The sequence below is a fragment of the Pseudophryne corroboree genome, chromosome 9 (genome assembly GCF_028390025.1).
Source record: "Pseudophryne corroboree isolate aPseCor3 chromosome 9, aPseCor3.hap2, whole genome shotgun sequence".
NCBI lineage: Eukaryota > Metazoa > Chordata > Amphibia > Anura > Myobatrachidae > Pseudophryne > Pseudophryne corroboree.
This window is the reverse complement of record NC_086452.1, coordinates 127916631-128179199: the sequence shown is the minus strand read 5'-3', so window position 1 is coordinate 128179199 and position 262569 is coordinate 127916631. Positions and strand designations below refer to the sequence as shown.

Here is a 262569-nt window from a genome sequence, read left to right as displayed (position 1 = left end):
TTATAATATTTATTAATTCACTATTATATTTTGTAAAGTACTATAAAGACCTCAGTTTAATATCTATACCTCTGTCTTTTTTATTTTATTTATTATTATATTATTGTATGTATTAATTTGTGTGAGGAGATTGAATTTCTTCTTATGTCCCTGCTTTGAAGTATTATTTGAATAAGATTTCAGTGAATAAGATATAGATTTATATGCTGTCCCCTGATTTGACTTTATATGCTAATTTGGAGTCTAACCTTTGTAAGTGCACATGTGGTGCGCTATAAAATACATACGTTTGTGTGTGTATATATATATTTGTATTATATGTATGTATGGTCCACACATTCATGTATTAACTATTCTGCTGTCCCTTTCTTCGCTATGAACACATATGGATATGAAGCTAATTAATTAATTGACTTTAAGTTAAATCTGATGTAGCCATAAAGTACAATTGATGGAGTTGTTAGAAGTTTAAAATAAAATAAAATAAAAAATATAAAAAAATTAAGAATGACAGACAACCAAATAATAGATTTGCAGAGAACAAATGTTTTTTTCTATTTTTTTTTAAATATATATTTGTTTTATGTTTCTTAATTGATATATTATTAGGTAGATTGCTGGTGATTTTATACACACACACTCCTGAGAATGAATGTGACAGGAGCTCTACAGGTGCTTATACTAATGATTTAATTGGTTTCCCTTTAAATATGGAGACCTAGGAGAGCACAATCACTTCAACCCTCTGAGGAAACGACCAGTGTTGTCGGTCGAGAAACGCGTCAGGGCTCAAAGGATCCAGGCACTCGTCAGACCTACGAGTTTATTTATTCTATACCCTCGATCTCTGCCGGAATTGATTGACCAGCTCCGTAGCCACCTGCATTGGTCCCGCTTGCTATACGGGGACCGTGGCTTTCATTTGATTCATTCGGAATCTACAGTGCTCAAATCATCTGGAGCACCAGCGATCCGTTTTTGGAGGCGGCAGTGAAAGAGATATCCTGCCACACTGGTCCGGCAGGAGAACGGGAGGTCGAGCCGCTAGAAAGAGCGGTGCCGGTTTATGGTCAGTACCGCTGGGACAACTGTGGAAGCGGTAAGCAATTCAGCTCCGGATAATAGTCACAGTGAGAGAGTGACAGACGGAGCCTATGCACTTTACTTCATCTAATTTCAGTATGATATCTTTACCAAACCGGTTTATCCAATAGCAAGAATATCACTACTTTATAGAATAAAGGAAAAACATTCATTTTGGAACGGTTTCTAAAGTGCTATATATTTTTAAACAAATTTCTACATATCAAATTATCAGCTACTACTAATTACACCAGACTGATGGATCATTGGTTCTAACAAAGAACGTATACTGAATGTTGCATCATTTACTAGTGCACTAGTACTGTGGGACTATATTATATCATATGCCGAGTGTGGATTCTTTGTTGAATTGAATATATTACTAGTTCTAACTAATGTCATTTTTAACTGATTGTGATTCAATTTATTTTATGAATAAATTTGTTCAAATGCACATGTAGTCTGCTTGCGCTCTCTCCTCTTCCTTTTTTCACTAAATTAAAGGAATTAACATCTTCCCTCGTGTTTTGTGGGTACTATCGCTGCTTTGTGCCCTATTATTCCGTAATATGTCGCCCTCTCACTGATTTGACCAAGGGGTATCCGCCAGTTGGTAAAACCACAACGGCCTCATAATGTAAAACAAAAAGATATTTCAAACCATATGAAGAGTTTGGGGATAGATGGACCCAGGTGTGTGAAGAGGCCTTCCTCAAGTTAAAATGGAGTCTTACCAATGCTCCTGTATTGGCCTATGTGGACCCCAGTCTGTCGTATACATTACATGTGGATGCGTCTTTTGATGGTCTAGGTGCCGTGTTGTACCAAACTCATGACGGAAAGTTACAACCTGTATCTTATATCAGTCGAGGATTGTCCAATAGTGAGAGGAGATATCCCTGTACATAAATTGGAATTCCTTGCTCTTAAATGGGCTGTGGCTGATAGATTTCATGAGTACCTGTATAGGGCAAGTTTTGAGGTGTTCACTGACAATAACCCTTTGACCTATGTGCTTACCACTGCAAAACTAGATGCCACAGGGCACAGGTGGTTAGCTGCCTTGTCTATTTATGATTTCAAGATTAAATATCGCCCAGGCATCAATAACATAGATGCAGACTCTTTGTCCAGGTTATCTAGAATTGAGAAGGAAATAGATAGATCTGAGTGGATTGAAGTTCCTGCAACTACCATTAAGGGATTATGCTTTAGCATCTCATGTGTAGTTGCAGAAAGTGGGGAATGTATTAGCGCCCTTGGAGCTTCTGACAAGGCTTTACCTCTGGCCTATTGCTGGTTGAGACAATTAGAATTAGGGGGTTTAAGACACATAAGTCAAGACCAAATCCGCATTGATCAACGGAATGATCCTGATATCTCCGTTGTCATACGCTATCTTGAGTCTGGTTGTGCTGAACGTGATGATGTAAGTTCTCTGACACATGCATCTAAGTTATTGATGCGGCAAATAAAGCAATTGACTCTGAGGAATGGAATAATGTATCGTGAATTAGTTAAATACAACGGGAAGTTCAAATTACAATTAGTTACTCCATAGTGTTATAGAGAAACTATTTTGAATGCATTACATGATCAGCATGGCCATCTTGGGGTAGAAAAGACATCGGGGCTGATAACTGACCGGTTTTACTGGCCATTAATGGAGCAGGATATTGAGAACTATTGTAAGACCTGTGGTAGTTGTGTTTTGAGGAAAACTCTTCCCACTAAGTCCGCTTCTCTTATTAATCTTCAGAGCCATGGTCCCATGGATCTAGTATGCATTGATTATTTATCACTGGAAACATCACCAGGGAAGGAATGTAATATACTTGAAATAACGGATCACTTCACCCGTTATGCTCAGGCTTATGTTACTTCTGATCAAAGAGCTGTTACAGTAGCCAAAACTCTATGGGACCAGTTCTTTGTTCATTATGGTTTACCGGCCCGATTGCACTCTGACCAGGGATGGGATTTCGAGGGAAAAATTATTAAGGAGCTCTGTCTGTGCTGTGGGATAAGGAAATCCCGAACTACTCCTTACCATCCCCAGGGTAATCCTCAGCCAGAATGTTTTAATCATACCCTGCTCGACATGAAGGGCACTCAGGGCCCCATGTGCAAAACAAAGTGGAATAGAAGGATATGCCATCTGGTGCATGCTTATAATTGCACTAAGAATTAATCTACTGGGTACTCCCCATATGAGCTGATGTTTGGGCGTGAAGCCCGACTGCCCATAGATGTCTCTTTAGGACTTCCATCCAGAGATGCAAAGGGACAAACTCATTCTCAATATATCAACAATTTATGGAAAGAGCTAAAATATGCTCATGAGTTAGCTCAGGAAACGGCTAGGAAAGCTGGGATAGCAAACAAGAAAAGGTATGACATAAGAGTGAAAGAGAATGTATTAGAAATAGGAGATCGAGTTCTAGTGCAGAAATTAGGACTTCCCCACCGACAAAAATTAGCTTATCGATGGAAACCTGATCCATATGTGGTAATTTAACAATTACCTAACATACCAGTTTATAAACTAAGGTCAGAGTCGGGGGAGGGACCAGTTCTTACATACCACCGACAGCATCTTTTGCCTATATCACAAAATCTTCGTCTCTCTGACTGTGTTGAAAATGAGCCACACTTAAGATATAATTGGAAAGACAGTAATAGATTACGATCTTCTCAGGGCCAATGCCAATCTCCAGACATTTCAGCGGGACATAATGAGGATGCCGAGGACAGGGAACAAGGCCCAGGATATTTTTATTATGATAGAAGTGCTGATAACTCTATTCCCTTGTTATCTGATTGTAACACACCTGGGATGTTTGCTGACAGCTCCCCAGAAAATTAGGGTAATATATCCGTTAATACTAATAACGAGGAAGGTGGGTTAGAATCCGCGTGGGGACGTATATCAGAAGGGGGTATAGGTGACACTGAGGTTAACCCAAGTATGGATCCTGGTAGTGAATCCAGGATCTTAGATGCTGGTGAGGATAATGTGCCTAGTTATAGGACATCCAGGGAACGAAAATCTCCTTTAATATTAACCTATCTGGAATTAGGTAAACCTGCATATTTACCTTAAAATAATTCACCCAAGTATAGTACTTACCTGCCCTACTTTGGGTATCGGAAGGTGGAGGATATTTGGTGATCTGACAAACTGGGAAGTAGAGATATCCAGATCACCAGTGGGAGAGTGTAACATGAATATTGTTTATTATTGATTGTTTAGCATTAACTTAATATATAGTTGTGTTAGTATTAGGGGAAATGTGTAGTTCATGTGAAATCCAGTAGGTCTGGGGTTCATATAAGTGTATTGTGTAAAGGGATATGTACAATAGATATAAATAGAATAAATATATGAAATTTATATATATATATATTTATATAGGTATATATGGTAGTGATGAGGTGGAGTGGTTGTGTCATCCATGGTGATGGTGGTCTGCTGCCATGATTTATTTAATATAGCAATTGTGGTGTATACTTCAAGGTGGGCTTGAGACATATGGGCAATAGCCTGCAGGGCAGAAAAGGCGGCAAACAGAGTCCTTAACAAATACCTCGTGCTGCGGAGCAACAACCTGCAGGGCGGGAAGAGTTTGTCCACGAGCGGGGTTCAGGGCTGCCCGCGAGCGGCTGACAATGGGAGGCACTGGTTGCCGGTGGCTAGGGACGGCGGACCAATGGAGAACGGCTGTGCGGCGCGAGTCCATTGATGAGTGGGTATAAACAGTGCTCACCGGCGCTGCTTGGCTGGCTGCTGTTCCCCTGGCTAGTGTGTGTGATCAGTTCTCCTGCGGGCCGCTAATAGAGCTGTATGCTGTGAACATACAGCGGCGCCGCAGGGACTGAGTAGCGCTACCCACGCCAGGCAATACCTTGGGAAAAGGAGTTGAGGCAGTGCTGGGGAGATACCGCCGGACACGGCCCGCTGCTCGAGGAGGCTGGGGCATCTCCCGGTCTAGCTGGGCCAGTGGTCTAGGAGCGGAGGAAGACGGAAGATATGTCTCCATAGCGATCCAGGCTAGGCGGAGCTGAAGATAGCCACCTCACTGGGGAGGAGTCGGGGGAGCGTCATCCAGCCGCAGCAGCAGCAGCATATCTAAGGGACGTGTAAGTGAGCTAAAACCACACTGCCCCCTGCAGTATACACACACTGTGCATCATAGACTCCGGCTGACACTCTGCTTTAAGTAATTGTCATATTGCAGATACCAGTTCTCAGTAGCCTAAGTCAACAATAAGTTAGCAGTAGCCCAAAAGAGTAAATGATGGGCATAATAGAATGAAATCTCAAGTCAGGCAGCTAATATAGCTATAAAGATTCATAGTCTGGCCAACAAATAGAGTGACTTGCATATGGCACTTATGAATACAGTTAATTGTCATTATAACCTTGAAATAACTGCAAGGAGGGAGGAATATCATATATAGGAAATGGATCTAATTGACAGTCTTATATATACTATTAATAGGGAATAAATTCCCGGACGCCTAGAGAGTAATATAAATACAGGATTCAGTGTGATTGGAAATATTAGATGTTTCTAAAGACTGGTATATGAAAATAACTGTAACAACATATTTGTTGGACTAGTGTTAATCCAAAACACTGAAGTAATATGCTAGATAAATATAAAGGTGTGCCATCGGAATTTGCAGATGTTATTCATACATTTTTGTCAATCGGATAAAGCCGTGGTAGATACCACTGTCTTAGATTCTGCAGGGATTAAGGGCAGCATTACTTTGTGACTGTAACTACTATCTTATCTCACGAAGTGAAAGAGACAGCTGGAATTGTTACATAAATGTCAGAGAGATAATAGTTTCTGTTGCCCAAAGAGAAACACGAGTAACAAAATACTGTGAATAATAGAAGTTAATGCTACAGTGTTTCATGGACTGAGATATCCTTAAGCAGTAAATAACCACAACCATATCCCAGGAACAGTAGTGCTAATTACACCTATGACACTGGAATACAATTGCAATGGAGATCATCAGCAAAGGCTTAAATAATTCCTGTTCCATATAAAACAAAGAATAGACTACCACTGTCAGATTACGGAGTCCTTCTATATATGGAAAGTTTTTTTGGTATGGGCCCCGACTGTGCACATCAGTTTTAAAGAGTACCCGGGTAACTCAGTCGCAATTGAAAACGGCTGAAAGTTTTTTGTAGTGCATGCAAACTAATATGTATAGGATTAGTAGTAAAATATATTTATATATAAATATATAAATATATATTGAATGTATTATTGTCTTTATGCCCAACAAGGCAAATTATTAATGCAGAAGTGGTGTAGTATGATTCTGTGATTAAATTACATTACTTACCTTTAGTTATGCTTTGACTTGGATCCTGGAAATCTGGAAGAGAAGAAAGGTACAATATAAGAGGTAATAAGTAATTGATTTGCATACACTCACATATACACTACAGGTGGGAGGCTTACCCAGGCGAGCCTTAGAATATAGCTTGGGTGGAGGCACATATGTATTAAGTACCCCTGGGTGGTGAGAGAGGGGTTACACTAGATTTAATACTACTAGTAATTGAGGAGGTTGGAGTGGAACTGACTAAAGTTAGACAAGAATTAACAGATTTTAATTCTTTACATCTGAGCACTCTGACCCATGAAAAATCTGAAAATTGGACTGAGAAACTTAAAGAACAAGTACTGTCTTATCAACGTGATCTCATTGCGTTCAAACAGAAAAAACTTGATATTGTGAATTTGGATTATTCTAACCACAAAGTATATAGGTGGCTCAAAGGAGATTCTAGAAAACCCTTGCGTAGATTTCATGGTTTCCGGTCTAGATCGCAGAGACAGTACGATAGTTCATCTCAATCCAACTCAGATAGTGAGTTCACTGACTCTAGGCCACCACGAGGTAATTTTTTAGGACGTGCCACTCGCAAAACTACAGATCCTCCAGAAAAACATCCCCCAAACACCCAACAAGGAGGGGCGGGAGGAAACACACGAAAGGGAGAGGCTTCAAAGACTTAACGACTGTGTTTAATCTGTCTTCATACACCTTATCTCATACCGAAATGGAGGTTTTATCCCTGGGTCTTTCTTTCGTTCCAACAGTAAGACATTATGCTTTTCAGTGGTCTGTTGACCATTTTAAATTTGGTAGAAAGATAAGACTCAGGGAATACTTTGTCACTCAATCGGCTGATCCATTGCAGGATAGAGTCTTCTCTAGACCCAGCTCTTTTGATCCTATTTCCCAAAATTCAAGTATTAAATCTTTTCTCAGATTGACGAGGCACGAGATGAGGACACACAGGGTGAACAGATCATACGACAATCTGAATAAGCAACAAAGGATGGCATTACAGTCCCCGATGAAAAACGTTCAAATTGTGATTGGCTCCGCGGATAAAGGTGGGGCGATAGTTATACAAGATTGGGTCATGTATGATACTGAGATACGCAGCCAACTGTCAGATGGTTTGACCTATTACAAGATTACTTTCAATCCTATGTCTGATATCAAAAAAGTGGTTGGTGCTACGATTAGCATGGGATTCCAAAATGGGTGGATTGATGATAAAATTGCTACTTATCTTACTGTCGATCACCCTGTGTGTCCAATTCTCCATACGCTCCCGAAAATCCACAAATCGTTGAATGCCCCCTCGGATCATCTGATTATCTCAGCGAGAGATTCTATTCTACAACCGATTGCAAAGTTTGTTGACAGTCTTTTGCAACCTTTTGTTAGCAGCATGCCGAGCTATATCAGAGATACTGGTGATTTTTTACAAAAAAATTCCCAAATGCGTGACATCACCGACGACATCTGGTTGGCCTCACTAGATGTCAACTCATTATATACAGTGATCCCACACTCTGCTGGCTTGGGTTCGCTCCAGACGGTGCTGGGTCAGGGCGCCCATGTCGGCCACCCTGTTGAGTTTCTGTTGGCGCTGGCAGAGTTGGTGCTCAATGGGATAATAAAAGGTAGGAAACTAGTGCGCAATTAAACCAAAAGTGCAGCCAAAGATTAGCGTAATACAGTGTACATCCAAAAACACAAAAAATAGACAAAAGAGAAAAATTACGCATATCTATGGCGCTCAAGGGAAAAAATAGTACACTTTAAAGATAATATAAAAAAATTGATAATCACCCCTAAAGATTTCCTAAAAGGAGCAGGACTTTGAAATTTTCTACTTCCCTTTTTCTTTATCTTATCGTTCTTGATTGGAACCTAAAAAACAACGTGACCTCCTCCACACAGTATGTGTGTTAGGGTAGACACATAGAAAAGAGAAGATAGTGCAATAAAACCCTTTTAATGGACGATTCTAATCAATCGAATGCACTTACAAACGGATGTAATTCAAACAGCATATCTCATAATTTCCCATAAACATCCAAGTGATATTTGGTGTGCCCCTTTCTTTGAAAGTAAAGCATTCATAACCTAGAACCAGAAATAACGACACGGAGACTTGAATTTTGGCAGAAAATTGCTAGCTATTTATTTGTCCCTATCCATTAGCAAACCTGTAATGAAGAAATTAATTTAATATGCCGATCCAGCCGGCATATGGTGGCGGCCCAAAAGAACGGCTCAATTAACCTAAATTAACCTTAAATAACTAACCCTATAAATTTACTAAAACTTATCACATACCGGTAATAGGTGACAACTCAACCCCCACAGTGACTACCCACCGCTCCTGGGTGCCCTGCCGCTGCCTTCCCGGACGGGTGGTCAAGCGGCCATAAGTCGATTGAGGTGAGTGCACCTAAACCACAACAAACTGTAAAACACTACAGTTTTCCACACAAATACAAAACTGCCGTTCTTTTCCGCCAATAAATAGCCAACGATAAACCAGCCAACAACTTAACGCCAAAGCACCATGTGCCAGAATTTCTTACCACCAGGGCGGGAGGGTGGGAAAGTAAATCACCACCAAGAGACTTAAGATGGCCTCACCTTCCCTATATATATCAAACCCTCCCCTTAAAAAGGCTGTACTTTCCTAACAGCTAGGTCCACCCCTCACCAGATGTTTAACTCTTTCCTTTCCTATGCAGTCAATTCTCTCTCTTAAGGCACACAGCTTAGCAGTCAAAGAGTCACCGTCAACCAAGGATAGCATACCAAATAATGTTGAAAATCTAGAAAGATGTGACTACCTCCACATATTTCGTGTTTTAAGGTTTAGACACAAAAAATAGAAAGAAGAAATAGTGCAATGATCCTTTTTAAAATATGCAGGATTTAATAACATCAAAGCACTTACAAACAAACGTAATTTATTCAGCATAAAAACATATCCATGCAAAGCGGCAAAGAGCAGCAACCACCCTCAGGTCCAGTCCCAGATGGAAAAGCAGGCTGGTAAAGTGATCTCTCAATCCGGATATAGAGAGGTCACCACCAGGGAGTAGTTACCACAATCACCGCCAAGTCACATGGAGTAGGAACACTTAACGCGTTTCTGACCTGTTTGGTCCTTCATCAGAAGTGTAAAGTTCCTATTTCATTAACACCATATTTATAGCAAGCATATTAATAACATTAAGAACACCTATGGATATTTAATCACATTCCCCGGTGTTCACGCGTCCTGCGCATGCGCCGTTAATGTCCGGAAGTTCGTCATGCGTTGCATCTCAAAACCGGAAGTGCGTCTTTGCGTTCCACAGATCCGGAAGGTACTTCCCGTTATTCACAGCGTTCTGCACTTGCGTTATTTGGTCCTAAGGACTCTACATGCGTTCCACCATCTCCAGGAAGTACATTTTTCTATTACATTCACTCCGAGATGTAGGATTAAAACTCATATTCGCCGGGTCCATTAGAATGTTGTTTTATATGTAAGTGTCCGCATATGAGTCCCAATAAGAATCCATAAAACATAAAATAGACAATAAAACAGAAAAATTTAAATTAAAAACATATACATTATATTAAAAAAAACAATAAAGTGCATAAGAGAAAGTGCTTATAAGACAAGTACTTAAAAAACAGTAGGAAAGATAGTTAACTAGGTGAGAAAACACTTGAGTTCGAAATCACCGTTGAGGCCCTTAGGTACCAGTGTCCCCAAACGGTGGATCCACCTCATTTCCATCTTGGACAATCTATCATCTAAATTTCTATTACGCCATGAGGGTAAAATTTGTTGTATTCCTATAAAATTCTTCTGATGGCATGTATTAGAATTATGAGATCTCTTAAAATGTGCCGAAACCATATGGGTTTCCAAACCCTTCTGTATATTATATACGTGTTCGGCCATCCTAACTTTCAAACAACGGGTAGTTTTTCCGACATAGAACAAACCACAAGTACACTCCAAGATATATATTATATTCTTGGAGTGACAAGTGATGAATTCTTTTATCGGAAAAACCATACCATTTACAGTAAAATTAATTTGTTTACGTTGTTTATTCTCTACTGATTTACACATCAGACAGTCTCCACATTTATGGAAAACCTTGGTTCTAATACTTTGTCTAATTTCCGGTTCTATACTACTTTTCACAAGATGGTCCTTTAGTGCAGGTGCCTTTCTATACACAAAAGATGGTTGGTCCGGTATATATTGTCCCAAGATGGTATCTAATTTAAGGACTTTCTTATTCTTTTTAATAATACGTTCCATATCTCTATGGCATGTATTATATTGTGTAATAAAGGCCCATTATGTATCATTAGTAGTAGATGTTGTTTTTCTGTTGTTCAAATAAATCCTGCCTTTTCACCCGGTCGATTTTATTTCTAGCTTTTGTAAGGATCTGTGGAGAATAACCCTTTACTTCAAAACGTTTAGTCAGATCGTCCAATTGCTTTTCACAGACACTAGGTTCTGTGCAACTCCTTTTAATCCTGGAAAACTGACCGAAAGGGATACCATCTCACCAGTTTTTGTGATGTTGACTGGTTCTTTCTATGAAATTATTACAGTCTGTGGGCTTACGATAAGTCATAGTATGAATGGAACCCTCTTTAATATAGATACTAAGATCCAAAAAACAAATTTCTTCTTTACTTATACTAAAAGTTAAATTAATAGACATAGTATTCAAATTCAAATTAGTGCAGAATTCATCTAAAGATCTTTTATCACCACTCCATATAAAAACGATGGAGTTGGTGCTCAGCAAGAACCATTTCTGCTATGGAAATTAGTTTTTCATTCAGAACATGGGGAAGGTTTAAAACAAAGACCTCCTATGCACTCATACCGCAGGGGACCAAATTTAAGACAGCTGTTGATGCAACCAACCTTACAACCTGAAAAAATCAATACAACCTGGTTGACGATGAGAAAAATCGTCTGTTTTCATTGTCCTGATTGCACCACTTGCAGGTCAATGACTAGTGGTTCCTCGTTTGCACATCCACATAGTGGAAAAAGGATCCCCATCAAGCATAAATTATCATGTATGTCTGATTTTGTTATTTTATATCATCATATGTCCCTGCGGACTCTACTATGTCGGGTTGACGACACGTTGCTTCCGAGAACAGATGGCTAACCATCGCTACTCCATCCGTCAGGCACTTGAGACAAACAAAACAGACAAACCAGTAGCAAAACACTGGTTACAACAAAAACACTCTATATCTAGCCTTAAATGCATGCTGATTGATCATATTCCCTCTTCGATTCGTGGTGGCGACAGGGAATTAAAATTGAAAAAACGCGAATCAAGGTGGATCTTTGAAATGGGGACTATTACCCCTCAAGGACTCAATGAAGCCAATCCATACGGCATTTTTTTTACAATGTCCAAGATTATTATTAGATTTTCCTTTTTTTTTTTTGGAGTATCAACAGCAGAGCCTTCTCCCCCTTTTTTCCTGTTCTTTTCTCTTTTCTGCGGGTTATGTTGTTCTAATCAACTTTTGTTAGTGTTAAGTTATGACTGGGTAGTCTGGTGTGCTGGTGGCTAGGCTGGTGTTATTGGCACTACCAGTGTTGTGGGTGCCGTTTTTTTACCAGTCGGCTGCGGTGCGCCCCAGATTATTCCGTCTATATATATTTTTTTTATAATAAAAGTCTTGTTGTTTATGTGTTAGATATATGTAGTTTATTATATTATATTTGCATGGAGCATTTGTGCCCCTGTGATATGAGACACCAGGCAACCCCCAGACACTCTGTTTTTCTAGTGTATTTTTGTTATTATGTCTGGATAATTTTCTTATTACAAATTTCTTTGATATAAACACTCTGTAATATAATTTTCTATTGTTGACCAGTGGGCGCCTGGTGTTTCTATGACAACGTTTGTAGTTGGTCTAGATCCACGGGCGGGACCTTTGCTGACGGACCGGCCACTTCCTATGTTGTTTGCTGTCCCCAGTCGCATGTGTGCGGTCTCTAGAACAACGGGATGTAACTTCCGATCTGCACTATCCTTCCGCCCGGCGCGTGCGTTCCACGGCTTTTGGAACGCACGAGCACTTCCTGGTTTGGTATTTAGCTCTGTTTTAGCCTTTCTATTGTGCTGTGAGTGGCGGTTTTACAATGAGTGACTGTGGGTGTGGCTTAGGTGTGCTCAATCAACAGTGGTATAACTGGTTGGACATGCTGCTTGTGGTGTCCTGCTGTCTGCAATACTGGTTGGTGTCTTGACAAAGATCACTTGGATGTGATCGAAACGTCGACTTGATGATTTGGTAATTAAAACGACATCTGCTTTATATAAAAATTGGTGAGTGCCCTCCTTTACAAATATATATATATATATATATATATATAAACTTCCAACGGCGGCACTCCGGACAGGTGAAATAATTTCAAATAGACTGCATTTCTTTGCAAAGAAATTCAGTCTATTTGAAATTATTTCACCTGTCAGGAGTGCCGCCGTTGGAAGTTTATATGAGACACGCCATTTGACATGTTCTCTGGAGGGCACCCGGTAAAGCTACTAATTTGATCTCGTGGAGTGCCGGATCTTGGGATACATATATATATATATATATATATGTATGTATATATTAGAGATAAGCGGGTTCGGCTCTCAGAGATCCGAACCATACCGAACTTCACCATTCGAGTCCGGTTCCGAGCCAGACTTGGAAACCCGAACGAGGCAAAACGTCATCATCCCGCTGTCGGATTCTTGCCGGATTTGGATTCCATATAAGGAGCCGCGTGTCCCCGCCATTTTCACTCCAGCATTGGAGAGTGTACAGAGAGGAAGAGTCTCCGTTCTCTCAGTGTCCTCAGTGTCCGTGGCTTGTGCTGAATCTGTCCAGTCACAGTGCTTGTGTCCTCTGCTGCCATATGTCCAGTGCTGTCCAGTGGTGCTGTGTTGTGCTGCATCAGTTCAGCAGTGGTGTGTTGTGCCGCATCAGTCACAGTTGTGGTGTCCTCTGCTGCCATATGTCCAGTGCTCTCTAGTGGTGCTGCGTTGTGCTGCGTTGTGCTGCATCAATTCAGTGGTGGTGTGTTGTGCTGCATCAGTCACTGTGGTGGTGTCCTTTACTGCCATATGTCCAGTGCTGCTGTATAATAAGTCCCTTACAGTGTTGCTGTGTTGTCCTGCATCAGACCAGTGGTAGTGTCCTGGGCATCAGTCAGTTCAGTGACCATTCACAGTGGTTGTGTCATCTGCTTCCATATGCCCAGTGCTGCTGTATAATTATCTGTGTTGTCCTGCATCAGACCAGTGCTAGTGTCCTGTGCATCAATCAGTCCAGTGACCATTCACAGTGGTGGTGTCCTCTGCTGCCATATGTCCAGTGCTGCTGTATAATAAGTCCCTTACAGTGTTTTTGTGTTGTCCTTCATCAGACCAGTGGTAGTGTCCTGGTCATCAGTCATTCCAGTGACCAGGCAGTCACAGTGGTACACGCTGCTGCTATACAGTATGTCCACTGCTACAGTATAATAATAATAATAATAATAATAATAATAATAATAAGAATAATAATAAGAATAATAAGAATAATAATAACAACAACAACAAGTCCCTCACAGTGTTGCTGTTTTGTGCTGCATCAGACCAGTGGTAGTATCCTGGCCATCAGTCATTCCAGTGACCAGGCAGTCAAGGTGGTATTTGCTGCTGCTATATGTCCACTGCTACAGTATTATAAAAATAATATTATTATTATTATTATTATTATTAATAATAATAATAATAAGAAGAAGAAGAAGAACAAGTCCCTCACAGTGTTGCTGTTTTGTGCTGCATCAGACCAGTAGTAGTGACCAGGCCATCAGTCATTCCAGTGACCAGGCAGTCACGGTGCTATACACTGCTGCTATATGTCCACTGCTACAGTATTATAAAAATATTATTATTATTATTAATAATAATAATAATAATAATAACAAGTCCCTCACAGTGTTGCTGTTTTGTGCTGCATCAGACCAGTGGTAGTGACCAGGCCATCAGTCATTCCAGTGACCAGGCAGTCACGGTGCTATACACTGCTGCTATATGTCCACTGCTACAGTATAATAATAATAATAATAATAATAATAATAACAACAACAACAAGTCCCTCACAGTCTTGCTGTTTTATTCTGCATCAGACCAGTGGTAGTGTCCTGGCCATCAGTCATTCCAGTGACCAGACAGTCACAGTGGTATACGCTGCTGCTATATGTCCACTGCTGCCGTATAATAATAATAAGTCCCTTACAGTGTCGAAGTCGAAAAATATTGCAGTACACACATCACGTACAAACTACACACAGATGGCATTCGTGCGTGTACTTGCTCTGCCGTGCGTGCACATATTTGCAATTTGCATATGGTCGCTACCGCGGTCCTGCGTATTAGCGCATGGTATGAGTAATTACGGTAGTGTTTGTAATCGCATGGAAAAGCCATAAAAACACATTACATATTTAATCCAAATAGTGCACAATGTACACATAGTCTCCCTGCACCACACCAATGAGTTACACATTTTTAAATGGTATAAGCACAAGGGATTCACCTTTACAGGATAGGAGGGGACAGAACTAGGTTGTAAGGTGGTGTTTGGTATCCAGCTGTAGGGTATATTAAGGGCAATATTCCGGTGTTGGTTTGCAGAAGATCGCACGCTCCTGAGAAAAGTTATGCGCAGGAGTAGAATCTAAATATTAACTGTATTTACTGTACACTTGGTATGCGGCGGAAACCCAGAGGAAACCATCTGCAAGTGCACCTGGAACAGACATCGCCCACCTATTCAAACCGACCTATGACCTCTCCTGTACTGTAAATGACCATCCCTGTGTCCAATGGACAAAGAGATTACAGTTTCCATTGTGTTAGGTTTTGGACTATTGTATAAAAAGCCAGCTGCATGCCCGGTCACACACAGACTCTGAAGGTCACCTACCTTGATGACTGAGGACCGGGCCGGGAAGCGCAGGCGAAACCAAAACGTATGTACCATTGACTGTAGACATTTTTCTATTGTATTGTATTGTTGTTATTGTAACCCCCTTTCAGCAATTATATGTTGGTGTGTCGGAACCCAGCATCTTAAATACAATCTGGTGTCGTGTCTCTTTTCCCTGCTAAGGTTATAAGTGTATTTCAGTCACACGTGTAGCTGCAGCGTGCTCACGGCGTGTCTTTGGGTGTGTACGCACTGCGTGTACTTTGTATGGCCAGCGCTGCATTTGTACACAAAGTACGTACACGGTACGGGGCTTTGTACGCTAACGGTGTAAAAAGTACGTAGGCTAAGGTTTGATCACAGCGGCCTCAGCGGCTCCATTTTAAATTGTATTTAATGTGTTTTTAAAGTGTTGCTTTTAGTCCTGTATGTAAATCGACGTTTACCCACTGTTGCTGTGTTGTGCTGCATCTGACCAGTCATAGTGTCCTGGCCATCAGTCATTCCAGTGACCAGGCAGTCACAGTGGTTTACGCTGCTGCTATATGTCCAGTGCTACAGTATTATAATAATAAAAACCACATGTCCCTCACAGTGTTGCTGTGTTGTGCTGCATCAGACTAGTGGTAGTGTCCTGGCCATCAGTCATTCCAGTGACCAGACAGTCACAGTGGTATTTGATGCTGCTATATGTCCACTGCTGCCGTATAATAATAATAATAATGGCACCAACTACAAGTCCCTCACAGTGTTGCTGTGTTGTGCTGCATTTGACCAGTGGTAGTGTCCTGGCCATCAGTCATTCCAGTGATCAGGCAGTCACGGTGGTATACGCTGCTGCTATATGTCCTCTGCTACAGTATTATAATAATAATAATAATAATAACAACCACAAGTCCCTCACAGTGTTGCTGTGTTGTGCTGCATCAGACCAGTGGTAGTGTCCTGGCCATCAGTCATTCCAGTGACCAGGCAGTCACAGTGGTATACGCTGCTGCTATATGTCCACTGCTGCCATATAATAATAATAACAACAAAAACAACAACAAGTACCTTACAGTGTTGCTGTGCTGCATCAGACCAGTGGTAGTGTCCTGGCCATCAGTCATTCCTGTGACCAGGCAGTCACAGTGGTATACACTGCTGCTATATGTCCACTGCTACATTATTATAATAATAATAACCACAAGTACCTCACAGTGTTGCTGTGTTGTGCTGCATCAGACCAGTGGTAGTGTCCTGGCCATCAGTCATTCCAGTGACCAGGCAGTCACAGTGGTATACGCTGTTGCTATATGTTCACTGCTGCCGTATAATAATAACACCAACAACAAGTCCCTCACAGTGTTGCTGTGTTGTGCTGCATCAGACCAGTGGTAGTGTCCTGGCCATCAGCCATCAGTCATTCCTGTGCCGCATATTGTGTTATATAACCCCAGAAACATAATGGAGAACAAACATTTGGAGGATAAAATAGGGAAAGATCAAGAACCACTTCCTCCTAGTGCTGAACCTGCTGCCACTAACCATGATATAGATGATGAAATGCCATCAACGTCATCTGCCAAGGCCGATGCCCATTGTGACAGTAGAGGGCATGTAAAATCCAAAAAGCCAAAGTTCATTAAAAGACCCAAAACATTTAATTTAAATGATCTGAGGAGAAATATAAACTTGCCATTATGCCATTTACAACACGTAGTGGCAAGGAACAGCTGAGGCCCTGACCTAGGTTCATGACTAGTGGTTCAGGTTCACATGACGATGGAAGCTCTCATAATTGAGGCCTTGACACTTATGTTGGTGATAGACGTGCGTCCGGTATCCACCATTAGTGCAGTGGGATTTAGACAATAGATGGTGGTATTGTGTCCCCCGTACCAAATCCCCTCTAGATTCCACTTCACTAGGCACTTTGATAGCGAGATTTTGCCATTCAATTCCAGTGATTTGGACGTATAATTAATAATTACATTGATCTTGCCAATTAATTCCAGTGATTTGGAAGTATAATTACAGTGATCTTGCCAATTAATTCCAGTGATTTGGACGTATAATTACAATGATCTTGCCAATTAATTCCAGTGATTTGGACGTATAATTATTAATTACAGTGATTTTGCCAATTAATTCCAGTGATTTGGACTTATAATTACAGTGCTCTTGTCAATTAATTCCAGTGATTTGGACGTATAATTACAGTGATCTTGCCAATTAATTCCAGAGATTTGGACGTATCATTATTATTTACAGTGATCCTGCCAATTAATTCCAGTGATTTGGATATATAATTACAGTGATCTTGCCAATTAATTCCAGTGATTAGGACGTATCATTATTAATTACAGTGATCTTGCCAATTAATTCCAGTGATTTTGACGTATAATTACAGTGATTTTGCCAATTAATTCTAGTGATTTGGATGTATAATTAATAATTACATCGATCTTGCCAATTAATTCCAGTGATTTGGAAGTATAATTACAGTGATCTTGCCAATTAATTCCAGTGATTAGGACGTATCATTATTAATTACAGTGATCTTGCCAATTAATTCCAGTGATTTTGACGTATAATTACAGTGATTTTGCCAATTAATTCTAGTGATTTGGATGTATAATTAATAATTACATCGATCTTGCCAATTAATTCCAGTGATTTGGAAGTATAATTACAGTGATCTTGCCAATTAATTCCAGTGATTTGGACATATAATTACAGTGATCTTGCCAATTAATTCCAGTGATTTGGACGTATAATTATTAATTACAGTGATTTTGCCAATTAATTCCAGTGATTTGGACTTATAATTACAGTGATCTTGTCAATTAATTCCAGTGATTTGGACGTATAATTACAGTGATCTTGCCAATTAATTCCAGTGATTTGGATGTATCATTATTAATTACAGTGATCTTGCCAATTAATTCCAGTGATTTTGACGTATAATTACAGTGATTTTGCCAATTAATTCTAGTGATTTGGATGTATAATTAATAATTACATCGATCTTGCCAATTAATTCCAGTGATTTGGAAGTATAATTACAGTGATCTTGCCAATTAATTCCAGTGATTTGGATGTATAATTATTAATTACAGCGATTTTGCCAATTAATTCCAGTGATTTGGACGTATAATTACAGTGATCTTGCCAATTAATTCCAGTGATTTGGACGTACCATTATTAATTACAGTGATCTTGCCAATTAATTCCAGTGATTTTGACGTATAATTACAGTGATTTTGCCAATTAATTCCAGTGATTTGGATGTATAATTATTAATTACAGTGATCTTGTCAATTAATTCCAGTGATTTGGACGTATAATTACTAGTGATGAGCGGGTTCGGTTCCTCGAAAACCAAACTCCCCCAAACTTCACCCATTTTACACGGGTCCGAGGCATACTCGGATTCTCCCGTATGGCTCGGTTAACCCGAGCGCGCCTGAACGTCATCATCCCGCTGTCGGATTCTATATAAGCAGCCGCGCGTCGCTGCCATTTTCACTCGTGCATTGGAAATGTTAGGGAGAGGACGTGGCTGGCGTCCTCTCCGTTTATTGTTGATGCAAATATTTGTGCTTGCTTATTGCTTAATTGTGGGGACTGGAAAGTAGCTGTATAATATAGGAGGAGTACAGTGCAGAGTTTTGCTGATCAGTGACCACCAGTTTTATCCGTTCTCTGCCTGAAAAAAAACGATACTTATCTGTGCTCAGTGTGCTGCATATATCTGTGCTCACACTGCTTAATTGTTGGGACTGGGGAGCAGCTATATTATATAGGAGGAGTACAGTGCAGAGTTTTGCTGACAGTGACCACCAGTATCAATGTCTGCCTGAAAAACACTCCATATCTGTGCTCAGTGTGCTGCATATATCTGTGCTCACACTGCTTTATTGTGGGGACTGGGGACCACCAGTATATTATATAGGATGAGTACAGTGCAGAGTTTTGCTGACCAGTGACCACCAGTATACGTTGTCTGTCTGAAAAACACTCCATGTCTGTGCTGCATTGCAGTATATAGTAGGAGTACAGTGCATAATTTTGCTGACAACCAGTATATAATATATAGGAGTACGGTACAGAAGGCCAATGTTGTACCTACCTCTGTGTCGTCAAGTATATTATCCATCCATACCTGTGGTGCATGTAAGTTTTGCACAGTTTGCTGACCACCAGTATATAATATATAGCATTACGGTACAGTAGGCCACTGCTGTACCTACCTCGGTGTCGTCAAGTATACTACCCATCCATACCTGTGGTGCATTTAAGTTTTGCACAGTTTGCTGACCATCAGTATATAATATATAGCATTACGGTACAGTAGGCCACTGCTGTACCTACCTCTGTGTCGTCAAGTATGCTATCCATCCATACCTGTGGTGCATTTAAGTTTTGCACAGTTTGCTGACCACCAGTATATAATATATAGCATTACGGTATAGTAGGCCACTGCTGAACCTACCTCTGTGTCGTCAAGTATACTATCCATCCATACTTGTGGTGCATTTAAGTTTTGCACAGTTTGCTGACCACCAGTATATAATATATAGCATTACGGTACAGTAGGCCAATGCTGTACCTACCCAGTAGCGGATCTTGCCACGGGCAAGCAGGAATTTTGCCCGGGGCGCCGCCTTCCGTAGGGCGCAGGGCGCCATCCGGAGGGCGCCGCACCAGGGCAAGATCCGCTGCTGCAGTGTGTGCCCCCCGGCCCCCGCTGTCCCCCTGCTGCCGCTGTCTGCTGGGAAGGGAAACTAGACGCATACGCGTCTAGTTTCCCTTCGTAGAGAGGTCCTTTGCTGTGCGGTGCGCGATGACGTCATCGCGAACCGCACAGCCAAGGTCCTCTCCACGAAGGGAACTAGACGCTACGCGTCTAGTTTCCCTTCGTGGAGAGGACCTTTGATGTGCGGTGCGCGATGACGTCATCGCGCAACGCGCATCATTCCAGCCCTGTACCTACCTCTGTGTCGTCAAGTTTACTATCCATCCATACATCCATCCATACCTGTGGTTCATTTAAGTTTTGCACAGTTTGCTGACCACCAGTATATAATATATAGCATTACGGTTCAGTAGGCCACTGCTGTACCTACCTCTGTGTCGTCAAGTATACTATCCATCCATACCTGTGCTGCATTTCAGTTGTGCGCAATATATATAGTAGTAGGCCACTGCTATTGATACTGGCATATAATTCCACACATTAAAAAATGGAGAACAAAAATTTGGAGGGTAAAATAGGGAAAGATCAAGATCCACTTCCACCTCGTGCTGAAGCTGCTGCCACTAGTAAATGACCCAAAAATCAAAATTAAAAGTGTCTGAGCAGAAGCGTAAACTTGCCAATATGCCATTTACGACACGGAGTGGCAAGGAACGGCTGAGGCCCTCTCCTATGTTCCTCAAAACTAGTGGGTCAGCTCCACATGAGGATGGAAGCACTCATCCTCTCGCTAGAAAAATGAAAAGACTTAAGCTGGCAAAAGCACAGCAAAGAACTGTGCGTTCTTCTAAATCACAAATCCTCAAGGATAGTCCAATTGTGTCGGTTGCGATGCCTGACCTTCCCAACACTGGACGGGAAGAGCTTGTGCCTTCCACCATTTGCACGCCCCCTGCAAGGCGCTGGGAGGAGCACCCGCAGTTCAGTTCCTGATAGTCAAATTGAAGATGTCACTGTTGAAGTACACCAGGATGAGGAAATGGGTGTTGCTGGCGCTGGGGAGGAAATTGACAAGGGGGATTCTGATGAAGAGGTGGTTTGTTTAAGTCAGGCACCCGGAGAGACACCTGTTGTCCGTGAGACGAATATGGCCATTGACATGCCTGGTCAAATTACAAAAAAAATCACCTCTTCGGTGTGGAATTATTTTAACACAAATGCGGACAACAGGTGTCAAGCCGTGTGCCGCCTTTGTCAAGCAGTAATAAGTAGGGGTAAGGACGTTAACCACCTCGGAACATCCTCCCTTATACGTCACCTGGACGCATTCATCAGAAGTCAGTGACAAGTTCAAAAACTTTGGATGACAGCGGAAGCAGTCCACTGACCACTAAATCCCTTCCTCTTGTAACCAAGCTCCGGCAAACCACACCATCAACTCCCTCAGTGTCAATTTCCACCTTACACAGGAAAGCCAATAGTCCCGCAGGCCATGTCACTGGAAAGTCTGACGAGTCCTGGGATTCCTCCGATGCATCCTTGAGTGTAACGCCTACTGCTGCTGGCGCTGCTGTTGTTGCTGCTGGGTGTCGAGTGTGTGTGAGTTAGTGTGTCCCCGGTACCAAATACCATCTAGGTTCCACTTCTCTAGGCAGGCGATACCGAGAATGTACATAGACCTCAGAAAAATAGTCACCAGTGTCCTAAAAAATGCAGTAGTACCGAATGTCCACTTAACCACGGACATGTGGACAAGTGGAGCAGGGCAGACTCAGGACTATATGACTGTGACGGCCCACTGGGTTAATGTATTGCCTCCCGCAGCAAGAACAGCAGCGGCGACACCAGTAGCAGCATCTCGCAAACGCCAACTCGTTCCTAGGCAGGCTACGCTTTGTATCACCGCTTTCCATAAGAGGCACACAGCTGACAACCTCTTACGGAAACTGAGGAAGACAATCGCAGAATGGCATACCCCAATTGGACTCTCCTGGGGATTTGTGACATCAGACAATGCCAGCAATATTGTGCATGCATTACATCTGGGCAAATTCCAGCACGTCCCATGTTTTGCACATACATTGAATTTGGTGGTGCAGAATTATTGAAAAAACGACAGGGGCATGCAAGAGATGCTGTCGGTGGCCCGAAGAATTGCAGGCAACTTTCAGCATTCAGCCACCGCGTGCCGAAGACTGGAGCACCAGCAAACAGTCCTGAACCTGCCCTGCCATTATCTGAAGCAAGAGGTGGTAACGAGGTGGAATTCAACCCTCTATATGCTTCAGAGGATGGAGGAGCAGCAAAAGGCCATTCAAGCCTGTACATCTGCCCACAATATAGGCAAAGGAGGGGGAATGCACCTAACTCAAGCGCAGTGGAGAATGATTTCAATGTTGTGCAAGGTTCTGCAACCCTTTGAACTTGCCACACGTGAAGTCAGTTCAGACACTGCCAGCCTGAGTCAGGTCATTCCCCTCATCAGGCTTTTGCAGAAGAAGCTGGAGACATTGAAGGAGGAGCTAAAACAGAGCGATTCCGCTAGGCATAAGGGACTTGTGGATGGAGCCCTTAATTCGCTTAACCAGGATTCACAGGTGGTCAATCTGTTGAAATTAGAGCACTACATTTTGGCCACCGTGCTCGATCCTAGATTTAAAACCTACAACATCTCTCTTTCCGGCAGACACAAGTCTGCAGAGGTGCAAAGACCTGCTGGTGAGACACTTGTCAAGTCAAGCGGATAGTGACCCTTCAACAGCTCCTTCTTCACATTCTTCCGCAACTAGGGGTGCGAGGAAAAGGCTAAGAATTCCGAGCCCACCCGCTAGCGGTGATGCAGGGCAGTCTGGAGCGAGTGCTGACATCTGGTCCGGACTGAAGGACCTGGCAACGATTACTGACATGTCGTCTACTGTCACTGCATATGATTCTGTCACCATTGAAAGAATGGTGGAGGATTATATGAGTGACCACATCCAAGTAGGCACGTCAGACAGTCCGTACGTATATTGGCAGGAAAAAGAAGCAATGTGGAGGCCCTTGCACAAACTGGCTTTTTTTTCTACCTAAGTTGCCCCCCCTCCAGTGTGTACTCCGAAAGAGTGTTTAGTGCAGGTGGGGGCCCAAACTAACCAGTCATTTCAGTCACAGTTATGAGGCAGACCCTGTTACTGAAATGATGGGTTTGTTTAAGTGTGCATGTCCTGTTTATACAACATAAGGGTGCGTGGAAGGGCCCAAGGACAATTCCATCTTGCACCTCTTTTTTCTTTCATTTTTCTTTGCATCATGTGCTGTATGGGGACAAATTTTTTGAAGTGCCATCCTGCCTGACACTGCAGTGCCACTTCTAGATGGGCCAGGTGTTTGTGTCGGCCACTTGGGTCGCTTAGCTTAGTCACACAGCTACCTCATTGCGCCTCTTTTTTTCTTTGCATTATGTGCTGTTTGGGGACTATTTTTTTGAAGTGCCATCCTGTCTGACACTGCAGTGCCACTCCTAGATGGGCCAGGTGTTTGTGTCGGCCACTTGTGTCGCTTAGCTTAGTCACACAGCGATCTTGGTGCGCCTCTTTTTTTCTTTGCATCATGTGCTTTTTGGGGACTATTTTTTTGAAGTGCCATCCTGTCTGACACTGCAGTGCCACTCCTAGATTTGCCAGGTGTTTGTGTCGGCCACTTGGGTTGCTTAGCTTAGTCACACAGCTACCTAATTACGCCTTTTTTTTTCTTTGCATCATGTGCTGTTTGGGGGCTATTTTTTTGAAGTGTCATCCTGTCTGACACTGCAGTGCCACTCCTAGATGGGCCAGGTGTTTGTGTCGGCCACTTGTGTCGCTTAGCTTAGTCACACAGCGACCTTGGTGCGCCTCTTTTTTTCTTTGCATCATGTGCTGTTTGGGGGCTATTTTTTTGAAGTGTCATCCGGTCTGACACTGCAGTGCCACTCCTAGATGGGCCAGGTGTTTGTGTCGGCCACTTGGGTCGCTTAGCTTAGTCACACAGCTACCTCATTGCGCCTCTTTTTTTCTTTGCATCATGTGCTGTTTGGGGACTATTTTTTTGAAGTGCCATCCTGTCTGACACTGCAGTGCCACTCCTAGATGGGTCAGGTGTTTGTGTCGGCCACTTGTGTCGCTTAGCTTAGTCACACAGAGACCTTGGTGCGCCTCTTTTTTTCTTTGCATCATGTGCTGTGTGAGGACTATTTTTTTGAAGTGCCATCCTGTCTGACACTGCAGTGCCACTCCTAGATGGGCCAGGTGTTTGTGTCGGCCACTTGGGTCGCTTAGCTTAGTCACACAGCTACCTCATTGCACCTCTTTTTTCTTTGCATCATGTGCTGTTTAGGGACTATTTTTTTGAAGTGCCATCCTGTCTGACACTGCAGTGCCACTCCTAGATGGGCCAGGTGTTTGTGTCGGCCACTTGGGTCGCTTAGCTTAGTCACACAGCTACTTCATTGCGCCTCTTTTTTTCTTTGCATCATGTGCTTTTTGGGGACAATTTTTTTGAAGTGCCATTCTGCCTGACACTGCAGTGCCACTCTTAGATGGGCCAGGTGTTTGTGTCGGCCACTTGTGTCGCTTAGCTTAGCCATCCAGCGACCTCGGTGCAAATTTTAGGACTAAAAACAATATTGTGAGGTGTTCAGAATAGACTAAAAATGAGTGTAAATTATGGTTATTGAGGTTAATAATACTATGGGATCAAAATGACCCCAAATTCTATGATTTAAGCTGTTTTTGAGGTTCTTTGTAAAAAAAACACCCGAATCCAAAACACACCCGAATCCGACAAAATTTTTTTAGGGAGGTTTTGCCAAAACGCGTCCGAATCCAAAACACGGCCGCGGAAACGAATCCAAAACCATAACACAAAACCCGAAAAATTTCCGGTGCACATCACTAATAATTACTAATTACAGTGATCTTGCCATTTAATTCTAGTGATTTGGACATATAATTGTTAATTACTGGTAAGTTTGATTAACTTACAGGGAAAAGCAATACCTTGTTACACTAGGGTTTGGGCCACTGCAGCCGCTAAGTATAAGCAAATAACCTTTACGATGTGTATGCACGTTACGTAAACATGCAATGCGCACAATGCAGCGAACACGTGTGGCTTGATACACCTTATACCCCAAACAAGAATGGAATGTGACACCAGTAGTTAAATGTTATGTTGTGGTCCAACGCATCAACAGTATTTACTCAAAAGCTATACACAGAAGATACAACATTATTACAGAGAAGAGCTACAACCAATAATACATACGTTTGTTTACGAGCGCTCCTGGACCCAGGACTCAGTCTGTCTTAGCAAGATGACCTTCAGAGAATTAGGACTGAGTTTGGTCAGGAGCCTTTCTTTTATACAATGTGTCCAAATACAATACAATGGGACATGTAAGCTCTTCTTCCATAGGTCAAGGGGCAGGTCATTTACAGTACATGAGGGGTCATAGGTTGGTTTGAATAGGTGGGCGATGCTTGGTCCAGGTGTGCTTGCAGAGGTCCGCCACTGTTCCCGCCGAATATCACGAGTACAGTAATTACAGAAGGTTATGAATATTGTATTCCTGCGCATATCTATGCGCAAGAGCATGCTGTATTCTGCAAATTGCGATCAGAATGTAGCCCTTGAAATACTGTACATCTGGATACCAAACACTTTGTCCTAACCTTGTTCTGTCCCCTCATATCATGTAAAGCTGGACATCTCTGTTGTTCTATTTCTTAAGTAAATGTCATTTGCTGGTGTGGTGTGTGTGTAGACTATGTGTAAATTATGCACTATATATGGATAAAATATTGAATATGTCTTTGTGGCTTTTCTATGCGAATGCGTATGCTACCGTATTTACTCATACCTCGTGCCAATACGCAAGGCCCGTGAGCCAATGTACGCAGCGTGCGTGTATGCGCACGCATGGCAGAACACGTGCACGCACAGAGGCCACTCTGTATGGGGTTTGTATGTGTGTATGTGGTATGTAATATTTTTGACTTCGACATTACAGTGATCCTGCCAATTGATTCCAGTGATTTGGACGTATAATTCCAGTGATTTTGCCAATTAATTCCAGTGATTTGGATGTATAATTCCAGTGATTTGGACATATAATTCCAGTTGGAATTGTTTGTGTCGCTTGGCTTAGTCATACAGCTACCTCATTGCACCTCTTCAACATCTTTGCATGAGGTGCTGTTTGGGGCCTAGTTTTTGAAAAAGTGCCATCCTGTGTGACACTGCCGTATGAGTACAGGGGTACTGCTGTATTAGTCCTGGGGTACTGCCGTATAAGTCCACCAATTGCAGACTTTTTTTAAAGTGACTGGAGCGTGCTGGAGATGCTGTCAGTGGACCAAACAATTGCAGCCCACTCTCGACATTTAGCCACTGCGTGACACTACTAGATGGGCCAGGTGGTTGTGTCGCTTGGCTTAGTCATACAACTACCTCATTGCAATTATTTTTCTTCTTTGCATGAAGTGCTGTTTAAGGCCTTTTTTTTTATATCTGCCCTCCTGTCTGACACTGCAGTGCCACTCCTAGATGGGCCAGGTGTTTGTGTTGTACATTTGTGTCGCTTAGCTTAGTCATCCAACAACCTCGGTGCAATCTTTTGGCCTAAAAACAATATTGTGAGGTGTGAGGTGTTCAGAAAAGACTGGAAATTAGTATATATACAGTATACATACACAAACACGAGAAAATAACACAAACATAGTTAATGAAACTCATAGCAGTAATATAATTTATTTTGGTGCTTCTGTGCTTGCATAACTTGTACAGAAACACTGATCAGCAGCAGCAGCAGGACACGGCCAGCAGCCTTGAGTCCGATCAGCAGACAGGAGCTCCAGATACAGCCACCCAGCCGGCCAGTTTAGCCTTTACAGAGCTGAGCTTTGCTTGGCTGCTTGTGAGGGAGGTGGTGGGGTTGTTACCTAGATGACATAAGAAGCACCGGAGGAAGCGCAGAGACACGCAACGCATGCACCGGCATGTAATGGCTGGCTTGTCGGGTGTTGGAGTGCGCAGCCCGCTGGGCTTTCAGTGGGTGGGGCCTCAGACGCCCACTACCCTGGGCAGTCAGTCAGGCTGTATAGCATGAAAAAAGTTTTTCTGTCTACACCAGCAGAGCAAATGCTGTGGGCCTTTTTTGATGGGGGGCCTGGAGCTGGAGCTCTTCCCGCCTCATTGTTAATCCGGCCCTGGGTCTGGGATGTAGCATACAGATTGGCAGCAGACTGTCAATTATCGACAGTCTGCTGCTGTTTTAGGGCGGCGACAGCCTCCATTTCGCAAAATGGAGGCATGTCATTGCCATATTGGGGAGGGAGGAGATCAGGATGGAGATTTACTGGCCTGTTTGTTGTATCTGCACCGGACTCTTGCACAACCCCATGGGTCACGCACATGGGTGGATTGGGACGAACACCAGCCCGGGATATGTATGGAAGCAGCCCTAATTGGGGTTTTGTCTGTTGAGAGGAAGGGGTCTGGCAAGGGGGCGGGGTCACTTCTCAGAGGTCCTGATTCTGAGATAGACACAGTTGGGGCCTCCTTTGCTTTATATTATGTTCATGTTTACCTGTGACTTTATGCATATGCTGCTACAATGCCCCTCCCTGATGTACGTCCATATAACTGCAGTTATACCTTTAATCTACTTCTGATTTTACTGATATTTTATTCTACAAACCCCAATTTTTTAACCATATATGTTTGAAAGTACAATGAGGGGAAGTACACACTACATACAGCACAGTACAGGACACTACATACACACATGTATTGAAACACAGACACAGGGGACCAGCGCAGCAGAATCTGCCCCAGTGGCCAATCTGGCCCTGATTACATACATAGCCACCACATTATATACATAGCCACCACATTGTTACAGGTATAGCAGCACATCACACGTATAGTACTGCATTACATGTATAGCACTGCATTACACACATAGCACCACATAACACGAATAGCAGCACATTACATATATAGCACCACACTACACGTATAGCACCGCGTTATTCAAATAGCACCACATTACATACATAGCCACCACATTATACACGTAGCCACAGTATTACATACGCAAGGCTGGTGACAGGGGGGTTAAAAGGGGCACCAGTACAGGTCCCCAAGGATCAGAGGGGCCTTAAGGATATGCCCCTTAGTGCACGGCAAGCTTGTTAGCCATCTTGTCCAAATAGGGTAGTGACCTGTAGGCAGTGTGGCTGCAGCCTCAGAGTGACAAGAGCCTCTCACACACAGTGACTGTATGGCAAGAGTGTGCACCCGCTCTTCTGGGTCCAGCTCTGTTGCAGGCAGTTACGGGACATGGCAGCAGCTCTGATGGCCTGGATTCCCGTGTCCTGCACCGGCTTCTTCTGGTGGGGTGTATGGGCCACATTGTACCTGCTGTGCAGTGTCTGGGTACTGTGGAGTGCAGTGCAGGAGAGTGGATTGGTGAGAGAATACAGGGCTTTGGCATGGGGTGGAAGAGCTGGGATTGCAGCATGGAGTCATTGGGGAGAGACAGACTGTGGGGTGTGTGGATAGGAGAGATATACATATTTATATATGTGTATATGTAAATATATATATATTTATTAACAGTTTATTTTATATATATATATAGCGCAGAGATCGACAGTGTGGCACTCACGGTAATAAAGACAGAACTCCAATAAGCAATAATGAAGGTAGTCAACATTTCAATTAAACTTGATTTTCATCAGGACATAATAAAATACAATGTGAACATCTTACCATATAAACTCGCCACAGAAACACGTGTGCCGCGCCCGCCCCCCGGAGCCCCGGTCAGGATGGGGGCATGCCAATGACGTCGGCGTACATCAGCGCGTCGCGCGTCCAAGCAATCCCCATGGAAACCACTATACAATAATATGCGGTTACAGCATATAAATCACAGTATCAACAGTGTTAGGATACATGCATCATAGAAAACAATCTCCACATCCATCTACACACAAAAACTGTTAGTTAGTAAATGTGACAGATAACATCCATTGAATCTTTCTTATCAAAGTGCATCTCCTACATGCTATCAGAAAATTATTTACATATATTAAATGCACAGCTAACATAAATCCTCAAAGTAATTAAAATAATCAATAATAACCATAATCCAATTAATTATTAGCACTATAGATTCCAGATAAATATTTACACCCGACATGTTCAGGGCATGACTTCATTTCAAAGCTTTGGGGCAATTACTTCAAAGCGATATATCCATTCTGCTTATCTCCTCAAAAGCGCATCTCCTCTAATACCCCCTTGTATTAACGGGGGTATGTGATCGATCATCCTGTATTTTAATACAGATAGGTTATGACTAGTGATGTACACCGGAAATTTTTCGGGTTTTGTGTTTTGGTTTTGGATTCGGTTCCGCGGCCGTGTTTTGGATTCGTACGTGTTTTGGCAAAACCTCCCTGAATTTTTTTTGTCGGATTCGGGTGTGTTTTGGATTCAGGTGTTTTTTTTTACAAAAACCCCTCAAAACAGCTTAAATCATAGAATTTGGGGTCATTTTGATCCCATAGTATTATTAACCTCAATAACCATAATTTCCACTCATTTTCAGTCTATTCTGAACACCTCACACCTCACAATATTATTTTTAGTCCTAAAATTTGCACCGAGGTCGCTGGATGACTAAGCTAAGTGACCCAAGTGGCCGACACAAACACCTGGCCCATCTAAGAGTGGCACTGCAGTGTCAGACAGGATGGCAGATTTAAAAAATAGTCCCCAAACAGCACATGATGCAAAGAAAAAAAGAGGTGCACCAAGGTTGCTGGATGGCTAAGCTAAGCGACCCAAGAGGCTGACACAAACACTTGGCCCATCTAGGAGTGGCACTGCAGTGTCAGACAGGATGGCACTTCAAAAAATAGTCCCCAATTAGCACATGATGCAAAGATAAATTAAAGAAAAAAGAGGTGCAAGATGGAATTGTCCTTGGGCCCTCCCACCCACCCTTATGTTGTATAAACAGGACATGCACACTTTAACAAACCCATCATTTCAGCGACAGGGTCTGCAACACGAATGTGACTGAAATGACTGGTTAGTTTGGGCCCCCACCAAAAAAGAAGCAATCAATCTCTTCTTGCACAAACTGGCTCTAGAGAGGCAAGATGTCCACCTCCTCCTCATCGTCCGATTTCTCACCCCTTTCACTGTGTACATCCCCCTCCTCACAGAGTATTAATTTGTCCCCACTGGAATCCACCATCTCAGGTCCCTGTGTACTTTCTGGAGGCAATTGCTGGTGAATGTCTCCACAGAGGAATTGATTATAATTCATTTTGATGAACATCATCTTCTCCACATTTTCTGGAAGAAACCTCGTACGCCGATTGCTGACAAGGTGAGCGGCTGCACTAAACACTGTTTCGGAGTACACACTGGAGGAGGGGAAACTTGGGTAAAATAATGCCAGTTTGTGCAAGGGCCTCCAAATTGCCTTTTTTTCCTGCCAGTATATGTACGGACTGTCTGACGGGCCTACTTGGATGCAGTCACTCATATAATCCTCCACCATTCATTCAATGGTGACAGAATCATATGCAGTGACAGTAGACGACATGTCAGTAATCGTTGGCAGGTCCTTCAGTCTGGACCAGATGTCAGCACTCGCTCCAGCGGATGGGCTCGGAATTCTTAGCCTTTTCCTCGCAGCCCCAGTTGCAGGAGAATGTGAAGGAGGAGCTGTTGACGGGTCACTATCCGCTTGACTTGACAAGTGTCTCACCAGCAGGTCTTTGCACCTCTGCAGACTTGTGTCTGCCGGAAAGAGAGATACAACGTAGGCTTTAAACCTAGGATCGAGCACGGTGGCCAAAATGTAGTGCTCTGATTTCAACAGATTGACCACCCATGAATCCTGGTTAAGCAAATGAAGGGCTCCATCCACAAGTCCCACATGCTTAGCCGAATCGCTCCGTTTTAGCTCCTCCTTCCATCTCTCCAGCTTCTTCTGCAAAAGCCTGATGAGGGGAATGACCTGACTCAGGCTGCCAGTGTCTGAACTGACTTCACGTGTGGCAAGTTCAAAGGGTTGCAGAACAATGCACAATGTTGAAATCATTCTCCACTGCGCTTGAGTCAGGTGCATTACCCCTCCTTTGCCTATATCGTAGGCAGCTGTATAGGCTTGAATGGCCTTTTGCTGCTCCTCCATCCTCTGAAGCATATAGCAGGTTGAATTCCACCTCGTTACCACCTCTTGCTTCAGATGATGGTGGGGCAGGTTCAGAAGAGTTTGCTGGTGCTCCAGTCTTTGGCACGCGGTGGCTGAATGCGGAAAGTGGCCTGCAATTCTTCGGGACACCGACAGCATCTCTTGCACGCCCCTGTCGATTTTTAAAAAATTCTGCACCACCAAATTCATTGTATGTGCAAAACATGGGACATACTGGGATTTGCCCAGATGTAATGCACGCACAATATTGGTGGCATTGTCCGATGTCACAAATCCCCAGGAGAGTCCAATTGGGGTAAGCCATTCTGCGATGATGTTCCTCAGTTTCCATAAGAGGTTGTCAGCTGTGTGCCTCTTATGCAAAGCGGTGATACAAAGCGTAGCCTGCCTAGGAACGAGTTGGCGTTTGCGAGATGCTGCTACTGGTGCCGCCGCTGCTGTTCTTGCTGCGGGAGGCAATACATCTACCCAGTGGGCCGTCACAGTCATATAGTCCTGAGTTTGCCCTGCTCCACTTGTCCACATGTCCGTGGTTAAGTGGACAATGGGTACAACTGCATTTTTTAGGACACTGGTGACTCTTTTTCTGATGTCTGTGTACATTTTTGGTATCGCCTGCCTAGTGAAATGGAAACTAGATGGTATTTGGTACCAGGGACACAGTACCTCAATCAAGTCTTTAGTTGCCTGTGAATTAACGGTGGATACCGGAAACACGTTTCTCACCGACCAGGCTGCCAAGGCCTGAGTTATCCACTTTGCAGCAGGATGACAGCTGTGATATTTCATCTTCCTCGCAAAGGACTGTTAGACAGTCAATTGCTTACTGGAAGTACTACAAGTGGTCTTCCGAATTCCCCTCTGGTATGACGATTGACTCCAGGTAGCAACAACAGCAGCGCCAGCAGCAGTAGGTGTTACACTCAAGGATGCATCGGAGGAATCCCAGGCAGGAGAGGACTTGTCAGACTTGCCAGTGACATGGCCTGCAGGACTATTGGCTTTCCTGTGTAAGGAGGAAATTGTCACTGAGGGAGTTGGTGGGGTGGTTTGCAGGAGCTTTGTTACAAGAGGAATGGATTTAGTGGCCAGTGGACTGCTTCTGCTGTCTCCCAAAGTTTTTGAACTTGTCACTGACTTCTGATGAATGCGGTCCAGGTGACGTATAAGGGAGGATGTTCCTAGGTGGTTAACGTCCTTACCCCTACTTATTACTGCTTGACAAAGGCAACACACGGCTTGACACCAGTTGTCCGCATTTCTGTTGAAATAATTCCACACTGAAGAGCTGATTTTTTTTGTTTTTTGACCAGGCATGTCAATGCCCATATTCGTCCCATGGACTACAGGTGTCTCCCCGGGTGCCTGACTTAAACAAACCACCTCACCATCAGAATCCTCCTTGTCAATTTCCTCCCCAGCGCCAGCAACACCCATATCCTCATCCTGGTGTACTTCAACAGTGACATCTTCAATTTGACTATCAGGAACTGAACTGCGGGTGCTCCTTCCAGCAATTGCAGAGGGCATGCAAATGGTGGAAGGCGCAACCCCTTCCCGTCCAGTGTTGGGAAGGTCAGGCATCGCAACCAACACAATTGTACTCTCCTTGGGGATTTGTGATTTAGAAGAACGCACAGTTCTTTGCTGTGCTTTTGCCATCTTAACTCTTTTAAGTTTTCTAGCAGGAGGATGAGTGCTTCCATCCTCATGTGAAGCTGAACAACTAGCCTTGAACATAGGCCAGGGCCTCAGCCGTTCCTTGCCACTTCGTGTCGTAAATGGCACATTGGCAAGTTTACGCTTCTCCTCAGACGATTTTGATTTAGATTTTTGGGTCATTTTACTGAGCTTTATTTTTTTGGATTTTACATGCTCTCTACTATGACATTGTGCATCGGCCTTGGCAGACGATGCTGATGGCATTTCATCGTCTCGGCCATGAATAGTGGCAGCAGCTTCAGCACAAGGTGGAAGTGGATCTTGATCTTTCCCTATTTTACCCTCCACATTTTTGTTCTCCATTTTTTAATGTGTGGAATTATATGCCAGTAATATATCAATAGCAATGGCCTACTACTATATATACTGCGCACAACTGAAATGCACCACAGGTATGGATGGATAGTATACTTGACGACAGAGGTAGGTAGAGCAGTGGCCTTCTGTACCATACTGCTATATATTATATACTGGTGGTCAGCAAACTGTGCAAAACTGAAATGCACCACAGGTATGGATGGATAGTATAATATACGACACAGAGGTAGGTAGAGCAGTGGCCTACTGTACCGTACTGCTATATATTATATTCTGGTGGTCAGCAAACTGTGCAAAACTGAAATGCACCACAGGTATGAATGGATAGTATAATTGACGACACAGAGGGTAGCTCCCATTGTGGCTCTGACTAAGAAAGGAGCGGATCCTACCAACTGGTCGCATGAAGCTGAGTTGTCGTTCCGGGCCCTTAAACAAGCCTTTGTCTCTGCTCCAGTCCTCAGACATCCTAATCTGGAATTGCCCTTTGTTGTGGAGGTTGATGCCTCAGAGGTTGGAGTGGGGGCTGTCCTTTCTCAAAAGGATCCGGAGTCTTTGGAGTTACATCCTTGTGCCTGTTATGATTCCAGTACTCCTGACCGGAGGAGATCTTATGACAATGACCAGAGTACTGGAAAGGAATGCTGGTTACGGGAGCAGGAAAGACTAGTGGCCCCTGGCGCCCTAACTCTATTGTCTCACCCGTGCTATCGGAAATCCCTTGCGAGACTATGGTTTCTTGAGCCCCTGGCAGCCACGTTTGAAAGGCGGATTATGTCTGCCCAACTCCGGTGCCTCCTGGTCTTAGTGAGAGACAAAGGGAAATCCGAGGCAGGATGATAACAAGAGGACCTCTGACTAACAACAGGCCAAGGGCAACAAGCTAACTAACAAAACCTGAAGTATGTGCGGAAAAACCGCCAGTGAAAAGGACAACCAAAATCCACTTGTCCTATACTCCTACCCAGCACCGCCGGATACCAGAGTGGATCTGTGGAAGCGGAATCCTCCGCAAAATGCTCCGAAAAACACAAATAATAAATGATAAAGCGGCCAAGCCGCTACACACGGCAACGCCGCGACTCACGAACACCACTGGATGTTAAACGGTGATCAGTCAGGACTCCAGGAACAAGATGACGTCTTCCGAGTACAGGACAACTGAGGACTGGAACGACCGGATACAGCAAGACTGGAAACACTCTCAGCAAACAGAGACAGCATGCAGGAAGCTATTACCGGCGTCTGTGTGAGGCACTGAGAGAGCATATAAACTGGAGCCCTCCAATCAGCTGCTGACAGGGCTGATTGCATGAATGCCGTGCAACTGCCTTGCTGCACGGCCAGGAAACAGGTGCCAATACTCATTTTAAATGGACCCAGCAACGGGGAACGCGGTCCGCCAGTGGCGTCCCCGTTGCTAGGGTCCGTGCGGCTCAGTGCGCCCGACGCCTAGCGTTGCCAGGGAGCCGGCGGCTGTACGCGTACGGCGTCGCTGGTTGCTAGGCGCCAGGCTGCACCGACGAGCGGACCCCGGCGCCTAACAGTGCCTTTATGTCCAGGAAATTCTCCTCCACTGAATCCAATTATGACGTTGGTAATCGGGAATTACTGGCTGTAAAGTGGGCTTTTGAGGAGTGGAGGCATTGGCTGGAAGGAGCAAAGCATACTATTTCGGTATTGACTGACCATAAGAACTTGCAATACATTGAATCAGCTAAACGGCTTAATGCTCGGCAGGCACGTTGGGCATTATTTTTTACTCGTTTCAAATTTATTATCACTTTCAGGCCTCGTTCCAAGAATACTAAAGCTGATGCCCTGTCACGTAGTTTTCGTCCGGTTCACAATAACAATCCTGTTGTTACCCCAATACTTCCATCTTCGGTCATCCGGGCAGGCCTCACACAGGATTTATTTACCCAGTTAAACCAGCTTCAACACCAAGCTCGTAGATTTACTCCTGCTGGTCGGCTTTACGTTCCTGAATTTTTGAGAGCTACTGTTTTAACTGAATTCCATGACAATAAGGTTTCAGGGCATCCGGGAATCACTAAGACATTGGAGTTAGTCTCTCGCTCAGTATGGTGGCCTAGTATGTCTAAAGACGTTAGAGAATTTGTTTTTTCATGTCAGGTTTGTGCACAGCATAAGGTTCCCCGTTCCTTGCCTATCGGGCAACTTATGCCCTTAAGTGTCCCTCTCAGGCCATGGTCTCATATTTCCATGGATTTTGTGGTTGACCTTCCCCTTTCAGCCGGATTCCGAGTCATATGGGTGGTAGTGGACCGTTTTAGTAAAATGGCTCATTTTTTTGCTCTTCCCCAATTGCCTTCTGCTAAAGGGTTGGCAGTTTTGTTCCTCCGCCATGTGTTTAGGCTTCATGGGTTACCCACTGATATTGTTTCTGATCGGGGTCCACAATTCATCGCACAATTCTGGAGATGTTTTTGTGCTTCTTTGAAGATGAAACTGTCATTAACATCCGGTTATCACCCACAATCCAACGGACAAACCGAACGAGTTAACCAGTCATTAAAACAATATCTGCGCCTGTGTTCAGCCAAACTCCAGAATGATTGGTCTGAGTTTCTTCCTTTGGCTGAATTTGCTTACAATAACTCCTGTCATTCCTCCACTAAAGAGTCTCCATTCTTTTCAGTTTTTGGTTTTCACCCCAGAGCTAATTCTTTTTTTCATCATTCTCCGGTCTCCTCGCTGGCATTGACCTCCCATCTCAGAGCAATTTGGAAAAAAGTGCACCTTGCTCTCAGAAAAGCAGCCTTTCGAGAGAATAAATTTTCTGACAGGCTCCGACGTCCTTGCACTTTTAAGGTGGGAGACAAGGTGTGGTTGTCAACTCGCAACATCAGGCTTCGACAATCCTCGGCTAGACTGGGACCCAAATTTATTGGACCATTTCTTATTATTAAAAGAGTCAACCCAGTTGCCTTTCGGCTACGTTTACCAAGATCTCTCAAGATTGGAAATATGTTTCATTGTTCCCTGTTGAAACAATACGTTTCTTCCAGTAGATTTCCTCGGAGGATCTCTCAGGGTAGATCTCCAGTGAATGTACAGGGACAACAGGAGTTCTTGGTAGAGAAAGTTCTTGATTCCAAATTTTCCCAAGGTCGCCTGTATTTTTTAGTTCACTGGAAAGGCTATGGTCCGGAGGAAAGGTCTTGGGTCCTAGATAAGGATCTTCATGCTCCTAGGCTCAAGAGGGTATTTTTTCGGGAATTTCCTCAGAAACCTTGCTGTAGGGGTTCCTTGACCCCTCCTCAAGGGGGGGGGTACTGTTAGGCGCCGGGGTCCGCATATCCGTGCGGCCCGGCGCCTAGCAACTAGGGATGCCGTGCACGTTCAGCCGCCGGCTCCCTAGCAACGCTAGACGCTGAGCCGCACGGACCCTAGCAACGGGGACGCCACGGGCGGACCGCGTTCCCCGTTGCAGGGTCCAATTTCCTGCACGCACACTGTCCTCTGGCCGTGCAGCAAGGCAGCTGCATGGCATTTATTCCAATCAGGCTCTGAGCAGCTGATTGGAAGACTCCCTCTGAAATACCTTCCCAGTGCTTCTCACAGACGCCGGTAATAGCTTCCTGCATGCTGCTTTGGTTTGCTGAGAGTCTATTTCCAGTCCTGCTGTATCCGGTCATTCCTGTCCTCAGAAGTCCTGTATTCGGGAGCTGTCATCTCATCCCAGGAGGTCGTTTTGTTCCCTGGAGTCCTGTCTGATCACCGTTTAATATCCAGTGGTGTTCGTGAGTTACGGCTCTGCCGTGTGTTGCGGCTCAGCCGCTCTTCCTTTTTTGTATTCTGTTTTTGGAGCATTTGTGGAGGGTTCTGCTTCCACTAGTCCTCTCTGGAACTCGGCGGTGCCGGGTAGGAGAAGTGGACAAGTGGATATTTTGGTTGTCCTTTTCCCTGGCGGTTTTTCCGCACATATTCTAGTTTTGAGTTAGCTTGTAGCCCCTGGCCTGATTGTTTAGTCAGAGGGCCTCTTGTTATCACCCTGTATCGGATTTCCCTTTGTCTCTCATTAAGACCGGGGGGCATCGGAGTTGGGCAGACATAATCCGCCCTTCAAACGCGGCTGCCATGGGCTCGAGCAACCATAGTCTCGCAGGGGATTTCCGACAGCACGGGTGAGACAACAGAGTTAGGGCGCAAGGGGCTATTTTCCATTCCCGCTCCCTTCCCCAGCATTTCGTTCCAGTGCTCCGGTCCTTGCAATAAGATCTCCTCAGACCAGAGTGCTAGAATCATAACACTGGTAAAAGCGACCAGCCGGTCGCTCAACATTTTTTAACTGCCAATCATTGATTAGCGGTTTTAAGACATCAAATTATTTATCATATTCCCTCCCTTAAACGGGGAGGTGACAGGGGGTTAATACTTTTGAAGGCAGAGGCCCGTTGGATTTTTTTGCTGGATGCCCTTTCACCCAGAGGTATAAATGAACACTCTGGGTTACATTGTTTTCTTTAGAATTATAATGAGCCTTAAGTATGGATGTTACATTATTGTAGCTACGAATTTATGTAACATTTATAGCCATTAATGATCACTATTTTTATTTATTCAGAACCAATCAGGTTTAACTGTAGATGTGATCTATTCTGATATCCAGGATAGAGATGGACAGTAGGTATGGGAGTATATCTAAAATGACTGCTTTGGATACATTTATATTATTGCTTTGCCGCATTGATAGACATTATGTTTTATTATTTGCCTCATTGATACACATGATTTTCAATGCCAATTGTATGTTTTGTTTGTTGATTTCACTTTGACAGCTAATTACGTTGTCCTCATTCACAGGTGTAACGGGGCTCTCCGTGACGCCGCGTCTGGCGCGGCACTGTGACGTCATTGGTGATGGACGTGAAGCGGGCGGACGGCGGGCGCCATGGACGGCCTCGATGGTATATAGGTATGTGTTGTAAGTACTGTGGTTAATGTCCTGATGAAAATGTTTTATTTATAACATTGAAACGTTGACTTCCTACGTGACTTGGTCTCGTTTTATTCCCCGTTGAGGGAGCTGTGAGTGCCGCCGACTGCGGGTTATATACGGAGCCATCTTTGCAGGGGATGCCATACGGAGGGCACCAGCCTCATTTATTTGTACTATATAGTATGAAGTGCTGCTGATCACTACAGAGATTATATATATATAGGAATGATAAGTACTCATTGATCTATTCATGCTGCTACCATCATGTGTGCTATATGCTTGTTGCCTTTTTAAATGATTTTTCTGGACAAGTAAAACTTCCTCTTTTGCATCTAAGCTGTGTGCTGGTATTTCTGGGTACAATCACCTGTGTGGTTATTCTTGGATTTTTCTATATGATTACACTAACCGTGCACCAGCGTTTTTTCTAAATGATAAGTGAGAAGCGGCTGCTTTTGTGGATTTGTCTATTCATCATGGTAACGGACTGTTATTATGGACTGGGAGCTGCACCACAAGTATAAGATACAATTTTTCATTTTTTTCCCTTTTTTTTCAGTTCTTTGGAACTTATTTTTTTCAAGTAACTGTGTTTGTGTATTTTTTTGTGTGTTGTATACGTTTTTGGACAATGGATCTGGATGCTAAGGACATCACTGGGACAAAGCGATTCTTGGACAAAGAAGTTTCCAAGATTTTGTTTTCTTCCACTGAACAATTAGCCTTTGATGTAGACACTCCCACTGAAATATACTCTGATTTGTTACGATTACGTAAAAGGCTTGTAGAACTGGAACTACACGGGTTAACGATATCTCAATATCACAAAGAAAATCTAATTCCCCGTGGTTTCAGAATTAAAAACCAGCCTACACTTGGTCGGAACAACAAAGAGTTTTGTCGCCAATGGTGTCAAATACTTAATCAATGTAGTTTTGACTTGATGGTATTGGTGGTACAACAGGTCAACACTGACATTGATAACATCAAAAAGGAGATTTTGGGCTATGAGCGTGCAGGCCTAGAAACCTTAAAAACAGATTCCACAAATGATTGGTTAACCAAACTAGACGATTCAATTCAAGCGACGAAACGCGTTGGGCGTGGCCTAAACCAAGACGTGCTTCTGTTCCAACTGCGAACACTGGTCCTGCAAGCTAAGACGCGGACTTGAGAATTATCACATGCCGGCACCCTGAGAAACGGACCGCTGAGAGTGATACGAGATACAGCTTGGTCGAGTCCTATGAGCCGGTGATTTCTTACCTTGATGTATGTGAGCCTGTTATTTCCAGTAAATCTGTTTTAATCTTGATTCACTGAGTGTGCCTTCATCATTCTTTTTCAGTTTCTACTAACAGTGTGGTTACACTGTTTAGAAGTGCCTGCACCATCATCAAAAATATATATGGACTTTATGGATTATTAAGGACGTTAAACATTGATTGCACAGCCTCCTATCCCTTGCATATATATATATATATATATATATATATATATATATATTAGAGATGAGAGGGTTCAGTTCCTCGGGATCCGAAACCCCCCCACCAGAAAATTCACCCATTTTACACAGATCCGAGGCAGACTCGAATCTTCCCGCCTTGCTCGGTTAACCCGAGTGCGCCCGAACGTCATCATCCCGCTGTCGAATTCTCGCGAGATTCATATTCTATATAAGGAGCCGCGTGTCGCTGCCATTTTCACTTGTGCATTGGAGATGATAGCGAGAGGACGTGGCTGCGTTCTCTTAGTTTCTGTGTTCAGTGTGCTGCAAATATCTGTGCTCAGTGTGCTGCAAATATCTACGTCCTCTGCCTGAAAAACGCTCCATATCTGTGCTGCATTGTAGTATATAGTAGGAAGACAGTGCAGAATTTTGCTGACCACCAGTATATATATAGCAGTATGATACAGTAGTCCATTGCTCTACCTCTGTGTCGTCAAGTATACTATCCATTTATACCTGTGCTGCATTTTAGTTGTGCACAGTATATAGTAGGAGGACAGTGCAGAATTATGCTGACCACCAGTATATATATATATATATATATATATATATATAGCAGTACGGTACAGTAGTCCATTGCTCTACCTCTGTGTAGTCAAGTATACTATCCATATCTGTGCTGCACTGTAGTTGTGCGCAGTATATAGTAGGAGGACAGTGCAGAATTTTGCTGACCACCAGTATATATATAGCAGTATGGTACAGTAGTCCATTGCTCTACCTCTGTGTCGCCAAGTATACTATCCATCCATACCTGTGCTGCATTGTAGTTGTGCACAGTATATACTAGGAGGACAGTGCAGAATTTTGCTGAAAACCGGTATATATATAGCAGTATGGTACAGTATGCCATTGCTATTGATATATTACTGGCATATAATTCCACACATTACACATGAGGATGGACGCACTCATCCTCTCGCTAGAAAAATGAAAAGAGTTAAGCTGGTAAAAGCACAGCAAAAAAATGTGCATGCTTCTAAATCACAAGTCACCAAGGAGAGTCTAATTGTGTCGGTTGCGATGCCTGACCATCCCAACACTGGACGGGAAGAGGTGGCGCCTTCCACCATTTGCACGCCCCCTGCAAGTGCTGGAAGGAGCACCCGCAGTCCAGTTCCTGATAGTCAAATTGAAGATGTCACTGTTGAAGTACACCAGGATGAGGATATGGGTATTGCTGGCGCTGAGGAGGAAATTGACAAGGAGGATTCTGATGGTGAGGTGGTTTGTTTAAGTCAGGCACCCGTGGAGACACCTGTTGTCCGAGGGACGAATTTGGCCATTGACATGCCTGGTCAAATTACAAAAAAAAAAATCACCTCTTCGGTGTGGAATTATTTTAACAGAAATGCAGACAACAGGTGTTAAGCCGTGTGTTGCCTTTGTCAAGCTGTAATAAGTAGGGGTAAGGATGTTAACCACCTCGGAAAATCCTCCCTTATACGTCACCTGGAGCGCATTCATCAGATGTCATTGACAAGTTCAAAAACTTTGGGTGACAGCAGAAGCAGTCCACTGACAACTAAATCCCTTCCTCTTGTAACTAAACTCCTGCAAACCACACCACCAACTCCCTCAGTGTCAATTTCCTCCTTAGAAAGGAAAGCCAATAGTCCTGCAGGCCATGTCATGGCAAGTCTGATGAGTCCTCTCCTGCCTGGGATTCCTCCGATGCATCCTTGAGTGCAACGCCTACTGCTGCTGCCGCTGCTGTTGTTGCTGCTGGGATTCGATCGTCATTCCAGAGGGGAAGTCGGAAGACCACTTGTACTACTTCCAGCAAGCAATTGATTGTCCAACAGTCCTTTGAGAGGAAGATAAAATATCACAGCAGTCATCCTGCTGCAAAGCGGATAACTCAGGCCTTGGCAGCTGCGGTGGTGTTAAACGTGTGTCCGGTATCCACCATTAATTCACAGGGAATTAGATAATTTTTGAGGTAATGTGTCCCTGGTACCAAGTACCATCTAGGTTCCATTTCTCTAGGCAGGCGATACAGAGAATGTACAGAGACGTCAGAAAAAGAGTCACCAGTGTCCTAAAAAATGCAGTTGTACCCAATGTCCACTTAACCAGGGACATGTGGACAAGTGGAGCAGGGCAGACTCAGAACTATATGACTGTGACAGCCCACTGGGTAGATGTATTGCCTCCCGCAGCAAGAACAGCAGCGGCGGCACCAGTGGCAGCATATCGCAAATGGCAACTTGTTCCTAGGCAGGCTACGCTTTGTATCACCGCTTTCCATAAGAGGCACACAGCTGACAACCTCTTACGGAAACTGAGGAACATCATCGCAGAATGGCTTACCCCAACTGGACTCTCCTGGGGATTTGTGACATCAGACAATGCCACCAATATTGTGTATGCATTACATCTGGGCAAATTCCAGCATGTCCCATGTTTTGCACATACATTGAATTTGGTGGTGCAGAATTGTTTTAAAAACAACAGGGGCGTGCAAGAGATGCTATCGGTAGCCCGAAGAATTGCGGGCCACTTTTGGCATTCAGCCACCGCGTGCCAAAGACTGGAGCACCAGCAAACACTCCTGAACCTGCCCTGCCATCATCTGAAGCAAGAGGTGGTAACGAGGTGAAATTCAACCATCTATATGCTTCAGAGGATGGAGGAGCAGCAAAAAGCAATTCAAGCCTATACATCTGCCTACGATATAGGCAAAGGAGGGGGAATGCACCTGACTCAAGCGCAGTGGAGAATGATTTCAACTTTGTGCAAGGTACTACAACCCTTTGAACTTGCCACACGTGAAGTCAGTTCAGACACTGCCAGCCTGAGTCAGGTCAATCTCCTCATCAAGCTTTAGCAGAAGCAGCTGGAGAGATTAAAGGAAGAGCTAAAATGGAGCGATTCCGCTAGGCATGTGGGACTTGTGGATGGAGCCCTTCATTCGCTTAACCAGGATTCATGGGTGGTCAATCTGTTGAAATCAGAGCACTACATTTTGGCCACCGTGCTCGATCCTAGGTTTAAAGCATACGTTGTATCTCTCTTTCCGGTAGACACAAGTGTGCAGAGGTGCAAAGACCTACTGGTGAGACACTTGTCAAGTCAAGCGGAACAAGACCCTTCAACAGCTCCTTCTTCACATTCTCCCGCAACTGGGGCTGCGAGGAAAAAGGCTAATAATTCCGAGCCCACCCCCTGGCAGTGATGCAGGGCAGTCTGGAACGAGTGCTGACATCTGGTCCGGACTGAAGGACCTGCCAATGATTACTGACATGTCGTCTACAATCACTGCATATGATTCTGTCACCATTGAAAGAATGGTGGAGGATTATATGAGTGACCGCATCCAAGTAGGCACGTCAGACAGTCCGTACATATACTGGCAGGAAAAAGAGGCAATTTGGAGGCACTTGCACAAACTGGCTTTATTTTACCTAAGTTGCCCCCCCTCCAGTGTGTACTCTGAAAGAGTGTTTAGTGCAGCCGCTCACCTTGTCAGCAATCGGCGTACAAGGTTACTTCCAGAATATGTAGAGAAGATGATGTTCATCAAAATTAATTATAATCAATTCCTCCTTGGAGACATTTTCCAGCAATTGCCTCCAGACAGTACACAGAGACCTGAGATGGTGGATTCCAGTGGGGACGAATTAATAATCTGTGAGGAGGGGGATGTACACAGTGAAAGGGGTGAGGAATTGGAGGATAAGGAGGAGGTGGACATCTTGCCTCTGCAGAGCCAGTTTGTGCAAGGAGAGATTGATTGCTTCTTTTTTGGTGGGGGCCCAAACCAACCAGTCATTTCGGTCACAATCATGTGGCAGACCCTGTCACTGAAATGATGGGTTTGTTAAAGTGTGTATGTCCTGTTTATACACCATAAGGGTGTGTGGGAGGGCCCAAGGACAATTCCATCTTGCACCTCTTTTTTATTTAATTTATCTTTGCATCATATGATGTTTGGGGACTATTTTTTGAAGTGCCATCCTGTCTGACACTGCAGTGCCACTCCTAGATGGGCCAGGTTTTTGTGTCAGCCACTTGTGTCGCTTCTTAGCTTAGCCATCCAGCGACCTTGGTGCACCTCTTTTTTTCTTTGCATCATGTGCTGTTTGGGGACTATTTTTTGAAGTGCCATCCAGTCTGACACTGCAGTGCCACTCCTAGATGGGCCAGGTGTTTGTGTCGGCCACTTGGGTCCCTTAGATTAGTCATCCAGCGACCTCGGTGTAAATTTTAGGACTAAAAATAATATTGTGAGGTGTGAGGTGTTCAGAATAGACTGGAAATGAGTGGAAATAATGGTTATTGAGGTTAATAATACTATGGGATCAAAATGACCACCAAATTCTATGATTTAAGGTGTTTTTGAGGGTTTTTAAAAAACAAACAAACACCCGAATCCGACAAAAAAAATTTCAGGGAGGTTTTGCCAAAACGCGTTCAAATCCAAAACACGGCCGCTGAACCGAATCCAAAACCAAAACACAAAACCTGTAAATTTTCAGGTGCACATCACTAATATATATACTAGGTGAATCATTGTGTCCTACGGGCGCTCTTCACACTAACGCAAGGTGCTATGCCCCCTTATTTGTATTATATGGAGTATGACCTTCAAGCATAATGTTGTTAGTGGTTAAATATTTTACAGCCAAAGGACGTGCGATGGTCAAGGAGGTGTAGGCCCTTGTGCTGCTTAGTCAGACTTTGGTTGTCTCCGGCCGCGGCGTGTATCTTCTCAACTGAGCACCGGTTCGTTAAGCAATTAGAGCTCACGGACTGGCTGCCGGTCTGCAAGCTCTTATTGGCTAATAAACCAGTGCTCAGTTGAGAAGATACACACCACGGCTGGAGACCAAAGTCTGACTGAGCAGCACTGATGGAAGGGACCGCACTGCGCTCTCCTCTCCTTCACTGACACAGCAGTGGACTGGGAAGGGGAGAAGGAGCACATTGACAGCTTAAACCATAATAGCCAGTAATGGTGGCTATGGTGTGTGTGAGTGGCGGACCGCAGATATAGTGTACGGGCGGCTAGATTGTGAGCGGTACGCCACACCCAGGCATACCGCCACACTTGCAGGCCTCGTCTTTCCTATCCAGATCTGTGACCATGAGTTAGAGCTCCTTGCCACGCCCAGCGCCACCCCCAGCATTAGCAAATGAGTCACAGAGTCACAGATCTGTACAAATATATATATATATATATATATATATATATCCCAAATGGGACTGGCACACTCCTGACTGGCGTTTCTTCCGGATCTCTATATATATATATATATATATATAAAAATCTGTACATATATTGATATACCGTATTTGCCGGCGTATAAGACGACTTTTTCCCCCTGAAAAACATGCCTCCAAGCAGGGGGTCGTCTTATACGCCGGGTGGGAAGTCCGTCTTATACACCCGGCGCGGGAAGTCGCGAACAGGGGCGTGGCCTAGCATAAGGGGGCGTGGCCTCATGGACGGACCCCCGTTTTTAGCAATCCAGGGGGTTAAGAAGATGATGTTGGCTGCCCCCCCACTTCCCCCGTGAAGTGCCTCTATCTCACGGTGAGTGTATGGTGCTGCCGGCGGGTGAAGCTGTGTGAAGTCCGGCTCCTACACAGGGACAGGAGCCAGGTGCTGCACGTATTGTTACAGTGCAGCACCCGGCTCATGTCACTGAGCAGGAGCCGACATTCAGCAGTGACAGGCGGTTAGGCAGGGAGGACAGCGGACAGCGGCAGCACTGACATGTATGCATAAGAAAGGGGGGGACAGCGGCTTAGGCAGGGGGGACAGCGGCAGCACTGCAGGGAAGCTGCAGGTGAGGGGGGCTTACAACTTTATGTGGTGGGTTAATACTGGTACTACAGGTATCCATAATATGGATTCAAGGGCGGACCAGACAGCTGCTAGTGACAGGGAGACGGCAGGGACCAATCCAATCAGGCAATAACAAACTCTATATTTTGAGTGGAAATGTTGGGGGGTCGTCTTATACGCCCAGTCGTCTTATACGCCGGCAAATACGGTACTATGAATATTGGTATAGAAAGGTTTCTGATAGCCACAGAATCACTGCTGAAAAAAGGTAAAAGTTTCACAAGTATAGCAACAGTTTAATAAAAATGACATCACAATTATTTCCCATTGGTCCGTTTAAAAAATAATACATCCTGTTACATTTGGTGCCTTTTTTCTGACATTATAAGAACCCTTGTCTTGTACAAGACAGCCACCATTTTTTCTGATGAGGGAGAGAGAGAATATGGTAGACAGAGACAGATAATGTAGATCCGGGGAGATAAAGAGAGCATCACCAAGAGCCTTTTGTTATTCTATAATTAGCCAAGCTGCTTTTTTCAAAGTAACTTTTTTTCCGGGAATGGCAAACAAGTTATTGTGATCACTTTCACTCTGCTAAAGGTGGGGGAGTGGCACAGAGAGCCACTGCTGGCTGTGATCAAGGAGGCGGTGGGGAGGAAGGGAACTGGTTTGAATTAATTGCTAAAGCTGTCCATACATTAGACAGTCTCAATGTGTCTCTCACCCTCTGACTGTGTCTCTCTCCCTTGACTCTACTGTATCTCTCATCCTTACTCTATCTCTCTCCCCTGACTCTGTCTCACACCCTCTGATTTTGTCTCTCTCCTAGTCTCTGTCACACACCTCCTGACTCTATCTCTCTCCCCTGACTCTGTCTCTCAGTGTTTCTCCCTCTGATTTTGTCTCTCTCCCCAACTCTATCGCTCTTCCCTGACTCTATCTCTCCCTGGACTATACTGTATCTTTTTCCCATTACTCTATATCTCAGTGTCTCTCTCCCTTGATTTTGTCTCTTGCCCCAACACTATCGCTCTCTGACACTATCTCCCCCTGTCTCACAACCTCTGACGTTCTCTCTCTCCCCCTGACTCTATCGATCTCCCCCTGACTGTCTCTCAGTGTCTCACCTCTGAATTTGTCTCCTTCCATTTGACTCTATCCCTTTCCATCTATCTCTCTACCTCTGATTCTTCTGTAACTCTCTCCCCTGACTCTGTCAGTGTCTCTTGTCTTCTATTTTGTACCTCTCCCCAAGTCTATCGCTCTCCCCCTTACTCTATCTGTCTCCCTTGACTCTGTCTCTCAGTGTCTCTCTCGCTTTGACTTTCTCCCTCCTATGACTGTCCTTTATTGTGTAATACAAAATCCCCCACTGTATTAATAAGTGGTGCATGAAACATGAGAATTATTTTCCTTTGATCTGAGCAAACAAATAAGTCCACAGTGACAGTTACTAGCTTCTCCCTCACCCCCTCCTCCCTGTACAGAACCATGTGCTTGGGTACTTCATCAAAGCATGGCTATGGGTGGGTGCTTCAAAATTCTGAAAATCTGTCTTCTGTTACAATGTATGTCTGTTGCTGAACTACACCCATCAGTGGGTATTTACAGCCATCAATTTTCAATTACAAATATGTTTATGTTAACTTTATTTACTACAGCTCACTAGACCTAGTTGAGTTTTCTCCATATACTGTAAGGTTTTCTAACTCATTCCTTTGGATCATTGACTTAACTAATGACAATACACATTTTACTAATTTGCCAGAAATTTTATTGATTAAAAAAATCATTCAGGAAATAAAGCAACAATCAAGACTTCTCCAAAACATGGGGTATCTAATGAAAATTACATTGCCAGAAAATCATTAACATTGGTTTGCAAAGATTTGGAATCAGCTTTCTCCTTTGGAAACAAGTTTGCTTCAGTTGGAATCCTGTTACTCTGCAAAATAAAACATAACAATAAAAATACATTTAATAACATACTGTTGAAAAGGCATTCCCAACCTCAGTCCTATAGGGACACCAACAGTGCAGGTTTTAGTGATACCCAGGCTTCAGCACATATGGTTAAATTAAAATAACTGAGTTACTATTTCAGTCACCTGTGCTCAAGCATTTATATCACTAAAACCTGGACTGTTAATGTGCCTTGAGGACTGAGGTTGGGAATGCCTGTTGCAGAACCTTGAATGCTTCAGTAAGTTACCACATAAAGGGGATAATTCTGAGTTGATCGCAGCAGGAACTTTGGCCCTCATTCCGAGTTGTTCGCTCACTGCTAATTTTAGCAGAATTGCTAATAGGCTAAAATCCGGCAGTTCTGCGCATGCGTATGCACAGCAGGGCGCACGCGCTAAGCAATTTTACACAAAACTATGCTATTTTACTCACGGGCGAACAAAGCTTTTCAATCGCTCTGCTGATCGTAGTGTGATTGACAGGAAGTGGGTGTTCCTGGGCGGAAACTGGCCATTTTCAGGGAGTGTGCTAAAAAACGCAGGCGTGCCAGGTAAAAACGAAGGAGTGGCTGGAGAAACGGAGGAGTGGCTGGCCGAACGCAGGGCGTGTTTGTGACGTCAAACCAGGAACTAAACTGACTGAGGGGATCGCAATCTAGGAGTAGGTCTGCAGCTACTCAGAAACTGCAAGGAAAATTGCTTTCGTTAGCAATTTTGCTAATAATAGAATTGCTAATCTTTCGTTAGCAATTGCTAATCTTTCGTTAGAAATTCTGCTATGCTAAGATACACTCCCAGAGGGCGGCGGCTTTGTGTTCGCATTTCTGCTAAAAGTAGCTAGCGAGCGAACAACTCGGAATGAGGGCCCTTGTTAGCAGTTGGGCAAAACCATGTGCACTGCAGGGGATGCAGATATAACATGTGCAGAGAGAGTTAGATTTGGATGTGGTGTGTTCAATCTGCAATCTAAATTGCAGTGTAAAAATAAAGCAGCCAGTATTTACCCTGCACAGAAACAAAATAACCCACCCAAATCTAACTCTATATGCACAAGTTTTATCTGCCTCCTCTGCAGTGCACATGGTTTTGCCCAACTGCTAAAAAAGGTCCTGCTGCAATCAACTCAGAATTACCCCCAAGGGGGTTATTTAGGTTTGTTAGCAAAGCAAAAAAGTTAGCAATTGGGCAAAACCATGGGGGTAATTCCAAGTTGATTGCAACAGGAATTTTGTTAGCAGTTGGGCAAAACCATGTGCACTGCAGGGGAGGCAGATATAACATATGCAGAGAGAGTTAGATTTGGGTGTGGTGTGTTCAATCTGCAATCTAAATTGCAGTGTAAAAATAAAGCAGCCAGTATTTACCCTGCACAGAAATAAAATAACCCACCCAAATCTACTCTCTCCGCGAATGTTATATCTAACCCCCCTGCAGTGCACATGGTTTTGCCCAACTGCTAAAAAAATTCCTGCTGCGATAAACTTGGAATTACCCCCATGTTGCACTGAAGATAGGGCAGATTAAATATTTTCAAAGAGATTTAGATTTGGGTGGGTTATATTGTTTCTGTGCATGGCAAATACTGGCTGCTTAATTTCTGCACTGCAATTTAGATTTCAGTTTGAACACACCTCACCCAAATCTAAGTCTCTCTGCACATGTTTAAACTGCCCCTACCTGTAGTGCAACATGGTTTTGCCCAATTGCTAACTTTTTCATTTTGCTAACAAACAAACAAGACTGCCATATCAAGATATGTGCCATCTCATCAAAAGGCACACACGTACATGTATGTATGTTATATACATACTTTCTTACTCTCCTGGAAGCTGTGGGAGGCTTCCAATTTTTGGGTTAGACCCCTGCACCCCCAGTAGAGCAGACAGGTCTCCCTCATCCTGCCCGCATCCTAGTGAAGGGCAGGATGAAAAGATAACTCCCAGCATTCGCGGGTCTGCAGGGAGGGGGCATGCCTAAAGTGATGCAAATCGTGTCATTTTAGCCCCACCCTCTCCCTACAGACTTGCGAATCATGGAATTTTTCTGAAGGCCCCCGAAGTTCCCTGCAGCATCTCCTCTCTGGGCTTCTCCAGGAGAGAAGAAATTTAATGTCAGTAAGTATGGTTATATATAACCATAAGTCCCACATATGCTAAACAGCTCTGCATACTGTAGATAACTAGTAGGGTTCTATTTAAAGTACATATGCATGGTGAAATATCCATTAACTTTTCTGTATGACTGATATCTATAGGATTTACACTGAGGATAACTGCATGTGTTTGATTGATCCTTGGATTACATAGATCTCATTGTCAGTTGACCTTTATGGGGCAATTTGTGTCTGGATCATTTGTGATCATTTGTGTGATATTATACTACAGGTGAACAACAAACCAACTGTGCAATTACCAGCTTGTGCCATATGTGTAACATGTATTACAACAATTTGAATACAATGTTTAAGAATTATATTATATGTATATATAGTTCATGATGACTTACATGAATGATTTGTCTTGAGAATGCAGACACCTCAATGTCATTACATGTCTGTGAAGCAATTTATATATCTGCATTTTTGGCATGACTTTGTCACTTACTGTAGTTATGTTTTGCACCATATGCATTACTTGCATTGGAAATACAATACTGCAGGACATACTAGCCTACTCTTCCACAAGTTGCAGGAGACTCTAAAAAATGTTGTACAGTCCCCCACACCTACAGAGGAGTAGCGGCATCTCCAGCTCCACACCTGCTTCCTATTGAAGTGGGCAGGATAAGAAGATAGACAGGAGAATCCTGCAGCTGAATGAATGGGATGGGGATAAAAGATCCACCCCCTACCCGCAAACTGCAGCATTTAGTGGGAGTGGCCTACGAATGTGCAGTCTGGCTTTGCCCCCTGCAGTGGCTAGATGTGTCTCATCTCCGGGCTACTCCTAGGGATGAGATTATTAATGTAGACAAGTATGCTACAGCATCACATTCTATAAATGACACACACTGCACAGGGCCGGATTAAGCCTTGGAGGAGCCCAGGGAACTTAAGACAGTGGGCCCCAGTGGCAGAGGGGGAGAAGGTGTATATAAGATTGTGCATAACTACGAACATGGCTCATTCCAGGAGGGACAAAATGTTCTCTACCTGAACTTCCCTCTTAATATATGATGGTTGTTACCTGTGTATTTCATTGATAAGAAAGGTGTTTCGACCCAGGTTATTACAATCATAATTTAAGAGGGAAGTCCAGGAGGAGAGCATTTTGTCCCTCCTGGAAGGGGTCATGTTGGGAAGTAAGGATTGTGTATATAAAATGTAAACCAGTGATGTATATTAGATTTTAACTAGCAGTGTAATAATGCCTGGGTACTGTTTATAGCTCCACCTAATTGAAAGACAACTATTTTAGAACACAGGACCTAGACACCAAGGCGGGGAGGAGGAGAAGCTGGAATCCCCAGCTCTTTCCACCCACCTATGTCTCCGATGGTTGGAAAGCTCCAACGGTATCTCATGAAATCCGATGTTCCTGTGTCTCTGCCAGAACTGCATACTATCCTGATCACATTCTGGCTGCATGGTTCTGCTGCTGCATAAGAGGGACATCTAGTGATGTCAGTGTTCTCAGGCCGAGGAGGGGGGGGGGGGGGCCCGGGGTACAGTATGCCCAGTGCCCCCCTTTAATCTGGCAATGTCACTGCATAAATTCTGTCCTAGTCTCTCAATGATCACTAAATCTTACTGTTGTCCATAACAAATTATGCAAATTATCACACATTTTTCTGCAAAAGGTTACAGGTGAACTCATGACCTATCTACTACTACCTGGGCCGGACTTGGGGGTGGGGGTGGGAAGTGTTAGAGGGACATGTGCCCCGGCCGCAGGATTTAAGGGGGTGCTGAGGGCTACGGTTGTTACAAAGCCTATTGTTTGAGCTTTGCCCTCGGGCCTGTCTCCCTAGCATCACGTGCTCACCTCAGACTACAGAGACCCTGACTTCAAGGGTCTTTTACTTAATATTTCCTAGTAGCTCTGCACCAGGCCATCTCCAGCTGTATCAAGCGCTGTTCCCTGAAGAAGTATGGCACCATTGGCTGAGGAAAAGACATTGGACATGCCCACTTTGATGAGGGACATGCTCCCCAGTAATAGCCAGGATCCCATCTCTCAGGGCAGCAAGTGACACAGCGCAGCCCACCCCACTGTAAAGAGCTCTGCAGCCAGTGAAAGAGACCTAGTAGGTAGTGCTTGAAATAGATTGAGGCTCATTTCCTCAAAGATGTCCACCTTACTAGACAGCAGCACCAGAGGCCTCTTGTAGGACACTGTTTCATCAACCAAGTAGGTGGTGTGTGCTCCAATACACAGTCAGTTTAAAAGGCATATATTAAAAAAGGAGCACAAGTGTGTTTACTCACTGCAATCACTGGAAGCTCTCTGGAGCAATCATCACATGAGACTGCATATGGGTGTATAATATGAATCCTTGTTTATACAATACCACTTATAAATGTGCTAAAATAAATTAACTTAAATGAATTGGTGAAAATATAAACTCACACTGCATACATGAATTCATTTTAATTAGTTTCAACTTATCTATTAAATTAAAAATATGATGTATATTATACATTATTTATACAATATACATTTCTTTGATTATTTTTATACACTGTCTTCCAATACATGCATCAATATGAGGTCTTTTTAAAATTGCACATACAATTAAGGATCGGGGGGGGGGGGGGGGGGGGGGGAATTTCCGCCTTACCTCAGGTGACATAAATCGTAGTTTTAGCCCTGTTACTATTGGTATTAACAAATATTTTGCATACTACCATTGGACTCATTTTATAGAGCGCATTTGACTACTTTGGTGTAAATTTATGTCCTTTTATTTAACCTACAGTATTTTTAGCAATTGTAATTATTAAAATATTAAAAGAAAGATAAGTATTAATTTATTTCTAAAAGAGTATCACCACAATGATGAGAGCAGCTTTGTCTTCTATTCTGTGACTAATGATTTGGTTTTGCATAGATGTTAAAAAACATCACAGTGATGCTGCTCACCATACTGACATAATATATGGATGAACACAAATGTCTTAATATATGTATAATCCACAAACTGTGCACCTGGAACAGAAATATATTATCATATTAAAATGGTAGACATTTGTTTGTTTTCATTTTTTTGTTCTTTTTTATTAAAACTATATAATTGATTTTAAGATATTGTGTATTTCTATTGTTTGCTTCCTAAGTATATTACACAAGGGTAAGGGTGCCTCTAGTAAAAGCTATGCAGTTAGAGGTGTACTTGCTTTTGTAAAGTATATGTGCAGGACTGCAGGTTTGTCAGTGTAATAAATTGAGACCTGTTCTGTGCATTAAAGGCAAATCACTTGGCAATATGACTTCAATTATACAATAATACAAAAAGAGTTACTGCCAGAGACAGCATTGTTTCTGCTGATAATAGTTTTGTATGGGGAATCCTATGCATTAAATAATAATACCTATTCACCATATCAGAAAGATGATAATCAATGTTTTGGTAAATGTCTCCAAGCTGGCACATACTGGGCCCCATAACTGTAAGCAGAGCCGTAACTACCTGTTTGCCAGGTGTGCCTGGCACACAGTGCAGTCGCCCTGAGGGTGCAACTGCCAGCATTCCATGTCAGTGGCTTGTAATGAGTCAAACTGACTCATTACAAGCCAACTGTGCTGTGTGCACCGGAGATGGAAAGTAGAGGAGCAGCTCAGGAAGCAGGGGAGGAGGAGGGAGGGGGAATCCGGAGCCACAGCAGCGCTATGTAATCAGTAGCAGCGCCGCTGCAGCTGTCCCTCTCCTTCTGCATTGGCTGGCCGGCGCTGCTGTGAATGCTGGGATGCGCTTCCCTCATCCCAGCATTCACAGCGGCAGCAGCTAGCCAAAGCAGAAGGAGAGGGACAGCTGCATGCGGCGCCGCCAACAATTACACTGCGCAGCTGCGGCTTCCGAGTCTCCCTCCCTTCTCCTTCTCCTCTGCCTCCGGAGCTGCCAGCACACAGATTCCTGACTGCCTGAGCCAGCGGAGAGATGGTAAGTATCATCTATTCCATCTATCTATCTATCTATCTATCTATCTATCTATCTATCTATCCTGCCATAATGTGTAAAAAGGGGGATGCTGGCTTCCGTAATGTGTAAAAAGAGGGACGCTGTCTGCTGTAATGTGTAAAAAGGAGGATGCTGTCTGCCGTAATGTGTAAAAATTGGGATGCTGCCTGCCGTAATGTGTAAAAAGGGGGGTGCTGTCTGCCGTAATGTGTAAAAAGTGGGACGTTGTCTACCGTAATATGTAAATTGGGGGACTGGCTGCAGTAATGTGTCAAAAGGGGATGCTGTCTGCCGTAATATGTAAAAAGGGGATGCTGTCTGCCGTATTGTGTAAAAAGTGGACACTGTCTGCGTAATGTGTAAAAAGGGGAGTGCTGTCTGCCGTAATGTGTAAAAAGGGGACGCTGGCTACCGTAATGTGTAAAAAGTGGGCGCTGTCTGCTGTAATGTGTAAAAAGGGGACTCTGTCTGCTGTAATGTGTAAAAAGAGGGAATGGCTGCCATACTGTGTAAAAAGGGGACGCTGTCTGCCATAATGTGTAAAAAGGGGACGCTGTCTGCCGTAATGTGTAAAAAGTGGACGCTGTCTGCCGTAATGTGTAAAAGGTGGATTCTGTCTGCCGTAATGTGTAAAAAGGGGACGCAGTCTGCAGTAACGTGTAAAAAAGGGGGACTGCCTGCCGTAATGTGTAAAAAGGGGAATCTGTTAACTGTAATGTGTAAAAGGGGCTCTACCTGGTGTAGTGGCGCTACTGTGTGGCGTAATTTGAATAATGGAGACTACTGTGCACCGTAATATGAATTGGTATTATTTTGTGGCCAAACCCCATCTCCATGAAGCCACGTCCCTATATTTTTTGCGCGTGTCTGCGGCACGCAGTGCCCTTATTTTCCACAAGGGGGGGCGCCAATGCCATTTCTTGCACACAGCGCCAAAATATCTAATTACAGCACTGACTGTAAGCTAACCTTTATGATTGTGGGCCTCTAATGTCAAGACAACAGTGTATTGTAAAGTTGACCTGGTGACATGTTTTGGGTAAATTGCAGTGAATAAATAAAGTAGACATATAGGTATCACCAAACGCTTGATCAACTCAGCACTCCAGCAGTAAAGGAACATATTCATACACCCATCCCATTATATTTATATCTGTGACTGACTTACCATTTGCCGACTGGATTTCAAAGTAAAGTTCCAAGACCTAGAAGACCTCCATCCTTACATGGAATAAAAAGAAAAATATTATAAGCAACTTAAAAAAATTGTACAATGGTATCACAAAGTGTGTTTCCATTTCATCAGGCTTTATAGAGAATGTACATCCATGAGAGTCTAAAACATTTTTTCTTGGATTTTTTTGATCTGTAACTAGAAATCAAATACAATAAGAAAGTGGGTATAATAGTGCCTTTATCTATACCAATTCTAAGACTAAGGGGCAGGCCACATTTTCTATAGTCCCCTGCAACCATATTGTATGCTTCCATTGGACACTAATGCATGCAGGCAATAAGACATGTATAACCAGAAGCCAGCTATGGAGATACAGCTATCAGATTATCCATAGGTAAATAGTGGCCTCTGATGGCCCCAAAGAATACACTGTGTTAGCACAGATCTAGACTTGCATATGGAGATCAGATGTCACTTTTTCCTGCTATACAGATTAAGGCACGCTAATCATGGCTCCATCTGTGCCTGGTCGCACCAGCACTGGCGTGCCTATTGCCGCGTATGGGGTGCACGTATCCGTGATGCACACGCACCCCATTGGCTAAAATGGGAGAGTTTCTGTGCACTCCCGGCATGACAAGGTGGATGGATCACCTAGTCACGCCGGGAGTGCACGTATGCGATGGAGCCGCATAGATGAGTGCAGTCCATCTGTAGTTTTCAATAAATAACATTTTCACTACTTTTGGGACATTTCCAAAACCACTTTACATTAGTAACACATTTTATTTTGCTAAAGTCAGGTATTTCTGTCTGTATATTGGTCCTAATACTGAGTTGATCGCAGCAGCAATTTTGTTAGCAGTTAGGCAAAACCATGTGAATTGCAGGGGAGGCAGATATAACATGTGCAGATAGAGTTAGATTTGGGTGGGTTATTTTGTTTCTGTGCAGGGTAAATACTGGCTGCTTTATTTTTACACTGCAATTTAGATTGCAGATTGAACACACCACATCCAAATCTAACTCTCTCTGCACATGTTAAATCTGCCTCCCCTGCAGTGCACATGGTTTTGCCCAACTGCTAACAAAGTTCCTGCTGCAATCAACTCAGAATTACCCCCCATGTGCACTGCAGGAGGAGCAGATATAACATGTGCAGAGAGAGTTAGATTTGGGTGGGGTGTATTCAAACTGAAATCTAAATTGCAGTGTAAAAATCAAGCAGTCAGTATTTACCCTGCACTGAAACAATATAACCCACGCAAATATAACTCTCTCTGCACATGTTATATCTGCCTCACCTGCAGTGCACATGGTTTTGCCCAATTGCTAACAAACTTGCTGCTGTGATCAACTCAGAATTACCCCCATTGTTCACTGCTACTCACATTACATATTTAACATCATTAACAAATAAATTTCCATTTTATATAGTAATTCACTCTTACCTGACAAAGAATGGGGTTTAAAAGGCCTCCTATAAGACTTCCCACAATGGTTATCACAGTAGCCTGAAATAAAATTATCCTATAAGTTTTGCTGAAAAATACATTGTGCAAAATACATTTACTGTATAAACTAAATTATCCACATCATGGTTCCAAAATGGTAATCTGTCATTTCTCCAATATATGTGTTATGAAAACAAATCTCTGTTCTTTTACAGAATCCAAGGTTAGTTTTAGTATTTAGATTTTTGGTAACGTTTTTGTTGGGGGGAGGGGTGGTGGTTACTCATTTACAGCAGCACTTAATGAAAATTAAATTTTATGTAGTTTATGGATCTATACATATTCTGGTAATGGGAGTGTGAAAGTGAAATCATTTTGGCATACATGTTACAGATATCTAATCACATCTCATATCTATTTTTAATTTCTGCATTTTAGTGTTTTGGAGATTAGTATTTTTATAATATACTGTACATGAGGTGTTTTGTAATTATCTCATCTCTGGCACAATCTCTAACAACTGTCTGTATGTACCAATTACATTTCACATATTAATCCCAATGTAAATGAATGTTAATTTTTAATCATTATGAGATATTATTAGCTATGGCATAAATTATATTACAGTATATACTAAAGAGGACTATTGCTTCATATAGAAAAAATAAAACCCTTCCTACAGTACATAAAATAATATGTTTATTAAATTGCCTGGTTAATACATACTAACATCCAGAGATAACATTTCCATTGTTAATGTGGTATTCACAATGATAGTGTAACTCAGGGGTAGGCAACCTATGCACTCCAGCTGCTGTGGAACTACACATCACAGCATACCCTGCTACTATGTTGATGTTAGGGCATGCTGGGATGTGTAACTGGAGTACAACAGGTTGCCTATGCCTGGTGTACATCACTAACTGATTTGTAAGTGTAACTGTAATTGGCCCCACTTACAAATATTGTTTTAAATTTGTGAATATAACCATAATAAATGCACTAGACTGCTGCAGGCTGATAGGCCCTACACACTTAAAGATTTTACAGAATGATATGAACATTCTCGTTGTTTAATGAACGAGATCTCATTAATATCGTTCAGTGTGTAGGCACCACCGATGAATGATGCGCAGACCCGCGCTTGTTCATCCTTGCTGCCGGCTTGTTCATACCTTCAGGCCAATATGGACAATCTCATCCATATTAGCATGCAGGGCTATGGAGCCGAGTGATGGGGAAATGAATAAATAAACTTCACTCTCCCTGTCAACCCCAACACCGCAGGGTCATCGGGCAGTTTGGCGGTGGGTCACCGAGTGTGTAGGGCCCATTATGAACTCCAAATTTAACAAGACATAATACAAAAAATAACTGACACCACATTCACAAATGTTGAAATGTAATAAATTTTATCACTTCTAAGATTTTTTTATTTTGATATCATTAGTCTCTAAAATTAGAGAATCTTGTTTTTTTAAAATGTGGTATTAAAATAATTTACAATTTTGAGTTCTGTTCTGAGAAGTTGCCTCAAAAATAAAGTGTTAAGACCATAACAACAGTTTGCATTTCAAATATTATGTAATTAAATCTTTATAGAGTTATACTGTATCACCAAAAGATTATATACTTTACTTACATTTATATAGCACAAACATACAGTATTCCACAGCACTCACCAACAAAGGATCCAAAATGTTTTCCACAACACCATTAAGTAATCCTATAGCTTGATCAGACAGACCAGCCTGAAAATATTATATTGTTTCAGTTATATAGTGCAGTAAATCATATTGAAGTCACATAACATATAGAATCCTTAAATGTTAAATATGCTCCACATATGTCTTAGGTTTGTCATTAATGCATGAAAACTAATATTTCTATACTTTATTCCTGCTTCAAAATGGGCTCAGAAGATATAGGGGGGCATGTACTAAGCAGTGATAAAAGTGGAGAAGTGATCCAGTGGAGAAGTTGCCCATGGCAACCAATCAGCTGCCCTGTATACTTTTATAGTATGCAAATTATAAAAGTTACATCAATGCTGATTGGTTGCCATGGGCAACTTCTCCACTGGCTCACATCTCCACTTTTATCACTGCTTAGTACATCTCCCCCATAGAGTAATGTACATCAGGGTCATATGCAAAAAAAAACCCAGAATATTGTGATAGCATTCAATGCATGAACTGGCAGCTTTTTCAAGATACTGAAAAAGCAGCAAGTACTGAGTAGTGAAACGCGTTGATGTACCTACCTATACCCACCCACTGGATTGTGCAAGTTACCTGAAGAGTCTGAACCAGCTTTCAGATTTGTTAGAGGAAGTAACAGCTTGCTGGGGATTATATGAATTGGACATCCTTGCTTGGATCTCACCATCAGATGACACCACATTCACCTGAGGATTCTATATCTATATTTGGCCACAGAAGTATACACAGGTACAGGCACATACAGGACTGTAAACTAATTTTCTATATACAGAAGTGACCATGCTCATCTAACTGCAATGCGGCATGCTGCATCGTGTGCCAGGCTGCAACTATTCACAGTCAGCAATTGCTGCAGCTATATCTGTATATGGACAGCCTTATGGATGAGATATCTGCTCATATTATTGATATATTAACTTTTGTTGTAATTGTATTTTTTAGTTTATGTTATTCTTATTTTTTATATATTAGACATAATATTATCTTCATCCAAATAATATGCAATTGTTTTTAACTATTTCATATTTTGTTGTCCTCTCTCAGTGCCTGCCTGCTTGTGTGTGGCTGGAGCAAAACAGCAGCCTCTGGGTAGATGAGAATGAAGGGATCCCTTGGCTGAGAGCCATGACAATTGCACTCTCATCCAATCATTGATCAGATTAATGATTTTGATCGGCCTTTGAAATTGACACTCAAATCAAAAAACCATGAGATCTGATACAGAGAGGATGATAATTTGCATTGTTTTCTGAACCAAGTCAGGCAGAGAATTTTGAGTCCCGGCCTTGATCCACTCATATAGGGTAAATTTGGGTGGTCTCGGATCTCTGAGAATCTAGCCTGCTCATCTCTACTTTATATTCATGCATTTGTATATACCAAATCAGGGGAATGAAGAAGCTCTGTTAAGTATAATTTTATATTTTACTTACATCACTTAATGCTATCCAAAATTAACTATTTATCTTTATATTGTCCTTATATTTCCATCAGTGTTATTAATTGTAGTTGTAAGACCACATAAAATGTAGTATCCAGGTGGAGGAATTCGATTCCAAAGAGCACTTGATATGGAACATGGAATGTCCTGTTTCTGCACTGGAGCATGTAGATGGCCCATCCAGTGCATTGGAGCATGTAGATGGCCCATCCAGTGCGAATGGGTCAGAATGACCCCCACAGTCATGGCCCATCTGAGTTAGCCTAAGCTTACTCAGAATGTGCGATGAAGCTCCTCTGCTGGGACAATGAAATCTGCATAAGAATATCCAGGCCCTGGACTCGACACACATTACGAAACTGAGGCAAGATGTCTTCGTTTTGGAAAATGGATCTCATCACATCGTCCCCGCCCCCCTCCCATCCCCCCCAAACATGACTGAAATGCTGTGGCTTTGGATAAATGTGAGAGATCTCGCAGACAGTGATTCACACAGTCACACATCTTCACCTAGTCTCCGCTCTCAGGAGATGCCTTGAAAAGCAGTTCGTTTTTCATGGATTTGATTTGCAAGTGCTTGTTGAATATACATTTGAGATGTTTTTTTTTTTTTTTCTGCATCCTTAATGGAGGTGAGTCTCATGTACAGTAATTAACTCATTCAATAAGAAAGATGAGTGCAATTAATTGTTCATGCAGTATATGTACAAAAAAAAGCTCAACATCTGTATTGCAGCACAACAGACACAAGAAGACTCAGTTCTGGCTGGAGATAGGAATGTGGTTGGATCAAGGCATGTGTAACTTGGTGACAGCATGTTCTAGGGGCATAGTAATTTTACATATCAAAACTAAGATGTATCAGAATAGCTTACCGTGTTGAAAGACTCAGTCTCACAGCCAACAGTGGTCTTAAAAATAGAAAACATTAATAGAAGTCTTTAACATTTTACATGTATTTATGTTGTCTACAGATTACAAAGATTAAACATGGTGTTTGCAGAAGCATTGTTACAGCAGATTCACTAAGACGTTATTATACCAGTGGCGCACCCAGGGGAGGTTTCTGAGTACCCAGAAACCCCCTCCACTTAAAAAAAAAAAAAATGTTTTTTTTTTTATTAAATGGGAGCATGAGTATTATTAATGGCTGTCTAGCGTCCTCTGCAGCCTGATGTCTTCCTGGTGGCACTTGTAAGTGCTTAACAAAAGTTTACTTTATTTTAATTATAGTACATATACAGTATATCCATGTGCATACATAGATACACATGTATATACATACATACTCTATATATAGACACACACACACACACACAGATATATGTGTATATATACGTGTACTGTATGTGTGTATATATATATATGTGTATATATATATATATATATATGCATGTTTAATATGCTATGTATATATGTATGTGTGTATATATATATATATATATATATATATAATATATATCCAAAGTAAGCCCTGGCACTCCTCCAAATAGCTGGCTGAGGTGCCCTTCCTTGTGGACATGCCAGTCCACCGACATGCACCAAACGAAAACAGGTGGCACTCTCAGACTTGTAAATAGGTGGAAAACGCTTCACCCCGTGAAGAGTTTTATTGAAAACGACAGGTAACGTTTCTAGGACACATCCCCTTCCTCTGAAGAAGGGGATGTGTCCCCGCAACATTACCTGTCGTTTTCAATAAAACTCTTCACGGGGTGAAGCATTTTCCACCTATTTACAAGTCTGAGAGTGCCACCTGTTTTCGTTTGGTATATATATGTGTGTGTGTGTGTGTGTGTGTGTGTGTGTGTGTGTGTGTGTGTGTGTGTACACACACACACACACACACACTCGTTTTACGGATCCAGCATTTACTGGGTCACCTCAGTCCCCACCCCCGTGATTGGCTCCACCCAGTTCTGGAAACCCCCCCATGCAAATCCTGCGTTTGCCACTGTATACCCAGACTGATTACCATTGGACCTAGTGTAATTTTTGTTGAGAAATAGCGCAAAAGAGTGCTGTTATCATAGAGCTTTGCCCCATTAACTTCAGAGGTTACTTTTTTGTTGTAATTTAAAAATAAATGGATTCCATTTGTATTACATCATCAGTTCCAAGGATGTGAATTGCCAAAAAAGGAAATGTAACACTGTTGTGTACAATGTTTGTATAATAATAGCACAGTGTTTGTGACATTGGGTAAACCATTCATTTTAATTATCAATTTTGATTTGTAATTTCTAGTTGTTGTTGTAGGCATGTATCAGTTTAAGACCATCTAGAATGTCCTACATCTAGATAATAACTCATTAGATCACAGTTACTCAGTCCCATTGACAAGTTCATGTTTTCAATTTTTTCTTAGTTATATACAGTTAAAAACATTATTTTTTTCAAAAAGTGCCTCTTCCTTTGCCCCTAACAGACCTTAAAGTAATCTGTGTGTCCCTTCAAAAATTAAAATAAAAATTTCACCATCATATATTGCACTTTGAAAAATGTGCTACATATCTGCTAAACTGACTACTGGATTTATTCAGCATTAAATATATCCAACTTAAATGTATGATATATATTAGCATAAATAGCAAAAGTAAAGGTTCAAAAAGAGAATACACTTATGATACATTTTTATCTGTTCACAATAAGGTCAATTATTATCATGAAATTCATTGTACAGAATTATTGTTCTACATCAGAGTGTCCAAGCTGTGGCCACTGCGCTACATTTACCTGATTTTAGCCTAATAACCATTGTCTTTTGCAATTAAGGATACAGGGCCTGATATAGAGGTGGACTCTATTTGCATTGCTGCAGCGTCTTTGGATGCAGCAGCTATGTGAAAATATGCTAATGGTATAGGAGGCATCTAAAATAAAAGACATCTTCTGCCGGCATTGCTGATCCGAGTGCTGCCACTTTTTGCAGCCCGTGCAATCAACTTGACGCCGCCTATGGGAGAGTGTATTTTTGCATAGTAAGGCTGCAAATGCTTGTGCAGCTGAGCTATGCAAAAACATTTTGTGCAGTTTCTGGACTTACTTACCCACTGTGATGACTTCAGCCTGTCCAGTCCCGGAATTGATGTCAGACACCCGCCCTGCAAACACCTGGACATGCCTGCATTTTCCTCACCTCTCCCAGAAAACGGACAGTTGCCACCCTGGAATGCCTTCCTCCTGTCAATCTCGATGCGATTGCAGCAGCAATCATTTTCTCCTACAATTCCATCGCTGCGTGCCGTTCTCCATCGCTGGGCAGTGATGCACCTGTACATTCCGAACCTGTTCGCACAGCAGCAAAAAAAGCTGCATGCGAATGGGTCAGAATGACCCCCACAGTCATGGCCCATCTGAGTTAGCCTAAGCTTACTCAGAATGTGCGATGAAGCTCCTCTGACAATTAAATCTGCATAAGAATATCCAGACCCTGGCCGCGACACACACTATGAAACTAAGGCAAGATGTCTCCGTTTTGAAAAATGGATCCCATCACTTCGTTCCCCCCCAAACATGACTGAAATGCTGTGGCTTTGAATAATTGTGAGAGATCTCGCAGACAGTGATTCACACATCTTTAAACATTGGATTTATGGTAAACCATCAGATTTGCATACAAGTCTGAATCAGGAACATAGTCAAAAAAATACACTTTTAATGACAAATCCATCCATCCATCCATCCATCCATCCATCCATCCATCCATCCATCCATCCATCCATCCATCCATCCATCCATCCATCCAGGTCCTTCTCAGCAGTTATTTATTCTCACCCAAAAAGCTGAATCTGAGCATGCACTACTGTAGGCAAAGGCTGTCTGTAGCCATAAGTACAGTATACTAACAAAGGGAATAAAAGGATGTGCTGAGTTACATCTTGTTGCGGCATTTGGGCCTCTTTAACACTACTGAATTCCAAGGTGGAGATATGGATGGCTAAATAACAACTGAGAAGGTCCCATTATGTTGCCATTCATTTTATGTATAGCAATATTACTCATTGTGATTGCTGCTGTTTTTACTTTTGTTACATTTTTATTTATTATAGATACATTTTTATGCTCATCTCTTATTTTATATGCTTGGTAACACTATTGGTCTAGCACTGCAAAAATATATGTTGATGGATAAGCTCCATAGGCTATGTATGTTAGCAATTGCAAATTTCCAGTCCTGCTTCACCCATTTAAAAATCATTGATACACAGGGGTTAAAGTGTGTGTGTGTGTGTGTGTGTGTGTGTGTATGTGTGTGTGTGTGTGTGTGTGTGTGTCATGCTGTTGCGGCTGCTGAAGTGAAGAAGAGCCATGAAGAGGAGTAGGGGGGTGACAAAAACACTAGCACTGGCTCCGCTTAATGTGATGGGATGGGGGGGGGGGGGGGGGGCGTTATGGTGGCATGGTACCACCTCTCCAGGATCACGTTATGCTATGTTGATACATATATGCTTTAGCTGGAGGATACCTTCATTCTGAAATGCCTAATTCAGAGTTAATTGCAGCAGCAAATTTGTTGATCAAAACCATGTGCACTGCAGGGGGGGGGGGGGGGGGGGGCAAGATATAACTTGTGCAGAGAGAGTTAGATTTGGGTGTGGTGTGTTCAAACTGAAATCTAATTGCAGTGTAAAAATAAAGCAGCCAGTATTTACCCTTCACAGAAACAAAATAACCCACCCAAATCTAACTCTCTCTGCAAATGTTCTATCTGCCACACCTGCAGTGCACATGGGTGGTCATTCCGAGTTGTTCGCTTGCTGCTATTATTTGCAGAATTGCTAATAGGCTAAAATCCGGCAGTTCTACGCATGCGTATGCACAGCAGGGTGCACGCGCTAAGCAATTTTACACAAAACTATACTATTTTACTCACGGGCGAACAAAGCTTTTCAGTCGCTCTGTTGATCGGAGAATGATTGACAGGAAGTGGGTGTTTCTGGGTGGTAACTGAGCGTTTTCCGGGAGTGTGCTAAAAAACACAGGCGTGCCAGCAGAAAACGCAGGAGTGGCTGGAGAAATGGGCGAGTGGCTGGCCAGACGCTGGGCGTGTTTGTGACATCAAACCAGGAACTAAACGGACTGAGGTGATCGCAATCTAGGAGTAGGTCTGGAGCTACTCAGAAACTGCAAGGAAATACTTAATAGCAGAATTGCTAATCTTTCGTTAGCAATTCTGCTATGCTAAGATACACACCCAGAGGGCGGCAGCTTTGTGTTTGCATTTCTGCTAAAAGTAGCTAGCGAGCGAACAACTCGGAATGACCACCTTCGTTTTATCCAACTGCTAACAAATTTGCTGCTGCGATCAACTCTGAATTACCACCATTGTTGTTTCTAGAAACACCTGCACAGAATTTGTTGTGGAATATATCTTAAACCATCCACTGAGTAAGAAACAATAGTTTTGCTTTTTGGTCTACTAATTTGGCTTTACAGACCTGAGTGGAATTATTTGTGCTAAATTGAAAGTAGTAACGGCCTAATTCAGACCTGGTCGCACGCAGACAGTTTTTTGCACTGCTGCGACCAGGTAATTGCCGCTAACAGGGGAGGGGGTAAGCGCATTGCTGGGGTGTGAACAGCTGTGCAGAGAGATGCACAAACAAAAGTTTGTCCAGTTTCAACACAGCCCAGGACTTACTCAGCCGCTGCGATGATCCCGGCTGCTGTTGACGTCAGGAACCCTCCTCCGGAATGGGTGGACATGCCTGTGTTTTTTCCGACACCCCCAGGAAACGGTGAGTTGCTGCCCAGGAACGCCTTCTGCCTGTCAATCTTCTTGCGATCACCCCCTTGATCGCTTTTGTCATATAAACCGTCACTGTCCGGACACCCCCGTCGCCACACAGCGACGCGCCTGCGCATTGCGGTCTGCACGCATGCGCTGTTCAGACCCGATTGCAGGGGTGCAAAAAAATGCAGCATGCGATCGGGTCTGCATGACCCCCTATGCCTCTAGCTTTTACCAAGCACTCCTATCATTTATGTGCAACAATATTTTTATCTATATATGCAGCCAGATTTGCCTGCTGTATTCTTTAATGGGCCCTACTCACTTGCCGAGGTGCCCGACGGCCGATACGGCCGACGAGCGACCCGGCGGCGGGGGGGGCAGTGACGGGGGGAGTGAAGCTTCTTCACTCCCCCCGTCACCCGGCTCCATAGACGTGCAGGCAAATATGGACGAGATCGTCCATATTGGCCAGCATGCACAGCCGACAGGAGACCAGCGATGAACGAGCGCGGGGACGCGCATCGTTCATCGCTTTAGTCTCCACACTGAAAGATATGAACGAGATCTCGTTCATTTATGAACGAGATCGTTCATATCTTTCAAAATATCGGCATGTGTGTAGGGCCTATTAATCTTCAATATTGATACAAATCTATAATCCAATTATCGCCAGTTTTAGCCACCCCTGAAGAAGTCCATCTGGCTGAAACTTGTAGGGTCCCTGCACATAGGGGGTAATTCTGAGTTGATCGCAGCAGGAAAGTTTTTAGCAGTTGGGCAAAACCATGTGCACTGCAGGGGGTGGCAGATATAACATGTGCAGAGAGAGATAGATTTGGGTGTGGTGAGTTCAATCTGCAATCTAAATTGCAGTGTAAAAATAAAGCAGCCAGTATTTACCCTGCACAGAAACAAAATAACCCACCCAAATCTAACTCTCTCTGCAAATGTTAGATCTACCTCCCCTGTAGTGCACATGGTTTTGCCCAATTGCTAAAAAATTTCCTGCTGCGATCAACTTGGAATTACCCCCATAGTTCCCAGAAGAGCAGAATGTTATCCACCTATGAAGCTCATACCCCTGAGAGTAAGAGGTGTGATTATAACCCCCATTTATCTGTTAATTGTGGAATACTTGCAGCCTATTGTATTGTGATATTTTATCTTTTATCTTTTACACTTTTATGTAAATAAATGAACAATTCCTTAAGATCTAATTGTATTACTGTTGGGTGAAGAATATTGCTAAGAGAGTATATCCATTCTTATTGTTAGAATTATTATTTTATGATCCAATAGGATCATCCTGTCAAGGGATTTTGGTTACCTATCTTACACTAGCGACGCTGTCACTACTCTCTTTATCTACTATTTTGGTCCTTGCTAACAAGAGACTGTACTGTAGGTGCAGCTTGAAGTCATTGGTGCAAGATAAAGGCATTGTTTGTGTTATATAATCACATGCTTGTGGCAGCACTCCCCAAACAAACAATAACTGTCCTGGTGCCCTCCTAGGTACCTCTTTACACAAGGCACATATATATCAGCAGGGGAGTCAGAACATTTACAGGTTGGGGGAGGCAAGAAAGATTCTCATTTTGGCGCCCCTGTGGGCGGGGCCACTGGGGAGGAGGAGGCAGTACTACCAGGACAAAAAGGAGGCTGCACCACGGTGGGGAGGATACATCTCTGTGCAACCCCCCCACGCGACCCCCGCACTCACACATCACCCCCTGGCACTGTCACTACAATGCTTCTTAGGGGAGAAAGAGAGAGAGCGAGTGGAGTGAGAGAGAAACAAAGAGGACGTCAGGGAGAGAGAGAGTGGGAGTGAGTGAGCGAGAGAAAGAAGGGAGAATGAAAGAGGTGGTATCAGGGAGAAAGAGAGGAGCGAGAGAGAAAAAGTGTCAGGGTGAGAGAGCAGGTGTCAGAGGGGATCCGGTCGAGAGCCTGGCAGTCAGAATACAGACGCCGGAATCCCAACACTATTTGGAATGTCGACACTGAAATCCTGAATAGGGTCTACAGCCCGGCCCTGGTATCCCGACAGCAGGATCCAGAATGCTCATCCACCGCCACACCGGAGATGTAAGCCACGGAGCAAGGGGTTAGGCTGTGGGTGGAGGGTTAGGTTTAGGTTGCGCCCTGGGGAGGTTAGGTTTAGGCTGCAGGGAGGGGGGTTAGGTTTATCTGCTACTAGGGAGTGTTAGAGTTAGGCTGCGGATGGGGGAAGTGTAGGTTAGGGCTATAGATAGGATGGGCTAGGAGGCCAGGGGGGGAGGTGAGTAAACTTTCCTTCCTCTGCCGGGATACTAACTATAGGGATGCCGCAGTCTGACCACTGGCATTCTTGGCCACTGGCAAATTAATTCCAACCCTGTCAGAGGGAGGGAGAGAGAAAGAATGGGGAGCAAGAGAGAGTGTCAGGGAAACAAAGACAGAGATACATAGAGAGAGAAAGAGGTGTCAAGGAGAAAGAGGGAAAGACAGTGTCAGGGAGAGAGAGACACTACCTGAACATCACAGCTACAGGTCTCTCATGGAGGTGTGGCTTCCCATCATCAGGCCATGCCCCCTAAACAGCCGTGATTCGTGGCAGTGCTGAGTGTTCTGGTGCTGGACGTCTTCCCTGGTAAGGGGGATGAAGGGGGACGACGACTAGCGCATAGCCCCTGTGAACAGGGGTGTAACTAGAACTTTGTGGGCCCCATAGCAAAATGTTTAAGGGGTCCCCCAACTCAGGTCTCCAGAGAGAAAGAGAGAGAGAGTGACTACAGGGACATAGACATAGATACAGAGAGAGTGGCTGCAGGGACATAGATACAGAAAGTGTCGGAAGGAACAAAGAGAGTGACAGCAGGGACACAGAGAAAGAGCGGCAGCAGGGACAGAGAGAGAATGCCGACAAAGATATAGGGACAAAGATAGGCAGCAGGGACTTTGGGACAGAAAGAGACAGCAGGTGAATAGAAACAAAGAGAGGCAACAGGGACGTAGGTACAGATAAAGAGGCAGCAGAGACATAGGGACAGAGAGAAGCAGCAGGGACTTAGTTAGGCACAGTAGGGACAAAGAGAGGCTGCAGGGAAGTAGGAACAGATAGAGGCAACAGGGACATAGGAACAGAGTGAGGGGCTGCAGGGACATAGGGACAGAGTGAGGGGCAGCAGAGACACAAGGACAGAGAGAGGGGCAGCAGGGACCCAAGGACAGAGGGAGGGGCAGCAGGGATGTAAGGACAGAGGGAGGGGAAGCAGGGACGTAAGGAGAGAGAGAAGGGCATCAGGGATGTAGAGACAGAGAGAGGCAGCAAGGACGTAGGGACAGAGAGAGGCCGCAGGGATAGAGAGAGGCCGCAGGAGTATAGGGACAGAGAGAGGGGTAGCAAGGATGTAGCAACAGAGAGAGGGGCAGCAGAGTTGTAGGGACAGAGAGAGGCAGATATGATGTAGGGAGAGATAGAGAGAGGCCGTAGGGACAGATAGAAGATGCAGGGATGTAGGGACAGAGAGAGGGGCAGCAGGGATGCAGGGACAGACAGGAAAAAACACATACATTGGACTCCACAGGAAAAGAAAACACATACATTGACCTCCACAGAAAAAAATAATACATATACATTGGCCTCCACAGGAAAAAAAACACATAAATTTGTGTCCATAGACAAACACACATTGCTCCCTACAGGAAAATAAATCACATTGTTCCCTACAGAGAAAAAAATCTAAATCACAGTGAAAACAAAATAACATTGCTCACCACAGTGGAAAAAAAATCACATTACTCCCCACAGTAAAAAAACAAAAACATTGCTCCTTACATGGAAACAAATAACATTGCTCCCCACAATGAAAACAAAATCACATTGCTGCCCACAGTGAAAAAAAAAAACATTGCTTCCCACATCAGAAAAAAAAAATTGCTCCCCACAGTGAAAAGAAAAATCACATTGCTCCCCACGGTAAAAAATATAAAATAAATCACATTGCTCCCTACAGGGAAACAAATAACATTGCTCCCCACAATAAAATCAAAATCACATTGCTCCCCACAGTGAAAAAAAAATCATTGCTCCCCAGTCAGAAAAAAACATTGCTCCCCACAGTGAAAAAAAAAAAATCACATTGCTCCCCACAGTAAAAAAAAAAAAATCACATTGCTCCCTACAGGGAAATAAATAACATTGCTCACCACAATGAAAACAAAATCACATCGCTCCCCACAGTGAAAAAAAAAACACATTGCTCCCCACAGTGAAAAAAACTCACATTGCTCCCCACAGAGAAAGAAAATCACATTGGCACCACGTGTTGGGATTGTTTTGCCGGTGGTTGGGATCCAGAAGGTCAGCATACCAACCCCAGGATCCCGGCTGCCAGAATGCCGTCGTGAGGGGGCGAGTGCAACGGAGTCATTTGCGGGCTCGGTGGCTCACCGCAGGTTCTATTACCACTCTATGGGTGTCATGGACACCCACGAGTGGGAATAGGCCCTGTGTGTCAGCATGAGGATCATTAGCACAACCAGCGGTCGGGATTCTGGCATCGGCATCCTGACCGCTGGGATCCAGACCGCCAATCATGTGACCACATGCCAGCACCAAATCACAATGGCCACACAAAAAAAAGAAAATAGCAAACATTGTCCCCTACCTGTCGGAAGAAGGGCGCTGTCTTCCCTGTCCCTCAATGGTGTGATTGCTTACAGGCATTCAGGCTTGTGTACAGACACACTGGTAAAATGGCAACATGGCTGTGAGTGGAGAAAGACCAGGATAGGGGTACTGATGTGGGGAATGGATGAGTGCTACAGATGGGAGGGGGGAGCTGTAGCTATGAGGGTAAAGAGACAACAAGGAAAGGAAAACTGGTGTGGATGACGGGGGAGGTGAAGGTGGGTGGGGGGAGTTTGGAGCCATGAGGGGGAGAGCACAGTAAAGGAGTACTATTGTGGGGGAGGGGGATGCGTGGGCTGCAGGTGGGGGAGGGGTCGGAGTGTGGAGCCATGTGGAGCACAGTACAGGAGTACTGGTGTCGGGGAGGAGGGGTCAGTGGTGCCACGGGTGGGGGTACGAGTTTGGAGCAATGATGGAGGAGAGGACTGTACAGGAGTATTGGTGCGAGGGAAGGGGGGTCGGGGATTCCGCGATAAGGGGGGTTGGAGTCTGGAGCAATGAGGGGGGAAGAGCACAGTACAGGAGTACTGGAGTGGGGAACGCAGGTGTGGGGGGGAAGAGTTTGGAGCCATGAGGGGGGATCGTGGGTGCGGTCTACTGGTGCAGGGGAGGGACGGGAGTGTCTTGGTTGGGGAGGGAACAGGACAGTACAGGAGTACAGGTGTGGGGGAGGGGGTGCCACAAGTGGAGGGGTTGGGGATATCGCGGTTGGGGGATAGGAAAGTACAGAAGTACTGGTGTGGGGAAGGGAGTGCTGTGGGTGGGTGGGGGGTCGGGGATGCTGCGGGTGTGTTGGGGGGGAGGACAGTACAGGAGTACTGGTGTGGGGGAGGGAGTGCAGCTGGTGGGGGGGTTGGGGATGCAGCGGGTGGGTGGTTGTTGGTCAGTACAGGTGTACTGGTGTGGGGAAGTGTTGCTGCGGGTGGGGTCAGGGATGCCGCGGGTGGGGGAGGACAATACAGGACTAATGGTGTGGGGGAGGGGATGCAGCGGGTGGGTGGTTGTTGGACAGTACAGGAGTACTGGTGTGGGGGAGGGGGTGCCGCGGGTTGGAGGGGTCGGGAATACTGCGGGTACGGGGGGGGGGGGGAGGACAGTACAGGAGTACTTGTGTGGGGGAGGGGTGCCGTGGGTGGGAGGTGGGGTCGGGGATGCCGCGGGTGGCGGGGGGGAGAGACAGTACAGGAGTACTGGTGTGAGGGAAGGGCTGCTGCGGGTGGGGGGAGGACAGAACAGGAGTACTGGTGTGAGGGAAGGCGTGCCACGGGTGGGGGGTCGGGGATGCCGCGGGTGGAGGGGATACAGTACAGGAGTACTAGTGTGGGGGAGGGGGTGCCTTTGGAGGGGGGGTGGGTCGGGAATGCCGCAGGTAGGGGGTAGGACAGTACAGGAGTACTGGTGTGAGGGAAAGGATGCCGCGGGTGGGGGGGGGGACACAGTACAGGAGTACTGGTGTGGGGAGGGGGTGCCGCAGGTGGGGGGGGGGGGTCGGGAATGCTGCGGGTAGGGGGGAGGACAGTACAGGAGTACTGGTGTGGGGGAGGGGGTGCCGCGGGTGGTGGGGGGGACAGTACAGGCGTACTGGTGAGGGGGAATGCGTGCCGCGGGTGGGGGGTCGGGGATGCCACGGGTGGGCGGGACATAGTACAGGAGTACTGGTGTCGGGGATTGCCGTGGGTGGGGGGGGGGGTCGGTAATGCCGCAGGTAGTGGGGGATGACAGTACAGGAGTACTGGTGTGAGGGAAGGGATGCCGCGGGTGGGGTGGTCGGGGATGCCGCAGGTGGGGGGGGGGACACAGTACAGGAGTACTGGTGTGGGAAAGGGGGTGCCGCGGGTGGGGTGTGGCAGTACAGGAGTACTGGTGTGAGAGAAGGCGTGCCGCGGATGGGGGGGTCGGGGATGCCGCGGGTGGAGGGGGACACAGTACAGGAGTAGTGGTTTGAGGGAAGGGATGCCGCGGGTGGGGTGGTCGGGGATGCCGCAGGTGGGGGGGGGGGAACACAGTACAGGAGTACTGGTGTGGGGAGGGGGTGCCGCGAGTGGGGGGGTCGGGATTGCTGCGGGTAGGGGGGAGGACAGTACAGGAGTACTGGTGTGGGGGAGGGGGTGCCGCGGGTGGGGGACGACGACAGTACAGGAGTACTGGTGTGGGGGAAGGCGTGCCGCAGGTGGGGGTCGGGGATGCCGCGGGTGGGGGGGACACAGTACAGGAGTACTGGTGTGGGGGAGGGGGTGCCGCGGGTGGGGGGGGGTGGGAATGCTGCAGGTAGGGGGGGAGGACAGTACAGGAGTACTGGTGTGGGGGAAGGCGTGCCGCAGGCGGGGGTTCGGGGATGCCGCGGGTGGGGGGACACAGTACAGGAGTACTGGTGTGTGGGAGGGGGTGCCGCGTGTGGGGGGGGGGGGTCGGGAATGACGCAGGTAGGGGGGGAGGACAGTACAGGAGTACTGGTGTGAGGGAAGGGATGCCGCGGTAGGGGGGGGGGACACAGTACAGGAGTACTGGTGTGGGGAGGGGGTGCTGCGGGTGGGGGGGGGTCGGGAATGCTGCGGGTAGGGGGAGGACAGTACAGGAGTACTGGTGTGGGGGAGGGGGGTGCCGCGGGGGGGGGGGGACGACAGTACAGGAGTACTGGTGTGGGGGAAGGCGTGCCGCGGGTGGGGGGGTCGGGGATGCCGCGGGTGGGGGGGACATTGTACAGGAGTACTGATGTGGGTGAGGTGGTGCCGCGGGTGGGGGGGGGGGGTGGCGGTAATGCCGCAGGTAGGGGGGGAGGATAGTACAGGAGTACTGGTGTGAGGGAAGGGGGTGCTGCGGGTGGGGGGGGGGGGGTCAGGGATGCTGCGGGTGGGGGGGGGACACAGTACAGGAGTACTGGTGTGGGGGAGGGGGTGCCACGGGTGGGGGGGTCGGGGATGCCGCGGGGGGGAAGGGGACACAGTACAGGAGTACTGGTGTGGGGGAGGGGGTGCCGTGGGTGGGGGTGGGGGGGCAGTACAGGAGTACTGGTGTGAGGGAAGGCGTTCTGCGGGTCGGGGGGTCGTGGATGCCGCGGGTGGAGGGGGACACAGTACAGGAGTACTGGTGTGGGGGAGGGGGTGCCATGGGTGGGGGGAGGTGTCGGGAATGCCGCAGGTAGGGGGGGAGGACAGTACAGGAGTACTGGTGTGAGGGAAGGGATGCCGCGGGTGGGGGGGGGTCGGGATGTCGTGGGTGGGGGGGACACAGTACAGGAGTACTGGTGTGGGGGAGGGGGTGCCATGGGTGGGGTGGGGGGGGGGTCGGGAATGCCGCAGGTAGGGGGGGAGGACAGTACAGGAGTACTGGTGTGAGGGAAGGGATGCCGCGGGTGGGGGGGTCAGGGATGCCGCGGGTGGGGAGGGGACACAGTACAGGAGTACTGGTGTGGGAAGGGGGTGCCGCGGGTTGGGGGGGGTCAGGAATGCTTCGGGTAGGGGTGAGGACAGTACAGGATACTAGTGTGGGGGAGGGGGTGCCGCGGGTGGGTGGGGGGACAGTACAGGAGTACTGGTGTGGGGGAAGGCGTGCCGCGGGTGGGGGGTTGGGGATGCCGCGGGTGGGGGGGGGCGGGAATGCCGCAGGTAGGGGGGGAGGACAGTACAGGAGCACTGGTATGAGGGAAGGCATGCTGCAGGTGGGGGGGGGGGTCGGGGATGCTGCGGGTGTGGGGAGGACACAGTACAGGAGTACTGGTGTGGGGGAGGGGGTGCCGCAGGTGGGGGGGTCGGGGATGCCGCGGGGGGGGGGGGACACACAGTACAGGAGTACTGGTGTGGGGGAGGGGTGCCGCGGGTGGGGGGAGTCGGGATGTCGCGTGGGGGGGACAGTACATGAGTACTTGGGTGGGGGAGGGGGTGCTGTGAATGGGGGGTCGGAGTTCGGAGCCACGATGTGGGATATGAGATTACAGGACTACTGGTGCTGTGGGGGGGGGGGGAGCTGCGGAGGGGAGCTATGAGAGGAGATCCGATATAGGTAACAGGAAGGGTACAGACTGGAGGTGGGCGGTGACTGTGAGTGATTGATCTGGGGAAGGGTCAGCCCCAGGCCCAGACTGGATCAGACATTGAATAAGGAGGGAGGCGACCTACACCTCTGGCTCCGCTCCTGACGGTATTGGAGGCGGCCGCTGCGGAGGACAGGGAGGGAGAGTGGATCGCACCCATTACCTCTGCCGGGTGAGAGACTGAGGCTGAGCTGCCGCTGCTCAGTCCCTGGTTTGCACGGAGGTTGTGATGTGCGGTCTTTCAACAGATCGCACATCGCTTCTCCTGCATGTTGGCGCCTCTCGTGTTTGGGGGGGGAGCAAGCTGCCCCCTTGCCCCCCCTGTTCCGAAGCCCCTGTATATCAGTGACGTGCGGTGGGGTGAGGCATAGCCTTTCCTGTCATACTTATGTTTAAACCAAAGTTTTGACTGCATAAAATATATTAAAAATAATAATTTGTTTGAAATATCTTCTTTGCATTATTCTAGTAATTTTTATAGCCCAAACTCTGGAGTAAAAAGTCTATGGCAGGTGAGGCAGTGCCTCACCTGTGTATCCTTTTCACACATCTCTAATCAAAACTCACCAGATTTCCAGGAGTTTATAATGCTGCACCTATGTATAATGCCCAGATGTACCCTTTGGCTCATATATTGCATGTAAATCTGGCTCTGGAGTTAGTCAGTGCTTCCTGAGACATTTAGCTCACCGCACGTCACTGATATATATATATATATATAGATATATATATATATATATATATAGATATATATATATATATATATATATATATATATATATGGAGTAGTGGTAGTATGGCGCCACAGGTGTATGCGAATAAAGGTGAATAAAAATATGTGAACAATTGTGGACACTCCTTAGAATATTTAAGGTGTCTGCTATCCCCCAAGTAAGTTCAGGCAGTGATAAGCTGCCTTAGATTTATGGATAGAAAAATGGGGATGGGGGCACCAGCGACCAACGGTGTCAAAAATAAATCTAAAAATATTTAAAAAGAAGTGGCTGGATACGTTTTTAAGATTAAAAATTAAAATTACATTTATTTATAATGAGAGTTAAGATATCAAATAAAAATGTAGAGTAAAATGGCATAAAAAGAGAACTGGAGGAATTGAAATAAAGTAAGAAAAAGTACATAAAATAATGACAATAAAAAACATAAAAAATACAGAGTGTCAAAATCTAATACAATAAAAGAATGGTGCTTATCTTTTAACTGACCCTCCATTTTTAAAAGATAAGCACCATTCTTTTATTGTAATAGATTTTGACACTCGGTATTTTTTATGTTTTTTATTGTCATTATTTTATGTACTTTTTCTTACTTGGGTGCCCCCATCCCCATTTTTCTATATATATATATATATATATATATATATATATATATATATATAAATAAAATTTCCGCAACTGGTTTTATTTAGAGATGAGTGGGTTCGGTTTTACTCGGATTTACTCGGTTCTCAATACGGCATCTTATTGGCTCACGGACGTCATATGTTTTGGATAGCCAATAAGAAACATCCGGATAAAACCGAACTGGCATTAATTCTAGTGTTACATTCGAACCCGCTCATCTCTAGTTTTATTTGTTTTTAAACACTGCATTGACTTTCGTTAACACATAGGAGTCAAATTGCTATATGCTATATAGCCACACAGAGGCGTAGTGTGGAGACATGACACCCGGAGCAGGGCCATGTCACGGCGCCCCCACCCACCACCACACATACATACATACATACATACATACATACATACATACATACATACATACATAGATTCACACACATTTAGGTACAGACATACTGTACATAAACACACACACATTACACAGATATATACACAGATATATACACACACACACACACACACACACACACACACACACGCACACACACATATACACACAGATATACATAAACACACACACACATATACACACACACAAAAATACACAGATATACACAGACATACTGTACATAAACACACACATATATACACACAAAAACTCACAAATATACACACAGATATACAGACATACATAAACACACACATTTACACAGATATATACACACACAAGCACAAATATACACACATATACTGTATACTAAGACATATACACATAAACACACACATACATGTATACACATAAACACACATATGCACACAGACATACTGTATACACACATTTACAAACAAATTTACACACACAGACATATACACATAAAAACACACAGTATACACAGTCATAAACACATACAGACATATACACACAGTCAGGGCCGGCTCCGGGGTTTTGAGCGCCCCGGGCAGGCGATGGGGGCGTGGCTTCATACAGGGGGCGTTGTCACTTACGCCCCCTGTACAGTAGTAGCGCCGATGAAAGATGTGCGGTGCGCGATGACGTCATCGCGCACCGCACATCAAAGGTCCTCTCCACGAAGGGGAACTAGACGCTTCGTGTCTAGTTCCCTTCGTGGAGAGGACCTTTGCTGTGCAGTGCGCGATGACGTCTAGTTACCTTCGCGGCGGGGGACAGCGGGGGACAGCGGCGGCGGGCAGCGGGGGGCGCACTGCACATCAGCAGCGGATCTTGCCGTGGTGCGGCGCCCTCCGGATGGCGCCAGCGCCCTCTGGAAGGCGGCGCCCCGGGCAAAAGTCCTGCTTGCCCGTGGCAAGATCCGCTCCTGCACACAGTATAAACACAGTAATTCTCACCAAGTGGGCAGCAGCAGAGCAGCTTCTCATTCTAGCCTGGAGCATAGATGCCGACTTCTGGGCTGCTCTCTCCGGCTCAGCAGGGAGGGGGCGGGCAGTAAAGTGACTAGACAGGGGGGCGGGATGGGACGGGCCAGAGGCGGGACGGGGCGCGGCTTCAGGGCCGCATCATTTAAGCCCCGCCCCCGCTGTGTAATGTCGCGATTACCGGCATTATACAGCAGGGGGCGTGGTTACGATGACGTGATTCAACAAGAATCGCGTCATCGCCTGCCCGGACCGCCCACTTTACTCGTTAAGTGGGCGGCGGGCAGGGGTGACCACCGAAAGTCGGGAGACTTGCCTGCGCTTCCGGGGGGGCCGGGAGGGTCACCCGTTTTTCGGGAGCCTCCCGGCCATTCTGGGAGGGTAGGCAAGTATGGCCTGGAGGGGTGGAGCTTCTATGTGATTGACAGGCTGGGCCTCCGTGGGTAGAAGGAAAGGACTAAGGAAAGGGAAGGGGTGGCCACCACACTGCCTGCATATTCCAGATCCCTGAATGCAGATACTTTACCTGACAGCCAGGAAGCTTCTTCTGACAAGCCTCCAAACCTCCCAACTTCCCTAACTGCACACTGCACTGCACTGCACTGCACTGGACTCTCTGCACTACAATCAGCGACATGGAACATGCAGGCAGTGTGGTGGCCACCCCTTCCCTCACTTCTAGTTATCTCCTCCTACCCCAAGATCCCACCTCTCAGCTGAGTTACAGGGAGCTGGCGCCTTCTGTCCCCAGTGGTGCCTGGAGCTCGAGCTCTACTTGCTCCACCCTCCCTACGTCCCTGCAGCCACATAAGGCTGCATATAAAGACATGAGTCCAGGGGGAGATCGTTATGTCAGATGGGCATGATAAGATGCCATTGCTTGTATTACAATGGCAACTTGCCAACTTGCATTTTATTGAATTGACCCCTTTGTCCGTATCAAACTTTGTAGTTTAAAAAAATGTATTGCACCTACTGTGTTTACTGATATAATATAGAGTAGCTGCTAATCATACAACCTGCAAAGTCTGAGAATTAAAGAAAATACTGTATAAATCTGTGATAAATAAATGTAATAAAATTCTTACCAAGACGGTTCCAAGGAGTTCAATTTTAGAGTTGGAATTCTTAAACTGTTTCAACAAAATATTTTTTTTATAAAAATCAAACAGAAAGGATGTTAATACATCAATGTTACATAATTTCATGAGATGCAAGTAATATTATTCTCAGGTAACAATATAAAGCATAATGCATACTGTAGTACTGCTAATCATACAGATATAGGGGGTAATTCCAAGTTGATCGCAGCAGGAAAATTTTTAGCATTTGGGCAAAACCATGTGCACTGCAGGGCGGGGCAGATAAAACTTGTGCAGAGAGAGTTAGATTTGGGTGGGTTATTTTGTTTCTGTGCAAGGTAAATACTGGCTGCTTTATTTTTACACTGCAAATTAGATTGCAGATTGAACACACCACACCCAAATCTAACTCTCTCTGCACATGTTATATATGCCTCCCCTGCAGTGCACATGGTTTTGCCCAATTGCTAACAGAAATCCTGCTGCGATCAACTTGGAATTATCCCCATAATCTGTTGCAATTCTTTTTAGATGAACTAGTTGGGTTGAGGGTTAAAATGAGAAGTGATTGACTGCTGTCATATGCATGTTTATGCTTTTAATACTATCCAAGTGTTTTTAATGTTAACTTTTAGGGGGGAATTCAATTAGAGGCAAAAATTTCAAAATTCTAAATGTTTTGCCAAATTTTTCTTTTCCTAGAAATCCGATTTGGTCACTCAAAAATAATAAATTTTCCCATGAAAACACAGGTTCAGTGAAACCAATGTGTTTTCACCAGCCACAGCCCAGTTTTCACTTGAAAACAGGGCTTTTTTCAGGGATTTTGTGTCACCTGCCTGAGGCAGGTGAAACAAAATCCATGATAAGCTGCAGTTTACACAGGCGTATTGGGGCTAAATGGATAGCCCCCATCAAAACAATCAGTGATAGTGGGTAATTGAATTCCCCTCTTAATATGATTCTGTGATTTGTCAAAGCTAGTTATAGAGGACTCACAAGAGAGTGAGATGACAAAAGAGCTAGAGGGGATGTTTGTACAAGTGAACACTTATTTACAGGTGAACTTATGCTGTATTACTGAAATAATGGCCCTCATTCCGAGTCGTTCGCTCTGTATTTTTCATCGCATCGCAGTGAAATTTCCGCTTAGTACGCATGCGCAATATTCGCACTGCGACTGCGCCAAGTAATTTAACAATGAAGATAGTATTTTTACTCACTGCTTTTTCATCGCTCCGGCGATCGTAGTGTGATTGACAGGAAATGGGTGTTACTGGGCGGAAACACAGCGTTTTAGGGGCGTGTGGATGAAAACGCTACCGTTTCCGGAAAAAACGCAGGAGTGGCCGGAGAAACGGGGGAGTGTCTGGGCGAACGCTGGGTGTGTTTATGACGTCATACCAGGAACGACAAGCACTGAACTGATCGCAGATGCCGAGTAAGTGTGGAGCAACTCTGAAACTGCAAAGAAGTTTGTAATCGCAATATTGCGATTACATCGGTCGCAATTTTAAGATGCTAAGATTCACTCCCAGTAGGCGGCGGCTTAGCGTGTGCAACTCTGCTAAATTCGCCTTGCGACCGATCAACTCGGAATGAGGGCCAATATAACTACTGTAAAATAAAATATGGCTTTAACTCTTATATCAGCGAATACATTTTTGTACATAGATTGAAAACTTGTGTCACATCTCATCTTATTGCTGTCTGAAACCTAATCTTACCTTTCAAATATTTTCCTAAATTTGGTTTTGTAATGATAAAAAAAAGATAATGACATTAGCAACTCCTCAGAGTGCATTACCTTGTGTGGAGCAATGTTTGGGCAAGCAGAGGTTTGGGGGTTAATCCTCAATGCTGCTGCTGAATCTGCCAGATGCTTGCTGACACCTGGGTGGATGAGCTTATGGAAAGAAATGAGTGCAGTGCACGTATAGACTCCTTACATAAAAAATTTGACGACATGCCAAATGTGGGACAGCCGAGTTCTAAGCTCGTGCCTGTCCAGGTGTCTCAAAGGTCTTCAGGGGCTGTAAAACGCCCGTTACCTCAGACAGATGTCGACACTGATACTGACACCAGTGTCAACGACGATGAGTCTAATCTAATGCCCACTAAGGCCATTCACTGCATGATTGAGGCAATGAAAGAGGTGTTAAACATTTCTGATATAACTCCAGGTACCACAAAAAAGGGTATTATGTTTGGGGAGAAAAAACTGCCCGTAGTTTTTCCCCCATCAGAGGAATTAAATAAAGTGTGTGAAGAAGCGTGGGCTTCCCCTGATAAAAAATTGGTAATTCCTAAGAAGGTACTAATGGCGTTCCCTTTCCCGCCAGAGGATAGGTCACGTTGGGAAACACCCCCTAGGGTGGATAAAGCGCTCACACGTTTGTCTAAAAAGGTGGCACTACCGTCTCAGGATACGGCCGCCCTTAAGGAACCTGCTGATAGAAGGCAGGAGGCGATCCTGAAGTCTGTATACACACACTCAGGCATTATTCTTAGACCAGCTATTGCGTCAGCATGGATGTGCAGTGCTGCTGCTGCATGGTCAGATAAACTGTCAGAAAATATTGACACACTAGACAGAGACACGATTCTGCTAACCATAGACCATATCAAAGACTCAGTCTTATATATGAGAGATGCACAGAGGGAAATCTGCCGGCTGGCATCTAAAGTAATTGCATTGTCCATTTCTGCTAGGAGATGCTTATGGACTCGCCAGTGGACAGGAGATGCAGATTCCAAAAGGCACATGGAAGTTTTGCCTTATAAGGGGGAGGAATTATTTGGGGATGGTCTCTCGGACCTAGTTTCCACAGCAACGTCTGGGAAGTCAGCATTTTTACCCCATGTCCCCTCACAGCCTAAGAAGGCACCATTTTATCAGGTTCAGTCCTTTCGGACCCAGAAAATAAGCATGGAAAAGGAGGGTCTTTTCTGTCTAGAGGCAGAGGTAGGGGAAAAAGGCTTCAACAAACAGCAGGTTCCCAGGAGCAAAAGTCCTCCCCCGCTTCTTCTTCCAAGTCCGCCGCATGACGGTGGGGTTCCACAGGCGGAGCCAGGTACGGTGGGGGCCCGCCTCAAGAATTTCAGCGATCAGTGGGCTCGCTCACAGGTGGATCCCTGGATCCTTCAAATAGTATCTATGGGGTACAAACTGGAATTCGAGGCGGCTCCACCCCACCGGTTCCTAAAATCTGCCTTGCCGATTTCTCCCTCAGACAGGGAGGCGGTGCTAGCGGCAATTCACAAGCTGTATTCCCAGCAGGTGATAATCAAGGTACCCCTACTTCAACAAGGCCGGGGTTACTATTCCACACTATTTGTGGTGCCGAAACCGGATGGTTCGGTGAGACCCATTTTAAATTTGAAATCCTTGAACACATTCATAAATAAATTCAAGTTCAAGATGGAATCGCTCAGGGCGGTTATTGGAAGCCTGGACGAGGGGGATTACATGGTATCCCTGGACATCAAGGATGCTTACCTGCATGTCCCCATTTACCATCCTCACCAGGAGTACCTCAGATTTGTGGTACAGGATTGCCATTACCAATTCCAGACGCTGCCGTTTGGACTCTCCACGGCACCGAGGGTATTTACCAAGGTTATGGCGGAAATGATGATACTCCTTCGAAAAAAGGGAGTTTTAATTATCCCGTACTTGGACGATCTCCTAATAAAGGCACGGTCCAAGGAACAGTTGTTGGTGGGAGTAGCACTATCTCAGGAAGTGCTGCACCAGCACGGCTGGATTCTGAATATCCCAAAGTCACAGCTGGTTCCGACGACACGTCTAATGTTTTTGGGGATGATTCTGGACACAGCCCAGAAAAAAGTGTTTCTCCCGGAGGAGAAAGCCAGGGAGTTGTCTTCTCTAGTCAGAGACCTCCTGAAACCAAAACAGGTATTGGTGCATCACTGCACGCGGGTCCTGGGAAAGATGGTAGCTTCTTACGAAGCAATTCCATTCGGCAGGTTCCATGCCAGAATCTTTCAGTGGGACCTGTTGGACAAGTGGTCCGGATCGCATCTTCAGATGCATCGCTTGATAACCCTGTCTCCAAGAACTAGGGTGTCTCTTCTGTGGTGGCTGCAGAGTGCTCATCTTCTGGAGGGCTGCAGATTCGGCATACAGGACTGGGTCCTGGTGACCACGGATGCCAGCCTTCGAGGCTGGGGGGCAGTCACATGGGGAAGAAACTTCCAAGGACTATGGTCGAGTCAGGAGACTTCCCTTCACATAAATATTCTGGAACTAAGGGCCATTTACAATGCCCTAAGTCAAGCAAAATCCTTGCTCCTACACCAGCCGGTGCTGATCCAGTCAGACAACATCACGGCAGTCGCCCATGTGAATCGACAGGGCGGCACAAGAAGCAAGATGGCAATGGCAGAAGCCGCAAGAATTCTCCGATGGGCGGAAAATCATGTACTAGCACTGTCAGCAGTGTTCATTCTGGGAGTGGACATCTGGGAAGCAGACTTTCTGAGCAGGCACGACCTCCACCCGGGAGAGTGGGGACTTCATCCAGAAGTCTTCCAAATGATTGTAAATCAGTGGGATCGTCCACAGGTGGACATGATGGCGTCCCGCCTAAACAAAAAACTAGAGAGGTATTGCGCCAGGTCAAGAGACCCTCAGGCGATAGCTGTGGACGCTCTAGTGACACCGTGGGTGTACCAGTCAGTTTATGTGTTCCCTCCTCTGCCTCTCATACCAAAGGTATTGAGTATAATAAGAAAGCGACGAGTAAACACAATTCTCGTGGTTCCGGATTGGCCAAGAAGAGCGTGGTACACGGAACTTCAAGAGATGATCTCAGAGGACCCGTGGCCTCTGCCGCTCAGACAAGACCTGCTACATCAGGGGCCCTGTCTGTTCCAAGACTTAACGCGGCTGCGTTTGACGGCATGGCGGTTGAAGGCCGGATCCTGAAGGAAAAGGGCATTCGGGAGGAAGTCATTCCTACGCTTATTAAAGCCAGGAAAGAGGTTACAGCAAATCATTATCACCGCATATGGCGGAAATATGTTGCATGGTGTGAGGCCGTAAAGGCCCCAACAGAGGAATTTCAACTAGGTCGATTTCTGCATTTCCTGCAAGCAGGAGTGAATATGGGCCTAAAACTGGGCTCCATTAAGGTACAGATCTCGGCTCTGTTGATTTTCTTTCAAAAAGAACTAGCTTCAGTACCTGAAGTTCAGACATTTGTAAAAGGAGTGCTGCATATTCAGCCCCCGTTTGTGCCCCCTGTGGCACCTTGGGATCTCAACGTGGTGTTGTGTTTCTTAAAATCACATTGGTTTGAGCCACTAAAAACTGTGGATCTGAAATATCTCACGTGGAAGGTGGTCATGTTATTGGCCTTGGCTTCTGCCAGGCGAGTATCAGAGTTGGCGGCTTTGTCTTGTAAAAGTCCTTATCTGATTTTCCATATGGATAGGGCAGAATTGAGGACTCGTCCCCAGTTTCTCCCTAAGGTGGTGTCAGCGTTTCACCTGAACCAGCCTATTGTGGTGCCTGCGGCTACTGTGGACTTGGAGGACTCCAAGTTGTTAGACGTGGTCAGAGCCCTGAAAATATATGTTTCCAGGACGGCTAGAGTCAGAAAATCTGACTCGCTGTTTATTCTGTATGCACCCAACAAGCTGGGTGCTCCTGCTTCTAAGCAGACTATTGCTCGTTGGATTTGTAATACAATTCAGCTTGCACATTCTGTGGCAGGCTTGCCACAGCCAAAATCTGTAAATACCCATTCCACAAGGAAGGTGGGCTCATCTTGGGCGGCTGCCCGAGGGGTCTCGGCTTTACAACTTTGCCGAGCGGCTACTTGGTCAGGGGCAAACACATTTGCAAAATTCTACAAATTTGATACCCTGGCTGAGGAGGACCTGGAGTTCTCTCATTCGGTGCTGCAGAGTCATCCGCACTCTCTCGCCCGTTTGGGAGCTTTGGTATAATCCCCATGGTCCTTTCGGAGTTCCCAGCATCCACTAGGACGTCAGAGAAAATAAGAATTTACTCACCGGTAATTCTATTTCTCGTAGTCCGTAGTGGATGCTGGGCGCCCATCCCAAGTGCGGATTGTCTGCAATACTTGTACATAGTTATTGCTAACTAAAGGGTTATTGTTGAGCCATCTGTTGAGAGGCTCAGTTGTTTTCATACTGTTAAACTGGATAGAGTATCACGAGTTGTACGGTGTGATTGGTGTGGCTGGTATGAGTCTTACCCGGGATTCAAAATCCTTCCTTATTATGTCAGCTCGTCCGGGCACAGTGTCCTAACTGAGGCTTGGAGGAGGGTCATAGTGGGAGGAGCCAGTGCACACCAGGTAGTCATAAATCTTTCTAGAGTGCCCAGCCTCCTTCGGAGCCCGCTATTCCCCATGGTCCTTTCGGAGTTCCCAGCATCCACTACGGACTACGAGAAATAGAATTACCGGTGAGTAAATTCTTATTATTTATATGGACCATGTGCACAACTGTGGGCATTGTAAGGGGCACAACTACAGTGGGCATTGTGTAGAGGCATTGACTATTGTTTGGGCATTGTGCAAGTAGTACGGCTGCAGTGGGCATTATATAAGGGGCATGACTACTGTGTGGGCATTGTGTAAGGGGCATGACTACTGTGTGGGCATTATATCAGGGGCACTCCTATGGGCATTGTATAAGGGGCACAACTACAGTGGACATTGTGTAAGGGGCATGACTTCTGTGTGGGAATTATATAAGGGGCACAACTACTATGGGAATTATATAAGGGGCACAACTACAGTGGGCATTGTGTAGGGGGCACGACTACTGTGTTGGCATTGTGTAAGGGGCACAACTACTGTGGGCATTGTGTAAGGGGCACTACAAATGTGGGCATTATGAAAGGGGCACTACTACTGTGGGCATTGTGTAAGGGGCACAACTGTTGGGGGCATTGTGTAAGGGGCACAACTGTTGGGGGCATTGTGTAATGGCACTACTACTGTGGGCATTGTGTGTAAGTGGCACTAGACACAGAATGAAGGGAGGTGGAGGCTAAAAGACACAGTGAAGGGGGCAGGCTGAGAGACACGGAGTGAAGGTTTGGAGACTGAGAGACACAGAACAAAGGTGGACAGGCTGAGAGGCAGAGTGAAGGGTATGAGGCTGAAAGACACAGATTGAAGGGGCAGGCAGGCTGATAGAGTGAAAGATGGGGTCTGAGAGGCACAGAGTGAAGGGGGGAGATTGAGAGACACAAAGTGAGGTGGATTATGAGATGCATGGCAGGGAGACACAGGCAGAAGATGATGGTGTGGATGAGAGATGACACAAAGAGGGGTTAATGGTGTGGCTGAGAAATGATGCAGGGAGGGGAGGAGATGGTGTGGCAGACAGATGCAGGAGGGAGATGAGGGTGTGGCTGAGATATACAGGGAGGAGATGATGGTGTGGCTGAGAGCCGCAGAGGGCAGGAGGTGACACAAGTCTGCTTGAATCTCTTTTGCACGATGATGATCTTGGTTATATTCCTACACAAACTGGCATCTTCTGGACCATGCCATTTCCTTCATGAATAGTGATTACCAACTGTAGACATAGTCTGCCCAGGGAGGACATTTTTTCAGAGGTTCCCCGTTGTGAGCAACCACCATTTAGGTAAGGTGCATATGGAAAGGAATACCCCCAGATTAATGAGAAACACGTAATGTGTCATATTGACATGCCCCCATTTGCAGTGGTCACACCCCTTGTGAAATGTGATTTATATTGGTTTGAGTGCCAATAGGCGGTGCTAGACACGCCCAATAGGCCGTGCTAGACACAGCCAGCAGGTGGTACTAAACATGCCCCTTTGATGGTGCACCCCCTAATAAAATGTTCTGCGCACACATATGCATGGAGGTCATAACCCGTTTAGTAAGTGCTAAAGGGGTTATCACTCATTCTTAAAATGATCCCTATATGAGTGACATAATGGTTGATATTTAGTAATGTTGTTGCTATTTCCATAGTTCTTCTATTCAGAGTGCTACCAGCAGAGCCAGCCCTAACCAATATGATGCCCTAGGCAAGATTTTGGCTGGTGCCCCCTAGCACCGCTGCTAGTTCTGCAGGAGATGCCTGGGCACGTTTTGTTTCTGAAAATGCATCTTATTTGCATTGCTATGTGGCTAGGATGCACAAGCAGTTCTTGCTGATTAAAATGATATGCTGCATGCCTATTCTCTGTGTGCGACTCTGACTCTATCTGCATATACGAAATGCTACATTACAGTGATTTCTAGGAATACACTTAATGTAGCATTTCGTATGCAGATACATCCGCAGTCACACACAGAATATAGGCATGCCGCATATCATTTTAATCAGTAGAAGCTGCTGGTGCCCCTAAGCATACCAAATGCCCTAGGCATTTGCCTAGTTTGCCTATGCCTAAGGCCGGCTCTGGCTACCAGCATCTATAATATTGGCTGACAGCAGCTCCACTCTGTCTCCTACATGGATGGGTAACAGGCACAAAAACTATAGGAGCCAGAAAGCTTCCAATTTCTGTTGATACCATCCAGCATCCTGTCACACAGCATTGTGATTGTTGGAGCTCAGACAAAGGGAGGAAATGGAGTGCTGTAACTATAAGCCAATAGGCTTAGGGGATGGGCACTGCATTGATCACTAGGCCACCAAGGATTGGACTGGATTGTCAACTGGCCCACATGACACTGGACACATGGGGTGAAAAAGAAGATTCTGGTAGAAACATTTAAACATTTAAATGAATAACAGGTGTGGGAGAAAATGTGGTAATAGGGAGGGATTAATGGTGATATTTTAATTGTGCAAGTGATATACTGAGAAGTCCAACTTTCCAAACACATCTCATGCACAGAAATACAATACCTGGTTCAATAAATGTATGACCTGTAACTGATATGTGAACATGGATGCAATTGCACTTATACAGATGCACTGCGTAACTCTTGCTCTACATAAATGGCCATAATAGATGTAGAGTATGGAACATTTACAATATATTCTCTAAGTAACATAACCTTTATCCAAGCAGCAAAAATTAAAGCAGCTTTCTCCTCTTAAGCATATACAGTTATCTTGAGTAGTTTTCTGTGCCTAGTCACAACATGATTTATTAGCATAAACCCTTCAGCTATTGTTCTCAACTGCAATACAATACAGAGAACAATACAGCAGGGGATTAAGTCATTACAGCAGGGGATTAAGTCTGACTGGCCAGTCACAGTTAATCCTATTAACCGTCAAGATAAATGTGGATACATCTGTAGAAAAAAAGAAGACACTTTTATTTTCACTGGAGTCATCTTGTTAAATAATGCTTAAATATATCATGTGAATATTGTGATAAAAAGAAACAATCTTACTTACACCACATAATGCGTTCTTGATATTGTCAGTCACGTCTGGAAGACCTTTCTAAAAGATTAAAAATGAAAAATAACTGAGGCCTTTGGTTATGAAGTGCAGAGTATACAATTGAAAGTTGTTATAATTATACTTCAATTATTCAATAAACAGAACAAATATCTAACATTTGCCAGAGAATATGATACAACAAGCAACTAATATATGTTATTGGCTGCTTGCTTGCTGCTATTTTCTTTATTTAAAAGCAGACCTACCGTACATTCTGCAATAACCTTCTGAAGGTGAGTCTCCCCTTAGTAAAAAACACATATAACTAGCACTCCACCCATAGGGGCTGCATTCATAGTCTGCAGGCTGTTTTTCCTAACAAGTTATCCTGCAATGACATGGACATATAAAGTTGTGTTGCAGGAGAAAGATACTGCTCACTGGGGCATATTCATCATCACTTAATTTCTACAAAAGTAGGTGAAAATTAACATTTTCACTTACTTTTGTAAAAATTATGTTTTTGAGCCATTCATCATGAAGGTAACGCAGGACATATCACAGATATCTCCTGCTTACCTTTCCCTCTCAAGCTAGCCAGGCATCCCCATACTTATTTCAGAGCTAGACTGTGGGAGCATTCGCCATCTACAGATGGCGAATGCTCCTACACCCCTGCTGTTTACCTATTAGAAGTAGTCCTGGCTTGCAAAGGGAGATCTTTCTGGATCCCTCTGCCCCTGCCCTGCTTCTTCCTCTAGACACCGGGGGCTTTGTGAGCCTGCATGAACTGTAGCTCATGCAGGCGCACTAGTGCTAGTCCTGACACATTTTTCCACTGCAATGAAAGTAGCAGTGAAAAACTTTGTGGCAACAGATGATTTTTGCATCAGCTGTCTCCGTGCCGGAGCAATGATGAATTGCTCTGGTACTCACGGTCAGTCAGAATGTTAATTTTCGGAGGTGCCTGATAATTAATATGATGAATATGCCCCCATGTTCCAGAAATCAGGGGATCTGCTCTTTACACCCCTTAATTATAACTTAAATAATTCCCATCCCGCAAATATAAAGCTTCCTTTTGCATGAGAGTATATAAGTAGACACATTCAAGGACTGTATATACCGTATAAACCAAATGATGTTCTCTAAGTAGTATAAATTAACAAATATGATAGTTGTGCTGTTTTGCAAAACTGGCAATTTTTAAATTTCGGAAAATGCCCCAAAAGATATGTTTTACTGAAATGCTTGTGTACGCAAACAAGTCTTAATTTCTTTACTTGTAAATCACAATACAAACCTTAATGGGATATTTAGTACAGTAGCGGATCTTGCCACGGGCAAGCAGGACTTTTGCCCGGGGTGCCGCCTTCCGGAGGGTGCCGCACCCTGGCAAGATCCGCTGCTGCTGTGCTGCCCGCTGCCCCCCGCTGTAAAGGGAAATACCCTTCGTTGAGTGGACCTTTACTGTGCGGCTTTACTGTGCGGTGCACGATGACGTCATCGCGCACCGCACAGCAAAGGTCCTCTTCATGAAGGGAACTAAACGCTACGCGTCTAGTTTCCCTTCGTGGAGAGGACCTTTGCTGTGCGGTGCGTGATGACATCATCGTGCATCGCAAATCATTTCAGCAGCGCTACTACTGTACAGGGGGTTAACTGACCATGCGCCCTGTATGAAGCCACGCCGCTAGTGGCTGCCCGGGGCGCTAGAAGCCCAAGAACCGGCCCTGATTTAGTAGTAGTATACCATTTAATCAGCTGCTTTTATTAGTACATTTTATTTGAATTTAGGCATGGACTATATACAGTAGTTTTCAAACTCGGTCCTCAGGACCCCACACGGTTCATGTTTTCCATGTCACCCAGCAGCTGCACTGTGTATAACCAACTGTCACATTTTAAGAATCTACAGGTGACCTGCAAAACATGGACCGTGTGTGATCCTAAGGACCGAGTTTGAGAACCTGTGGACTATAATATGTAACAGTTATTTATTCAAATGCTATGTACAAATATTACATATGGGCCCAATGTAATAGGGTGCGAGTTTTATATGCTGGAAAAAAAGCTCCTTCTCATACATTAAAAGGTTTGAGTTTGTCCCAAATCTTGGCCCATGTAATAGCCGGGAATCTGCGCGTTCAAGGCTATTGCAAAGTGTTAGTCCATGTGGCTTTTTCTCTATGTAACTAGCACCTTGTAATGCGAGTCTGATTATAATGTGCGAGTTTGACAGAAGCATACGCAGACCGGTGACATCTGTGCTGGTATCTGTCTGTAAAAGTTAATAAAGAGTTTAACAGAACATGACGTGTGGTCCCCCCAAAGCATAACCAGCCCTGGACTCTCTGAGCTGGTCCTGGTATAAAAAATACATGGGAATAGTATTGATAGTTCTGAGTATTATGCAGCAGGGAAAGTAACCTATTTATTCATACTCCAAATCATTATTTTGTGTCATTACAACGTTATGTCTTACTTTAAAATACTGTAATACAGACAACACAATGTGCTGGATGTTATGCTGACAGAGTTCGTCGGCCATTCGGGATGCGTCTGAACTTGGACTTTTTTAAAGGGGCAATCACAATGCAAAACCATGCCTTGTATGTAAATGCCCTATTAAAAAAGTCAGAGTTCGTCCGGCATCCCACATGGTCACCAAACTTGGGTGGCATTACATCCAGCCCAATATATCCATACCTGTAGTAGATCTTGCACACAGGGTGTGTTCAAAGCAGTTACCTGTATGTGAAATATATTCATTTACATGATTAAATAAACTGTACTGCATATACAAATAATGAATATTTACATACACTCAGTCTTCATCATCTGCCTGCCCAGATTGTCCCCAGTGAGAATGGTCACAGCAGCAGAGGATGAGCTGATCTTGTGGGACACATGTCACCTTGTGTGACTGTGATGATAAGACTGCATATAACATAGTAAAGCAGATGTCCCCGGCCCCTCTTTCACAGGGGACTTACCCAGACCAGGTAATCTGAGACCCCTTTAGAAGCCGTGTGGTTGGCATCCACGTGGTTGGCCAGGTAATAATAATAGCTGACTATGATGATACGTATATCACTATACCACCATCAGTGCTGCAGAGTCCCATCAGATCAATACTGCTGTGGTGAGAAGAATGCATTGACACATTACTTGGTAACTGTACTCTCTAACTTGTGTTATTGTTACTGATATCCCCATCATATATAAGACTAATTGACTACAGGCCATTTATCAGGAAATAACAAAGATTTTCTCCATCAGAGTTGTCTCACACATACATTATCTGGCCTGGGGATATTCTTCATGAGTACAGGTCCCACATAGCCATAATCCAGCTCTGGGGCCAGGCCCAAGCATAGTGATGACAGATGAGGGAAGGTATAAGTACAGAGGGGAAAGAGCAGATAAAATGAGACAAAGTCCAGAAGTAGAATCTAGCAGAAATGACATATTATAGGAAGCCTAGTTAGTAGACAGGAGAGAAATCTACAGGCAGGTAAATGTGAACCCAACATGAGGAAAGCCAGCTATGAGAAGTTATAGCTACAGTAGAACCAGGAGTGAATACAATGAGAATAGTATGGGCACATTAATATGGTAAAGTTTCCAACTGTGCTAAATCTGCAGGACATATGTTTTAGTTTTGGTCCATAGATCTCAATATACAATTACAACATACCTATTAAATGTATTCTACTAGAAATGAGAAAATGATTTTGCTCTTGCAAGTAAAAAAATTCTATCATATAAAAAAAGAAAGAAATTACACTGAATTATACAGCAACAGAAGGTCTTTAACCATTGGCGTTTCTATAATGAGTACAGTGTCGGACTGGGGCATGTAGGGCCCACCGGAGGAATGCAGTGGTTGGGCCCCCTGTTTAGGGGTGTGGCCAGTCTGCAGAGGGGGTGTGGCCTGCCACCACATTGGGTTGACTAACCATTAGATAGTGCAACATCTGGGCCCCTTCATAAATATATACAGCCAATTCATCTTCTTCATACATGATAATGTACCAGATTATTTCAGCAATGCACTGTAGAAAATACACCATAGTCCTGTGCTGTAGAAGATAACATACAGTATGTGGAAACAGGGGGGGGAGAGTTAGATTTGGGTGGGGTGTGTTCAAACTGAAATCTAAATTGCAGTGTAAAAATAAAGCAGCCCGTATTTACACTGCACAGAAACGATATAACCCACCCAAATCTAACTCTCTCTGCAAATGTTATATCTGTCCCCCCTGCAGTGCACATGGTTTTGCCCAACTGCTAACAAACTTGCTGCTGCGATCAACTCAAAATTACCCCCTATATACTCTTTATGTATGATTGACTGCACCGTTTTACAGATATTCTGCATGCTCAAAGTAAATACATATTTCTCTTGTATTCTGTGTGTATGCCAAACTGAAACATGTCATTTTACTGACATGTGCATCTTGTACATAGTGTGCATTTATAGATTTTTATTTTATTTTATTTTCTCTGACGTCCTAGTGGATGCTGGGAACTCCGTAAGGACCATGGGGAATAGCGGCTCCACAGGAGACTGGGCACAAAAGTAAAGCTTTAGGACTACCTGGTGTGCACTGGCTCCTCCCCCTATGACCCTCCTCCAAGCCTCAGTTAGATTTTTGTGCCCGGCCGAGAAGGGTGCAATCTAGGAGGCTCTAATGATTTTCTTAGTAAAAGTTTAGTTTTAGGTTTTTTATTTTCAGTGAGACCTGCTGGCAACAGGCTCACTGCATCGAGGGACTAAGGGGAGAAGAAGCGAACCTGCCTACTTGCAGCCAGCTTGGGCTTCTTGGCTACTGGACACCATTAGCTCCAGAGGGACCGAACACAGGCCCAGCCTCGGAGTCCGGTCCCAGAGCCGCGCCGCCGGCCCCCTTACAGAGCCAGAAGCAAGAAGAGGTCCAGAAAATCGGCAGTAGACATCAGTCTTCACCAAGGTAGCGCACATCACTGCAGCTGTGCGCCATTGCTCCTCAGGCACACTTCACACTCCGGTCACTGAGGGTGCGGGGTGCTGGGGGGGGGGGGGGGCGCCCTGAGCAGCAATAAAAACACCTTGGCTGGCAAAAATACATCACATATAACCCCCAGGGCTATATGGATGTATATTAACCCCTGCCAGAATACAGCAAAAAACGGGAGAAAAGTCAGCCGAGAAGGGGGCGGAGCCTATCTCCTCAGCACACTGGCGCCATTTTCCCTCACAGCTCCGCTGGAAGGACGTCTCCCTGACTCTCCCCTGCAGTCCTGCACTACAGAAAAGGGTAAAACAAGAGAGGGGGGCACTAATTAGGCGCAGTATAAATATAAACAGCAGCTATAGGGGAAATAACACTCTATATAGTGTTGTCCCTGTATATATATAGCGCTCTGGTGTGTGCTGGCATACTCTCCCTCTGTCTCCCCAAAGGGCTAGTGGGGTCCTGTCCTCTTTCAGAGCATTCCCTGTGTGTGTGCTGTGTGTCGGTACGATTGTGTCGACATGTATGAGGAGGAAAATGATGTGGAGGCGGAGCAATTGCCTGTAATGGAGATGTCACCCCTAGGGAGTCGACACCTGAGTGGATGGGCTTATGGAAGGAATTACGTGACAGTGTCAGCTCTTTACAAAAGACGGTTGATGACATGAGACAGCCGGCTACTCAGCTTGTGCCTGTCCAGGCGTCTCAAAGACCATCAGGGGCTCTAAAACGCCCGTTACCTCAGATGGCAGATACAGACGCCGACACGGATACGGACTCCAGTGTCGACGATGAAGAGACGAATGTGACTTCCAGTAGGGCCACACGTTACATGATTGAGGCAATGAAAAATGTTTTACACATTTCTGATAGTACAAGTACCACTAAAAAGGGTATTATGTTTGGTGAGAAAAAACTACCCGTAGTTTTTCCTGCATCTGAGGAATTAAATGAAGTGTGTGATGAAGCGTGGGTTTCCCCCGATAAAAAACTGATCATTCCTAAAAAGTTATTGGCATCGTACCCCTTCCCGCCAGAGGATAGGGTACGTTGGGAAACACCCCCTAGGGTGGATAAAGCGCTCACACGTTTGTCTAAACAGGTGGCACTACCGTCTCCGGATACGGCCGCCCTTAAGGAACCTGCTGACAGAAAGCAGGAGAATATCCTAAAATGTATATACACTCACACGGGTGTTATACTGCGACCAGCAATCGCCTCAGCCTGGATGTGCAGTGCTGGGGTGGCTTGGTCGGATTCCCTGACTGAAAATACTGATACCCTGGATAGGGACAGTATATTACTGACTATAGAGCATTTAAAAGATGCATTTTTATATATGCGTGATGCACAGAGGGATATTTGACGACGGGCATCAAGAGTAAGTGCGCTGTCCATTTCTGCCAGAAGTATTGCCTTATAAAGGGGAGGAGTTATTTGGGGTAGGTCTATCAGACCTGGTGTCCACGGCAACTGCTGGGAAATCCACATTTTTACCCCAGGTAGCCTCTCACCATAAGAAGATGCCGTATTATCAGGCGCAGTCCTTTCGGGCCCATAAGGGCAAGCGGGCAAAAGGCTCCTCATTTCTGCCCCGTGGCAGAGGGAGAGGAAGAAGGCTGCAGCAAACAGCCAGTTCCCAGGAACAGAAGCCCTCTCCCGCTTCTGCCAAGTCCTCAGCATGACGCTGGGGCTTTACAAGCGGACTCAGGCACGGTGGGGGCCCGTCTCAAGAATTTCAGCGCGCAGTGGGCTCACTCACAAGTGGACCCCTGGATCCTTCAGGTGATATCTCAGGGGTACAAATTGGAATTCGAGACGTCTCCCCCTCGCCGTTTCCTAAAGTCTGCCTTACCGACGTCTCCCTCCGACAGGGAGGCGGTATTGGAAGCCATTCACAAGCTGTATTCCCAGCAGGGGATAATCAAGGTACCCCTCCTACAACAGGGAAAGGGGTATTATTCCACGCTGTTTGTGGTACCGAAGCCGGACGGCTCGGTGAGACCCATTTTAAATCTAAAATCCTTGAACACTTACATACAGAGGTTCAAATTCAAGATGGAGTCACTCAGAGCGGTGATCGCGAACCTGGAAGAAGGGGATTATATGGTGTCTCTGGACATCAAGGATGCTTACCTACATGTCCAAATTTACCCTTCTCACCAAGGGTACCTCAGGTTTGTGGTACAGAACTGCCACTATCAGTTTCAGACGCTGCCGTTTGGATTGTCCACGGCACCCCGGGTCTTTACCAAAGTAATGGCCGAAATGATGATACTCCTTCGAAGGAAGGGAGTTTTAATTATCCCTTACTTGGACGATCTCCTGATAAGGGCGAGATCCAGGGAACAGTTGGTAGTCGGAGTAGCACTATCTCAAGTAGTGCTGCGGCAGCACGGTTGGATTCTTAATATCCCAAAATCGCAGCTCATCCCGACGACACATCTTCTATTCCTAGGGATGATTCTGGACACAGTCCAGAAAAAGGTGTTTCTCCCAGAAGAGAAAGCCAGGGAGTTATCCGAGCTAGTCTGAAACCTCCTAAAACCAGGCCAAGTATCAGTGCATCAATGCACAAGGGTCCTAGGAAAAATGGTGGCTTCCTACGAAGCAATCCCATTCGGCAGATTCCACGCAAGAATATTCCAGTGGGATCTGCTGGACAAATGGTCCGGATCGCATCTTCAGAGGCATCAGCGGATAACCCTGTCCCCAAGGACAAGGGTGTCTCTCCTGTGGTGGTTGCAGAGTGCTCATCTTCTAGAGGGGCACAGATTTGGCATTCAGGACTGGGTCCTGGTGACCACAGATGCCAGCCTGCGAGGCTGGGGAGCAGTCACACAGGGAAGAAATTTCCAGGGCTTGTGGTCAAGCCTGGAGACATCACTTCACATAAATATCCTGGAGTTAAGGGCCATTTACAATGCTCTAAGCCAAGCAAGACCTCTGCTTCAAGGTCAGCCGGTGCTGATCCAATCGGACAACATCACGGCATTCGCCCACGTAAACAGACAGGGCGGCACAAGAAGCAGGAGGGCAATGGCAAAAGCTGCAAGGATTCTTTGTTGGGCGGAAAATCATGTGATAGCACTGTCAGCAGTGTTCATTCCGGGAGTGGACAACTGGGAGCAGACTTCCTCAGCAGGCACGACCTCCACCCGGGAGAGTGGGGACTTCACCCAGAAGTCTTCCACATGATTGTAAACCGTTGGCAAAAACCAAAGGTGGACATGATGGCGTCCCGCCTCAACAAATAAACTGGACAGGTATTGCGCCAGGTCAAGGGACCCTCAGGCAATAGCTGTGGACGCTCTGGTAACACCGTGGGTGTACCAATCAGTGTATGTGTTCCCTCCTCTGCCTCTCATACCCAAGGTACTGAGAATTATAAGACGGAGAGGAGTAAGAACTATACTCGTGACTCCGGATTGGCCAAGAATGACTTGGTACCCGGAACTTCAAGAGATGCTCACAGAGGACCCGTGGCCTCTACCTCTAAGAAGGGACCTGCTCCAGCAAGGACCCTGTCTGTTCCAAGACTTTCCGCGGCTGCGTTTGACGGCATGGCGGTTGAACGCCGGATCCTGAAGGAAAAAGGCATTCCGGAGGAAGTCATCCCTGCCCTGATCAAAGCCAGGAAGGATGTGACGCAAAGCATTATCACCGCATTTGGCGGAAATATGTTGCGTGGTGCGAGGCCAGGAAGGCCCCAACGGAGGAATTTCAACTGGGTCGATTCCTGCATTTCCTGCAAACTTAGGTCTATGGGCCTAAAATTAGGATCCATTAAGGTTCAGATTTCGGCCCTGTCGATTTTCTTCCAGAAAGAACTGGCTTCAGTTCCTGAAGTTCAGACGTTTGTCAAGGGGGTGCTGCATATACAGCCTCCTTTTGTGCCTCCAGTGGCACCTTGGGATCTCAATGTAGTTTTGGGGTTCCTAAAATCACATTGGTTTGAACCGCTTAAATCTGTGGATTTAAAATATCTCACATGGAAAGTGGTCATGCTGTTGGTCCTGGCTTCGGCCAGGCGCGTGTCAGAATTGGCGGCTTTATCCTATAAAAGCCCTTACCTGATTTTTCTTACGGACAGGGCAGAATTGAGGACTCGTCCTCAATTTCTCCCTAAGGTGGTTTCAGCGTTTCACCTGAACCAGCCTATTGTGGTACCTGCGGCTACTAGGGACTTGGAGGACTCCAAGTTGCTGGACGTTGTCAGGGCCCTGAAAATATATGTTTCCAGGATGGCTGGAGTCAGAAAATCTGACTCGCTGTTTATCCTGTATGCACCCAACAAGCTGGGTGCTCCTGCTTCTAAGCAGACTATTGCTCGTTGGATTTGTAGTACAATTCTGCTTGCACATTCTGTGGCAGGCCTGCCACAGCCAAAATCTGTAAAAGCCCACTCCACAAGGAAGGTGGGCTCATCTTGGGCGGCTGCCCGAGGGGTCTCGGCTTTACAACTTTGCCGAGCAGCTACTTGGTCAGGGGCAAACACGTTTGCAAAATTCTACAAATTTGATACCCTGGCTGAAGAGGACCTGGAGTTCTCTCATTCGGTGCTGCAGAGTCATCCGCACTCTCCCGCCCGTTTGGGAGCTTTGGTATAATCCCCATGGTCCTTACGGAGTTCCCAGCATCCACTAGGACGTCAGAGAAAATAAGAATTTACTCACCGATAATTCTATTTCTCGTAGTCCGTAGTGGATGCTGAGCGCCCATCCCAAATGCGGATTGTCTGCAATACTTGTACATAGTTATTGTTAACTAAATTGGGTTATTGTTGTTGTGAGCCATCTATCCAGAGGCTCCTCTGTTATCATGCTGTTAACAGGGTTCAGATCACAAGTTGTACGGTGTGATTGGTGTGGCTGGTATGAGTCTTACCCGGGATTCATAAATCCTTCCTTATTGTGTACGCTCGTCCGGGCACAATATCTAACTGAGGCTTGGAGGAGGGTCATAGGGGGAGGAGCCAGTGCACACCAGGTAGTCCTAAAGCTTTACTTTTGTGCCCAGTCTCCTGCGGAGCCGCTATTCCCCATGGTCCTTACGGAGTTCCCAGCATCCACTACGGACTACGAGAAATAGAATTATCGGTGAGTAAATTCTTATTTTTTTTATTTGCAGCCACTTTATTAGAGGTTAGCATTTAAAACATTTTTCAAGAAATATTGGAAGGCTCATTTGTGGTACATTCATATTGGATTTTAATACAATAAACATGAACAGACTTGGGAAGGAAGACTACAATAAAATGGTGCTGAAAAGCTTATTTAAAAAGTACATTCCAGACAACAAAATCTGCAAAAGGCAGAATTCACTGAACCAAGTTAAGGAAGGGGGATGTACATATTCCTTATCTCTACACACCAATTCCTGACTTCCATGAGGACCAACTGGTTGTGGGCTGCTGCCCTTTTAAACCAGATCTTGGCATGTACAGGACGGAGTAGGTACAAGCTGCATTAAGATAAAGTGGCATTTACCAGGGGACAATAAGTTTATATACAAAAAAACAAAACACACCTTTACAATTTAAAATGTTTATAAATATGTATGCTTTCCAGCTTTCAGGAATAATAAGCCACTGGATCTAACTAGCAGTATATGTGGTTGTGTATATATATATTTTTTTACTTCACAGATTGAAGTAAATCTTCAGCCAAAAGACACTACTTTATCTATTTAGCTATTACAGGTTGTGCTACTATTTAGTATTTTGAGACCTATAGGAACTATTGACTTTCTGCTTTACATCTTCATATATTTTGTTCCAGTTTGGGTTTTGTAGGGTACAGTTCAACTGTATATCTCATAAATACTGGCTGTTACTATAATAGGCATAAAACATGTTTACCCATTACCTGAAAATAGGCTAGACCCTGTAATATATGCACTCACATAATTGCACTAAAGGAAGCCAAACGCTTATGGGCAGTTATGTAGCAATGTTTGGTCAATATGGTATAAAATGAACACGTTGATATGACAGTGAGAAGCATATAAGGCTACTTAGGTACAAGCAACTTGCTAATTGTTTTGGAAAACACGTAAATGTATGTGTTGCCAAATATAGTTTGTTACATAATGACTATTTGGCAGTCCATATGGAATTTATCTAATTATCATCACATTCTTTACTAGGGGGGAGGAATTCTATAAATTACATAAGCTACAGAAAAGTAGTTCTTAAAATTGAGGTTAAGCAGATGAACATGTTTTTACTACATAGGGCCATATTCAATAGCTGTCGGGTCTTTTCCGACGGAAAGGACCCAACAGCACTCTATTCAATGCTAGGCCACACCCGACAGGCTCGGCCCGGTCCCAACAGTGTCAATCCTACTTTTTTAAAAGTCAGATTGACACTGATCGGAAACGGGGCCAAAACCTGTCTGGTTTGGCCCCGCATCTGACAATACACGTGAGTCACATATATTTCGACTAGTCGGATTTCCAGACTTGTCGGAAAACTATGCCTGGATTGAATAGGTCAGAACCGTTTCCGTCCTATTCCAGTCGGAAACTGCCATCTTTCTGACAAGACGGCTGTTTCCGACTCTAATTGAATATGGCCCATAGTAGGGGGTTTATAACTTTTTTTTAAAAGTCATTTTACTTTCTATTTTAACCACTTTCATGTTATTCTCACGTATGTGCATTAAACGAATGTAATGGAGGCAATGGTTTATTCAGCAGGACGGAGTGTACGCCCCTTTGTCTTGGTGTGGTTAGTGTTTTGTAGTAAATGGATTGCAGTTGTCCATTTACTAGTTATCTACGACAGCATTTATAGATTTTAAAGGGAGGTATATATAATGAAATCTCTATATTCAATACCCCAACAGGTCCTGTAGCTCAGCCATCCTTGCAGTGATAAAAAAATTGTTTTATTGAGTACATTGTCTGGTGTACTGATTGGATGGCTGAGTCACCCACCAGCATTATCACAACACTGCAGTAATTGGAAAAAGTGTGAACTGCACCAGCAGGGGTGATTTACTAAGGAAAACAAATTCCCAAATATGGAACACCATTGATCCCAGGACTGAACTGCCCATCTGGCACTTCTGGCAAATGCCAGAAGGGCCAATGGCCTGGTCCCTCATAGAGAGAATCGGGAAGGCCGTGCACTGCACAGATTTCGGTTCTCTAATTGTCTCCTCTCACTGCCCAAAATACTTTCTCTTTGAAATATGGGTGCATGCCACAAGTCCATGCCCCCATGACTCACAGCATCACCCCGTGAGCCATCTCCCCGTGAGCCATTCCCACACTCCCTGCGACATGTGCCATACACACCCTGTGTCATACACACCCCTCAGTGTCATACACACATGTGCCTGTAATAGAGTACAGTGAGAAAAAGCATTGTTACAATGAAAATATTATCTTACCACATTGCAAAGAAGTTTCACTACACCGCCAAGGTTAAGGCCCCCCTAGAACATATGCAGAAGACAAAACATTCAGCATAAAGCAAAAACTCTAAACAAAGTGTAAAGGTATTTAAAAAAAGAAGACATACAGTATAAAGGAACTACTGTGCATTTATTTTCGTTAACTGTTGTATATTTCCTACATTACAAAATGCACAATCTTGATTCTAGCATCTACCATCAGGGGAAGGTTGAGCAATAATATGACTACTATCCATAGTTAGGAATTCCTAGGTCAGGTTCTAGATTACTAAATGTTCTGTAGTGCTCACACTGGTACCATGCACTGTAAGTCCATCTTGGAGTATAGAGCTGGAGTTTATTGGGCTGATTTCAAGTTAAGGGCAAATCCAGCTACTGGGTGCAAAACGTGTCAATGGAATAAAACCATTTTGAATAGAAGGAGGTAAAATATAGAATGCACTGACTTAGAGTTATGGAGGATGGAGGGCATTCTAATCCAACTCTAAAGTTCAGTGTAATCCCAAACAATTGCCAATATGTGTGTACATGCAGTATGTGCTCTGTTTGAAGAAAACTTTCATTTTTCTGTGCAATGTCACAGATGAGGTTGAAACTGTAAATAAACTGAAAATCAGTGAAATGATTTTAGCATAAAGACAGCAGTGGCATTACTAGGGGGGTGCAGAGGTATCTCCAGCCGAGTGATGACACCAAAACCGCCTCGTCCCCAGTGACAGGAGCATCCAGCAGCATCCGTTATCTCCAGCCCCGCACCTCCTGGAGCCCCGGAGTGCCAAAAATGGGGTTTAACCACAAAGCCATGCCCCTCACTGGAAGCCACACCCCATTTCCATGAGGCCACACCTACTGTATGGTGGGTGAGTACCGGGTGTCATCCAGCTGAGTGACGCCCCCTGGATGACAGCAATTCTATGGCAGAAATGGCAGAAAATGAGGTTCTGTCTGCTACAATGTCTACATTTTATCAACATGTTTTTCTGAAACTGATAGAGTTACTAAAGCTTCTAAATCACACATTCACAGGAGGAAATGTTACCAGTGGAGTACCCCAGGGATCTGTACTCGGACCAGTTCTCTTTAATATCTTTGTTGGTGACATTGCAAATGGTATTGAAGGGAAAGTATGCCTTTTAGTAGATGACACAAAGGTATGCATCACACCAGTAGGGGTAAAACAAATGATTGATGTTCTAGGTAGACTAGAGGAATGGTTAAGAGCATGGCGGCTACAGCTTAATGCAAAAAAAATGCACTTGGGTCTCAAAAATCCAAAGGCTGAATATAGAATCAATGGCACCATAGACCTAATTCAAGGTTGATTGCAAAACAACATTTATCTCTAATGGGCATAACCATGTGCATTGCAGGTGGGGCAGATGTAACATGTGCAGAGAAAGTTATAGTTGGGTGGGGTGTGCTCAAACTGAATCTAAATTGCAGTGTAAAATTAAAGCAGCCAGTATTTACTCTGCACAGAAACAAAACAACCCACCCAAATCTAATGCTCTGCATGTTATATCTATCCCACCTGCAGTGCACATGATTTTGCCCATTAGAGGAGAATGTTGTTTTGCAATGAACCTTGAATTAGGCCCTATATAGAGAACTACTGAGGAGAAAATGTATCTAGGAATTACTATTTCAGATTAAGTAAAGGCAGGTAAGCAATGCAACATAGCAATGAAGAAGGAAAATCAGATGCTTTATTTCATAGTGTCACGAATCGGCGCTCTGCTACGTCTCACCTACCAGCGCGCTGGTGTGCAGGCCTCCGGAGGTCATGGCCCCAGTCGCGGCTGCATGTGTGTGTGGACCGCAAGCGTCATCTTCCGCATTGCTGATTACCTCTGAGTCCGGTCCTGTGTGCTTTCTGCTGTGTGCTGGAGTCCTGCCTGTGTGGTCGTTGCCATGACTCCTGCACTCAGCTGATCCTGGTGTGCAATCCAGCACTGTGTCTCCACCCAGAGTTCAGTGACCAATCACTGCAGAGCCATGGGTATAACTCCCAGTCCGTGGCTCACTCACATTGCCTCAGACAACGAGTCACATTCAGTGTGCCTTGTTCTCCGGACTCCTGTGTTCGTTTCCAGTGATTCCCCGTGGTTACCTCCTGTCATCTCATCTCACTTCAGCTCTCCTGTTTTCTGCAGACTTCCTTCACAGTCAGTTACCAGCTCATCAAGCAGTAGAGACTCTCCTCAGGTGATTCATTCATTACTACCTGTGCACTGCTAATTGCATACCATCTGTGCATCTCTGCAAATCATATCATCTCATTGCATAGAGACTGTCTCCTGCTTGGGCCTAGTGTGGCCATAAAGACTTTGTTATACAGAGACTGTGTGCTTTTCAAGTTTTACCGGAGTTCTGTTTATTTCATTTTGCATTCAGCATCAAGTCACTTTATATTTCTGTTGCAAGAGACTTTTCAGTTGTTTTGGATTCAATTACCAATCACTGTTTCTTTATTGCCTGGTTTCAGTTTTGTCATTCACTGCTATACCATCTACTCTGTGAACCCTCTGTAATAAACATCAGCGCTTATGCGCCGGACTTTCATATTGCCTCCCCACTTTGTTTATCACACCAACACTGACCCACTAGTGCTCCCGCCGGGGACAGACAAAACCCAGAGACCTGACAGTTTGTCTGAGGCCAATGGACCCGGACGGTGGTCAGAGTGTGGGGTCAGGGACACTCCAGGGCTTAGTGTCACGACTAGATGGTCAAGAGGCTGCGCAGCAGCAGATTATGCAATTTCTGCAAGGAATGTCTTCTCGCCTGGATACTCTGCAACAGTCATTTCCAACTTCAGTTTCATCAGTGTCTGCTCCTGTTCCTAGTTCCACAGTTTCTAACTCTCCAGTTGCTCCTGTACCAATGTCTCGCATCCATCTACCTACTCCAAGTAAATTTGATGGTAATACTAAGATGTGTCGTGGAGTTTTGAATCAATGTGAGGTTCATTTTGAATTGCAACCACAGAACTTTCCAACACCTAGAACAAAGGTTGCTTATATTGTTTCTATTTTAGCCGGCTCTGCCCTGGACTGGGTCTCTCCGCTGTGGGAGCGAGCAGATGCTTTGTTATACAACTATACAGAGTTTGTTGCCACATTCCGACGCATCTTTGACGAACCTGGGCGTACGACCTCTGCTTCTTCAGACCTCCTTCAGATCCGCCAGGGAACACGTACTGTGGGTCAGTACGTTATCCAGTTCCAGACATTGGCATCAGAGGTAAAGTGGAACAACCAGGCATTGGTTGCCGCCTTCTGGCATGGTCTCTCTGACCGCATAAAGGATGAGTTGACTACCCGAGACTTACCAGAGCAACTGGAAGCTCTAATTTCCCTATGCGTCAAGTTGGATCTACGTTTACGCGAGCGAGCCTGTGAACGCTCTCGAGGTGATCTTCGCAAGAACCGAGCTATGCCTCCTGTACAGTCTCTACCTATTATTGCTGATGAACCCATGCAGGTAAACAAGTCTCGTTTAACACCTGAGGAGCGGTCCAGAAGATTAAAGGAAAGACTGTGTCTCTATTGTGCTGCTGCTGGTCATCTGATTGGTTCCTGTCCTGGTCGGTCGGGAAACGCCAGGTCCTAACTTGTAGAGGAGGAGTCAAGTTAGGGACCTTGAATAAAGCTCCTTCTTTTCAAGACCTTACATTACCTGTCACTTTGGAGATGCCAGATGGACTCCAGTCTCTGTCCGCCTTAGTGGATTGTGGTGCTGCTGGTAATTTTATCACACAAGCTGCAGTGGATAGACTTCATCTCCCAGTGTCTAAACTGTGTCGTCCAGTATATCTCACTGCCGTGGACGGAAGCCGCATTCCTGCAGGTTCCATCATTCAGCGAACCAAGCCAGTGGTTCTGGGAGTAGGCTTCCTGCATTCCGAGCTTATTGAGTTCCTGGTTATACCTAAAGCTGGCTATGAGATCGTACTGGGTATGCCTTGGCTTCAATTGCACAATCCGCAATTTGACTGGTCTACATTACAGTTAACGGCATGGAGTTCCTCTTGTCATCAGTCATGTCTGGCTCAAGTACTTCCAATCAAGTCTTCAAGTGTAAAGTCTCAGTCTGGCCTTCCGGAGGCCTATCAGGAATTCACTGACGTCTTCAGTGAGAAAGAAGCAGATGTCTTGCCTCCCCACCGAGAGTGGGATTGTCCCATTGATTTGATTCCAGGGAGCAAGCCGCCTAGAGGGCGTACATACCCTCTTTCTGTTCCAGAGACTCAAGCAATGAGTGTATACATTAAAGAAAATTTACAAAAAGGGTTCATCCGTCCATCCTCTTCCCCAGCTGGTGCTGGATTCTTCTTCGTCAAGAAGAAAGATGGAGGACTTCGTCCCTGTATCGATTATCGGGGTTTGAATGACATCACGATCAAAAATAGCTACCCGTTACCTCTCATCACAGAGTTGTTCGACAGAGTTAGAGGTGCGTCCATCTTCACGAAACTGGATATTCGCGGGGCCTATAATCTTATCAGGATTCGAAGTGGTGATGAGTGGAAAACCGCCTTAAATACTCGTAACGGCCACTATGAATATCTAGTGATGCCCTTCGGCTTGAGTAACGCCCCGGCCGTGTTTCAAAACTTTGTCAACGAAATATTCAGAGATCTCCTGTATAAATGTGTGGTAGTTTACCTCAATGACATCTTGATATTCTCTCGTGATTTAGTTTCTCATCGCCAACAAGTAAAAGAGGTTCTTCGACGTCTTCGACAGAATCATCAGTATGGCAAGCTGTCCAAATGCACATTTGAAGCTTCTTCAATACCTTTCTTGGGATACATTATTTCTGGAACAGATCTTCAAATGGACCCAGCTAAACTGGAAGCTATAGAGAGATGGGCTCTGCCAACAACACTCAAGTCAGTTCAACGTTTCATAGGCTTTGCTAATTACTACAGAAAGTTTATTAAAGGCTTCTCTACGTTAATAGCTCCAATCACCTGCCTTACCCGGAAAGGGGGGAATCCTTCCCAATGGTCTGACGCTGCACTGTCTGCTTTTCATAAAATAAAACAAGCTTTTATTTCAGCTCCTGTGTTACAACAGCCGGATGTCAACAAGGCCTTCATCCTGGAAGTAGATGCCTCAACGGTTGGCGTGGGCGCAGTCCTGTCCCAGGTGGGCGTTGATGGTAAGACTCACCCCTGTGGGTTTTTCTCTCGTAGGTTCTCACCCGCTGAAATTAACTATACCATCGGTGACCAGGAGCTGTTGGCAATCAAATTGGCCCTTGAAGAATGGAGGTATCTACTGGAGGGCACGAGATTCCCTATTACCATCTACACGGATCACAAGAACCTTCTTTACCTGAAAGCAGCACAGTGCCTGAATCCTCGGCAAGCAAGGTGGGCCCTATTCTTTTCCCGTTTTGACATTAAGTTAATGTTTAGACCTGGCTCACAAAATGTTAAAGCAGATGCCTTGTCTCGCTCTATGAGCTCAAATGAGGAATCCTCAGAACAAGCTGCTCGACCAGTATTAAATCCTGTGGTTTTCGCAACTACAGGGGTGTCGCAAGTTCCACCTCCAGGCAAGATGTTTGTCTCTCCAGAGCTTCGTTCAAATCTCCTGTCCTGGGCTCATACGTCCAAATTTAATGGTCACCCTGGGGTTTTCAAGACGTTTAAGTTCCTGTCCCAAACGTATTGGTGGCCTCAAATGAAAAAAGATATTCAAGAATTTATAGCTGCATGTCCCAAATGTGCTCAGCATAAAGTTTCTCGTCAGGCTCCCGCAGGCCAATTGTTACCCAATTCCATTCCCAGGCGCCCTTGGTCTCACTTATCGATGGACTTTATTTCTGATCTCCCTCTATCCAAAGGGTATGACACCATCTGGGTAGTAGTCGATAGGTTCTCAAAAATGGCGCACTTCATTCCACTCATGGGGTTACCCTCTGCTCCAAAATTGGCACAGTTGTTTTGTCATGAAATATTTAGGTTACATGGACTTCCAACAGAAATTATATCTGACCGAGGTGTACAGTTTGTGGCTAAGTTCTGGAGGGCTCTCTGTTCTGCGCTACAAGTAAAGCTGAAATTCTCTACGGCCTATCACCCGCAAACAAATGGGCAGACAGAGAGGGTAAATCAAGAGCTAGAGACCTATTTGAGACTGTATATCTCTTCTTCACAGGATGACTGGGTAGAATTATTGCCTTGGGCAGAGTTTGCTCATAATTTTCGTTATCATACCTCTACAGATACAACTCCTTTTTTCGCAGTTTATGGACAGCATCCTAGAGTACCTGATTTCCAAGAGTTACCCGTCATAGATGTGCCTGCGGCTGCTTCTGCTCTTCAGCGGTTCGCTCAAATTTGGAAGAAGATTCATTTATCTCTTAAAAAAGTTTCTCAACGGTACAAAATGTTTGCTGATCGAAAGAGACGAGCGGTTCCTAGTTTAAAACCGGGCGACAAAGTCTGGTTATCTACCCGAAATCTCCGTCTCAGAGTTCCATCCATGAAATTCGCTCCACGGTTTATTGGGCCATTCCCGGTGGAAAGTGTTATTAATCCGGTGGCTTATAAGTTAAAACTGCCTGCTTTTTTGAAAATTCCCAACTCATTCCATATTTCTCTCCTCAGACCACTAATTCTCAATCGTTTCCAGAGAACGCTTCCAGCAGCTCCAAAGGTACAAACTCATCGGGGTGTGGAATACGAGGTGGAAAAGATCTTAGACTCTCGACAGCGTTATGGTCATTTGCAATACCTGATTGACTGGTCTGGATATGGTCCTGAAGAGAGGAGTTGGGTAAACGCCACGGATGTCCATGCTCCACGTTTGGTTCAAGCCTTCCACAGACTCTTTCCTGCCAAGCCTCGTGGGTGTTCGGTGCCCACCCATAAAGGAGGGGGTACTGTCACGAATCGGCGCTCTGCTACGTCTCACCTACCAGCGCGCTGGTGTGCAGGCCTCCGGAGGTCATGGCCCCAGTCGCGGCTGCATGTGTGTGTGGACCGCAAGCGTCATCTTCCGCATTGCTGATTACCTCTGAGTCCGGTCCTGTGTGCTTTCTGCTGTGTGCTGGAGTCCTGCCTGTGTGGTCGTTGCCATGACTCTTGCACTCAGCTGATCCTGGTGTGCAATCCAGCACTGTGTCTCCACCCAGAGTTCAGTGACCAATCACTGCAGAGCCATGGGTATAACTCCCAGTCCGTGGCTCACTCACATTGCCTCAGACAACGAGTCACATTCAGTGTGCCTTGTTCTCCGGACTCCTGTGTTCCTGTTTCCAGTGATTCCCCGTGGTTACCTCCTGTCATCTCATCTCACTTCAGCTCTCCTGTTTCTGCAGACTTCCTTCACAGTCAGTTACCAGCTCATCAAGCAGTAGAGACTCTCCTCAGGTGATTCATTCATTACTACCTGTGCACTGCTAATTGCATACCATCTGTGCATCTCTGCAAATCATATCATCTCATTGCATAGAGACTGTCTCCTGCTTGGGCCTAGTGTGGCCATAAAGACTTTGTTATACAGAGACTGTGTGCTTTTCAAGTTTTACCGGAGTTCTGTTTATTTCATTTTGCATTCAGCATCAAGTCACTTTATATTTCTGTTGCAAGAGACTTTTCAGTTGTTTTGGATGCAATTACCAATCACTGTTTCTTTATTGCCTGGTTTCAGTTTTGTCATTCACTGCTATACCATCTACTCTGTGAACCCTGTGTAATAAACGTCAGAGCTTATGCGCCGGACTTTCATATTGCCTCCCCACTTTGTTTATCACACCAACACTGACCCACTAGTGCTCCCGCCGGGGACAGACAAAACCCAGAGACCTGACACATAGGCATATCTCCCAGCTGTCTCAATTTTGGTGGGACACTCCCATTTTTCACGGTCTGTCCCACTGTCCCACCCACAGGTTACAGTGTCCCATAGTGAGTGGAGGGGGGGTCAGTTGGGAGATGCCCCTGTCACTCGCTGCTGTGAGCAGAGCATCTGTGGATAGATGTTGTGTGCATGCGCACAACGTCTACTCCCCGGCAGAGAGGGACAGAGGGCACAGCCAGCAGCTCACTGAGCGCTGTTCATGCCCCCATACTAATGAAAATGGGGGAGTGGCTTGCATTTGTAGTTCTTGCCATGACACCACACCCCAAACCCATAAGGCCATTCCCCCTAATTTTAGCCACACGCTTTTGGCACTCATGGATGTTTCCTTTGTCATTTAGGCAAGTCGGGCGGTTTGCCATAGGGAGAGGAATCAGTAGCAGTAAGAAAGAAGTAATAATGCCACTGTATAGGTGATTAGTATGGCCTCATCTAGAATACAGTGTTCAGTTCTGGAGGCCATATCTCCAGAAGGATATTAACACATTAGACACAGTACAAAGAAGGGCAACTAATATGGTGCAGGGTCTATATCACAAAACTTACCTGGAAAGACTAAAAGATCTTAATGTGTATAGTTTGGAGCATAATAGAGAAAGAGAAGACATGATCGAAACTTTCAAATATATCAAGGGTTTTTACAAGGTACAGGAGGAAGAGATTCTTCAAAGAGAAGTATTATAACATGAGGACATGCAGGGGAAGTATAAGGAAAACTTACTTCACAGAAAAAGTAGTGGAATAGCCGCCCATCAGAGGTGGTATAGGCTAATACAGTAGAGCAATGTAAACATGCATGGGATAGTCATAAGGATACCTTTACAAAGATATAAGGATCAAATAGGATTTAAGTTAACAATATGGTTAAAAAAGGGACAGACTAGATGGCCGAGTAGTTCTTATCTTAACACAATAGAGATATGATAGATAAAATCTGATTGGTTGCTATGGGCAATACCTCCACTTTCTTGTTTAGAAGCTTTAGGAAATCCACCCCCTAAATAAGGAATTGGGAGCCGGTTGTGACTGGAGATTTTATGTAAGTAGTACTCACCTGCAGCCAGACATGCAGAGACATTATCACAGACAATAGTGGGAGACAACATATCAATCTAGGTAGACCGTGTTAATGGAATGTGTTTAGTGATGAAGTAGCAGCACAATGGCATTACAGTAAAGCTCCATACACATGGGGGAGATGTGTGCTGAGCTCACATCTCTCCCCCCACTCAGCGCTCAGAGCGATGTGTGCTGAGCGAGGGGGAGACCGCTCACTTCACATACAGTATCAGTGAAGTGAGCCATCTACTAGATTTGTCAGTGCATCGCTATAGCTGTGGGCATACACACGGAGAGATCCATGCTTAACTTCTAAGGAATATAGTCAAATAGCTTAGAATTTAAGCACGGATCTCTTCCCTGTGTACCCCCCCTTAATTCAGGACTATAGGTTAGGGCTAGAAACAAAACTGTTTCATTAATAAACACTTTTTATTTGATCCTCGCATATAAAGTACAAATACTTGGTATGAGCTGGGAATTCGCCTTTTGCAGAAACACTTGGCTATGAAGATTAAAGTTCCATATCAAGACAGGAAAAGCTACCTTAGGCTTTAGACATCTGGGCTTTTCTGGAAGCTACAAGGAAACTTTGATGTGTGTTTCTAGTGCAGAGCTAATGTCTCCAAAAGTGATGGGACAGTGCTTTCCATACAAAGTGAAAGGATCTGTCTGTCACAACTAATGAGTGGTGTTTTAATCAAACCTGTGTACTAACCCTAAACTCATTTATTATACAGTATGTCACAATAATGCCATGATTCACATACTACATGACAGCAACATGATTGTGACAGTTTGCAAATCAATTCAATGTACAGTATATAATGTTAATATCTATAGTTACAAGATAGAGAAAAATAATTAAACATCAGTATACTGTATCTTACCAATAAAGTATTTACTGCAGGTGTTAGTTTTTCCACATCCACAACATCATTAGAGAGTAGATCTTCCTAGAATGACATTGAAAAAATGATAGATTAAATTACTGAACAAGTCCTAAAGGAATTTATCTGAGAATATAACATGAATGATATATGTTTTTATATTTATTTTTGATACCCTTTTGCCAAATAACAGAACATGGCTTACTTATTCATCATAATAATAGATAGCTTCAATTATTATAGCAATGTGTGTATTCAGATTGTTTTATTCAGTGCAAACAATGTAAACATATTCTCTTTGAGTTTAAATATCAGAATCAGCACATCGTCCTCACCATTCACCATTTATCATCAGTCTTTGGATTACACCATTAATGTAAAATAAACATGGTTCATCTTCGGCATGAGCTGGAAAGATAATGGGGGTAATTCAGTCCTGATTGCTCAGCCTCTGCGATCACTTCAGCCTGTCCGGGGCCGGAATTGACGTCACACACCCGCCCTGCATCCAACCACTCCCAGAAAACAGTCAGTTACCACCCACAAGCGGCTTCTTCCTGTCGATCACCTTGCGATTGCCCATGCAAATGGCTTCTTCCTGTCGATCACCTTGCGATTGCCCATGCAAATGGATTCTTTGCACAAACCCATCGCTGAGTGGCGATCCGTTTGTACCTGTGCAACACGCCTGCGCATTGCGGTGCATACGCCTGCGCAGTTCTGACCTGATCGCAGAACTGCAAAAAAATGCTAGCGAGCAATCAGGTCTGAATTACCCCCAAGGTCTTTTTAAAAGGATAATGCTTTTCAGATAACTGCAAACATCAGTAGGAACACCCTCTCCAAGTGGTACATTCTGTAACCGCTAAATATTACTGAAATATCTCTGTGTATCTGTAATAAGCAGTAACATTTTATTAGTGATGAGCGGGTTCGGTTTCTTCGAAAACCGAACCCGCCCGAACCTCAGCACTTTAGCACGGGTCCGAGCCTCGCTCGGATTCTCCCGTGCGGCTCGGTAAACCCGTGCGCGCCCGTACGTCATCATCCGGCTGTCGGATTCTCGCGAGACTCGGATTCTATATAAGGAGCCGCGCGACGTCACCATTTTCACACGTGCATTGAGATTGATAGGGAGAGGACGTGGCTGGCGTCCTCTCCGTTAGGAAATCACACAACACAGCAGTGACTTAAATAATTGTAATTGGGGGGAGGATTTGGGGAGCAGCTTTTGCAGGCTTTACGGTCTCTTTATTAAATAATTATTTAGTGTGACTGTCAGTGTTTCTCTGCCTGTATATCTGTGCTGACTCTGAGTGCACTGCTCACACTGCTGTGGGGACTGGGGAGCAGTTATATAGCAGGAGTACAGTGCACAGTTTTGCTGACAGTGACCACCAGTCCAGTTTGTCTGCCTGAAAAACACTCCTGTGGTTTTTTTTTTAATTCTATCTTCAGTTCAACTTCATACTAGTAGTTTAGCAGTCTGCTGACAGTGTCCACCAGGTCCGTCATTATATTATATATACCTACAGTAGTGATATATATTTTTTTATAATATCATTATCATCTCTATACTAACAGACGCAGTACGGTAGGCCACGGATGTAGCTACCTCTGTGTCGTCAGTGCTCGTCCAAAATTGTATACCTACCTGTGGTGGTATTTTTTTTTCTATCTTCTTCATACTAGTAGTTTAGCAGTCTGCTGACAGTGTCCACCAGTTCCGTCATTATATTATATATACCTACAGTAGTGATATATATTTTTTTATTATATCATTATCATCTCTATACTAGCAGACGCAGTACGGTAGGCCACGGCTGTAGCTACCTCTGTGTCGTCAGTGCTCGTCCAGAATTGTATACCTACCTGTGGTGGTATTTTTTTTTCTATCTTCTTCATACTAGTAGTTTAGCAGTCTGCTGACAGTGTCCACCAGGTCCGTCATTATATTATATATACCTACAGTAGTGATATATATTTTTTTATTATATCATTATCATTTCTATACTAGCAGACGCAGTACGGTAGGCCACGGCTGTAGCTACCTCTGTGTCGTCAGTCACTCGTCATCCATAAGTATACTATCCATCCATCTCCATTGTATACCTGTGGTGCCTTTTAGTTGTGCGCATTAATATATGGAGAACAAAAATGTTGAGGTTCAAAAAATAGGGAAAGATCAAGATCCACTTCCACCTCGTGCTGAAGCTGCTGCCACTAGTCATGGCCGAGACGATGAAATGCCATCAACGTCGTCTGCCAAGGCCGATGCCTAATGTCATAGTACAGAGCATGTAAAATCCAAAACACAAAAGATCAGTAAAAAAATTACAAAAAAATCTAAATTAAAAGCGTTGGAGGAGAAGCGTAAACTTGCCAATATGCCATTTACCACACGGAGTGGCAAGGAACGGCTGAGGCCCTGGCCTATGTTCATGGCTAGTGGTTCAGCTTCACATGAGGATGGAAGCACTCAGCCTCTCGCTAGAAAAATTAAAAGACTTCAGCTGGCAAAAGCACAGCAAAGAACTGTGCGTTCTTCGAAATCACAAATCCCCAAAGAGAGTCCAATTGTGTCGGTTGCGATGCCTGACCTTCCCAACACTGGACGGGAAGAGCTTGCGCCTTCCACCATTTGCACGCCCCCTGCAAGTGCTGGAAGGAGCACCCGCAGCCCAGTTCCTGATAGTCAGATTGAAGATGTCAGTGTTGAAGTACACCAGGATGAGGATATGGGTGTTGCTGGCGCTGGGGAGGAAATTGACAAGCTTATTCTGATGGTGAGGTGGTTTGTTTAAGTCAGGCACCCGGTGAGACACCTGTTGTCCGTTGGAGGAATATGGCCATTGACATGCCTGGTCAAAATACAAAAAAAATCAGCTCTTCGGTGTGGAATTATTTCATTACAAATGCGGACAACAGGTGTCAAGCCATGTGTTGCCTTTGTCAAGCTGTAATAAGTAGGGGTAAGGACGTTAACCACCTAGGAACATCCTCCCTTATACGTCACCTGCAGCGCATTCATCAAAAGTCAGTGACAAGTTCAAAAACTTTGGGCGACAGCGGAAGCAGTCCACTGACCAGTAAATCCCTTCCTCTTGTAACCAAGCTCACGCAAACCACACCACCAACTCCCTCAGTGTCAATTTCCTTCTTCACCAGGAATGCCAATAGTCCTGCAGGCCATGTCACTGTCAAGTCTGACGAGTCCTCTCCTGCCTGGGATTCCTCCGATGCATCCTTGAGTGTAACGCCTACTGCTGCTGGCGCTGCTGTTGTTGCTGCTGGGAGTCGATCGTCATCCCAGAGGGGAAGTCGGAAGACTTGTACTACTTCCAGTAAGCAATTGACTGTCCAACAGTCCTTTGCGAGGAAGATGAAATATCATAGCAGTCATCCTGCTGCAAAGCGGATAACTCAGGCCTTGGCAGCCTGGGCGGTGAGAAACGTGGTTCCGGTATCCACCGTTAATTCAGAGGCAACTAGAGACTTGATTGAGGTACTGTGTCCCCGGTACCGAATACCATCTAGGTTCCATTTCGCTAGGCAGGCGATACCGAAAATGTACACAGACGTCAGAAAAAGAGTCACCAGTGTCCTAAAAAATGCAGTTGTACCCAGTGTCCACTTAACCACGGACATGTGGACAAGTGGAGCAGGGCAGACTCAGGACTATATGACTGTGACAGCCCACTGGGTAGATGTATTGCCTCCCGCAGCAAGAACAGCAGCGGCGGCACCAGTAGCAGCATCTCGCAAACGCCAACTCGCTCCTAGGCAGGCTACGCTTTGTATCACCGCTTTCCAGAAGAGGCACACAGTTGACAACCTCTTACGGAAACTCAGGAACATCATCGCAGAATGGCTTACCCCAATTGGACTCTCCTGGGGATTTGTGACATCGGACAACGCCAGCAATATTGTGCGTGCATTACATCTGGGCAAATTCCAGCACGTCCCATGTTTTGCACATACATTGAATTGGGTGGTGCAGAATTATTTAAAAAACGGGGCGTGCAAGAGATGCTGTCGGTGGCCAGAAGAATTGCGGGACACTTTCGGCATTCAGCCACCGCGTACAGAAGACTGGAGCATCACCAAACAGTCCTGAACCTGCCCTGCCATCATCTGAAGCAAGAGGTGGTAACGAGGTGGAATTCAACCCTCTATATGCTTCAGAGGATGGAGGAGCAGCAAAAGTCCATTCAAGCCTATACATCTGCCCACGATATAGGCAAATGAGGGGGAATGCACCTGACTCAAGCGCAGTGGAGAATGGTTTCAACATTGTGCAAGGTTCTGCAACCCTTTGAACTTGCCACACGTGAAGTCAGTTCAGACACTGCCAGCCTGAGTCAGGTCATTCCCCTCATCAGGCTTTTGCAGAAGAAGCTGGAGACATTGAAGGAGGAGCTAAAACAGAGCGATTCCGCTAGGCATGTGGGACTTGTGGATGGAGCCCTTAATTCGCTTAACCAGGATTCACGGGTGGTCAATCTGTTGAAATCAGAGCACTACATTTTGGCCACCGTGCTCGATCCTAGATTTAAAAACCTACGTTGTATCTCTCTTTCCAGCAGACACAAGTCTGCAGAGGTTCAAAGACCTGCTGGTGAGAAAATTGTCAAGTCAAGCGGAACGTGACCCGTCAACTGCTCCTCCTTCACATTCTCCCGCAACTGGGGGTGCGAGGAAAAGGCTAAGAATTCTGAGCCCACCCGCTGGCGGTGATGCAGGGCAGTCTGGAGCGAGTGCTGACATCTGGTCCAGACTGAAGGACCTGGCAACGATTACGGACATGTCGTCTACTGTCACTGCATATGATTCTATCACCATTGAAAGAATGGTGGAGGATTATATGAGTGACCGCATCCAAGTAGGCATGTCAGACAGTCCGTACGTATACTGGCTGGAAAAAGAGGCAATTTGGAGATCCTTGCAGAAACTGGCTTTATTCTACCTAAGTTGCCCTCCCTCCAGTGTGTACTCCGAAAGAGTGTTTAGTGCAGCCGCTCACCTTGTCAGCAATCGGCGTACAAGGTTACTTCCAGAAAATGTGGAGAAGATGATGTTCATCAAAATGAATTATAATCAATTCCTCCGTGGAGACATTCACCATCAGCAATTGCCTCCAGAAAGTACGCAGGGACCTGAGATGGTGGATTCCAGTGGGGACAAATTAATAATCTGTGAGGAGGGGGATGTACACAGTGAAAGGGGTGAGGAATCGGAGGATGATGATGAGGTGGACATCTTGCCTCTGTAGAGCCAGTTTGTGCAAGAAGAGATTGATTGCTTCTTTTTTGGTGGGGGCCCAAACCAACCAGTCATTGCAGTCACAGTCGTGTGGCAGACCCTGTCGCTGAAATGATGGGTTTGTTACAGTGTGCATGTCCTGTTTTATACAACATAAGGGTGGGTGGGAGGGCCCAAGGACAATTCCATCTTGCACCTCTTTTTCTTTCATTTTTCTTTGCATCATGTGCTGTTTGGGGACAATTTTTTTGAAGTGCCATCCTGTCTGACACTGCAGTGCCACTCCTAGATGGGCCAGGTGTTTGTGTCGGCCACTTGGGTCGCTTAGTTTAGTCACACAGCTACCGTGGTGCGCCTCTTTTTTTCTTTGCATCATGTGCTGTTTGGGGACAATTTTTTTGAAGTGCCATCCTGTCTGACACTGCAGAGCGACTCCTAGATGGGCCAGGTGTTTGTGTCGGCAACTTGGGTCGCTTAGCTTAGCCATCCAGCGACCTCGGCGCAAATTTTAGGACTAAAAATAATATTGTGAGGTGTGAGGTGTTAAGAATAGACTGGAAATTAGTGGAAATTATGGTTATTGAGGTTAATAATACTATGGGATCAAAATGACCCCAAAATTCTATGATTTAAGCTGTTTTTGAGGGTTTTTTGAGAAAAACACCCGAATCCAAAACACACCCGAATCCGACAAAAAAATTTCGGTGAGGTTTTGCCAAAACGCGTCCGAATCCAAAACACGGCCGCGGAACCGAATCTAAAACCAAAACACAAAATTTGAAAAATGTCCGGTGCACATCACTAGTAATTAGGTGAGAAACTGCTTCCGCCTGATGTGTCTCTAGCTGTGAGTAGATCATTACAGTCATATTTAGCACATCCTGCATTATTATTGTGACGTGGATGTGCTAATATCACCTACACTCACAATGCATAAATGAATATATTCACTGGAATTTACTAACATTCTCTAGATAAGATAAGAGATATGAACCTTCCAGGCAAAGAGCTGGAAGCAAAGGTATTGCTTATACTATCATTATTCTGCTCATGTGTCAGTGGGGAGAGCAACTACTGCTCAGGCTACTATGGGCTAATGCCGCCTGCATATATTGTTACCTACTGGGATCCAGCACTGTAATTCTTCTTGCAATATATCAGATCCCATAGTTTGGAACCACCAGGAGTCTTCCTAGAGCTGACCGGCCATCTAAACTGAGCGACTGGGGGAGAAGGGCCCTAGTCCAGGAGGTGATCAAGAACCAGATGGTCACTCTGTCAGAGCTACAACATTCTTCTGTGGAGAGAGGAGAACCTTCCAGATGGACAACCATCTCTGCAGCAATCCACCAATCAGGCCTGTATGGTAGAGTTGCCAGACGGAAGCCACTTCTTAGTAAAAAGCACATGGCAGCCCTCCTGGAGTTTACCAAAATGCACCTGTAGGACTCTCAGACCACGAGAAACAAAATTCTCTGGTCTGGTGAAACAAATATTGAACTCTTTGGCGTGAATGCCAGGCGTCATGTTTGGAGGAGACCAGGCACCGCTTATCACCATCAAATACCATCACTACAGTACAGTGAAACATGGTGGTGGCAGCATCATGCTGTGGGGATGTTTTTCAGCAGCAGGAACTGGGAGACTAGTCAGGATAGAGGGAAAGTTGAATGCAGCAATGTACAGAGACATCCTGGATGAAAAACTGTTCCAGAGTGTTCATGACCTCAGACTTGGGCGACAGTTCATCTTTCAGCAGGACAACTCTGTGAATGTCATTGAGTGGCCCAGCAAGAGCTCAGACTTGAATCCAATTGAACATCTCTGGAGAGATCTGAAAATGGCTGTGCACCGACGTTTCCCATCCAACCTTATGGAGCTTGAGAGGTGCTGCAAAGAGGAATGGGCAAAACTGCCCAAAGATACTGTAGGTGTGCCAAGCTTGTGGCATCATATTCAAAAACACTTGAGGCTGTAATTGCTGCCAAAGGTGCATCAACATACAGTAGTATTGAGCAAAGACTGTGAATACTTATGTAGATGTGATTTCTTAGTTTTTTATTTTTAATAACTTTGTAAAGATCTCAAAAAAACGTTTTTCACATTGTCATTATGGGGTTTTTTTTGTGTAGAATTTTGAGGGGAAAAAATGAATTTATTCCATTTTGGAAAAAGGCTGTAACATAACAAAATGTGGAAAAAGTGAAGCGCTGTCAACAGAGGTGTTACCGGGTCTAGTGACACACGGTGCGCACTCTGCGCTCTCTTGTGTGTGGAAGCGTGCTCGCTGCTGAAAAAGGGGGCATGGCCTCTCAGGGTACCCAGGTAACATCGCTCAAAGGGCAGCCCCATTGAACAGTAGATGTGCAGTGTCAGTGCCTGGATCAGCATAAGGCATATTCGTGTCACCCCCTCCGAGGGTGACACCTGGGTGCAGGCTGCACCCTGCGCACCCACCTTCTGACACCACTAGCTGTGAATACATTTCGGACGCACTGTATAATTCACATAAATAGTCCTAACCACTAGTAGTACTTTTCTAGATTGAACTAGAATTTCTGTATTTGAACATTAGAACAAGGCGCTTCCCCACTTGTGGAGAAGTGAAGTGGGGGTATGTACAGTGAGACAGGGTTAGTTTCACCAGGGAATGCAGTATTTGCCTGGTCACAACTTCTCTGTAGAGGGTTAAAGAAAAGCCATCCAGCCTCAGAGAAAGTGCTTTGCAGCCAGGTAAAAGAAACTGGTTAAGTTCAAAGCATGGATAGGGGCTCTGAGATGTGGTTGAGGGAGAGAAGGGTGGGCTCTCAAACACGTCTTTGGTCTAGATTTTTAGACCCTCCCAGCCACAGCTGGAAATTGGTCTAATTGTACTGGCAGGGATTTAAACCCTGATAGGTCTACTGTTCAGGACATTGGTGCTGATAAGTGGCCTAGGGAGCAGGGTGCAGTTCCCCTAGTGCTAGGGACTTGGACCATCAGTGCCCGGAGGAACTGAGACACCGTGCATACGGTCCATGGATTGGAAACTGTATTTCTTTTATGTGAAGTTTGTTTGCTGTTTATATGCCATTAAATACTCGCACAAACTCTGTATACTGCCTGCTGTGTCCTGACTTTGATGGCGACCTGTTTGAATTTTTTGAAAGTTCGACTTTTTTTTTTTAATTCAGTTAAATTCCAGTTTAAAATGACATACAGTAACATATTACAAATGACTAAATAGGAGATGGGAAGCAGCTGGTGACTAATAACAGTATAATCTGTCATTTATAAGCAATACATCTCAGGAGCAAGTGTAGGATCTTAGGTGGTGGGGGATTTCCTGTGTAAAATGTTAAGTAGAACAGGTGAATAATTTGACTAAATAGTTCATAGTGCGCATGTAGGATCTAATTCAGACCTGATCGCTAGACTGCATTTTTGTACAGCATGCGTTCAGGTCTAAACTGCGCATGTGTATGCACCGCAATGCGCAGGCGCGTTGAACAGGTACAAAGTGAATCAGCGCTCAGCGATGAGTTTGTGCAAAGAATCCATTCGCACAAGCGATCGCAAGGAGATTGACATGAAGAAGCCGTTTGTAGGTGTCAACTGACCATTTTCTGCGAGTGGTTGGAAAAACGCAGGCGTGTCCATGAGTTTCCAGGGAGGGTTCCTGACGTCAATTCTGGTAACCAGACAGGCTGAAGTGTTCGCAGCGGCTGAGTAAGTCCTGGGCTACTCAGAGACTGCACAAAATCTGTTTGTACAGCTCTGCTACACGTGTTTGCACACTTGCAAAGCGAAAATACACTCCCCAATTGGCATCAACTATGTGAACACAGGACTGCAAAAAAAAAAAACCTAGCAAGCGATAGTGTCTCATTCTGATTTCCAAGCAATGCAGAAAAAGCATGTAAGTTTCTATCTGGAACAAACCATTTTGCAATGCAAAGGGAAGAAATACATTTAAATATCCACGCACAATAAGACTCTCCTCTAGTCTCCAAACCTTTAAACGTTCTCTGAAAACTCATCTCTTCAGGCAAGCCTACCAAATTTCAGATCCACACACATAACCTTCACAGCTTCCCTATCAAGTTACATCCCCTCTGTACAGTCCACATAAACTCACATTTTGTCTTCCAACATTGCTGGGTGATCATATCCTATACAAACCATTAAGAACCTAGCAAACATGGGGAACCATTATGTGACAGGTAGCATCTATCCTTGTGTATCAATGCCTATTTCCCTATAGATTGTAAGCTTGCGAGCAGGGCCTTCCTACCTCTGTGTGTCTGTCTTTGCCCAGTTTTGTTCTATAATTGTTCTAATTGTAAAGCGCAACGGAATATGCTGCGCTATATAAGAAACTGCTAATAAATAAATAAATAAATATATTTTCTGTGCAGGGTAAATACTGGCTGCTTTTGCATGTAGCCCACAAATGTTAGACAGCTTTATTTTTTCACTGCAATTTAGATTTCAGTTTGGAAATATCCCACCCATAGCTAAAGCTCTCTGAGTCGGAACATGTTACATCTGCCCCAACTGTAGCGCAACAGGTTTTGTCAAGTTAGCTTTTTTGCTTTGCTGCAAAATCTGAATAACCCCCATAATGTACATATAATGTGTTGTGTGTGAGAGTGGAAAAGAGAGAGACAGACAGACAGAGAAAGTGAGAGAGAGAGATTAGCACAGTGTACAAATTATATTTGGTCAATATCAGGGCCGTAACTAGGGAGGGGGGGCTAGGGGGTCACGAGCCCTGGGCGCCGGAATAAGGGGGCGCTAGGGAGGCTGTTTCCGCAGCCAAAGAGGAGGGCACCGTGCACAATGCTGTCACGCATCGAGGGAGAGAGGACGGAAACAGTCTGGCAGTGGCTGGTGGGTTTGAACACTTGCGCGCAGCGCAGGACTGAAGAGGGCACGTTGGCTGCAGTCAGTGACAGTGAATGAGTCACTGTCACTCACGCTGCAGCACTGCAGGCTCCTCTGACAGGGGAACTTTCGCAGCAGTCTTTGGCAGCCCTGAGTAGTGCACACAGCCCTCCCCATGCCTGAGAACAGGGAGAGGGACACAGTACAGCAGCGTGGACTATGAACAAGGGGGATCTGAAGCTGTCCTGTGACAGAGAGAGATTCACGAGGTATGTTTCTCTGCCTGGCAGACAGCTCCCCCTCTACAATGTTTTGTGTGTGTGTGTGTGTGTGTCAGTGTGCATCTGGTCCCTGTATAGGCAATGTGTGTGTGTGTGTGTGTGTGCAGGGCCGGTCCAAGGGCACTCTGTGCCCCGGGCAGGAAATGGGGCGTGGCCTAATACAGGGGGCGTGGTCAGTTACGCCCCCTGTACATTGCTAGCGCCGCTTGAATGCTGAGCGGTGCGCGATGACGTCATCGCGCACCGCACAGCAAAAGGTCCTCTCCACGAAGGGAAACTAGACGTATAACGTCTCGTTCCCTTCACAGGAGGCGGACGGCAGCGGGCAGCGGAGGTGGACTGGGGACACAGCGGACAGCAGTGGCGGATCTTGCCACGGTGCGGCGCCCTCCGGATGGCGCCAGCGCCCTCCGGAAGGCGGCGCCCCGGGAAAAAAGTCCTGCTTGCCCGTGGCAAGATCCGCTACTGTGTGTGTGTGTGTGTGTGTGTGTGTGTGTGTGTGTGTGTGTGTGTGTGTGTCAGTGTACATCTGGTCCGTATACAGTGTGTGTATAATATATCAGTGTGCATCTGGTCCGTAAACAGTGTGTGTGTGTGAGTGTGCATCTGGTCCGTATGCACTGTGTGTGTGTGTGTGTCAGTGTGCATCTGGTCAGTATGGTGTAACATTTATAAGCGGCTGTACTGTGTTGTAACATTTATAAGTGGCTGTACTGTGTTATAACGTGTGGGATTATATATATATATATAATTGTATTTTGATTATAATAATATTATTTCTCTGACATCCTAGTGGATGCTGGGAACTCCGTAAGGATCATGGGGAATAGCGGCTCCGCAGGAGACAGGGCACAACTAAAGAAAGCTTAAGGACTACCTGGTGTGCACTGGCTCCTCCCACTATGACCCTCCTCCAGACCTCAGTTAGAATTTTGTGCCCGGCTGAGCTGGATGCACACTAGGGGCTCTCCTGAGCTCCTAGAAAAGAAAGTATAGTTTAGGTTTTTTATTTTCAGTGAGATCTGCTGGCAACAGACTCACTGCTACGAGGGACTAAGGGGAGAAGAAGCGAACCTACCTGCTTGCAGCTAGCTTGGGCTTCTTAGGCTACTGGACACCATTAGCTCCAGAGGGATAGAACACAGGCCCAGCCTCGGTCGTCTGGTCCCGGAGCCGCGCCGCCGTCCCCCTTACAGAGCCAGAAGCACGAAGAAGGTCCTGGAAATCGTCGGCAGAAGACTTCGGTCTTCATCAAGGTAGCGCACAGCACTGCAGCTGTGCGCCATTGCTCCCCATGCACACCTCCCACTCTGGTCACTGATGGGTGCAGGGTGCTGGGGGGGGGGCGCCCTGGGCTGCAATATGAGTACCTTGCTGGCAAAATAACACAATATATAGTCCTAGAGGCTACATATGTGTAAAATACCCCTGCCATATACATTTAAAAAGAGCGGGAAAAGTCAGCAGAAAAAGGGGCGGGACTTTCTCCCTCAGCACACTGGCGCCATTTTCCCTCACAGCTCCGCTGGAAGGCGGCTCCCCAGGCTCTCCCCTGCAGTTTCCAGACTACATAGGGTAAAAAAGAGAGGGGGGGGCACTAAATTTAGGCGCAAATTGTATGTATATATATATATATATATATATATAGCAGCTATTAGGGAAAAATCACTCAGTTATAGTGTAATCCCTGTGTTATATAGCGCTCTGGTGTGTGCTGGCATACTCTCTCTCTGTCTCCCCAAAGGGCTTTTATGGGGTCCTGTCCTCAGTCAGAGCATTTCCTGTGTGTGTGCGGTGTGTCGGTACGGCTGTGTCGACATGTTTGATGAGGAGGCTTATGTGGAGGCGGAGCAGGTGCCGATAAATGTGATGTCACCCCATGCGGGGCCGACACCGGAATGGATGGTCATGTGGAAGGAATTACGTGATAGTGTCGACTCTTTGCATAAAAGGTTTGACGACATAACAGATGTGGGACAGCCGGCTTCTCAGCTCGTGCCTGCCCGGGCGTCTCAAAGGTCATCAGGGGCTCTAAAATGCCCGCTACCTCAGATGGCAGACACAGATGTCGACACGGATACTGACTCCAGTGTCGACGATGATGAGACTACCGTACATTCCAATAGAGCCACCCGTTATATGATTGCGGCAAAGAAAAATTTATTGCACATTACTGATGTTACCCCAGGTACCACAAAAAAAGGGTATAATGTTTGGGGAGAAAAAACTACGAGTGGTTTTTCCCCCATCTGATGAATTAAATGAAGTGTGTGAAGAAGCGTGGGAATTAATTTTACTGCATGTTGCACGCAATTTTAAAGTCTCATTCATTATACTATGTGTGAGAGAATGTACTAATTGTTTGTCGAATTGTGTATTATAAATGTTTTAAGAGATATTATATAAATTGTTTCATATTATATTTAAGCCTCACTGGGGTAAATTAATTAAGATGGGAGTTCTATTTGAGATGGGATGTTGCCAATAGCAACCAATCAGATTCCAGATATTATCTTCTAGAAGGTGCTAGATAAATGAGAAGTAGAATCTGATTGGTTGCTATGGGCAACATCTCATCTTAAATAGACACGGCCGCCCTCAAGGAACCTGCTGATAGAAAGCAGGAGGCTATCCTGAAGTCTGTTTATACACATTCAGGCATTATACTGAGACCAGCTATTGCTTCTGCATGGGTGTGCAGTGCTGCAGCTGCGTGGTCAGATTTCCTGTCAGAAAATATTGATACCTTAGACAGGGACACTATATTGCTAAACATAGAGCATATAAAAGACGCTGTCTTATACATGAGAGATGCACAGAGGGATATTTGCCGGCTGGCGTCTAGAATAAATGCACTGTCCATTTCTGCCAGGAGGGGTTTATGGACTCGGCAGTGGACAGGGGATGCAGATTCTAAAAGGCACATGGAAGTTTTGCCTTACAAGGGTGAGGAGTTGTTTGGGGAAGGTCTCTCGGACCTAGTTTCCACAGCGACAGCTAGGAAATCAGCATTTTAACCCCATGTTCCCTCACAGCAAAAGAAAGCACCGTATTATCAGGTACAGTCCTTTTGGCCCCAGAAAGGCAAGCGGGTTAAAGGCGCGTCCTTTCTGCCCAGAGGCAGAGGTAGAGGGAAAAAGCTGCAAACATCAGCCAGTTCCCAGGAACAAAAGTCCTCCCCCGCTTTCTCTAAGTCCACAGTATGACACTGGGGCTCCACTGGCGGAGCCAGGTGCGGTGGGGGCCAGTCTCAAGAACTTCAGCGATCAGTGGGCTTGCTCATGGGTGGATCCCTAGATTCTACAGGTGGTGTCTCAGGGATACAAGCTGGAATTCGAGACGTCTCCCCCTCGCCGTTTCCTAAAATCTGCCTTGCCAATGACTCCCTTGGACAGGGAGGCAGTGATAGAGGCAATTCACAAGCTGTACTCGCAGCAGGTGATAGTCAAGGTACCCCTCCTTCAACAAGGAAGGGGTTACTATTCCACAATGTTTGTGGTACCAAAACCGGACGGTTCGGTGAGACCCATTTTAAATTTGAAATCCTTGAACACGTATATAAAACGATTCAAGTTCAAGATAGAATCGCTCAGGGCGGTTATTTCAAGTTTGGAGGAAGGGGATTACATGGTATCACTGGACATCAAGGATGCTTACCTGCATGTCCCCATTTCCCCTCCTCACCAGGAGTACCTCAGATTTGTGGTACAGGACTGTCATTACCAATTCCAGACGTTGCCGTTTGGTCTGTCAACGGCACCGAGGGTATTTACCAAGGTAATGGCCGAAATGATGATACTCCTTCGAAGAAAAGGAGTTATGATTATCCCGTACTTGGACGATCTCCTTATAAGAGTGAGGTCCAGGGAACAGTTGTTGATCGGAGTAGCACTTGCTCGGGAAGTGCTACAACAGCACGGCTGGATCCTGAATATTCCAAAGTCGCAGCTGGTTCCTGCAACGAGTCTATTGTTCCTGGGGATGGTTCTGGACACAGAACGGAAAAAAGGTATTTCTCCCAGAAGAGAAGGCCAAGGAGTTGTCATCGCTAGTCCGAGACCTCCTAAGACCAAAACATGTGTCGGTGCCTCACTGCACACGAGTCCTGGGAAAGATGGTGGCTTCTTACGAAGGTTCCATGCAAGGATCTTTCAGTGGGATCTGTTGGACAAGTGGTCCGGATCGCATCTTCAGATGCATCGGATGATAACCCTGTCTGCAAGGACCAGGGTGTCTCTACTGTGGTGGCTGCAGAGTGCTCATCTTCTAGAGGGCCGAAGATTCGGCATACAGGACTGGGTCCTGGTTACCACGGACGCCAGCCTTTGAGGCTGGGGAGCAGTCACACAGGGAAGACATTTCCAAGGACTATGGTCAAGCCAAGAGATGTCTCTACACATAAATATTCTGGAACTAAGGGCCATTTACAATGCCCTAAGTCAGGCAAGACCCCTGCTTCAAAGTCAGCCGGTGCTGATTCAGTCAGACAACATCACGGCGGTCGCCCATGTAAACCGACAGGGCGGCATGAGAAGCAGGATGGCGATGGCAGAAGCCACAAGGATTCTCCGATGGGCGGAAAATCACGTGTTAGCACTGTCAGCAGTGTTCATTCCGGGAGTGGACAACTGGGAAGCAGACTTCCTCAGCAGGCACGACCTCCACCCAGGAGAGTGGGGACTTCATCCAGAAGTCTTCCGGCTAATCACAAACCGTTGGAAAAGGCCACATGTGGACATGATGGCGTCCCGCCTCAACAAAAAGCTAGAAAACTATTGCGCCAGGTCAAGGGACCCTCAGGCGATAGCGGAGGACGCTCTAGTGACACCGTGGGTGTACCAGTCGGTTTATGTGTTCCCTCCTCTTCCTCTCATCCCAAAGGTGCTGAGGATAATAAGAAGAAGAGTAAGAACTATACTCATTGTTCCGGATTGGCCAAGAAGAGCTTGGTACCCAGAACTTCAAGAGATGCTATCAGAGGACCCATGGCCTCTACCACTCAGACAGGACCTACTGCAGCAGGGACCCTGTCTGTTCCAAGACTTACTGCGGCTGCGTTTGACGGCATGGCGGTTGAACACCAGATCCTGAAGGAAAAGGGCATTTTGGAGGAAGTCATTCTTACCCTGATCAAAGCCAGGAAGGATGTGACCGCAAAACATTATCACCGCATATGGCGGAAATATGTTGCTTGGTGTGAGGCCAGGAAGGCCCCAACGGAGGAATTTCAACTGGGTCGATTCCTGCATTTCCTACAGTCAGGGGTGACTATGGGCCTCAAATTGGGGTCCATTAAGGTCCAGATTTCGGCTCTGTCGATTTTCTTCCAAAAAGAACTGGCTTCTGTGCCTGAAGTTCAGACTTTTGTTAAGAGAGTGCTGCATATTCAGCCCCCTTTTGTGCCTCCAGTGGCACCTTGGGATCTCAACGTGGTGTTGGAGTTCCTTAAGTCACATTGGTTTGAGCCACTTAAAACTGTGGAGCTAAAATATCTCACTTGGAAAGTGGTCATGCTGTTAGCCCTGGCTTTGGCCAGGCGGGTGTCAGAGTTGGCGGCTTTGTCATGTAAAAGCCCTTATCTGATTTTCCATATGGATAGGGCGGAATTGAGCACTCGTCCCCAATTCTTGCCTAAGGTGGTTTCTGCGTTTCATTTGAACCAACCTATTGTGGTGCCTACGGCTACTCGGGACTTGGAGGATTCCAAGTTGCTGGATGTAGTCAGGGCCCTGAAAATTTATGTTTCCAGGACGGCTAGAGTCAGGAAAACTGACTCGCTATTTATCCTGTACGCACCGAACAAGCTGGGTGCTCCTGCTTCAAAGCAGACTATTGCTCGCTGGATCTGTAGCAAAATTCAGCTTGCACATTCTGCGGCTGGATTGCCGCATCCTAAATCAGTGAAAGCCAATTCCAGAAGGAAGGTGGGCTCTTCTTGGGCGGCTGCCCGAGGGGTCTCGGCTTTGCAACTTTGCCGAGCAGCTACTTGGTCGGGGTCAAACACGTTTGCAAGATTCTACAAGTTTGACACCCTGGCTGAGGAGGACCTAGAGTTCGCTCATTCGGTGCTGCAGAGTCATCCGCACTCTCCCGCCCGTTTGGGAGCTTTGGTATAATCCCCATGGTCCTTACGGAGTTCCCAGCATCCACTAGGACGTCAGAGAAAATAAGATTTTACTCACCGGTAAATCTATTTCTCGTAGTCCGTAGTGGATACTGGGCGCCCATCCCAAGTGTGGATTGTCTGCAATACTTGTATACAGTTATTGTTTAACAAAAGGGTTATTGTTGTGAGCCATCTGTTGAGAGGCTCCGTTGTATTTCACACTGTTAACTGGGTATAATATCACAAGTTATACGCGTGATTGTTGTGGCTGGTATGAGTTTTACCCGGGATTCAAAATCCTTTCCCTATGGTGTCAGCTCTTCCGGGCACAGTATCCTAACTGAGGTCTGGAGGAGGGTCATATTGGGAGGAGCCAGTGCACACCAGGTAGTCCTAAAGCTTTCTTTAGTTGTGCCCAGTCTCCTGCGGAGCCGCTATTTCCCATGGTCCTTACGGAGTTCCCAGCATCCACTACGGACTATGAGAAATAGATTTACCGGTGAGTAAAATCTTTTTTTTTTTTTTTGGGGTGGTGGGGGGTACACGCAAATTTACTGTCTTGCCCTGGGTGAGAGCATTCCTAGTTTCGGCCCTGACAATATTTAGTGACCAGACCAGCCATAAGATTTCAACCCCTCCTGCTAAACACACCAGGGAGCTGTAGACAGACCTTTACATACTTGTATTATTACACGATTATTGATGTGTAATTTGTGTATGTACAATAAACTTACCAAGTTCAGTTTTGTACCCAAAAGAAGATTAACATCACAACCAACATATTTCTGTGAATTGATCAGAAATGATAAGTAAATTATACTATCACAATAAATATCATTACATATTTTATTACTTTACATCTCTGTCTTCTGAAAATTCTGCTCAATAATGTAACATTAAGTACAGTAAGTTAGCAAGGGTATGGGTCGTTGGGTGGATCCAACTTAGGTCAACAGACATTAGGTCGACAGGGGCACTAGGTCAACATGTTCATTAGGTCGACATGTGCTAGGTCGACAGGTCTAAAGGACCTAATGCATGTCAACCTATAGTGGTCAACCTAATGACTGTCGACCTAAGTGGTGTCCATCTAACAACCGTATCCCGTTAGCAATATATCAAAGAACCATTCTTCCTCATTATTTCAGTATAAATATATAGCTGTACAGCATTCTGATAAAATAATGGTCTTTGTTTATACACAAAATAGAAGACACTTTTAAAATATGGAAATAAAATAAAGGCATATGCGAACCAATTATACAAAATAACCACACTATATTTCACTTCATCAATATTATGTTTTATATATATATATATATATATATATATATATATATATATATATACAGGTTGAGTCTCCCTTATCCAAAATGCTTGGGACCAGAGGTATTTTGGATATGGGATTTTTCCGTATTTTGGAATAATTGCATACCATAGTGAGATATCATGGTGATGGGACCTAAATCTAAGCACAGAATGCATTTATGTTACATATACACCTTATACACACAGCCTGAAGGTCATTTTAGCCATTATTTTTTATAACTTTGTGCATTAAACAAAGTGTGTCTACATTCACACAATTCATTTATGTTTCATATACACCTTATACACACAGCCTGAAGGTCATTTAATACAATATTTTTAATAACTTTGTGTATTAAACAAAGTTTGTGTACATTGAGACATCAAAAAACAAAAGTTTCACTATCTCACTCTCACTCAAAAAAGTCCGTATTTCGGAATATTCCGTATTTCGGAATATATGGATATGGGATACTCAACCTGTATATATATATATATATTACTTATATATTATATTGTTATATTCAATATGCAAACATAATAAATAGACACAAATTATGAGGACCAGTGGAAGCTCCTACTTACTATTAGGTGGGCTGCCACTATCCCCATGCCCAAAAAGGATACAGCCGGATACCAGCATCTACACAATTGATCTGGCAGGTAACTCCGCATGCGCACAAGCCATGGTGCGACTGCACATCCCTAAATAACTGGTTTCTAGGGATTGCATCAGCTGCAGCACATAGAAGTTGGATTGGGCTGCATGAAAGGCAGGGACTGGCTTCCTACCGCAAGCTCGCTCTCTGCTTATTGCAGCATGATCTGGCAGTTCCAGAGGGAGAAAACACCGTCCCCTGGGGCTGCCTGTAGTGTCTGTGAATGACATGTAGAACTTCCAATGGGAAGTCACTGTCAGTCACAATGAAGTCTGCATTTGTCTCACTGACGCTGATTCAGTGATTCCACGATTCAGGGAAGTGAATCCCTGGCTTCTAACCTGGGGTCACGCACCCCTGTCTAATGTGGACAGCAGATCCACTCCTTTTCTCTCTTCCCCCTTTTTCTTTTCCCCCCTCTCCCTCCTTCCTTTCCTTTCCTAGTCCTTTTTTCTGAACTTTAGGGTATTTTCTATTTACCCCATATATGTTATATGGAACAACAAACAGTAAACAACAGGGAAATTTGTGATATATCTTTTCTGAAATAACAGGTATTATCAGCATTGTGAATCTAGTGAGTGGGTCTTGCCTCAAACTGATTGACCCAGTAAGGTCTTATCACTACAAACTTGCTTTGTATTGATCCAAGGCAGATGGAAGTGATATGTAGCTACTTTCCTATGTGCAATCACTTCTTGTGCTCATGGATCAGAATTTTTTTTGTTTTTTAGCTTGCAGTACTTTGGTTGCCAATTTTATTTTTTAGGCGAAGATTTCATAAAAGTTAAGTTTAAATCTATTATTTATTACCATCTTGGATTGATATTATTAAGAGTGCGCCCAAACAAGAGTCTTCTTTCTCTCTTCTTTTGGCACTGAGCGGGATGTGGCAGATTTTACTGGGTGGGAGGTAGTCCTGCAGCCCATAGGTAATATCAGCCACTGCTGAGAACTAGATATTTTTAAATGACTGTAAGGACTAGACTGCATAAGAGGGAATAGCCAATTTTCCTTTACTTACTACAAAGCCCAGAGACCCAAAAACGGAGATGTTTAATTCAACATCCAACACAAAAGTATTTCTTGCTATCAACTAAGTAGAGCTGAGAGTCCTCTGTATTTGTAGATAAACTGGCAATCAGTCAGTAAAATGACACACCTACAGGCAACTGGAAAACCAGCTGGGGTATTTCATTATGGGGATCCCATAACTTCCTCAGAAGTTGAAACCTTATACATATAAATTGTCTTACACTCATTTTAATAAAATATTATGGACATATATGTGTAAACAAAAGAAGGTCCACATTTTTCATTTAACTCTTCATATTTATGTATTCCGAAAAAAACATAAATAATCAATCTTAGTTTTTTATCTTGAATTTTTATGCTCATCTAACTATCATACATTAAACTTACTCTATTACCCCATGGAGTGGAAGAAACATGTAAATCCTCTGATGATGTGACATGGAGCTGTTTTAGGGTTGTCTTTTGATGTCTAATCCATTGCTGTATTATATCAAAGCAGCCATCAATGTTTAGCTACCACACTTGTTCAGACCACAGCATACACACATCACCATCAGTCTTCCATCACGATATGTGTACCTCTCCTAATTATGTTAGAAGCATCAACCTCAAACCATCAATGGTTGCTAACTATTGATGGTAGATGGGGATCCCTAAGTGTTTATCATACTATAACTTTCAGGTAAAAACATATTTGTACAGTAGAACCTTATCAGGTGTTGGAAATTATTTTTCAAATAAAAATTAAAAATGTAAAATTAATTATTCTATTGATATTCTCATCACCACTGACATATTTACAATGAGTGCAGTGTGTGCGATGAACACAGCCCCCTGAGGTCCAGGAGGGGCTCACACTGCACACCAATTTTTTAAATACTCACCTCTCCGGAGTTTCCCGCTGACTGCAGCATCTCTAAGTAAATCTCTGGTAAATGGTGTGGATATTTGCGCAAGTTAAGTAAGGAAATCTCTGAGAAAATGGCCACCACACCATATTCCTGGAGATCTGCACATGCACACTAGTCTCTGTGGCAGTGCTAGGATCCCCTGGTGACCCTAGTGCCCGGTGTCTACAGCCCTGCCGACACAACTTACTGAATCTATCCACTTTTACAGTAGCAGGTAAGGATGCATTAAGAGAGAAGGGGCCTGTGTGCAGTCTCCATCTGGACGCCCTACTCTCTAACCAGCAGCACCCTAGTGAGGACTAGTAGACTCTTCCTATTGTGCATGCACAAAACACCACGGAAATGGCCATTGTGCCATTTTCCCTATGATTTGTGCAGCTCTGCCACTGACTGTGGGACTCCAGAAAATTGGGTATAAAATAAATGGGTGCAAAGTGTGCAGTGTGGGCCCCACTTGGACACATGAGCCCATGAACACTTTACACCCTGCACCCATTATAGATATGCCACTAGTAGCAGGAATATAATCAGCCCCTATCAGTCTCAGATGCCATAAGTCTCCTCCATTAGACTGTAGTCCACAAAATGCTAAAGCACACTGGGACTTAGGGTCTAATTCAAACCTGACCACTGATCACAAATTCGCAAGGAGGCCAATTATCGATGGACTGTGCATGTGTATGCTTTGTAATGCACACACTGGAAACGATAAAATAATTCAGTGTCTTTTTTGATTGCTAGGCGTACGCAGGTTGGTTGACAGGAAGTGGATGTTTGGGGACGGTAACTGGCCGTTTTCTGGGAGTGTCAGGAAGAACGCAGGCATGCCCAAGCATTTTCAGGGAGGGTGTGTGACATCAGCTCCTGCCCCGATCCACCTGTTTCTATCGCACTTTAGGAGTAGGCCCTGTGCTTTGCACAGACTGCAGAGACTGGAAAAAACATTAGATGGTGAGAGAGTTGCAAATGGATTTGCAGCTGACTGGCGTATGCAATGTTTTTCTCCCGGCATACACCGACTTGCACGGGGAGGATTTTCACTCTGTCTGGGTGGCGACTGTCTTATCGCAAACCTCTGCAAATCCACAGAAGAGTGATCGGGTCTGAATTAGGACCTTAAGATGGCCTAAATATTTATTGTCCAATCTGGCTGGTTAGAATGAAAATCTGGTAATGGATGAGAGCAAATGACAACTGACCATTTGTTCCCAAACACTGGCAGACAATTTTACATAATTTAGGAGCAAATTTTCAATTGTCATTTGCATCTATACATTACCAGATTTTAATTACAACCAGCCAGATCGCACAATAAAGCTTTAGGTGTATGGACAGCTTTAGAGGTTTACACAAAACATTTCTATGATTTTCCAAAAAACTGTGTTTTAGATGCCTCATTGTTCTGGCTGCATAATATTTAGAACAATCACAATGTTGCAAATAGATCACAAATTCAGAGTCAACATTTTTTTAACCTTACTATTACCTAGCTGATTACTCCTAAATAGGAAGTCACATAAGTAGTTCAGCTGAAAATGTGATCATGTTACATATAGTTTTTTTCCATTTTAAAGAAACTAAGGGGCCTTTTTGGAAACTAGATTTCTTTAGAATAGCATTCTCTACCACATAACATGCATCCTATTCACATAACTAATGTTATAAAAGTACAATGCACACACAGGAAGGGTGACGAGAGATAGGGGTGGGTACTAATTACCTGGACTGGGGTCTGAAGGAGGGGCCCACTGAGGGCCCAGGTCCCCAGACCTTACCTGGAAAAAGCAGCTGCAGATCTTCTCCTCAGCCCACCACGTGCTGCAGTGTGGGCAGGGAGGTGCTCAAAATACACAATTTTCTGTATTTTATCCAATGGTGCATGGCCTTGCCTCCTATGATTAGGCTATATATATATATATATATATATATACCCCCACTAAGCACCAGGGACAATATAAGGGACACTGTGAACATCTGTGATTTGCTAGTGGTGATCGTTAGTGGTGCCAAATGGCCCAAAAGGGATTCGTAATTAAGGATATATGGAATGAACCTACTGTAATCATACACCGAGTATTGTCATTATCCAGTCATTATCCAGCTGCACATCCGTTGTGAGATTTGCAGTTTGCACGTGGTGAAATGCCACCACTGAGAATGTTCTACTGTCCCATATGGCTTTGTTGTCACTTTTCTCCTTCTATTATATAGCATGGGTGATTACAATCTGATTTATTTGACATATGAGGTATGTTTCAAGTGAAAAATATATATATATATACACACACAGGTTGAGTATCCTTTATCCAAAATGCTTGGGACCAGAAGTATTTTGGATACTGGATTTTTCCGTATTTTGGAATAATTGCATACCATGATGAGATATCATGGTGATGGGACCCAAGTCTAAGCACAGAATGCATTTATGTTTCATATACACTTTATATACACAGCCTGAAAGTAATTTTAGCCAATAATTTTAATAACTTTGTGCATAAAACAAACTTTGTGTACATACACACAATTACACACAATTCATTTATGTGTTGTATACACCTTACACACACAGACTGAAAGTCATTTAATACAATATTTTTAATAACTTTGCATATTAAACAAAGTTTGTGTACACTGATCCATCAGAAAGCAAAGATATCACTATCTCAGTCTCACTCAAAAAATTCTGTATTTTGGATTATTCCGTATTTCGGAATATTTGGATATGGGATACTCAACCTGTATATACAGATTATTGGTTCAAGATGAGGACACTCACACATTACATATAATCACAAAGATTTATTAGGCTATCATAGCCACCATCACTGGTCGATGTTTCAACACATGAGGGTCATTATCAAGACGCACAAAAGTAGATGAGGTCTATCCCACTTAAACTACTATATGCTAACAGGCTAATTAGTCAATAAACAAGTTAATTAATGGCAATCATTTAAATTAAAAAATGAAACCATGCAAATAAATGCACAAGCAGCCCCTGCTATTTAAAATAATATGCAGCATGCCTATATTCTCTGTGTAATAGTTGTGAGTGTAACTGTATCTGCATGCAAAATATTATGCATACAAAGTGTCTACATGCTGGATGGAACGCCTCTACTTATGTGCATATATATATATATATATATCTCCACATATACATACATACAGACAGACAGACAGACAGACAGACACTGTATGTATGTATGTATGTATGTATTTACATATATATATGTAAATAAAATGTACCCACTGAGCTATATAACATGTTGTACAGCTTAGTGGGGCAGTTTGGTCATAGGAAACCATGTGGTATGATAATAATTATATCATTGAGTACGGTCCTGAGTGTTGGGAGCCTTATACATTATTTCTCTGCAGTGCTGAAGGATATAGTATATACTGCACCTATCAGTGATTGAACTGTCAGCTGCTGTCAGATTTAGATTACCCTGAAGCCGTACTTCTAACATTGTCACTGGGCAAATTAGGAAAATACAGTTCTGTATGTTTGTTGAAAATTGCTGTTTCTCAATGGGGAATATCTAGAGCATGATGAAGTGATTAAATGCCCCTACAGTAACTCTCTTTCATGAAAGAAACCCTTGTATTACCACATGTACCAATCATATTATTCTTTATGTTTATACATTTATGCAGAAACATTTACTTACAAGTTCAGCTTTCAGCGCAAAATAAAACATTTTAAATTCTTGGAAATTGAAAGCTTGACCCTGTAAAAAATATAAATAATAACTAAAAAAGAAGTACTTGATGTTTGTTGAATTAATATTCAAAGGGGTATATATACATATACTGTATATGTATACACACATACAGTACACACATTTATTTGTAATAGAAACTGTAGAAATCTTAAAGTACCAGTGTGAATGGTCCTTGATAAAGATTAATTTTGTATCTATTTCAAGTTATAGGGATAAGTATAGAGCTTCATTCACTTTCATTCCTTTCTATAATTTTGGCTAATTTAATATTTTTTGTTTTGTGATCAAATCTATTATGCCCTGGTGTTCTAGTCATGGATAATTTGCGTCCCTCAAATAAGTAAATAAATAAATAAATGAATTATGGAGGTCATTCCGAATTGTTCGCTCGCAAGGCGATTTTAGCAGAGTTGCTCACGCTAAGCCGTCGCCTACTGGGAGTGAATCTTAGCACCTGAAAATTGCGAACGACGTATGCAATTTTGCGATTACAAACTTCTTAGCAGTTTCAGAGTAGCTTCAGACTTACTCGGCATCTACGATCAGTTCAGTGCTTGTCGTTCCTGGTTTGACGTCACAAACACACCCAGCGTTCGCCCAGACACTCCCCCGTTTCTCCAACCACTCCTGCGTTTTTTCCGGAAACGGTTGCGTTTTTTCCCACACACCCATAAAACGGCCTGTTTCCGCCCAGAAACACCCATTTCCTGTCAATCACACTACGATCGCCTGAGCGAAGAAAAAGCCGTGAGTAAAAATCCTAACTTCATAGCAAATTTACTTGGCGCAGTCGCAGTGCGGACATTACCGAGCGAACAACTTGGAATGAGGGCCCATATACATACGTATATAGGCCCTCATTCCGAGTTGTTCGCTCGGTAACTTTCATCGCATCGCAGCGATTTTCCGCTTAGTGCGCATGCGCAATGTCCGCACTGCGACTGCGCCAAGTAAATTTGCTATGAAGTTAGGATTTTTACTCGCGGCTTTTTCTTCGCTCAGGCGATCGTAGTGTGATTGACAGGAAATGGGTGTTTCTGGGCGGAAACAGGCCGTTTTATGGGCGTGTGGGAAAAAACGCTACCGTTTCCGGAAAAAACGCAGTAGTGGCTGGTGAAACGGGTATAGTGTCTGGGTTTGTTTGTGACGTCAAACCAGGAACGACAAGCACTGAACTGATCGCAGATGCCGAGTAAGTCTGAAGCTACTCTGAAACTGCTAAGAAGTTTGTAATCGCAAAATTGCGAATACGTCGTTTGCAATTTTAAGATGCTAAGATTCACTCCCAGTAGGCGGCGGCTTAGCGTGAGCAACTCTGCTAAAATCGCCTTGCGAGCGAACAACTCGGAATGACCTCCATAATACTGCTGACAAAGTCGAAACTAAATAATCTTAAACTATGGCTATAGAGCAGTGGTTCTCTTACTTAGTTCCTCAAGGTACCCTAACATTCCAGATTATACAGCAATCCATGCTTGTTCCCAGATTGTATACTCAGACTGACTGGGGTATAATTAAAACATCACTGCTTAAGCATCTTTAAAAGCTGGACTCTCAGGGTAACCTGAGGACTAATTTTGAGAATCACAGCTCTAAAGCAATAAAGTGCTTTTTAATTACAAGTTTAAACTTGTCATTTTGGTAATTGCTTATTTTCACTCTTCCTATTCTGTGTAAAAAAAGAGGTTTGGTCTCATCCAAAAATAGGTGTCTTTATTTTCCAATGGGGCATACTGGCAGGAATGCAAGTGCTTCATGGTTGTGAATTTTGTTTTTGTGTTTATGTATTTACCACTGATAATGTAAAATCTAGAAATCAGCTTATTTACAGTACCGCATTTTCAGGACATGCACAGAGGAAGTTTTGAAGTGCTGTAACCAGTTTTCCAGTTTTCTATTGAAAAATACAACAAGAAATAAAACATAAGCTAGTACATTATATTTAGAAAAAGTTCACATGTGACGAAATAAAAGGAAAATAAAGATAGAAAATAATGGAGATGAAACGGAGGATCTACTGGAAAGCATGAAAAGACATAAATAATGTGCATGAGATGAATGGGGGCAGATGATAAGTGCAAGAAGGGAGGGAGGGTGAGAAGAGGTAATAAAGACTGACGCAATGTATATATTTCATATAAATACAATACTACTTACTACAAATGTAATTGACAAGCATGCTGATTTATCCCCAGGTTGCGCTACATACTTTGGATCTGTAATGGAATTAGCACCTAATATGTCATACAGTAATTAAACAGATAATAACATTTATAGAACGTAAAGAACAAACATTCCTTATGTTTTGGTTATGAACTGTTGATTTGTTAGTCAAAAGGGTGAATTAGTTTTCCCTCTTCCTAGCACCAAACAGTAATCTCAAAGATGCCAATCTAAAAGATGATATTTGGTATTGCAGAAATCATCTCTCATATTGAGAACTATACTCTTATTCTGAGAAGTGTAGGACAATGATTGGTAGGCTATGCACTTTCTGAAAATACTCATCTCTACGTACTAGTGTAACATGCAGGCATCTTCTTGGGACCATAATGTTCCCATTCATGTTACTATCATTTGAGAATGTCTACAGTCATCTTAAATATCAGTATCTTACCCAGTTGAGTGTCCTGTGATGCCCCCCGTGCCTCCATGTTTTATTTATAAATAAGCAAAGTAGAGAGTACATGGTACAGCTAGAAATAGACATGGGGGGGCAGTAAGTGCTTCAGTTGCTGCATCTGAGAATTGGATCTGACACAATGGGCGGATTCAAATCTTTTATTGCCCCATATCTCCCGTCTAAAGTGAATGGAGATTGCGGGGTGATATTCTATGGCCCCCTGTTATCGCGCTGATTGCACCCATATCTCCCGTCTAAAGTGAATGGAGATTGCAGGGTGATATTCTATGGCCCCCTGTTATCGCACTGATTGCACCCATATCTCCCGTCTAAAGTGACGGGAGATTGCGGGGTGATATTCTATGGCCCCCTGTTATCGCACTGATTGCACCCATAAGAGACGGGTTTAGCCGCATAAAGCAGCTAATCCCGACTAAAGTCATGGGATCACAAAAAGTCCCATTTGAGCATCCAAACGGGTCACTTTTCGTACATTTTAGCTCACCACCCTAGGGGGTGTCGAGCTCAAATGCTGATATCGTGCCCATCGGCAGTAACATTTGAATACTGCCGGAGGGCGCAATGCGGGGGTGTGAGGGCAGATGGAAGATTTAAATCATGCCCAGTGAATATAGATACTTTTATGATATAAAGGGTTATATAAATTCCTAATAGATAAGGATATCCAGGGTTATGGTGCATAGTCACGCACTATAGTTAAATAAAAAATGAGGGATAAAACGTAACGGCAGACATCAGCATCAGTCAAAATTTTATGCCAAATTTTATACCAAATAATCCTGCATAGGAGACCACAAATAGGTTGAACTCGATGGACAATTGTCTTTTTTCAACCTTAGATTCTATGTTACTATGTTACTATGAGTACAACAGAAGTCAACATTAAATAATAATACTTGCCTCAATATGATGGAAACCTATGAAAACTGTTTGTGCTCTTTCCATACTTTGTACATGAAATATGAATATTTTAACTGTGTATAATTCTTACCAAAGATCACATGCTTAATGTTCAACTTTGAGCAGGTAGAAGTACAATATTTTGCAGATTTCCGTGCAGTTAGGTATATGTTCAATATATATTCATCAACTTTTTTCAGACCAAATGCATATTACAGTATAACATAATCAGTGTAGTAACAGAAGTGGCCACAAAATGACTATGTACCCACACAGGTACATATCAGCAATGCTCTCATCTCCCAAAGTGCTATAAACTGTGTGCAGTGTGCTGCAGAGCCCATAGTGTGTATCTCGCTATCACCTGGTAGAGAAATACCTGGTGGGCTTTGGGTAGGGTTTCCGGTGGGTTTAGGAGTTGGAGGATTTGATGGTGTGGGAAATGTAAATGTCCTGTCCCATACGCCAAAGTCTTTGCTTGTCATTCCATTTCTTGTGGTTCCATTATAACTTTTCTGACCAAAAAAAAAATTAATTGTCACATTCCCCCCTTGATCTGTTCCTGCTCCATCATGGATCGCTGCTCGGCAAATGGCAGAATCCTAAAGATACCAATAGACAGAATATCAGTTACATTTTCTTGGCATTTAACTTTTGGCTACAACTACTAAGAAATGTTGCTCTATAAAACAAAGTACTGATTTCTCTTACATCTGTGTAATTATTAGTTCCCCAAACAGAAGCTGACGTGCCAAGGCACCCAGGGGGACATGTAACACTGAGGGATGCAAAAAGAAATATTGCGTTTTAATTTCCAGGAAGTATCATTTATAACATATACAAATAGCTTATCTCATTTATTTCCATTTCATCAATCATGTGATTTTAAACTGGACTTACATTGCACTGGATCCGCCTACTTTTCTCGCAGTTGTTGAACAATCTGCATTTACTATAAAAGAAAAACATTACATGAGACCTGATATGAGATATCAGCAGTTTTGACATAAGCATATACAAATCAGCATTTGTATGTATGGTGAAACCTTCATTATCCCCTAGACCCATTCACAGGAGCCATTAGGGCTGATCCATGCTGTTCTTCTGCTTAGGGCTCCATGGTTTGCCCCACAGACTAGAAGTATGGTTATGTTATTTTGAGAAGGATGTGTGAGTAGGAAGATATATAGAAAAAGCTGCACTCTCCTTAACCACTTAACTGATGATTTATTTTGCCGAAAACCGCTCCAAAATTGTCGGGGTCTTCTATGAGTGAATTAGGTGAAGAACATGACTTTAACCCTATCCCAAATGATTTTAGTAAAAAAAAAAAATGAAAAAAAAAATTGTTTTAAAATATTTTTCAGACATCGAAACATCATTCGGAGCATTGCGACCATCGGAACATCGGGAACATCGCAACCATCGCGGCTTTCATTTTGAAAGCCAGGACAGCCTGCAGGTATACAGTGAGGGTTCTGGGGTGGCTTGGGAGGGTTCATTTACTCTCCCCAGCGGCTGCCATTGTCTGCAGCCGCTGGATGGTGGAGATCCTGCCGTGCTGACCGATCAGCAGTGATCTGCAGCACGGCAGACACAGGGGGAGAGTGCAGGGAGGCAGAGGGACCTTTCTGGTCCCTCTGACAGCAGCAGCGGAGGGAAGTTTATTTTCCCTGCCACTGCTAATACTCTCTATTTGTCTGGTCGCATCCTGTCCTATCCAACTGGTGCATCTACAAACTTCTATCTGCTGCTATATAATATAATATAATTATATAGGCACACCCGTGTGGGTGTGACTTATTACACTGAGCTTTGGCTTAGTACACCGCCCAGGTTTTCTTATGGGCACGCACACTTAGATACATACATGCGTCCTATTTGTGGGCACACATACAACTGGTTTGCCCATGAATATGGCAAACTGAAGGTTGGATGAGCATGGCTCATCAGTATGTACAGCACAAAATAGTACACACATATCAGCAGGGAGTTCTACTATATTTTCAGGTTTTTTTTTTCAGTAAATATATTTCAAAAGGTGTTTTACTATTAACTGAATCATGCTATATTTATGTTTTCATAAATTTCCTATATTATCAACTTTCTTCATATACAATCACAGTTCATAGTTTTTCTATAGGTGTGTATTGATTTCAAGGTGTACTTATGAGAAGGCTTCAATCTTCAGAGAGCAGGAACGATTATTTATCACCTCTGCAATAGAGATGAGCGGGTTCGGTTTCTCTGAAACCGAACCCGCACGAACTTCATGTTTTTTTCACGGGTCCGAGCAGACTCGGATCCTCCCGCCTTGCTCGGTTAACCCGAGCGCGCCCGAACGTCATCATGACGCTGTCGGATTCTCGCGAGACTCGGATTCTATATAAGGAGCCGCGCATCGCCGCCATTTTCACACGTGCATTGAGATTGATAGGGAGAGGACGTGGCTGGCGTCCTCTCCATTAGAAATTAGATTAGAAGAGAGAGAGAGATTGTGCAGAGTCAGACAGAGTTTACCACAGTGACCAGTGCAGTTGTTGTTAGTTAACTTTTATTTATTTTAATATATATCCGTTCTCTGCTATATCCGTTCTCTGCCTGAAAAAAAACGATACACAGCAGCAGCCAGTCACACAGTGTGACTCAGTCTGTGTGCACTCAGCTCAGCCCAGTGTGCTGCACATCAATGTATAAAAGGCAAAGCTTATAATAATTGTGGGGGAGACTGGGGAGCACTGCAGGTTGTTATAGCAGGAGCCCCCAGGAGTACATAATATTATATTAATTTAAAATTAAACAGTGCACACTTTTGCTGCAGGAGTGCCACTGCCAGTGTGACTAGTGGTGACCAGTGCCTGACCACCAGTATAGTAGTATATTCATTGTTGTATGTATTGTATACTATCTCTTTATCAACCAGTCTATATTAGCAGCAGACACAGTACAGTGCGGTAGTTCACGGCTGTGGCTACCTCTGTGTCGGCAGTCGGAACTCGGCAGGCAGTCCGTCCATCCATAATTGTATTACAATATATACCACCTAACCGTGGTATTTTTTTTTCTTTCTTTATACCGTCATAGTGTCATACTAGTTGTTACGAGTATACTACTATCTCTTTATCAACCAGTGTACAGTGCGGTAGTTCACGGCTGTGGCTACCTCTGTGTCGGCAGTCGGCAGGCAGTCCGTCCATCCATAATTGTATTATTATTATAATATATACCACCTAACCGTGGTTTTTTTTCCATTCTTTATACCGTCGTCCTAGTGTCATACTAGTTGTTACGAGTATACTACTATCTCTTTATCAACCAGTGTACAGTGCGGTAGTTCACGGCTGTGGCTACCTCTGTGTCGGCAGTCGGCAGGCAGTCCGTCCATCCATAATTGTATTATTATTATAATATATACCACCTAACCGTGGTTTTTTTTCCATTCTTTATACCGTCGTCATAGTGTCATACTAGTTGTTACGAGTATACTACTATCTCTTTATCAACCAGTGTACAGTGCGGTAGTTCACGGCTGTGGCTACCTCTGTGTCGGCAGTCGGCAGGCAGTCCGTCCATCCATAATTGTATTATTATTATAATATATACCACCTAACCGTGGTTTTTTTTCCATTCTTTATACCGTCGTCATAGTGTCATACTAGTTGTTACGAGTATACTACTATCTCTTTATCAACCAGTGTACAGTGCGGTAGTTCACGGCTGTGGCTACCTCTGTGTCGGCAGTCGGCAGGCAGTCCGTCCATCCATAATTGTATTATTATTATAATATATACCACCTAACCGTGGTTTTTTTTCCATTCTTTATACCGTCGTCATAGTGTCATACTAGTTGTTACGAGTATACTACTATCTCTTTATCAACCAGTGTACAGTGCGGTAGTTCACGGCTGTGGCTACCTCTGTGTCGGCAGTCGGCAGGCAGTCCGTCCATCCATAATTGTATTATTATTATAATATATACCACCTAACCGTGGTTTTTTTTCCATTCTTTATACCGTCGTCATAGTGTCATACTAGTTGTTACGAGTATACTACTATCTCTTTATCAACCAGTGTACAGTGCGGTAGTTCACGGCTGTGGCTACCTCTGTGTCGGCAGTCGGCAGGCAGTCCGTCCATCCATAATTGTATTATTATTATAATATATACCACCTAACCGTGGTTTTTTTTCCATTCTTTATACCGTCGTCATAGTGTCATACTAGTTGTTACGAGTATACTACTATCTCTTTATCAACCAGTGTACAGTGCGGTAGTTCACGGCTGTGGCTACCTCTGTGTCGGCAGTCGGCAGGCAGTCCGTCCATCCATAATTGTATTATTATTATAATATATACCACCTAACCGTGGTTTTTTTTCCATTCTTTATACCGTCGTCATAGTGTCATACTAGTTGTTACGAGTATACTACTATCTCTTTATCAACCAGTGTACAGTGCGGTAGTTCACGGCTGTGGCTACCTCTGTGTCGGCAGTCGGCAGGCAGTCCGTCCATCCATAATTGTATTATTATTATAATATATACCACCTAACCGTGGTTTTTTTTCCATTCTTTATACCGTCGTCATAGTGTCATACTAGTTGTTACGAGTATACTACTATCTCTTTATCAACCAGTGTACAGTGCGGTAGTTCACGGCTGTGGCTACCTCTGTGTCGGCAGTCGGCAGGCAGTCCGTCCATCCATAATTGTATTATTATTATAATATATACCACCTAACCGTGGTTTTTTTATACCACCTAACCGTGGCAGTCCGTCCATAATTGTATACTAGTAAACTATCCAATCCATCCATCTCCATTGTTTACCTGAGGTGCCTTTTAGTTCTGCCTATAAAATATGGAGAACAAAAAAGTTGAGGTTCCAAAATTAGGGAAAGATCAAGATCCACTTCCACCTCGTGCTGAAGCTGCTGCCACTAGTCATGGCCGAGACGATGAAATGCCAGCAACGTCGTCTGCCAAGGCCGATGCCCAATGTCATAGTACAGAGCATGTCAAATCCAAAACACCAAATATCAGAAAAAAAAGGACTCCAAAACCTAAAATAAAATTGTCGGAGGAGAAGCGTAAACTTGCCAATATGCCATTTACCACACGGAGTGGCAAGGAACGGCTGAGGCCCTGGCCTATGTTCATGGCTAGTGGTTCAGCTTCACATGAGGATGGAAGCACTCAGCCTCTCGCTAGAAAACTGAAAAGACTCAAGCTGGCAAAAGCACCGCAAAGAACTGTGCGTTCTTTGAAATCCCAAATCCACAAGGAGAGTCCAATTGTGTCGTTTGCGATGCCTGACCTTCCCAACACTGGACGTGAAGAGCATGCGCCTTCCACTATTTGCATGCCCCCTGCAAGTGCTGGAAGGAGCACCCGCAGTCCAGTTCCTGATAGTCAGATTGAAGATGTCAGTGTTGAAGTACACCAGGATGAGGAGGATATGGGTGTTGCTGGCGCTGGGGAGGAAATTGACCAGGAGGATTCTGATGGTGAGGTGGTTTGTTTAAGTCAGGCACCCGGGGAGACACCTGTTGTCCGTGGGAGGAATATGGCCGTTGACATGCCAGGTGAAAATACCAAAAAAATCAGCTCTTCGGTGTGGAGGTATTTCACCAGAAATGCGGACAACAGGTGTCAAGCCGTGTGTTCCCTTTGTCAAGCTGTAATAAGTAGGGGTAAGGACGTTAACCACCTCGGAACATCCTCCCTTATACGTCACCTGCAGCGCATTCATAATAAGTCAGTGACAAGTTCAAAAACTTTGGGTGACAGCGGAAGCAGTCCACTGACCAGTAAATCCCTTCCTCTTGTAACCAAGCTCACGCAAACCACCCCACCAACTCCCTCAGTGTCAATTTCCTCCTTCCCCAGGAATGCCAATAGTCCTGCAGGCCATGTCACTGGCAAGTCTGACGAGTCCTTTCCTGCCTGGGATTCCTCCGATGCATCCTTGCGTGTAACGCCTACTGCTGCTGGCGCTGCTGTTGTTGCCGCTGGGAGTCGATGGTCATCCCAGAGGGGAAGTCGTAAGCCCACTTGTACTACTTCCAGTAAGCAATTGACTGTTCAACAGTCCTTTGCGAGGAAGATGAAATATCACAGCAGTCATCCTACTGCAAAGCGGATAACTGAGTCCTTGACAACTATGTTGGTGTTAGACGTGCGTCCGGTATCCGCCGTTAGTTCACAGGGAACTAGACAATTTATTGAGGCAGTGTGCCCCCGTTACCAAATACCATCTAGGTTCCACTTCTCTAGGCAGGCGATACCGAGAATGTACACGGACGTCAGAAAAAGACTCACCAGTGTCCTAAAAAATGCAGTTGTACCCAATGTCCACTTAACCACGGACATGTGGACAAGTGGAGCAGGGCAGGGTCAGGACTATATGACTGTGACAGCCCACTGGGTAGATGTATGGACTCCCGCCGCAAGAACAGCAGCGGCGGCACCAGTAGCAGCATCTCGCAAACGCCAACTCTTTCCTAGGCAGGCTACGCTTTGTATCACCGCTTTCCAGAATACGCACACAGCTGAAAACCTCTTACGGCAACTGAGGAAGATCATCGCGGAATGGCTTACCCCAATTGGACTCTCCTGTGGATTTGTGGCATCGGACAACGCCAGCAATATTGTGTGTGCATTAAATATGGGCAAATTCCAGCACGTCCCATGTTTTGCACATACCTTGAATTTGGTGGTGCAGAATTTTTTAAAAAACGACAGGGGCGTGCAAGAGATGCTGTCGGTGGCCAGAAAAATTGCGGGACACTTTCGGCGTACAGGCACCACGTACAGAAGACTGGAGCACCACCAAAAACTACTGAACCTGCCCTGCCATCATCTGAAGCAAGAAGTGGTAACGAGGTGGAATTCAACCCTCTATATGCTTCAGAGGTTGGAGGAGCAGCAAAAGGCCATTCAAGCCTATACAATTGAGCACGATATAGGAGATGGAATGCACCTGTCTCAAGTGCAGTGGAGAATGATTTCAACGTTGTGCAAGGTTCTGATGCCCTTTGAACTTGCCACACGTGAAGTCAGTTCAGACACTGCCAGCCTGAGTCAGGTCATTCCCCTCATCAGGCTTTTGCAGAAGAAGCTGGAGGCATTGAAGAAGGAGCTAACACGGAGCGATTCCGCTAGGCATGTGGGACTTGTGGATGCAGCCCTTAATTCGCTTAACAAGGATTCACGGGTGGTCAATCTGTTGAAATCAGAGCACTACATTTTGGCCACCGTGCTCGATCCTAGATTTAAAGCCTACCTTGGATCTCTCTTTCCGGCAGACACAGGTCTGCTGGGGTTGAAAGACCTGCTGGTGACAAAATTGTCAAGTCAAGCGGAACGCGACCTGTCAACATCTCCTCCTTCACATTCTCCCGCAACTGGGGGTGCGAGGAAAAGGCTCAGAATTCCGAGCCCACCCGCTGGCGGTGATGCAGGGCAGTCTGGAGCGACTGCTGATGCTGACATCTGGTCCGGACTGAAGGACCTGACAACGATTACGGACATGTCGTCTACTGTCACTGCATATGATTCTCTCAACATTGATAGAATGGTGGAGGATTATATGAGTGACCGCATCCAAGTAGGCACGTCACACAGTCCGTACTTATACTGGCAGGAAAAAGAGGCAATTTGGAGGCCCTTGCACAAACTGGCTTTATTCTACCTAAGTTGCCCTCCCACAAGTGTGTACTCCGAAAGAGTGTTTAGTGCCGCCGCTCACCTTGTCAGCAATCGGCGTACGAGGTTACATCCAGAAAATGTGGAGAAGATGATGTTCATTAAAATGAATTATAATCAATTCCTCCGCGGAGACATTGACCAGCAGCAATTGCCTCCACAAAGTACACAGGGAGCTGAGATGGTGGATTCCAGTGGGGACGAATTGATAATCTGTGAGGAGGGGGATGTACACGGTGATATATCGGAGGGTGAAGATGAGGTGGACATCTTGCCTCTGTAGAGCCAGTTTGTGCAAGGAGAGATTAATTGCTTCTTTTTTTGGGGGGGTCCAAACCAACCCGTCATATCAGTCACAGTCGTGTGGCAGACCCTGTCACTGAAATGATGGGTTGGTTAAAGTGTGCATGTCCTGTTTTGTTTATACAACATAAGGGTGGGTGGGAGGGCCCAAGGATAATTCCATCTTGCACCTCTTTTTTCTTTTCTTTTTCTTTGCATCATGTGCTGATTGGGGAGGGTTTTTTGGAAGGGACATCCTGCGTGACACTGCAGTGCCACTCCTAGATGGGCCCGGTGTTTGTGTCGGCCACTAGGGTCGCTAATCTTACTCACACAGCTACCTCATTGCGCCTCTTTTTTTCTTTGCGTCATGTGCTGTTTGGGGAGGGTTTTTTGGAAGGGACATCCTGCGTGACACTGCAGTGCCACTCCTAGATGTGCCCGGTGTTTGTGTCGGCCACTAGGGTCGCTAATCTTACTCACACAGTCAGCTACCTCATTGCGCCTCTTTTTTTCTTTGCGTCATGTGCTGTTTGGGGAGGGTTTTTTGGAAGGGCCATCCTGCGTGACACTGCAGTGCCACTCCTAGATGGGCCCGGTGTTTGTGTCGGCCACTAGGGTCGCTAATCTTACTCACACAGCTACCTCATTGCGCCTCTTTTTTTCTTTGCGTCATGTGCTGTTTGGGGAGGGTTTTTTGGAAGGGCCATCCTGCGTGACACTGCAGTGCCACTCCTAGATGGGCCCGGTGTTTGTGTCGGCCACTAGGGTCGCTAATCTTACTCACACAGCTACCTCATTGCGCCTCTTTTTTTCTTTGCGTCATGTGCTGTTTGGGGAGGGTTTTTTGGAAGGGACATCCTGCGTGACACTGCAGTGCCACTCCTAGATGGGCCCGGTGTTTGTGTCGGCCACTAGGGTCGCTTATCTTACTCACACAGCGACCTCGGTGCAAATTTTAGGACTAAAAATAATATTGTGAGGTGTGATGTGTTCAGAATAGGCTGAAAATGAGTGTAAATTATGTTTTTTGAGGTTAATAATACTTTGGGATCAAAATTACCCCCAAATTCTATGATTTAAGCTGTTTTTTAGGGTTTTTTGAAAAAAACACCCGAATCCAAAACACACCCGAATCCGACAAAAATAATTCGGTGAGGTTTTGCCAAAACGCGTTCGAACCCAAAACACGGCCGCGGAACCGAACCCAAAACCAAAACACAAAACCCGAAAAATTTCAGGCGCTCATCTCTACTCTGCAACAGAACATTGAAAGTTGCAGCCAGTGACCTAGCTATTCCACCCTCCCAGCTCTGTAACAAACTATGGACCATATTCATGGTTGGATCGCAACTTGCGATCCAACCGCAAAAACTACAATGATGATGTAGCCGCATGAGCAGGGCCCATCAATCAGGCAGAGGCATTCACAAGGAAGAAGGGGGCGGCAACGCTCCGTTTCCTAGGCGGAAACAGCGTGTTGTGGGGGCAGTGCCACAAAAACGAAGGCTTGGTGGCATGAAGGGGGCGGGGGGGCACGGTGTGGGTGTGAGTGGGATGGCTGCATCACATACTTCCATGCCGATCCCAAAGATAGTTGTGACCCTACTGCCGTCGCAGCCAGACTGCACTGGCAGGAGGCTTCTTTACTTTCTGAGAACATTGTGAAATTGCTGTGCAGCCACAATTTTAGCATGGTTGCAGAGGGAAGGAGGGGGGCGGGGGGGTGTTGATGGATAGTATGCTGGGTGGTCTTTCCCTGCTATGGGCGGGCAGCATGTGAGTGAAAAGATTGCAAATTATGCTTTTTAGCAGAATTTTCAATCCTTACTGAATAGGGTCCTATGGTACATTCGGAAAGTACTCACAGCGCTTCACTTTTATCTCATTTTGTTATGTTACAACCTTATTCCAAAATGGAATAAATTAATTTTTTCCTCAAAATTCTACACATACAGTAATACCCCATGATGACATTGTGAAAAAAGTTTTTTTGAGATTTTTGCAAATTGATAAAAAATAAAAAAATAAAGAAACGTGTACATAAGTATTCACAGCCTTTGCTCAATACTTTGGCGATGCACCGTTGGCAGCAATTACAGCCTCAAATCTTTTTGAATATGCCACAAGCTTGGCACACCTATCTTTGGGCAGTTTTGCCCATTCCTCTTTGCAGCAGCTCTCAAGCTTCAACAGGTTGGATGGGAAGTGTTGATGCACAGCCATTTTCAGATCTCTCCAGAGATGTTCAATCAGATTTAAGTCTGGGCTCTGGCCGGGCCACTCAAAGACATTCACAGAGTTGTCCTGAAGCCACTCCTTTGATATCTTGACTGTGTGCTTAGGGTCGTTGTCCTGTTGAAGAAAGATAAACTGTTGCCCCAGTCTGAGGCAAAGAGTGCTCTGGGGTAGGTTTTCATCCAGGATGTCTCTGTACATTGCTGCATTCATCAATCCCTCTATCCTGACTAGTCTCCCAGATCCTGCTGCTGAAAAACATCCCCACCATCATGCTTCACTGTGGGGATGGTATTGGCGTCTTGGACTGGTGATGAGCAGTACCTGGTTTTCTCCAAACATAACACCTGGGGGTATATTTACAAAGATTTGTGTTTTTGCCGTTTTTAAGGGTGTTGATCTCAAATGGTATCGGGTGCATTTTACTGCAACTTTTTGAATCCTGATACGGTCATTCACTAAGCTGTCGACTTTTCCAAATTCATATTTTCCGATGTCGATGCGATTCGTATAGTTAGGCAGTGTTTTATGGGAGTGATGAGTAAAAAACTGCCTGACAAAACACAAGGAATCCCGGCCGGATCTGTGAGATCCATGCAGGGCTTCATTGTGTACCTTAAGAAGGTGTTTAAAGCGTTAAAAATTCAGAAAAGAAATTGCGTGGGATCTTCCCTCCTAAGCACAACCAGCCTCGGGCTCTTTGAGCCGGTGCTGGTTGTCAAAATATGGGGAAAAAATGACAGGGATTCCCCCATGTGAAGATATGGATTCTCTGATCACTCAGGTAAACAGTTTAGTAAAGTGGCAAATGCCCTTTATTGTAAAAATACACACACAGTACACAAAACAGTAACTATTACGTGCCAGGATGGTATCTTACTTACTAAGTCCCCACAGTAGTTTAGAATTACAGTCTCCTGCCAGCCTGCCAGCAGTAGTTCTGTGTCCCCTGGTCTGGGATACCAGCTCACAGAGTGCCCTTTGCCACTGACGGCACCGCAATGCCTAGTCAGTGTCTCCACTCCAGAGGTACATCTACTCTCTCTGTCCTTCTGTGTAGATCTCACCCTCAGAGCATGTCCAGTAGCCTCTTGAAACCAGCAGATCCCAACGATGCTTCTAGGCCTCAGCACACTGGCAGCACTATCTTCCCAGTCACTCAGTCATTGTTCTGATTACATTACCAGCAACACCTATTACACCTCACGCAATGGACTCACATATGTGATACAAATGGTAATGAGCTAGCACAGCTGCCTGGCTCTCTTCATGTCACACACTATAGCCTGTCCTGCTATAGTCACACAATATGACAATTATCTTTATATCTTCAATACATACCATATTGAAGGTAATAGCAAGGACAATGAATACCTAATAACATGAAATAACAGTATACATGATATACCTAAGCTCTGGTGTATATACCTAGACTGGGCCAAGGATTAAAAAGTACATTAAACTGTGAGAAATGAGTGATGAATAAAAAGGTTCTCAGTCCAAGTCCATCTCGTTTCGTTACACCCCATATTTCATCAACCAGCACCGGGCTCTGCGCCTGGTCCTGGTTCAAAAAATACAGGAGACAAAAAGCATAGGGGTCCCCCGTATTTTTTAAACCAGCACCGGGCTCCACTAGCCAGGTACATAATGCCACAGCCAGGGGACACTTTTATTGTGGTCACTGCGGCCCTGGCATTACATACCCAACTAGTCACCCCTGGCCGGGGTACCCTGGAGGAGTGGGAACCACTTAAATCAAGGGGTCCCCCCCTCCAGATACCCAAGGGCCAGGGGTGAAGCCCGAGGCTGCCCCCCCCATCCAAGGGCGGCGGATGGGGGGCTGATAGCTTTGTGTAAAAAAATGAGAATATTGTTTTTAGAAGCAGTACTACAAGTCCCAGCAAGCCTCCCCCACAAGCTGGTACTTGGAGAACCACAAGTACCAGCATGCGGTGGAAAACCGGGCCCGCTGGTACCTGTAGTACTACTACTAAAAAATACCCAACAAAAAACAGGACACACACACCGTGACAGTATAAGTTTTTTACATACATGCACACCTCCAAACATACATACCTATGTTCACACGAGGCTCGGTCCTCTTCTCCATGTAGAATCCTCGGGGTACCTGTGAAAAAAATTATACTCACATAATCCAGTGTTGCTTGTCTTCTTTGTATAATCCACGTACTTGGCAAAACAAAAAAATGGAAACCTGACCACGTACTGAAAGGGGTCCCATGTTTACACATGGGACTTCTTTCCCCGACTGCCAGGACCCCCCCTGACTCCTGTCAAAGAGGGTCCCTTCAGCCAATCAGGGAGCGTCACGTCGTGGCACTATCCTGATTGGCTGTGTGCTCCTGTAATGTCTGTGAGGCTGCACATGGCAGAGATACAATGTAGCGCCTATGCGCTCCATTGTATCCAATGGTGGGAACTTTGCGGTCAGCGGTGAGGTTACTTTCAGTCAACCGCTGACCGCAAAGTTCCCACCATTGGATACAATGGAGCGCATAGGCGCTACATTGTATCTCTGCCATGTGCAGCCTCACAGACACTACAGGAGCACACAGCCAATTAGAAGAGTGCCACGACGTGGCGCTCCCTGATTGGCTGAAGGGACCCTCTTTGACAGGAGTCAGGGGGGGGGTCCTGGCAGTCGGGGAAAGGGATCCCATGTGTAAACATGGGACCCCTTTCAGTGCGTGGTCGGGTTTCCATTTTATTGTTTTGCCAAGTACGTGGATTATACAAAGAAGACAAGCAACACTGGATTATGTGAGTATAATTTTTTTCACAGGTACCCCGAGGATTCTACATGGAGAAGAGGACCGAGCCTCGTGTGAACATAGGTAAGTATGTATGTTTGGAGGTGTGCATGTATCTAATAAACTTATACTGTCACGGTGTGTGTGTCCTTTTTTTTGTTGGGTATTTTTTTAGTAGTAGTACTACAGGTACCAGCGGGCCCGGTTTTCCACCGCATGCTGGTACTTGTGGTTCTCCAAGTACCAGCCTGCGGGGGAGGCTTGCTGGGATTTGTAGTACTGCTACTAAAAACAATATTCTCATTTTTTACAAAAGGCTATCAGCCCCCCATCCGCCGCCCTTGGATGGGGGGGACAGCCTCGGGATTCACCCCTGGCCCTTGGGTGTCTGGAGGGGGGGACCCCTTAATTTAAGGGGTTCCCACTCCTCCAGGGTACCCCGGCCAGGGGTGACTAGTTGGGTATGTAATTCCAGGGCCGCCGGGACCACAATAAAAGTGTCCCCCGGCTGTGGCATTATGTACCTGGCTAGTGGAGCCCGTTGCTGGTTTAAAAAATATGGGGGACCCCTACGCTTTTTGTCCCCCATATTTTTTGAACCAGGACCAGGCGTAGTGCCAGGTGCTGGTTAATTAAATATGGGGGAACCCCTGTCATTTTTTTCCCCATATTTTGTCAACCAGGACCGGCTCAAAGAGCCCGAGGCTGGTTATGCTTAGGAGGGGGGACCCCATGCAATTTTTTTTTCTGTATTTACACTAAACACACCCTTTCCCATAGATAACCATGCACAGATCTCACTGATCCGTGCATGATTATCCAAACTCGCCTGGAAAAAGCAGGTCTATTTTTTTGCTGCTTTTTTTAACAATTCACAAAAAATAGACCCGCACTTTAGCACTCAGAGACTAACACCCAAATACGAATGAATAGTGAATACCCGTATTGTATGAAATAACAGCCGCGTTTGACCGATGGTCTATTAATTCGTATTTCAGATCTTTGCCGTTAAATCCATTACGAATAGACCAGACACTGCCGAGATTTGTGCTTAGTGAATTCCCGGATTGGGACTTTGAAAAAAAAACACAAATCGGACAAACTCAAATTTTTAGTAAATATTGGCCCTGGCATTCACACTAAAGAGTTCAATCTTTGTCTCATCAGACCAGAGAATTTTGATTCTCATGGTCTGAAAGTCCTTCAGGTGCATTTTGGCAAACTCCAGACAGGCCGCCATGTGCTATTTACTAAGGAGTGGCTTCTGTCTAGTCACTCTACAATACAGGCCTGATTGCTGTAGAGATGGTTGTCCTTCTGGAAGGTTCTCCTCTCTCCACAGAGGAATGCTGTAGCTCTGAAACGGTAACCATCGGGTTCTTGGTCACGTCTCTGACTATTAATATTATTACATTTTATTTATAAGGCACCACAAGTGTTTCGCAGTGCCGTACAGAGGACAGTGCATGGAGAAAAAACTTAACATTATAGTAAATAAATAACAAAAATAGAGTACAGGTAACAAAGAGCACCACAATTCTCATAACATAATACAGCTTAGATGTAAATAGCGTGAGTGATCAGCATACTACTAGGAGCTGGTGGCTATAGATAGAGATGAGCCTTTACCAGTGGTAGAAAAAGCAGGTAAAGATGGTCGCTGAGTAGGTGGGGGCTATGAGTGAAATGTGTCGAGAAGAGGGTTTTGACAACAAGAGGAAAGAGGGCCCTGCTCTGAGGAGCTAACAATCTAGTAGGAAGGGGCGACAGACAGAAGACTTCAGGTGCAAGCAAGTGGGAGGTAGCCTGAGGTAAGCAAAGCAGAGATGGTCAAGGCATGAGGCAGGGGGATGGAGTAGCTGCCTCGGGACTAGGTTATGCATCGGAAGGGTACGCTTTGACTAGGGCCCTTCTACACTGATCACTAAGTTTAAATGGCCAACCTGCTCTAGGAAGAGTCCTGGTGGTTCAGAACTTCTTCCATTTACAAATGATGGAGGCCACTATGCTCATTGGGACCTTTAAAGCAGCAGATATTTTTATGTACCCTTCCCCAGATTTGTGCCTCCAGACTACCCTGTCTCGGAGGTCTACAGACAATTACTTTGACTTCATGCTTGGTTTGTGCTCATGCACTATAAAGTGTGGGGGTCCTTATATAGACAGGTGTGTGCCTTTCCAAATCATGTCCAATCAACTGAATTTACCACAGGTGTACACCAATTAAGCTGTAGGAGCATCTCAAGGATGGTCAGTGGAAACAGGATGCACCTAAGCTCAATTTTGAGCTTCATGGCAAAGGCTGTGAATACTTATGTACATGTTATTTCTTTGTTTTGTATTTTTAATAAATTAGCAAAAATCTAAAAAAAACACCTTTTTTCACGTTGTCTTTATGGGGTATTGGTACTCATTCCGAGTTGATCTCTCGCTGTCGAATTTCTCAGCGCAGTGATCAGTTAAAAAAATGGCAAAACTGTGCATGCATATGCATCGCAATGCACACTCGCATCGTACGGGTTCAAACAGCATTGTTACTGTGCAATGCTTCTAGTGACGAAGCCATTCGCACATGCGATCGCAAGGAGATTGACAGGAAGTGGGCATATATGGGTGTCAACTGACCGTTTTCTGGGAGTGGTAGGGAAAATGCATGCATGAGCAGGCATTTGCAGGGCGGGTATCTGACATCAATTCCGGGACCTCTGATGCTAGAATTATCACACAGGATAAGTAACTACAGAGCTGGTCTTGTTTTGCACAAACATTTTTTATACCACTCAGCTGCATATGCGATCGCACACTTGCAAAGCAAAAATACACTCTCCCGTGGGTGGCAACAATGCGTTTGCACGGCTGCTAAAAGTAGCTAGCGAGCGAACCACTCGGAATGAGGGCCATTGTGTGTAGAATTTTAAAGGGAAAAAATTAATTTATTCCATTTTGGAATATGGCTGTAACATAACAAAATGTGGAAAAAGTGAAGTGCTGTGAATACTTTCTGGATGCACTCTATGTGTGGTAGTTGCTGCTGCCAGGTGCAGAGTGTCAGATTAAGGCTCACATGAGCCTGAAATTTACATATGGCCTTATATATGTAACTGCCTAGGGTGCGACTAGTGATGTGAAGGGTATGACCAGATGCACCCATTACTACACTCACACAGCAACACCCACTACTACACTCACAGAGCTGCACCCATTACTACACTCACACGCAGCACCCTTTACTACACTCACATTGCAGAAACCAAATCTACACTGACACCACAGAACCCATTACTACACTCATACAGTAGAACCTGTTAAGACACTCACACAGCAGAACCAGTTACTACACACACAGCAGCAACTTTTTCTACACTCACACAGCAGAACCCCATAGCACACTAACACCGCAGCATCCCTTACTACACACACACACACACACACACACACACACACACACACACACACACACACACAGCAGCAGCAGCACCCCTTACTACACACACACAGCAGCAGCCGGTGTGTATATATATATATATATATATATATATATATAAATGTATGGCAGTGCGGGTATGAGAGATTAATATATCAAAGCAGTAAAAGAATACTTTGTAACCAAAAAGAAATTGCAGTATGACTAGAAAACAAAGAATATAACAATAGGAAAGGAAGACAGTAAATTATAAGGACCAGTACAATAGACAAAGAAAAACCATATATAGTAGATATAGGCCCTCATTCCGAGTTGTTCGCTCGGAGTTTTTCATCGCATCGCAGTGAGAATTCTCTTAGTGCGCATGCGCAATGTTCGCACTGCGACTGCGCCAAGTAACTTTGCTATGAAGATAGTATTTTTACTCACGGCTTTTTCATCGCTCCGGCGATCGTAATGTGATTGACAGGAAATGGGTGTTACTGGGCGGATGCACGGCGTTTTAGGGGCGTGTGGCTAGAAACGCTACCGTTTCCGGAAAAAACGCAGGAGTGGCCGGGGAAACGGTGGGTGTGCCTGGGCGAACGCTGGGTGTGTTTATGACGTCAGCCAGGAACGAAAAGCACTGAACTGATCGCACAGGCAGAGTAAGTCTGAAGCTACTCTAAAACTGCTAACTCGTTTGTGATCGCAATATTGCGCATACATTGGTCGCACATTTAAGAAGCTAAGATTCACTCCCAGTAGGCGGCGGCTTAGCGTGTGTAACTCTGCTACATTCGCCTTGCGAGCGAACAACTCGGAATGAGGGCCATAGAAAAGAGCAAAGATAGTGTGCCCAGATGACAGTCCCAACATCTAATAGTCCCACATATGGAGAACCAAAGCGTGTGAAGAGTTGGAAAATTCAGAATGTTACTGCAGGTAAATGTGCGTGGTCATAAAGAAAAGACAACAGGGGCTGGACGGCTGGATAGCCATCGGCTGGTAGTGCTTCCATAGAAGTTCTAACATAAAAGTGTTATTATAAAAATAGCGTTATACCTGCGTTAAGTTATATCATCAGCTGTTATCGATTGTGAACTTTGTGAACCAACTCCTCATCATCTTTGTGCTCAACAGGTATGTTTTGTGGAACTGCACATCCCAGCAAGTTGTACTGCATTTGCTGATTATGTCAAATGAATATCATGATTGAATAGTTTAGGTATGATTTGTGGAACTGCACATCCCAGCAAGTTGTACTGCATTTGCTGATTATGTCAAATGAATATCATGATTGAATAATTTAGGTATGATTTGTGGAACTGCACATCCCAGCAAGTTGTACTGCATTTGCTGATTATGTCAAATGAATATCATGATTGAATAGTTTAGGTATATTGAAAAAGCCAGTTTTTGTTTTGTATGTTTTTCTCTTTGTAAAGATATAGTTGGCTGCCTTATTGGTATGCAATGTCTGTTTTTCTAAGCTAATTTATGGCCTTAGCTTAAAGGGGGATTGTATTGGGTGGAGTTTGCAATCATTGAATTCACATGGATATTGTTCCTATTTAAAGTCTAGTATACGGCTGGATAGCCATCAGCTGGTAGTGCTTCCATAGAAGTGGTGACATAAAAGTGTTATTATAAAAATAGGAAAACAGAAGGGAAACATCAACACACCAACACTACCACAAATTGACTGCCTTAATGCCTCAAAAGTATGTAATTCATCTTATGCATATTATCTGTTTTTAAAAACCAATGAAAAGGCATCTCCAATCTGCTCACTACAGTTCTCTCTTATACAAACTTATGTGTGTTTCTTGATGTAATGATTTCTTGTAAATGTCATTGCATGTGTGGGGAAGTTGCTAGGTGAAACAGTTTATTATTGCATATATGACTGGTGTTTACCTCCTTTGAACATTTACCCATTGTGGTCAGGTGTACTATATCTTTATATTTAGTAAGGTGTAGTCATGGTGTAAAGGACAGAGTATGATTACTGATTAGTAAAAGAAAACAAATACTGAGCAACATCCCCAAACAGGTTATTTCAACTTTAAACTAGTCATTTATTTTGTACGCTCTGGACATGGCTACTAATAACAAATGCACAGACAAAATTCTTAAAGCTATGTCTGCAAATGCTAGGAGCTTAGGAGACAAAATTCCAGAGCTAATTGCGATAATGACAAGGGATAACCTGGATATTGTGGCAATTACAGAGTCTTGGTGAAATGAGAATCATGACTGGGACTTAGCTATACCAGGATACAATTTATTTAGGATGGAAAGAATAGGAAGAATAGGAGGAGGGGTAGCAATGTATGTGAAAAAAGCATAAATGCTACTTTAATACAAAATATTGAAGCCAAAACTGAGGCCCTTTGGGTCACCATAGAAACTGGGAAGAAGGACATTATTCGCATTGGGGTGATCTATAGACCACCAGGCAAGGGGCAGGATTTGGACAGGAACCTATTGTTGGACATCTCTAAAATGGCTTTAAAGGGAGAAGTCATAATCATGGGAGACTTTAATTAACCTGATGTTAATTGAGAGGGGTCTTTTGCAAGTTCAGCTACAAGTGGCACATTTCTACATTCCTTACAGGGAGCATCTCTCAAGCAATTGGTGAGGGAGCCCACTCGCAAAGACTCAATTTTAGATCTAATTCTTACAAATGGTGATAGGATATCTGATATATATGTGGGTGAGCACCTGGGATCCAGTGATCATCAAGCAGTATGGTTTAGTATAAAGACAGGATCCAACTCCACAAAAAAAAGGTGTTGGATTTTAGAAATGCTGACTTTGCAAAAATGGGGAGATGTTTAAGTGATTCATTGGCAGACTGGAGGAACTTGGAAGGAGTGCAGGAGAGGTGGAAAAAACTGAAACGTGCAATACTAAATGCAACAGACCTTTGTATCAAAATGGTTAGGAAAAGCACCAGGAAAAGGAAGCCAGTGTGGTTCATTTAAGAAGTATCAACTAGTGTGAAAGCAAAAAAGATGGCTTTTAGGAAATACAAACAGACTCAAAATAATAACGACAAAGAGGTGTATCTGGACAGACGGAAGGATGCTAAGAAAGCGAACGGAAGGATGCTAAGAAAGTGATCAGACGTGCAAAGGCAGAAACTGAGGAGAAAATGGCCCAGTCAGTAGATAAAGGGGGCAAAACTTTTTTTAAGTATATAAGTGAAAGGAGAAAATCAAATGGAGGAATAAGACGACTTAAGACAGAGAGTGAGCATTTGGTGGAGGGAGAAAAGGCAATAGCAGGTCACCTAAATAATTATTTTTGCTCAGTATTTACTACAGAAGAAGGGATGGGGCCACAGTTAAGTTGCAAGGACATTCATAAAAATAAGGTAGATGAAAATACATTTACAGAGGAGAAGGTCCTACCAGAACTTTCAAAACTAAAAGTGGATAAATCAATGGGACCAGATGGGATACACCCAAGGATACTCAAAGAGCTAAAAGATGTGCTGGTTACACCTTTAACAGAATTATTTAACCAGTCACTAAATACAGGTGCTATTCCAGAGGACTGGAAAAGAGCAAATGTAGTTCCACTGCACAAAAGTGGAAGCAAGGAAGAAGCAAGTAACTACAGACCAGTAAGCCTTACATCAGCAGTAGGGAAAGTAATGGAAAAACTATTAAAAGAAAGAGTAGTGGAATATCTTAAATCAAACAACTTACAGGATCCAAAACAGCATGGATTTACTGGTGGGAGATCATGCCAAACAAATCTTATTGACTTTTTTTTTTGATTCTGTGATGAAAAGAATAGATCAAGGGGAAGCTGTAGATGTAACATATCTAGACTTTAGTAAGGCATTTGACACTACCCCACATCGCAGACTGCTAAATAAACTTGAAAGCCTGGGGGTGGATTATAAATCAGTTAAATGGATAAGAACCTGGTTGCAGGATAGGAAACAGAAAGTTGCAGTTAATGGAGTTACATCTATGGAGGGAAATGTTACCAGTGGAGTACCCCAGGGATCTGTACTTGGTCCAGTTCTCTTTAATATCTTTGTTGGTGACATTGCAGATGGTATTGAAGGGAAGATATGCCTTTTTGCAGATTATACAAAGATATGCAACAGGGTAGACACACCGGGAGGGGTCAAACAAATGATTAATGACCTAGGTAGGCTTGAGAAATGGTCAAGAACGTGGCAACTACAGTTTAATGCTAAAAAATGCAAAATCATGCCCTTGGGTCTCAAAAACCCAAAGGCTAAGTATAGTATCAAGGGTATTATAATGGAAACTACTGAGGAGGAAAGAGATTTAGGAGTCACTATTTCAAGTGACTTGAAGGCAGGAAAGCAATGCAACAAAGCAATGAGAAAGGCAAGTCAGATGCTTGGTTGCATAGGGAGAGGAATCAGTAGCAGGAAAAAAGAAGTGATAATGCCACTGTATAGGTCATTGGTACGGCCCCATCTGGAAAACTGTGTCCAGTTCTGGAGACCCTATCTCCAGAAGGATATAAATACATTAGAGAGTGTACAAAGAAGGGCAACTAAAATGGTGCATGGCCTACATCACAAAACTTACCCGGAAAGGCTAAAAGATCTGAACATGTATAGTTTGGAGGAGAGAAGGGAAAGGGGGGACATGATAGAAACTTTCAAATATATCAAGGGTCTTAAAGTTCAGGAGGGAAACATTCTTCAAAGGAAAAGAAGTATTAGAACTCGAGGGCATACATTGAGACTGGAGGGGGGGAGGTTCAGGGGAAATTTAAGGAAAAATTACTTCACAGAAAGGGTAGTGGATAAGTGGAATAGCCTCCCATCAGAGGTGGTAGATGCTAAGACTGTAGGGCAATTTAAACATGCTTTGGACAGGCATATGAATATCCTTACAAAGAATTAAGGTTAAAAAAGGGTTGAGATTGCCTAAAGGATAAAATAAAAAAGGGGCAGACTAGATGGGCCAAGTGGTTCTTATCTGCCATCAAATTCTATGTTTCTATGTTTTTATGGCTGAGGAGCTGTATAGGAGCATCTGTAGGACACATGTACCAGGGAGGTAAAGCCACAAGGACCAGTGGCAAACTGAGCTGAATTTGATGGGTACGTATATAGAAATATAATGAGAGTGTGAAGTGTGTCTAAGGATCAAATCCAAGCAAAGAAACAGGAGCAGACATGTAGAAGAAGTGGTTGATGCATGGATTGGAGGAGGACGGGTCACAACTAGAGGGTTTTCTGAAGGTACTTGAGGCAATCTATATATATATCTTTACTATATTTTAACCACATGCACCCATATTCATTTATACAGAACAGCTGGTTTTCATTCTTCCATTTCTTCCTAATTTTATTTGTGGATTCTTGTGCCTATTATAATTTTTATTTATTTATTTTTCTTGCCTGTTTCTCTAGTATCTTTTTCTCTATTCTTTATTTTAGTCTTTTTTATTTTTTTTGTTTGCTGTGGTGTATTTATGTATATATGGTGGTGTATATATATATATATATATATATATATATATATATACATACATATATTTTCTTGCATTAATATGATTTTTGTGTGTCTTTACTTCACCTATGTCCTGACACCCGGGCTCCTGTTATACCTCCCTCTCTACCTGCAGGTTCTCATATATAATTGCCACACAATGACATTGTCACTCTTGATAGCGCTTCTATTACCAGAAGTGCCACTAGCATACTGACGTTGCTATGACAATGCTGAATCTCTTGGCGCATATAGAGTGCAGGAGGCCATATATGAGTGGGTTTGATTGTTAGTAAACTTCTACCCCAGCTAATAGACCATGATAATACTGCATCATAGAGCAGCTTTAATTAATAATACACATATTCCCCGCTCTAACCCACCCGCTGTACACTTTTGGTCTTCACCGGAATTGACATCATGCATTTCAGAAGGTGGAATGCATGGCGGTGATGGATGGAGTTTTGGCGCCTCCCCTTAATTGACAGCGGTATTTAACAGGGGCCTGGGAGGCATGGAACATCAATCGATCGTTTCCATCTTTTCTCAATCTTGGCTGCCTGGATATGATGTCTCATTGACCTAGCTGTCTACCTTGAGAAAGCAGGGCCGTGACTCGGTGTGGGTGGATAGTGCCTTGTTGAGCAGAAAAACCTCCATCAGCACCCACCGCACCACACTACTTGTCTGACCCCAAGATAACTGCAGCGCTGCCTACAGAGAGGAGCACTCGGCTCCCTCTCTCACTGTTAACATTTGTAGCTGGGCAGCTCTGCAGCCACTAGCCTGCTTGCTCCACCCTCTCCCTCTGTCTTGAGATTTGGGAGAAACATCATGATCTCTCTCCCTGCTTGCCCCCAGCACACACACCATGGTTGCCTACCCACCCGGAGCATGGAGGAGTCATGCTGACGTCACAGCAAAGTGACGATGAACTGGCAGCTGTGTTTAATCTGGCTGCCATTGTGGAACTTTGCAGTGGAAGGGCTCCTGACTTTATCACTAGTCATGTCCTACCTGCGCACTCCCTCTGCTGACTGGTCCTAGCTGTGTCTAAAGAGCTCTTCCACATAGTATGCTTATAGCATTATTTTGTTCTAAAACACCACAATTTTCTATTATACTGTACTTTATTGAGGATAATATCTCTGGATACTACTAACCTGCCTATTGTGACTTTTGATTACTATTTTAACACTCTTCAGCATGTGCATATATGCATGTTTTACAAAGAAAAAATATTTCTGAATTATTATATTCATTTTTCTTAGACACTATGCCTTGTATTTTTACATACTGTATATACAGCATATATGCCGTAATGTTTATAAGGGGGATGCTGCCTGCTGAAATCTGTAACAGGGGACTCTGGCTGCCGTAATGTGTAAAAGGGGGGACACTCCCTGCCATAATCTGTAAAAGGGGACTCTGGCTGCCAGATTGTGTAAAAGGGGAAGCTACCTGTCATAATCTGTAAAAGGGGACTCTACCAGTCATAAAGTGTAAAAGGGGAACTCTGCCTGCTGTAATGTGTAAAAGGGGGACTCTGCCTGCCGTAATGTGTAAAAGAGGGACTCATTCTGCCGTAATGAGTAAAAGGGGGACTATGCCTGCCGTAATGTGTAAAAGGGAGCTCTGCCTGCTGTAATGTGTAAAAGGGGACTCTACCTGCCATAATATGTGATAGGGGCTCTACCTGGCAAATGTGTGTAAATGGTGCTACTGTGTGGCATAATTTGAATAATGGAGACTACTGTGCAGCATAATATGAAATGGTAGTATTTTGTGGCCACACCCCTTACCCATAAAGCCACACTCCTATATTTATGGCACGGGCTTACCGCGCATTGGCCCTATTTTAAATATAGAGGGGGGTACCCTGATGCTGTTTCTTGCACACGGCACTGAAATGTCTAGTTACGGCACTGTGAGAAGGATCCTGGTTGCTGACTAAAACGTTGGTGGTATTCTGTGCAACCGGTATGTTGGACTGTTGTCTTTTTGAGAATAAATATTTATTTTTTCTATCTTTTGTAACAAGTCTGGAGAGTGCTATCATTGCCACTTTGTGGGATACTCTAATGTACTATGTGGTCTTGTATTAGTGTGTGTTTTGTTGAGAGTGCAGGACTATATATATCATATTTGACAGCACAAATAAATAATAGACAAGAAAGTATGTGGTGGTGCACAGTAAAAACAGTATTATAGGCACACTCACTTCTCCCAGCCAGGTATAGGGGCTCAACCCCTGAGAATAAGCACATTTGGTTGAAACAGCTGTCGGGTTGTGGCTGGATGACTCTCTGACATGCTATTCCTGCTAGGAATAAAATTTACCACTGATTTTTCATCTGAAATGTGGGTGCTGGTATTATTTTTTCTGTACCTGTGAGAAGTGAGTGTGCTTTTATATATACACTGCTCAAAAAAATAAAGGGAACACTAAAATAACACATCCTAGATCTGAATGAATGAAATATTCTTATTAAATACTTTGTTTTTTACATAGTTGAATGTGCTGACAACAAAATCACACAAAAATTATCAATGGAAATCAAATTTATTAACCCATGTAGGTCTGGATTTGGAGTCACACTCAAAATTAAAGTGGAAAAACACACTACAGGCTAGTCCAACTTTGATGTAATGTCCTTAAAACAAGTCAAAATGAGGCTCAGTAGTGTGTGTGGCCTCCACGTGCCCGTATGACCTCCCTACAATGCCTGGGCATGCTCCTGATGAGGTGGCAGATGGTCTCCTGAGGGATATCCTCCCAGACCTGGACTAAAGCATCCGCCTACTCCTGGACAGTCTGTGGTGCAACGTGGCGTTGGTGGATGTAGCAAGACACAATGTCACAGATGTGCTCAATTGGATTCAGGTCTGGGGAATGGGTGGGCCAGTCCATAGCATCAATGCCTTCGTCTTGCAGGAACTGCCGACAGACTCCAGCCGCATGAGGTCTAGCATTGTCTTTCATTAGGGGGCAACCCAGGGCCAACCGCACCAGCATATGGTCTCACAAGGGGTCTTTGGATCTCATCTCGGTACCTAATGGCAGTCAAGCTACCTCTGGTGAGCACATGGAGGGCTGTGCCTGCCCCCCAAAGAAATGACACCCCACATCATTACTGACCCACTGCCAAACCAGTCATGCTGGAGGATGTTGCAGGCAGCAGAACGTTCTCCTTGGCGTCTCCAGACTCTGTCACGTCTGTCACATGTGCTCAGTGAGAAACTGCTTTCATCTGTGAAGAGCACATGGCACCAGTGGCAATTTGCCAATCTTGGTGTTCTCTGGCAAATGCCAAACGTCCTGCACGGTGCTGGGCTGTAAGCACAACCCCCACCTGTGGATGTCAGGCCCTCATTCAACCCTCATGGAGTCTGTTTCTGATCATTTGAGTAGACACATGCACATTTGTGGCATGCTGGAGGTCATTTTGCAGGTCTCTGGCAGTGCTCCTCCTGTTCCTACTTGTATAAAGGCAGAGGTAGCGGTCCTGCTGCTGGGTTGTTGCCCTCCTACGGCCTCCTCCATGTCTCCTGATGTACTGGCCTGTCTCATGGTAGCGCCTTCATGCTCTGGACACTACGCTGACAGACACAGCAAACCTTCTTGCCACAGCTCGCATTGATGTGCCATCCTGGATGAGCTGCACTACCTGAGCCACTTGTGTGGGTTGTAGACTCCGTCTCATGCTAACACTAGAGTGAAAGCACCGCCAGCTTTCAAAAGTGACCAAAACATCAGCCAGAAAGCATAGGAGCTGAGAAGTGGTCTGTGGTCACCACGTGCAGAACAACGCCTTTATTGGGGGTGTCTTGCTAATTGCCTATAATTTCCACCTATTGTCTATTCCATTTTCACAACAGCATGTGAAATTGATTGTCAATCAGTGTTGCTTCCTAAGTGGACAGTTTGATTTCACAGAAGTTTGATTGACTTGGAGTTACATTGTGTTGTTTAAGTGTTCCCTTTATTTTTTTGAGGTGTGTATATATATATATATATATATTAGAGATGAGCGGGTTCGGTTCCTCTGAATCCGAACCCGCCCGAACTTCAGGTTTTTTACACGGGTCCGAGCAGGCTCGGATCTTCCCGCCTTGCTCGGCTAACCCGAGCGCGCCCGAACGTCATCATCACGCTGTCGGATTCTCGCGAGGCTCGGATTCTATATAAGGAGCCGCGCGTCGCCGCCATTTTCACACGTGCATTGAGATTGATAGGGAGAGGACGTGGCTGGCGTCCTCTCCGTTTAGAGAAGAGAGAGAGAGACACAGTAGAGAGAGACGAGAGAGACACAGTACTAGTAGTAATTTTGGGGAGCATTATTACTTAGGAGGAGTACCACTATACTACTATATATATACTACTTGCTGAAGTGATATAGATTAGATAGTGTGACTGCAGTGTATTGTATTAATTATCTGACTTGTGGGGAAGACACTGACAGTGGGGAGCAGTTAGAGTCTGAGAGCAGGACTCAGGAGTACATATAACGTACAGTGCACAGCACACTTTTGCTGCCAGAGTCAGTGCCACACTGCCATTGTGTGACCACACTGACCACCAGTATAATAATATATTTTTTATTTTGTGATTGTCTGCTTAGGCCTCGGAGTACTAGTTGCAAGTTGCAACGTGACCTGACCACCAGTTTAATAATCAATCACCACCAGTTTAATATATATATATATATATATATATATAATTGTATATAATATATATATATATATAATATTGTATACCACCTACCCGTGGTTTTTTTTTTTTCATTCTTCTTTATACTATTACATACTACTATAGTAGCTTACTGTAGCAGACTGGCAGTCTGCGGTGCTGTGCTGCTGACCTGACAGTGTCCAGCAGGTCCGTCATCAGTCATTACATAATAAATATATATAGTACCTGTCCGGCTGCAGTACAGTGATATTATATTGATTTCATCTCATCAATAATTTATCATCCAGTCTAGACTCTATATTAGCAGCAGACACAGTACGTTAGTCCACTGCTGTAGCTACCTCTGTGTCGGCACTCGGCAGTCCATCCATAATTGTATACCACCTACCCGTGTTTTTTTTTTTTAATTTCTTCTTTATACATACTACATCTCATTATCATCCAGTCTATATTAGCAGCAGACACAGTACGTTAGTCCACGGCTGTAGCTACCTCTGTGTCGGCACTCGGCAGTCCATCCATAATTGTATACCACCTAGTACCTACCCGTGGTTTTTTTTTTCTTTCTTCTTTATATATACTACATCTCATTATCATCCAGTCTATATTAGCAGCAGACACAGTACGGTAGTCCACGGCTGTAGCTACCTCTGTGTCGGCACTCGGCAGTCCATCCATAATTGTATACCACCTAGTACCTACCCGTGGTTTTTTTTTCTTTCTTCTTTATACATACTACATCTCATTATCATCCAGTCTATATTAGCAGCAGACACAGTATGGTAGTCCACGGCTGTAGCTACCTCTGTGTCGGCACTCGGCAGTCCATCCATAATTGTATACCACCTACCCGTGGTTTTTTTTTTCTTTCTTCTTTATATATACTACATCTCATTATCATCCAGTCTATATTATCAGCAGACACAGTACGGTAGTCCACGGCTATAGCTACCTCTGTGTCGGCACTCGGCAGTCCATCCATAATTGTATACCACCTAGTACCTACGCGTGGTTTTTTTTTCTTTCTTCTTTATATATACTACATCTCATTATCATCCAGTCTATATTAGCAGCAGACACAGTACGGTAGTCCACGGCTGTAGCTACCTCTGTGTCGGCACTCGGCAGTCCATCCATAAGTATACTAGTATCCATCCATCTCCATTGTTTACCTGAGGTGCCTTTTAGTTGTGCCTATTAAAATATGGAGAACAAAAATGTTGAGGTTCCAAAATTAGGGAAAGATCAAGATCCACTTCCACCTCGTGCTGAAGCTGCTGCCACTAGTCATGGCCGAGACGATGAAATGCCAGCAACGTCGTCTGCCAAGGCCGATGCCCAATGTCATAGTACAGAGCATGTCAAATCCAAAACACCAAATATCAGTAAAAAAAGGACTCCAAAACCTAAAATTTAATTGTCGGAGGAGAAGCGTAAACTTGCCAATATGCCATTTACCACACGGAGTGGCAAGGAACGGCTGAGGCCCTGGCCTATGTTCATGGCTAGTGGTTCAGCTTCACATGAGGATGGAAGCACTCAGCCTCTCGCTAGAAAAATGAAAAGACTCAAGCTGGCAAAAGCAGTAGCACCGCAAAGAACTGTGCGTTCTTCGAAATCCCAAATCCACAAGGAGAGTCCAATTGTGTCGGTTGCGATGCCTGACCTTCCCAACACTGGACGTGAAGAGCATGCGCCTTCCACCATTTGCACGCCCCCTGCAAGTGCTGGAAGGAGCACCCGCAGTCCAGTTCCTGATAGTCAGATTGAAGATGTCAGTGTTGAAGTACACCAGGATGAGGAGGATATGGGTGTTGCTGGCGCTGGGGAGGAAATTGACCAGGAGGATTCTGATGGTGAGGTGGTTTGTTTAAGTCAGGCACCCGGGGAGACACCTGTTGTCCGTGGGAGGAATATGGCTGTTGACATGCCTGGTGAAAATACCAAAAAAATCAGCTCTTCGGTGTGGAGGTATTTCAACAGAAATGCGGACAACAGGTGTCAAGCCGTGTGTTGCCTTTGTCAAGCTGTAATAAGTACGGGTAAGGACGTTAACCACCTCGGAACATCCTCCCTTATACGTCACCTGCAGCGCATTCATAATAAGTCAGTGACAAGTTCAAAAACTTTGGGTGACAGCGGAAGCAGTCCACTGACCAGTAAATCCCTTCCTCTTGTAACCAAGCTCCCGCAAACCACCCCACCAACTCCCTCAGTGTCAATTTCCTCCTTCCCCAGGAATGCCAATAGTCCTGCAGGCCATGTCACTGGCAATTCTGACGATTCCTCTCCTGCCTGGGATTCCTCCGATGCATCCTTGCGTGTAACGCCTACTGCTGCTGGCGCTGCTGTTGTTGCTGCTGGGAGTCGATGGTCATCCCAGAGGGGAAGTCATAAGCCCACTTGTACTACTTCCAGTAAACAATTGACTGTCCAACAGTCCTTTGCGAGGAAGATGAAATATCACAGCAGTCATCCTGCTGCAAAGCGGATAACTGAGGCCTTGACAACTATGTTGGTGTTAGACGTGCGTCCGGTATCCGCCGTTAGTTCACAGGGAACTAGACAATTTATTGAGGCAGTGTGCCCCCGTTACCAAATACCATCTAGGTTCCACTTCTCTAGGCAGGCGATACCGAGAATGTACACGGACGTCAGAAAAAGACTCACCAGTGTCCTAAAAAATGCAGTTGTACCCAATGTCCACTTAACCACGGACATGTGGACAAGTGGAGCAGGGCAGGGTCAGGACTATATGACTGTGACAGCCAACTGGGTAGATGTATGGACTCCCGCCGCAAGAACAGCAGCGGCGGCACCAGTAGCAGCATCTCGCAAACGCCAACTCTTTCCTAGGCAGGCTACGCTTTGTATCACGGCTTTCCAGAATACGCACACAGCTGAAAACCTCTTACGGCAACTGAGGAAGATCATCGCGGTATGGCTTACCCCAATTGGACTCTCCTGTGGATTTGTGGCATCGGACAACGCCAGCAATATTGTGTGTGCATTAAATATGGGCAAATTCCAGCACGTCCCATGTTTTGCACATACCTTGAATTTGGTGGTGCAGAATTTTTTAAAAAACGACAGGGGCGTGCAAGAGATGCTGTCGGTGGCCAGAAGAATTGCGGGACACTTTCGGCGTACAGGCACCACGTACAGAAGACTGGAGCAACACCAAAAACGCCTGAACCTGCCCTGCAATCATCTGAAGCAAGAAGTGGTAACGAGGTGGAATTCAACCCTCTATATGCTTCAGAGGTTGGAGGAGCAGCAAAAGGCCATTCAAGCCTATACATCTGACCACGATATAGGAGGTGGAATGCACCTGTCTCAAGCGCAGTGGAGAATGATTTCAACGTTGTGCAAGGTTCTGATGCCCTTTGAACTTGCCACACGTGAAGTCAGTTCAGACACTGCCAGCCTGAGTCAGGTCATTCCCCTCATCAGGCTTTTGCAGAAGAAGCTGGAGACATTGAAGGAGGAGCTAACACGAAGCGATTCCGCTAGGCATGTGGGACTTGTGGATGGAGCCCTTAATTCGCTTAACCAGGATTCACGGGTGGTCAATCTGTTGAAATCAGAGCACTACATTTTGGCCACCGTGCTCGATCCTAGATTTAAAACCTACCTTGGATCGCTCTTTCCGGCAGACACAAGTCTGCTGGCGTTCAAAGACCTGCTGGTGAGAAAATTGTCAAGTCAAGCGGAACGCGACCTGTCAACATCTCCTCCTTCACATTCTCCCGCAACTGGGGGTGCGAGGAAAAGGCTCAGAATTCCAAGCCCACCCGCTGGCGGTGATGCAGGGCAGTCTGGAGCGACTGCTTATGCTGACATCTGGTCCGGACTGAAGGACCTGACAACGATTACGGACATGTCGTCTACTGTCACTGCATATGATTCTCTCACCATTGAAAGAATGGTGGAGGATTATATGAGTGACCGCATCCAAGTAGGCACGTCACACAGTCCGTACTTATACTGGCAGGAAAAAGAGGCAATTTGGAGGCCCTTGCACAAACTGGCTTTATTCTACCTACGTTGCCCTCCCACAAGTGTGTACTCCGAAAGAGTGTTTAGTGCCGCCGCTCACCTTGTCAGCAATCGGCGTACGAGGTTACATCCAGAAAATGTGGAGAAGATGATGTTCATTAAAATGAATTATAATCAATTCCTCCGCGGAGACATTGACCAGCAGCAATTGCCTCCACAAAGTACACAGGGAGCTGAGATGATGGATTCCAGTGGGGACGAATTGATAATCTGTGAGGAGGGGGATGTACACGGTGATATATCGGAGGGTGATGATGAGGTGGACATCTTGCCTCTGTAGAGCCAGTTTGTGCAAGGAGAGATTAATTGCTTCTTTTTTGGTGGGGGTCCAAACCAACCCGTCATATCAGACACAGTCGTGTGGCAGACCCTGTCACTGAAATGATGGGTTGGTTAAAGTGTGCATGTCCTGTTTATACAACATAAGGGTGGGTGGGAGGGCCCAAGGACAATTCCATCTTGCACCTCTTTTTTCTTTAATTTTTCTTTGCGTCATGTGCTGTTTGGGGAGGGTTTTTTGGAAGGGACATCCTGCGTGACACTGCAGTGCCACTCCTAGATGGGCCCGGTGTTTGTGTCGGCCACTAGGGTCGCTTATCTTACTCACACAGCTACCTCATTGCGCCTCTTTTTTTCTTTGCGTCATGTGCTGTTTGGGGAGGGTTTTTTGGAAGGGACATCCTGCCTGACACTGCAGTGCCACTCCTAGATGGGCCCCGTGTTTGTGTCGGCCACTAGGGTCGCCCAGCTTAGTCATCCAGCGACCTAGGTGCAAATTTTAGGACTAAAAATAATATTGTGAGGTGTGAGGTATTCAGAATAGACTGAAAATGAGTGTAAATTATGGTTTTTGAGGTTAATAATACTTTGGGATCAAAATGACCCCCAAATTCTATGATTTAAGCTGTTTTTTAGTGTTTTTTAAAAAAAACACCCGAATCCAAAACACACCCGAATCCGACAAAAAAAATTCGGTGAGGTTTTGCCAAAACGCGTTCGAACCCAAAACACGGCCGCGGAACCGAACCCAAAACCAAAACACAAAACCCGAAAAATTTCCGGCGCTCATCTCTAATATATATATATATATATATATATATAAACTGTGTGTATGTCTATATATTAATGTGTGTGCATATATGTGTATTTATATCTAACTCTTTGTGCCCCACCTGCAGTGTAACATGGTTTTGCCCAAATGCCTTCCTCTTTTGGTTCGCTAACTATTCTGAATAACCCCCATTAAAGTTTTGTAGATAATCATCCACATTGAAGCTAAGTAAAATACAGTACATTGTATTGGTTACATTCTTTGTGTTTTGCTTTTGAGCTTCTGCTTTATTAGTCAAAGAGGAAATGTGAATGAGATTTCACTTTTCCTAGCACCAAAAAGTAAACTGAAAAAGATGATATTTGGAACTGTAGAAATCATCTCTCATAGTAATGAGAACCATACTATTATTCTGAGATGTGTAGGACAATGATTGGTAGGCTATGCACCTCCAGTTGATTTCCATCTGCATGTACTAGAATAAGGGCCCTCATTCCGAGTTGATCGGTCGCAATGCGAATGTAGCAGAGTTACACACGCTAAGCCGCCGCCTACTGGGAGTGTATCTTAGCATCTTAAAATTGCGACCGATGTATTCGCAATATTGCGATCACAAACCTTGTAGCAGTTTTAGAGTAGCTTCAGACTTACTCTGCCTGTGCGATCAGTTCAGTGCTTGTCGTTCCTGGTTGACGTCACAAACACACCCAGCGTTCGCCCAGGCACTCCCACCGTTTCTCCGGCCACTCCAGCGTTTTTTCCGGAAACGGTAGCGTTTTCAGCCACACGCCCCTAAAACGCCGTGTTTCCGCCCAGTAACACCCATTTCCTGTCAATCACATTCCGATCGCCGGAGCGATGAAAAAGCCGTGAGTAAAATTACTTTCTTCATAGCAAAGTTACTTGGCGCAGTCGCAGTGCGAACTTTGCGCATGCGTACTAAGTGGATTTTCACTGCGATGCGATGAAAAAGACCGAGCGAACAACTCGGAATGAGGGCCAATATGCAGGCAGCTTCTTGGGACCCTGCTGTGCCCATACATGTTACTATAATTTGAGAATATCAACAACATTTGTCTTGAAGACCAGTATCTTACCCTGCTGAGGATCCTTTGGTACTGTGGGAAATGTAAATGACCTAGGCCAATGCCTCGTAAAGGGTTTGGTTGTGATTCCATTTCTTGTGGTTTCAATATAACTGTTCTGACCAACAATAAATTGTATTGTCACATTCCCCCCTGCATTTGTTAGTGCTCCAGCATGGATCGCTGCTGGGCAAATGGCAGAATCCTAAAGATACCAATAGACACAATATCAGTTACATTTTCTCAGCATTTACCTTTTGACTACAACTACTAAGAAATGTTGCTCTACAAAACAAAGTACTGATTTCTCTTACATCTGTATAATAACCTTTGTCTTTTGCTAATTAGATAATATAAAGTATTTTATTGTTTAGAAAGCAGTTTATGACTTATAAGTGTATAGCAATATAAAAATATAATATAATAAATCTACCTTATGTACTTATATTGTAAAGTTTATGGTACTATACGGGTTGTTATGTGACTGAAATTTATTTTACACATGTGCGATTAAATCAATGATTATTCAGGTGTGCCAATGTAGGTAATTTCTAACATGATTGGTCCACTGATATTTAAATAGCATGTTGGACAGCCCTGTGTCATCCTCTGACGAAACCGCACACTGACAATTGCGGAGAAACGCGTAAGGACTGGGGCTTATTCTATACTGATGTCCTGCCTACTACCAGCGGATTCCGGCTGAACAATACCCTTTGGTGCTACTGTCCGTGTATGGATGTTAACCGTCTCTAGAGATTCTCCAGGTACCCCGTAACTAAGGAAGGTGCCTCTCTCGACTGTGGCTGTGTTTGACAATGGGGGCCGTCCACGGATATCGAACGGATCCACTCCTGGCTGTGAGTAAAGTGGACAATCTTGCAAATGTGGCCCTATCTAGCGCAGTGAGAGTAGGACGATAAAAAGTCCGTTAAAATAGATACTAAAGTATAAGTATCCAACGCACCTGGCCGCTCTGTGGCATTAATTAACGGGAGTAGAAAGCCGGCTTCTATCTGACACATAAGGAGATCTCCATGAGTATGTGAAAAACTCTTACAGCTGGATTTAAACAGCAAACATCCATAATTTGTTCCTAAAAAGGACTGTATATTGTTCGGGACTCTTAACTGAGAATAGGGTCACAATAAGCACCTTAACTTGGACATAATATAAATAACCGGTTAAACTTAATCCGCTGCAGCAGGGAGGAACTTTTTAATTATTATTTTATATTTACATGTGTTTATTTTATATTTTATTGTGATATATATGTAATAAATTTGATATATTTGGCTACAAGCGCTCTCTGGTAATATATTATTATCCTTTGTGCTGTTTTGTGTGTGGACAGGTCAGTACTGTCCAGTTGAGAGCTGCTTATTTCAGCACATACGACCCAAAATTATATGAGTTAGGTGTTAGTGACGCGCTGGAATATTTGTTTCTTTAACTACTAAGAAATGTTGCTCTACTAAACAAAGTACTGATTTCTCTTACATCTGTATAATAGTCAGTTCCATAAACAGGAGCTCCACTGTTCACGCACCCAGATGGACATGTAACACTGAGGGAAGCAAAAAGAAATATTGCTTTTGAATTTCCAGGAAGTATCATTTATAACATATACAAATTGTTTTTCTCATTTATTTCCATTTCATCAATCATGTGATTTTAAACTGGACTTACGTTGCACTGGATCCGCTTAGATTTGTCGCAGTTGTTGAACAATCTGCATTTACTAGAAGAGGAAAACATTACATGAGGCCTGGCATGAGATATCAGCAGTTTTTACATAAGCATATACAAATCAGCATTTGTATGTATGGTGAAACCTTCATTATCCCCTAGACCCATTCACAGGAGCCATTAGGGCTGATCCATGCTGTTCTTTTGCTGAGGGCTCAACCATGGTTTGCCCCACAGACTAGAAGTATGTTAATGTTATTTTGAGAAGGATGTGTGAGTAGAAAGACATATAGAAAAAGCTGCATTCTCCGTAATATCATTGTTGGTCCTCCAAATGACATCATATAACATGGTAAGAAGATACACCTCCATCAGCTATCTGTAAGTTGGAGTGATGGTATATGCAGTGCACTACTGCTATTCCTCTATGAGCATAGCTGAAGAATCTGTTACTTTACCAAGATGGCCACCTCACTTTGTTAAGATCTACAGTACTATAGGGATGTGTAGTACTAAGCCTTTGGGGATGCTGTGTAATCCTACATTTTCCTGCCTACATATGTGATTGGCTGGTCCCCTGCGTGCTCAGCTTCATCACATTGCCTGTGTACATAAACGTGATTATTGCTGTACTGAAACTGTGCAGACCTGCTGCTACTGTATGTACTATTATATAATTACATGTGCACACCCGTGTGGGTGCAACTTATTACACCGAGCTGCGGCTTAGTACACCGCCCATGTATTCTTATGGGCATGCCTACTTAGATGCATGCGCATGTCCTATTCCTGCGCACACTTGCTGCACCTGGTTTTGGCAAACTGCAGGTTGGATAAGCATGGCTACATCTGTATGTACAGCACACAAGAGTACACTCATACTGTATCAATAGGGAGGTCTAATATATCTTCAGTTCATAGCTTTTCTCTTTCTATAGGCGTGTATTGGGATTGGGGCTGTGAGACCGGCACTGGGGATCCCGGCAGTCAGCATACAGACCCTAGGATTCCTGCAGCAGAATCCTGGGGGGGAGGTCAAGTGCAACAAAGCCCCTAGCAGGCTCGCTGCTTTTTCAACGCAGTGGACTCAATGGCTCGCGTGGGAATAGTGCCTGTGGGTCTGCATTCTGTTTGCCAGCATTTTGATTACTCAGGGCCCTGGCGTCAGCATGGTGACTGTGGGATCCCGAGCACCTGTCACATGACTGGATCCTGTGTATTGATCCTAAGGTATACTTATGAGTAGAGATGTGCAGCTGGCACTTTTCTCGTGTTTTATGTTTTGGTTTTAATTCCACTTTCGTGTTTTTGTTTTGGCTTGGCTTTGGCAAAACCAGCCTTTTGGGTTTTGGTTTTGGATCTGGATGATTTTTGAAAAAAACATAAAAATGGCTAAAATCACAGAATTTTGGGTAATTTTTATCCTGTGATATTATTAACCTCAAAATCATTAATTTCCACTAATTTCCAGTCTATTCTGAACACCTCTCAATATTGTTTTTAGGCCAAAAGATTGCACCAAGGTTGCTGGATGACTAAGCTAAGCGACACAAGTGGATAAAACAAACACCTGGCCCATCTAGGAGTGGCACTGCAGTGTCAGGCAGGAGGGCAGATATAAAAAAAAAGGCCCCAAACAGCACCTCATGAAAAGATGTAGAAGAGGTGCAATGAGGTAGCTGTATGACTAAGCCAAGCGACACAAACAATTAGCACTGGAATTATACAGCGATATCAATGGATTTATATGGCAATATCACTGGACATATACGGCAGTATCACTAGAATTATATGGCAGTACCACTGGACATATACGGAAGTGTCAGATAGGATGGCACTTTAATAAAATAGTCAGTCCCCAAACAGCACATGATGCAAAGAAGAAAAAGAGGTGCAAGATAGATTTGTCCTTGGGTCCGCCAATACCCTTATGTTGTTTAAACAGGACATGCACACATGGCTGGTGCTAGGGTGTTCGGCGCCCTCCTGCAAACTATCATTTTTGCGCCTTTCTACAAATACAAAGTTGACCAATCTCATCCTCAGAGCTGTAACTAAACATTTTGGTGCCCCCCCCCCCCCCCCCTCAAGATCCATAAATATAGGGTCATAAAAAAATGACATAAAATATAGGGGCGTAAAATAATTATGACACATAGTAGACAACATTATTCAATATCACGCCACACAGTATTACCACTTATGTACATTACGCCAGGTAGTGCCCCTTATATACATTACGCCAGATACAGCCCCCTTTTACATATTGCACCAGGTAGAGCCAGTCACACATTATTCCAGGTAGAGCATCCTTCTACACTTTGCGCCAGGTAGAGCACCCTTTAACACATGCAGCTTGCCCCAGCAGGGGGAAGCGCCAAAAATATTGGGGCAACAGAATAGTACCAATTCACATTACACTGCACAACAGTGTTCGCTAGTCACATTACACCTCATAGTAGTGTCCATTAGTCACATTACACTGCACAGTAGTGTCCGTTAGTCACATTACACCCCATAGTAGTGTTCGCTAGTCACATTACACTGCTCAGTGTTGTTCACTGGTCACATTACACCGCATAGTATGCCCTTTAGTCACATTACACTGCACAGTAGTGTTCGCTAGTCACATTACACAGCATAGTAGTGTCGGTTAGTCACATTACACTGCACAGTAGTGTCCGTTAGTCACATTAGACTGCACAGTAGTGTCCGTTTGTCACATTACACTGCACAGTACTGTCCGTTTGTCACATTACACTGCACAGTAGTGTCCGTCAGTCACATTACACTGCACAGTAGTGTCCGCTATTCACATTACACCGCACAGTAGCGTCCGTTATTCACATAACACCGCACAGTAGCGTCCGTTAATCACATTACACCGCACAGTAGTGTCCGTTATTCACATTACACCGCAGAGTAACGTCCGTTATTCACACTACACCGCACAGTAGTGTCCGTTAGTCACATTACACCGCACAGTAGTGTCGTCAGTCACATTACACCGCACAGTAGTGTCCGTCAATCACATTACACCGCACAGTAGTGTCCGTCAATCACATTACACCGCACAGTAGTGTCCGTCAGTCACATTACACTGCACAGTAGCGTCCCTTAGTCACATTACACCGCACAGTAGTGTCCGTCAGTCACATTACACCGCACTGTAGCGTCCGTTAGTCACATTACACCGCACAGTAATGTCCGTTAGTCACATGACACCGCACAGTAGTGTCCGTTAGTCACATTACACCGCACAGTAGTGTCCGTTAGTCACATTACACCGCACAGTAGTGTCCGTTAGTCACATTACACCGCACAGTAGTGTCCGTTAGTCACATTACACCGCACAGTAGTGTCCGTTAGTCACATTACACCGCATAGTAGTGTCATCAGTCACATTACACCGCACAGTAGTGTCCGTCAATCACATTACACCACACAGTAGTGTCCACCAGTCACATTACACCGCACAGTAGAGTCCGTTAGTCACATTACACCGCACAGTAGCGTCCCTTAGTCACATTACACTGCACAGTAGTGTCCGTCAGTCACATTACACCGAACTGTAGCATCTGTTAGTCACATTACACCGCACAGTAATGCCCGTTAGTCACATTACACTGCACAGTAGTGTCCGTTAGTCACATTACACTGCACAGTAATGTCCGTTAGTCACATTACACTGCACAGTAGTACCCACACAGGAGAGCACCTTATACACATGCAGCCAGGAAGAGCCTATTATACATATTATGCCAGGTACATCCTCCATTCCCTCCACAGCACTGCCCCAGTACCTGCAGCAGGTCACTGACTCCGGCGCTGCTCCTCCTCTGCCTTCTCCTTATGTCTTTTGGAGGCGCCATTACCCCAGCAGCAGCAGCTCTGTAGGATGTCGGCAGTTATGCCGAGAGGGAGGGAACGGGTACTAATTTCTCAGGCCATGGACTGATGGCGGGCCCGGTGGGGCCCTGGTCCACCGCACTCCCTACCCCCTCCCTTCTTACTGGACAGCAGCATAAGCACGCATCTTGGCAGCACAGCACAGCACATGCTGCAGTGTGCTGTGCTGCTGTGAGGCTGCTGCTACTGCTGAGCCAATGCCTATTTGGGTAGTGGGGGGAAGTGTTCACACTCCCCCCTGAAATTGGGTCAGGGCTCAGGACTCCCCCCCGCACCCCCGAACCCCTACACCCTGCTCGACAAGCCAAAGTTATTTTAAAAAAAAAAACTTTTTTTCACAAGGGGGCATGGCCACACCTCCCGCGATTAGGCCACGCCCCCAAAATGATACCCGTCGGCCTGAGGCCACTCTCTGGGGAAGGATGCAGGGAGAGAGCCACGCTACACGCTGCCAGCATCAGCGGGGTTGCAGACCAGGACGGCGCCTCCCTGCACTGCATCCCCTTGCTGAGCGGGTACCGCCGGCTCTGCATGCACACTTTAACAAAACCAATCATTTCAGCGACAGGGTCTGCCACACGACTGTGGCTGAAATGACTGGTTTGTTTGGACCCCCACCAAAAAAGAACCAATTAATTTCTCCTTGCACAAACTGGCTCTACAGAGGCAAGATGTCGACCTCATCCTCATCCTCCGATTCCTCAACCCTTTCACTGTGTACATCCCCCTCCTCACAAAGTATTAATTTGTCCCCACTGGAATCTACCATCAAAGGTCCCTGTTTACTTTCAGGAGACAATTGCTGGTCAAGGTCTACCTGAAAGAATTTATCATTCATTTTGATGAACATCATCTTCTCCACATTTTGTGGAAGTAACCTCCTACACTGACCGCTGACAAGGTTACCGGCTGCACTAAGCACTCTTTTAGAGTACACACTGGAGGGGGGGGGGGGGGGAGTGGGCAACTTAGGTAAAATAAAGCCAGTTTGTGCAAGGGCATCCAAATTGCCTCTTTTTCCTGCAAGTATACATACGGACTGTCTGACATGCCTAATTGGATGCTGTCACTCACATAATCTTACACCATTCTTTCAATGGTAGGCATGTCAGTAATTGTTGGCAGGTCCTTCAGTCTGGTCCAGATATCAGCTTTCTCTCCTGACTGCCCTGTATCACCGCCAGCGGGTGGGATAGGAAATCTTATCCTTTTCCTTGCATCCCCAGTGGTGGGAGAAATTGAAGAAGGAGCTGTTGACGGGTCACATTCCGCTTGAGTTGACAATTTACTCACAAGCAGGTCTTTGCACCTCTGCACACTTGTGTCTGCCAGAAAGAGAGATACAACATAGACTTTAAACCTAAGATCGAGCACGGTGGCCAAAATGTAGTGCTCTGATTTCAACAGATTGACCACCCTTGAATCCTGGCAAAGCGAATTAAGGGATCCATCCACAAGTCCCACATAATTAGCGGAATCGCTCAGTCTTAGCTCCTCCTTTAATTTCTCCTGCTGCTTCTGCAAAAGCCTGATGAGGGGAATGACCTGACTCAAGCTGGCAGTGTCTGAACTGACTTCACGTGTGGCAAGTTCAAAGAGTTGGGGAACCTTGCACAAGACAGAAATCATTCTCCACTGCGCTTGAGTCAGGTGCATTCCCCCTCCTTTACCTATATCGTAGGTAGATGTATAGGCTTTAATGGTCTTTTGCTGCTACTCCATCCTCTGAAGCATATAGAGTGTTGAATTCCACCTGGTTACCACCTCTTGCTTCAGTTGATGGCAGGGCCGGTTCAGGAGTGTTTGCTGGTGCTCCAATCTTCGGCACGCGTAGCAGAATGTGGAAAGTGGCCCGCAATTTTTAGGACCACTGACAGCATCACCTTTACACTCCTGTCATTTTTAAAAAAGAATTCTGCACCACCAAATTAATTATATATGCAAAACATGGGATGTGCTGGAATTTGCCTAGTTGCAATGCATGCACAATATTGGTGGCATTGTCCGATATCACAAATCCCCATGAGAGTCTAAGTGGGGTAAGCCAATGCGTGATGATGTCTCTCAGTTTCCGTAAGAGGTTGTCAGCGGTGTGCCTCTTACGGAAAGCGGAGATTCACAGTGTAGTCTGCCTAGAAACTAGTTTGGATTTGCAAGTTGGTGCTACTGGTGCCACTGCTGCTGTTCTTGCTGCGGGAGGCAATACATCTACCCAGTGGGCTGTCACAGTAATATAATCCTTAGTCTGCCCTGTTCCACTTGTCCACATGTCCGTGGTTAAGTGGACACTGGATATAACCACATTTTTTAGGACACTGGCGACACTTTTTCTGACGTCTCTGTACATTCTCGGTTTCGCCTGCCTAGTGAAGTGGAATCTATATGGGATTTGGTACCGGGGACACAATACCTCTATCAATTGTCTAAATACCACTGCACTAATGGCGGATACTGGATGCAAACATAAGTGTCAAGACCTCAGTTATCCACTTTGCCACAGGATGACTGCTGTTATATTTAATCTTCCTCACAAAGAACTGTTGGACAGTCAATTGCTTAGTTGAAGTAGTACAAGTGGTCTTCCGACTCCCCCTCTGGGATGACGATCGACTACCAGCAGCAACAACAGCAGCAGCAGTAACAGCAGCCGTAGGCGTACCACTCAAGGATCCTCCCAAGGAATCTCAGTTAGGAGAGGACTCGTCAGTCTTGCCAGGGACATGACTTGCAGGACTACTGACATTCATGGCTGAGGAGGAAGTTGACGTTGAGGGAGTTGGTGGTGTAGCATGCAGGAGCTTGGGTACAACAGGAAGAAGGGATTTAGGTGTCAGTAGACTGCTTACGCTCTTACCCAAAGTTTCACAACTTGACAATGACTTCTGATGAATACGCTGCAGGTGACGTATAAGGGAGGATGTTCCTAGGTGGTTAACATCCTTACCCCTACTTATTACAGATTAACAGAGGCAACACACGGCTAGACCACTGTTGTCCGGATTTGAGGAGAATTAATTTCACACCGAAGAGTTTACTTTTTTGGTATTTTGCCCAGGCATCACAATGAGCGTTTTCATCCCATGGACAACAGGTGTCTTCCCCGGTGCCTGATTTAAACAAACCACATCACCATCATAATCCTCACCGTCAACTTTCTCCTCAGCGCCAGCAGCACCCATATCCTCATCTTGGTGACATCTTCAATTTTAATATCAGAAACTGTACTGTGGTTGCTCCTTCCTGCACTTGCACGGGTTGTGCATATGGTGGAAGGAGCCACCTTTTCCCATCTAGTGTTGGGAAGGTCAGGCATCGCAACCGCCAACACACTTGAACTCTCCTTGTGGATTTGTGATAACATCTTACAACGCGCAGTTGTTTTTTTTGTGCTTTTTCCAGTTTAACTCTTTTTATTTTTCTAGCAGGAGGATGAAGGCTTCCATCATCATGTGAAGCTGAACTACTAGTCATGAACAAAGGCCAGGGCCTTAGCCATTCTTTTCCACTCCGTGTCATAAATGGCATATTGGCAAGTTTACGTTTCTCCTCAGACCATTTAAGTTTATTTTTTGGAGTCTTTTTTTACTGTACTTTGGCTTTTTGGATTTGACATGCTCTCTACTATCACATTGGGCATCGGCCTTGGCAGACGACGATGGCATTTCATCGTCTATGTCATGACTAGTGGCAGCAGCTTCAGCACTAGGAGGAAGTGGTTCTTGATCTTTCCTTGTTTTATGCTCCAAATTTTTATTCTCCATTATTTTTCTTGAGTTACTGTATATAACACAATATGCGGCACAGGAGCACTGGACATATGGCAGCAGAGGACACCACTGTGACTGGTCACTGGATTGACTGATGCACAGGACACCACCACTGGTCTGATGCAGGACAACACAGCAACACTGTAAGGGACTTGTATTTATTATTATTATTATTATTATTATTATTATTATACAGCAGCACTGGACATATGGCAGCAGAGGATACTACTGTGACTGGGCACTCAACTGACTAATGCACAGGACACTACCACTGGTCTGATGCAGGACAACACAGCAACACCGTAAGGGACTTGTTATTATACAGCAGCACTGGACATATGGCAGCAGAGTATATCACAGTGACTGGTCTCTGGACTGACTGATGCACAGGATACTACCACTGGTCTGATGCAGGACAACACAGCAATACTGTAAGGGACTTGTTGTTATTATTATTATTATTATTATTATTATTATTATAATACAGCAGCACTGTACAAATGGCAGCAAAGGATACCACTGTGACTAGTCACTGGACTGACTGATGCACAGGACACTACCACTGGTCTGATGCAGGACAACACAGCAACACTGTAAGGGACTTATTATTATTATTATTATTATTATTATTATTATTATTATTATACAGCAACACTGGACATATGGCAGCAGAGGATACCACTGTGACTAGTCACTGGACTGACTGATGAACAGGACACTACCACTGGTCTGATGCAGTACAACACAGTAACACTGCAAGGGACTTGTTGTTGTTATTATTATTATTATTATTATTATTAGTATTATTATACAGCAACACTGGACATATGGCAGCAGAGGATACCACTGGAGCTGGTCACTGGACTGACTGATGCACAGGACACTACCGCTGGTCTGATGCAGGATAACACAGGAACACTGTAAGGGACTTGCTATTATATAAGTACTGTAATTCAAGCAGAGCCAATGAATTGTCTAGTGACAATATTGTACTGGCAACTGGCCAGATTATCAGAAAGGATTTAAATAGGGGCTGCTGGTCTTTGATTGGCTGCTTGGGTCAGCAGAACAGAAAATAGCTGTTGATTGGACAAACCATGTTCAGATGACCTGATACAATATGGTGGTGCCCATACCAAGGCAAATTGCGGGGAACTATCGGCTGGGATGCAGAAAGAGACCCATGGGAAAGGCAGACAACAGTGGAGCTGAGAGAGCTAGGAGAGGCAGCATCATGGTGAGTATCGAGGCACTGAGCCTTAGACCATGGCAGCTTTTCTTTTGTATGTGATGCTGCAAGGATTGGTGCCTTGTATTAATAGTTAGAAGGGCCTGTGTCATGGATCAAGGCCTGGGAGAGAAAAAGGTACAGTACCTGGGATCCATTAGCAGACATAATGTCAGACCAAAAGAGGCACCAGCAGTTAACAACATATACTGTGACCTCTCACACCCAAGACTCAGGGGCAATCACCTTACTTGCCTAAGGAGATGTGCATACCCACATGTTTTTATAGGTTTAGTTCTTATTCATCATCGTGTTTTGGTTTTACATTTCTTTAAAAAAAATTATAAAAAAAACAGCTAAAATCTTGTAAGTAAGACCTTTTGTTTGTTTGTACAGTATTATGAACATAAATAACAGTAATTTCCAATCATTTCCATGAAATTTTACACCCCCTCACAGGTCACAATATAGTTCTCACTAATATTGACCCAAGGCTACAGCAAGCTGGCTAGCTAAACTAAACAACAGAGCAATGGCAGAAACACATATAACAGGTAGCACATCGATGAAACATATTGGCACAGCAGTGGAAGACAGGATTTCAGTTTATTAAACTTTACAAACCTATAAGTATGTTTCCATTAATCAAGAACTAATAGTTTCCTAAAAGAAAAAGCCTAGTATAATACAAAATGTAATATATTAGAAAATCAAAGTCTAGGGCCAAAATAATTGATATTTAATAAAGTGATAATTAATAGGCTAAGAGCAAATTTCTCCAACCAGCAAATAACAGGACTCAGACCAGTAGAGACTGGTAATTGTAGAAAGAAGAAAGTGGAAAAGGATACGTTAATAACAGGTAATCACAAGCCCAATCAAATCATACAGGTACAAAGGTAGCCACTCTAATCATGGCTACATCTGCGGCAGATGGGCACGCTCAGCGTGGTTAGGCACGACCATGTATTTAGCCGCCCCCTTCATTGCAAATGACTGATATGTAGCCCCGATGAGTGTGGCCACAGCTATACAAGATACAGAGCATCAACACCTGTGAGAAGTAACTGTCCAGAGTGAGATGTACGCTGCTGCTGTAACCTCTAGAAGAGCGTTTAGTAGCTGGAGCTGATACTTCAACATATACTAAAGGGGGGAAAAGCTGAAATGAGCAATTCAGATGATCTGTACTCATCATAGTCAAATAGGGGTAAATAAAAGTAAGTCTCCTTACCAGAAGGTGACTATTAGTATTTTCCATATACTGTCGCTATCCTGGACAGTCAAGAGCAGGGACAGGTTTGGGTACTGGTGGCTGTAGTCAAATTCAGGAGGCATAGCCATGCCCCCTCAAAAAATACAAAAATATATACTATGCATGGCACCACATGCTGCAAAGAGGAACATTTGTCTCCCTTAACAGTGCTGCACAGGCGTACAATGTCCCCCTTAACAACTGACCCTGGCTCCTCAACAAGCCCAGGTCCGAGGAAACATTACCTGCCTTCTTCTCAGTGCGACTGTTGCCATCACTATTCTCATTAATTGTACAGTAGCATAGAGTGGTGCTAATTGTGTGGAATTTGCTATAATAAATATTATATAGCCAATAATGACAATCTAGTCACACCCGCATTGTTTTTATGCTGATTGGAACATTCTAGCCCCAGATACCATGGAAAATTGTAATTTATTTAATGGTTATATACAGGGTAGGATGGATTATAATAAGTGGTATGGCTATCTGGAAAAATATAATACGTAATGTTATAACTTCAATCAATTTTAGGATACCCAAAGATATTATAGAAATTGAATGCCCTAAACAACCTTTTTACTGTATTTCAATAGATGTGAAATGTTTAATTCAATTACATCATTAGCCCAGATTCATGGGTAAATATTTTCTCAACTAGTTCATAATAATACTGGCACTATGTTTACCAAACATGGGATGGAAGGTGGCAATTAAACTTTCAAATATCCAGTTCTTGAATAATATGTGATGCTTTGATGAGAAAATAAAACACTAAAAAGAGGTTATCAACTAGAATATGTATACAAATGACATAATCAAGATATACTGTATACAGTTACTTAAGGGCTGCAGCACTCACAGGTCTCATAAATCCTATTGACAATCACTTGAAAGTCCACAGCATCTTATCAGGACACTCCAGTACAAGGATGGATAGGTCAATGTTTCATTTTAATTTACATTTTTTTTATGAGGACATATGTATTTCCTGTGGACTCTCAAGTGATTGTAAATAGGATTTATGAGAGCTGTGAGTGCTGCAGCCTTTGACTAACAGTTAATCTTTCATTATTGAAGGCACCTAGACATTACTACCATATTAGTTTATTGGGAGTGCCAGTCACCTTCTTGATATATGTAGCTACATCAGGGACTTGCAGTCAGGGGAGGCAGGGGAGGCAGTGCCTCCCCTGTCATTAATGATTGAAATAATATGAATAAGATACTTATGACACATTTTCTGTGTCATAATTATCTTCTTCATATTAATCTAATAATTTGAATGCATTAAATTAGTTTGGGAGGCACTGATAGCAGTGCCTCCCGTTGACAATGGGAGCGGGGGATAAAGCGGGGGGCGGAGCCAGCTAGTGGGCTGTAAAAGCCCATTCAAAAAAGAGGGCAAAGCAGCACTCATACAAGTGCCTTGTTGACAGGGACGCCCACATCAAGGCACGCCCCTGTCAGCGAGGCAGTTGTGGTTGGACAGGGGATCCAACGCTGGATCAGCTGTCCAATAACTCATAAGCGGGGAAGCAGCGGCAGGATCTGGCGGATGGCGTGAATAGAGGGAGTCTGACAGGCAGCAGCTGCAGCGTTGTCCCCGGAGGCGGCAGGAAGACCAGCACAGGACACGTCTGCCCAGGACCACCCAGGCAGACCACAACTCCTTTCCCCGGCGGCAGTTCAAATCATTCAGTGTGAGTGTGCACACCAGCAGGGCTAGATTATACCTGGGGGGGGGGGGGGGGGGGGTCAGGGCACTGTGAATGCAGGGGGCCCTCCCCCTATTGCTAGCAACTACCCCATTGTTCTGCGCTCTGTGAGGTCAGGGTGCATGGTCTAATTGCGGACTGAGTGGCCACGCCCCTTATGCAAATATGAGTGGGTTTTTGTTTTATTCATATTCGGAGGGCTTGAATACACCTGTTCTGTAGTGACAGCCTCACTAAGCTCAGGGCTGTGCAAGTTCTACCTGACTGCAGAGCTGATTGTACTGTTCACAGAAATATGTAAAGAGACGAGGGCCCTCATTCCGAGTTGATCGCTCGCAAGGCGATTTTAGCAGAGTTACACACGCTAAGCCGCCGCCTACTGGGAGTGAATCTTAGCTTCTTAAATGTGCGACCGATGTATGCGCAATATTGCGATCACAAACGAGTTAGCAGTTTTTGAGTAGCTTCAGACTTACTCTGGCTGTGCGATCAGTTCTGTGCTTTTCGTTCCTGGCTGACGTCATAAACACACCCAGCGTTCGCCCAGGCACACCCACCGTTTCCCCGGCCACTCCTGCGTTTTTTCCGGAAACGGTAGCGTTTTCAGCCACACGCCCCTAAAACGCCGTGCATCCGCCCAGTAACACCCATTTCCTGTCAATCACAATGCGATCGTCGGAGCGATGAAAAAGCCGTGAGTAAACTTACTTTCTTCATAGTAAAGTTACTTGGCGCAGTCGCAGTGCGAACATTGCGCATGCGCACTAAGTGAATTCTCACTGCGATGCGATGAAAATCTCCGAGCGAACAACTCGGAATGAGGGCCCAGGTCCACTCAGAACGGCCATAAAATTACGTCCTTTGACGGCACAGCAAACATTTTTTGATGTTGTTGTTGTGTCTTGTTTTAAAACTTGCCTCCAGATATAACGTAACAGTTGTTTGCTAACCGTGAAATATGCGCAGCAGGGCACATCTACGCGGTTCTGCGCACATTTTCCTGTTAGAATAAGTCACGGGTGGCAAATTCTGAAAACTCTGTACAGGTCCAAAACCCTTCATAACTGATTTTACCATTATGAGTGTTGACTTTGTAAATGTAGACATTTTCACTACAACCCCATTTAACGCAGCTCTCCTAGGTAAGGTAAAATATTCACCCTAAGGTCACCATTTATTGGATGTGGCCCAATGCAGCAGTTTGTCCCGGGACTGCATGGTCCGCCCACAATCCAGGATGAAAACTGAGCTGTTTCCAGGAATTTTGCTTCGCCTGCCAGAGGCAAGTGAAACAAAATCTCAGAGAAGCTACTACTGTGTGTTGTAATTTCAATTTCCATATTTTATTATGGGGGGGGGGGCTGTCACCCACTACTGTCACCCTCTCCTTGGCGTCACTCCCTGTCACCCACTGCTGTCACTTTCTTGCTGGCGTCACTCCCGGTCACCCACTACTGTCACCCTCTCCCTGGTGTCACTCCCTGTCACCCACTATTGTCACGTTCTCCCTGGCAACACTCCCTTTCACCCTCTCCGTGGCGTCACTCCCTGTCACCCGCTGCTGTCACCCTCTCCGTGGCGTCACTCCCTGTCACCCACTACCGTCACGCTCTCCGTGGCGTCACCCACTGCTGTCACCCTCTCCGTGGCGTCAGTCCCTGTCACCCATTGCTGTCACCCTCTCCGTGGCGTCACTCCCTGTCACCCTCTTGCTGGCGTCACACTCTTCTTGTCACCTTCTCGGTGGTGTCACCCTCTACCTGTCAGCCACTGCTGTCACCCTCTCACTTTCACCCACTGCAGTCACCCACTCCCTGGCGTCACCATCTCCCTGTCACCCACTGCTGTCACCCTCTCCCTGGCATCACCATCTCCCTGTCCACCACTGCTGTCACCCTCTCCCTGGCATCACCATCTCCCTGTCACCCACTGCTGTCACTCTCTCCCTGGCATCACCATCTCCCTGTCAACCACTGCTGTCACCCTCTCCCTGGCAACCAGAGGCGTAACTAGGGTAGGGCGAGTGGGGCACGTGCCCTGGGCGCCCTGGCAGGCCCAGGAGAGGGGGGCGCCGCCGGCATCCAGGGCATCATGCCCACTCGCCCCCGTTAACCCTAAATGTGAGGGTAGGAGAGCGCAGCGTCTCTCCCTCCCCTTACCACCGCTGGGAGCACTAGCAGCGCTGCCAGCAGGGCTGCCGTGTCCGGTCTCCGGCGCTAGCCAAACAGAGCTTGCGGACCGGCTTCTGATTGGCTGCCGGTCCGCGAGCTCTGATTGGCTAGCGAACCGACGCCAGAGAGCCGCCGGAGACCTGGAGCAGCGAGGGGAAGGAGAGGCGCAGCGCTGCGCTCTCCTCCCCTCACAAGAAGAAGCCACTCCAGTGGCCGGTGTGGTGAGTGACGGGGGGGGGGGGGGGGGGTCCGGCGGCGGCACGGGGGTCAAGTATCTGGCACTGTGGGGCATGTAACTTCACTGTGGGGCATGTAACTGGCACTGTGGGGCATGTAACTGGCACTGAGTGGGGCAATGTAACTGGCACTGAGTGGGGCAATGTAACTGGCACTGAGTGAGGCAATGTAACTGGCACTGTGGGGCATGTAACTGGCACTGTGGGGCATGTATCCGGCACTGTGGGGCATTGTATCCGGCACTGTGGGGCATTGTATTCGGCACTGTGGGGCATTGTATCCGGCACTGTGGGGCAATGTAACTGGCACTGTGGGGCAATGTAACTGGCACTGTGGGGCATGTAACTGGCACTGTGGGGCATTGTATCCGGCACTGTGGGGCATTGTATCCGGCACTGTGGGGCAATGTAACTGGCACTGTGGGGCAATGTAACTGGCACTGTGGGGCAATGTAACTGGCACTGTGGGGCAATGTATCTGGCACTGAGTGGGGCATTGTATCCGGCACCGTGGGGCATGTATCCGGCACTGTGGGGCAATGTAACTGGCACTGTGGGGCAATGTAACTGGCACTGTGGGGCAATGTAACTGGCACTGTGGGGCAATGTATCTGGCACTGAGTGGGGCATTGTATCCGGCACCGTGGGGCATGTATCCGGCACCGTGGGGCATGTATCCAGCACCGTGGGGCATGTATCCGGCACCGTGTGGCAATGTAACTGGCACTGTGGGCCATTTTCAGTGGCCACACCCCTTCTGGAGCATAGCCACACCCCTTCTGGTGTGTGGCCACGCCCATTTTTCATCGCGCGCACATACTTCTTTTGGTGTTTTTTTTTTTGGGGGGGGCGCCATTTTCCATCTTGCCCTGGGCTCCGAAAACCCTAGTTGCGCCTCTGCTGGCAACACCATCTCCCTGTCACCCACTACTGGCTATTTTGTTGTCCAGTACTTCCATTAACTTAATAGCGCCACACTCACTGCGCTATTAAGTTAATGGAAGCCTTGGACAACAAAACTGCATTCATGTCCTCCTCCCACTCCCTCCCCAGTCCCAAACACTAATATTTATTTTATAAAAATTTACAGTATATTAGCCGCCGGCTCATCACAAGTTTTATGAGCATGCAGGCTATGGGCATTGGCAGCGGCATTGGACTGAGATGTGAATTAGTGGCGGGGGGCCCGGCTAGTTGATGGTGGACGATTTGGTAAGCCAACGGCGGGGGCGGTGGCCATTAGTGGTGGGTGTAGCGGGCATCAGGGATGGTGGCGGTAGAGGGTATTGGCTCGGGCAGTAGCAGGCATAGTCTCCGCGGTGGAAGGGGTCGTCGTAAGGACTCGGCAGACATTATGGCTGCACTGCCTCACCAGCCATTGACCTCACCGCACGCCACTGAGCTACATTGAGCACTACATATAGGAGACATGTTAAATGGAGTGTTGGGATTATAACTCATACTTGCCTACCTGACCCTCTCCATGAGGGAGAAAATGCTCTGTTCCTGGACTTTCCTGGTAATGTATTATAGCCATCACCTGTAGTGAGCTAAGTAATTGATAAGAAAGGTGTTTCACCACAGGTGATGGCAATCAGAGCCGGCCTTAGGCATAGGCAAACTAGGCAAATGCCTAGGGCATTTGGTATGCTTAGGGGCACCAGCAGCTTCTGCTGATTAAAATGATATGCAGCATGCCTATATTCTGTGTGCGACTGCGCCTGTATCTGCATACGAAATGCTACGTTGCAGTGTATTCCTGGAAATCACTGTAATGTAGCATTTCGTATGCAGATACATCTGCAGTCGCACACAGAATATAGGTATGCTGCATATCATTTTAATCAGCAGAAGCTGCTTGTGCATCCTAGCCACATAGTAATGAAAATAAGATGCATTTTCATAAACAAAAGGCTCCCGGCGTTAGCAGAGCTGCCAGCTGACTCATGCCAGGCATCTCCTGCAGAACTAGCGGCGGTGCTAGGGGGCACCAGCCAAAATCTTGCCTAGGGCATCTTATTGGTTAGGGCCGGCTCTGATGGCAATCATACATTACCAGGAAAGTCAAGGAACAGAGCATTTTCTCCCTCATGGAGAGGGTCAGATAGGCAAGTATGTTATAACTCCTATAATTAAGTCTCCACCTCTCCAGTGATGATGTGTTATGTACAAGATTTATAGCTAAATTATAACAGTTGCAACACATACATTCATTCATCTAGAAGCCAAGAAAGTGTGTCACAATTTGTACAATTCCTCCTTCCTACCTCTAGGTGTCACTCTCTGCCTGAGTACATTCCATACTGGCTAGTCTGTGCTCCTACAGTCCTGATTACCCAATTAAACAGCTGTGGGCTGTTCCTGGGGACTTGCTATTTTGGTCTGCTCTGTTATAGGCCCTACACACTGGCCGATATACTGAAAGATATGAACGATCTCGTTCATAAATGAACGAGAACTCGTTCATATCTTTCAGTGTGGAGACTCCAGCGATGAACGATGCGCGTCCCCGCGCTCTTTCATCGCTGGTCTCCCGTCGGCTGTGCATGCAGGCCAATATGGACGATCTCGTCCATATTTGCCTGCACTTCAATGCAGCCGGGTGACGGGGGGAGTGAAGAAACTTCACTCCCCCCGTCACTGCCCCCCCGCCGCCGGGTCGCTCGTCGGCCGTATCCGCCGTCGGGCAGCTCGGCGGCGGGTCGGCCAGTGAGTAGGGCCCCTTAGTAGTCAGTTCCAGATCAACAAATCTACCTCTGTGACTGCACTTCCAGTTGTTCCTGCAAGGATTTCTGTATGCTGTTTCTAGATCTTGGCTTCTTTCAGCCTGTTACCTTTGTGCCTTCCTTGTTCTGCAAGATTCAGTATCTATTTAAGCAGTGCATTTCTATCTTTGGACTTTTTGGATTGCATGTATTGCTGAATATACCAAGTCTTGTTCCATCTGGTCTTGCCTGCATAATTCCTACCTGTGTTCAAGCTCTGCAGTTTGTATCTAGTCCAGTATCATCTTTCCCAGCTTGCATAACTTTTACTAGTGTCCAAGCAGTGCTGTAAGTATTCAGTCTGGTTTCATCCAGTTCAGCCAGCATACTTTCAAAACTTGTTCAAGCTCCATCTGGTCCAGAACTATGCACCTTCTACTTACAGTATGTTAAGGAACTGCCTGTGTTTCTCAGCAAAAAAGAACTCTGTCCATTTCCAGTGACTGTTTATCTGCATATTTCCAGAATCTGCATATTCAAGTATTGTTCAGTAATGCTCTGTTTAAACCTGACCATTCCTGATTCCAGTATTACTCTATTTCAGTGTTAAATAAACCTTGATACATTATTTCTGGCAGCAGTGGTAACCTCATTTCAGGTACAGTGGGGCAGATATATTAAGCCTGGAGAAATGATAAATTAGGTATAAGGGTAAGGTGATAATGCACCAGCCGATCAGCTCCAATATATAAATTGACAGGAGCTAGTTGGCTGGTGCATTATCACCTTCCACTTATTGTATCACTGCTTTATCGCTTCTCCAGGCTTAATACATCTGCTCCTTATTTCATGAACACACATTTGTGAATTGTAAGTCTATAGCTAAAATGTTGTATCTTATTTATTGAGTAAAGTAGAAATAATATATAACACAGGTCATGGCATTACAAATTGAGTCCCCCATATCCAAAATACCATATTAAGATATCTTGGGGATGGGACCCAAGTATAATCGGGTGTGGTATTGAAGGTCGATCACACTTAGGTCAACAGTGTCTAGGTCGACCACTATTGGTCGACGGGGATTTTAGGTTGACAGGTCAAAAGGTCGACATGGTATTTTAAAAAAAAATATATATAATTTTTGCTTTACTGTGACCGGGAACTCCAATAAGTGCACCATGGGGGTAATTCTGAGTTAATCGCAGCAGGAACTTTGTTAGTAGTTGGGCAAAACCATGGGGGTAATTCCAAGTTGATCGCAGCAGGACATTTTTTAGCAGTTGGGCAAAACCATGTGCACTGCAGGGGGGCAGATATAACATTTGCAGAGAGATATATTCGGGTGGGTTATTTTGTTTCTGTGCAGGGTAAATACTGTCTGCTTTATTTTTACACTGCAAATTAGATTGCAGATTGAACACACCCAAATCTATCTCTCTCTGCACATGTTATATCTGCCTCCCCTGCAGTGCACATGGTTTTGCACAACTGCTACCAAGATTCCTGCTGCGATCAACTTGGAATTACCCCCCATGTGCACTGCAGGGGAGGCAGATATAACGTGCAGAGAGAGTTAGATTTGGGTGGGTTATTTTGTTTCTGTGCAGGATAAATACTATCTGCTTTATTTATACACTGCAATTTCGATTGCCGATTGAACACACCACACCCAAATCTAACTCTCTCTGCACATGTTATATCTGCCTCCCGTGCAGTGCACATGGTTTTGCCCAACTGCTAACAAAGTTCAACTCAGAATTACCATGGGGGTAATTCCAAGTTGATCGCAGCAGGAAATTTTTTAGCAGTTGGGCAAAACCATGTCCACTGCAGGGGGGGCAGATATAACATGTGCAGAGAGAGTTAGATTTGAGTGGGTTATTTTTTTTCTGTGCAGGGTAAATACTGGCTGCTTTATTTTTACACTCCAATTTAGATTGCAGATTGAACACACCCCACCCACATCTAACTCTCTCTGCACATGTTACATCTGCCCCACCTGCAGTGCTGCATGGTTTTGCCCAATTGCTAACAGAATTCCTGCTGCGATCAACTTGGAATTACCCCCCATGTCCACTCGCCATGCTTCGGCCAGGAGCCTCGCTGCACTCGGCACAGGTAACCATTCCCAAATGTAGTCCACATGGATTGTAATTTAGAATGAAAAAATTCAAAAAGTGGAAAACTCATGTCGACATTTTGACTTGTTGACCTAGAGCATGTCAACCTAGAGACCCTGTCAACCTAGAAACCCTGTCGACCAATAGTGGTTGACCTAGACACTATCGACCTAAGTCTTGTCGACTTAGAGACCGGATACCGTCTAAACACAGAATGCATTTATGATTCATATACTGTACACTTTATACACATAGCCTGTAGGTAATTTTATATAATTTCTTTTTTACATAATTGTGCATTAAACAAAGTTTGTGTACATAGAACCATCAGAAAGTAAAGGTGTCACTGTCTCAGTCATACTCAAAATATTCTGTATTTTTGGATATGGGAGACTAAATGTGTACCTACAAACCTGTATAACTAAGATACATGCCCAAGAGTAATATATGAAAGGGCATATTAGCCCTGCCATGGTTCAATGAGAGATTCGGTTGTAACTAGCATATTCCTCAATTTACAGCCCTGTGTTTTATGTGTGTATTGTTAGGCTATATCAGGAATGATTGAGAAGGATCCATACTAAGAGGTAAATGTATTAAGAATCATGGGGCAGATGTATTAACCTGGAGAAGGCATAAGGAAGTGATAAACCAGTGATATGTGCAAGGTGATAAAGGCACCAGCCAATCAGATCCTAACTGTTAATTTACAAATTGGAGCTGATTGGCTGGTGCCTTTATCACCGTGCACATATCACTGGTTTATCACTTCCTTATTCCTTCTCCAGGTTAATACATCTGCCCCCATGTTTGACCCATGTTTTCCCAAGTATAAACACACTGATCAATTGTACATGGGTTACTTTTCAAAAATCAAACACATGAATTTTCAATGATTCCATGTTTTCCAGATGTGTTTTCCAATGGTGTATGCAGTTGTGTTTGTCAGCTGTGTTTGCAGGCAGCCAAACACTCCCAAACATGAAGACTGCACAGATCAGTGAGATCCTTGCAGACTTCTGTGTGTATAGTAGAAAAAAAGTGTTAAAAACAAAAAAAATTAACCCCCATTGTGACGCTACTGATCAGGGACCCCTTCCCCAACTGGCTTTTTGAGTCAGTCTTAGTTCAGGAAATATGAAGTAAAATCTGCACGGGGGTTCTCCGTATTGCAATGAACCAGCACTGGGCTCTTGAGCCAGTCCTTGTGCTGAAAATACAGGGAAAAAATGCATAGGTTCCCTGTATTTCCATGACCAGCACTGAGCTCTTACTAGGTTGGGGGTAATGCCACAGACCATGAACACAGTTCATTGTTCCACTGGCCAAAGCACCCCCCCAACTAGTCACCCCAGCCCTGGGAATCCTGAGAAAGTATAGACCCCCCCAAAAACGGGACCCCCCCTCCTGAGGATCCCAGAGGGCTAGGGTGAGGCCCTGGTATATCCCAGAGACTGTACCAAGTTGCTAGCAGTTACAGAGATAGAGTAATGTCTTTTACAGGATGATTACAGGTCTTAGTAAGCCTCCCCTGCAAGCCGGTACCTAGAGAACTACAAGTACCAGCATGCGGGACATTAAAGGCTGGCCTATACTGGATCTGTAAAATAAATATTAAAATAACAACAGTACACACACCTTAGCCAGTACAACTTTAATACACTCACACATAATCTTTTCCCTGGCGTTGCCAGTCCTCCTATCCAGTAGGCATTCAGGGGGTTAAAAAAACAACAACCACATGACCTGATCCCTCTGGACACAAGCCACGTTGTATGTACATGCTGTATATATAGCGCAGTTTCTGCAAGGGGTGGAACCCCCTTGAGTTCTGTCACTTGCAGAGCCACCAACAAATCAGCAGCCTGGCTGTTGATTGACAGGCCACTCAAAGCCAATCAGCAGCCTAATTGGCTGGTGGCTATGCAAGTGACAGAACTCACGTGGGTGAAGCGCAGAAGCTGCTCTGTATGTACGGCATGTGCATACAGCACGACTTGTGTCTGGAGGGACTGGGTCACTAATTATTTTATTTTATTTTTTTTACATCCTGGATGCCTACTGGAGAAGAGAACTGGCCACAGCAGTGACAATGTGAGTATATGCGAGCATATTAAAGTTCTACTGTCTAACGTGTTTGTGTATAACGTTTTAATATTTCTTCTACAGGAGGACAATTGGTACCAGAATGCCTTTATTGCCCTGCATGCTGGTACTTGTGCTTTTACCAAGTACCGGCATGTGGGGGAGGCTTGCTGGGACCTGTAAGGTTCCTGTAAAAGACAGTATTACTGCAACTTTCACTTTAATTACTATCGAGTTGGCGTTGTGCTGGGGATAGCCCTGGGCTTCATCCTAGCCCTGGGGAATGCTCGGGAAGGGGATTCCTATCAGGGCCATAACTAGAAGCACTGGAGGCACAGGATGACCGGCAACACCCGGGACTCTCCGCCACACTGTGGGATCTGGCCCGCTTCCCCCCTGCTGTCACCACCCGGCACCAAGCTGCATTGCCTGGCTAACTCTCACATAAGTAGCTGGGCAGTGCTGCAGCTCCCTCTCTGCTCCCCCCGTGTGCTGGGAGAGATTACGTCTCTCCCAGCCCATCCACAATGCCCCGTGCTGCAAAGAATGTAGAGTAGGGCAGGAAGAGGAGAGAAGAGGCATGCTGGCTTGTCAAATGTGAGTATCTATATATCTCTCTCTCCCTCTCTCCTCCCCCTCATCTGCCATAATGTGTAAAAAAAGGGGACTGCCTGCCATATTGTGTAAAAAAGGACTTCCTGCCATAATGTGTAAAAAAGGAGGACTGCCTGCCATATTGTGTAAAAGTATGCTACTGTAATGTGTAAAAAAGGGGACTCTGCTGCCTCATGTGTAAAAAGGGGGACTCTGCTGCTGGCCCTGTTTTTTTATATATGGTGTTTCTTGCACACAGCGCTAATATGTTTAGTAACTTTAGTTACGGCACTGATCCCTATACTGGGGGTCCCCACTTTCCAAGTAATCCCAGGGTTGGGAAGACTAGTTGTGGGGGACTCTTTGACCAGGGGACCAGTGAACTGTGTCTCTTCTATGTGGAATTACCCTCCCCTGTTAGTAAGAACCCAGTGTTTACCATTACATATTTTCCCCCTGTATTTCCAGTACAAGGATAAGCTCAAGAGCCCAGTGATGGTTTGCTGAGATATGGGGGACCCCTTGGCCACTTTTTCCCCATATTTCCTGAACCAGGACTGGCTCTAAAAGCCCATTGAGGAAGATAACCCCACACCACTTTATTTTCTGTTTTTATTTTTTTTTATTTTTTTACACTTTACACATACAGAAGCTTGCAAGGATCTCACTGATCTGTGCAATCTTCAAGTATTTAGCTACCTGCAAAAAGGCTGACAGAAATGACTGCATGCACCATTGGAAAACATGAAGGGTAGACAATTTCCCCCCCCCCATGTAGCAGATTCTATTGGAGAAGAGGACCGACTGCACCAGGAACAAGTTGAATATATGTGAGTGAGTGTATTAAAGTTGTACTGTCTAAGGCAGTGATGGCTAACCTTGACACTCCAGCTGTTGAACTACACATCCCAGCATGCCCTGCTACAGTTTTGCTATTTGGCCATGCTAATACTGATGCAGGGCATGCTGGGATGTGTAGTTCAACAACAGCTGAAGTGTCAAGGTTAGCCATCACTGGTCTAAGGTGTGTGTGTGTGTACTTTTGTTATTTTAATACTTCTTTTACAAAGGGTCTATAGGTACTAGCGGGCCTTTAATTCCCTGCATGCTGGTACTTGTGTTTCCCCAAGTACTGGAATGCAGATAGGCTTGATGGCACCTGTAGTCCACCCATGTAAATGACCATATTTGTCTGTCACTTTAATCATACCTCCCAACATGACCCTCTCCAGGAGGGACAGAGGAGCAGATGTATTAACCTGGAGAAGGCATAAGGAAGTGATAAACCAGTGATATGTGCAAGGTGATAAAGGCACCAGCCAATCAGATCCTAACTGTTAATTTACATATTGGAGCTGATTGGCTGGTGCCTTCATCACCTTGCACATATCACTGGTTTATCACTTCCTTATGCCTTCTCCAGGTTAATACATCTGCCCCAGAATGCTCTGCTCCTGGACTTCCTTCTCACTCTATGATTGCCATCAACTGTGCTGAAACACCTTTCTTATCCAGTAATCTGTTCAATACAGGTGCCGGCAATCATACATTAAGATAAAAGTCCAGAAGCAGAACATTCTGTCCCTCCTGGAGAGGGTCATGTTGGGAGGTATGCTTTAATTGCTATCAACTCATGACCGTTTCTAAAAGCCTGGTGCTGGTTTTGCTTTGGGGAAGGGGCCGCCCACACTATTTTTAACCCTTTCTATACACTGCACACACACACACACACACACACACACACACACACACACACACACACACACACACACACACACACACACACACTACATTTTGGACGTGTTTTCACAATTCATGGGTGTGTTTACAAACAGGAATCTTGGTAAATTTCCATGAACATTTGTGTCTTATGGAAAGTACTTCGTGAATATGATCATATTTACATGAGCACCTGTGTTTTTAAGTTTAAATCGATGCAACACGCCCGTTTTGTCTTTAGTAAATTTCTGTATTTACAAAAAGGGCCAAGCACACCCGAGATTGTAAACACGATTCTTAGTAAATTTACCTATGAGGGTTTGCGACTTTTGCAGCTTTTATTTTAACTATTTCCTTCTTTGCTATTTTGTTTATTTTGCTGCATTTTAACATAACTCCATTTCAATGTTATTACTAGGAACCAAACAAAAGTAAAAAGTTTTCACCATTTACTATATATAGGGCCTAATTCAAGGTTGATTGCAAAAGCGAAATCTTTCTCTAATGGGCAAAACCATGGGCCTAATTCAGACCTGATCTCCTGCCGCAATCGTGGCAAAAAAGGGGCATGGTCTTACTTATGGGGATCCCGGAATCGTCCCTCCGGTGGCGTGCCCAGCATCTCCGGAGATGCTGGGCTTCCCTCAGAGACAGTCTCCGTGCGCTGTCGGCTCCTCTTCTATGACAGGAGCCGGGTGCTGTAGGAGACTTTCTCACTGCAGCACCTGCTCCTGCCACTGCGGGCACCCACCTTGTGACGCCACTGCCTCCTGGCACCAATTGAAATGGCTCAGTAATTAAATCATAGTTTGGCTGCAGCATTCAAACGCTAAAGTGACTACACAACCCCTTAAAACACAAGAAAGTAAATATACAGATAGTGCTGACAAACTATAGTTAAAAAGATGTTTTTTAGTTTACCTAAAAAATATTTGATACAGACTGAGGAAGCTGCTGATTGATTACCTAGGCAGGGAAATGCGTCTCAATTCCACAGTTACCGGTAAAATCTCCAGCCGGGATACACGTCCAATAGCTACAGACACTCCACAACTGGAAAATACCTACCTCCGGATATGGCTTATTAAAAGGTTGGAGCACCAGAGTCGGGATTAAAGGAGTGACACCTTATGCAGAGAGTGCATGTGGTAAACTATTGCATGCAACACATGGCCATGTTTAAATAATAGCACTTTGCATAACAAATTTTGTTAAAACTGTTTCAGGCTTTGTGTGAACACTAATGCTTGATATGGAAGCTACAGTATGTTATGCTACTTCTAAAACAGAACAGCTATTAACAACTGGCATTATTTGGATAGCAACTCAATAGTTAATAACATCACACATACAGTACGTTCTAAATATTTGGCATAGTAATTGTGCTATAGCTACTTGCTTATTCTAACACCTGGCATATTTATCTATGTGGATACAATTTATCTCTTTTGCTTTGTGAAAAAAGTAAAATAGTTACACTTTGTAACAAGAGTAATGTTCCATTCAGACTAATACAAATGTGATAAGTTTTGCATGCATTTTGTGGTGTGTTAATTTTATGTAAAGACGGATAGTTTGTCTTTGGGAAAAATAAACCAGCTATAAAGGTTATCAAGTAGCCATTCATTTTTATGTGAAATAAAAAAATCTTTTTAACTACAGTTTGTCAGTGCTTTCTGTTTATTTTCTTATATCTGCCCCAGCTGCACTGCACATGGTTTTGCCCATTAATGGAAGATTTTGCTTTTGCGATCAACTTGAATTGGGCCCATAATGAGATTAATGTGCACCATATTGAAAGACTATTGTTGTCTTCCTATGTATCCATAAAACTAACATTCCTGGCCAATAAATGTTAACGGTATGGAAACAAAAGTTAAATTGCTTTCTAACATTGCAGCATTCATTTATATGTTAACTGCACATTATATACTATATAGGTTTTATAATTGTGAATAGCTTCAACATCTCTTTAACAAATGTATCAAGTGAAGACAAGCAATATAATATACAGTATTTACCTGCACTGCAGAGACTGAAGATACATAACATCAGCAGAATGTTAGTAGCCATTGTGTTCAGTGCTGCCAACTGTGATACTGTAACAGGCAATGGTGAGATCCTTCTTATAGGTATCCAAAGTACTGTAAGTCCAACCCTCCAAACAAAAAAAATTAAACAAGCCCAACCCACTGTTTGAAGGTTGGGGAACTGGTGGAATACTCTGTCATTTTAGGCTGCTTTCCTTACCAATAGAAATAGACTCATACAGTACGTCACTGGATTATGAAATCACAGTTATGAATCCATGATGCACGCTTATTCTTGTGCAAATAGAGCACTCATAACATTGACTGTAGCAACTGACGACTAATGAAGACTGTGATTGTATTGTGTTGAATTCTGCTAAAAATGTTTTTATATCTAATCATATCATGACAGTAACTATAACAAACACAAACTATCCTTTTCTGTACATTGCAGGCACTCTGTTACAACATTTCTGTCTGTTTGTACTGCATCCCTGTTGTGTGCTGCCTCACCACCAGGGGTCACAAGGGAGCTTATTTGTGTGCTGCAGTTCTGGATTCTGTCTAGACACTGCATTTCTGTTTTGGAACTGTGGTCAGGTGCCGGGTGTTGTAATCCATATACTAGCATGGAAAACACCTAGTTCCTGGCCGATTTAATGCCCGGTACCTGACCACAGTTCCAAGACAGAAATACATTGTCTAGGCAGAAATTAGATCTGCAGCACACAAATAAGCTCTTTGTAACCCCTGTGGTCAGGCAGCATACAGCACGGACACACTACAAAAAGACAGGAATGTTGTAATACACTCATAGCACTTATAACACTGATAGCTGTGTACATTTCTTGATGCTTATGTTTTTGTTCTCACCACCACTACACAGAGTTACCAAGGATTATTTACAGCAAAGCAAATATTGAAATAATAGTATTTGATCTTTAATTACCATCAGGGACTGGTTGGGAACTAAAAATGGCCCTGCAAAAATGTGGCCTCACATTGGTGGCATCAAATCAACTGAAGGCGGAGCCACCACCCAAGCATACGGGATTACTACGTTGCTATACCTGGAGACAGTGTCGGACTGGGGCATGAAGGGACCACCGAGGGGGTTGCTGTTGTAGAGGCCCATGCTTAAGGGTGTGGCCAGGCTCCACCGGGGCATGGCCAGATACCACAGATGTTTGGCTAACCATTACAGAGTACGTGTTCTGTTCCCCTTGGTAAATATATAATAAACCATATTCTTGTGAAGTATAATGTAACATAAGTATAATGCATAATTCAAGTGCACTAAGATAGAGTCTGAAACCTGATCCGTTGAGGAGAAGGAGGGCCCACAGGCAGTGGGACCCATCAGTGGTTTCCCCTGCTCCCCTGTGGGCCAGTCCGACCCTGCCTGGAGACATCTGTGATAGATAAGGTTAAAGCAACATGTAATAGTATTTGAATGTAAAACCCAATCAAATTAAAATTTTGTGTTTGTTGGTATGGCTGTGGGATGTTGCTGAAATCTGCATGGGTGCTGGTGTAGTCTGGCACTTACCTTGCTCCACAGCTCTCATGCCCAAGTCCAACACTTCCCCAGATATTTATTTATTTCACTTGAACTTGCCCTCACATGCTAGGCAAAGGGGGCATCCTATCATGCACATGTTCCAGGCACCATGGCTCCATGCTATGCCACTGATAAGTACGTATGAGTGCATGTTAGTATGTATAGGTTATATACTGTATAATTGTGTATGTAGTATGTATATCTGTATACCACTGTGTGTGTGTTTATATAGTATTTACACTATATTTGTGTTTGTCAGTGTGTAGGTTACACCTAAAACAATTAATGAGTTACATAATGTCTTGATTGTTACTTTGTCCCCATCACACTGTGCAGTGGCTGCTGACATGGAAGGGCAGCTGACAGCATCTTATCTGTGAAGCTACCGGCTGCTGGAGAAAGGAACGGCTTTAGCAAAAGTCACATGCTGCAGCTATGGACCCGTCCGTTCCAGAAAGCACAGCCTGGCCTTTAAGCAGTTCTCTTCTCCTGTGGCTCTCCTATTATAGTATTACACCTGTTTTACTTTATACTTTATTGTTTTTTATTAGGACTGTATACATATTTGTAGAGAGAATATATTTCACAAAGAGAAGACGCATTTGTTTCCTGACAGTTCATGGAAGATACTTTTATGTGAATGCAAGGGAGAACTCTAATGCAAGTGCATCTACTCGGAGCCTATTTGAGGTGAAAGGGTCTGTTCAGAGGTCTTTAAAAATACTAAAGATACCTTTATGATTCCTGATATACAAGAATCTCGAAAGTGCAACAAGCAGTGCATTGAGATCCATCTACTTTCAAAAGAACACATTGTAGCATTGGTAGCGTCTATATTTATTTTATTGTACATAGGGGGTAATTCTGAGTTGATCGCAGCAGCAAGTTTGTTAGCAATTGGACAAAACCTTGGCCCTCATTCCGAGTTGTTCGCTCGGTAAAAATCTTCGCATTGCAGCGATTTTCCGCTCAATGCGCATGCGCAATGTCCGCACTGCGACTGCGCCAAGTAAATTTGCTATGCAGTTAGGTATTTTACTCACGGCTTTTTCTTCACTCAGGCGATCGTAGTGTGATTGACAGGAAATGGGTGTTTCTGGGCGGAAACAGGCCGTTTTATGGGCGTGTGTGAAAAAACGCTACCGTTTCCGGAAAAAACGCAGGAGTGGCTGGAGAAACGGGGGAGTGTCTGGGCGAACGCTGGGTGTGTTTGTGACGTCAAACCAGGAACGACATCACAGAACTGATCGCAGATGCCGAGTAAGTCTGATGCTACTCAGAAACTGCTACGAGGTGTGTATTCGCAATATTGCGAATACATCGATCGCAATTTTAAGAGGCTAAGATTCACTCCCAGTAGGCGGCGGCTTAGCGTGAGCAACTCTGCTAAAATCGCCTTGCTAGCGAACAACTCGGAATGACCTCCCATGTGCACTGCAGGGGGGGCAGATGTAACATTTGCAGAGAGAGTTAGATTTGGGTTGGTAATTTTGTTTCTGTGCAGGGTAAATACTGGCTGCTTTATTTTTACACTGCAATTTAGATTCCAGCTTGAATACACCCCACCCAAATCTAACTCTCTCTGCACATGTTTTATCTGCCCCTCCTGCAGTGCACATGGGGGGTCACTCCGAGTTGTTCGCTCGTTGCTGATTTTCGCTATACTGCGATTAGTCGCTTACTGCGCTTGCGCAAAGTTCGCAAAGCACATGTGCTTAGTTATTTTACACAAAAGTTAGGTATTTTACTCACGGCATAGCAAAGCTTTTTCATCACTGTGCTGATCGTAGTGTGATTGACAGGAAGTGGGTGTTTCTGGGCGGAAACTGGCCGTTTTATGGGAGTGTGCGGAAAAACGCAGGCGTTCGAGTTGCAAAACGCAGGAGTGGCTGGAGAAATGGGGGAGTGGTTGGGCGAACGCTGGGTGTGTTTGTGACGTCAAACCAGGAACGAAAAGGACGGAGCTAGTCGCAATGGCTGAGTAAATCTGGAGCTACTCAGAAACTGCTAAGAAATTTCTATTCGCAATTCTGCTAATCTTTCGTTCGCACTTCTGCTAAACAAAGATACACTCCCAGAGGGCGGCAGCTTAGCGTGTGCAATGCTGCTAAAAGCAGCTAGCGAGCGAACAACTCGGAATCACCCCCATGGTTTTGCCCAACTGCTAACAAATTTGCTGCTGCGTTCAACTCAGAATTAGGCCCATTCTTTTTTAGGAGTTTGGGTGTACTCCACATAGAGGCTTTCCTGCTGCAATTTTAATTAAGGAGCACAGGGTCGAAAAATTTGTTTTATTCAGTTGTGTGAAGAGGGACAAGATTTGCTTCTGTTTGTCCACATAGTCTATGATTGACAGCCACAAGCACTGGTTTTGACTATTACACTGACCATAAATAATTTTAGTTGGTCCTGGACCACCAACCTAAGGCATTCCTTCAAGAGCCTCGCAGCACTCCATGGTGCCACAGCACACAGTTTGAGAACCACTGGTTTAGAACACCTGCAGTGCTTAAATCAAAGTAAGCTTTTTGAGGTTCTCCTGAAAGAAATAGTGCTAGCAGGCCAGCCCACTGTTCTTTAGGCCAGCTTTCTTGCTTCGCAGTTCTCTAAAAGGTTGTCAGATATGCCTCTACATCATCCTCAAAGTTATTTTTTGAAGAAAGTAAATATCTCACATGGAGCTGGAGCTGGTTAGGATATCTGAGGGAGCATTACGAGCCTATGCCACGAGGTGCTGCATCACCTTTTTTAAGATCTCACAGTCTTGGTGCTGTTGCATCCGTATCTCCTTGACATACAATTGATGTTGCCTGATAACGTCCTGTTGTACTGCTGTAGCCTGTAGCAAGGCCTTAATTATGTCTTCCATGAAATCAGGTTTCAATAGCAACTTTGTAGCCACATTTAACCATTATATCAGTGCCGTAACTAGGTGTGTGCTAGCGGTGCGTTGCACACAGCGCATGTGCCCTGGGCATAGGTGTGCGCAGGGGGGGTGCCTGGTGCGCACAGGCACCCCCTAATGTCTGGCACCCCGATCTCACATGCCTGATGCAGCGATCGCCGAGCAGTCTGATTACTGTCCCCTCTGCGCTGCACCCTGTCAGGACTGTATTACTGACCGGACACCTGGGTTAATCAAGGGTGCCACTGCCACCGGCTTTCAAACTCCCACCTGTCACATGCCCACTTCTCTCCTTCTATGCTATGCCAAGCCAGCCACTGATGAGGAGCAGCATGCAGCCAGCGTTCCTCTTAGGTAGACAAATTCAATACTGGCAGGCGGCCGGCAGCAGCAATGACACGTCACTCGTTTTTCCAGCAGCAGCAGCAGCAGTTCTAGTCTGCGACTGTCAGTGTCAGTGAGTGACTGACTTGTAAGTAAGCTGCTGCAGCTTGCAGGGGAAAGAGAGGGGGAGCCAGACCAGGGTGAGGAGGAGCAGTGTAATTGCAGTGAGTGCCATCAGGGGTGTTTGTTTAGTGCACACCACAATATCTGAGAATGTATCTGCTTTATTAGGATTGGTACAAGGGTGGATATTTAATATTGCGTTGACTGTCAATAGATGGTGCTAAACACGCCCAAAACGCGGTGCTAGACACACGCCTCCGACGGTGCACCCCCTAATAAAATGTGCTGCGCAAGCCTATGGCCCTGGGGGCGCATCCGCTAACACACACAGGAAGCGGGCAAGCAGGGTACTAGTATTTACCCTGTAGGCGCCGCCGTCCCCCGTCGCTGCCGCATCCGAGTCCCCTTCATGATGTTGGTCGCCGCCCACGATTACCTGCCTTACCAGCGCAGGTGCCTGTCCCCGCCAGCGCAGGTGCCTGTCCCCGCCAGCAGAGGTGCATTGCCCTGTGGCCGGCCGCGATGCTGACTGACCCCGCTGGCGGAGGTTTCTCTCACCGCAGGCGGAAGTGCCTTAACCCATGGCACCCGCGGGGGTGCCTGTCCCCGACTCCCCGCCAGTAGAGGTGCATGGCCCTGTGCCGCCCGCGATGCTGCCTGACAGATGACTTCCTGAGCCGGTTTCATCTGCACCTCTCCTCCGGCTCCCATCTACACAGCAGCCTCTCTCCTGACCGCGTGGTTCGCTCATTTAAGTCTCCGACTCCAGCAGCCCCATGGTACCAACTCCACACCCACTCTCTCTGTTACCCTCACCCACCAACATTGCTCCCTACTCTCACCCTCACTGATCCCTACACCCACTCTCTCTGTTACCCTCACTCACCAACCAACATTGCTCCCTACTCTCACCCTCACTGATCCCTACACCCACTCTGTTACCCTCACTCACCCATCAACATTGCTCCCTACCCTCACCCTCACTGATCCCTACACCCACTCTCTGTTACCCTCACTCACCCACCAACATTGCTCCCTACCCTCACCCTCACTGATCCCTACACCCACTCTCTCTATTACCCTCACTCACCCACCAACATTGCTCCCTACTCTCACCCTCACTGATCCCTACACCCACTCTCTGTTACCCTCACTCACCCAACATTGCTCCCTACCCTCACCCTCACTGATCCCTACACCCACTCTCTGTTACCCTCACTCACCCACAAACATTGCTCCCTACCCTCACTGATACCTACACCCACTCTCTCTGTTATCCTCACTCACCCACCAACATTGCTCCCTACCCTCACCCTCACTGATCCCTACACCCGCTCTCTTTGTTACCCTCACTCACCCACCAACATTGCTCCCTACTCTGCACTCTATGCTGTCTGCTGTAATGTGTAAAAAGGGGGACGCTGTCTGCCGTAATGTGTAAAAAGGGGGACGCTGTCTGCTGTAATGTGTAAAAAGGGGGACGCTGTCTGTCGTAATGTGTAAAAAGGGGGACGCTGTCTGCCGTAATGTGTAAAAGGGGCTCTACCTGGTGTATTGGCGCTACTGTGCAGCGTAATTTGAATAATAGAGACTACTGTGCACCATAGTATGAATTGGTATTGTTTTGTGGCCACGCCACTTCCCCACAAAGCCACGCGCCTATATATTTTTTTGCGCGCTTACGGTGCGCACTGCACCTATCTTGCATGGGGGGGGGCCAATACCGTTCCTTGCACACAGCGCTGAAATGCCTAGTTACGGCACTGCATTACATGTATCAGCAGTGTTTTCCACAAAAAGAGGGTCTGGCCCTTTAACAGTACAGGTTTCCAGAACCATACAGACAACGCACCACTTGAACTTGCCTTTGTATATGAATCACAACAGTTCACAACACGTGTCACACTGTGAGAAGTTTCTGCAGAGTATCGCTCCTGCAATTTTACCTCTGGGCAGTAACCTGGCCTCTGTCCAGGCAAACGCAGACCTACTTTCTGCATTTTTTCTAAAAGCTGCTGCTACTCTAACTATTCACAGAACAGATGCTTGCATTCTCAACCAAGTTCTAGCAGGGTTAGGGGAACAGGTACCATCTCCTGGGGTAGATGGTAGTGGATAGCAGCCGTGAGATCACACAACTCCAAGATTTCTGGCCTCAACCAGTTTTATTAAGCAGAAAAAATAAAATAAAACATAAAAAAAACCTTGCCTGTCTGGTGCTAGCTAAACATTCCTGACTGACACTATTATTATTATTATTATTATTACCACCACCAGTTACTTATTTAGCACCCACATATTCCGCAGCACTTTACAGAGATTATTTGCCCATTCACATCAGTCCCTGCCCCAGTAGAGCTTACAATCTATATTCCCTATCACACTTACACACAGACACATTCACACTAGGGTTAATTTTGTTGGAAGCCAATTAACCTACCAGTATATTTTTGAATTGTGGGAGAAAACTGGAGTACCCGGAGGAAACCCACGCAAGCACAGGGAGAATATACAAACTCCCCACAGTTAGGGCCATGGTGGGAAATAAATCCATGACCTTAGTGCTGTGAGGCAGTAATGGTAACCATTACACCATCTGTACTGCCCTGACACTACAAGATGCAAATGTCTCACTAAGTATCGCTCACTTGTATCCAGGAGGTTCTCTCACAGAGACTTTAAGCACTAAAGCACAGATATGCTGCAACAATTGCCTGAAGGTCAAAATACCAACAAGGTCAAAATACCAACATTTAAAATGTCGACAATCAAAAAGTCAACATAAGTTTATAAAAAATTTTTGCGTGTGTATGTCGACATACATAGACATGGACAACATATAAGTGTACCGTGTCTCCTCGCAAGGCTCGCTGCACTCGCCATGCTGCGCTCGGTACAATATTATATTCCCCCTCCATGTCCACTGGTATGGTGAAGTATGAACAAGTCGATTTCAATGAAAAAATCCTGAAAAACTCAAGTCGATTTTTTGACCTGTCGACATTTTAAATGTCAGTATTTTGACCATGTCAACATCTTCAATGTTGGTATTTTGACCATGTCGGTATTTTGTCCTTGTCGGTATTTTGACCATCGGTCAATGGTTGTCAATATTTTGACCATCGTGATTTTGATTGTAGGTAAATTGACTGCATCCCACAAGAGAGTGCAGCTGCCTCCAACACACACTGAAATAGAACACAATATTACATCGTGATCCTGCTCTCATGAATTACACATCACAAGAAACTGCAATAATTTGACTGTTTAGTAAAAGAAAATCAATCAGCTCTCTATATAATCTGACAAATGAATATGGGCCCTCATTCCGAGTTGTTCGCTCTGAGATTTTCATCGCATCGCAGTGAGAATTCACTTAGTGCGCATGCGCAATGTTCGCACTGCGACTGCGCCAAGTAACTTTACTATGAAGAAAGTAAGTTTACTCACGGCTTTTTCATCGCTCCGACGATCGCATTGTGATTGACAGGAAATGGGTGTTACTGGGCGGATGCACGGCGTTTTAGGGGCGTGTGGCTGAAAACGCTACCGTTTCCGGAAAAAACGCAGGAGTGGCCGGGGAAACGGTGGGTGTGCCTGGGCGAACGCTGGGTGTGTTTATGACGTCAGCCAGGAACGAAAAGCACAGAACTGATCGCACAGGCAGAGTAAGTCTGAAGCTACTCAAAAACTGCTAACTCGTTTGTGATCGCAATATTGCGCATACATCGGTCGCACATTTAAGAAGCTAAGATTCACTCCCAGTAGGCGGCGGCTTAGCGTGTGTAACTCTGCTAAAATCGCCTTGCGAGCGATCAACTCGGAATGAGGGCCCTGAAGCGCTGAAACATTTGAGAAGTGGAATTAGAAACAGGAGCAAATGTTACATAATTACAATTGCAGCCAAGATTCAAGTGACACTATTGGCAGAATACCAAATCCTTATATAATGAGTTACTTTAGTATACAATTAATGTTGAATTGGGATACAGTGTGGCTACAACTCCCAGAAATGCAGTACAGTCGACTACAGCTCTAGCAGACATCCAGAATAAGATATTAATTACAGTAGTTACCACCCTGTAGAACTATATACATTTATGTAACAGGGAATTTAAATCCCACTATGAAGAAGGTTTATTAAGCTGTATACAAATATTAGTAGGGGAATTATAGAGAAAGCTTGGCTATATAATATTAATCTTTTTAAATATATACTGTGGATAAGAGATACCTATTGTGGGATCAGGATACTTGTTCTTGAACATAATCTCCCTTTGTACAATAATGTAAAAATGATGTTGAATGGCTAAAAAATCTTCCACCTTGTGGTAAGTAAAAATCCCAGAATTCACATCACCTTCAGTTTAAGAAAACTTAACGTAGATCTAATTTTCATAACTTGGAGTGGCAAGACTACCTACCTACACATGTCACCCTCATTTCAGAAGATCCTTATATAGATATATTTAATTTGGAGTTGCAAGACTACCTAATTATATTCCCTACAGATCAGAGGTGATCATTACACTGACAGATGATCTGAACAAGGTTACTTATAATGCAAGTAGGGAAACTATAGAAAGAGCTTGTTTATATATTTTATCCACTACTTGGTAATTTAGAGCCGGACAGAATATATACTTTTGTATCAGGATTTGTATTGAGTAACTAGATAACATGTTTCCGCTGGACACAGTACCCCTTTGTATAAGGGGGTTGGTATGTGTGACCAGTGGACGAGATGCCAGCTGTCACAATACCAACGCTGGCATCCCAATGTTTAAAATCTTGACACTGGTGATGTAAGTTTGCTATCCCCTACCCCCTAACCCTAACTCTCCCTTCTGGCAGCGTAACCCTAACCTCCTCCTTAGTGCCTAAACCTAAACTTCCCCCGGTGGTGCCTAATCCTCAACCCTCATCCCCACAGCCCTACCCTAACCTTCTACCTGCCCCCCGCAGACCAACCCTAACCTGTCTGCCTGGTGCCTACACTTAACCTCCCCATTCCCGGCCCTAACCATAACCAGCCCGGCATACTCATGGTCGGTATTTCATCTGATGGGATTCTGGCATTGGTCTCCTGACCCTGCCAGGATTCTGGTGTCGACATTCTAATGGGTGTTGGGATTCCAGCTGCTGGGATCCTAACAGCCGGTATCTTAATTGCATCCCGTATAAGGATATGAAAATGATGTTGAATAGCTAGAAAAGCTTTTCCACCTTGTGGTAATTAATAACCTAAGAACTCACATCACCTTTATTCCAATAGAATATTATATATTTATATCTAATTGCATTTGGAGTTGCTAGACTACCTAATTACATATTTCTGAAATATCAAAGATGACCAATATCCCAATTGATCATTTGTACTAGGGTTCTCATAATACACATTTACTATTGATCTGAGCCATCTACTCTCGGACTACTAATGTAGAACAACAACTTAGAATATAAAGACAGAAGACAACATAAGTAGCATAGGTCTCTCTTTATTTATTCACAAATTTCAATCTTTGCACTTACTCTTGACTATACTTTTTAATATACTGTATTTTGTAACTGTGATGTTTGTAAGAATTATTAATGTATATAGTAAATTAGTAGTTATTATACAGACCTCTTTTCCTCATTCCATAACAGATACACTTCAGTCCCTTAGTCCCTTTTCCCCAGATAGCAGTGAGTGATATAATGATCAGGTTGACAGACTTTTAATACCCTCATGCAGCTGAAAACCTCTAATTAGCCTGCTTTGAGTTGAAAGGCCCTAAGATCCAAACTGGGCCAAATGGTTGGAGCCCACCCTCACACTACATCGATAAACCCAGGAACCCTTAGCCAGCTTTTACCAAAGCCCATAAAGAGCTCTGCTGAACAACCACAAACATCTTCCTTGGGATTTAAAATACATAGGTTAGAAACCTGGGGCAGATATACCTGCCTTTGAATGCAATTTCTGTGCTCTTGTCACTATATATTAGTGGCAAACCTGGTAATAGATTACTGCTCCAACAGGTTTTTCTGGGCTGTAGTTTATTCAGGAAAATGTTAGGATGGCACAGACAGTATTTGGTGTGGTTCCAGCAATCATATCTATAAAGTATTCACTCTGTCTCTCGAACCTGCTTCTGCTATACACTGGTCACCTAGCTAGTGACTGGCCAACTAGTTCTGCATCAGTTGCTTGACCCAAACACAAGAAAAGCTATTTAAGCCTCCTCCCCAAGCACTCACTAGCTAATCAGCCACACCCATGTGTTCCACCTGTGTATCTGTGATCTGCATGCAGGGATATGTGTCTTGGGGCGCAGCATAATCAGCCACAGGGAGTGTGCACCTACTTTACTTCTTTGTGCCAGCATGCAGCAAGCTACATTAAGCAGTACGCAGTCAACAGTGGCTGTCTCTCCACTAAGCAAATGGTAGAGATAAGGACTGTCAGAATTATGCTGCTATATAGGTCCACCAGTCTCCATTTACGGGTGTAGTATGAGTGGCCAGAGAGCGGGATCCTGGCAGCTAGCATACCGGCACCAGAATCCGATCGCCGGCTTGCTGGCAGCGGGGCATGCGCAAATGAGACCCTTGTGGGCTCGCTGCACTTGCCACGCTGTGGGCACAGTGGCGCGCTATGTGCGCCATTATTATTATCATCCTTTATTTATATCATGCTATTTATTCTCCCTCCAGGAGGGTCGTGGACCTTCAAGAGTGAGAATATTTGTCGGTATGCCGGGTGTCGGGATTCCGGCGCCGGTATACTGAGCCCCGGGATCCCAACAGGTGGCATATTGAATGCCACCCCCATTTACAACACAGCAGAGTGTGCAAACAATTGTGAAGCAACAAACTGCTGTCTGATAATGCCCATGAACCTATTTGCCCATTTCATTGTGACTGTACTAAAACAACTGTACTAACAAACAATAACTCTTGCTTGGCTGCTAACATCTCATGACCTGCCTAATTGCTATTTACATTTTAGCAATTTAATTGGATATTTTATTACAGCTGGATCCGTGTGACAAAATAATAATTGTGGTCACAGTTAATTGAAATTCTTCACCTGCTTAACTTGCTTACACTGTCATTTTATTGTGTTCTATACTGTTAAATTACATTGAATATCAATTTCAAACCAGCAGTTGTGTATAAGCGTTTACATTTTGTTTCCTTTCTAGTTACTATTTAGTGTGGTGGAAACCCAGATCCACATTTAGGGGGCAGCCATACCAGTCTGTGCATATACAGATGGGTCCTTTTACGTTTTTGAACATTGCTGCATGCAACACCCGCAATAGTGGGGTATACGCGATGTGTACGCTCTCACTATGCATTTTCTTCAATGAGGCCAGCGTGTGCATCTGTCTGCCTCCCCTTTGATTTCTATAGGAGCCAGCATTGATGCGAATGAGTGTAGCATCCCGTAGTGAGTTTGCATCGCTGTCCCGCTACATCACGCTGCTATTTGCAGCAAAGCTGTAGTGGGACATATCTGTATACATCTGTATCTCTATCCACATTTTCATGAGACTGGGACTAACTACCCTGTCAATGCTTTTAGCTTTGTCAACCCAGGTGAAGCAGACATTGTGGAAAACTGCTTTTTTTGCCACAGACCCCTTCCCTTAGCTCAGAAAACCTTTATGAAGTGGATGATGTGGGGAACAGACACAGCGCTGTTTCTATACAATTTGGCTCCAGTGCGAATACTAAAAAATGTGTAACCCCTATAGGCATTGTAAAAATAAAATATTTGCATGCGGCGTAGGCGTGTGCCGTCAAAAGGGTGTGTGTCCTTGCTGAAGGGGGTGTGGTCTCACTGCAATGGACATGTCCTTGCAGGAAAAGGTTACCTTACACCGACACAATAGTGCCCATTACTCCATAGCAGTTCTGTAGTGCAGCTGCACAAATGAATTGGCCCAGGGCTCAGCAGTACTTCTTTTTCTTTCTCCTTATTCATCAGTAGAGCAAAATAAAGTATCTGCTCTTCCCTTCTCCTGTGCCCAGTAACATATGCTGCACTATTATGTCAGTATCATGGTTGTGTGTCTGTCACTCCGCATCGGGGCACAGTGTCACTGACACTCTCTGTGTTATATTTTATCACTGAATTAAATTACAATAAGCATTAGAACACAAGTGTACATTATGGAACGAGCACTAAACATATATTATTTATTTATAAATTTTCCAGCTATTTATATAACGCACACATATTCTGCAGCACTTTACAGAGAATATTAGGCCATTCAAATCAGTCCTTGCCCCAGTGGAGCTTACAATCTATGGGGCAGATGTATTAACTTGGAGAAGGCATAAGGAAGTGATAAACCAGTGATATGTGCAAGGTGATAAAGGCAGCAGCCAATCAGATCATAACTGTTAATTTACATATTGGGGCTGATTGGCTGGAGTCTTTATCACCTTGCACATATCACTGGTTTATCACTTCCCTATGCCTTCTCCAGGTTAATACATCTGCCCCTATATTCCCTACCACATATACATGCACACACATTCACACTAGGGTTAATTTTTGTTGGGAGCCAATTTACCTACCAGTATATTTTTGGATTGTGGGAGGAAACCGGAGCACCTCGATGAAACACATGCAAGCACAGGGAGAATATACAAACTTCACACAGTTAGTGCCATGGTGGGAATTGAACCCATGACTTCAGTGCTGTGGGACAGTCAGTAGCGGATCTTGCTGTGGGCACACAGGATTTTTGCCCGGGGCGCCGCCTTCCAGAGGGTACCGCCGCCATCCGGAGGGCGCCGCCGCATGGCAAGATCCGCTACTGTTGGTCCGTGCCCCCAATGCTGTGCTGTGAAGGAAACTAGATGCTACCCATCTAGTTTCCCTTTGTGGAGAGGACCTTTGCAGTGCGGTGCACGATGAGGTTATCGCGCACAGCATTGTGGGACTGGCACACAGACGCTAGGGGTCATAATTGACCTCTAGTGTCTATGCTGTGCTATGGGAGAGACGTCATGACGTCTCTCCCATAGATCCGAGGAGCGGCGCCAGTGGAGGTCAGCAGCGGTCGGGAATCAGGAGTGGGGATAGTAAGTATTATTATTATTTTTTTTGTAAGCGGCGCTACTCAACTGGGGGCACAACTCTACAGGGGGCACAAATGGGGGCACAACTCTACAGGGGGCACAAATGGGGGAACAACTCTACAGGGGGCATAATTGACCATGCCCCTGTATTAAACCACGCCCCTATTTTCGCCCGGGGCACCACAAGGGCTAGAACCGGCCCTGGGGACAGTAATGCTAACCATTACACCATCTGTGCTACACATATTTAAGCTAATTGATGTGGGTCAGTGTAAATGTTACAATTAATTAATTGCTTATAAATAACCCTTCAAGTCCACAAATATTAAGAAAATAAATTCAAGATAAACGCTTCAAGAAGTGAGAAGTGAGATGGTAAAATTAGTAGAATGGTAGCCATAGCTGTTTGAGACAATTATAATTCATACGTAATCAGTTTGATTTGATATGTGACACCTGTATATCGAGGTGCAACTGGATCTGCATACATAGTACAATGGATCTTGTCGTGGAAAACGCTGCAGTCGCTTTATTATAGCACTTTGTATACAGATATGGAGACTCAGTCGCACACAGATACATGTTACCAGTGTTGCATATCAAATTAACCAGCACTGTCTTCTCATGCATCCTATTTATATCACGTTACAACTAAGAAACATTTTCTTCAAAAAAGACTTAAAAGAAAGATGCTACCAGAGTTTCAAGGGACCTCGCCAAGAGGGGCTATTTGACAAGACTGCAGTAATGATGTATGAGGACATGTCTGTATTTCTGAAATATTCTTGAAATAAAGTATCTATTTGCTTAAAATACAACTTAAATATTTCTTCTTTCTATATTCTAATATATATTAAATGGGATATTACTTGGGATATCAATTCACAAACAGGTAATTTGTTTACATTTGTCTTTCAACATAATCTCTAAACAGTATGTTGCTAGTTAACATAAATTAATAATTTAATTAACGTTTCATTTTACAACATAATACACTATTTTTGAAATATACTGTGTCCATTATTAGCCATCGTTTGAATAACAAGCCACCAACAGTATGAATTAAAGAGAATATCCAGCTACCACCTCGGATAGAGAACTCCTGCAGAGTTCCATGGGACATGGTTGCTCACTTGCAGCAGGCATCTTGTGCTGTGAGGCAGATTGATACTAGCTGAATGAGGATACATCTGTATCTTGTCAGTGGTGGTAAGAAAAGTGCATGTCAATTACTATACATAAAGCAAATTTTGCCCGTACACAGGTAATAAAGATTCAGCACAGCAGCTTCATATGAACATTTCGATGTTGATTCCATCGTCATCAGGATACAACAATTGAATGAACAAAACCCACTTACTGTATATACCCACACTCACCCACGTGAAAATCACGGCATCCGGGACCAGGTGCAAGATGCCCATTAATAATGTTAAGTCCACAGACCCGTACCTCTGGATAATTAAAAACAACAGCTGTGCTCCAGAAAATGGAACCTCACAATATTTAAAGGTATAACAAAATATAAACATCAGCATCATAGCAAGTACAATACAATTATTACACAAAAATATGTTTACTTAATTTAATTTATTCATGAATATAATTTTCAACTACCTTATCAGATGTCCTAAAATGTAAGTACAGTACGCATAAACTAACCAATAGATCACACATCACAACGACAGCGGTTTAGGATAAGCACTGAGGGAACACTCAGCAACCAGATGTATTTACACCAACATGTAATATCATGATGTTACCAAATACCAAACTCTGTATAAAAGTAAATTTTGTTACAGAAAGTAACCCATTCTGTTCGTTTAACCCTTTTGAGGCTAATGTACCAAGGCGGTGTATCCAGGAGGCTTCACACCTCAACAATTTAAGGGAGCGATCACCACCCTGAATCGAGGCTGTAAATGATTGATAATTATGTTTCATTGTGACGACGCTACCAGCCAATTTCACAAATATGCCAATTTAAGAATTGCCACCTGCACCATACGGGGGGTTCTTTTGACACACAGGATTGCTTAAATACTTTCAGCTGCCACCAGCAAAGACTTTTCAACGTATTACGGACGTTGCAGGCATCTTGGTGATAGAAAGAAGCACAGGAGAAGGGGAAGCGGTGTAGCCCAAAGGCATTGAAATCTCCTTCAAAGACAGTGAGAGTATGGGAAGATCTGCACCTTGTCACCCCTGGACAGCTTTATGACTAGCCAGGAAGTTTTGGCTCAGTTATTTAAACATGTGGACTTCTTTTACTTTCCATCAAGTAATTGTCCGGCCATCTCACTCTTATCAGTATTTATAACCTCTGGTCTAGTCATTGCACATGTCATCTCAAACTTTATGGTCTGCAGATCTCCCCCAGCCTGGACTATAGAGGTCAATTGCAGGGCATTGCTTTTCTGCCATCTTGTCACATCTAGGCTGAAAGAATACAAACGTATATATATATTCACTTGAAAACATTATTAGAGATTATTCCTACAGGTAATCACCACACCTTAGATCACATATAATTTGTGATCCTCCTTTCTGTATTTAAACATGACATCTCCCCCGGCAAATGGCACGCAAGGGCCGGTGACCAACGTCACCGACTCATTGCTGCGCTACTGACCACTTGTTCACCTTGCCGTGATAAACCATCTGCATTCATGTGTTGAGAACCCTTTCTGTGCTGGATGGTAAAGATATACTGCTGCAAGGTGAGACTCCTCAGGAGTTCCCCATTGTCTTCAGACAATCTGTTAAGTTTACTCTGAACAACATCAGACACATTTTTACACATTTGGCTCACATGATCACCTGGTACTTTCAATTCTACATGGGTGAATATATTACCAACGGGAGTACTCTCATGATTAATGCTCACGGTGGGACAGGTGACTATGTTCTTCTCCCACATAATCTCACCTTGTACCCTTTCCTGATATGGTAGCCTGCCCCTCACCCACATGGGCCCTGAGGTGGGGCATCTTTTCCTACAGGATGCTCTTGACAGGTTTCCCTGCACATAATTTGGGGTATACCTAGGACATTGGAATCATCACCTAAATTTCCCTTTGTAAGAGAAATTCTTCCTGATTTATCTCCCCAGCCTGTCTGACTGATCTGCATCCTTACAGAGGCTAAGTCAGGGTCAGCTGGTTGCCCTTCCTTGGTATAGTGGGAAAATATGTGTTTTGTGATGGGAACACACTATTTCGTACATGGTGCTCCCTGTGTTGCTATCTCTACTGTTATTGTATGTGTTATAGCTGCATCACAGCTATGGCCTTTGTCACTCTGCCCCATCTCCACAAGACTGGGGTCGCCCACCTCCATACACATAGAAACATAGAAACATAGAATTTGTCGGCAGATAAGAACCACTTGGCCCATCTAGTCTGCCCCTTATTTTTTTTTATTTTTTTTATCACTAACCTTATTTGATCCTTATTTCTTTGTAAGGATATCCTTATGTCTATCCCATGCATGTTTAAATTGCTCTACTGTCTTAGCCTCTACCACCTCTGATGGGAAGCTATTCCACTTGTCCACTACCCTTTCTGTGAAATTATTTTTCCGCAAATTTCCCCTGAACCTCCCCCCCTCCAGTCTCAGTGCATGTCTTCGTGTCCTATTGCTTCTCTTCATTTGGAGAATGTTTCCCTCCTGGACTTTGTTAAAACCCTTCATATATTTGAAAGTTTCTATCATGTCCCCCCTTTCCCTTCTCTGCTCCAAACTATACATATTGAGATTTCTTAGTCTTTCTGGGTATGTTTTGTGATGTAGGCCATGCACCATTTTAGTTGCCCTCCTTTGTACAGTTTCTAATGTATTAATATCCTTTTGAAGATATGGCCTCCAGAACTGAATACAGTATTCTAGATGAGGCCGTACCAATGACCTATACAGTGGCATTATTACTTCTTTCTTTCTGCTGCTGATTCCTCTCCCAATGCAGCCAAGCATCTGACTAGCCTTCCTCATTGCCTTGTTACATTGCTTACCTGCTTTTAAGTTATCTGAAATAGTGACTCCTAGATCCCTTTCCTCCTCAGTAGTTTCCAGTATAGTGCCATTAATACTGTATTTAGCTTTAGGATTTTTGAGACCCAAGTGCATGATTTTGCATTTTTTGGCATTAAACTGTAATTGCCAGACTCTTGACCATTCCTCTAGTCTACCTAGATCCTCAATCTTTTGTTTTACCCCACCTGGTGTGTCTACCCTGTTGCATACCTTTGTGTAATCTGCAAAAAGGCATACTTTCCCTTTAATGACATTTGCAATGTCACCAATAAAGATATTAAAAAGCACTGGTCCAAGTACAGATCCCTGGGGTACTCCACTGGTAACATTTCCCTCCTGTGAACGCACTCCATTTACCACAACTCTCTGTTTTCTATCCTTCAACCAAGATCTTATCCATTCAATAATCCGAATATCCAATCCCAAACTTTCAAGTTTATTTAGCAGTCTGCGATGTGGAACTGTGTCAAAAGCCTTACTAAAGTCTAGATAAGCTATATCCATGGCTCCACCTTTATCCATCACTTTAGTCACACAATCAAAAAAGTCAATAAGATTTGTTTGACATTATCTCCCCCCAGTGAATCCATGCTGTTTGGGATCCAGTAAATTGCCGGATTTGAGATAATCTACAACTCTTTCTTTTAAGAGTGTTTCCATCAATTTCCCTACTACTGATGTAAGACTCACTGGTCTGCAGTTGTTTGCCTCTTCCTTGCTTCCACTTTTGTGCAGTAGTAATACGTTTGCTCTTTTCCAGTCCCCTGGAATTTCTCCTGTAGCTAATGACTGGTTGAATAATTCTGTCAATGGTGCTACCAGCACCTCTTTAAGTTCTTTTAATATCCTTGGATGTATCCCATCTGGCCCCATAGATTTGTCCACTTTCAGCTTTGAGAGTTCTGTTAGGACCTTCTCCTCTGTAAATGTACTTGTTTCAATTTCCTGAATATCCCTGCAACTTAACTGTGGCCCCTTCCCCTCTCTTTCAGTAGTAAATACTGAGCAAAAATAATGATTAAGATGATCTGCTATTAAATTGTCTCCTTCAACAAGACTCCCAGTGTCCGTCTTTAGTTTTATAATACCGCCTTGTGTTTTTCTCTTTTCGCTTATATACCTAAAAAAAAGTTTTGCCTACTTTACCCACTGACTGGGCCATTTTCTTCTCAGCTTGTGCCTTTGCACATCTGATTACCTTCTTCTTCACAATCTCTGTGAATAAACACTGTACACTTCTACACTCCTGTTACCTACACCTGGAGAGAAGGTAACATGTTCCTTTCCTGGCTCAGCTGCAGAAAAAGGTTGATAGGCCTTCCCGCTCAGAGGTTCTGCAGCATCTGACCGTGGCTCCCTTTGAAGGGTCCCACCTCTCCCTGTCTGCTCTCTGTCAGGGCAGAGGGGGTTTGCATGGCATGACTTACATAACACTCCTGTCCAAACCTTTTGTTCATCTTACCCCATTGTAAATGGGGATTCTCATTCTGCTTAAACATAATTTCACACTTTTTACATACATCAGTGCCTATATCATGCACAGCCATTCCTGGCATTGATAAGATTTCTACTTTCATTGCTAAGTGGAAAGGAGACAGTCTCTTATCAGCAGAAATACTTTCTGATTCCTTTCCAAGGGTTAATATGCAGCCCTTCTGCATTGCCCTCTGCTGGGTACCTATAGCTAGGGCACACATCACACCAGGCACATCTTTATAAAGTGTGCCTACATCATTCCCCGGTGTCTGTAACTCAGTGCATCTAGTGATACCACAATGGGGAGAAATTTCCTCATTAACACATACCGGGGAAAATACATCTAGACACTTCTCCCAAACAATCGCTTCCTGCCCTTTTGCTATATTGGGACTAGCTCTCTGTTCAGCCTGGAGAGGTAAGTTTTCCAGTGAAGCCTCAGTGTATGAGAATACCTTCTGAGTGTCTGCCTGCAAGAGAAGTGCAGGAAGGGGGGTCTGAGGGGGAGGTATGGCAACGTGTGTTTCTCTCTTCTACTCAGCTGTTTACACAGCCCCCTTCTCTGACACAACCCTGGTACCTAACATGCTGGCAGCACCCCTTACAGACACATTATTTCCTACATTGATACATGCATCATCAGAATTACTGGTAACATGTGCACAAAACAATACATCATCCTCATTATTATCCTGACTGGGTGCATCATCCTGAAGTATTTGCAACACAACACAAGTATTTTCATCAAAACAAGGAATCATTTCCTTGTCCCTACACCTAGACATTGGCATGTTATCCGGATCACCCGGGGCCTGAGGGAGATTGGTGATAGCAAGAAAAGCTGGCAACACTGCAGTATCAGTAATGACATCACCATCATTCATGTAGGTGGAGTGCATTGCCCCAAACCAGTTTCAAGTACCTCACTCTTAGGCAGATTGGGTAGCATACATATGGGAATAGGGTCCCCTATCCCCACCTCATGGTAAGATTCCTGTGGACTGCCAGGGCTACATCCTATCACATTAATCAGGGTGGCATGGGACCCATTGTTGCATACAGCCGTCACCCCAACTACTAATACAGGTGGAACATAATCTGCTAACTGCACCCAACACAACTCTATATCAAGGCATGCGCTTTCTGACTGAATAGATTCAGCCCTGTGTAATGAAAAAAAGTTATTCTCTAGTACACACTGGTTGGTAACATTCTCAGCATCACATACATTGGCATTAATGTTGTGTGGCTCAGCAGGTGTCCCCTGAGGAAAAGAAGGGTTAGTTCCTGCAGCAGTACAGTTAATTTCACTGGTATTATCACAAGTCTCTGTCACAGTAGAAAATGCAAAATGTTAACAGGGCACTACGTTTTGACTCACAGTCACTTCTGTGCAAGATCCAGCAGTATCACATAGCATTACAGGTACGGTACACAGAGCAATACCATTGCAAGTTTTAGCATCATCGCATACTACCTGAGATGATTCACATTTTTCCCCAGACTTAGAAATGTCAGGCAGTGCTATCAATTGTCCAAAGTCAGTTCTCACGAACACATTCTTGGGAATAATATCTGACACTCCCACCTCTCTTGTCGACATAATCTCCTCCACAATCAGGTTCTCCTGAAAATCAGCCTCTCCCAGCTGCAAAGTCTGCACAGACGGTGGTAATATGCTGTTCGCACCAACATCTTCCCCAAGTAGGGTACACTGCACCTTGGGAGGTGAGAACTCCATAACATAGTCCACACTGACTCTAGATGTTGGGGGTACCTGTTCCTCTTGGGGCACCCCTGCAGGCTGGACTACTGCTTCTTCCACTGATAAAAGAATCTTTCGTAGACATTGTTTTTCATCATCCACTCTGCAACACTGATCATGCCATAACTCTCTATGCATCTGCAAAACATTCCGCCAGCTCATGCAGCAGGTACCCAGGACTCTCCTCGGGTCCTAACCACAGAAATGAGATTCTATACTGGCTGTGCATAGGTGAGCTGCGTGATCATCTTCCTGCGGGAAGTGTTGCGGCAGGGGATAACCTGCAGCAGACATTCTTTAATTAGCTCATCTGTACTCATCCTGGAAAACAGGTCAGTTGGGTCATCCTCCCATTGCTCTTCTTACGCTGTCTTGGATGGTTGCCCTGCAGCCTCCTTGGTACTGGCATGTGTTGTACTGTCCAAATTCCCATAGTCCATCATACTAGGGACTGGTGTCAGGCAAGGTTAAGGGTGACCTCCCTGGTTTGATGGTATCGCGAGCAATCACTTTCTTGTTGCGATGCAATTTGTAGCTTACATTCTCTCTCAGCTACTCGGTTTGCAGAACTCGTTTCTGATATTGAACTCTCCCTCTGCACCAGGTGTGCAGCACTGGCAGGCCCTTTCTCTCTCTCCTCTCATGCACTGGAACACTTTTTCCCTGTTCAGCACACAGCTCCGACAGTTTCCAGGAACGGGGGGATAAGATCTACATTTAAGGCAGCCACAGCAGGTCTCACATCGATAACAGAGTACACATCAGAATCCAGCATCACACTATTACTACCTGCAGTACGTAATAGTCCAGCATGCAATACATCTTCTACTGTCTGAGTAGACCAGGCTGATGCATCATTCCCAAGCACAGGTTTGCAGCCATCATGATGCTCTGTATCTTTCCCATACTTGATATCAGTCGGCGTATATTCATCCAAGGCCATATGCACAGACCTTGCGTCGATAACAGAGTCCACATCAGAAATCAGCATGGCACCATTACTATCTGCAGTACATAACAGTCCAGTGCGCAATACATCCCCTATTGTCTCGGCAGCACAGGGTGATGCATCATTCCCACGCACAAATTTGCCATCATCCTTCATCAGATGCTTAGACTAAGTAATCTTTGATCTCATTTTCGCCAAAATAAAATAATAGAAAAGAAAAACAAGAGATGGGGAGGGGAACAGAGATTGGCACTCACTGTAAGGAATTTAAAATTATAATAAAGCTCTGAGTTCTGAATCTGGTGAAGTGGATGTTCCACTCACGGAATTATTACTACATTCACTTAAGTTCTTAGATAAAAACAAACAATTATCATCCCACCGCTTGCCACCACTTTGTGACGATGCTGCTGGCTAATTCCACAAATATGCCAATTTGAGAACTGCCACATGTGCCGTGAGAGGGTCATTTTTGACACACGGGATTACTTAAATACTTTCAGCTGCCACCAGCAAAGACTTTTCAACGTATTATGGACATTGCAGGTGTCTTTAGCTTTAGCTGTCATACACACACGCACACACACACTGCAATACTTAGAAAAATAGGTAGGCATGAGCCACACAGGCTTTGAGTTCATAAAAAACACATAATCTAACTAAAATTAGGATTTTAATTTCAAGTATACTTCAGTCATTTGGTTACAAAAAGGTTACAAAGATTATTCATTATATTTTAAAAACACACACAGAATACAGCAATCTCAATAAATGAAAAGGAAATAAAAACTTACAGAAACCCTATTCACTTATGCAAACAAGTTTTAAGTATTTCTGCTGTGGGTGATTTCACAGGATTACTCAGGTCATCTCCAGCATGTACTGTTTCCCCAAGAGATCACATTTCTATTTTCATGAGTGAGACAGATATAGTCTCCAGCTTCATCAGGCCCCCTCTCTTGGGATTTTTAACTATTACCCTGCTGGACACTACACCTATACCAGGTATACATTTTGTTGGTGATAAAAAGAAGCACAGGAGAAGGGGATGGGGTGTAGCCCAAAGCATTGAAATCTCCTTCAAAGAGAGTGAGAGTCTGGGAAGATCTGCACCTTGTCACCCCTGGACAGCTTTATGACTAGCCAGAAAGTTTTAGCTTAGTTATCTACACATGTGGACTTCTTTTACTTTCCACCAGGTAATTGATCTGGCCATCTCCCTCTTATCAGTATTTATAACCTCTGGTCTGGTCATTGCACATGTCATCTCAAACATTATGGTCTGAAGATCTCCCCCAGCCTGGACTATGGAGGTCAAAAGCAGGGCATTGCTTTTCTGCCATCTTGTCACATCTAGGCTGAAATAATACAAAAGTATATATATATATTCACTTGAAAACATTATTAGAGATTTTTCCTACAGGTAATCACCACACCTTAGATCACATATAATTTGTGATCCTCCTTTCTGTATTTAAACATGACAATCATAATGTTGCCAAATTGTGACCAGCCTGCGCTAAAATGCTTCACAACAATCTGATCACTACATCCTAAAGCAATAGCAGCACTTATTGATGAATGGTGCCCCGCCATATGTTCCCTTAGTTTTCTTTTTATTTTACCAACATATCCTTTATCACATGGACAGGTAATCAAATACACAATGAAATTTGTTGTACAGGTCAATACATGGCAAATAAAAATAAGTTTCCCAGAAAGGTGGTGATTAAAGCTATCACTATCCATAAGATTGCTACAGGTCAGGCAGAGAGAAAGTGTGTCCCCTCACTATTTTCCATACCTGTTACATCTGTCCGAAATGCCCAATCACGTGATATAACAGGTATGGAAAATGGTGAGGCCTTATTGGCCTGAAAACCAATAGTACTTGAAACAGGATATGTACAGGCAATTGGTAACACAGATGATCAGCCTGGAAACCGATAGCAACTTTAAACAGAGCTACATAGTCAATAGGCAATGCTTGAATACGACAGAAACAGGTTAGGTTATTCCAGAAGACAGCTGAACGTTAAGCTGAATGCTTTAGTACTGGTTGAATAGCACAGTGCCGATGCAGAGTAATAATAATAACAGTAATAACAATAACAATGAATAATAATAACAACAGTAATAACAACCAGCTGAGTATGATACGCAGCACCTGGAGAGAGTCTCTTACTGCAAGTGATTGAAGGAACAGAGTGTAGCTGAAGCTGAAGACAAACTGGATGGCTGGTGCCTTTAGTTCCACAGAGCACTGACAGAGAAGAGTCTCAGGAGACTGCTAGTGAATGCTGGAGCAGAATGCAGATGGAGCTGCAATTGAACTGGATGGCTGGTGCCTGTAGTTCCACGGAGCACTGACACAGGGGAATCTCTGAAGCCAGGAGACTGAAGCCAGGAGACGCTTGTTCACAGGATGTGATGCATTGTTGAAGGCAATGATACTGGGCAGGAACTATGGCTATATACCCCTGGTCAGCAGGGATTGGAATATGTAGTCATGTGAGCGACTCAGTGCTCAGGAGTAGATAGCATACTCTGCAGATTATGGGAATACATCAGGGTACATGCTGTATGGCAAGCAGCATACACACTGAATAGAGTCTCTGCACATTGCAGGCAATCTTGGAACATGCTGCTAGGCTGAGGATGTGACCTCCGGAGGCTAGCACATCAGACCACCGGTAAGTGACGTGATGCAAAATGCAGATTCCTGATAGTACCACCCTTTAATTTGTGGGCAAAGAACACCCACATTGGAACTTGATGATCATTGTAGAAGAACGTGGAATAGCAAAATTCAGAAGAACTTAGGAAAACACAAATGCAGAGCTCATCAAAAGTCTTCCCAACTTTCATCTTCGGAAAAAAATATTTTTGTCATCAGAACAAGTAGACCATTCACCATCATTTAAGACAGAATTTACTTCGTCTAGGAAGTCCAATGGATCAATTGCATAAGAACCTTCCCTAGGAATCAAAGTTTGAGGACACTTGATACATGAAACTGTAGTTTTATGATAACTCGATTGACAACCGTGAAGAATATTCTTCCGAGAACCCACAGATCTTATTGGCAGTTGGGAAATTTCTTCCTGGAAGAAGACATAGCTAAGAAGGATAGAACCTCCCATAATGTAACTTGAGTCGTCATCAACAAACTCACTTTCAGAGTCAAAGTCCAGGATTAGTGTGCTCATGGAAATCTTTTGTTTAGGAACAACAATATCTGTGTCAACCTGTTGTCCAATGAATTTGATTCTATGTGAGACACCAGGAATAGATTTAACGTAAGTGTAGTCAACTCTTACATCAACAGATAGTAGACTTTGAACTGGTTTTGAAGTTCTCCAATTCCTGTAATTCTTAAAATCTCTATGGCATTGATTCGATAAAGCCTGATTATGCTTGGAAAGCGTTGGGTCAAAAAACTGAGAACTGGAAGACTGTTAAGAAGACTGAGTAGATGCTGAACCCGGGAAGTCAATAACTTTATAAGTGTTGCTGTAAAATGGAGGCACGGAAGTGTATGCAACTTTCAAATCCAAAGTCTGAGATCCTTGTTTTTACTTTGCTATGTTTCCCTTCTTCGTGGCTTGGAAATCTTTGATAGCTTGGTCTAATGTAGCCTGATCTTAAATAGAAAGCGATGCTGTGGAGGATTTAGCAGCAGGCAGACTGTTAACAAATTGATCAGAATGCCCAGATAGCTTTAAATGGCCTAACTATTGAGCAAACTCCAGTTGTACTGCTTCGAGGAAGGTGGCAAGATTATTCAGTAGCGGATCCTTAGATTCAATGAAAGGACTTTCCCAATCCAGTGCTTTACCTCTAAAGAATAGGAGAAAATATCTGATTGCATTGACTGGAGTAATATTCATTGAAGATCCCAACTCAGTAAACATGAGGTATTGACTTGCTAATGCATGGAACTGAGCATAATCACCATTAAAGCAAATGGGAGTTGGAGTATCAAGTGGACACCTGGAAGGCTGAATGTCAACTGAAGTCTCAGAAGGCAATGTAGGATACTTGAGAGTAGAGGACTGTAATAAGCATTCAGAAGTTGGTGAAGGATCAACTTGAGATGCACTAGGGTGGAGAGAGGACATCATCTCCAGTACTTACTGACAGGAGCTCCCAGCTGAAGTTCACTGAACAGTAGAAGTTTCACCTTGGGGTGAGATGCTTGGAACTTCCATCTGGGCTGAGGCAATTGCAATATCTGCAAGAACTGTGGACTCTGGACATATTGACAGGAGTTCATTATTTGAAACACTGAAGTGAACCGGATCGGGTTCGAAGGAACTGGAATCAGCAGGAACCGAAGGATACTTTACAGGACATATGGATGGGACTAGATTGAGTCCGGATGAACTTGAACCAGCTGGGAACGTCTGAGACTTCGGATTGACGAATAGGACCTGATTAGATCTGAAGATGCTTGTATCAGCTGGAACCGAAGGAGGCTGATCCAGATAGATGGATGGGACAAGATTGGGTCTTGGAAAGCTAAAACCGGCTGGGACCGCAGGAGTCTTCGGATTAACGGATAGGACCGGATTAGATCCAAATGTGCTTGAATCAGCTGAAACCGAAGGAGACTGATCCGGACAGACAGATAGGACCAGATTGGGTCCAGAAAAGCTTGAACCGGTTAAACTTTTTGATTGTCTAAATATTTATTTTCCACAAGAATATACAAGTAAATTGTTTAAAAATCATACAAAGTGATTTCCTGTTTTTTTCTCCAGATTCTGTCTCTCACAATTGAAGTGTACCTATGATGGAAATTACAGACCTCTCTCATCTTTTTAAGTGGGTCAACTTGCACAATCGGTGGCTGTCCAAATACTTTTTTCCCCCACTGTATGTATATATATATATATATATATATATATATATATATATATATACTGTATATATATATTTGGCAAAATTAAGATTTTAAACCTAACTGTAAATCTTTTTCTCGTAGTCCGTAGAGGATGCTGGGGACTCCGTAAGGACCATGGGATAGACGGGCTCCACAGGAGACATGGGCACTTTAAGAAAGACTTTAGGTCTGGGTGTGCACTGGCTCCTCCCTCTATGCCCCTCCTCCAGACCTCAGTTAGAGAAACTGTACCCAGAGAAGACGGACAGTACGAGGAAAGGATTTTTGTTAATCCAAGGGCAAGATTCATACCAGCCACACCAATCACACCATATAACTTGTGATATACTAACCAGTTAACAGTATGAAAATAACATAGCAACAGTCCAAGACCGATGAAAACTATAACATAACCCTTATGTAAGCAATAACTATATACAAGTCTTGCAGAAGTAGCCCGCACTTGGGACAGGCGCCCAGCATCCTCTACAGACTACGTGAAAAAGATTTACTGGTAGTTTTAAAATCTTATTTTCTCTTACTTCCTAGAGGATGCTGGGAACTCCGTAAGGACCATGGGGATTATACCACAGCTCCCAAATGGGCGGGAGAGTGCGGATGACTCTGCAGCACCGATTGAGCAAACAGGAGGTCCTCCTCAGCCAGGGTATCAAACTTATAGAACTTTGCAAAGGTGTTTAAACCCGACCAAGTAGCAGCTCGGCACCGCTGTAGTGCCGAGACCACTCGGGCAGCCGCCCAAGACGAGCCCACCTTCCTAGTGGAATGGGCTTTGACCGATTTTGGTAACGGCATTCCAGCCGTAGAATAAGCCTGTTGAATCGTGTTACAGATCCAGCGAGCAATAGTCTGCTTTGAAGCTGAAGCGCCAACCTTGTTGGCTGCATATAGGACAAACAGTGCTTCTGACTCTAGCCGTTCTGGCCACGTAAATTTTCAAGTCCCTGACCACATCCAGGGACTCGGAATCCTCCAAGTCATGTGTAGCCACAGGCACCACAATAGGTTGGTTCATATGAAAAGATGACACCACCTTAGGCAAGAATTGAGGACGGGTCCGCAATTCCGCTCTATCCATATGGAAAACCAGATAGGGGCTTTTATGAGACAAAGCCACCAATTCTGACACTCGCCTAGCCGAAGCCAAGGCTAACAACATGACCACCTTCCAAGTGGTTCAAACTAGTGCGACTTAAGGAAACTCAACACCACGTTAAGGTCCCAAGGCGCCACCGGAGGTACAAAAGGAGGCTGAAAATGCAGCACTCCCTTCGCAAAAGTCTGTACTTCAGGGAGAGAAGCCAATTCTTTTTGAAAGAAAATGGACAAGGCTGAAATCTGAACCTTAATAGAGCCTAATTTTAGGCCCAAATTCACTCCAGTTTGTAGGAAGTGAAGGAAACGGCCCAGATGGAATTCTTCCATAGGAGCATTCCTGGCCTCACACCAAGAAACATATTTTCGCCATATATGGTGATAATGTATAGATGTAACGTCCTTCCTAGCCTTTATCAGCGTAGGAATGACCTAATCCGGAATGCCTTTTTCCGCTAGGATCCGGCGTTCAACCGCCATGCCATCAAACGCAGCCGCCGTAAGTCTTGGAACAGACAGGGCCCCTGTTGCAACAAGTCCTGTTTTAGAGGAAGAGGCAACGGATCTTCTGTGAGCATTTCCTGCAAATCCGGATACCAGGTCCTTCGTGGCCAATCTGGAACAATGAGAATTGTTCTTACTCTTCTTTTTCTTATTATCCTCAACACCTTGGGTATGAGAGGAAGAAGAGGAAACACATAGACTGACTGGAACACCCACGGTGTCACTAGGGCGTCCACAGCTACCGCCTGAGGGTCTTTTGATCTGGCGCAATACCTCTGTAGCTTTTTGTTGAGGCGGGACACCATCATGTCTATCTGGGGTAGTCCCCACTGACTTGCAATCTGTGCAAAGACTTCCTGATGAAGTCCTCCCTCTCCTGGATGTAGGTCGTGTCGTCTGAGGAAGTCTGCTTCCCAGTTGTCTACTCCCGAAATGAACACTGCTGACAGTGCGCTTACATGATTTTCCACCCAGCGAAGAATCCTGGTGGCTTCCGCCATTGCTACTCTGCTCCTTGTGCCGCCTTGGTGGTTTACATGAGCCGCTGCAGTGATGTTGTCTGACTGGATCAGAACTGGCTGGTCGCAAAGTAAGGTCTCCGCTTGACGTAGGGCGTTGTATATGGCCCTCAGTTCCAGGATGTTGATGTGAAGACACGTCTCTTGACTTGACCACAGACCTTGGAAGTTTCTTCCCTGTGTGACTGCTCCCAACCTCGGAGGCTCGCGTCCGTGGTCACCAGGATCCAGTCCTTAATGTCGAACCTGTGGCCCTCTAGAAGGTGAGCACTCTGCAGCCACGACAGGAGAGATACTCTGGCCCTGGGGGACAGGGTGATCAACTGATGAATCTGTAGATGTGACCCTTGAACACCACCTGTTAAAGATACAATTTGTGAATTGCATTTAACACTATCTCCCTTTCCTGGGGAGAAGCTGGCAGGGCCAATATGAAAAACCGTCGAGGAGGCACCTCTTCGAATTCCAGCTTGTAACCCGGAGAAACAATTTCTATTGCCCAGGGATCCACCTGTGAGTGAACCCAGATGTGGCTGAAAATTCGAAGACGTACCCCCATGGGGGCGGACTCCTTTAGTGGAGCCCCAGCGTTATGCGGGGGATTTTGTAGAGGCCGGGGAGGACTTCTGTTCCTGTGAACTAGCTGTGTTTTGCAGCTTTTTCCCTCTACCCTTACCTCTGGCAAGAAAGGACGCACCTCGCTCTTTCTTGTTTCTTTGTGATCAAAAGGACTGCAGTTGATAATGTGGCGCTTTCTTAGGCTGTAAGGGAATATAAGGCAAAAAATTTGATTTACCAGCTGTAGCTGTGGAGACCAGATCCGAGAGACCTTCTCCAAACAATTCCTCACCCCTGTAAGGTAAAACCTCCATATGCCTCTTTGAGTCGGCATCACCTGTCCATTGCCGGGTCCATAGGACTCATCTAGCAGAAATCGACATAGCGTTGATTCTAGAACCCAGTAGACTAATGTCTCTTTGAGCATCTCTCATAGATAAGACAGCATCTTTTATATGCCCTGGGGTCAATAAAATGGTATCCTTATCTAGGGTCTCAATTTCCGCTGATAAGGTATCTGTCCATGCTGCTACAGCGCTACAAACCCAGGTTGACGCAATTGCCGGTCTGAGTAAGGTACCAGAATGTGTGTAAATGGACTTCAGGGTAAACTCCTGCTTGCGGTCAGCAGGATCCCTGAGGGTAGCCGTATCTTGGGATGGCAGCGCTACCTTTTTGGATTAGTGTGTCAATGCTTTGCCACCCTAGGGGATTATTCCCACTGTATCCTGTCCGTTGGTGGGAAAGGATACGCCATAAGAATCCTTTTGGGAATCTGCAGTTTTTTGTCTGGAGATTCCCAAGCTTTTCCACATAATTCGTTCAACTCATGTGAGGGGGGGAAAGGTTACCTCAGGTTTCTTTCCTTTATACATGTGTACCCTCGTGTCAGGAACAAGGGGTTCCTCTGTGATATGCAAAACATATTTAATTGCAATAATCATATATCGAAAAGAAATTATCCAATTTTGGCTGTACCTTTGCATCATCGTAGTCGACACTGGAGTCAGACTCCATGTCGGTATCTGTGTCTACTATTTGGGATAGTGGGCACTTCTGAGACTCCGAAGGTCCCTGCGACATAGGGACAGACATGGGTTGACTCCCTGGCTGTTCCCTAGCTTCAGCTTTGTCTAATCTTTTGTGCAATAAATTCACATTAGCACTTAAGACATTCCATATATCCATCCAGAGTGGTGTCGGCATTGTCGACGGAGACACCAGATTCATTTGCTCCCCCTCCTCCCTAGGAGAGCCTTCTATCTCAGACATGTCGACACATGTGTACCGACACACCACACACTCAAGGAATCCTCTTATCTGAAGACAGTTCCCCCACAAGGTCCTTTGGAGAGACAGAGAAAGAGTATGCCAGCACACACCCCAACACTATATGACCCAGGAAAAAAACACAATAAATATATGTTTACCCAGTAGCGCTGTGTATATATTATATATGCGCCTAATTATGTGTCCCCCCTCTTCTTTAAAACCCTCTTTCACCGTGGTATAAGCAGGGGAGATTCTGGGAGCTTCCTCTCAGTGCTGTGCTGTGGAGAAAATGGCGCTGGTGAGTGCTGAGGGAGCAGCCCCGCCCCCTCGGCGGCGGGCTTTTGTCCCGCTCAAATACACAAAAATTTGGCGGGGGCTCTTATATATATACAGTGCCCAGCTGTATATACATATATTTTGCCAAATAGAGGCTCATATTGCTGCCCAGGGCGCCCCCCCCCCCCCCCTGCTCCCTTCACCCTTACAGTGACTGCAGTGAGAGAGGTGTATGGGAGCAATGGCGCACAGCGTTACTGCTGTGCGTTACCTCAGTGAAGATCATGAAGTCTTCTGCTGCCTCTGAAGTCTTCTTTTCTTCTCATACTCACCCGGCTTCTATCTTCCGGCTCTAGAGGAGGACAGCGGCGCGGCTGTGGGACGGCGAGGGTGAGACCTGCTTACCGATCCCTCTGGAGCTAATAGTGTCCAGTAGCCTAAGAAGCAGAGCCTTTCAACTCACAGAAGTAGGTCTGCTTCTCTCCCATCAATCCCTCGATGCAGGGAGTCTGTTGCCAGCAGGCTCCCTGAAAATAAAAAACCTAACAAATATACTTTCTGTCAGGAAACTCAGGAGAGCTCCCTGAAATGGACCCAGTCTCAGCTGGGCACAGTAGTAAACTGAGGTCTGGCGGAGGGGCATAGAGGGAGGAGCCAGTGCACACCCAGACCTAAAGTCTTTCATAAAGTGCCCATCCTGCGAAGCCCGTCTATCCCATGGTCCTTACGGAGTCCCCAGCATCCTCTAGGATGTAAGAGAAAAGTCTTTATCCTGAACCTAGCTAGAGAACTACAAATTAGATGCTGCTCACACAAAGTCCCCTGTTGGAAAGACTAGAAAAGGAATGGGAAGAAAAAGTATGTGGGAGAGCGCTTGTGAGACTAATTTCACAGGGTGTTATACCCTTCTTTAGATTATACTTAAATGGGCGAATGTATGTATCTTTCTATTCAGTATTTAGTCATAACAAATCTGTTTGACAATCTTATAAAGATATGGGCCCTCATTCCGAGTTGTTCGCTCGTTCTTTTTCATCGCATCGCAGTGAAAATCCGCTTAGTACGCATGCGCAATGTTCGCACTGCGACTGCGCCAAGTATCTTTGCTATGAAGATAGTAATTTTACTCACGGCTTTTTCATCGCTCCGGCGATCGTAATGTGATTGACAGGAAATGGGTGTTACTGGGCGGAAACACGGCGTTTTAGGGGCGTGTGGCTGAAAACGCTACCGTTTCCGGAAAAAACGCAGGAGTGGCTGGAGAAACGGTGGGAGTGCCTGGGCGAACGCTGGGTGTGTTTGTGACGTCAACCAGGAACGACAAGCACTGAACTGATCGCACAGGCAGAGTAAGTCTGAAGCTACTCTAAAACTGCTACGAGGTTTGTGATCGCAATATTGCGAATACATCGGTCGCACTTTTAAGAAGCTAAGATACACTCCCAGTAGGCGGCGGCTTAGCGTGTGTAACTCTGCTACATTCGCATTGCGACCGATCAACTCGGAATGAGGGCCATGGTGAACAATTTATTACAATAAAAATTGAGTCCAGTATTGATATATATATATTTATATAGCAAAAAAAAGGCTTATAGCACATCTATGAAACGTTGCCACAGCATATTGGGGTATAATGCACAGAACAGTACAAACAATAATCTATATATATTTTATTTATTTTTTGAACTTGCAGCTCGGTTCAATCTGCATGGATCACAGGGTTAAAGATGCACATGAAAAAACGCACTAGGGTAAAGCACACCCAGCAGTATAATTTAAAGCAGAGTACAGTGCAGCATACAGAAGCATGCAGCATGCCCCTATACACAGTCACCTTATACAGCACAGCCAATTGTGAGTTTGGAGTTTCAGTACAGCCACTACAGCAGAGCATCACACAGCTTACAGCAGCATACCCCCTTTACACAGTCACAGCACATCCATTTGTGAGTCCGTTGTCTCAGTACAGCCACTAAAGCAGAGTATAGTGCATCTTTCAGCAGCATGTGTTAGTGTGAAATGAAGCTGAGTCCTGGCCGTAGTGCCTTATATAGAATCCAAGTCCCATAAGAATCCAATGCTGGGAGGAAGATGGTCGGCCTTGATGTGGGATCCGATATCTGGTGGGAATACCTTAGCTGTGGCTTGGGTGGACTCGGATCTCCAAGGACCACTCATCTCTACTTATTACTGTGGACATGTGTCTATCCAATTCATAAATATTGACATACTAACAACAATGGCTGTTTGTGAATATGTGCAAAAGCAGAATAAATACAACAAAATGTCAATCACATTACCTGTGTCCAATATAAGCCGCAAAAAGAATATATAGTGAATAAGTAATATAAACAAAAATACAATATATGACATAACTATAGTAATCAAACAATATGTGCAATGACAATATGACCTATCAATAAAATGAGAATTTGAATATAGCACATCACCGACTCATTAAAAAATGGCATCTCTTTAGACCCAGAGAGCACTGGCGTATTTATAATTGGTGCAGTGTGTGCGGTGCACACGGGCCCCCGGGGGTGCACACCCTGCACCCATTAATTGAGGTATTTACCCTCCAAAGTCCCGCGGTATAGCAGCAGTGCTGCCAAAATCACTGGGAAAATGGGGCACCGCCATTTTCCAGGTGATTTGCGCATGCACATTAGGAAAATCACTGGGAAAATGGGCACTGCGCCATTGTTCCAGAGATCTGCTCATGCGCTGTAGACTCTGGGAAAGTGCTAGGGTCCCCTAGGGATCTTAGTGCCCAGAGTCTACACAGTGCTGCCGGCTAGAGAGGAGGGGGCCCTGCCGGAGCCTGCACATGGGCCTCCTCCTCTCTAGAAATGCCCCTGCCAGAGAAACATACATATAGTAGAAAATACGTAAAACAATGACCAACTCCTATAGGAAATGAATTAAGCCCAGTGAGTCATGAAGACCTTTTGGACACAAAGTGTACAAGCAGAAAATCCAGTGGGATTTAAGTTGCAGCAGTTTCTTTGTCTTGTTGCCACCACATATGGAATCAGGCACTTGATTAATAATTTTCTATTTCAGTGTGGCCATGCTGTGCTTCAACTGAGCAGACTGTTAGACCACTGGCTCTTCACCAGTACCCGATTGCAAAGAGGAACAGATGACTAGTCAGTGCTGCGCCATCCTGATTTTAAACTGGCATTCCGCTTTGCCCACATAATATAGCCTGCACAGGTATATACCTACATCGACACATTAGCGTTTCTATCATGGGTGCAATGTGTGAGGTGCACATGGGCCCCTGGGTCAGGGCGTGCCCAAACTGCACAAATTGCACACATGGTGTTGGCGCTGCAGTGGCAAAAACACTACAAAAAAGTCTGCCATGCATGCACATTTGGTAAATAATCTCTGGACCATGGCGGGTGCCATGTGTCCGGAGACATGTGCATGCGCAGTAGACTCTGGCACAATGCCTGAGCCTACTGCGCAGTGAAGAGGAGGGGGCCCACCCAGAGTGTGCACATGGGCCCCCTCCTCTCTTAAAACACCCCTGCATAGACAATGAATTTATAGCTACATGTGAAGACCAATTAATCTTAAGACTTTTGCCAGAATAAGGATGCACTAATACATCATCTAGTGTTAAATAAATACATGTGGTGCACCCCAAACATTTAAAACAGCCATTTTTACTGCTTAAAAAAATGAAATGTATGGGAGCCTTTTTAAAACCAATGTCATTGATTTTAATCACTGCATCCTTAATGTTCGTACTTTGTTTATAAGTGGGCATGATTTTGGAATTGTGCAAAGAACTCAAATCTGGGTCTATAGAAATAATTGACCATAATTTAACCATTGTACTGATTTATCAAGGTTTTTACATTTAGTCAGTTTCAGAATGTCCTCTCTATTCCTGGATAAGGCTTTAACCCTGGCCTTTCTTAACTCATTGATGGAATATCCCCATTGTAGAAATGTCTCCATTATAAAATCGAGCTGTCTCTTCCTTTCCACTTTGTCACTTGTCACTCTACAAACTTTCAAAAATTGAGAGTAGGGCAAATTCTTAACTGTTGGTGTTAAATGAAAACTGTCATGGCGTAACAATGTGTTACGGTCAGTAGGTTTAGAATATAAAATTATGCTTATTTTACCCAAATATAGCTTGATTAAAATATCAAGTAAACTAAGTTCAGTATGGCTATACGATATTGTCAATTTGATGGGACTAGGAGAGTTATGTTGTGTCAGCACCAAATCACCAAATTTTTGCTCATTACCAAGCCAGAAAATCAATATATCATTGATGTATGAATAATACAAAAACAACAACTGGATCTCTCTATTTTCAAGAGCAAGGAAAGGAGAAAAGGTTCTGTTTTATGGTGCACTGAAGATTAAAATTTAACTTTTATTTATTCCATTAAAATATTGGTAACATATTGTATTATCTCATGTCTTGAGAACTGACTATATGGAAAATATAAAATATACTATAAGGGCACGGTCGTGCCCTTATATTAAGGCTGAATCGAACAAACGGAATTCTCCCATAGGGAACTTCCGAGATGGGGGCATGGTGTTTGAGGGGCTACACCTCAAAAGTGATTAGACGTACTGAGCTGAAATTTGGCATGGACGCGTAGAATCGTCACCCGGTGCTGCATGCCAAATAGGGGTAAAATAATAAAAAATGAGGAATTGGGAGTAACCTAAAGTTTCAACTGTCAGTTTTTTTCTGCGACTTCCTGAATGGCTTTTTGACATGGTTTTCCCATTGAGTGAATCAGAATTTTTTTGGGAAGGCATAACTCAGTATAGAGGACGAATTATGACTTGGGGTTTGTTTTATTAGATAGAGTATGTCCGAGTGTAGTGCCTTTTGGGGTTGTGGTTTTTCAGAAAGTTATAGTTTTTTTTTAATTAAGAGAAATATGCCCCATTATAGAGATAGGGCATTTCAATTTGTTGTGGCTGCGCAGTGGCCGCCAGCAGGGGGTGTACAGAGAGTAGCTCTGGCAGTTGGGCACGAGGAGACAGAGAGGGAAGGAGTCACGTGGAGCTGCAGGATGACAGCCAGCGGTTCCCGGCGTGTGAGGCTATCACTGAGGTCCATGATGCGGGAGGAGATCGCCGGAGCTGCACACTGCTGGGTGAGTATTGTCAGGCAGCCCCCACTGTGTACCCAGCTTCTTTTCCCCGCTCCCCCCCCCCCCCCCGCGTGTCCGGCCACCCTCCCCTCCCTCCTGCTGTGTGCACGGCCGCCAGCCGGACCAACCCTGGTGGCTGCCTGCGTCTCCTCTGCCTGTGGTGCCGTGGGCTGCCCGCTGCTGTCGCTCCAGACGGGGTGCTGCTGGCAGTAGGAGGTGTCTCCCGTAGTACTGTATGTCTCCTGCTGTCCCCCCCGCTGTCCCCTACCCCGCCCCGCTGTGTGTGTGTGTGTCCGCTGTGTGTGTGTCCCCGCTGTGTGTCCCCCCCACCCGCTGTGTGTGTGTCCCCCCGCTGTTGTGCCCCCCCCTGCTGTGTCCCCCCCTGCTGTGCCCCCCCTGCTGTGCCCCCCCCCTGCTGTGCCCCCCCTGCTGTGTGTCCCCGCCCCCTGCTGTGTGTGTCCCCCCCGCCCCCTGCTGTGTGTCCCCGCCCCCTGCTGTGTGTCCCCCCCACCCTCCCTCCCTGCTGTGTGTCTCCCCCCGCCCTCCCTCCCTGCTGTGTGTGTCCCCCTCCCTCCCTGATGTGTCCCCCCCTCCCTCCCTGCTGTGTGTACCCCCCTCCCTCCCTGCTGTGCCCCCCCCTCCCTCCCTGCTGTGTCCCCCCCCCTCCCTCCCTGCTGTGGGTCCCCCCCTCCCTCCCTGCTGTGTGTCCTCCCTCACCCTCCCTCTCCTTGTGTATCCGTCCACCCCCCCCCCGCCCTCCCTGCTGTGTGTCCGTCCATCCCCCCACCGCCCTCCCTGCTGTGTGTCCATCCATACCCCCCCCGCCCTCCCTGCTGTGTGTCCGTCCATCCCCCCCTCCTGCCCTCCCTGCTGTGTGTCTGTCCATCCCCCCCCCCCGCCCTCCCGGCTGTGTCCGTCCAACCCCCGCCCTCCCGGCTGTGTCTGTCCAACCCCCCCCTGCTGTGTCCGTCCAACCCCCCCCACCCTCCCTGCTGTGTCCGTCCAACCCCCCTCGCCCTCTCTGCTGTGTCCGTCCAACCCCCCCCCCGCCCTCCCTGCTGTGTCCGTCCAACCCCCCCGCCCTCCCTGCTGTGTTTTCCAACCCCCCCGCCCTCCCTGCTGTGTCCGTCCAACCCCCCCCCGCCCTCCCTGCTGTGTCCGTCCAACCCCCCCGCCCTCCCTGCTGTGTCCGTCCAACCCCCCCCAACCCTCCCTGCTGTGTCCGTCCAACCGCCCCCCCCCCCCCCGCCCTCCCTGCTGTGTCCGTCCAACCCCCCCAGCCCTCCCTGCTGTGTCCGTCCAACCCCCCCGCCCTCCCTGCTGTGTCCGTCCAACCCCCCCCCCGCCCTCCCTGCTGTGTCCGTCCAACCCCCACGCCCTCCCTTCTGTGTCCGTCCAACCCCCCCCCCCCCGCCATCCCTGCTGTGTCCGTCCAACCCCCCCCGCCCTCCCTGCCCTCCCTGCTGTGTGTCCGTCCAACCCCCCTCGCCCTCCCTGCTGTGTGTCCGTCCAACCCCCCCCGCCCTCCCTGCTGTGTGTCCGTCCAACCCCCCCCGCCCTCCCTGCTGTGTGTCCGTCCAACCCCCCCGCCCTCCCTGCTGTGTGTCCGTCCAACACCCCCCCGCCCTCCCTGCTGTGTGTCCGTCCAATCCCCCCGCCCTCCCTGCTGTGTGTCCGTCCAACCCCCCCGCCCTCCCTGCTGTGTGTCCGTCCAACCCCCCCGCCCTCCCTGCTGTGTGTCCGTCCACCCCCCCCGCCCTCCCTGCTGTGTGTCCGTCCAACCCCCCCCCCCCGCCCTCCCTGCTGTGTGTCCGTCAAACCTCCCCCCCCGCCCTCCCTGCTGTGTGTCCGTCCAACCCCCCCGCCCTCCCTGCTGTGTCCGTCCATCCCCCCCCGCCCTCCCTGCTGTGTGTCCGTCCAACCCCCGCCCTCCCTGCTGTGTGTCCGTCCAACCCCCCCCGCCCTCCCTGCTGTGTGTCCGTCCAACCCCTCCGCCCTCCCTGCTGTGTGTCCGTCCAACCCCCCCGCCCTTCCTGCTGTGTGTCCGTCCGACCCCCCCCCGCCCTCCCTGCTGTGTGTCCGTCCAACTCCCCCCCGCCCTCCCTGCTGTGTGTCCGGCCACCCTCCCGTCCCTGCCGTGTGTCCGGCCACCCTCCCCTCCCTGCCGTGTGTCCGGCCACCCTCCCCTCCTTGCCGTGTGTCCGGCCACCCTCCCCTCCCTGCTGTGTGTCCAGCCACCCTCCCCTGCTGTGTGTCCGCCACCTCCCCTCCTCCCTGCTGTGTGTCCGGCCACCCCTCCCTGCTGTGTGTCCGGTCACCCTCCCCTCCCCTGCTGTGTATTCGCCCACTCCTCCCTATGTGTCCGGCCACCCCTCCCCTCCCTGCTGTGTGTCCGGCCACCCCCACCCCCCTCCCACGCAGCACCTGACACACACACGCAGCACCTGACACACACACACACAGACATGCAGCGCCTGACACACACACAGACACGCAGCACCTGACACACACACACAGACACGCAGCGCCTGACACACACAGACATGCAGCGCCTGACACACACAGACACACAGTGCCTGACACACACAGACACGCAGTGCCTGACACACACAGACACGCAGCGCCTGACACACACAGACACACAGCGCCTGACACACACAGACACGCAGCGCCTGACACACGCAGCACCTGACGCACAGACACGCAGCACCTGACGCACAGACACGCAGCACCTGACGCACAGACACGCAGCACCTGACACACACAGACATGCAGCGCCTGACACACACTGACACGCAGCGCCTGACACACACAGACACGCAGCACCTGACACACACAGACACGCAGTGCCTGACACACACAGACACACAGCACCTGACGCACAGACACGCAGCGCCTGACACACACAGACATGCAGCGCCTGACACACACAGACATGCAGCGCCTGACACACACAGACACGCAGCGCCTGACACACACAGACACGCAGCGCCTGACACACACAGACACGCAGCGCCTGACACACACAGACACGCAGCGCCTGACACACACAGACACGCAGCGCCTGACACACACAGACACGCAGCGCCTGACACGCACAGACACGCAGCACCTGACACGCACAGACACGCAGCACCTGACGCACAGACACGCAGCACCTGACGCACAGACACGCAGCACCTGACGCACAGACACGCAGCACCTGACGCACAGACACGCAGCACCTGACGCACAGACACGCAGCACCTGACACACAGACACGCAGACACGCAGCACCTGACACACACGCAGACTTGCAGCACCTGACACAGACATGCAGCACCTGACACACACACAGACACGCAGCACCTGACACACACACAGACACGCAGCACCTGACACACACACACGCAGCACCTGACACACACACACGCAGCACCTGACACACACACGCAGCACCTGACACACACACACGCAGCACCTGACACAAACACGCAGACACGCAGCACCTGACACACACACGCAGACACGCAGCACCTGACACACACACACACACAGCACCTGACACACACACACACAGCACCTGACGCACACACACACGCAGCACCTGACACACACACACGCAGACATGCAGCACCTGACAGACACACACACACACACAGCACCTGACACACACACACAGGCAGCACCTGTCACACACATATACATGTGGCATTTAACGCACACACGCACAGCACCTGACACACAATCATATACACTCAGAGCACCTAACACACACACACACACTCGCAGCACCTCAAACACACTCATACACACTCAGCACCTGCTACTCACACATATATACACATGCAGCACCACTCCCACATACATGAACAGCACCTAACAGACACATATATACATGCAGCACCTGACACACACATACACACGCAGCACCTGACAGTCACACACATACAGATGCGACACCTGACACAAACACATACACGCTCAACACCTGACACCCACGTGGCAGCTGATGCATACAAATGCAGCACCTGAGATCAGAGGCGTATCTAGCACGGGGCGAGCAGGGCACGTGCCCTGGGCGCCATGGCAGCCCCAACAGAGGGGGGGCGCCACCGGCACGACCTACTCGCCCCATGCATCAGGGATTCCGCCGGCGCTACCCGCGGCGGTTTCCCTGTCTCCCCGGCTGCTGTGCCTGTCACAATAGACAGGCAGCGGCAGCCAGGAGCCTCCCCCTACTCCCCCCTACAAAGTGTACGCGATCGCATGCGCGATCGCGACCGCGGAGGTGCGCGCATGCGCGATCGCGACCGCGGAAGTGCGCACATGCGCAATCGCGACCGCGGAGGTGCGCGCATGCGCGTGCGCGACATCGGGGGGGGGGGGGGGGCGCGCGGCCCCTGAACAGCAGTGAGTGCAGGAGGTGAGCGGGGTAATCTTCTTTATGCTTCCCTGTCGGGACAGGGGGTGCGGGACATTTTGTGTGTGTGTTAAGTGTGTGTGTGGGACAGTGTTCTTGTGGGACAGTGTGTGTGTGTTAATTGTGTGTGTGTCGGACAGTGTGCGTGTGTGTTGTGTGTGGGACAGTGCGTGTGTGTTAATTGTGTGTGTGTGTGTGTGGGACAGTGTGAGTGTGTTAATTGTGTGTGTGGGACAGTTTGAGTGTGTGTAAATTGTGTGTGTGTGTGGGACAGTGTGAGTGTGTATTAATTGTGTGTGTGTGGGACAGTGTGCGTGTGTTAATTTTGTGTGTGTGGGACAGTGTGTGTGGGACAGTGTGTGTGTGTGTGTGTGTGGGACAGTGTGGGACAGTGTGAGTGTTAATTGTGTGTGTGGGACAGTTTTGCGTGTTTGTTAATTGTGTGTGTGTGTGGTACAGTGCGAGTGTGTTAATTGTGTGTGTGGGACAGTTTTGAGTGCGTGTTAATTGTGCGTGTGTGTTAATTGTGTGTGTGTGGGACAGTGTGAGTGTGTTAATTGTGTGTGTGTGTGTGTGTGTGTGGGACAGTTTGAGTGTGTGTTAATTGTGTGTGTGTGGGACAGTTTGAGTGTGTGTTAATTGTGTGTGTGTGTGTGTGTGTGTGTGTGTGTGTGTGTGTGTGGACAGTGTGAGTGTGTATTAATTGTGTGTGTGTGGGACAGTGTGCGTGTGTGTTAATTGTGTGTGTGTGGGACAGTGTGCGTGTGTGTTAATTGTGTGTGTGTGTGTGTGTGTGTGTGTGTGGGACAGTGTGAGTGTGTTAATTGTGTGTGTGTGTGGGACAGTGCGTGTTTGTTAATTGTGTGTGTGGGACAGTGTGCGTGTGTGTTATTTGTGTGTGTGGGACAGTGTGCGTGCGTGTGTGTGTTAATTGTGTGTGTGTGTGTGTGTGTGGGACAGTGTGCGTGTGTTAATTGTGTGTGTGTGTGTGTTAATTCTCCCGGCGGTTATTGGCGTCTATAGTGTGCGCCCCGTCCTCCTCCGCTGCCGCTGACAATAGCGGCGGTGTGCGGCTCTCCCCCTCCTCCGCCGGCTCCGTCCTCCCGTCGTGGCCCTGCAGTGTGTGCCGGTCTCCCCAGCAGCAGCAGGTTAGTCTCCCTCTCCCCACCCCCACTCCTCCTCCCCCCCCCTCTCTCTCTCTCTCTCCTCCTGTGGATTGTAGTTTGTAAGTATCATTTTCATTTTTACAGGTACCCCTATTGGATTCTACTGGACAAGTAGACGTGATTGGCGTGGGATGTTGGTAAGTAATCTGTCTCTCATTTTTACAGGTACCCCTATTGAATTCTACTGGACAAGTGGACGTGATCGGCGTGGGATGTAGGTAAGTAATCTGTCTCTCATTTTTACAGGTACCCCTATTGAATTCTACTAGACAAGTAGACGTGACCTGCGTGGGATGTAGGTAAGTAATCTGTCTCTAATTTTTACAGATTCCCCTACTGGATTCTACTGACAAGTGGACGTGATCGGCGTGGGATGTTGGCAAGTAATCTGTCTCTCATTTTTACAGGTACCCCTATTGAATTCTACTGGACAAGTGGACGTGATCGGCGTGGGATGTAGGTAAGTAATCTGTCTCTCATTTTTACAGGTACCCCTATTGAATTCTACTGGACAAGTGGACGTGACCAGCGTGGGATGTAGGTAAGTAATCTGTCTCTCTATTTTACAGGTACCCCTATTGGATTCTACTGGACAAGTGGACGTGACCGGCGTGGGATGTAGGTAAGTAATCTGTCTCTCATTTTTACAGATTCCCCTACTGGATTCTACTGGACAAGTGGACGTGACTAGCGTGGGATGTAGGTAAGTAATCTGTCTCTCATTTTTACAGATTCCCCTACTGAATTCTACCGACAAGTGGACGTGACCGGCATGGGAGCAGGGCCCTCCTCCCTCATGTGCTTACCCTTTTCTTACTTTAATAATCTTCAGCTGCACCAAATCCAGCAGTCTTCTGCCACCTGATACTTATTCCAGTGTCATCTGCTGATGTAGCTATGTTTATTTACCCTGTACTTGTCCTATATTGTAGCCAACTCTAAGTTGCTGTTTTCCTAGTTGATTATTTGTTTATGTACTCTGTAATTGGGCGCTGCGGAACCCTTGTGGCGCCATATAAATAAAGGATAATAATAATAATAATAAGTAAGTAAACTGTCTCTCATTTTTACAGATTCCCCTACTGGATTCTACTGACAAGTGGACGTGATTGGCGTGGGATGTAGGTAAGTAATCTGTCTCTCTATTTTACAGGTACCCCTATTGGATTCTACTGGACAAGTGGACGTGACCAGCGTGGGATGTAGGTAAGTAATCTGTCTCTCTATTTTACAGGTACCCCTATTGGATTCTACTGGACAAGTGGACGTGACCGGCGTGGGATGTAGGTAAGTAATCTGTCTCTCTATTTTACAGGTACCCCTATTGGATTCTACTGGACAAGTGGACGTGAACGGCGTGGGATGTAGGTAAGTAATCTGTCTCTCATTTTTACAGATTCCCCTATAGGATTCTACTGGACAAGTGGACGTGACTAGCGTGGGATGTAGGTAAGTAATCTGTCTCTCATTTTTACAGATTCCCCTACTGAATTCTACTGACAAGTGGACGTGACCGGCGTGGGATGTAGGTAAGTAATCTGTCTCTCATTTTTACAGATTCTTCTACTGGATTCTACAGACAAGTGGACGTGATTGGCGTGGGATGTTGGGAAGTAATCTGTCTCTCATTTTTACAGGTACCCCTATTGAATTCTACTGGACAAGTGGACGTGATCGGCGTGGGATGTAGGTAAGTATTCTGTCTCTCATTTTTACAGGTACCCCTATTGAATTCTACTGGACAAGTGGACGTGACCAGCGTGGGATGTAGGTAAGTAATCTGTCTCTCTATTTTACAGGTACCCCTATTGGATTCTACTGGACAAGTGGACGTGACCGGCGTGGGATGTAGGTAAGTAATCTGTCTCTCTATTTTACAGGTACCCCTATTGGATTCTACTGGACAAGTGGACGTGACCGGCATGGGATGTAGGTAAGTAATCTGTCTCTCATTTTTACAGATTCCCCTACAGAATTCTACTGACAAGTGGACGTAACCGGCGTGGGATGTAGATAAGTAATCTGTCTCTCATTTTTACAGATTCCCCTACTGGATTCTACTGACAAGTGGATGTGAGTGGCGTGGGATGTTGGTAAGTAATCTGTCTCTCATTTTTACAGGTACCCCTATTGAATTCTACTGGACAAGTGGACGTGATCGGCGTGGGATGTAGGTAAGTAATCTGTCTCTCATTTTTACAGGTACCCCTATTGAATTCTACTGGACAAGTGGACGTGACCAGCGTGGGATGTAGGTAAGTAATCTGTCTCTCATTTTTACAGATTCCCCTACTGGACTCTACTGACAAGTGGACGTGATCGGCGTGGGATGTTGGTAAGTAATCTGTCTCTCATTTTTACAGGTACCCCTATTGAATTCTACTGGACAAGTGGACGTGATCAGCGTGGGATGTAGGTAAGTAATCTGTCTCTCATTTTTACAGATTCCCCTACTGAATTCTACTGACAAGTGGACGTGATCGGCGTGGGATGTAGGTAAGTAATCTGTCTCTCATTTTTATAGGTACCCCTATTGGATTCTACTGGACAAGTGGACGTGACCGGCGTGGAATGTAGGTAAGTAATCTGTCTCTCATTTTTACACATTCCCCTACTGGATTCTACTGGACAAGTGGACGTGACCGGCGTGGGATGTAGGTTAGTAATCTGTCTCTCATTTTTACAGATTCCCCTACTGGATTCTACTGGACAAGTGGACATGACTAGCATGGGATGTAGGTAAGTAATCTGTCTCTCATTTTTACAGATTCCCCTTCTGAATTCTACTGACAAGTGGACGTGACCGGCGTGGGATGTAGGTAAGTAATCTGTCTCTCATTTTTACAGATTCCCCTACTGAATTCTACTGACAAGTGGACGTGATCGGCGTGAGATGTAGGTAAGTAATCTGTCTCTCATTTTTACAGGTACCCCTATTGGATTCTACTGACAAGTGGACGTGACTGGCGTGGGATGTAGGTAAGTAATCTGTCTCTCATTTTTACAGATTCCCATACTGGATTCTACTGACAAGTGGACGTGATCGGCGTGGGATGTTGGTAAGTAATCTGTCTCTCATTTTTACAGGTACCCCTATTGAATTCTACTGGACAAGGGGACGTGATTTGCGTGGGATGTAGGTAAGTAATCTGTCTCTCATTTTTACAGATTCCCCTACTGGATTCTACTGGACAAGTGGACGTGACTAGCGTGGGATGTAGGTAAGTAATCTGTCTCTCATTTTTACAGATTCCCCTACTGAATTCTACTGACAAGTGGACGTGACCGGCGTGGGATGTAGGTAAGTAATCTGTCTCTCATTTTTACAGATTCCCCTACTGAATTCTACTGACAAGTGGACGTGATCGGCGTGGGATGTAGGTAAGTAATCTGTCTCTCATTTTTACAGGTACCCCTATTGGATTCTACTGGACAAGTGGACGTGACCGGCGTGGGATGTAGGTAAGTAATCTGTCTCTCATTTTTACACATTCCCCTACTGGATTCTACTGGACAAGTGGACGTGACCGGCGTGGGATATAGGTAAGTAATATGTCTCTCATTTTTACAGATTCCCCTACTGGATTCTACTGGACAAGTGGACGTGACTAGCGTGGGATGTAGGTAAGTAATCTGTCTCTCTATTTTACAGGTACCCCTATTGGATTCTACTGGACAAGTGGACGTGACCGGCGTGGGATGTAGGTAAGTAATCTGTCTCTCTATTTTACAGGTACCCCTATTGGATTCTACTGGACAAGTGGACGGGACCTGCATGGGATGTAGGTAAGTAATCTGTCTCTCATTTTTACAGATTCCCCTACAGAATTCTACTGACAAGTGGACGTGACCGGCGTGGGATGTAGATAAGTAATCTGTCTCTCATTTTTACAGATTCCCCTACTGGATTCTACTGACAAGTGGATGTGATTGGCGTGGGATGTTGGTAAGTAATCTGTCTCTCATTTTTACAGGTACCCCTATTGAATTCTACTGGACAAGTGGACGTGATCGGCGTGGGATGTAGGTAAGTAATCTGTCTCTCATTTTTACAGGTACCCCTATTGAATTCTACTGGACAAGTGGACGTGACCAGCGTGGGATGTAGGTAAGTAATCTGTCTCTCATTTTTACAGATTCCCCTACTGGATTCTACTGACAAGTGGACGTGATCGGCGTGGGATGTTGGTAAGTAATCTGTCTCTCATTTTTACAGGTACCCCTATTGAATTCTACTGGACAAGTGGACGTGATCAGCGTGGGATGTAGGTAAGTAATCTGTCTCTCATTTTTACAGATTCCCCTACTGAATTCTACTGACAAGTGAACGTGAACGGCGTTGGATGTAGGTAAGTAATCTGTCTCTCATTTTTACAGGTACCCCTATTGGATTCTACTGGACAAGTGGACGTGACCGGCGTGGAATGTAGGTAAGTAATCTGTCTCTCATTTTTACACATTCCCCTACTGGATTCTACTGGACAAGTGGACGTGACCGGCGTGGGATGTAGGTAAGTAATCTGTCTCTCATTTTTACAGATTCCCCTACTGGATTCTACTGGACAAGTGGACATGACTAGCGTGGGATGTAGGTAAGTAATCTGTCTCTCATTTTTACAGATTCCCCTTCTGAATTCTACTGACAAGTGGACGTGACCGGCGTGGGATGTAGGTAAGTAATCTGTCTCTCATTTTTACAGATTCCCCTACTGAATTCTACTGACAAGTGGACGTGATCGGCGTGGGATGTAGGTAAGTAATCTGTCTCTCATTTTTACAGGTACCCCTATTGGATTCTACTGACAAGTGGACGTGACTGGCGTGGGATGTAGGTAAGTAATCTGTCTCTCATTTTTACAGATTCCCATACTGGATTCTACTGACAAGTGGACGTGATCGGCGTGGGATGTTGGTAAGTAATCTGTCTCTCATTTTTACAGGTACCCCTATTGAATTCTACTGGACAAGGGGACGTGATTGGCGTGGGATGTAGGTAAGTAATCTGTCTCTCATTTTTACACATTCCCCTACTGGATTCTACTGGACAAGTGGACGTGACCGGCGTGGGATGTAGGTAAGTAATCTGTCTCTCATTTTTACAGATTCCCCTACTGGATTCTACTGGACAAGTGGACATGACTAGCGTGGGATGTAGGTAAGTAATCTGTCTCTCATTTTTACAGATTCCCCTACTGGATTCTACTGGACAAGTGGACATGACTAGCGTGGGATGTAGGTAAGTAATCTGTCTCTCATTTTTACAGATTCCCCTTCTGAATTCTACTGACAAGTGGACGTGACCGGCGTGGGATGTAGGTAAGTAATCTGTCTCTCATTTTTACAGATTCCCCTACTGAATTCTACTGACAAGTGGACGTGATCGGCGTGGGATGTAGGTAAGTAATCTGTCTCTCATTTTTACAGGTACCCCTATTGGATTCTACTGACAAGTGGACGTGACTGGCGTGGGATGTAGGTAAGTAATCTGTCTCTCATTTTTACAGATTCCCATACTGGATTCTACTGACAAGTGGACGTGATCGGCGTGGGATGTTGGTAAGTAATCTGTCTCTCATTTTTACAGGTACCCCTATTGAATTCTACTGGACAAGGGGACGTGATTGGCGTGGGATGTAGGTAAGTAATCTGTCTCTCATTTTTACAGATTCCCCTACTGGATTCTACTGGACAAGTGGACGTGACTAGCGTGGGATGTAGGTAAGTAATCTGTCTCTCATTTTTACAGATTTCCCTTCTGAATTCTACTGACAAGTGGACGTGACCGGCGTGGGATGTAGGTAAGTAATCTGTCTCTCATTTTTACAGATTCCCCTACTGAATTCTACTGACAAGTGGACGTGATCGGCGTGGGATGTAGGTAAGTAATCTGTCTCTCATTTTTACAGGTACCCCTATTGGATTCTACTGGACAAGTGGACGTGACCGGCGTGGGATGTAGGTAAGTAATCTGTCTCTCATTTTTACACATTCCCCTACTGGATTCTACTGGACAAGTGGACGTGACCGGCGTGGGATATAGGTAAGTAATCTGTCTCTCATTTTTACAGATTCCCCTACTGGATTCTACTGGACAAGTGGACGTGACTAGCGTGGGATGTAGGTAAGTAATCTGTCTCTCATTTTTACAGATTCCCCTACTGAATTCTACTGACAAGTGGACGTGATCGGCGTGGGATGTAGGTAAGTAATCTGTCTCTCATTTTTACAGGTACCCCTATTGGATTCTACTGGACAAGTGGACGTGACTGGCGTGGGATGTAGGTAAGTAATCTGTCTCTCAGTTTTATAGATTCCCCTACTGGATTCTACTGGACAAGTGGACGTGACCGGCGGGGGATGTAGGTAAATATTGTGTCTCTCATTTTTACAGCTACCCCTATTGGATTCTACTGGACAAGTGGACGCGACCGGCGTGGGATATTAGTAAGTATGTGTGAGTGTGTCAGTGTGCTTTAATAAATTTTTACTGTCACGGTGTGTGAGTTGTGTTTTCATTTGGGCATTTTTTCTGTTGCAGAACTACAGGTACCGGCGGGCCGGTTATTTCCCTGCATGTTGGTACTTGAGGTTCTGCAAGTACCAGCAAGCAGGGGAGGCTTTCTGGGCCTTGTAGCTCCACAACAAAAAACAATATTCTTTTTTTACTTACATGGTTATCAGCCTCCCATCCACAGCCCACGGATGGGGGGGACAGCCTCGGGCTTCACCCCTGGCCCTTGGGTGCCTGGAGGGGGGTTACCCCTTGATTTAAGGGGTCCCCACTCCTCCAGGGAACCCCGGCCAGTGGTGACTAGTTGGGGGGGTAATTCCACGGCCGCAGGGACCTACATAAATGTGTCCCCCGGCTGTGGCATTATGTCCCTGGCTAGTGGAGCCCGGTGCTGGTTTTAAAAATACGGGGGGACCCCTACATCTTTTGTCCCCCGTATTTTTGGAACCAGGACTGGACTAAGAGCCCGATGCTGGTTGTCTAAATACAGGGAACCCCTGTCCAATTTTTTCCCAGTATTTAAACAACCAGAACCGGCTCAAAGAGCCCGAGGCTGGTTATACTTAGGAGGGGGACCTCACTCAGTTTTTTTTTTACATTTTTAACCCATTCAGACCCTTCTCCATTGTTAATGGAAACCCTGGACAACAAAATTGCATTCATGTCCTCCTCCCACTCCCTTCCCAGTCCCAAACACTAATTATTAATTTTTTCTATAAAAATGTACAATATATCACAAGTATGAAGAGCAGGCATGCAGCGGGCATTGGCGGCTTTGGACTTAGTTGCAAATTAGTGGCGGAGGGCTGGGTCAGTTGATGGTGGGCGAGTTTGTAAGCCATTGGTGGTGGCAGCGGGCATCGGCTCAGAGGCAGTGGAAGGGCATTGGCTCGTGGCGGTAGGGGTCATCGGCAGGATTCGGCAGACATTATGGCTGTAGTGCCTCACTGCACACCACTGACCTCACCGCATGCCACTGGTGTGTGGGACAGTGTGCGTGTGTGTTAATTGTGTGTGTGGGACAGTGTGAGTGTGTGTTAATTGTGTGTGTGTGGAACATTGTCAGTGTGTGTAAATTTTTGCAGTCCGGTGTGTGTGTGGGGGAGAGGAAAGTATGAGAATGTGTGTGTGTAGTCTGAGTGGGTGTGTGTAGGATTTGGGGGTGGCAAGTCTGTGTGTGTGTAATCAGTGTGTGTGGGATGTACTAATGGCCATTTACCGAAGACAGATATGTATTAAACCACGGGCACTGAGATGCCCTTCTCACTCACCATCCAGCTGGGTGGGCGAGCCGGGCGGGTGGAAAGCCAGCAGCAGGGGCAGCATGCCGGATATCAGCAGCCGAGGGTGGGGGCTGTAATGCACGTGCGGAGCCCAAAGCCGGAGATCAGCAGCATGCTGACCGGCAATAAGCAGCTTCTGCTTCCGCGTTCAACATGCTGCTGATCCCTGGCTTTGGGCTATGCAGGGTTCGGGGGATGGGTGTCCTCTGCCGGTGTACTGCAGCTCCGGGGGTGCGGGCTCCGGAGGCTTTCAGCACTGTTGAATATCCAGCTGCCTCAAGAATGTACAGCCCGCACCCTCTGCTGCTGATATCCGGCATGCTGCTGCTGGCTGTCCCCCCGCCCGGCTCGGCCACACAGCTATATGGTGAGAAGGGCATCTCAGTTCCTGAGGTTTAACACATATGCCTCAGAAAATGGCCTCTGCGGTAAACAATACTAATGCTTACCATGACCGTAACAGCGGGGAGGAAGGCGCACATTGGGATCCTGCAGCATGAAACAAGAGCCCCTTCAGAGCGCAGCAGACCACACTGAAAAGGGTGCATACCCGGTGCGATGCTCTGCATCTTGGGTGGTGCCGAAGATGTGGAGTGTCGGAGGTGGCAGAAGCGCCGCAGCTTGGGGTGAGAAACCGCTGCAGCCCTTCCGCTGCTAAACTCTGCAATTAGTCTATTAAGTGGGTGGGCTCCCCTCATCATAGTGCCCCACAGGCCATGTTAATTCTGGGGGTAGGATCCCCTAACTCTATAATGTGAATTTTGGCTCATATCATGTGCTGTAACGTGAATTTTCGCTCATACCGTGTGCTACAATGAGAATTTCGGCTCATACTATGTGGGGTAATGTGAATTTTGGCTCATTCTGTGTGCTGTAATGTGAATTTCGGCTCATACCGTGTGCTGTAATGTGAATTTCGGCTCATACCATGTGAGGTAATGTGAATTTTGGCTCATACCATGTGGAGTAATGTGAATTTTGGCTCATACAGTGTGCTCTAATGTGAATTTTGGCTCATACCATGTGGGGTAATGTGAATTTCGGCTCATACTGTGTGCTATAATGTGAATTTCGGCTCATGCCGTGTGGGGCAATGTGAATTTCGGCTCATACTGTGTGCTATAATGTGAATTTCGGCTCATACCGTGTGCTGTAATGTGAATTTCGGCTCATAACGTGTGCTATAATTTCAAAGGGGCACCAGTACTAGATAGTATAAGGGGTCCTACTACACTGAAGGACACGCCCCTTTTGAGTGACCACGCCCCTTTTCCGGAGCGCGCGTGCCTTCGGCGCGCGCATAATTGCTATCTGCACTCTTTCATTCCACCTTCAAAAATTCAACTTCGACCACTGCACCTACATACACATACATACACACCCTGACATCTTTATATGCAGTGACACCGGTGGCGTCTGCACATACTTTCCTTTTGTATTTTTTTTTATTATCATTTTATTAATTAATTTATTTATTTATTTATTTGGGGGGGGGGGCGCCATTATTGATCTTGCCCTGGGCTCCAAAAACCCTAGTTACGCCTCTGCCTGAGATACACACAAACACGTACAGCACCTGACACACACACACACATGTATGTACACATGCGGCTCCAGGCACACACATATGTTCGTACACACGCGGCACTTGACACACGTACACGTGCGGCACCTGACACACACACACACACACACACCGTACGTACGTACGTACGTACACGTGTGGCACCTGACACACACACGTATGCACACGCGTGGCTCCTGACACACACACACATGTACGTACACGCGCGGCTCCTGACACACACACGTATGTACGTATACGCGCGGCACCTGACACCTACACGTATGTACGTATACGCGCGGATCCTGGCACACACACACACACACCCACGTACACGTGCTCCACCTGACACATACACGCGTGTACGTACACACATGCACAGCACCTGACATACACACATGTAGGTACGCACCACCTGACACACACACACACGTACACGCACTACACCTGACACACACGTACATACGTACACGCACGGCACGTTACACACACGTACGTGCACGCACGGCACTGACGTGTACGTACGCGCATGGCACCTGACACACACGTACATACTAGTGATGAGTGGGTTCGGTTTGTCGGAATCCGAACCCCCCCCGAACTTCACCCATTTTACACGGGTCCAAGGCAGGTTCGAACCTTCCCACCTTGCTCGGCTAACCCGAGCGCACCCGAACGTCATCATCCCGCTGTCTGGATTCTCGCGAGATTCGGATGTCTGCATTCGTGGAAAGGGGTCCTATGTGTAAACATGGGACCCCTTTCAGTCCATCTGGTCCGGGTGTTCGGTTTGTTGCTTTGCCAAGTACGTGGATTTAATCTGGAACCTGGATCAGGTGAGTATAATTATCTTTTATTTTCAGGTACCCGTGGATTCTACTTGGAGAAGAGGACCGACTGCTTCGTGTCAACATAGGTAAGTATGTGTGTCGGCAGGTGTGAAATAAAGTTATACTTTCACAGTGTCTGTGTCCTGTTTTTATTTGGGTATTTTTTTTCCAGTAGAACTACAGGTACCAGCGGGCCCGTTTTTCTCCCGCATACTGGTACTTGTGGTTCTCCAAGTACCAGCTTGCGGGGGAGGCTTGCTGGGACTTGTAGTACTACTGGAAAAAACAATATTCTTTCAATTTTCTCAAGTCTATCAGCCTCCCATCCGCAGCCCTTGGATGGGGGGGACAGCCTCGGGCTTCACCCCTGGCCCTTGGGTGGCTGGGGGGGGACCCCTTGATTGAAGGGGTCCCCACTCCCCCAGGGTACCCCAGCCAGGGGTGACTAGTTGGATATTTAATGCCACGGCCGCAGGGCACTGTATAAAAGTGACCCCCGGCTGTGGCATTATCTGTCCAGCTAGTGGAGCCCGATGCTGGTGTAAAAAATACGGGGGACCCCTACTCTTTTTGTCCCCCGTATTTTTTGCACCAGCACCAGGTGCAGAGCCCGGTGCTGGTTTTAAAAATACGGGGGATCCCCTGTCCATTTTTCCCCCGGATTTTTAGAACCAGGACCGGCTCGAAGATCCCGAAGGTGGTTATGCTTTGGAGGGGGGACCCCACGCAATTTTTTTTCCGGGTTTTTCACATTCCATTTAAAAAATTAAAAAATAATCTTTTAAAAAATATAGAAATAATACTTGTGCCTCCAAAAAAGACAAACCAAGTACCTAATCCCTTCTAATATAAATAGATATGCTATTGCCAAAAAAAAAAACAGCAAAAAAAACATGTTTTTACATTTTTTTATTAGATTCCGCTAGTAAAGTGTGGCGGATTGAAAATGACGAATTTACTGTTTAAAAGTACTGTTGTCGAATTTACAAACTTCAATTGAATATACTTTTGTCGAATTGCCGCATTTGTACCATTGCAGAAAAGTCGAATTTGTCAAATGTCAAATTTAAAAAAGTAGAATTCTGAAAGCCTGTAAGAATAGGCCCCGCCCCCTTCGTCACATCAGCCGTCCCCTTCTACCCCTGTACCTTGCTCTCTCCCGTATGTAGGACTAGGCCCCGCCCCCTTCTTACCCTCCAGTGACTGCTCTCTCCTTACAAGTGGACCAGGCCTGCCCCCTACACGCTGCTGGTGTCTTCATTGTTACTTGGTCTGGAGCTCCGTTGGGGAGAGAACTCACGTGAGCTCATTAAGAATGAGGAACTGGGATGTTTTAATTTTATTGTGAGTAGTGTAGTGTAGTGTGGTGATGTAGTATGTTGTATGGGGGTATAGTGTAATTATGAAGTGCAGCATATGGGAGGGCTATAGCATAGTGATGTAGTGTGGCATATGGGGGGTGGTAGCGCATAGGCGTGCGTACAGAGGGTGCCTGGTGCGCACTGGCACTACCTAATGTCCAGCACCGCTGCACGCCACACTTGCTGTAGCACAGTGATCGCTGAGTGTGTGATCGGTGGAGCCTAGCCTGCAGCTCATTTCCGTACCTCCCACCACCGCTGCGCCCGCCCCCCCTCTGCCTGCTGCTAATACTATGCTGAGGGCATTCATCAGCGGCCCCCTGGGGGGACTGGTGTCACCTTGCAATGTGACGTGGTGATGTCCGCCCATGCTCTCCTGCCGCTCACCTGTGCTTTCCTCCCGCTGCGGTCTCTCAGTCCTAGTGTGCCATGGCCGCCACACCACTGGCAGTGTTCCTCTAGGGGGGACTGGGAGCCGCCGGCAGACACATTTTGCTGAGACTTGTCAGTGCGGGTTCCGGACGGCAGGTTGGAGGGCAGACGGGTAGCAGGTGTCACAAGGAGTGTGTGGGTAACTAATTCACAATACTTCCGCTCAACATGGCACTGCTGGTCCTTCATCTCCCATGTCTCTTCACCAGGTGGCGGGCGGCCCGGAAATTAAGTGATGTGTTGTGCAGCAGTCAGTGTGAAGTGACTGTGAGTAACACTGGTGGTGCTGATGATGCTGCTGCAGAATCGGGAAGCAATTAATTCATAAATATAATGTACTCTATCAGTGTATTATACATGCATAAACATGTACATACGTGTATTTGTGTATACATGTATATGCATGTATATACATGAGTGTGTGTGCATATATATATATATAAAATAAGACTTGGGGTTTGTTTTATTAGTTAGAGCATGTCTCTGTGACGTGCCTTTTGGGGTTGTGGTTTTTCAGAAAGTTACAGGTTTTTTTTAATTAAGAGAAATATGCCCCATTATAGAGATAGGGCATTTCAATTTGTTGCGCCTGCGCAGTGGCCGCCAGCAGGGGGTGTACTAGAGTGCCTTCACTTGAGAGCCGCAATATGGCCGCCTTCGCCCCGGTTATTCTGTAAATAGGAAAATAACCTCACAGGTTCACATACGGCAGAGTTGCCACTACTAGTGCAGGGCTGTAACGTACAGTACTAAGGAAAAGCCATATACTAAAGCGGCACGGTGACCTCTCCCCTCTCAGAGACACCAGGGCGCAGCACACTGTACGGGGTACACTTGGTACACACACCTGTTAGCTCAGGGCAGCACTATAGGACCCTCCTGTAATGCTATGCTGGCGACGTGTAGTGATCAGGGCACTGGGAGACTGGCTGGCTGGTCTCCGTCTCTGCTGCCTATAGAACTTCTACCTCTGTTATATATCAGGGCTGCTCTCCTGTGTGTTCTCTTCCTCTCCTACCTCACACTGGAACTGGCCGCCCGGAGAAAGAGAGGGCAGCGGCTGACAGAGAGGGTGCAGCAATCTGTGTGGGCAGAGCCCTTCACAGCAAGGTGTCCTTATGCTGTGCCCCGTGTAATCACTGTGATTAATACAGACTCTCACACTGGTATGCTCTCTATTTATTATTTATTTTTTTACACTGCGGCATGCTCGAGGGAAGGGAGTAGGCACCCCCCCACCCCACCGCCGCTACTCCGCCAGCATCACTGCAGAGCCGGTCAGTGTTCCGGCGGCAATGAGCAGTAGGCAGCAACCAGCAACAACAGTCAGGAAGCTGTTACTCCCGGCAGCAGTAGCGTCAAGCTGCAATTCAGCCAGCGGCACGATGATCCGGGAGACAGTGGCAGCACAGGGAAGCAGTACCCCCTTTAATCGCAGCACCAACCAGGAGACTGAGGCAGCAACCTGCCCCCAGCAGCAGCACCACCCTGATGATAGGTAAGATGCATTTTGGTGTCACAAGAAGGTGGCCGGAGTAATGGCTGGCTGTGGTCACACCCCGGGGAAAAGTGATAGTGATTTCAGTGTTCCCTTGTGCGGGGATTGGATGTGTAGATTTATGTAGGCTATGTATGTATAGATGTGAGTGTTAGTGTGCGGAAGTATGAGAGCGGCAGTGTGCGGATGTATGAGAGCGGCAGTGCACGGATGTATGAGCGCGGCAGTGTGCTGATGTATGAGAGCGGCAGTGTGCGGATGTATGACAGCGGCAGTGTGCGGATGTATGAGAGCGGCAGTGTGCGGATGTATGAGAGCGGCAATGTACGGCTGTATAACTGCATTGGTGTGCGGCTGTATGAGTGCGATGGTGTGCGGCTGTATGCGTGCGGCGGTGTGTGGATGTATGAGAGCGGAAGTGTGCGGCTGTAAGAGTGCGGCAGTGTGTGGCTGTAAGAGTGCGGCAGTAAGAGTGCGGCAGTGTGCGGCTGTAAGAGTGCGGCAGTGTGCGCCTGTAAGAGTGCGGCAGTGTGCGGCTGTAAGAGTGCGGCAGTGTGCGGCTGTAAGAGTGCGGCAGTGTGCGGCTGTAAGAGTGCGGCAGTAAGAGTGCGGCAGTGTGCGGCTGTAAGAGTGCGCTGTATGAGAGCGGCAGTGTGCGGCTGTATAACCGTGTCGGTGTGCGGATGTATGAGAGCGGCAGTGTGCGGATGTATAACTGTGACGGTGTGCGGCTGTATAACCGTGTCGGTGTGCGGATGTATGAGAGCAGGGTTGTACGGTTGTATGAGACCGGCTGTATGAGTGCGGCAGTGCGCGGATGTATGAGAGCGGCAGTGCGCGGATGTATGAGAGCGGCAGTGCGCGGATTTATGAGAGCGGCAGTGTACGGCTGTATGAGATCGGCAGTGAACGGCTGTATAACTGCGTCGGTGTGTGGATGTATGAGTGCGGCGATGTGCGGATGTATGAGAGCGGCAGTGTGCGGATGTATAAGAGCGGCAGTGTGCGGATGTATAAGAGCGGCAGTGTGGGATGTATGAGAGCGGCAGTGTGCGGATGTTTGAGAGCGGGGTTGTACGGATGTATGAGAGCGGGGTTGTACGGATGTATGAGAGCGGGGTTGTACGGATGTATGAGAGCGGCAGTGTGTGGATGTATGAGAGCGGCAGTGCGCGGATGTATGAGAGCGGCAGTGCGCGGATGTATGAGAGCGGCAGTGTGCGGATGTATGAGAGCGGCAGTGCGCGGATGTATGAGAGCGGCAGTGCGCGGATTTCTGAGAGCGGCAGTGTACGGCTGTATGAGAGCGGCAGTGAACGGCTGTATAACTGCGTCGGTGTGTGGATGTATGAGTGTGGCGGTGTGCGGATGTATGAGAGCGGCAGTGTGCGGATGTATGAGAGCGGCAGTGTGCGGATGTATGAGAGCGGCAGTGTGCGGATGTATGAGAGCGGCAGTGTGCGGATGTATGAGAGCGGCAGTGTGCGGATGTTTGAGAGCGGGGTTGTACAGATGTATGAGAGCGGGGTTGTACGGATGTATGAGAGCGGGGTTGTACGGATGTATGAGAGCGGGGTTGTACGGATGTATGAGAGCGGCAGTGTGTGGATGTATGAGAGCGGCAGTGTGCAGCTGTAAGAGTGCGGCTGTTAGAGTGTGGCTGTAAGAGTGCGGCTGTAAGAGTGCGGCAGTGTGCGGCTGTAAGAGTGCGGCAGTGTGCGGCTGTAAGTGTGCGGCTGTATGAGTGCAGCAGTGTGCGGCTGTATGAGAGCGGGGTTGTACGGCTGTATGAGAGCGGCAGTGTGCGGCTGTATGAGTGCGGCAGTGTGCGGATGTATGAGAGCGGCAGTGTACGGCTATATATGAGCGGCAGTGTACGGCTGTATAACTGCGTCGGTGTGTGGATGTATGAGTGCGGTGGTGTGTGGATGTATGAGTGCAGTGGTGTGTGGATGTATGAGTGCTGCGGTGTGTGGATGTATGAGAGCGGCGGTGTGTGGATGTATGAGAGCGGCAGTGTGCGGATGTATGAGAGCGGCAGTGTGCGGATGTATGAGAGCGGCAGTGTGCGGATGTATGAGAGCGGCAGTGTGCGGATGTATGAGAGCGGGGTTGTGCAGATGTATGAGAGCGGGGTTGTGCAGATGTATGAGAGCGGGGTTGTGCGGATGTATGAGAGCGGCAGTGTGCGGATGTATGAGAGCGGCAGTGTGTGAATGTATGAGAGCGGGGTTGTACGGATGTATGAGTGCGGCGGTGTGCGGCTGTATGAGTGCGGCGGTGTGCGGCTGTATGAGAGCGGCGGTGTGCGGATGTATGAGAGCGGCAGTGTGCGGATGTATGAGAGTGGGGTTGTACGGATGTATGAGAGCGGCAGTTTGCGGATGTATGAGAGCGGCAGTGTGCGGATGTATGAGAGCGGCAGTGTGCGGATGTATGAGAGCGGGGTTGTACGGATGCATGAGAGCGGCGGTGTGCGGCTGTATGAGAGCGGCGGTGTGCGGCTGCATGAGAGCGGCAGTGTGCGGATGTATGAGAGCGGGGTTGTACGGATGTATGAGAGCGGCGGTGTGTGGATGTATGAGAGCGGCGGTGTGTGGATGTATGAGAGCGGGGTTGTACGGATGTATGATTGTGGGGTTGTACGGATGTATGAGAGCGTCAGTGTGTGGATTTATGAGAGCGGCAGTGTGCGGATGTATGAGAGCGGGGTTGTACGGATGTATGAGAGTGGCAGTGTATGGATGTATGAGAGCAGCAGTGTACAGTTGTGTGAGAGCGGCAGTGTGCAGATGTATGAGAGTGGCGGTATACGGATGTATGAGAGCGGCAGTGTGTGGATGTATGGATGGCAGCGTCATAGGGAGGGATGTCGGAATGGTGTTATAGGGTTCCTAATACAAAAATGGAATCAATATAGTGGGCGGGGCTGGCACCATGGCACCACGTTGGGCTTGATGGGCAGGTAGTGCGGCAAGCACACCCAAATTGGCATCTGACGTCGCCCGCAGTCCACACTGTTGTGAGGAGTCAGAGTTAATTTTGTGCACTCACAGAGGACCTACCGCCCGTCCCCTCCTCGCATCTGAGCAGCAGGTCAGGCTCTTATTTTCTTTTTAATCAGGAGAGGCCGAGTGAACTGTGAGCAGGGGGGCAGAGCTACATGGGACCCAGAGGGGCTGCTGTGCTGTCAGAGAGGGAGAGGAAGAGAGAGATGAAGCTACTGCAGATCCCCAGCTGATTGTGAGGTGCCGGGTTGAAGGGTGATGTGATCACCCTTCTCCCTTGCTGCCACTGAGGACCGCATCTAGGCTTCCTCCATCGAGGGCACGCGGCGCAGCAGTGGGCAGCATGTAATGAGTTTGTCTGACTCATACTGCTGCCTGTTGTGGACACCTCCGTCCGTACGGACTGGTGTACATGCCCAGCACAGAGGTGACAGTGTTGGTGGAAGTGCTGCCCGGCTCTGACCCTGCAGGCCTCCCTGATCTGGCTGCGGCCGCTGCTGCTGCGGCCCGAAACCCCTGCCGGTCCCCTCCATAGACTTCTGCCTGGCCAGCACTGAGGTACTAGGGGTAGCCCAGCTGCGGGAAGGGTATGTCTCTGGCTTTCTCTCCGGCAGGGGAAGGTGACCGCGGCGGAGGAAGCGCTGCCCACCTCAGACACTACAGGCCTCCCCGATCAAGCTGCGGCCACAGCTGATGCTGCCAGAACCCCCTGCTGGTCTCCTTTGTTGACTGCCGCATGGCCAGTGCTGAATTACTGGGGGTAGGCCAGCTACGGGAAGAGTGTCTCTGCCTCGGGCTCTCTCTCTCTGGCTGGGGAAGGAAGGGATGATTCTCTGGCACAACAGGGAGGGCTGGGCTGCAGGAACACAGCACTGGAAGAAACAGGAGGCCGAACACATGACCAAAAAGTGAGCAGTGCAGTGATCAGCCCCTTGGTCTTTCCCTCTCTCTGTGTGCAGAGCTGTATTCTACAGAGAGAGCTGGGATGAGAAGAAGGGGAACGGCACCTGACACACACATACAAGCGCAACACCTGACACACAGACATATGCACGTGCAGCACCTGACACACACACACGTAGCATCAGACACAATAAAAAAAACATGCAGCTCCTGACACACACACATATACACGTGCGGCACCTGACACGTAGCATCAGACACAGTAAAATAAACATGCAGCACCTGACACATACATACACACGCAGCACCTGACACATACATATACACGCACACCATCAGACACACTAATATACACACGCAGCACCTGACACATGCAGCACCTTACACACTCATGTACACGCGCAGAACCTGACGCACACTCATGTACACGCGCAGCACCTGATGCACACTCATGTACACGCGCAGCACCTAATGCACACTCAGGTACACACGCAGCACCTGACACACACTCATGTGCACGCGCAGCACCTAATGCACACTCATGTACACGCGCAGCACCTGACGCACACTCATGTACACGCGCAGTACCTGACACAGACATACGTATTCAGGCACAGCACCAGACATACACTTGTACATTCGCGGAGCACCTGATACTCACACACATATACACCCGTAACACCTGACGCACACACACGCACCATCAGACACACTCATATATACACGCAGCACCTGACACACACACACACAGGACCTGACACACACATACACAGGCAGCACCTGACACACACACATATACACGCACAGCACCTGACACCACGCACTCACACGTACAAGCAATGCATTTCACGCCTACCTCCAGCCTCAGTCACAGGCTGCTGCCGCCTACCCCCCTCCCTGCAAAGGCAGCAAAATATTTTGACCAAAGTCTAAAGGCCCATACACATTAAACAATGTCGTCTAATGTTTCCCCCTCCCGGGCCGGTCGGCCGGCGGCCGACTGTACACACTGAGCGATATGACCGCTCAAATCGCTCAGTGACGTCACGCCCCCGCCAGTCCTGCATGAAGGTCATGGATGACAGTCCACATCCTTCATGCATGCCCTACCGACAGCGACGATTGTTGCCGACTCACGGGGCCGCGCATCGTTCGTCGCTGGCGGCATACACACTTAACAATAAAACGAGCAAAGTCGCTCAAGGAGGGGGAGAATGAGCGACGTCGCTCATTAAATCGTTAAGTGTGTACGGACCTTAAACAATTCAGTTTGGTAAATAAAATAATTTTGCACAGAACAGTGATGTTATACGAACATTTTCATTAAACGTTTAAAAAATCAAATGTTTATTCTTACAGTGAAATTTTACATTTCTGAATAAAATAAATAAATTTTAAAAAAGCGATGAAATTCCATAGACAAAAAACCTTACGGTTTCACATGTCCCATTAAGGCTTCTTAGACGTGATCGAAATTTCAGAAACCTGTTGTAACTCTTCCACTCAAACTCCAAAAAGCAATGAAATTCCGATCATTAAGGCTGACGCCTTAATGGACGTGTTCCTTGCGCAATACAGATATGGTATGCCATCACAGCCTGTGGGTAAGTGCAGATTCAGCACTCTCACAGAGTGACATTGCTGTCACTCACACAATGGTGGAGCTGCTAATTCACAGATTTGTGTGCTCATTGGAATACACACATGCAGTCTATGCAACTGAAGGTCTGAGCGGAAGACAAAGCTGCTCAGATGAGGTAAGAGTGTTGTTGATTGGAGGGAGAAGACAGAGCATTGTGGATGGGGGTGTGTGGCTAGAGGGAAGACTAAGCAGCATTGATGGGTGGTGACAAAGAAACACGGGATAATTCAGACTGCAGCGATCGCAGTCTGAATTAGTTTGTGGGGTGCGAATGCGCAATGGCTGCACTGTGCGTGCGTACCCAGGAGCCCAGTGGGGGGAGGGCCTGACATGCGGGGCGGACTATCCCTGTGCTGGGCATCCCGCCGCATGTCAGAGTAAATGATTGTAGATGTGCTAAATTTGTCACATCTACAATCAACTCTGAATTACCCCCACAGATGGGGGAGAGGTAAGACAGATGGGGGAAAGACAGTGGCACAGATGGTGGGGAGACAGCTGCATGGATGGGTGGACAGTGCCGTGTGGATGAGGGGGAAAAAGCAGCACAGATGTGGGAGGGGAAAGAACAGTATAGATGGAAAGAAACGGCATAGATGAGGAAGGCAGAGCAGCATGGATGAGGGGAATACAGTCCCAACATTGGAGGAGATAAGTATTTTTACCTTCCCTTGGGGGGTGGCAGCTAGGCCTAATCCTTGGGTGGGTTGTATAGGGCAACCCCCCTCCCACCCCAATAGTGACAAACGAAACTTACCTTCAGGATGACAGCTATATGAATAGGGTAAGAGTGGTGTGGATAGGAGGTAGATCAAGCAGCAAGTATGGGAAGGGAGACATCGGTGCAGATGGGTTGAAAACACTGGCACGGATGGGTAGAAAGCTGGTGCAGATGGGAGAGAAGACAGTGCTATGTATTGGAGGAGGCAGAGTGACGTTGAAGAGGGAAACACTGAGCAGCACAGAGAGAAGGAAACGGTGGTACAGACAAGGCACAGGTGGGGAAAGACAGATGGTACAGATAAATTAGTACAGACTAGCACAAATGGGAGAACACAGCAGTAGGGATTGGGGAAGACAGAGCAGCATGGGGGTGTATAGGGGAAGTAAGTGTAGATGCATAGACCGTAGATGGGGTATTATAGTTTTAGCAATTAACCAAGATGTTTGAGGGAGCTAAATGTGTATTCTAAATGAGATGGATGTATGGAGTTAGAAGGATGTTGTAACAAGGTGGGATTGTTGTGGTGACTGAATGGGATGGTTGTGAGGACTGTATGGGATGGGAGCACCACATAACTGCTCAGACCTTCAGTTGCATAGACTGCATGTGTGTATTCCAATGAGCACACAAATCTGTGAATTAGCAGCTCCACCATTGTGTGAGTGACAGCAATGTCACTCTGTGAGAGTGCTGAATCTGCACTTACTCACATGCTGTGATGGCATACCATATCTGTATTGCGCAAGGAACACGTCCATTAAGGCGTCAGCCTTAATGATCGGAATTTCATTGCTTTTTGGAGTTTGAGTGGAGGAGTTACAACAGGTTTCTGAAATTTCGATCACGTCTAAGAAGCCTTAATGGGACATGTGAAACCGTAAGGTTTTTTGTCTATGGAATATATATAGAACTAATGTGAAAGTATGACAACACTGTGAATTGTAGAAAAAGAACTAAAGAAATAAGGATTATTAAAAAACTGAGCATTGTTTTTGTGTCTGTCCTCTTTAATCACTATCTTAGTATGGATTGATGGGGTGTGGTATGTTAGGTAGATTAGACTTAGGTCGACAGTGTCTAGGTCGACCACTATTGGTCAACAGTAAGTAGGTTGACATGGTTTCTATGTCGTCCGGGACTTTAGGTCGACATGAGAAAAGGTCGATATAAGTTTTTTTACTTTTTTTGGTGTCGTTTTCTCCGTACAGTGACCGGGAACCCCAATTAGAGTACTGTGTCCCCTCGCATGGATCGCTTCACTCGCCATGCTTCGGGCAAGGTGCCTCACTCTGCTACCGCTGCGCTCGGCACTGGTTACCGTTCCCAATTGTAGTCCACGTGGATCGTAAAGTATGAAAAAGTTAAAAAAAAGAAAAAAAAAATGAAAAAAACTTGTGTCGAACCTTTGCCATGTCAACCTAGAACATGTCGACCTAGAGTCCCTATCAACCTATAGACCATGTTGACCTGCCTACTGTCGACCAATAGAGGTCGACCTAGACAGTGTCGACCTACTTACTGTCGACCTAAAGACCGGATCCTGGATTGATGATACTATGTATCTTCTTTATATCAATATTGTGGTTTCCACTAAGATCTAACAAAATTGTTACTATTGTGCTCATCCAAAAATCTTGGCATATTGCCTAGAAATGCATTTCTGTTTCGATACAGATATGTAACATGGTATTTAAACAGTGTTGTAACAACTGTGATCCTATGTATTTCAAGATATATTTTGGCTGACTCTAATAAAGGCCCTCATTCCGAGTTGATCGGTCGCAATGCGAATTTAGCAGAGTTACACACGCTAAGCCTACGCCTACTGGGAGTGTATCTTAGCATCTTAAAATTGCGACCGATGTATTCGCAATATTGCGATCACAAACTACTTAGCAGTTTTAGAGAAGCTCCACACTTACTCTGCCTGTGCGATCAGTTCAGTGCTTGTCGTTCCTGGTTTGACGTCACAAACACACCCAGCGTTCGCCCAACCACTCCCCCGTTTCTCCGGCCACTCCTGCGTTTTTTCCGGAAACGGTAGCGTTTTCAGCCACACGCCCCTAAAACGCCGTGTTTCTGCCCAGTAACACCCATTTCCTGTCAATCACATTACGTTCGCCGGAGCGATGAAAAAGCCGTGAGTAAAAATACTATCTTCATAGCTAAGATACTTGGCGCAGTCGCAGTGCGAAAATTGCGCATGCGCACTAAGCGGAATTTCACTGCGATGCGATCAAAAATACCGAGCGAACAACTCGGAATGAGGGCCAAAGTGCGTTAAAGAAACAATTTTTTTTAAATATATTCAATTTCACATTTAAAGAGCCAATTATTATGCAGCAGTTATTTTAGAAATTATTATGTGAAGGTCTCACTTGTGGTGTCAAGTATGATACTGGTGAATTATATATTGAGTATGGGAGCCCATGTAAGGTATCAAATCTCCTTTGGGGAGGATTTGTTTATTGGATGAAAGAGAAGAAAGTTTTATTCCGCACCAGATAATATATATTTCTAGGTACAGTGATCTATTATAGTAAGACAATGGTATTGTCATGTTTAATGGTCACCTCTACTGGGTGCTACCCTCCAATCATCAGATAGATTAACAATACAAGACAAAAAAAGAAATTATTTTATTATTACAGGTTAAAAGTAGGATTTTAATTACCTACCGGTAAATTATTTTTTCGTAGTCCATAGAGGATACTGGGGTGCATTTAGTACCATGGGGTATAGATCAGGGACTTGCAGTCAGGGGAGGCAGAGCCTCACCTGTCATGCTCCCTATCATGCTCAGAGTTCTCACTATAAAAAGGATTGGAAGAACACAAAGATATTTATAACTTACAGTATAAGCATCTTCTTTGTACTAATGCAATCATCTTTATAGATAAAACTTACCAGAGTTGCAGGGCTCCTGGATCTGCAGGGAGAGATAGAGTTGAGGCAGTGGCAGCTCAGTCTCACCTCTCATATTGTCGTAGACTGCCTGGAAAGATTGGTGGGGCTACACAGCGGCCAATCAGACTGCATAGAACAGAGAAATGTTAGGCATGCCTCACAGTGGGGTCATGTATGTGCTCTTATGGACAGCTCGGATTGGTCATGTGACAAATCCGGGAAGTGCAGGAAGGCAGACACTGGAGCTGAGCAGCTTGGCAGGGGAGGAGGGAAGTGGGGACCCACAATGCAAGCAGCAGCCACCCATGCACAGTGACTGGGGTGTGTAGCTGCCAGAACCTGGACTCACACTGTGTGTGTGTGTGTGTGTGTGTGTGTGTGTGTGTGTGTGTACAATCTGTAGTGAGTGTGGGGACAGGACTGTGTGTGTGTGTGTGTGTGTGTGTGTGTGTACAATCTGTAGTGAGTGTGGGGACAGGACTGTGTGTGTGTGTACAATCTGTAGTGAGTGTGGGGAAGGGACTGTGTGTGTGTGTGTGTGTGTGTGTGTGTGTGTGTGTGTGTGTGTGTGTGTAATCTGTAGTGAGTGTGAGGACAGGACTGTGTGTGTGTGTGTGTGTGTGTGTGTGTGTATG

The 262569-nt window shown here is 45.4% G+C and overlaps 1 protein-coding gene across 1 annotated transcript; it reads right to left on the bottom strand.

Moving 5' to 3' along the window:
* Positions 1–47485: 47485 nt before the first annotated feature.
* On the bottom strand, positions 47486–197264 carry LOC134956785 (uncharacterized). The gene is made up of 21 exons (XM_063938739.1): positions 197209–197264; positions 171678–171729; positions 171489–171555; positions 170001–170193; positions 138099–138150; positions 137910–137976; positions 137578–137800; positions 135812–135870; positions 135489–135548; positions 133601–133660; positions 126748–126798; positions 109499–109564; positions 99649–99693; positions 89958–89999; positions 87261–87308; positions 77871–77915; positions 60466–60501; positions 58111–58179; positions 56426–56488; positions 54966–55018; positions 47486–47661 (listed from the first exon to the last, which is right to left on the bottom strand). The coding sequence occupies exons 1-20, from the start codon at positions 197258–197260 to the stop codon at positions 54983–54985; spliced, it is 1386 nt and encodes a 461-aa protein (XP_063794809.1). The 5' UTR covers positions 197261–197264; the 3' UTR covers positions 47486–47661; positions 54966–54982.
* Positions 197265–262569: the final 65305 nt, after the last annotated feature.

Excerpts from the sequence above, each read along its gene's own strand:
- LOC134956785 (XM_063938739.1), bottom strand. The coding sequence starts at position 197,260 with ATGGCTACTAACATTCTGCTGATGTTATGTATCTTCAGTCTCTGCAGT. Across the intron at positions 171,556-171,677 it reads CTAAGCGGATCCAGTGCAAC|TGTTACATGTCCATCTGGGT; the intron begins GTAAGTCCAGTT and ends TGCTTCCCTCAG. Across the intron at positions 135,871-137,577 it reads CCCTACCCAAAGCCCACCAG|ATCCAAAGTATGTAGCGCAA; the intron begins GTATTTCTCTAC and ends ATTCCATTACAG.